The sequence below is a fragment of the Streptopelia decaocto genome, assembly GCF_964273445.1.
Source record: "Streptopelia decaocto genome assembly, chromosome: 1".
Taxonomy (NCBI): domain Eukaryota; kingdom Metazoa; phylum Chordata; class Aves; order Columbiformes; family Columbidae; genus Streptopelia; species Streptopelia decaocto.
This window is the reverse complement of record NC_138663.1, coordinates 83,630,745-83,846,155: the sequence shown is the minus strand read 5'-3', so window position 1 is coordinate 83,846,155 and position 215,411 is coordinate 83,630,745. Positions and strand designations below refer to the sequence as shown.

Here is a 215,411-nt window from a genome sequence, read left to right as displayed (position 1 = left end):
GTTCTTTGCTGCATTGGTGACCTGGGTCTGTGTACGTGACAGAAGCTGCATGAGGGACTCCTATAGGTGTGTTTGCTTAAGCTTATGTTGCTGGCGGGGTCAAAGGCACACAGAATCACATAAAAAAAATACATAGGGTGCCATATGACCTACTGAGCTAAGGCTGATTGACTGCATCCCCGGGAGAGACCAAGACTAGAGAGAATGTGATCCTTTGGAAAAGTGACAGGCAAAAATTTTAACCCAAACTACCAGATGGAAATCCAAGGCCTCACCTCTGAATTCTGCTGAAGGACTGTAAGCCTACTTATGAGGGAGAAAAAACAAAACAAAGCAAAACAAAATAAACACACCACCAACACACAAAACAAAACAAAATACCACCAACTGTTTTAAAATTACTCAAAAATCCCAAAATAGATTTATAGGCCTCCACTGAGGGTAAAAGGAAAAAGTTCTCATGAACAATGCAAGGGGTTTGACTCATAGGGTGGTTCTTGGTTTAAATTCTGACCAATGACACTGTTAAGCTCCTAGTCCCTCTCTTATTTCACCTCAACTGTTTAGAAAGAGCAGTGTCTTCACTGCCAGAATGGGAGAGTCCACAGGTTTTCCCTTCACTTCTGTCTGGCCTGCTGTGAAAGATCAGACTGGGCAGGTTCACACTGTCCTTCCACCTCATAGTAGCCATTTCACAGGGAGATAAAGCGATATGTGATCACTGGGTTATGTCCAACAATTACCTTGCGAAAAACACCCACTTATAGAGGCAAGGAACCAAGCTTCCAGTGCAAAATGGATCATGTAGGCTTTTTTTCCTGGAGAACTGGCAAGCATGGAGGCAAACCTCCCAACTGCTAAAAGCTGTCTGCCTCCTGTTGTTCCTGAGGAACTGCCAAACACCGCCTTGCTGTGGATGGCTCTGGATTTAAGTATTGGGCCATTACACAGTCTGAGCTATGGACAGAGGGGGAGACAAGATGCAGTAAAAAAAAATAAGACCAGAGGCATCTGATGAGAATGAAGACTTAATTTATTTACAGTGTTGCTTCCTTTTTGGTGCTGAGGTGTCCTCCTCTAACATTTCAATAGGCCCCTGCAACAAGATCTTCTGGGGTAGAGACATACGTGTTGTTCCAGCAAGTTTCAGACAAGATGTGGTCTTCAGGCATTTCCCTGTTCAGCCTTGGCTGGAGGTAGGAAAAGGACACAGTGAGATAAGTATCCCAGTGAAGCAGTGTCCAGAGCCCTGGACAACTTCTCTGTGTTCTGGTGGCTATGGGAGTTCAGCCCTGCTAAAAACTGGGAAACTGGCTCATCTAAAAATACCCAGTTGCAGACAGATAACTGAATGGAAATGGCTGGACACATTGAAGATATATATCCATGCTACAGAGAGAGGACGGGAGGCAGAGGTACCCCGGAGATACATGAGCTATCCCACTACACATTCTCTCAGCACCTGTATTTCTCAAAGGAACGGAAAAAATAATCCAGGGCACAGTCTGAAAGGTCCCTATCAAAGACATGTGAATAATATAAAAATTTCACCAAGGCGTTTGGTAGACAATTCCTCATTACTTTTGTGTCTGAGGCATAGCAAACGTGGCCCTGAAAAGGGCAGAGACACAACGGCTGAGTGTGTTCAGTCCCAAGGGAGATTTCAGTCTTATTTGTACAATGTGACATACACACACAGCAAAACACAAGTGCGTCTGTGTGAATGAAGTCAGCAATACTGGGATTGCTGTTCCTAGTGAACAAAAATGAAAGTTTTATCTGATCTTACACAAGACATGGGGTGGCAGCATTGCTCTTCCTCTCAGTACTGAGGCATGCCTAGAGATTGCAGTAGGTACAGTGAGGATAAATGCTGACAGCACACCCAGGCTGAGGAAACCCAGGTCTGCAAAGACATTCAAGGCAACCTGCAATAGGCCATACTGGAACATCTCAATTGTTCCTGTGCAACCTACCTGTGGTGCAGGGAGCACTGTACTCCTGTGTGGCAAACTCATCTGGAAAACAGAAAGGAAAGGAGAGCAGGCTGTCAAGAGCCTCTCGGCACTCCTGGCAGAGGGACGGGTGCCAGGGAGACACTTCTCCCAGGCCCCACACACGCTGCTGCCGCCACCCTCTCCTTCCCCCAGAGACCCCAGCCGGGCGGGAGGGAGCCTCGGTCACGGCCTGTCCGGAGCCCAGCGCAGGGCAGAGCTGCCCCGCAGAGCAGCCCCGGCAGGTCTGCACCCCAGGGTGCCCTAGAGCTGCTCAGACACCTGCTGCCAGCACCCTGGGCCGGGGCCGGCTCTGTCGCTGCCGCCTGGCGCCGCAGCCGGGACGAGGAGCGGAGGGACCGCCCGGAAACGCGGGCGGGGCTGCGCTCTGGGACCGGCCCTGCACACGGGACCCCAGCGCCCACAGGCCTCCTGCGCTGTCTCCCTTAGGGGAGGGCGGCTGCGCAGCAGGTGCCGGCGTGAGGGGCAGCCCTGCAGGGATCTGCGCACCGTCACCGCCGCCCGGACCTGCCTCTCGGTGTTCCGTGGGGCCCGCCCGGGCAGCAGCAGGAGGGCAGGGTGGTGGCTCCAGCGCTCCGGGCGCCTCTGTGCTCAGAGAGCTCAGGCAGCGCGGCGGGCGGGGGCCCCGGCCGGGGCAGGTGCAGGTCCCGCCGCTCCCGGGCCCCTCCCCGCGTCCCGCTGCCCGGGGCAGCCCCAACCCCGCACTCACCTGTCTCGTAGTAGTCATAGACCTTCACCTGCGCCGGCTTCAGGCCCTGCACGGGGACGTCCCGCTCCACCGTGAAGGAGAAGCTGAGGGTCGCGCTGCCCAGCTGGGGAAGGGAAGCGGTGGAAGCTCAGGGGCGGCTCCGCACCACCCCGGGCTCCCCCGTGTCCCCGCACCGCTCCGGGCTCTGTCGCCCTCCGCTGCCAGCCGTGCCCGGGCCCTGGGGCTGCAGGAGCTGCAGGCCTGGCTGGGTGCAGGGGAAACCCTGGGGCCTTTCCCCACACTGGTGGAGGCTCTGGCTGCCGGGAAGGTCAGGGCCTGATGTGTGCGTGGGGCAGAGGGAAAGGCTGCTGACGCTGGGAGGAAAGTACCAGTAAATCTGAAAGGTCAGCAAAATTCAGTATGGTATTTCCTACTAATCTTGTGAGATCCATGGTACTTTGGAGGCCCAGATCTTTTTACTTATGTGGCCAAATGTCCCAGTGCCTGTGTTTCTGACCCATCCTTGCCCCAGATGGATACTTACCTTTTCCAGGTACACCAGGACGTGGTTGGTACTCAATTCTGTGCGCTCAATAACAGGGTCACGTTCCAGCTGAACAAAGAAGGCCAAGACGTTACTGTGTTGAGGGTGGTCTTCCTGTGCCCCTTACCCAGCCCTATGGATCAGATGTACTGTGGATGAAACACTAGGGTACTGCTGTGTGGAACTGCCTCCTTGGTGTGCTCCTAGGTATCATGGTCCCGAGACCTTCCCTTTGCCAGCCCAACAGATAAAGTACAGCCTGGCTCCAGCAGAGACTGAGTACTGGTTCAAGCACAGTGATGCAGTGATTACATGAAAATACATTCCTTCTGGCTTGCTATTATTGCAGTATCGTATGATTGAGTTTGTTTTCCAAACCGTGCACCTGCTCAGCATCTCAAACAGTGACCCAGAATCTGAACAGTTAAAATGCTACAGGGTGTTGTCAGGTCGGCAGAGGGAAAAAAGAAACAGCACTACTTTTGCATGTCCTATGCACATCCAAAGCTTTTAGAGAGCTGTCAGCATTCAGTAGTAATAAAGGTGCCCATGACCAGTCTAAAGAAAAAAATACATACTATATTTTTCCTAAATCCAACACATTTTTCCCCCTTGTGCTGGCCATGAGCCAGGTATGAAAAGAGAATGCTCTACACAGAAAATGTGCAGAAGACAGTGGCAAGATCAAGTTGATTCCAATGCTGAAGGCCTCTAGTTTGCAACACAGATTTGGAAGCCGCTTGAAGATAAGAAGCTGGATGTTGCTTGTTAGACAAACAGGATCCTACCTTCCTCACAGAGGATTTAATGGGGATGAATCCTGACAGCATCTTCACATCAACAATCACCATGTTGGAGACATTGCGCTTCCCAGTGTAACTAAGGAACCAAGTGACAAAGTTTCAGTGCACCTCAAACGGAGGCTGGGGCACTTCCACCTTTTCCATAATACCTGCCACCCCACCACATCCTGACAGTCCAGCACCTTCTCCAGCTATGCCACGGCCTCCTAGTCAGCTGTGCAGCCTCTCGGTAGCCCAGCCACGGGCTACCCACACAGCTGACAACTGCAGGACATGTCCTTCCTCTACAGCCTTTCCTCCCAGCCCAGCTGTGTCCTGCCCACTTTTCCAGGGAGGCACTGCTCCTGCAGGGCTTCCACAGTGGCTCACGCTGGACAGCCAGACCTTCTCCAGCTCCCATGGCTTCTCAGGAAGGCTCAGACCCAAATGCAGACTCACCTGACATTTACACCTATGTCAAAGACCTTGTGAGCATTGGAGTCCACACATGTCTCTGGCATCGTGTACACGTGGAGCATGAAGGGTGCATCCTCCTGTGTGGGCTGCACGTTGTACCTCAGGCTTGTCTAGAGGAGACAGTGTGTGTGTGTGTCTGCTCAGCACTTGAGAGAGACAATCCTCTCCTTGTCCAGCCTCCCCACTTCTCCCACTCTCCCGGCTCCTCCACACAGTGGATTCTTCCTCCCTCCCTCCCTCCCTCCCTCCCTCCCTCCCTCCATCCCTTTTTTCCCTCCCTCCCTCCCTCCCTCCTGTCCTTCCTTCCTTCCTTCCTTCCTTCCTTCCTTCCTTCCTTCCTTCCTTCCTTCCTTCCTTCCTTCCTTCCTCCCTCCCTCCCTCCCTCCCTCCCATTCTTTCTCCTCCACACACCTCTACTCTTTTTCTCCTATTCCCTCTCCCAGAGCCTTCCCTCCCACTCCTACCCTCTGTGCTGTCCCTTCTGCCCTCTCCTGGCTCCTGCCTGGCAAAGGACTCCCCTCCTAGGGATGCCACCTGCTTCCCCCATCACCCTCACCTGCAGGTAGACGCATCCATCGCCAGAAACCTCCGTGCTGTACTCCCCGGGCACCTGGGGCAGGGGCACACGCTGGAGCAGCAGCCGGTTTGTGGGATCCACTTGGAAGTCTTGCTGGAAGTCCCCTCCAGATCGCAGGGTCACTTTAGAAGCTGCTCCACTCTTGGCATAGGTGACAGCTCCATACAGGGACAAGGCTTGGAGGGCCACCACTGTGTCCTGGAAGAGACGGGTCCCGGCACCCAGGGGACAGACTTAGCCTTTCCACAGCCTGCCTTTTGCTGCCAGGAGACACCCGCCCCTCCATTCTTCACTTTCTCCAGTTTTAAGAACAAAGGACACAGGGAATGAGCAGCTTTTGCATGTTTCCATTCCCTGCCCGTGTCCTCTGCACAGCAGTTGCATGTTCCCTCGGCTCCCTGGTGTGCAGCTCTGAGCAGCCTCCACTCGCTCGCCACAGGGTGAAGCAGCAGCTTGACATGCAGAAAGAAATTGCAGTGGGAGCCCTCTCCAATGACACAGTCCCTCGCGTCCCTACCGTGGTGCCCCACTGTAGTGTCAATCAAGCCAGGTCATTAAGCAAAATATCAGGATTTCCCAGAGGTGCATACCAGCGTCTTGCCTCTTGGGAACTTTGGAAACCATGGTAGATACTACAGCGAGATACTGCAGTGCTGCAGTCCCTGCCCTGGCAAACCTTACTGTGCTCCCACCTAGGTCTCTGACGCTTCCCATCTTCTGGCATTGATGCGTGAGGTGGCAGGAGGGAAGCAGCTCACCTGGGTGGAGGAGAAGCCTCCATTGGGATTCTGCTGACCGGTGATCCACTTTGCAATAAGAGATGCGAACGACAGCTCCTGCTGGGAAGGTGTCGGCTGCGTGGTGAGGTGAGCAAGGAGCACATAGGCTGTCATCTCCACTTCAGCAGAGGGAGCTCGGTAGCGTAAGTATGGGAGATGAACCTCTGGCTCTTTCCCTGGCCGCTGCCAATGAACAGACCCATCTTTATGGGAGCCAGGGAGCGTGTGGAGAGAAGACAACAACCATTTATTAGTAGTTATTGCAAGGGAGTTCCTGATCTGCTGCCGATCCAGCTGGGAGGCCAGAGCCCCCAGGATACATCTGTCACGTAGCATGAAATGGGAAGGGTCAGGTTTACACTTGCTGCATGTTTACAACTAAGCTGAGTCTGCTGAGGCTTTGTCCTCAGGACTGGATACCACTTTGTCCTAGACTCCAGATTGACACAGGTATTTATGGACTTGGACACCTCGAGGTATCAGTGACCTGAGCAGGTGACCTGGGCACCAGGCTAGCACACCTTCCCTTTTGAAGCAGAGATACCAGAGTCAGGCAGTGACAAGCTCTGTGAGGCAAAATGACCCTACGACCGTCAGCAGGGCTGGGGATGCCTCCTCTCACAACCTTACTGCCCATCACTTGGGCAAAACCCACTGTCTGGCCCTACTTTACCAGAACACTTCTTGACTTTACTCAGGGGTTACACTGTAGCCTCTGAAATGACTTGCACGTTCATTTTCCTGCACAGCTCATGCAGCTTTTCTCTGATTTACCATGCCTTGTGCTGTGCAAGGTCAGCTTTGTTTGATGTTGAGCATGTGTAGCCATAAACATTGCTAAGACCTCGCTAAGCAGTACCTGGTGTGGCAAGAGGAGTGGACTGAGGATGGACGTGAGCACAGTCACCCTTTACTTCAGGACCAATGGTGATGGTACCTGGTGCTACCTGATGAACTCCCTCAGGGCAGAGAAGTAGAGCTGGGCACTGAGAGTGAGTTATCAAAAACTCAACCCCTTTACACAAAGCTTTCCTCTCCCACTCTCTGTCCCTACCCACAGAAGCCATTTCCTAAAGCCATTGCACCACCAATAAAAGCCATTTTATCAAAGGAAGATGTTAGGTCAGCAGGTTGGAAGAAAGATGTTCCACCAGGAGCACTCACCCTTTTTCACGGCTTCCTTTTCAAGTGAGCTGAGCAATGCCTTCCGTTTCTCCTCCTTGCCTGCCAGGGCGAAGGTGTACGCCATCAGTGCCTTGGTGTACACGTGGTTTTCTTTTTCATCTGCTGCTGTTTCCAGGCAGAACAGAGCATTACGCACCACTGAGTGCTGGGAGGGGAGAGATACCCAGTGATTAGAAGAGTGGGGAGAAATGAGGTTTTTGCCCTACTAGTGACACATAACTCCACTGAACTTTGAAGAGGGGTCTGCCAGAATGAAGTCTAGGGATAAGTAGGGAATGATTTTTTCCAGTAATGCTAATATTGTCAGCACATAATTCTTATATCACAGGGCTCAACAAACAAGTCCTTTTTACAATGTGGAGGAAATTCTGGGCAGTAAAGTGTCATCATTGACTAACACAACATAACTGACTCAAGTTCAATTGCAGTTCAACATACAGTTACAGGCAGAGGAATCTCCAGCAATGCGATAGTGATGTAGGCTGTCAGTGAGACCTCGTTGTCCACTCCACCCTGCAGGAAAACACAAAGGTAGATGCTGACCCAACCACGCTTCTTATATTCAGTCTTTTCTCCCACTCCAGTGGGAATACTTTATTCTGCATTGTAGGCCACTGGCTTGTCTCCTTCCCCTTGCAGCTGATGTGGATGTATCAATATCACTTATAAAGTTCAAGTTAGCTTTTATTTTCCTTCTTATTGTGGTGATCACACAGAATCATAGAATCATTTTGATTGGAAGAGACCCCTAAGATCATCAAGTCCATCTAGTACTAAACCTTGCCCCTAAGAACCTCATCCATACGTCTTTTAAACACCTCCAGGGATGGTGACTCAACCACTTCCCTAGGCAGCCTGTTCCAGTGTTTCACAACCCTTTCTATGAAGAAATTTTTCCTAATACCCAATCTGAACCTTTCCTGGCACAACTTGAGGCCATTTCCTTTTGTCAGATCCCTTGCTATTTCAGAGAAGAGACCAACACCCTCCATGCTACAACCTCCTTTCAGGTAGTTGTAAAGAGTGATAAGGATGACCCTGAGCCTCCTTTTCTCCAGGCTAAACAACCACAGTTCGCTCAGCTGCTCCTCCTAAGACTTGTGCTCCAGATCCTTCTCCAGCTTCGTTACCCTCCTCTGAACTCTCTCCAACGTGTCAATGTCTTTCCTGTAGTGAGGGACCCAAAACTGAACATAGTATTCAAGGTGGGGCCTCAGCAGCGCCGAGTACAGTGGGATGATCTTTTTCCTAGTCCTGTTGGCCACACTATTCTTGATGCTCTTGGCCTTTTAGGCCACCTGGGCACACTGCTGGCTCATATTCAGCTGGCTGTTGATCAGCATCCCCAGGTCCTTTTCCCCCAGACAGTTTTCCAGCCACTAGTCTCCGAGCCTGTAGTGCTGCATGGAGTGGTTGTAATCCAAATGGAGGACCTGGCATTTGGCCTTGTTGAACTTCATACAATTGGCCTCAGCCCAATGATGCAGTTGGCCCAGATCCCTTTGCAGAGCCCTCCTACCCTCCAGCAGATCAACACTCCCACCCAACTTGATTTCATCTGCACACTTACTGAGGGTGCACTCGTTCCCCTCAGCCAGATCATTGATAAAGTTATTAAACAGAACTGGCCCCAACACTGACCCCTGGGGAACACCACTCCTGAGCAGCTACCAACTGGATTTGACTCCATTCACCACAACTCTTTGGGCCTGGCCATCCAGCCAGTTCCTTACCCAGCTGGCTCCCAACTTCTTGCCATTGACGTGGGCATTTCCCATCTGTCTGTATACTCAAGAAGCTCAACTGGACCTATCTGACTTAGGGTCAACTTCTAGCCTCACAAAAAAAGCCCAACCAGGCAGTCATGTTACCTTCATGACATTGTTCAGGAGTGTCCCAGAGCTGTGGAAACACCCATTCTCCTTCTGTTTGTAAGACAGCCAGACCAAAGCATCCTGGATGTGCTTCTCATCTATGAAAATGTAACGCCGGGCCTGGGCAAAGGACTTGAGGACAAAGGCCGTGAGCCTGAAAGAGAGAAAGAGCAGTGAAAGAGCCTGAGCATGCGTGTTACGTGTCACAGGTGACAGGGCCCATGTGCACATCATCTGCTTGGAGAAAGGCAAGAAGGCCTGGGGAACTGTGGGCCAGTTAGTCAGCCCACATGTATATTATATCTTCACCTCAAAAAATCTGTCAAAAAACTGCTTCACAACTGGATTTCTTGTCCCTCATTTGGCTCATGAAACCCTGTGATCCCTTTCTATTGAGGCTACAGTTTGAAGGACAGTTATTGTTCTGTATCTAAGAAAGTCGCTTTAGAAAAGTAGGGAATAGCATTCCAAAACATCTGCATAATAGTAATACTCAAAATGACAGGGAAGAATAATTAAATCCCTGCTAGCTCATGGTCTATTGGCAGGACTCTTGCATTAGAAATCCATGCCTCACCGGCTTCCCAGAAGTCCCCAGAGTTTTAGAGTAAAAAAGAACATGTTAAAAGAGTGTTTGCTAGAGTTGTTACAAGCAGTTATGGAAAAGAAGCAGGCATGAGGCGAGAAACCAGCATGCTACTGAGCCAAGTATTGTTGAAGAAACTAAAACTGAAGGTGATGAAGTCATCCACTCTTACTCTTACCTGAAGTTGAAAATGCATGGCAATGACATGCTGGAGCAACTCAAAACTTCGCAGTAAGTCACACTGACAACACACATCCTCCTCCAGGCTGTGTTTGCTTAGTAATACACAAATGCTCTTGAAAAAAATCATACGGCACTGCTCTTATATTATCATCCTTTCCACTTATATGGAAACACCCTTCCCAGCAGCCTTCTCAGCAGGTGCTAGTCTAGAAGAGCTGCCACTGCAACTCTTCGGCCTTCCTCAGTCAGGATGTGAAATCCCTGCTCCCTTCATCCCCCATTTATCACCATTTCTTTCCTGTTTGTCATGGTCCTCAGACCTGCTGGTGGGAGAATGTGCTTCAGCTACATAACAGGCTGATGCAGCCTATTTTATTAAGGCAGCACAGGGGCCACACCAGCTCAGGAAAGCCTGGTGGTCTACAACAGAATTTCATATTTACTGTCATGCTGCACTTATTATAAATGTGTAGAGGAGAAAGAGGAGCATATAAGGGATGCATAATTGACATGAAAATCGCACCAAGTGTTCCCTGGTTGGCCATAACGTGGTCCAAAGGTACTGTAAGAGCCATCTGGGTGCTTGTAGTTCAGCTGCCTCTGATAACCTGTAATAGAGAGTTAAAGCAAGATTAAGATGCCAGAGGAAGTCTACTGAAGGATGGGGAAGTAGAAAAACAGCTGTATCAGCAAAGGCAAAGGAGAGGAGAGTAGGTCAGCCCTATCCTAGCCAGTAAGAAGTACTATACATCCCCATTTCCATGCACTGCTTGTATTTTGTGAGGTGAAGCAACACCTGCATTTCTTCAGAAGGGAGGACATATTAGTGACAATGGACAAGTCACTGTAGCAGGCCACCTGACAACTCTGCACTGCATTGCAACCCAATTACGGAGCAAAGAAAAGTGGGTGCAATGATCAGGTACCCTAATGCTTAATCAACAGAAAATAATAAAGGAAAAAGCAGTGAAGGGCCTTCTCAGGCACACAGCAGAGACCATCTGTGCATGAGAGAAGCTCTCTTTCCACATTTGGCCAACATTTGACAGAAGCACCCCAGGCAGGATCTGGAAAAAATACAATGCAGAAGCAAAAGCCACGTCCCAGCTCACCGCTCACTAAGTATCCAATGGCCTTGGATTTGACCTCTTCACTCAGCTGCTCTGTGTTGTTCAGGTAGTCCAGGACATAGATGTTGGGTGCAAACAGGACCATGTTCTGCTCTCCACAGCCAAACGGCATCTGGAGGAGCTGGTGCAGGTTCTGCATGGCAGTGCCCATGATGTCACCTGGGGAGCAGGAGATACCAGAGGTATATTAACAATGCTCAGGGTTGTCTATCAGAATCAGAGGTGGCTACTGAATGAGAGAAGCAGGAGATAATGAAGAAGAACAAAAGAAAATCTGAATTGATAAACATCTTGGAATGAAATGCAGAACAGCAGAGAAAAAGAGGGAAAAGAGAGGGAAATGAGAGGTTAAGGCACTGGCAGAGAACGCTGAACAAAAGGACATGCAGAAAGGGCAAAAGAAAGATCACAACTGAAGGGGAAAGTGCTTGAGACAGAGGGGTGAAAGACAGGAATGAGGTGTGCTGGAAACCAGGAGAAAAGACTGTGAGGTAGGAGGCCAACAGAGAGGGGCAGAAACAGTATATGGTTCTTCTCCAAGTCTGCTCACTCACCCAGCACTGAGAAATATGCTCTTCCTGAGTCTTGTACCACATTTGAGGGTAACAACAGGGAAAACTTCTCTTTTACAGGTACTCCTGAGAGGGAAACAAGACCCAAACAGCTTCAGTGCAGTGCCAAAAAATGGCTAATGAAAGGGAAGGGGATCTCAGTGAAACAACAGGATCACTTCCTATTAGAAATGCCCTGATTTCAGTCTCTTCGTTCTTCCCTGGCTATAAGGCAATCTCTGCATGAAACCACCCTCACCACTGTTAGGCACTGTAGATCACATCTCTACAGCTTTTTCCTGGGCATGCCAGAAAACAGGAGACAGGGCTTGTAACTCCAATGTCAGCACACAAGAGAACAGGGATGCAAACAGTCATGCTAAATCTGTCCTAGTTCATACCCTGATGCTTAGGCAGGACTATCCATTCTCTAGGGCCTTCTTCAGTCTTACATCTCAGGCTCCCAACTGATGAGGCATGTTTTGATTACCTAAAAATATCAGCCTGTGTGGAATACAATAGAGGCAGCACTATCTTCCTTCTCCAGACTTGTCCCACCCATCAAACCAAACAGAAACAAATGGAGAGGGTGGGGAGAGACGGCTTTACCTTTTACACAGAGCACAAAGTTCTGGGTTGTTTCCTTCTCAACTCCTTCAGGCTTGGGTGGGATGAAGGAAAATGAGAGAAATGAGAAGTTAGTGAGACAGGAAGTACAGACAGACAGAGGAATCCTCAACAGGACAGAGAAATCTGCCTATATGAGATTATATAGCACTCTGTCCAATTGCATCACAGTGTACGCTCTAGCCTGTGGAAAGCTCAGTCCTCTCATTCCCACAACCCACATACCTCCACCAGCAGCTGTCTGATGACCGTGTCCTTCCGCCCTTTCTCAGGGGTCTCCACGATGGCATTCCCGCAGGGCTGCTGGTTCTGCAGGGCCTCAGTGCTCACCAAGAACTCCACCTGCCCTGTAGGAAACAAGGGTCAGCCAACCCTGCCAGGTAACAGGAGTCACTGCCACTTCCAGGAATTTCAATCTGCAGGCCCATGGGTGGGGACTTCCCTTCACACCCGGGCTCTGCTTGTTTCCCACAAGAACATGGCTATCTATATCAGAATCCATCCTGGAGCAGATAAGGTGCACTGCCATCAAAAGGTGACTCTTTTCCAGAACTTAGGACACCACAGAGGTGGGACTCACCAGCCCCACTGCTGTTCAGCACACTGCTGCCTGCATGCACAGCACAGCTGCTACCACAGCACGTAACAACAGTGAAAACAAAGTATGAAGATCCCATGGGGCAGTCATCTAATCTCTGGGAGGGATGGAGACAACAGAGTATCCCCACTGGCTTGCAACGTCTCTGGCTTCAGAAGATGTTGTCCAAGGGCTGTAAGGCTCGATGATACTACATGTGGTACCAGACAGAGCCTTGGACACTGTGAGTCTGCCAGCCTTTGCCTCCCAAATAACCCCAAATGAGACAGGTATTCAGCTCTAATGCTTGCCAGGAAATTGTGTTGCTCTAACACCCAACGGTGAATGGGGAGAACATCACAGAGAAAATCTCTCTGCAGTTTTCAGCACCCTGAGACCTTTACCTAGAGATCTGGGAGTCACCAGCCAAGCCACGGTTTTTCTCCCGTTCTCACAAAGACAATGAGATTCTTCATCCTTTTCCACCGGAGAAGCCAGGAAATGAGCAGACTGAGCCAGAGTTACGCTGACCTGCCAGTTGTAGAGAAGCACAATCAAGGAAGGGTGACCATGAGAGACAGGGAGCCAGGAAGCAATAGCAACAGCTGCTTCTTCAGAGGCAAGGGAGCAGGGAGCTGGAGTTCTGGGTTCTGCATTTGGAGTACATAGGAGGAATAACAAGAATTTTGGGACAGAAGGGTCTAGGGCTACTCAAAGATATAAGAAGGCTAGGCGAAGGTAAGAGGTGTACGAGAAGGTTACACAAGTACAGAGAAGGATTTAAACCTTCCTTACCCTGATGCAGGCAGTCAGGTAGTTGAAAACTGTGGCTTTCAGTGTGAAGGACTCACCACGCACCACAGAGTAGGGCATGGTGAGCTCTACAAAGAAGGGCTGGAAGGCTCTGAGGGACACTGTTGGGGACAGGCCAAAGCCTGTGTCTGCCGAAGTGCAGAAGGCACTGGCTTTCCACTCAGTGATGGTATCGGGGATGGTCACATTTAGATCAGCATTTCCGTCAGAGCTGGTGAAACACAGAGAGTAAGGACAGAGGGTAATTTTTTTATGGCATTTTGGTGACTATCTGTGCCCCTTTTGACCCACTGAACAGTACTGCCTGTGTGAACTGTATGTTTGTTACTGTAGGGCCACCCCACCTCTTCTTCCATACCCATGACCACTCCTTGGTCAAACCTAACCATGGCTGAAGGTAATTCCTTCTCAGAGGATTGCCAAGTGATCTCCTCAAACAATAAAAAACGTTTTGGCATTGAAAAAGTTTGGCAAACATATGGGGATTCATGTTTTCACCTTATAAAACCAGTTTTATTAAAAAGGAAGGAACTAGCCCAAGGTGCTTACCTTATAGATACTAAACTCCAAATCCAAGTTTCTGGGAAATACTTTCGGACTGTCTCCGTCACCTCTTCAGGAGTGCTTAATGTGGCATAAAGTCTGTCTGCCTGAAGGCCTGAATGCGGTGAGACGCAAAAGATATCAACTACTAACAATTCCAAATAAGCAAGATCTACATCAGCATCATGCTTTGGTCTGAGAAAGCGTCAATCTACATGACAATTAGAAGCCTTACTGGCAGCAGATGTTTGCTGTGGTTGTAGTGAGTGCTGGTACCCAGAGCAGTGAAGTTTCAGGGTCAGGGCTTATTAGCAAGAGCTAGCCTTCCAGCATTTCCTGCTAGTCTCCAGCAAACCTTAGAGTATGCGGGGCAACACTTCACAGGTTGAAACAAGGATGTTAAAGCAAAGAGCTATTTATTACCTTCTGTGCAAGCAGCCCTGTCTCTTTCAGGCACAGTCGTGACATCCTTCTCTATCCTATCAGGCCAAGTAGCAATGGAATGTCCCTCTGTTGCAGTGTTTTTTGTAGGGTCATTATGATTCAGAAAACTGCCTCCCTGCTGAATTTACAGCTTCTAAAGAACTAGGCTAGAGATGCTCAAACTAAAAACATGCAGTTGGAATTTGGGAGGGATAAAAATAGACTTTTTCCCTAAACCAAATTTTTCACACGTAAAAATTATTCACAAGAAGATATTCTGAGTTTGGGATGAAATTGGGTAAAAAATAAGCCTTTGTTTGACTTTAGTTTTGAACAGCTGACAAATAGAAGGGTCATGAGCAGGATGGGACAGTTGGTTTGCTTGGCTTTGACAAAAAAGGAAGAGAAATCCACACAAGCAGATAAAGAAGAAAAGTTCTTAACTGAATTCTAGTTTTGGTCATCTTTACTTTGCCTAAATTAATGTCTCTGTTTAGATAAAAATTGTGTAGCTAGCAAGTATCCATACTATCTCTGCAACAGGCACCTCCAAAGTCTGGGAAGATTTCAGAGCAGGAATGAAAGATGCTATCAGAGCTGTATCACATAGCTCCAAGCAAGAGTGACAGTGGCTTGCTTCTATTGTCTATCATGATATTTCAGTCTTCTGACTTCTGCCTGTTTCAGTTTTAAAATAATTTAAAAGCACCTATCCTGCATCTTATCAACCTGTATTAGAAGTTGAGATTGGCACACTAAAGCGTGCCAATGGAAAACTCTCCAAATCAGCTAGAATAATCTAGATTTTCCAGGATATTTCCCTTAATATGAGACTATGGATGATGACATGGCCAATCCTGTCCCCCAAAAAGCTACCATCCAAGAGTTGAGATAGCCCTTAGAAATAGGGTGAGTCCATTTCAGGCTGGACTTCACATCTTACCACTCTCAGCCTACCAGCTTGTCACTGAAAATTTTCTCACCCGCTTCTTCTGTTTTTGATGATACATAAAACTGGATGAATCAATGAGGGCAGTCTGAAGATGGTGTTGGAGACCCCTTAAGTGATACCTAGGAAAAGACATCTAGTACAAAAACCTAGTGAACAGTTCAGATGCCAAATAACATCCTCTGTTCTGCCAGGGTCTTTGAAAACTACTTGGTTCTGCTGACTTCTAATGTGGAATTATCAAAGCTTGTCTTTAGACCTTCATAACCCAGCAAAAAAGATATTCCCCACACTCATGCACAAGCTGTCATCTGTGAACCCACTACTTCAGTATGACTTCCACAACGCCAGTTTTTGTTTGAGTATTCACCCCAAAATACAGACAGGATCTCAAATATAATAACAAGACCCAGTTCCTTTACCACCTGTCCTCATTGCAAACATAGGTCCTCCAGATGAGAGTGGAGCCGATGCAAGGCCGGCTGCTGCTGGCACATAAATACCAGTGCTGCAATACTGTGGTTTCCTCACTTTGGTATTTGTGAAAACCTTCAAACCCATTTCCTATGGGAGAGAAATCCAACATGTTTTTTTGTTAATGAGTCCTGTTGAAGTCTACATAGCAGACCTGACATTAGTATTTTACTGCCTCGAAAGGAGAAGCCGTTACTGACTGTGGATTGGACCTTGAGATGAACTCCTTAACCCTGGGGTCTGGGTGCTTGGGTGGCTCAGACAGACCAAAGTATAAATCCCCTTTGTCTCTAGGGCACTGGTTCTTGTCCAGTTCCAGCCTAGGGGTCAGGATGAGCCAGGAAGTAGATAGTTTTCTCTCTGGAAGGAAATGTCTGTGGCTATGATGCAGCTCAAGGACTTTATTTGGACTAACTGTAATGGCACAGGATTATTTACATCCTGTTAGAACCTCACATCAAGTCAGCCTCAAAGCTTTTCCTGTAAGAAGAAAACTTTGGGACTGATCACTTTTCCACCAAGTCAGGAGCAAAGCTGGCAAGACAGGTGAAGCGTATGACTCTCAGTGAACTTGCCTCTGGATAAAAATTAGTGTCAGATCATTCAGACTGACAAACCCTTCCCTTGGTATGTTGCATCATGACACAGAAGCTTAAGTATTCTCAGTCTGTCTCCCACTCCACTCCCTAACCATGCAAGAGGGCTATACCTTTAGAATGCTGTAAGTGTCGTCTTCATTCATCTCCACTACTGGAGAATAGGTGATCCCATTCAGAACTATCTTCTTCAAGGGGATGCAGTTTTCCAGGGACTCCTCCGAGAGAATGTCTGGACTATAGGGATAGTCACGCAGTCCCTTCCCTGGCAGCAAGTTATACACCTAGGCAGAAAGAGCCAGAGTATCCAGCATTTTCAGTGTCCACTGTCACAAAACACAACTGAGGGAGTTGGATGCAAAGACCATAACCATAACAGCACATACATCCACATTGCCATGGTCCTCCCTGTGGTGGGAACAGTGGGAATTTGGGAATCAAAAAAGAAATGCAGATTTGGAGATACCTCCTCTTCTGTTATGAGCAGCATGTTACTCTGGTTATTATGGCTCAAATATATAAAAAAGACATTTTCAGTCCTTTGTCCCTACTCAAGGATTGTTGTTTGCTGCTTAGCATGAGAATAAACTCTCTTCCAGATGCTACTCCCAGAAAATTAATCCATGACTGGAGAGAATAACTGAAAAACCATCACCAAACTCACAACAGTGTTTGGCTCTGGCCAAGAGAAGCAGTCACCTTATAAGGTTTTTCTCAATGTCATCCCTATAGTTGGATAAAACTCCTAAGAAACAGCTGCTGCCCAGTTCTCATCTTTTTGCCCACCGCAGAAAGAAGAGAAACAGCACAGGACAGCTTTCCTGTGTCAGCACGGACAAGAGGGACTGTTCACTGTTTCTACCCCAGCACCAGGCTGCATTTTCTCTGACTAGGCTCCCAAGTTGCTCCACAGACCAAGCACTTACAGAGCTGGGTGACAGGTCAGCTTCTGGCTTCATGAGGAGAACACTCTTGTCTACAGCACGGACAGCACAGAGGGAGTTTGGGGAGGCTCTGAACAGCAAGTGAGCATCAGAAGAAGGCAGGCCTTCAGAAGGAGAGAAGCTCAAGTCCACCTATAGCAACAGGAAAAACTATGTTACAGATGCCCTGCCCTTGCAGGACTTTTCCCTTCAGTTGACTGCATCAGTTCTAACCTCACAAAAGCCCACAAACGCATAAACACACACACACATCTGTGCTCCCTCTGTGCGGCTGCAGAGCTGGGTTTCCTCTCTGCAATGCCAGACAAATCAGCACTAATGGTTCTTGACAACTTCCAGCATCACAATTGCTCATAAAACTTTTGAGGCAGTTTTGGGGGTTTTATGGCCACTAGTAAATCTCATGAGATAATCACACATAGTGATTCGATGTGTTCAGGCAGCTGGGCATGGTGTTGAACCAGGTCGACTCTCTGTACTACACGCAGATATTGTGTGTGGAGAGAAAACAGGCTTGCAAATACCTTGCTTAGCAAATTTTTCGGTAACATGAGAAGCAGTGATACCCTGGAGTAATATTGCAATATCTACTGGCTGTCAATTCTGAAGAACTGGCTTGTTGGTTGAGGCCTCCCAGATTTGCGTGCCTTCCCCAAAACCTAACTGACAACTCTAATGACTCCCCTACCAACCTCTGCCCTGGTAGTACTTGCTAGCATAAGTTGTCATCACCATCTAACATGATTTTGTAATAAGATGGCTGACCTGCATAAATCTTCCCTCTCCTCAGCAGTACAAACCCTCCCCTAACATTAAATGATCAAGGCATCCTCAGAGTAAATGTGTTGCCTGACAAAGTAGCATCAGCTGCCAGTCTTGCTCATGTTCCAAGCAGACCACAGCATGCCTACTGCTGACACCCCCCACCTCTCCAGGCTGGACTCATAATCTTGAGACTGCAGTAACAATATTCTTCAGGAAAGGGCAGAACAAGGGCTTGTAGCAAGATTGCTGCTAGAAAAACTGTGTAGTATAGAGATAGCTCAAAGTCTGTCTTATCCAGTCTGACAACGGCTTTGAATACAGGATACTTTCAGAGAGGAAATCAGCATCTAAGCGTGTAAATCACTTGGCTGGCACCTAGACCTTAACGCAGTGCATAGTATGACCTTTTATATATGAACAAAATGCAGGTGACCAAGCTCCAACAATAACACTAGTCTCAAGAACTCATTTAGCTTGGACTGTAGCAGGACAAGGGACTGCCTTTAGCAGTGTCCTGACTACTATTCTGAAGTTCTGACAGGAGTTTTTGAGGTTATTCTTTTCTTAGGGCTGCTCATACATCAGTCTGATCTTCTCATAAGGAATATGTGTGGCTATAAGACAACAAAGGTCCACATACTTGCGGAAAGGCTTTATTCTTCCGCACTCATTCAGTCTCACCATTGCTATTGAAGCACCACTGTGCGTTGCTCAGCAGGTTCAGGCAAGGTTTACCTCCATTTACATACAACAGAAGTTAAAATGACAGGGTAAGATGTACAGGAGCTGAAACATCTGAAAAGTATGAGCTTCAGCTACTGGACTGGGGCTGTGTGTGTTTTATTTTTGCTCTGTAACCACATAAGCAGCCAACCTCATTGCTGGAATGAGCTTGTGGGAAATAAAGTGAAATACATGGGTTGCAGAATGACATAAGACATGTGTCCTCCCTTTTCTTTACCCAGGACCATCTCTGAGATCAGTGGTTGTGTCTAGTTGCTAAGAGGAGTGTTATCATTGTAGTCCCTGCTAGCACCTTTCTTCCAATAGTTGATCTCTTCCAAGCTAGCACAAGCCAGTAAGGAGTGAAGCTACCTACAACAATTGATAGGTGGCATGTCCAGTGTTAGTAAATCTTAATCAATGAGCTTAGCCAGGCTAAATCTAAATAAATGAGCTTGACTATGTTGCAGTCTGACAGCTGCTCCCATAAGGACTGGACACGTACCTTATTGCTGAAACACTTTTCCACATTGAACTTGGTTGAATCAGCGATCACCTGTCTGCTGGGGGCAGTGGTGTAGACAAGCACTTCAGCCACTGGAGCAATATCAGCTTGTACAGGCAGTTGTAGCAAGAAGACCCCATTGGCTAGCAAACAAAACAAGAGCAAAACATTGCAGTACAGGAAACCTGTTCTTGAAGCAGCCAAAATGCTAGGTTTGACTTCATGCTGAACTTCATCCTAGCAATGATGAAACTCTGGACCTCCAAGTGGGATGAACTGGTGCTCACAGAGATGTATGTGTAAGTCTCACTGTCTGGCTGAACAGTCCTGTTTCAAGTCTTGTTTTCCAGTGCATGAGCATGCTGAACTTCTGTTCAGCTTCTAAAAAGAGACCATCAGTCTGTGTCTCCTAGGAGCACTGGAGCCCCAAAAATACAGTGTCAGAAGAAAGACAGCTAGCACAGGGAATTTGAGCAAATCCGTGCAAAACCTAAATAAAGGCAGAGAAAAGAAATCTCAAACTCTTCCTATATCTTAGAGGACATAGAGATGAGGATCCCTGCTTTTATATGGAAGCAGCCTCTATATCTGCCACAGTTGCCTAGCCTCCCAGGACAGCGACAATTTGGCAGGAGAGAGGAACTCACCACTTTCCTGGTCTAAATCCAGAATGTGGGTGCCCCCTCGCTTAATGATGCCCTTGGCCATCACCTGAATGGAAAGAGAAACTCTGCTGTGATTGAGGTTATGCATGATCCAAACCTGAAGGAGAGGGAACCTGAGAGGAGAGCAACCTAGCTGTATGTCTGCTGCTCACACCCTGCTCAGATGCTCTATGCCTTCTTGTAGAAGAATTCCAGTGCTCACCCAGGGGGTACTGGGACATCCTTACCCTTCTGCTCCTAAGCCAGTCCCTCCTTTTTGTGGGAGAAGAACATATGAAGGATGATGGGAAAGTGTTCAAAGCCTCCTGCCACAAAGCCACAATTTCCATCTCCAGCCTCACTACAATTATCAGTGACAACCTCACTGTATGGCAGGTGCAAGCTTACCAGGTAATAAAAGGTGATTTTCTTCTTCTCTTCTGTGGCCTCTGGAGTAAGGATATAGTGCACCCGGACCTCTGTGGAGAAGCCACAGCTGAGTGTCTCAGGCTTGGGCTCAATTTTGAGGAAGCTGTTACTAGGAGAGTAAAAGCGCTTTAGTTGGAGATAGCCTTCTTCATGTTGTGGAACAACCCAGTTACGGTCATAGCAGTAGCGGCGTGGTTTGTGAGTTGCCTGGAAAATGAGAAAAAAAACACACATAGGTCCTTAAACACAGGTGGATGAACTGGAGCGAAAATTCATGGCCTAGTCTTAAAATTTTGGTATTTTTTGTATTTAAGCAACAAGGTAGTCTACAAGAAAAGATGCATGACAGTGTGGTTGTATCATTAGCAAATCAGAGAAGCTGGAGTTTGTCTCAAACAAGCTGAATCATATCAATTGTTTGTTTACTTCAGTTTCACCTCAAGGGCTAACACCTTGCCCTTTCTAATACCCTGTTAGTTGAAAAATAAGAGACCCTGATTTTCATATTTCTTCTCATTATTGGTGCTGGACAAGCTATAGTACTGTTCAGAGATTACTAGAATCAAAATCAAGCTAAGGATGCTATGGAAAAGGAAGAAAACTCTCCAGCTGAGAATTCAAAACCTAAATTGAGTAGAAGTTTAGGAGCTGCAAGAGTCCAGGTCTTCTCAAAAGTGAGAGCAAGGGGAATATATTTCACATTTAGAAGGATGCTCATCATTTCATATGCCTCACATGCCCTTGTTTCCTTATCTTTCTCACTATACTTGAGAATTCTTGCCTTTACCCTGCAAAATTCTGAAAACTTCAAGCACCTAGTGGTAGCTTCTGCATAGTTTTTAATTGTTTTAATCTGTGATAAGAAAATTGTAGGGAGAAGAGCAAGTATAATTCTAGGCAATCTACCCTATTCCAGGGTGAGATATTATGAAATGTGCATGCTACACACATATTGCATTTTCCACTAAAAAAAAGGATGCTCAGCAGCACTTATTTTCCCAGATAAACAAATTCCACACCAGGGAGAGAATTTCTGTGAATGTTTCATATTCTTTATGACAAGGAAAAAAAAAAAAAAAAAGAAAGAAAAAAGAAGGAGGACAACTTAGAAACTCAGAATGCTAAATTAAGCTCTGAGAGCTGCAGATTGCTTTAACTGACCGCAAAGGATATTTAGATGAGACACTTGGGCAATCATCTAATTGAAAAGACAGCAAAGCACTAGCATTACTCCACCGTGGGAGTCAGACCCACCCCTGAAACAGATTTCTCTAGGTAAGGCTGGTGATCCCTTGCAGCAGAATGGACTACTATGACCTCTTGACATTCCTTCTAACCCTACATTGCTACGGCCAAGCAGAAATCAAATATTTGCAAGCTAAGTGCAATTGTGACATGGCAACCTATTTTGTTGTATGGCTATTTCCACCACACTGATGTCAAGGTCAGCACAAACAACCAGAAACAAGAAGCTAAGTGCTTTTGCATATATAATAGAAACTTCAGAGGTGTTCCCCTTCTGGCCCTGTGGGTCACTTCATCACCTCCTCTGCCCGCAGGACTCACCTGAATTCCGACAGAATCGAAGAACAACATAGAAGTGTTCAAGGCAAACCGTGCCCTGCCCTCTTCATTTGTTGTGTAGTTGTTTTGCTCGCCTCCTTGGAAAGAAATCCTCACAATTTCATTGGCAATTGGAGCACCAGACCCATCCACTAGTTTCACCTGGAGGAGCAAAATCAGTATGGAAGGAGAGGAATGCCTGTCACCTGAACAGACTGATAGACCACCAACCTAAGGATGTTGGGCTCATGTCAGACAAGGAAGCCTCCACTGCACTTTAAACATGCATCATTTATCTCTTTTAGAGAGAGGCACAAGCTTTCTGAATCTTATTTCTTTGGCCCTTTCTAATCTCTGTCTCTGGGTCAGAGGAGTAGATGTGGAGGCTGACATACATTCACACCCCTTAAGCCTTCTATTAAACAGGAAGCAGGAAAAACAGAATTTTACTTGACTGGAGAAGCAGAAGTGCAAGGACAGAGAGGTAAGCAGAATGAGGGCTGTGCTCTCAGCTGGTCTTCCCTGGTTTGAGAGCCTGCAGGGGAGAGGAGGCCCACAGGGATTAGCAGCACTGAGGTCCAGCATCTTTGCAGAGTAGGGTATGCATGGTAGGTCCAGGAGGTTCAGTAGCATGATCTTTTGGTCCTCATGGCATTCCATTCTCATGGCTTCCCTACCTGTCCAAAGAAGGGGATTCCAGGTTTGTAGTAGGAGTCTGAATGCTCAAAGGTGATTTTGCTAATGGTCGTCGTGATCTCAGAGAAGCTTGTTCCAGTCAACTCCACTCCTGCAGGAAAAAGCATGAAGAATTAATTTTTCTCTGCCTGACCAGCATTACTTTTACTCCATACCAACCCTCCTTTGTTGGGCAAGCAATTTGTTGATGCTTCTGTCCTCCAGGTAGGAAAGCTTTAGGATTCCAGAAAAGCAAAGGTCTGTTTTTCTCCCTCATTCCTGCTTGGCAGGCTGGTCTCCCCTGGGCTTATTACATGGGTCTTCAATCCAGATGATTCATACCTGTCTCCTCCTCTTTAATTTTAGCCTCTACACGGAGCTTATTCTCATATCCACTCCTCTTGAGCTGGAATAACTTGGTCTTTACCATTTCAGAAATGCAGCCATAGTTGTCTGTCTGTTGGAAGAAAACAAAGAAGACCATTGTAGTCTCATGTATATAATGTTTATCCAACTCACTGAATCCATTGCAATTTGTTGCTCTGAACTGGAAGAGAAGCCCATAAACTCACAGATTATTCCCTCTGTTGTTTTTATCAAAACTGGAAAAGCATACAAATAACTTGGCAAGGCACAATTTTGAATTAATTGCAGCAACATCAGAGCAAAGAGTTTGCAACCTAGAAGATTTTTGTGTATGTGAAGTTTAAAATTCCAAACACTTGGTACAGAAGCACAGGGAATTATTCAAGTGTGTGCCACACAGGAATTTTTTACCGGGCATCAGGCATGTAGAATATAGCTGCTGCCTTAAAATGCACAAGCTGTATGAGTGATACATAAACCAAAGCCTGTGTATGCATAGAAAGATGACAGCTGAAAAAGTATTTCCAAAGCTTGCCACCTCTTTTCAGCATCCTCACGTGGAAGGTGGGTCTCCAAATAAAAGGGAAAAGATGCCTGGAACAGAGGTTAGCACCACGATGTTTGTATTTTCTCCTAGCACGGGTAACAACAGCAGTGGCAGAGGCAATTGTGGGGATCATACTGTAGCAGACCTCAAGGATATCTTCTGCTTGCTTTTTTTGTCCTGGGATATAGCCACAATTGCCATTACCTCAGCTTCTGTCAGTTAAGCTAGCACTATTACACCTGACCATGCTTCAAACACCATTCAGTTCTGCCCTTGTAGACTTGCCAGTCTGAAGAGTGAAAAAAGTGATATTTTTTTTCCTGTCTGTCATAATCACTGATGCTAAAATCTGTATTCCTTTCCTTCTTGCTCAAACCACATCACCTTTCCCCTGGTTTCTGCTCCTTTCCTGCTTCTATCACCAACTTCTGAGCCCACACACTGTCTCTAGTGTAAGCCAACTCCACCTCTGCTCTCATTGCTCATACCTTTTCTATCTTACTTCTCTTTTTACTTTCTACACTCAATCTGACCTTTTTTTTTGTTTCTTTCATCTCTTTCTCCTCCATCAGCTTCTTTCCTTTACACACCTTTTTTACTGCACATACCTTGCCTCTGTTTTCACCTTTCACATTTTGTCTTGCACCCAATCTTCTCTCCTTCTTCAGGCTTCCTTAAAAAAAGATTTTTATCTTTGCATTCACGCTTGTACATCTGCAAGCTTATTCCTACAAGGCAAGCTCAATAAACTACACTTTCTCCTATCACTCTACCCACAAGAGTAACCATGACTCACCTGTCCAGAGAACTCGTCACACACTGCCTTAGCCTCTTCGCCATAGCAGGTGGTGGCTGCCTGTTCAAACTTCCGGCAGACACGGAAGCTCACGAGGCCAGGAACAGGCTTGCCAAATGTGTATCTACCAGCAGGGAGGATTGAAAGAAAAACAGAGCCAATGGGAATGTGAAAGGGATGGAAAAAAATAACTAGCTGACCCCTAGTGGAGTCAGGACTCTGCCCTAGAGCTGTCTCCAGGATACAGCAGGGTCATCACAGGCAATAAAAAGTAGAAAGAAATTTGCATTTTAGGATCAGGCTTGGCAACAGAGGCAGGAGCACTGAATCTTATAGTCCTGATTGCTTTCCTGGAAGTAACACACAAGTCCGCAGTAAACATTTACCCTAATGCTGACTTAGTTGAGATTACCCCTCACCTTGGAGGAACATGATGCGAGTATCTAGCCCATCGCCCAGTTCTGACAGAACCAGTTAGTGTACATATGTGCGTTGGGTCTTTTGGCTTGTTCTGCAGCCCAAGCCATAGCTCTCCCTGCAGGAAGCATGGAACATTGCTATGCAGAATCAACTGAGATGGCCCAAAGGAATGAGGGCAGCTGCATCACTTATGGGTTCCTCTCAGTGATGGCGAGCAGAAACCACAGTTAAAATGTCATTCCCCGGTAAACTAAACTGAAGACCTCTTCCCTAGAACTGTAGGTGGTCTGAAATACCTATGACTCAAAAGAAAAAAAGAAAAAAAAGAATGGGGGCAAAAACATCCTCCCCCAAAACACCCAAAGAACCATATGTTTCTACATGTTAAATACAAAGTGCCCCAAGCAATATTTGTTGCCTTTTGCCTAATGGTAGATGTAATCTGTTTGGTCCTGGGACCCCAAAATGATAGAGGAATATAATGAAGTATCATATATATCTCAGTCTCCCAATTGGGCTTCCAGCAGCAGCTGAAGAAAAACTGAAACCAAGAAGGACGTGAAAGAATGATACTCACAGACCACAAACTGTCACTTTCAGCTTCTCATCAAGAATGGTGATCACCTTGGGCATTTTCACTGTTACTTCAAATTTTGGAAGCACTGCAGAAAAAAAAAAGGAACGCAGTCTATGGTGGGGGGATAACATAAAAATGAGACATGAAGGCTGCTCAAAGGCTATTCTTACAAATGACCTGAGACACTTTTGCATCTCAATGGTCCAATTTTAGAGGCTTCTGTCACCTGCACATCCCAAGTCAGTGAAAACCACAGGCACTCAGCCAACCACTATGCCAGGTAAGAAGACAGGATTTTTACAACAGCTAATAAAGTACAGCAGCTTCTTACATAACACCTGGGTTATCAGTTCCACAGCAGTAGGATACAGTAAAATATAAAGTTAAGTCAATAAAGGTCTCCCACAAACATATGGAGCTGGGACCGCAGCCTGGTCTCTGCATTTCCAAAGCGTGTGTGTCTTAACAATTTGCAAAATAGGAAGACCCCATAGCTTCCCCACTAAATTAGCACAGGGTGGCATTACATCAAAACCCAGCTATGGGAAGGGAAGTGGATGGTGACTGTCTTGGGAGAACTAGGAGGGATGCAGGGCACAGGGACAATCTTGCAATTGAAAGAGGTCAAAGGACTTTCAACCACAAGCCAGATCATGTCAGACCATGTAACCAGGGCTGCAGCTGGCTCAGTGGGGTGGGAAGATATGTTGGTTGCGACCATGTACAGGTGTATATTTGGATACCACTTTCTAGCCAGGCAGATGGAACTCGCATAGGGGTGAGAGTAACAAAGAGAGGTTAAGGCACTAAAGCATCATGCAAGCTACGGACTTAGCTTGTGGAGGAGGAAAGATAAGGTCTGAATTCACAGAGAGCCCCAACCTACACCAAAAGGTCAGAACTTTGGGCCTTAGGCAGGGGAGACCCAGACTGACAGCATGATGCTTGACAGGTGTGTAGCCAACTGGAGATGAGGCTGTGGCCTCTGAAAGGGGGTGAGGCTTGTGGTTACCAGCACAGACTGATCCAAGCACATTGCTCCTCCTGATGGGACCCTTGCTGAGGTGGGCAGTCAGAAGAGCCACACTGCATGGCTTGGGGCTTAGGAAGGAGTGGAGACATGTCACTCAAGTCCTTCAGTCTTCCCTCTTCAGAAAGGGACGATGTTTGGGAGGCAGAGGACAAAGAGACATTTTTCCAGCCATACTGGACATCCTGGCCAGATCTACTACCCTGTTCAATGAGGCTTTCGGGACCCATGGAACTGCTAGGAGCTTGAAAGTGCAGCAATAGTTACCATACTCCTCCACAGAGAAAGGATGCTGAATTGTCCTCCCAGAGGCCTTCTGTGCCACCACTGTGTAGGTCCCTTGCATAGGCTCAGAGGTGAGGTTGAAGAACAGCTGTATTAACCCTGCCTTTAACTCTGCATTTGTCCACTGGTACAGACGGTTGTTCTTTGGGTCCTACAGGTAATGAGAACACAAGGAGATTGTGAGAATAGTAGGAGTCTGCAACAAGAACGAAAAAGCGCTACCAAAAGTGTGAGAGTAGAAAGTGTGAGGCTGAGCCCCAGTGTTTCAGGAGGCTGCAGGGCAGGAGTGGGGGTCAGTGCAGAATTGTGTGGGGAGCCCAGCCTGGACAATAGAAGGACCTGTAACCTGGGCACAGAGTACAATTGCCATCATATGAGTTAAAGCTCTGTGTATTTGAATTAATGTAACGGGCCTGCTTAATAGAGAAAATAGACAAGAATCATCTTGAGTTAGTTATTCTTCCTGGGTTGAGGTGTAATAGATGTGAATACGAATTTAATGTTTGTACATACCTGGACATACACCAGCGGAAACTAGAAAAAGAAGAAAGAAAACAGCATACTTAGAATGCACATTTAGACAGAATGCAAGCAACCCAGTCAAATGACCAGGGATATGACCATGTTTCAGGGAACAAGCTGGTCATCCAATGGGATAAGCAAAAAACTTCCTAGTATGGAGCAACAGAGCATTTTGAGGTACAGCTGGTAGGGAGGGCAATCCTTTGTCTCAGGCAGAAAAGTCAGCTGAAATTGCTAGCTCAGGGTAATCTGCAATACTAATAAGAGCATGTGTACACTGTGGCCTGCTCACTGCTGAGGTGTTCACACCAGCACTGTTTATTTGTGGTTTGTCAAACCTTTCCAAAAATGCAGAAGGCAGCCTTACACAGAAATTTGAAGAACAGGTCCTGTTAACAAGATCTGAGCAAGCCCAGGAACTGCACAACTATCCCAGTGTACTGAGAGGTCTCCCCAAAAGACACTTCTTTCCTTCCTTTCACCACATAGATGACTTAAGGCCAAATAACTAGTCAAAATGAAGGATCATACTTACCACCTCATTCAAGGGACGAAAGTCTTTATCCAGAGAAACAATTCTGAAGAGGACTGATGGAGAAAGGCAGACAGTAAGGTTCCACAGTATACTCACCAACCAGAATACATTAGTTACAAAAAATGGTATAACAGAGAACAGAGTTGTTATCTTCTAAAGAAATTCCATTCACTAGAAAGCAAAGTCACACTAGAAGGCTACCCATGGAAGAAATTACATGAGTAAGAGGATGTTAAGAGCAAATCCATGGCAGTGTGAATGTCTTACTGATCACAGACAACAGAATCTCATTAATTAGAACCGATGTTAAATTTAAATTGCCTTTGCCTACTTTGTAAGGATAAATTTTCACATTGGTATTCACATTGGTCTTCTAATTTTGCTATAACTAGACTGACTTCTTAGAAAGGATGAATGCAAGCAAATTATTTCAGCACTTGGATGCAAGTTTGTGTTGGCTCTGGGTAGACAGAGAATTCAGTGCCTCTGTTAGGACCTTTGTTTCTGTCCAGACCAAATTTAGGACATCAATGGCCTAGAAGAAATAAATGGCTTATATAGTTCTCTCTGTCTTAATTGAGCAAAATCTGCCTCTTTGAAATCTGTTTCATGGCTTAGTTTGAATTTTGGCCCTGTTCTTTGTAGGACAAATATCCAGTCTTTCTCTGATTTTAATACTGACCCTAACTGAATGGTCCCTAGTGACAGAGGGTGTGTGTGCAGGTGCCTCAAGATACATGCATGTATCTTAAGGTTCCCCAAATTGTTCTCACATGGAGCATTTAAAACCTAAGCCTCCACCATAAGGTTGCAGTTCTGGCCCCCAGTGAAAGCTGATGACATCTAGCCAGCATAGTCCAAGAGGTTTAGTACTAATTTTTGCTTCAAACACAAATCTTCACCCTTTCCCCGGTACCTGTCTGTCCAGGCTTGTAGATGGGTTTGTCTGTCTGGATGAAGACCAGGCTCTCAGAATTCTGGACCAGCACCGACTTGCGGCTCGTGAACTGCAGTGTCGCCCCCTTCACCATCACAGTGACAAATGTGACTGGTGACTGGCTATTTGATTTTGGAAGCTGGAGAGTAAGAAGCCAACTATGTTATAGGCTACCTTTAAAGGCTTCCTGAACTGAACTGGCCTTCATGAAATATGATATCTAATATAAACCTGAAAGACCCAACACAGAGTTGAGGAGAACTATAATCAGGAACAAAAGACTGATCTTTGCTTGTCCCACATTCTTACTCGTCCCTACTGCTGTGCAGTGATTGTGCAGGTATTGTGCAGCAAAATAACTGCCCCCTCTGCCACTTGATGATTTTAAACAATTCTTACTGCCCTGACTGAAACCTTTCTGTCCATTTCCTTTGACATTCACTGGGGCAATGGAATAATTCCCTTTCTCTTTCAGATAATGTCCCCAGTCCCTGCAGAACATTTCCTTTTCCAAACCAGACATGCCAGAATTCTATACATCTCTCTCCAAGTGACAAAATTCAGTCTTCAGCCTATATCTGATAAACCCAGACATGGATGCCAAGCTCTTCAGTGTCCTGAAAGACAATACTTCAGGGCAAAGACATAATCTATGCTCTGAACTAGATGGCCAATTTTTCTGGCTGCCCATGACTTGTTGTAGTCCCTGGGGCTATCAATTACACGAAACTATTAATTTCCTGCTTCACTCTCTCTTTCAGACACAGACAATCACAACTCTATGTTCTCACTTTAATTCAGTGTACTATATCCACAAGGCAAAAAGTATCTGAGGTCCAAAAGCTCTACTCTAATTTGAAGACACTCAAGTGACAATCTGTGGCTGTTGAAGGATGATGTGAAGAGCCGTTTGAAGAAGCTGTTCACCAAACAGCTGTCATCAGGAATGTCAATACTAAAACTACTCATTTCTCCTGGCCTCTCCTCCTCCTGTCCTAGATGTGCTTGCTTTCCAGGATTCAACATTCAGGTAGCATGCTAAGGAGATCTCAGCAGTGAGATGGTGTTGAGGATGGACATGAACATACCTTTGACTAAGAGGGAAGTGAAACTACACAGTGTTACTCTGTTCATTATTACTCAGTGTCTTTATAGTTTATCCCTAGCACAAGGGATCATCCCACAAGGGTGAGATACTCACAGAGAAAGGGATGCAGGTGAACACGTCCTTCTCCGACACCACATCTTCAATCAAGCTCCTGTTTTCCCCTTGGTACTCGAGTGTGGCACTCAGTGTCACAGACTCATTCAGGTGGGTCAGCTGAACACAGACCTTCTCAGAAGAATCTGTGTGTATCAGAGAGGGCAGTAGCACCATATACTGCCTAGAAAGAGGGGAGAAGCACAGGTCAGAGGAAAAGGAACAGGTAACAGGAGCTGTACAGGAAGAGCAAATAAACCAGTCTGATGATTCCAGCTTTCACTGTTCAGGGAGAGAGATGCATTTTCTGGGAGTGTAACAAGTTTTCCAGCATGTCTGTAGGCAGGTCAGTCTCAAAAGTAAAATACCACAGGAAATCCTCAACACAAACATCTGGAAGGGATATATTTTTCAGGTTCTGGCACAACAGCAGCGTTTCCTCCTGAGACCCTGAATAATGGCAGTGGGGAAAAGTTGATTGTCACCTTTCTCAGATGCTGTTAGTAGGATTCAGCAGCCACACAAGTACCAGTACTTCATGAATAAACACTGTTGACTGCACACTACAAACTGCCTGTAGCACTACTGTCATTCCTCATGGAGACCCAAAACTGCCACAGCGTGGTGCCAGATCATAAGCAAAAACACTAGAGCAAATTCAGTTTGTTTGCAGGGAAGCAAGCCCTGCTGGCTCAGGCCGAGCATGGTGTCCCTGCTCAACTTTGTGCAGCCTCCCTCCCAGCAGAGCAAGGTGCCAGAGTCCTGCTGCCGAACACTGCATCTGGGAATCAAACCTGATCAGTCTAATGGCAACAGTGCTCCCTTTTGGGTGGGCAAGGACTGGCCTCTGACGAGCATCCCCAGAGCAGTGAGCAGCTGGGAGAAGAGCCCTTGACACCTCAGCAGTGAGGTGGGGCATTCCCTTTAGCAGCAGGGGAGGCTCTCACACCTTTATGTCCAACAGTTGGTCTGCAGGGAGAAAGCTTTGGTCCCTCAGATCCCAACCCTGCTGTCTGCTTACCCCACATTTGATGAAAGTGCTGCAGCACAGCCTTGCTTCGCCGGGGAGGAAAAGACATTGCCAACAAGACAAAGGAAAGAGTCTCTGAGATGTCAGGACCCCTTGCAGACTGCTTCTGCTGTACACATACACACATGCACACAACACACACTCCCTTCACATACAAACAGGGCAAAAGAGGGTGAAGAATGGATGAAGCAGAATATACCTTCACAGACCTTAACAGACACAATCTTACACTGCCACATAACCCTGCAAGAGAAGGGAATTTTCATTCCATTGGCTGAGCTGAAATAACATTAATTTATAAATGAAGCCTTTTGTGGTCATGCCAGATCCATTATTTGTTCCTTTATATATATATATATATATATTTTTTTTTTTTTTCTCATTGTCAATCAAAAAAAACACCCCCATCTCCTGGGCATTTCAACCTGGGAGTAGGGTAGTCAACCCAAAATGAAATCTTTAATTGTCTTCTGGAAAAGTCTGTCTCTTGAGAAAAACTGAATGTGTAAACAGTTATAAAAAGCTGCCTTTTAAGTTAAGAAGCAATTTTGTGCAGCAATTTTTTTTAAAATGCTTTCAGTTCTCTGAGGCAGCAAAAGATATTCTCATAGACCTTTCCCTCTTTTTTTTTTTTTTTTTTTTTCCTGAAGCTTTGCTGATATCTCAGTTTCACAGGCTGTTTTGGGTCTCCCTGAAGCACTAGAGCTGCTGCTTGTAGAAGACACTTTACCCAGCCCAAGTGTCTTTATTCCTGCATAAAGGAAAGTAGGCAGAAGAGACAAACACTAAACACAGGAATTCAACCCAGGTCTCCTGCCTGCCCACAGATCCCCCTGCATAGCTTACGGTTCTGTGGTGGGAGAGGTGTCTCCAGGAAGGAAGAAGAGGAGCAGGAGGAAGATGTTTGGTTTGATGAGCAGCCTGTGCTTCCCCATGGTGCAGAGCAGGTCGTGGTGAGCCAAGTGGGCACCCAGTCTGGCCTGGTGCTGCTTGTGCTCCCCCTCCGCTCTTCGAATCAACGCCTTTATACTCTCCTCTGCAAACAGCTCAGGGACTGGAGGAGATAAGGGCAGGGGGCCAGGACCCATTCGGAAGCGGGAAGAGGTGGTAAGGAAGAGCTGGAACAAGCAGCTCTGAATCCGGGCAGAAGGCCAGAAGCTGGGGGAGGAGCGGGAGGGAAGGCTGCCCAGCAGATAGGAGCTGTCTCTTTTTTGGGGCAGGGCAGTAGGCAATGAAGGAGGAAAGGTGGTAGCTAAAGAAAAGAAGGGCTAGCAGCAGAGAATAGGGGGGAAGTCTCCATTTCTGGTAGGGCTCCCTGTATGGAGCTGGCCAGAATGCTGGTCTTGGAGGCTTCTGGAGGAGCAGAAGCACTTTGATGTCCTGCAAACTGGGGGTGGGAGATTGATGTACGGTTTTGGAAACAAGAGTGGGTGTGCCTAACCACCACTTACGAGCAGGATCTGAAAACAGAGAATGCAAACTCTGAAAACCTTCACCCTCCACCCACCCTGCTCTCTTGTGCTCTCCATTCCTTGTCCCACCAGAGCTGATGCTGGGAAAGGGGGCCAGAGAATGTCTGGACAATCAAGTTGTCTAAGATAATCTGACCTTCACCCTGATGGTAATGGGGACAGTGACATGATGAGAAGCTGCCAAAAGTTCAACCCGTTAACTGCACGTAACACATTAACCAGTTCCCCAGAGCAGCAGTTGCTGTCACGTAGCAGAACAGACGTGGCCTGAGTCTTGCTTTGCCTGTGTTGATGCTTATCCAGGTCACGTTATTGGCACATCTAGATCAAATTATTTCCATTAGATTGAGTCCTTCCTGGTTTCATGATGTGAAAATCCATATAGTGCACTGTGATGGGCAATGTTCTGTCATATAGAGAAATTTCGTTTTTACCATCGTCTTTACTATAGTTACCTTGGTCTGCAGGAGGAGGATCGATAGCTCTGGTAATTATTACCCTTGAAAGTAGCAGTGGAATATCTGTCTTACTTCTAGTCCTAACCCAGACTCCAAAGAATGGAGATCTGTGTTAGAGGATGTAAAGATTTATCTGAGAATTAAAAGGGTGCAGGATTATCTGTCTGTCCTTCTCCTCTCCTGTCATCATCAGAAGTTTGTTAAGCTCAGGAACTTTGGAGTTAAGAAATCCAAATGCAATGAGATAATAAACCTTCATTACAGACCTCATTCTGCCCTGCAGTGACCTGTATGGGAAAGAAAACAGGATAGTCATGCATGTCCAATTTCCTTGGGGACTGCACAAAAGAAACAGCCCAGGCTTGTGCCCTGCCTTCTCCATCTGATGCCTGAAGGTTGCTCTGCCTGCCCAAAAGAATTGTAATTAAGGAAGATCTGCCTCACCCACAGAGAAGTGAGGATTTGTACACAGGATGGTCAAAGCCTTTTTCAAGATGACTCTACATAGGTTTGATCAGGTCAGGAGCCAGACTGAAGGCAAACCTTACAGGAAAGAGGTGCAGAACTGCACACAGCAAGGGAAGCTAGGGCTGCCCTTCTGGAAAACAGCCAAACAGCCCAGACACTCACAAGTCAGCTAGTGATCATTAGAACCCTGGTCAAAAATGTGCCTTGTAGCCAAAAACTGAAGAGAAAGGCTTCAGTCAATTGAGGGGGACAAGATTTTAAAGGCTTGAGAATCCCAGCAGGTACCAATGAACGTTCACAGATACCAAACTGACTTGAAATCTGCCCTCAAGCTTCTTGGCCTCCGCTTCATTCCCAGTAGCAACTTTGGGCCCCAACAACCTAATTTCAAGAGTCTCTGCATGGCCCATGTGATTCAGCTTGTAGGTAGTGGTACAAACAAGGCAGTGGCAATGAATTTTCCTTCTCCTGCCATTTCCATCTGCTGTGAGTACAACTGAAAAGGTCAACAGGCTCTCTAGAGTTTTTTTACTAGATTTTGAGTGGCTATCTCTAATCTCCTGAGAAAACTTCTGCATGGTGTTGGCCTATCCATGAGGAGAGTGTGTTTTAGGGAACTCTTTCCTGGATTTCTTAGTGAGTCTGAAGTTCTGTCACTTGGCATAGCTCAAAGAGACAGGTGCCCCAGTAGTGCAAAAAGAGCATTAAGTGTCCTGTAATCTGAACCAAGAATCCTGCTGCATTCATTGATAGCATCACAGAAGTGCTGGTTGGAAGTGAGCTCTGGAAGTCCACTCTGTCACTTAATGCAGGACTGCTGCCAACGCTAGATCAGGTCAGCTGTGACTTTGTCTAGTCAAATCTGGAAAACCTCTAAGGATGGAGAATCTGCCATTTCTTCAGTGACCTCTTCCAGTTTTGCACCAATCTCTGATGAAGACATCTTTCTTCATCTCCAATGGAAACTTCCTAAGCTGCAGTTGCAGCCATTGCTCCATGTTACATCTTCTGCCCCTGACGAGAAAGGTCACGTCCCAACATCTTTGCAACTGCCTTTCAAGTATTTGTAGGCACCTATTTAATCACCTCGACCTCCACTTGGTCAGACTAAACTAGCCCAGCTTCCCCTGTCACTCCCTGTGTGTCATATGCTCCATACTCTGACCAGTTTGGTGGTTCTCTACTGGACACTCTCCTGTTTCTGCATATCACTCTTGAACTGGGAGTCAGCAGACTGGATACCATCCAAGTGCAGCCTCAGAAATGCCATTGAAAATGAGGATTGTAACTTACCTCAACCTGCTGGCCATGCTCTTCCAGTATTTATTCATCGCTGCTTACAGAGTTCATCCAAGCAGAACTTACCTCCAAGAAAATGAGTATATATCAATCAACTATATCAATGTGCTCTAGACAGAAGATTAAAAGCTCTGCCAAAGATTTTCATTCATCTGCTTTTCAAGGAAATGAATATACTTGCTTCAAATCCCTTTAGTATTATTGCAAAAACTTGAACCCAGAGAAGAGTCATGTGCATTGTTAAAAGTAAAATACACAGTTCAAACAATGGTCAACTTTTGAGGTAACCTAATGTATATATTTATTTTACAGTTCCTGAGCATCACTTTGGTATGAGATTGAGAGGCCATGTTTGAAGAGCTAAAAAGTTAAATAGTCTATTATGGGCTACACTGTAAAATCCTAAGGGAAGCAACTGTTGCACTATTTGCAAGGCAAACTGCACAAGCTTTGAAACATGCTCACAGCACCTACAGGCATCATGATAGCATGATTAACTGTTCTCTCACTGAGATCTCTGGTAAATTAACTGCTAGGTTTCTTTCTGTAGATGCTATCACAATTTTGACAGAGCAGGCAAAGTCTCCAGCATTATTACACAGAGCCTGGCAACTTTCCGGGAGTCAGGGACAGCACCTTCTTTTGATCATTGAATGGACTCTGGCACAGACAAAATGACACACACTAAGTAACCCTGACGATGATGAAAACTTGAAGTTTTTAGGTCCTAGTACACTGCTTAAAATACTGTGGTTTTCTCAGTTTCCCCAGGTCTGGCTGTTGCAGGCATGGTTATTGAAAAGCAGGCCTACCCTTGCTGGGTAAACAGATAATAGTAAGTAGGAATGTAATGTAAATGTATTAGGATAAATAGGATAAATTGGGAATTAATACAATTTCTCTTATGTTGGAACAAAACCTCTGTGTGGAAAAGAGTTTTTGAGGTGTGTGGAAATGCAACCTGCTGTCTTACTCTAATTGTTCACTGTGGCTTTATGCTGTTCACACTCATAGCCCGTGACTGCTCTATTTGAACTGAAAGTTCCTTGCAGTAAGGAGTTGTCTGCTGCTTCCTCTCTCTGCAGTACGAACCTGCAGAGGTGGAGAGGGAAACATGTTCTTGGTTGATTCAATAATACAACACAACCGGCTGTATTCCTTTGACTCCAGAAATCCAGCCTCTTGACTGCTTGCTTTGAAGCTGGCCTATACAACAGTGTGCAGTTGGTTCCTTCCAACAGAGAGACGTAATGACATGGGCACACACTTTTGATCCAGTGCGGTACTGAAGGTTTGTTTTCATTGCTGGATTTACTGAAGTTGTAGTCTCATTTCACACTCTTCTCTCCCACTTACAGCATGCGATGCAAAATAGAGGCTGCTACTGGGAGAAGTCTGTTCATGTGTTTCCAGCAGTTAACAGTAGGCTTCGTTTTCCTGGTCCTGCTGGCACCAGACAATGAAGACAGCAGGGAATGGAAATGAAATCTGATGCTCAGGAGTGGAGGAGAATGGCCAGCTCACCTTCAGAGATCTGAAGACCCAGCATCTGTTGTGACAAAACTTTTCTTTGCCCTTATAGGACAAATAAGGAAAGACTAGGGCAGGGGACATGTCCCAGGTCTCATCTGGTCACAAACAGCAGTAATGCAACAGATATGCACTGAGAATGGATCTGATACTGAGGATAAATTACCCTTATGGGCAACAAACCCATCACTGCAGAACACCTTTGTGAGGGTGTGGAAAGGGCAAGTCCTTGGTCTTGTGTAGAGCTTTGTTTTGCAGGACAATGGTCCACTTGTACAACTGATGAGATGGTTATGAGATGAAAATGCACATGGGATTTATCTAAGAGATTTCTCACAGATCCATGCAGCAGAAAATTCACAGCTGGAGGCCTGCAACTGACCTTTCATCAGGACACCACAGCATTGCACAGGACTGTTAGAGAGGACCCTGCAAGAGACATGGAACAAAAGTGAGCCTGAGAGAAAATGTTGAGATTGTCTCCTGGAGGCAAGAAAGAAAAAACATCTGATTTTGAAGGGTGGAGTCCAGAGGAAGTGAAAGAACTCAACCTCCAAAAGGCAGGTTTTAGAAAACAAAACATACACCAAAAAAATCCCTATCCACCTGAAGATTACACATCTAAGTAACTTTACCATTGTGGAACCCAAATCAGAACCAAACATAGACACTATGTCCTGCAGTGGCAGTGATGCCCCCCAACATGAGAATGGCAGTGCTGAGAATTTAATGTAAAGATGATCACCTGCAAGGAGTTTGTAACAACTGGATTTAAGAAGGGAACTAAGCCAAGTGCTTGGTGGACCAACCTACTGACAGAGTTTCCTTGTGGAAGAAGTGCTAGAGACTAACTTATTGTCTTAACTGCCATAAAAAGGAAAGGGACAGGCAAAGTCACTGGACCAAATCATAATGCTTTCCCTCATGCAGAATGCTGAGTTTTGTCCCAGAAAAGACTATGCCAAAATTAGTGTTCTGACTTGGGTTGGCACCAGTGAAGCAGCAAAGAACCAGGTCCTCACACCCAGTGACACCAGCATTTGGCAGAATGGGTGCAAGACAGTTAAACCCAGTAAAGCCAAGATAGACCATATGCTTTTCTGACTGTGCATCTGTATGGGCAGTGGAGGTAAATAATCATTGGTCTGAGCAGCTGGAGGGGACTGAGATATTACTAACAGAACCAGTTTTACAAAATATTCCTGAAAGGATGAATCAGTTTTGTAAACTGTCCCTGAAAGGATGTTCAAGCATATCGTGTTCGAGTACACTCTTATCTTAACAACCTAGCTTTTATACACATAGAGTGAGGAGAAGTACATGCAGTATTTCCGGAGGTTGAGCAAGTCAGGAGTTACCTAGCTATAGAAATAGTACTCCTGTGCAATACCCAAAGGTGAAAGGGACAGAAGTGATGAAGACTACTTACTTCATCCTGAAGACCCCCCGAAGGACCACCAGAGGACACTGCACATGATCAAAATAGTTCCAAGATGTTGCAATCGATGTTGCAATCAATGTTGAGTAACCATTACGTATCTTAATGAATATATGAATATGTATGTGAACGGACTGTATAAATACTGTGTAACTTAAACTGACCAGCGAAGCCAGCTTTGGGTGCGAACCCCTGGTTTCCCAGCGCTGAAATAAAGCACCGCATATAACTACGCTCGTGGTTATGTGTCCTGATTGCTAACAGAGATACTAAAAATAGCCTGCTTTTCAGAGGTACATGCCTTTAGAAGGTGCAGCGCAGTAAAAAGCAGACCCTTTTGAATTCAGTGCTGTACAGGTGACAGTAAAAAGAAAATGTGCTCAGGAAGAAAGCTCCTAAGGTCTGGTGCAGGAGCTCTGGGTGTTGTGGAACACCAGGCAATCAAAATTAGCACTGTTGTTTTTAAAATAGAATGAAACTCACTTGATGCCATTTAATTTAGAGCCATCTTCCCAAATCCATCCAGATCCTGGGCTGTTCCTCAGTCCAATCCAGAAACATTCTGTTTGAATACTCTTGAACAGATCCTAGAAATGGTGACAAATTACAAAGTGACTAATGAAAGCCAGCCTGAAAATGGAGGTAAGGATAAGTAAAGAGAACAGAAAGATACATCCCCTTGCCTGACTGTTCCTTAAGTGGTTGATAATAATGCTTTTCCTCACCTGATCTGTAGATCAGCTCTGCAGATCATGCCTGGAATAACAACGTGTACACTCACAAGGAAGTAAGCATGCTTTCAAGGGTCCTGGGCAGATTCTTCAAATGACATTTCTCAGGGCAATATAGGTGAACCAACTGCACCCAAGCCTCCTGGAGTATCCTACACATAGCTTTATGTAGGAACATATGCTATTAGTGTTAATATTAATGATCTACCATACAGCTAGCTAGCATGCTAATGTAAAGTACTAACAATTAAAGGTAAAATCAGGTCAGGGCAGGAAGTGCTGGCATGACAGATCCGTGTAAAGAGCCCAGTTCCAAAGCTCATTAAATTTTACACAAACTTCCCTCCTATGTGTTTTCAAGGTTCGTTTCCTTTTACCTAACCTTTAATTCCTGTTTACTGTTAAAATATGAAGTCTTCAATAGAAACTCAGCCTTTAAGTAAATTACCCCACCCCGCCCCCACCCAAAAAAAAAAAAAAAGACAAGAGAGAACTTTGTCTTGTCCACGTTTGCAATGAAACCAAACAACAGTAAGCTTTCAGTCGTATGGCTGGGATCCATCCGTATATCCTGCTGCCATAAACTGCAGATGTCACATCTTCACAATGACGCATTAACAAAGCTGGTTTGGTAAAGTGGTGGGAATAGAAGTAGCTCAAGGAATGCTTGAGTGTTGCTGGGGGTTTGGAAGGTGACTGTGCTTCCCTGACAAAGGGAGGCTGAACAGTCACAGCCTTTGCAGCATAGAGCATATACAGCCAGGAAAGTCCTGCTTAAATGGGGAAGTCTGAGCAGGGATAACAGGTAACAATCTAGTAGTAGAGACAGCAGTAAGAAAGCAGCTGGAGCAGGGAAGCTTTCTTCGTGCAGAGAAATGGGTAATCTGGGGAAGATGGGTATTTCCCAGGGAATCAGGATATGCCTAAGCAAGTGTGAGGGCTTGGTACCTACTCCCAGTTGAGCAGAGACCTGGCTTTGTAAGCCCTCACAGAACATTATACAATGCAACTTCTGTCCAGGGACTGGAAGCTGGCCACGTTCATTGGACCTGAGCTAATACGCCATGGCTTGCACAAAACCAGACCAAATACTTCTGCTCTACTTAGGCAGACGTGCCTCACCTTCTTAGTGAACAGCTCTGCCCATTTCTTTACTGGTCATACACACCCCTGTCTCTGGTGAGCACCTGCTAGAAAATGAGCAGCTTCTGATTTCACCAGCAAAAATAGGTTTTTTTGGCAGAGAGAGGAAGTGGGCATTGAAAACAGACCAAGAAAGAAATATTCATGCATGAACACAGGGAGTGGCGAGGGATACTGAGCAGAAGCAGCTGGAGCGGTTGCAGGGAGGAGAGGCATCACTTTTGCAAAGGAACCATTTCTGGAGAGTGGTGATGTATTGGTTTGTAGGCAGTGAGTACAGTGACTGTACTAGTGTCAAAGTCTTTTCCTGTGATCATTCATATCACCCTTTTTGGGATAGGAAGGGAGGTGGAGAGAGGCAGTGGAGAAGGCAGCCTCCTGACATCCTTCATAGGATGATTCTGAGTACCTAACAGCGACCCTCACCTCTCCCTTCTCCCCTTTGCTTCTTTGCCTATTGGGAACTTTCAAGGTGTATAGTGAAACTGGAAGTGCACTATAACCTCAGTTGTAAATCCTTCCCCTCCTTTGAAGTCAAAACATTGCACTGCTTGGATGTAAATCACTGAGGTATCTGCAGGGAAATGGAAGATCCTCAAAGAATAAGAAAACCATTACCATTTCCCAGGTATCGCTGATCACCAGGAGATGGGCACCCTTTGCCCAGCAGGATTCCTGGCTGGAATTCCAGTCCTTCTTCTCCTTGGAGAAGGAGTAGCAGCTCCCTCTGTAGGCCACCCACTGCTCAGGGCAGCGTGGGTGGGTGTCGCCTGTAAAGGAATCAAAATACCAGCTTTTCTCTACCATTAACCAACAGAAAGACACTTGTCAGCAAGGAAAAGCAACATTCCTGGATAGATGCAATGCAGAAAATGCAAGTCAGGATAAACATCTAAAAGTAACAATGCGTGAAGACAGAACTTCAGATCCTCTGTGCAATTTCCAAGCCTTTGTACAAGAGTCACATGCACTCTGATGCTGGTGCAACCCCTCAGCCTGGGCTTCCTCTGAACTACTCAGATACATGAGAACCAAAATTTGCTATCTGAAAGCAGACAACACTCTGGGTGTGCAAAAAGTGATGGAAATAGTTACATCATTTTGTGGGTACAATATGATCGTGCCATACATGAGGTGAACGGATTTTAAGCAGCAAACAGTACGCTCTCCCCACATGGTTTAGCACCTTCTGCATGCAGCATGCAAAAGTGTTATAGACCTTATGTATTTGTTCTACAGTTTACCACTATAATTACAACAGATAAGCCTATAGAAACCTTACAATATATTTCACAGTTTTTTGCCACAGGATCTGAAACGGATTGCTTGGGGTCTGCACAAGGACTATATTCCTCAAAATGTTCTGGATAGGCAGTAGGTACTTAAGGCTGGTAGATATCCAGAATAGCTTCTCGTTTAACCCCATATAGTGAAGTTCAGGATGAGAGATCCTGTGCTTAGACGAGCCTCCAGTCCTTTCCTGTTGGTTGCTCATCCCCAGCACCACTTTGTGCACTTACTCATCTTCCAAATCAAAGCAATTGCCAGAGAGATGCTCAGTATCCCAAAGCCTATAGCCAAGCCCCGCACAACTGCTGGCCACAGACAGGGAGCTGTAAAAGAGAAAAGAAACCATAGTGAACAGGAGCCACATAAAAACTGATGGTAGTTTTACATGGTTTGTGTCCTGGGCATTTCCATAAGGAGCATCCCTGTCTCTCTATACTCTGCACATCGCTGAATGCTTAGACACTATCCCTGCCCAGCCACACCAGGGCCTTGCCACGCTCCAGCCCACTCATCCAGGGCCCTATTTCATCTGAGCTTGGGACCCTCAGTCCGTGCCTGAGCTTCCCAGGAGGTGTACCTGTCTCCAGAGCAGCCACAGATCTGCCCCTGCCTGGCCACAGAGCCAGCTGGTCCAGCTCCTGCAGTGGCTCACCCCAGGAGAGGAAACATCCGCCCCAAGTCAGCCAGAGCCCCCCAGGCACCCTATGGCATCTCACGCTGGCAGGAGCCTCCTAGCAAACCCACTTCGGTCTCAGCATTGAAGCTCTGGGTGCAAACACAGAGCTGCATTGCCACAGCCATCATGTTCCAGCTGAAGTGCAAAAAGAAACCCAAGGCCTTTCCCCCAGGTCTCTCAGCAACAGAGACAGGTTTAACCTCAGCATCCTGTTCACAGGCTTAGACACAGGTTCGTGTTACATCTTCCCAGGACACTCCCAAGTCAGTCCTATGCTCTCATCCACCTCTGCAGTGGTGGGATGGCAGGATGTGAGGGCCAGCCTTGAAGACTTTGGCATGCCCCTCCACACTTTCACCACCATCTGCTGTTCACTTGCTGCCAGTGACAGAGGGTGAGTGTTTAGGCTGCCTCCACCATAGCCCAGCACAGCTTCCTTTCAAACAGCAGGGCAGGACTGCCACGTAGAGATTTACAGCACAACAAGTTAACCACCATGCTACACACTGCTTTCTTATTGTCATCTCCTGGAGCTGTGTTTGACCCAAGAGGCATTCACTTTCCATAAACCATTTGAAATCTCAGCACTAAAACCTTGTCTCCCCGAGGCTGAGTAGAGGATGATACTTAACTGCCACAGATGAGCTCCATGGGGTTTTGGTTTGCTTGCTTTACTAATCTCAGGGTGACAGCTGCACAGACAAAAGGACTTTCTAAGAAACACCTAATGTGCAGCTAATGGTAACTGGTGGTGAAGAACTCAGGATTTCCATGTGCTTATCCCTTAAACTTATGTACCACAACCTGCTCTTGTGGTGCTTGAGAATCTTCTATCCAAATCTAGCAACAAAGTCCTCAGTGGGGCTCTTGACATCCAAGGTGCTTCTCTCTCAGTCATGTCACAAAACCCAAACAAACATATTTGTACTTCCAAAAAAGGGCTAGGAGTCTAAGGAAAAAGATGGAGGAAGGGGAAAGCTAGCTTTAACCAAAGACACCACCACAGCAACCACATAAAAAACTTGGCAGAAGAGCTGTGAGCAGGATGTCATAGCAATAGGATACAAAATACACAGGCAAGACAGAAGGGGCTGCTCAAATAAAATTATGGTCAAATTAGATTAAACAACTACATAGAGAAGTAACAGTAACAGTAATTGCCTGCCACTGACTAGGCAAATACTACTAAATGCATGGGGGTTCAAATTATATTTTGGAGTGCCAGATAAGGATGGTGACAGCAGTCATGAACCGTCAAAATAACCCAGAGCAAGTGTGAGGGAAGCACAGTGATGAGGGGTTTCAATTAATCACATGAAACTACACAAATGCCATGTCATGGCATGATGCTGAGACTGAATGCTTAGACATCATCAGCAGGCACCTCACAGAGTGGTGAGCTGGGAAGCACAGAAAACGAAGCAGCTGGTGACTGCCCTGAGCCTTGCTTGGGCCACCCGGCTCAGCACGGCTCCATCCAGCAGTTGCTGTGCTGCAGGGAACACAACCACACTGAGATTCAACAGAGCCAAAAATCAGGAACTACAATGACAGGGAAAAAAAAGGCACTGTAATATAATAATTTCAAAATGGGAAACTACAGGAAAATGAGGAAGTTTGTCATTGAGAAATTAAAAGGGATGGCTAAAAGAATAAAATATTTCTAAGCAGTAGGGAAGACTTTTTTTAGGATCTCTAGGTGGAGACTGAAAACAAATGCACATCACATATCAAAAATATTGTGAGAAGGACAAAGAATGCCAGCGCTGAAATAGAAGGGGAAGGGACTTTGCTTAAGAACAAGAATGCATGCTTTAAGCATCGGAAGCTTTGTCCAAATACAGAAAGTAGGCCAGATCAATAAATTAATAAAAATGAATTGATTTTGATCTTAGAGCAGTTTGCAGGCTCATCAGTTTTAAGACTAGGTTCTGGTTTTATAGCAATATACTGAGGTCTGTGGGCTTGGTTAAAATAAGTGTCTTGGGTCACAAGGGAGAGGATGAGAGAGCTCCATTGTAAGCATCATTCTTCTGGTAGAAAGATCTTTCCTAAGTTAAAGGTTTTGTTGTGTTGCCTGAAGCTTGCAGGACCTTCTAGCTGCTGTACTTGTAATACTTGGAATACCAACATTTACATATTTTTTAATAATTATTAAAGAACAAAAGCCATCTCTTTTCAGTTACAAAATACAGAAAGACTTTTCAGTTACAACCTACTCCTCAGCTTCACACAAGGACAATGGGAGAACTGAAGGACTTGAACTGCGTACCTGTTCTCTCTGCCTGCTCTCTATTCCTCTTGTAAGGTCACTTTCCTGTCTCTGGTGACATGGGGTTTGCCATCAGATTAAGCCTCAAGAGAATGGAGTCAGAGGAGGTTAAGGGTGGAGCTGCTTCTCTGCAGATTACAACTGAAAACCAGGTACAAGGGGATAAATATCTGTTGAAACCTAATTCTTTGTTCTGAGACCACATTTCTAAGGATTTGCACTTTTATTTTCCTTTCTCTCTGGCCTCTCAAAGAGTTATCTCCTGCACCTTCCATATCACTGTTCCTGATCTTAGGGAAAAGATCACCCAGCTGGTGCCTCCTGGCAATGAACAGAGAAGTTCACCCTCTATTGTTCGAAACCAACAGCAGAAAAAAAGGGAACTGACTCAGCATGAAAATAAAATCCCAGGGCACCTCCACAACCAGAGCAGTGAGAAGTTCACTTCAGTTCTCAAAAAAGAAAAAATATGCCATTCGATGATTTGGGGAGGAAAAAAGAAAATGAAGAGGGAAAGTCATATTTAACTGTTTGAGGTGAATTTAAACCTCACTTGAACTGAAGCAATCAAACCAGGAAAGTGGAATAAAAACTTTCATAAATCTGGGTTTTTACCCCTTGCAAAAGGGGTTCCCACAGTTGCCCCTTTTTAATACAGGTTCAAGGGTTTGTGCTTGATTCGCAGCCCCTGGACCACATGTGAATCTCCTGTAGAAGAGGATGGGAGAAGTACCTGAGATGAGTTTGAAACAGGAGGAAAATCTGAACGGACCATACAGAACTATTTCCATGTAGTTGTCTGAGGAACTGTGGAAGAGTCTCCCCAAGGGAAGGGAAAAGTGGACCAGTGGACATTTAACATAAATATCCAATGTTATAATTTTCTAGTACACAAAACACCCTGTTAGGTCTCTCAGCGCTCTGGAGAAATGACTGTGATAGGCTGTATTCATCTGCAAGCAACGTGACCCAATACTTTTAGGTTTTGGAGTCCAGATTCAGTTCAAAAACTAAAAGCTGTTAGCATTTTATAATTCAGGTCTTCTAGGACAACCTGAAGAATGTCGTTGCACTGTCCAAAATGGCTCCCATCAGCTCCTGCCTACATCAGTGTAGAAGCAGCATTACTACCTATAGCCAGGGAGGAGGATTTGAGAAACGAGGATCCTGTCCCTGGCTATGGCACAGACCTGGTTATTGCTACCCCTACAAGCATGCCACACAGCCTAACACTGTCTTAAGTGACTGCTGGACTGACATTTTGGTAGTGTGGTGTATCTAAGGCTCTCTGGAAGCCAAACAAGACAGTCAGGGCAACTGTTCATTTTCAAGGAGACCATGAGAGTGAAAACTAGCTGGTTTGACCAAAGGACTGCTCTATACACCTGTGACACTGTGTCACAGGGATGAATTGGTAGCAAGGGCAGCATTTGAAAACAGACAATAGATATCTGAGAGCACATCTCTCAAAAGTGATGGAGCTGGGGACACAGCTGAAAATAAAGATCTTCTAAAGAAAGGTACTTAAACTGTGCTCCTTAGAGACTCCTTACATGCAGGAGAGAGCTGGGAAATAATCAAATTCCATCCACAGAAATTGTGTTCAAATATCAGATTCCTTATTTTAGGTCCTCTGACTTTAACTCAAAAAGATGAGGGTACATAGAGGAATTTGGAGAGGAGGACTATTAAAAAGAAAACTGCAATCATCTCAAGAGAACATTGGGTAATCTCCACCTCCAACAAGGTGGGAGTGAACACAAACTGCAGGGAATGAAGGGATGTGCTTGTGTTTTCTGATGCAACAGAAAACATCATTTCTGATGAAAACACATGCAAAAGCAAGACTGCCTTCCAAGCAGATGGTGTGTGATTACCAGACAGGAACTTGAGAGTTTCTGTGCTGGCTTCGTTTGCATAGTGCAGCAAGTGACCAAGCAGCAGTAATAACCACATATATATGAAGTTATTCTGCTTGGGGCATAGGAATCTCCTTTCCCACAGTGAAACATCCCTTTGCTGTAACAGCTCTGAAAAAAGCTAAGGTCAACCATTAGTGTTACAGCCAATGCAACACAACTCATTTAAAGGACACAAGCATTTAGAGGAAAAGCAATCAGCTCATCGAACAGAGACACTTAAAGAATGATCACCAATGCAAAGTCTCACTCTTCTAGGGCGGTATTTCTCAACTAAGCAGCCAGAGAAATTGCTACGTGTGACATTTGCAAGGCCTGAACAGGGGGAATGGAGCGGAACTAAGGAAAGAGAACATTTAGGAATAGCACTAAGAAAATCTCCTGATAGTAAAATGCCCTGCAGAACTGTCTCAAGGCAAAAGCTGAGGAGGTATGTAAAACTAAACAGTGAAAATACAGGAAAAAATGTATCACAAAAGAATCCTGCAGAGCCCCATGGGAGAGAGACTGGATGATCTCATATGCCTCCTCTGATCTCTGATTAGCATATGCCTTTAATTTATCTGTACATGCATCTTGCCTGCCCTTTGGAGAACTATGGCTGACAATCTCTTACTGCTGACAAGCAGACAACTTTAAAACTGCAAACCTCTTCTGCAGAAATGGATGCCTGGATTGAATGCCCACAAGTAGACACCAAAAGGGTACTGATGGAGAGAGGGAGAGGAACAACGCTGCGTCTCTGACCCACTGGCTTTTATCACATTCAAATACAGTAATTTTAGAACCAAGGCAACAGCACCATAAGCTGGCACTCAAAATCAGTGGCCAGCCTGGACTGTTTTTGATAGACCTTGCTTTCACTCAAAACAAAATCTTCTGTTGACCTACCTCATCCAGCTTCCTTACCTCTTTTTTCCCGTACAGCTTTGGCCCTCAATGGAGAGAATTTAACAGAAGTATAAATTATTTCCTCAGTCGCTTCAGCTGCAGAAGTTTCTGATCTGCTTCCCTCCATGCCAACGCAAAGAGTGCGTATGACAAGATGTTTCAATCAGGCTGTTGAGCGACAGGGCTCAACACCTGGGAAACAGGAAACCTGAGGCTACATTCAGAAGACAAGAAGTATGAAATGGCAACCTCTATCTCCAGCTGATCAAAATTAAATTTATAACAGCATGGAGAGCAGTGGAAGTGAAACAACTTCCATTTCCTAACCTGTTAAGTGCCGCGATTGAGAGACAGGACGCAGTTTGATGCAAACAAAATGTCTGCTTTATTAGTGTGCTTCACATACTTTTACACTTTTCCTCAGCAACGTGCTGCGAGCTGGTGTTTCTGTTACCGTGTTACATACTGATTGGTCTACACTGTACACTAAACATTCACAGACTGGCTGGTGCTAAGACATTTTCTTAAACAGTTACTACCCCAACCCAAGCAATCTTCCCTGTGCAAAAACAAGAGTCCCCTTTTTACAGGACAACCTTATTAACTTGTGAACCTTGTCTAAACATAGAATCAGCACTCTCCACTCCTTCTAATTAAGGTTCTCGCCTCTATCCTTCCCATGGCCTGTGACCAAGTTCCAGCACATCTCCTTTTACCAATTGATAAGTGCTGGGAGTTTTGCTGAGGCCAGCCAAATCCTGTCCCACAGTTAAGGGATGTCTTAGAGTAGATATCAGTGGAAGAGGTGATTAATCACAAAGTGTATGGGTATTCTAATTGTTGCTAATGCAAGAGGCTGTGAGAATGTGTCACTCTGAAGAGCTGCCTCCCAGGACCGTACCAGGTGAATAGTGAGAGTACAAGGTGGAAAGAGGAATAAGCAATGGCTATGGCAAACTGGCAGCCCAACTCCTGTCATTAGGAAAGTAGAAGTGGACAGCATGGGTTTGAGAAGGAAGCCTTGTGACCACTGGACACTTCTACTGGGAACTCTCCCTACACCCAACACTCAGTGTGGAAGTGCTTGAGACACAGGCAGGCACTGAGAGCTGGCATCCCCCGATATCCTCTGCATCAACATATCAACAGCATCAGTACAAGAGAGACATGGACATACTGGAGAGAGTCAAGCATATGGACACAAGATGACAGGACTGGAACATTGCTCCTATGAGGAAAGGGGCCTATAAGGATGGGGACAGACCTTTTAGCAGGGCCTGTTACAATAGGACAAGGGGTATTGGTTTTAAACTAAAGGAAGGGAGATTCGGGTTAGGCATTTTGTGCAATGAGGGTGGTGAAACACTGGCACAGGTTGCCCAGAGAGGTGGCAGATGCCCCATCCGTGGAGACATTCCAGGCCAGGCTGGATGGGGCTCTGAGCAACCTGATCTAGTTGAAGATGCCCCTGCTCATTGCAGGGGGTTGGGCCAGATGAACTTTGAAGGTCCCTTCCAACCCAAGCTGTTCCATTACTATAATTCTATGATCCTGTGACTTAGTGGCGGCCACTACCGCCTCCCACCGTTACTGACGTGCTACCGTCCCTGTAGGTGATTCCAACACGAACGGTAAGAGTTCGGCTTCACAGTGGGGCAGACGGGCCCGGCACCCCAGCCCGCGGGGCCGCTCTGGCCGCCTGGCCCGGGGGGCGGGGCGAGGGGCGGGGCGGCCCGACGGGGCGTCCTTCGCCGCCATTGGGCGAGCGGCTCCCGCCTCGGGCCGCACTCCGCAGAGGCTGTCTGCTGGGAGGGGTCAGCCGGCGGGCGCTACAGGGCGCCTTTCAGCTGGCGCTCATGGCTCATTGGAAGAGAAGCGAGGGAAGGCGGGATCTTCACGCCTCTATTCATCGCCTATTGGATAGAGAACAAGAAGGAGACGGGTTTCGGAGCCTCCTTCGTCATAGGCTAGGGCGGGCTTTAGAAGCTGCTCCTTTCCATTGCCGCTTTCCATTCGCTGAGGAATTGCCAGCGGGCGTGGCGATCTCGCCGGCTTCTTTGCTTCTATTGGCGGAGAGTGCCGGTTTCACCACGCCCTTCCTGCTTCCGGTTCGCGGGGTGGGCCACGGGAGCCGGCCGGGGCCAGCCGGTGTCGTCCGCACCTGCGGCCCCCGGGCTGCCCCGTCACCGCCGGGCGCGTAGGATGGGATGCCTGTGAGCGGCGGATCGCTCTTCCGTAGGGGCGCCCGTGCCTGTCCCCGTGCGCGGCGCGGGGAGGCCGGGCGGCGCGGCAGCAGGTGGGTGCGGTGGCGCGGGGCTGGCGGCGGCACGTTGAGCCCGGGGCCGCGGGAGAGGCGGGGAGCGGCGGGGTGGGGGAAGCCGGGTGGCACCGAGGCCGCTGCGCCCTGCCCCGAGCGGCCCGAGCTGCCCGCCGCATCGCTTGTTGCTCCGGGCGGTGCGTGAGCGGAGCGTTTGGCAGCAGCTGCCCGGGGAAGCGCGAAGGGCGGGTTGTGCGCTGGGTCTCGTGAGAGGCGAGTCACGAGCTCCTGTGTCAAGGGCCGCCCGCGTGTCCGACCCCCCCGCGCCTCAGCTGAGCGCTGGCACCGGCGGCTCCGCGGGGCCTGGGGCGATCGTGAGGTGCAACTGGACAGGCTGTCCGTCTGGCGGGATGTCTGTCCAGCTGCAGCCAGGGGCTTGTTTTACAGAATCTTAGGGATTGGAAGGAACCTCAAAAGATCATCTAGTCCAATCCCCCCACTGGAGCAGGAGCACCTAGAAGAGGTTACACAGGAATGTGTCCAGGCGGGTTTGAATGTCTCCAGATTAGGAGACTCCTCAGCCTCCCTGGGCAGCCTGTTCCAGTGCTCTGTCAGCCTCACTGAGAAGAAGTTTCTTCTCAAATTTAAATGGAACCTCCTGTGTTCCAGTTTGTACCCATTGCTCCTTGTCCTATCATTGGTTGTCACCAAGAAGAGCCTGGCTCCATCCTCGTGACACTCACCCTTTACATATTTGTAAATAACATTAATGAGGTCACCCCTCAGTCTCCTCTAAGCTAAAGAGCCCCAGCTCCCTCAGCCTTTCCTCATAAGGGAGATGCTCCACTCCCTTAATTATCTTTCTTGCCCTGCGCTGGGCTCTCTCCAGCAGTCCCCTGTCCTTCTTGAACTGAGGGGCCCAGAACTGGACACAATATTCCAGATGTAGAATATTCCCCCTTTAATTGTGGGTCTATTAGTTGCCTTCCATCAGCATCTGGAGCTTTACTGAAAACTGTGATGGGAGAAGCGGAGGGGAGTGTGTTGTGCCACTCTGGTTGCCTGGTGCAATCACTGGATCTTTCCAACGTGATTTTAGCGTGAACCTGAAAGCCAGATAATCTAGAATATCTTCATTACTGCCTCTTTGGTTGGATCTTACGTAGAATGTCTCAGTTTTGCCCTTCCCTTTTTGCCCTGTGTAAAGAGAAGAAAACTGTTCTGTGAAGTTGTAGCTTAGTATTATTAAACACTTTCAAATTCTCAGCTAAAGCAGTACTAGAAAGATAATGTTATTGTTAATATATCATAATTATTAAGTCACTTGAACAAACAGAGCCTGATTAATCACAGTGGCTCTTCCCTGTAAACTCGTTGCAGGAGAGCTGCAAAGAGGGTTGATTAGAGGCTTGGTAAATAATTTTCTGCTGAATGGCTTCTCAGTGCAATGCAATAACAAACAATAGCTTATGCCTGAAACTTACTCCGGCATTCAGCCTGCTGGGCTCTGCTCTGGCTGAATCAATGCTAATTAATGTGCTTAGCAGCAAAACTTTTTGTGACCTCCAGGCAAAACCTGGAAAAGAATCCTAAATCAGCCCAGTGAATTGACTTTGACTATGCAAGAGATTCAGATTTTGTGCTTTTTGGGAACTGTGAGATGTTTCCAGATTTTGACTTCCCCTTTTTGCAGTCAGGACTGAGGAAGTGGCCAATCATTGACTCCATGACCCTGAACTTAGTTTACAGGGGGCTGAAACAGTCAATCCTGCCTTTTCTGTGTGTCCAGGATGTCATCACCTTGCTGTATCTCTGCTGTGCTGCTAGTCTTTATGGCCCTTGCTGTTGGTGCGAGGGCTGAACAGTCTGAACAGTCGGGAGAGAGGAGCTGCGATGTGATTGGTGATAAGAGCAGTGAGTCGCAAATGGAAAGAGCCTTGCTGAAGAAACTAGAGCCCCTGAGCCAAATGAGGTACAGTACAACACCCCGCAGACCTCAGGGCTGCACAGTGCCTACCCTTAGCCCAAGAGAGGGGGAAGATTTGGGGTCAGACCACAGAACAGGTGTCCCTATTAGTATGGTCTGTGACTGACTTCCAGCTCTTGAGTGTCTGCTGCTCTGAGCCTTGTTCTTTGTAATCCTGTGAGCTGTTTGTTCTGTCCTCTCCCTGTTGCAGGTTTAACGTGACTGTGGAGAAAGGCAAAACAGAAAACTATGTCTACCAATTCAGGGTGTGCAGGGAGGTCAACAGCACCTTGCAGGATTTTGCTGGCCTGGTGCAAACAAATAGACAGAATGGAAAGACTACAGTGATAGGAAGAATCAATGAAACCCAGGTCTTCAATGGAAGTAAGATTCTGCTCTATACCTTTCTTACTCAGTATCTGCCTTTTGCCTCCTGATCTGGATTTGCAGCCTATATTGTTCCTCTCTTGGAAGGTGACTGGATCATGCTGATTTATAAAGGAGGTGATTCATATGGCAGCCACTGCAGTAGTGAGAAGAGACGAGCTGTGATAATGATTTCTTGCAAGCAGGGAGTTACAGCGGTGAGTGACACATGAGGTGGGAGGGGGAGCAGGACAAACAGTTGTTTATAAGCAGAAGGGCTTTGAGGAGGCAGCAAGGTTCTCTGTCTTCCAGTGTCTGTTGCCTAGCTGCACCAACAGCGATAAAACTGTCTTCTGATGAAGTTCAGTATGCCTGGGCTTATTTTCACACAATTTAACTTTTCCCAAATTGCAGAGTTCATTCAGCATTGTTTCAGAAGAGCGGGAAAAGGAGCAAGACTGTTTCTACCTCTTTGAGATGGACAGCAGTGTGGCTTGTCCAGCTGAGGATTCCCACCTCAGCATTGGCTCCATTCTACTGATCACGTGAGTCAATGGAAGAGCTGTTCATGTCTGGGCCACAATCTCCAATGCCATTTAGAAACATAGCAAATGCTATACTAGACTAGATAATTGTAGTATACCTATCAACAGTCACCATTAGGTGTTACTGTGCCTCTCAGCTTTTTGGACAGAAACTCTTGCTTAAAGCGTGATGCTGCAGAGCTGCTCTGTTCTCTGTAGGCGTTCTGCTTCATAGTTTACAAACAAGTGCACTGAAACACAGAAGACATGACTTCCTAAAATTATACAACTATTTGCCAGAGCTGGGAATTCAGAACATGAGTCTTGACTCATTTTCTGTGTTTGTGCTTACAGGCACTACTTCTTGTAATGCCGCTGCAAGATTTATACTAGTAGATTAATTTTTTTAGGGGCCTTTTCTGGTCTGGTGTCTGTTTTTAGCTCTGTTCTTGAGTGGTGTTCAGCTGCTTGCTCTAATACCAATCTGAGGCAGGTAGCTGGCTCAGAAGAGGTTGTCTGTAGGATTTCCTCAGTTCTGATTTTTAATTCTGCCCTCCAGGTTTGCTTCACTGATTGCAGTCTACATCATTGGTGGGTTCCTCTACCAGCGCCTTGTAGTGGGAGCAAAGGGCATGGAACAGTTTCCTCACTTTGCCTTCTGGCAAGATCTGGGCAATTTGGTGGCGGTGAGTGAAAATCCCTGTATATTTCCAGCCTGGACCATATGGTAGGAGAGGACACGACAATTGCCTTGTCTTTGTGGACTAGGTCTCTTGCATAGACCTACCCCACGAGGATAGCGTACCTTGAGGCAGAAGAGAATATCTGTGTGGGCTTTTTTGGTGGTTTGAGTACTCTGTTTTTGAATCCTTGCTGAGTCTGATTCCTTGCTGATATCCTGTGATCACTACATAACAAACTAGAGCATGTGCTCATTAGCAGTTAACACATTCCATGTAGGAATGTTAAGCTAGGGACTGTGAAACTTCTGTGTCCAACTCCCTGAGGCCTTTCCTTAGTCACCTTTGGCAGTGCCATTTATTCTCCTTGCTCATCTCAGCCTGATGGTGCTACTTACTGTTAATCAGTACTTGCATTCTACCCCAGAGCTTTCAAGACCAAGTTGGATTTTTGTATGTGTGTGCTTCTCTTGTAAAGACAAATTTTGGGGACCTGTCCCAGGTAGCACATGGGTGGGTGTAATGCCTTGACAAAAGAGAAGTCACAGAAGCTGCTTTGCTTTGGGTTGCAGACAGTCTGATTCTGGTGCAATGTCCTCTGCTTGTAGGATGGCTGTGACTTTGTGTGCCGCTCCAAGCCTCGAAATGCACCAGCTGCATACCGTGGTGTGGGTGATGACCAGCTGGGTGAGGAGTCAGAAGAACGGGATGACCACTTGCTGCCAATGTGACAGGCTGTCAACACTGAGTTCTTTTCTCCCCATCTTCCCAGCATTTGTTTAGCCAGGTGCTTCTCAGCCAGTTCTCTTTCTCTCACTTCTTATTTTCTTTACTTACTTCCGTTGCTTTCTGGTGTGTCAAGTCCCCTGGATGCCGCTGGGTGTGAACAGCACTGGTCCCTGAGGTCTTACGAATACAATGCTGGTTTAGGGGTTTAAAAATGCAGCAGAGCTGGGGCGTGGAAAAGTGCTGAGGGTTGAGTAGAAGATGGCAAGGAAACGACAAGGATTCAGCACTACGCAGGAATGGGAGATGATTCATTGAGAGGAAAGAAGGGTCACAGATGGGTGCAGAAAGGGGAAGTAAAATAAGGCAGTGGGTTACAACATCTGAGACTGTAAGAGGGATCTTTTGTGTCTTTTTTTTCCTTAGGGTTTACAGAATCTGTAAGACACTGGAATAATTTTTCTTTGAATGCATTTTCAGCTTTTCTAGCTTCTGCACCGTTACACACTGTTTCTGCCAGCATAACCTGCACAGAGGGCTCTATGCCAGACTCTGTGGGGGTGGAAGAGGCATTAGCACCTCTGCAGTCTTTTCTTAATGGCAATATGTTGAAGAGTATACAACAGTTTCCTTCAACAGTTATAAAGGGATGCATGTCATTCTCTCAGACTGGAGAGAGGCAATGCTAAAAAACTATAGGAGTTAAATACAGGCTTATGACTTTCCAGTTTAGTCAAAATAGTCTTGGTCTTCTCAATCATTGAGAAACAAAAGGAAATGATGTAAAGGGAACACTTGCTGCAACTGACATCAAAGCAAAATGAGAAGGGTAGATGCCACTTGAGTTCTGTCACAAGCTTCCTGAGGTAACAGCCCACGCAGCCCAGTCACTGGCAACATTGTGATTTCACATTATCTGAAATTCCTTGTTTGGCAGAGCGTTTTCCCACAGAGCTACCAGAATTTATTTTTATAAAAAAAGAACCATGGAAGCCAAGGATAAGAATGCTAACATATTAAAAACTGCGTAAGGATTCCTGCACTTAAAGGGTCAGCTTTCGTAAATCACTGTCCCCCTAAGCGTGGTGCAGACCAGTCTTACAACGCTTGCCCTCTGCAGATGATACTCGCATACTGATACTGGCTGGGAGTGAGAGAGACCTCCTGAGGCCCTGGTGAAAGGCAGGTGCAGCTGAGTTGTAAGACTTAATAGAAACCTTCAGAAACTTGGCCATTTGATTCCTGATTGCTTTTTATGTGAAGGGGCTAGACTCTGTCCTGTCATAAGCTGGCAGAGAACTGTCCTCAGTCTTGAGGGCAGAAACTGTGAATAAGCAAGCCACTACTGCTAGTAGCAGAGTACAGACAAGGTTTGTATGTTTTAATACTATCAAAGCAGTCTGAACAGTGACATTGAGGGACAAGGGCTGGCCCTGCTCTCTTGCTGGGTTTAGAGTGAGCAAACAATTCCTGCTTGCTTTGACTTTTGTTTCAGTCTCAATCCTTCTCATAATGTGGGAAAAATAGGAAGTCAGTCTGTTACTGTTTTTCATGGTGGTGTTTAAGGTTTTGTTGTTGGTTTGGTTTTTTTTTTTTGTACAAAACACAAGTTTCAAAAATAAAACAACTGAAAAACCTGGTAAAGTGGTGTGCTGATTTAACAAGAGCTTTCTTTGGTGCCAGAGCATCTTACGTATCCAAGGTGAAGGGTCCTTAGTATGTGGTGCCTTGTGCCTGAACTTCTTTTGCCAGGAATGCATCTCTTTGTATTAGTACATGTTTTTTTGCTACTACCTTGTATCACCAAGTTCCCTTGGGACTTAAGAGGCAGAGGTATACACACCTTTCAAAACTGACACTTTAAAAGGTCAAGTAGTTAGGGATGGGAGAAGTTTCCTATGCAGCAATAAAAAGAAACTTTTTGATGAAGGTTGTACTTCTCAAATGTTACTGTTCAGGTTGAGGGGAAGGAGGGGTGGTTAAAAAGCAACCAGACTTAAAAAGCCTGAACAACTGTAGTTGTGGGGTTTTGGTTTTGTTTTTTTTCAAATTAAGAACACTGAATGTGAAATGAAGAGAAACTTTCCCATTTGACTGAAATAAAATCTGGTTCTCAGAAGTAGTAAGTAACATAGCTAAACAGAAGTTTTACCACACCCAGCCTGCTGAGGATAAAATGGTTTAAGGGCAGCCTACCTCTGTGGATTGCAGTTAAGAGATTCTAGCCTACCCCTTCCCTGCCCACACATGACACCAGACCAAATACTGTTATCATGGTGAAAGCAGGGGCAGTTTCCTTTGAGCCTATTTTGATTCAAGAAGCCTCAGAAGTCTTCACTCATAGGAACAGAGATGTCATTAAAGTGAGATTCAGCAGTGAAGACTAAGCAGCTGCTGCTATGTTTTATCCATCTTCTAAGCACTTTCCAACTTCTCTTTTTCTACCATGGATCAATCAAGAGCCCATTACAAAGATATCTGTTTTCTAGCCTATGCTATTAGGCCTTCTCTCATGCCACTGCAGCCTTCCTCCAACAGTACAGTCTTATGTTTTACTCAAATATTCACATGAAAACTCTGAAAACAGAAAACCTGAGACACATGGTTTATAAATCATCTTTCTTTTCAGGTATTTGGCTCCATGGGGTACTTAGCTCTTCATGCTTTGTGGAATTTCTTCACATTTTTTACTTGTTTTAAGCAGAGGTGCTTCTGGAAGAGAACTCAGCCCAGTCTTTCACCTTTGCCAAACTGGTTACAAAACTTCAGAATACCACATTTGGTCCTTTTAAAAACAACAAAAAAAGCCCCCAACCAAACAAAAAAACACACCAAAAAACACCCAAACCTGGGGGGGGCTGAAAGGGAGGGACTCAGCCTATAACATAATTCTCCCCCTTAGAAAGGAGAAGTAGTGTTAAAGGATCAGTATTCAGTTGTTGGAGGGTATGTTTTTGTTTGCCTTTTCTTTTTTTTACCTGAGGAAGAAAAAGATTTGTTTTACAACAACAACAACAAGGAGCCTGACAAACGAGATACAATCCTGCCAACTTTAACTTTTACCCATAAGCTCTCCTGAGGGCAATGAATAAAGACACAAAAGTAATACAAATTGATAAGAGAAAAAAAAGAAAAAAAAACACACCCAAACAAAAAACAACACAACCCAGCCACTTTTATGAAGGGCCTTGGCGCTTCTGGAGGCTGCTTTGGATCTGGAAATTATGCCCTAGCACAATGGGGAGACAAACCTAGTGCTGCAGAGTTCTGTAATGCAATACAATCCCCCTCCCTTTCACTTGTCCGTCACCTTGTCATAACTACTCAGCATAAATCCTCTGACCAGTTCAGAGAGAAGCATCTGGAGTGAATAGCTGCCACAACACTTCGTCTTCACTCTGCATTTCTACAGCAGACAGTAAAGCTCTGGCAGCTCCTTTTGCCACGGGCATTCAGGTTTGGTGTGCATGCTAACAGCTATTAAACCCAGTTCATGAACAGCATTGGTAATTTTTGAAGAGTGGAACAGCAGCAATCGCTTTTGCTTTAATTCTTGTATGTCCACTTCTGTCACTTGGAATTCACTAGTTCCCCTTCTTAAATGCCCCAAGTACAGCTGCTCCCAATGTCTTGTGTGGGGCCAGCTCTTCCTATGTCTCAAGTTCTGGCACAGCAACATTCAAAACTAAGATCTAGCAGACCTGCTGTAGCAAAAATGGGCAAGGGCAGCTCCCTTCCAGAAGTCTGCAGAGACAGAAAGACATCCCCTTCCTGTCTTTATATGGGTTATGGGAGAGGCATATTCAAAAACAGGAAGAAGGAAAGATGTTTCAAGGCCCCAGGTGGGAGTTTTTCTCCCCGTTGTAGCACCATTAAGAAACTAAGACACGGGCTTGTGCATGGCAGTTTCAATCGGTTGAATTCCTTCTCATTCTTGAATGCAAGACCACAGGGGACTGTCCCATTCTTCCCCACCCCAACATGATGCTCCAGAGCTGGCAGCTGCCCTGAAGTCAGAGCAAAAGTGAGACCTCTGGCTTCAGAGCTGTTAGGTCTCCTTAAGGACATTGATCTTGGCACAGATCTTAAGAGCTGGTCCCAGCTTGATGTTCATGGCACTCATGAGGTGTTCCTCCTTCAGAAGCAACAGGGCCTGGCCATCAATTTCCTGTGACCGAAACTCCTCCGCAATCTCCTGGCACCCTGTGAAACCAAAAATCAGCACTGAGAAACAGATGTACCCTGGGCACTACCCTTGTTCCCACTCTTCAGACCTCTGGCAGGTACAGAAAAAGGAAGCTAGGAATCTAATCAACCCCCCTCCCCACTCTACAGGCTGCCTGAGAAGTTACAAGTCATCCATCTGTATGACCTACTCCAATTCAGAAACATGTGCAAAAGTACAATAAAAGAACTAGGTACCACTGACACCACTTTCCAGAAACAGAGGCAAAACTTTCCCCATGCTACTGGATCACAGGAGTGCAGGAGAGGATCTTAACTTCACCTTGCAGTGATGCAATGAACTCATACACTTCCTCCACACTCCAACGACTGGGATTGCTGGACAGGAAGACTGGGTTGATGCCATGTAGATCTGGGGTAGGTGGGGCCATACTAGAGTTTGCCAAGTCCCTCTCTCCATGACTGGCCCTTACTGACAGGGGTCCTGGAGATGTAGGGGACAAAGCTTCATCATAGCTGGAGTTATCGGAGCCTCGACTTGAGTCTTCCTGGCCCTACAAGCCCATAGGAAAGAAAAGGTGTTTTGTAATACACTGACAATTTCCAGGTGCAAAACAAGACATTGGGAACAGCAGAAGTTGTCCCAACAGTCTGGGACAACTGTCTCAGGTTGTTGGTCCAGGGGCAGCTGACACAACAGCTCCTTGATGTCAGAAAGAAGACTTTGCTCTTATTTTCCTTCCTCTTCCTTCTCCCCATCCTCCCCCAGTCCATTCCTCTTCCTCACATCAGCTCTGGAGCTCATTCAATTCTTCATAATCACATTCAAATCATTCATGTGGAAGAATGCTAATCAAACAAGAAAAGTGGATTCTTTTCTACCAAGGGTGTCAGTTGGTCTCACTCACTGAGACCTCTGAGACACATATGACAGCAAATACAGAGTGAACAGAGCAAGTACAAACATGGATCCACTTTTTCTAGCCAATGAGCAATTAGAACAGCTTACTGTGCCTTGTGTAACAACTGTATCAATGTGCACTTGGCACATCCTGTTCCACTCCGTCCACTATAAGAAAGTGGTACATCCAGCAGTGACAACTTTTACACTGAGGTCTGCCGCAACAGAGGCAGACAGGACTATGTCCTTACCCTGTGGCGCTTGCCCTGGATCTTTGTTCGAGCAATTTCAGAGCTGCTGCGCCGTGATCCCCGTCGCCGCACCCGGGCATAGTTAGCTTCCTGGAATTCCTTCATCTTCTTTCTCTGCAGCCGAAACTGATGGCTGCAGCTTACATTGTACCTCAATTAAACAGAAGCAGAGAAGCAGTTATGAAACAGCAACTACCTGAACCTACTGCTTCTCCTGGCTCTACATGGGGATAAAACTCCTCTTTTTAACATCATCATTTTAACATCTTTTTAACATTTGTTCCTTCTAAGACTTCCCCTTGGAAGGAAACAGTCCAAACTTCTGACACAAGCAATATTTGGACACCAGAGTCTTGATCTAACATCTGAAGGGTCAATTAAGTTATTCCCCTAAGGGGAAAAAACCCCCATGCAAGCACTCTGCTATCAACAGGAGGCAGCAATGGCTAGTATAACTACTGCTGAGGTTTTTTCCCCGGTGCCCCCTTGTGTCTTTGTCTAGTACCAGTGCAGCAGATACCTACCAGTATGCACTTGTTTAGTCATTCACATGTACATTTGACTGAAGAGTGGTTCTTTGGAGCTCAAGAACTTCCCTCTTTCCATTTCATTTTCTAAGCAAGTCAGAAATCCTGTTTACACTCAAGACCACATCCACCTCTCCACACCTAGAAGCATTCACAAATCATCTCTGTGGCCAGTGCATCCCAACAAGGGAGGATCAGATGTACTGAAGTGTTGTACACTACCTGGAAGAAGGGCACCTGCCCAGTTCCAGGGAATGTATAGTCAGAGAAAAGGAAGATTGTCTTGCTGTTACCTTTTAGCACAGGTCATGGAACAAAACCTCTTGGAGCCACGGAACTGGGTTGCTGGGGCATACTTCCCACAGTATTCACACTTCAGCAAGTTTGCCTTCTTATCAAGCTCTGGTGAGACAAAGATACACACCAGTTGATGATCTGAACTGAAACAGATCACACACAATTATTCCCCATTCCACTACTCTTCTTCTGAGCACACAGATTCCAAGCACTACTCTCTAGTGAATCTATTAAACAGCTAGCTTGGGGAAGAAGCTGGGAGAAGAGAGGCAGAAGCTCTGCTAAATGGGACCCCTGGATATTGAACAGAGCAGTTTATTTCTCCTTGTCAGTACTGTTTTGCCAAACAAGGAAAAAATAGCATATCCCTCATGTCTTACAAGGCTGTGGAAAAAATCTCCATCACTGCACTCTGCTGCGTCCACACATCTTTCACATTCATTAGAGACAGGTACAACTCAGATTCTCCTGCTTACTATTCACACAGGGTATGTTAGATCATATTAACAACAAAAAAGTATTGTATTCTGGCACTCAAGAAAAAGAGATCCTAGGTCCATAGCTTGAGTCTCTAAGGAGTTATCAGGAAGGCAAAAAGGGATTCAAGTCCCTCATGCATAAAGTTAGTAATGCAGTATCAGAGAGCAGAATTTTTCAGTAACACTAGCTAGGCCTCCTGGTGCTGAAACTTACCCCCAGAAGCACTATCCCCTTCCAGAGAATTACTGGACAGGTTTTCACTCTGGCCAGAAGGAGCCTCTCCCTGCAGCTGTTTCTCAGATTCTTTCAGCAGCTGAGAACAACCCACCTGGACAGGAAGAGAAAGAGCTGGGCCCATCAGTAAAAGATTCTCTGTGTCCACCACCCTCTGCAACATATATGACACTCATACCTTATTACAGCTCAGAAAAAATAGCCCTGCCTACCAGGGAAGGAGTTGCTGGACAAAGTTATTGCTCCTTCCTGACTCACAGGCTTGGAGGTTCATTCACAGATCACAAGGTACTATCTGCCTTGAATATCATGCAATTCCATGTAACTGCATTTTCCCTTACTTGCTTTAACTTCACTTGCTGCTTGTTCAAAATGCAGTGCATCTTTCCCTCACTGAAAATCAGAGAGAAGAACCTTGTTACAATTCATGCATGAAGTATCGCTTTAAGGACTAGTGGAGAAAACTGTCCCTGTCACACTTATTTTACTCCTTCCAACCCATTCTCTTTCATGCCACCACTTAATGCCTTGTTTCATGCATGACACCTCCCCCCTTTCCCGTCCTCTTCACTGTCTGTGTCTCAGGCTAAAAATACTGACTTGGAACATAGGGAAAGAAACTCCTGCCTAAAGACAGAAACCCACTACCCCCCCAAGAGAGCGCTACACCTCCTTCCTCCACAGCAAAGAATCCCTACCGGAAAGGGCTCTGCTCCTTCCTGGATGACAAAGCCTTCAATGATGTGTGTGAGTATCTGGGGCTTGACGATGGCTTGCGGGGGTTTGGAGTCTCCAATATGACGTGACACCATTGCCAGGTTAGGGGTGGGAGCAGAGGTGGGGGTGATTGATGTTCCTTCACTTGAGGTGGTATTTGGGATTGCAGTGGCAGCAGGATCAGATTTATCTGGAATATTAACAGCATAAGTGTCAGTAACCTTTGCTCCATCTACTTCAAATGGAATATGAGATCAGATCATTAGTACATACAAGCAGAGCTCTCTTTTGTAACCTCACCTCCAAGGCCACTCTTGTCCTCCATGTTTTTGGGACTGTCTGTCACAGGAGAGGACCTGACAGGCAGGAGTGCAGTGACACTGGGTGACTCCTCCTTTTCCTCCTCTGACTCTGCCTTGCGCTTTACTGCTAAGGTCTGAGACTTGCCCTGCGTGAATAAAAAGGAACACGTAAGCAGGGGCCCCAAAGCAAAGGGCGAGACGGACTGAAGGCAAAAGGAAGATGCATCCTGACCCATCACACTTCAGCTCCAGTCTGGTTCCTTCTCCTGGAAATACCTCTAGCTGCCTCACAGTACATACCTCTATTTAAGAGCATTTGCCGATCAAGGAGCAAAGCTTCATGTATCAACATGAATGGGGACATTGATACAATACCAAGACACAGTGTGAGCCTCAAGGGATTATTCCAGGAAGAAAGAAATGGAATGGCAGTCACCCAGCAGTTTCCAAACAGGCTTTTGGCTAGATCAGATGAGTTTCAATAAAGGAGAGTCAAAACAGTAGGGGAAACATGTTGGATGGGAGCAGAATTGTCCCCTCACTCTAGCAATCAGACAAATCATGCGACACCTTCCTGAAGAAGCAGCCAGAGTTTAGAAACAGTCTTAGCTAAGGATATCTGAGCTGGCAAAGTGCTGCTGTCTCAGGAAATTAAGCAGGCTCTAGCTGGACAACTCACAGCAGCCAGGCTGAGGCCTGTGGAACATGAGCCATCTTTGCTTTCCTCGGCATAGCCTGTTGCTAGGGGATTCTCTGAGGCCCAGAGTCAGTGGCTGGTGTCACACAGCAAAGGGTCTCTGACCCAGAGGTATCCACCTAGTGAGAAGAGGTTCAGTCTTCATGGCCCACTCAGCTCTCATCTCTCCTGAGAGAGACCACAAAGAGGTGAGTTATTGTTTGTATTTGAATTACGTGGCAAGGTTTTGGTAGCATGGAGGTCGCAGCTGTGACTTCTGTGAGAAGACACCAGAAGCTTACCCACATGTCTGACAGGGCCAGTTCCAGTGAGCTCCAGGACAAACTCGTTACTGGCCAAAGCTGAGTCCATCAGCAATGCTGGTAGCAACCTTTGTGATATTTAAGAAGGGGAAAAAAACTGCAACAGAAGCTGGGAGAGAGCAGTGACAAATAGCCCTGCAGACACAAGGTCAGTGAGGAAGGTGGGCAGGAGGTGCTCCAGGCACGGGAACAGAGATTCCCCAGCAGCCTGTGGGGCAGCCCATGGAGGTCCATGGTGGAGCAGAGATCCACTACAGATGTTGGAGGACTCTATGCCAGAGCAGGTGGATACCCAAAGGAGGCTGTGACCCCGTGGAGAGCTTGCACTGGAGCAGGCCCCTGGCAGGACCTCTGACCCTGTGGAGGACCCACACTGGAGCAGTCTGTTCCTGAAGGACTGCACCCTGTGGAAGGGAGCCACAGTGGGCCAGTTCATTACGAACCCCCAGCCTGTGGGAAGGGCCCACATTAGAGAAGTTCAAGAAGGAATGTATCCTATGGGAGGGACTCCATGCTCCAGCAAGAGAAAAGTGTGAGGAAAGAAGGAGCAGCAGAGACAAAACATCATGAACTGACCACAACTGTCATTCCCCATCAGCCTCCCACTCAGTGGTAGGAGACAGAAGATCTGGGAGTGACGTTGAGCCCATGAAGAAGGGCAAGAGGTGTTTTTTAGATTTGTTCTTATTTCCCATTATTCCACTCTGATTAATTGGCAATAAATTTAATTAATTTCCCTAAATTGAGCTTATTTTGCCCATTATGGTAATTGGTAAGTGATCTGCCTGTTCTTATCTCAAGCCAGAAGATTTTGGTTGTATTTTATTTCCCATCCGGTTGTGAAAGGGGAGTGATAGAGAAGCTTGGTGGTCACCCAGCAACCAGCCAAGGTCAACCTACCACATTGTTATATGTGATATTTAGTACATGATGTGAACACCTGTCCCATTTGGGGCAATGTCTAAGTCTCAACTATTTACTTCATGTGAGCCTTTGAATGACAATGTGGAAGAGAAATGCTTGTAGTCAGTAACCCCCCAAGGGTTGGACTGGAATTAGTGTTTCTGAGAGGAAAAAGTCTCCACATGACTTTACCCAAACCCCCTACCCACTGACCTGGGCCTGGATGGCGATTGGTGCCCTAGGAATGAAAAAATAAAATCCGTATGCTATTCTCCTTCTCAACGGTATCACTTACTGGCAACTGGACAGACTGCATGTAGAATGCTGCTGGCATCTGAGCCACGACTGGAGAGGAGGCTGGGCTCTTTACCATGTGGGCTGTGCCTTGAACTTGTGCCAAATTCACCCCTGTGGTGAGAGGAGGAGCTTCCTGTGATGATGCTGAAGATGAAGATGATGACGGGGGAGCAGCATGGGCTTGGGAAACAGGCTGGACCACGGCTGGCATTCCCCGGGATGTCGGCACTGCTGCAGCAATCTGAGCCAAACCAAGTGCTTGGGCTTGGCCTGAGCCCTGCTGCCGAGTACCCACCACCTGTACTGGGATGTGTGGTGGAGGCTGCTGTGCTGCTGACATTTTGGCAGGCCCAAGCTGAGGTGGTTTGATAGGGGTGACCAGAGATTTTGACTGAATTGGAACAGGTGACTTGGTGGCTGGCTGGCAAGGACTGTCCTGCTGGAGCTGCACAGGCTGTGGCTGGGACTGCAACATAGGTTGTACCACAAGCGTCTGAGCCTGCTGCTGGTTTTGAGGTGGAGCCTGCTGCTGCAGAGGTTGAGTTTGCTGCTGCTGTTGGGTCAGAGATGGTGCTTGCTGCTGTTGCTGCTGTTGGGCCAGCTGGAGATGGGTGGCTGTGTGGAGAAGCTGGGACTGGCGGTGCTGGAACTGCTGCTGGTGATGAATGGCAATCTGCTGCTGGATCACCACCTGCTTCTGCAGGTGTATCTGCTGCTGCTGCTGGATCAGTGAGTGTGGCTGGATCTGTGTATATGTGGCTATACAAACAGAGTAGAAAAACAGGAGAGCACAAAAGTTAGCAACAATACGGCTGGGAACAACAACAACAGGCAGCCACTGCACTGGTTTGAGTTATTAAGCTCCAAGATGACTGACAGCTTACTGTCAGAGGACATGTGGGACTAAATTAACTTCTCATGCTAACAGAGAAGGATAAGCCCTAGAAATCAGCCTCTGGGAGTGCAGAGGCTGGGAGGTGAGTTGGGAAACCTCTCGCCAGTGGGCTTTCAAATGGCACTCTCTTGCGAAAGGCCAGTGGGCTCGAAGAGAAGTTCCACAGGTCCACACTTACCTGAACTGATCAACGTCTGGCTGGGCGCTGGTGTAGCAGTCCTGGTCAGGTTCATACCCACTGTTTGCTGTCCGCTGCTGTCCATTTCGCCCTTCTTTGTGGCTGCATTCTCTGTCTCCGTCTGGCTTCCCTGGCTGACAGTCACGGCCTGGGCAGCTGCTACCGGTAATGGCTGAACCACCCCTGTGCCTTTCCTTTGGCAACTGCCAGCGGTGCCTGCCGACGAGGTCTGGCTCAATCCTGTCGAGGTCTGGCTCCCACTGCTTGCCACCACGCCCCCAGAGACACCATTGCTGCCAACAGCCCCTTGGCTCAAGTTGAGGGACTGGCCTGCGCTGCCAGAGGAGGCCTGAGCCACTGCCAAGGTCTGGCCCGTGCTTGTGGCCTGTGGTAAGCCCGAAGCCTGGGAGCTTCCTGGCAGAGCTGCCTTCTGAGCAGAGCCTTGGAGCTGGGCATTAGTGGCTGAGGTCTGCTGGCTCCTCACAGCCAAGTTCTGCACCTAGAAACACGTATACAAAACAGAATCCATTTGCTTTAGGTAGGTTACTTGCTGCAAGTTTTGTAGAGAACACAAGCAACACAGTCTACTGGGATGCAGGCTTCAGTCAACACTTCAAATCTCATGTGGGGAGCTGAATAAAACTGCAGGGCAAACTCAGGTGCGGCCTTCTCCAGGAAACATGTTATCCTAAACTCCCTCCTGCCCCATCTCTGATGGAAGTTAAAGATCTCATGGCACTTTCTGAAGAGCACATGAGGACACCACCATTCTCTGAAGCATGGGGCAGTCTTCAGATCTGCCTGCCATGCCCTTGCATTGGGAGGATCCAGTTTAGCACAGCACTAAAAGCCCTGAGATACCCTTTTTAAAGGCCAGTCATTTGTTTTCAATTTTTGTGCGACCTGCCTCCTCCCTCTGTGCAGGGCTTCCCACTCAGGAGGCCCATGGCCTGCAGCTCTTCTGATTTCACTAATTCCTCTGCATTTCGATCTATGTTTACTCCCACTCCAAATGCAGTGCTATCTTCAAGTCTGATTGTGGCTGACTTTCCTTCAAAGAAAGGGTTCCATACAAGAAAAATATGAAGTAACTGTAAATTCCAGTAATGATTGAGATAGGACAAAGAAAATGGGAAGTCATGGCAGCTCCCTGACCTGGAGAATTATTTATAGATTAATGCAAGAGCTAAGACACTATGGGCTGTTTGGTCTTTGGCATCCTTAAAACAACAAACCAACTGGGTGAACGAATACTGCTGCTGGCCAAGACTCTTCATTGCCGAGTAACTGAGAACTGGACATAGAACTCAACAATTCTTTTCACATAAGGACAATTGAGAAACTCTGAAGACAGGATTGATCCAGCCTGTGGCTCACTCCCAAAATTATAAGCAGAAATGAATCCCATCGCCGGAGGCAAAAAGCAAACATGAAAAAAATGGTGGCAAGAGAGAACAGAATCTCCTGCTTGCACAGGAACATAGGATGGGGATAAGATAGAGCTAATCTGCTACACAGGGGTGGCTGGGGCAAAGACCAGAATGTGAGGTGATGGAGAGCAGGGGAAGGGGAGGACTCTGGGAAGGGGTGTCACTGACCTGGTCTGTGTCTGCATGGACCCCAGGAGACTGAGTGGGTGGTACCTCCTGCTGGACAGCGGCCACAGCCCCGTTGGGCATCAGGATGAGTTGGGAGGCAAGAGGCACATTGCGGCCCAAGGTCCGGTTTACCTGCAACAGGTTCCCCAGCTGTGGCTGTTGAGGGAGGGTCAGGTGATATGGAATGAAAGGAACGGAGGAGAAGAGAAAAAGAAAAGACAGCGAACCACAAGCAAACAGATTACAAAGCAATACTGGGCTGCAATGTCACACACTGCAAAAACCCAACCCTCCCTGCACTGTAACACTGAACATAACCCTCAGGAGCAAGAAACTGGGAACAATTTCCTTACAGAAACAGCACTCTTCTATCTAACATGGGCCTGGGCCAACTCCTCCATACTGGCCAAGGCTGGCTAAAAGACTGAGGTATCATAGAATTTTCAGACATATATCCCGGGCTGTTTGAGAAACAGTGATAACCAAGACCAGGGTTGCTTGAAAAGAAGGAATTCCAATCTGTATCTAAATCAACTGAGACACTGAAAATATTTTTTGAGTAGGTAACCAAACCCCAGACTGACTGTAGTCAAACCTAATGTTTTCTATTTAGCAGCCCTTCAAACCAATTAAAAGGATTACACATTTGCTCATGTTGATTTGTTTCTAGACTTAGTTGAATTCTTACTTAGGTTCCAGAGCCCAGTAGTAGTAGAAGAAAGTAATTTACCATATATATTCTAAAATTGAACCAGAAGAATAGCTTTATTTCTGTGAACTATATTGAAGTCTAGGACATACATTTCACATTTAAACTCTAGTGGGAAGTGCCATGGGATCTTTAACATCTATGCAAAGCAGAGACAAACACAGTTCTTGATGATCTCACCTGACCCACACAATACAAAGATCATTTACCCTCAAAAGCTGAGCCCAGAGTCAAACTTGTGGTTTCAGAGATAGGAGCTTCCCCACCTGAATTTAAAATATAGTGCATCATCCTTAAAGCTAGAGTTAGTTCGAAGGTGTTGGTAATCCCTAGCAGTGAAACACTGAAGTGGGGTTTGTGGTCAGGACGCATTTCGCATACACAGCTCTTACCCGGAGATACATCTGGGCCTGCGACTGGTTGAGAGGTGGTGAGGTGGCATTCCCAAGGAGCACAGACTGCGTCAGGGTTGTGGCACTGGGAGAACTCACACTCTGTGACCGACTGATCAACTGAGCAGCTGATGTGGTGGCTAGGTTGATCTTAAAACAGAGAAAAGCCCCAAATCATATAGGAAGTGACAGAGGCAAAGAAATAAGTACAAATTCACTTACTGGGGTAGAGCCAGAACAGACATTTTACACTTTTTTCCTGTATCCCACAGGGGAACAAGAAGAAAAAAGTTCTTGTCTTAAGGGGTGGTGCAATCTAAACTAGCCACAGCCCTAGATGCTAATCTCATTTGTATGCTGAGCCCATGTATCACTGTTAGCATGCAACTGTAATAAGAAATTCAAAAGAAATACATCATTTTCTCCAGCCTCCCAAGTAAAGGAAAAAACAAGCCACAAGGTAATCTCTACCCTACCAGCTCACCTACTCATTGAACAAATCCCAGTTCCTCAATACTCACTACAAAACCAGACTCACTCTCATTCAACAAAGTACTACTTTGCCCAAGAAAAAAAGAGCATTCCCTTCCAAGCTGTCCATGACTCCTTCTCTTCCTTAAAAATTCCAGTCCTTTCCTAATCTATGATGATGTATCCCCAGAGCCTCAGCAAAGATAGATCAGTGTTGAACTTTCCAGCTAAGAGGCCTCTCCCACTCAGAGACTTTCTCTGGTCTCCTCAACGGCCATCAACAATGATAGCACCCCAAATCCCCAAAGTTGTCTTCATCTTGTGTATTCCCAGCATTCTTAAAGCTGTGCTTCCCTGGCTGCCTGCCTTCCTGAAAAACAAAGAGGAGAAAGAACAGGGCAAGGGGTGGGAGGGAGGCTTTGATATGTGTGTGAGGGAGCAGTTACTTACTGAGGGCTGGGTGGTGGTGGTCTGTTGTGGGGTGCTGGTGTTGGGGGAGCTGGCCTGTCTACTGGCTGCAATTGTAGCCTGCAAGAGAGATTGACAGAGAAATAAGTACCTGGAACTAGCTTTTCAATCCAGTCCAAATATTTGGCTTTGTCACAACACCTAGTGCCAAATCATCTTCTGTTCCTGAGAACAGGAGCACAATCTGTCTACCACAAATCCCTGCCATGCCCTACAAATTCAGTGCAGCAAGGTACCTCCTCTTCTCCAGCCAGTTCAGTCCTATATAATACCCAAGGCAGTGGACAAGAGACCATTATAGTGCATGACCTCAAGTCCTTCCACTCACGGGTAGACACGTCACTGGTGCCCCAGCTTGTCATGCTACATACTACAACCCTCATCCCGACACTGCAATCCACTCTGTCAAAACGCAGATATTCCCCCCAATATTAGCAATTGCTGGGTTAATTACGCAGTTTAGTAACAATGTAATGATAGAATTCCAAGTAATACGTTTTGGATTACAGCACATATGGTTCACGGAGAAATGTAAATATTGTTAGATGTTTTTTTTTTCTCCCTCTATGTTCCCATGAGTATTACACTGTAGAAGTTTAGTTAGTTTTATAACTAAGATTTGTGTGAAACTGGTGAGATTATTCTATTCCCTCTATGCTATAAAACTGCAGGTAAGAACTTGAGAACAACTAAATCGTGGACTAACAGCCAATGAGCACAGTGGCTGATGGAGATGTTGTTACACAGACAGAACTGTATTCACATCACACATAATGCATCTTCAACTGATGATAAGGTTTGCAGGTAAGGAATGTTGCTAAGGAAAAAAAACAAATTGCTCAACAGTTAGGTATCATAAAATATCTGGATTTGTATAAACATATCTCAGTTAAAGAAACACCTTCCTGCCTGGACAAAATCTACCTCAGATCCTTCTTGATAGCAACAGATAAAGAAAACATGGGCTACTAAGTTTCAAGACGTAAAATTCAGAGGATACAGCCTGAAATCTCATGCACACAAGGCTATGTTTATTCTCAGAGAAATAACAATCCATTATTCACTTTAAGACAGTGTTTAAGTGTCACTGCATCCACTGCTGACTTAACCACCCATGTTTTATTTAAAGAAGGCACAAGGACTAGTCACATGCTTCTGAAGTGCAAGCTTCCTTACGGAGATGCCAAATTACATATTCCCCTGCTCTGTACATGAAAACCAAACAAATATTTGCATCAAATTTCCAGTTTACTAGCTGTTTGTATTAGCTTTAAACAATGTGTTTAGGGACTTATTGTTTAATCATGGATCAGAAGGACCTTGGTATGCAAGTCACTGTATGAAGAGAGCATCTCTGGAACTTCCTCAGGGAACAATCCAGTTCCTCTCCTTCTGCCCCTTGGCAACTCACCTGCTGGACAGCAGCCAGGCTGTGAAGCTGGGCACTGTTAAGCTGCTGCTGGAGCATAAATTGATGAAAGTACTGGGCTGCATTGGGCTGTCTCTGGAGTGCCTGCAGGGCCTAGAGAAAGAGGAAAACCCAATTGTTTAAAATAGCATGCCCTTGAAATGACTAGAAAGCAAATAAGAAAGAAATAACAGCCCTGAGACCCCATGAAAAAAAAGCTAAGTCACTAGATTAGCACATCAAAATACATAGTATAGCTACAAATTTGGTAGCAGACTGAATCACAGCTATATTCCAGGACAGCAGGAAGTATGCCTGTAAGTCTTTAATAAACTCCAGGAATTTGGGGATGTTTGTGCTCAAGAAGTCAGGGAAGAGTTTTAGTACAGTATGTATATGGAGGATATGTGTATATAGAGGAACTGGGATGATAAACTGAATTAATTGCTCTAGAACAGCATGCTAAAAATCAATGTGTTGAATCACAGCACAGATTAAATCTAAGAGACTGAACACTGGAGGAGTAACCTATAAAAAATGAAGCACTGTATCAGGCTACAGGAACTAAAGATTGAGCCTAGCACAAGAATTTATAAATCTGAACACAACAGTCCTTCAAGTATGCTCCCACCCTGACACATGATAACACAGAGACACACAACAGGGCTCACCACCACATTCCACTGATGTACATCCCATACCAGAACATAACTGCATCTCACCTGCACTGCCTGTCGCTCATAGAGAGACATCTGTGATATCTGAGGACGGGTGCTTCCTCCAGAGCTGGAGCTCCCACTGGTGGAGCTGGAGTTCTGCTCACTTTCGGTCTCCATGGTGACAGGATCCCAGGAGCTCAGGCTGAGACAGACTCCAGATCTACATCAAGAGAACTGGAAACTAAGTCAGGCTAAAGAAAGAACCAGACCATATTTCACTGCATTACACAGCTTTTTTACTGGAATATCCCAGTACCAGGCTCCTTGCACAGATTTGCTACATCACGGGGGTCTGGGGATAACAGGGGTCCAAAATCACTCAGAAATTATCCTCACAGTTATTACCACAGTCACAAAGGTAACATACAAATTCTCATATTTTTATTGCCATGCTACAGTTGGAAGCTACAGCATCCTGAATTCTTAAAAAGGCAGCAGTGAAGGAGCAGCTGCAGCTCATTCAGACAATCATTTGGTTACAGACCTGGCCATCTCTCCTTCAAGGCTAGTGAACTGAGGTGAATTGCACTGTGATTCCCCATCTCCTACTGCACTTTGGCAACTTCTGATCCTCTTCCTCCACTCCAACAAGAGGTATAATATAATTATCCCACAACTCTGCTGCCCTACTGCAGATACACCAACTCAGTCCCTCCTCCTTGCAGTTTAGCCCCAGCTCTCGATCACTTTTTTCTATCTCTGATCACATGGACTTTCTTGCTACTTGTTTTTCCTGACAGATTGTAACTTGAATATTAGACTGGAGGCTGGTATCTGTGATGGTGAGTTCCTTTCAGGAGGAACAAAGTCAGAAGAAGAGTGGATGGCAACTAGCAACACTTGTGAGGGGGAAGCTGCTGAAGAGGTCATGCAGAGCCAGAGAGATCTTCTAGCAGCAGAAAGATGAGTTGCAGTGAACAACAGGACTAAGAAAGGACTGGAGAAAACTTTCATTAGCCAAGAGGAAGAGAAGTGAGACTGAAGAGAGCACTTAGTAGAAGAGTAACACATTAGGTTGATCATGGAGTTTCCTGCAGCAAGAAACATGGGCTACATAGGGGGTAATGGTAGGAGGGATTAGAGTCAGAAAAGGGAAAGTACAAAACTGATGATTCAACAGAATTGCACTTAAATAAAAAAAAAAAAAAAAGCCTTTTTAGAAGGATAGCGCTTCATGTAACATTAAAAAAAAAGCAGCTTCTGGTAGTCTCAATATCACTGACAGCCTGTTTGTTTCCAAAACACCAGACAGCTCCCCTGCAACCTATTTAAGAGACCTCTAAATGAGACCCCTAGGGTTCCAGGACCCCGCAGTACCAACACAGCTCCTGTATCTCAACCTTTTCAAATCCAGAGATTTCGAGCTTCACAGCCTTCAGGAAACGTAACTTTTTCCAGGTGCGTAAACAAACAGACCAGCACAGCAGAGAAAGAGCCAACTAGACAACTTTTTAAATTCTGGAATGGTGTTCAGGGCAGCAGATGACTTTAAAGTAGGGCAACAGCATTAATGCCGCAGAGGATGGATGGTTAAATCAGGGAACTGCTGCTCCTCAAAACCTGCAAAAATATGTAATTGACAAGCAGATTCCTGCTGCTCAAGTTCTGGCTTCCCCAGAAATCTTTTCCTCTGCCCTCAAGTCCTGCCCAGGCATCTCCATGCTAATCCAGCACTGGCTTCCTGCACTGCTTCAGCAGTGGCTCTGCAGTCATCATCTCCTCAAGTGAGACACACACCCTCCCAACTGGCTGCTACTGCCTTGAGGCACAACTCTGTAACATCTAGGAGCAGCTGGTCAATAAGCCTACCTAGAACATTAAAGCTCTGGAGAAGACAATTGCCTCAAATATCTTCCCCAGGAGACAGCACCACAAAAAGTAAATGAAGCCTGAAAATAAGTAAATTGAGAAGGGAGAGAATACAGATGTTTTGAAAGAAATAAACTGGTAGATAAATGAAGTACTTCAAATGGGGTTAAAATGCAAGTCATAATGAAGCTATAACACATTACACTAAAAGCTTGGCTACCATTAGGACATACTTTCTGTTCTTTCATCCACCCTCAACCTTCCTGTGCAGGTTCCCCCCAGAATTCACCTTGCTTCTGATGCTCACTAGTTCAGCTTCTTAACTTTGCAGAAAAACTACCCTAAACATCATTTTATGCCAGATCACTGAGTTGAATTAGCTCATTTGTGATGCCACAAGCACCAGCGAGAAAGAAAAGAAGGTAACTAAGGTTCAGCCTAGCTGTAGCACATACCCTTGCCCTCAACAGCTGCACCAGGAGAAATCTTGCTTCCGACTTGGTACTCTGCTCCACCAATCTGTGTTTCCTCATTAAACAGCAGCATTGATTTGTAAGATTTCCAGCATTTTTGAGGGGTCCACATCAACCTAGATCTTCTTAAAATCAGGCCCTAGCACAAACAGAATTGTACTCAAACACTTCTGGGATGAGAGGCATCAAAAATTTTGGTCTCTGTGTAGGCAAAACGCCCTTCGGTAGCATGGATAAATAAGCACACTCTCCTTTTGTGGAAGGGCAGTAAGAATTTTAAGTCGCTCACAGCAAGCAGGGCTATCCAGCAAAACCATTTCCAAACACAAAAATGAAAAGACACTGTGTTTCCCCATGCAAGTTCATTTAAGAATGCAGCTCCATGTTAGTGTAATCTGATCCAAACACAGGCTATTTCCACACAAAATAGCACAGAATTCACCCTCTCCCCTCCTCCAAAAGCATCTTCCAGCACTCTTCTCTTGCAAAAATCTAGTGATCACTGGTCTGTCAGATCACTTTACCCAACTAGCTGCTCCATGAGATGGATAACCTATCAAAAATGATTAAACCATGGCTTTCCCAAAAGATTGAGTTAACCAACCCACTTTGCAAACAATCAGTAGATTCCATCACCCGCCCCCCCCCCCCCCCCGCAAAAAAAAAACAAAACAAACAACCACCACAACACAGGGTAACAATGTGGCCTTTACTGGAAAGTAACCTTTGAACAACAGCTAAATTGGATTAAGCTTAACACAGAACTGCACCCCAAAGAGGCAGACATGGAAAGATACAAAGGCCTATTAACACCATAGCAGGAATGACAGCACAGCAGAAAGGCAGGTCAGGAGAAGGGAGAAAATGAGCTCATACAAGCATGAGAACACAGGCCAGTCCAGAGCCTGACCCACACTGCTGAACTCAGCACACATCAAGAACACCACAGGTGGCCCATCTACAAGTTCCTGACCTTTCTTAAGTGCGAGAGCACAAGAGTCGGGCCAAACATCTACCCTATTCACTGAACACTAGGAGGGAGATAAATAAGTTTTACTTGCCTCACCCTATCCACTCCTTCTGGCATGTGACTGCTGCCTGCAGAACATTTTCTAGCCTTACAACTGGTTTTGTCATTTCATTCCTGAGAAACTCAGTGAACATGATTTGCACAGGTTTGCCGACAGGTTTTAAGGAGAAAAATGAGCAACCAGGACTACAGCAGCCTCCTCACCCTACGAGACAGACTCCAAGCTACCCAAGCAGAGGTATGAAACTGCCGGGACATGCTACCTCTGCTCCGGGATGCTCTGGAGGCAGCAGTACATGCGTCTGTCGAGCAGCGCCAGACCCTCGCACCACCTGTTCCCCACCCCGCCGCCCACCTTTCCCCGTCAACAGGGCCGCAGGCTCCCGGAAGCAGGGGCGGGGGGCAGCGCGGCGGCGGCCCCCCAGGCCGCTGGCAACTCCAGCAGCAAAGTTAAGCCGCCACGGAGCGTGCGGGCGCCCTGCCCACCTGCAACATGTATGTACCGTGCAGGCAGCCCCGCCGCGGCGGGAGGCGGGAACCCGCCGCAGGATGCCACCGCGGGGAGCTGAAGAAAGGCGCGTGTTTCACGCCCGGCCAGCGGCTGGGGGTGCGGCGGCGGCTACTCGGGAGGCGGGAGCAGGGCTGCGAGGGGGAGCAGCTCCCGGCCGCCGGGGCCGGGCCGGGGAGACAATGGCTGCTCCGCCGCCGCTGTCAACTTCCAGCCCAGCCCGCCCCGGCCCCGGGAACTCTCCCCGCCGCAGCCGCCCGGGCCCGGCCTCACCTGCAGCCGCCGCGGCACTGCCCTGCACTGCTCCTGTCCACAGCCGCCGCGCCGCCGGGAGCCCCCGAGGGACCCGCGCTACCAGCGTTACCGGAGCCCCCCGGCCGCCGCCGCCGCCGCCTGACACGCCCCCCCGCGCGGGCAGACAGGCCGGGCCCCGGCCGGGCGGGGCGGGGCGGTGCCCGGGGGGCCCCGTTGTTGGGGGAGGGCGGGGCCGGGGGCGTTACCTGGCGGTGGCTCCCGGTGAGCCCGGCCGGGCCCGGACTGGCAGGCCAGCCCCGAAGGCCCGGCCCGGCGCGGCCGCGCGGGGCGGGGCGGCGGGGGCGGGGCTCACGATCGCGCCTCGCACGGGCCCGTTCCGCCCCCCCGTTTTTCGGTTTGGTTTTTTTTGTGTGTTTTTTTTGTTGTTGTTGGGTTTGGGATTTTTTTTTTGGTTTTGTTTTTTAATCTTGGCCTCTGGAGCTCCCCGACGTTCCGTCACTTCCTACCTCGAGGCGCTTCCGGTCACGTGACCCGCTTCCCGGGGCGCCGCTTGCCGTTGTCCTGGTGACAGCAGCCGGAGCCCGGCGGGACGCGGCGTAGGGACGGGGCCTCGCCGGGGGCTGGGGCCGCCCGGGCCCGCCCCGCTCACCCGCCCGGCCTTGCTGGGGAGGGGCGCTGGGATCCTCGGTCGCGGCCGCCAGCTGGGCCTGCAGGAGAAAGGGACTAATTAATCAAGATGTTCCTGAGCGTCACAGCCCGGCTGTACGGCAGGCGCCAAGGGCTCTTCGCCATTCAGAGTGGGTGCCCTCTGTGCTGAAATACACTTGCGATCGATCCTTCTGGGCATTCGTTAAGCTTGTTGAACATCGGTAGTTTTATGTAGTGTAAGGAACTTTTAACGAAGAACTGTTGTTTTTACATAATTGAGGACCTGACGCCTCACCCCAGCAGGGGGGAAGGACCGAGAGACATCGGACTATGAATCCTTAGTGTAAAACAGTCTCTTCCCGGAATATATACTGATACCTGTATGCATACTGATACCTGCATTTACAAGTTAGTTTAGGGGGAAGGGTAGCCAAAGTACCAGGAATCCATATCTTAAATAGATTGATAAGGGGAGGGTTTTGTATGTAAACTGAGGCAGGCATCGGGTAGTCTGTAAACCCTGAGGTACCCAACCAATGGGGAACAGGGGAAGGAAATTGCAGCCGGGATTTGGGGGGGATATAAGCAGGGGCTTTTTGCCCTATTATGTGTGCCTACCTTTAGGTAGGCACACCTGGTGTTGCAATATCGTTATTGAAAAAAAATTGCTTTGCTGAGACATCCTACCTGATCCTATTATATTTGCAAAATAATCGTTTCCTATATATAGGGTGTAAAATGTTTGTCTTAGTACCTGGAACAAGCTTTGATGAGCAGACACAACACAGTGGTAATAATAGTGCCTCGGGGGTTTCTGTCCAGGTCATGGAGAGCACATGTAGAGGTTCACAGTGGAAACTTGCATAAACAGGGTGAAGAAACCACAGTGGCAGTTTGCTGGCAACTTTCAGAAGAGAGGCTGCACTGTGCAGGCACTTAGACCTTAAGTCCCTTGATCACTCTCCAAGAACATCAGATCTTCTGTCAGTTGCCTGTCTTAGTTAAGATTAGTCAATCAAGGTAAACTTGTTCATTTGTAACAGTAGTGTTGTAGTCAGAATGACTGTTGCTAAGATCAGGAGAAGTGCTCTATCAGATCTGATCAATGGCTCATCTTGATGAGACCCAATGAGTTCCCTTGAAGGATGACAGCTCATGCACCAAGGAAGGGTAGGAAGAAGCAAAAGACAAGCAGAAACTAATCATACTCCATCTATGTGTGCAAGGTGCAGAAGCTCAAGTACTGCTGAGGCTATGAGCATCATAAATTTCCCTGTAAATGACATGACTGAGCTTCATGTTGCAAGACCATTGCATCTGGCTCAGTAACAAAAGTGCTGGGCTATCAGTTCGCAGGAGATCTACTCTCATTGACTCGGAATCACAAAATAGAATTTGCTGCTGCCCAAAAAGCAGCAAAACACACTGTACAGGAGAGTGTTTGGTCTGTTACCATACACACCTGCTCTAAATGTTGGGGATTCTTTTTTAATTCAGATGGAAAAGTGTCTGATTAAAACAAAAACAAACAAAAAGCTGAAAGATGTATTTAAGGCCATTCAAAATAAGCCAAAAGCTCAGATAGTGATCAATGGAACAATGACAAGGCAGGGAACCCAGCCAACTAATCCCTGTGAATCAACCACTACTTAAACCCCTCAACGACTGGATGAACGACTAAACCAATTATCCCTGTTGCAAAGCCCGCTGAAGTGGATTCAAGGGAGGAAACCCTCAGTGGCATCCATGCAAATGAAGGGGAACTACTGCAATAAAGAGGCTTTAGGACTTACTGGGGTGTACTTCGAGGCTGCTGATATTATTGTCTCCCATAACACCTGCAGTAGGTTCTTAGAGTATACGTTTTGTGTTTGTTTTAAATGCATTACAAACTACTTTTATCATATGCCCCTAGTCTGCCATGGAAAGATTTGCTGAAGAACAGTTTTCCATTCCCTTCATCCACTGCCTTCATTATTTTTGTAAATCTCAGTTCCCCATCTAGTAACTAGATTCTGCTAATACTGCTCACCGAATGGTGAAATCCCAGCATTTTCAGTGTCTCTTCATGAAGCACTATTGAGGCTCATGCTACAATTTGTGAGAATGGCTTACAGGGTCTGTCTGGAAACCTGTCAAGCACTATGTATAAATACAAGCCAGGATTAATTTCATAGGTGGCATCACTTGATGCAGACCTTCCCAGCTCCAGGCTTAGCCAGAAGAAACCCATTTTCTTTCCAGTTACGGGGAGTTTTTTGTTTGGTTGAGTTTTTTTGTGTGTTCTTTTTTTGTTTGTTTGTTTTGTTTGTTTGTGGGGGTTTTTTGTTTTCCCATTACAACCCTTTGAAGCAAAGGAGTTTTGCTGGAAAAACAGCATCTTACAGAGCAAGCCACGGAGCGATGGCGACATTCAGTGGCCTTGGTGGAAAAGTGCACCTTTTGATTTCAACTTTTTTTGCAATCGGGAAGATAGCGATAGCAAATGGACCTCATACACAGGTAAATAAACAGCACTGCTGAGCGTGAAGATGAGTCTGCATACTGTGCCGTACAAATTCATATAGTACTAGCATATACATGGATGTCTAGCCTGTGTATCAGCATTTGCCTTCTTTACCACACTCAATTTCTTGCTTCCGTCTGGAAGCAAGACCATCACCTCCAGGTACTGCAGAAGGAAAACTTGTGGTGGAAAAAACTTTTGTGAAAACTCTTGTGTTGGGGAAGACTGGAGTTTTCATGCACAATGTCAGGGAACAGGGCATCTTGTAATGTATTCAGCCTCAGCCACCAAGAACTAATGCTTAGATCTATAGCACAGAGGTGCAAGGGGAGCCAGAAATCTGATTTACAGCCACCTCCAAGCCTGGAATGTCTTCCTTCTCAGAGAAGAGGTTGACATCATTCCCAGTTTACTAGAACATATAATTGGGATAGGCCTATCTTGCAGTTTCTGCAAAGTACTTCTTGCAGGCTGCCCAGATCTCTGCTTTTGGTATCCACACCTTCACATATACGGACACCAGCCCATCTGCAGCCTCAACACACCACTAGATCTCAACTAGCACTAGATTCTGCTAGCCCTGGCCCCCCTGACCCATCACTATCTCCAGAAGGAAGCTGAACAGATGATCATAGCAACCGCAGGGTCTAATTTCCATTTTCTCCTGATTCTGAGCAAAAGCTCATCTGTGTGTGCTAAGTCCTGCTCTGACCTTGCCAGCCCCGCATTTGATACAAGTCTTGATATACCACCACCTCTCCCATACCCCTGTCCTACACTTTATTTCCGGCATGACTGATCCTAGTGTGAATCTGCACTTCCTACCATTAGAAGGTTTCTCGAAGTCTGCAAACTGAGAAAGCAGAGAGACTGCAACCACATCTCCTTATCTTTATTTCCCGTCCCTCAAAAAAACAGGTCAGTGCATGCCAAACTGCCTTTCTGCTCCCTGCAGCAATTGGGAAGTTGGAATACATAAAGGGAACATCAGAATGCTGTATAGGTGCGTGAGGAGCCAGCATGAGGGGTCAATTACCTGCCATACCCTGAAGGCACCCTTCTCCTCTCCACTGTCTTTAAGATGTTAATTGCATATGAAAGGAAAACCGGGTCAACAAGTAAAAGCTGATACATATCAGTCTACTTACAAATGTTACTGGCCCTGGCCATTAAGACAATATCAGCTGTACTGCTTGTCAATATAAGAGACTGTGGGGAAAAGACCACTGTGTGGCAAACCATACAACACAAGAAGTAACAAGCTTTAGACTTTTCTCAGGAAGGAAGGCTCTTTGAATGTCAAAGGTAAGCCACATTCCAGGGCCTCTACCCTTAAGCTGAAACAACCACATTCACAAAGCATGCTTGGATTTCCAATTGCCTCAAGGCCATCTGGGCAATCAAGACCCATATCTGTGGTGAGGTGATGGGAAGAAGTCTGCTGGATATCTGCTACTTGTACCCCAGCTTTGCTTATACATAGCAAAGGTTCCTTTCTTGGACTGGAAAACATTTCCTATGGGTGTCATCAAGGACAGGGAGCACCCTTTCTACTGTCAGCAGAGCTGAACAAGCTTCAGATTGCCCACCCAGCACAGGCTAGTCACTTACCCTATTCCCTGAAGTTTGCTCCAAGATACAAAGACATTACTGACTTCTAATGTACACTCCTGTTTTAAGGAAGCTTGTGACACAGCAGCTCTTTTACAGCCCTCTGGTTTGACAGCTTCCTCAGCCCCTCATATATGTAGCTGAACAACATTGATCTGATTCGAAACAAAAACCTGGAAACATCTGTTTGCATTCATATTTCACATACTTCATTTCCTGTAAAACAGACCTTTGACGCATGTCCATTTAGAGGCAGGAGAGCCTGACTCATGGTCACACTGAGCACACTGAGTTACAGCCTTCAGTTTTAATTTATAACCTCCCTATCTGAAGTTCAACCTGATTAGAGGACCTTCCTCCTGAAGCTCATTCAGTCCAGCCCAAATACCCAGTGGAAGAAACTTGCCTAGAAGGCAAGTGGGAGATGGTGGGTACCACTTTGCTCCCTTGTTCTTTCCTGTCCATTGGCAGAGCACCATCGAACAGTACTCATTGACTCCCATGAATGTCTTGGGAAGGAACAATGCTAGGGGAATGCTCCATGGAGGCTCCTTCCAGTTCCTTCATACTTTTGCTTGCTTGAACTCAGCCCTGTCCTCTTTTTGTATCAGTTGTCCACAGAAACACTTAGTTCCTCATGCTTCTTAGCCACTGCTGTCAGAGTTTTATTTTCCTTTTTTCCTGTCCCTACTGGACAACCCCAAGACCAATGATGAGTAGGGAAAGGATTGACTCTGCCCACTGTATGGACAGATCACTCTGAATGGTCAGAAAAAAATAGATGTACAGTCCTCTTGCAAGCTGTGGGAATCAGTCAAAAGGATCCCTGAAACAACCCTGCTGGTCACATGATTTCCTTGACTTTATATTCCTTTTCCCCCCTTTTTCTCTCCTACGTACTTCCTCTTTAGAAGCATCATCAGCTCCCAAACACACAGCCCACCTTGTTAAATTTTTCTCCATTGTTTCCAGTCTCGTTGACTATATGGCTTTACATCATATTTATGGCATGACTGTCTGGTAACTTCTTCCTTGATAATTAGCTCTATAAAACCAGTACGCATTTTTCTTATCTGGTGTCGCACCTTTTTGTGTACTGCCTTGCTAATGGAGTGCACATCCTGATGAGCCATGTGCATACAATCTACCTCTGTGTGTGTTGCATCCTATGATTCCTCAGATTATTATCTTTTTCTAGTAGTCTCACAGATAAGATTAGACTTCTAGGTTAATGTCTTTACAGGATGGGACTGGGTATTGCCAGAGTTTAAACATGCACAGTGTTGAATGACCCATCCGGAAGGCCTGAGCATGGGTAGCTGAAATGGGAAAACTGAACCCAGTTTTATGGGAGGCAGTCATGTGAGTCAAAGTCCAAGACAGGGAGATGAACAAAGAAAACAGGAAGGGCCATGCATTGCTATTATATGTGCATTTCTCCAAAAAGAAGAGGGGTAGAAAAGGAAAATGTTACCACAAATCACACCTGTAGAGACAGTCATTTCTGATTGTTTACAGAAAAAAAAAAAAAAAAAGAGCACTGAGTAGTGGTACATGATATAAAAGATGATAGTAAAAATGGTGTAGTTAGGACAGAACTTAAATGTGGAATGCCTGGGAACACAAAGCAAACAAAAAAAGGGAGAGGTGACAATGAAAAGGACACCAACTGCAGAAATGTACACTATTCGTGAAAAACTTCCTTGCCCAAAGGGGATACGGAGAAATACAAAGTAAAAAATGGAGTAAGAGAAGACAAAAGCAGAACAGAAAACAAGAGGAAGAATAAGCAAGGGTCTTGCACAGGTGGGAAAGAGGCATACATAGTAGACAGGAGGTTGAGGTCAACTAGGTAAAGACAGATTTGCTGACCATTAAACTGAAAAGGAAAGAAATATTGGAATGGACAGAATGCTTGGGCAGGCAGAAAATTTTGGAAGAGTCAGGGACCATTTGGGGAACAAAAATTCTTGGGATAAGCAGCGCTGGCAGCAGTTGAGGCAGGTCACGTGGGCAATGGGGACTGGGACCTGGGGTTACAGCGTGTGCAGTGGAAGAGCAGGACAGTGTGAAGGCGAAGCAAAGAACCAGGAATAATTTCTTCTCAGTTCTATGCAGGGAATCAAAAGGAATACCACTGGGCAGAGGAGAGAGTGTGCCAGCAGCAGGGGGTGGGCTGTTGCCTTCACAGGAGTGTTTGTGGGTCTCAGAGCAGGAGACACCCTGAGAGAGAGAGGAACTTGGTGATAGAGGGAAGGAGAAGATGAGGCATGTGAGAACAGGAGGGAAAGGGTTGGGGGAAGTTGGAGTGCAGGGTGCTGGTGGAGGCACAGACACTGAGACCAGACAGAGGTCTTGGGGCAGCTTAGCAACCAGGGCTGTGAAAGGAGGAGACTAACCACATTGGCAGGGATGGCTATAGGCTGGGTGAGGCAAGGTCTTGTCTTGCCCTTGGGTTCCCCAACACCTACAGCTCCATCCCAATGTCACCACACACCCATGAGGGCTCTATCTCTCTTCTTCATCCTACATCCCCACATGGCCCACCTAACCCTAGTCCCCAACCTCTCCCTCTCCTCCTTTCTCCTCATTCCCCCCGCTCTGCTGCAGGATCCCAACTTCCAAGAGGGAGGGGGAGAGAGAGAGGTTTGTTCCAGTGTCAGAACTGATTAGTTTTAGTGAGGTAAGGGGAATTTCCACTGTTATGTTTTTGTTTGTTTGGTTGGTTGTTGTTGGTTTGGGTTGGGTTTGCTTTTTTTTTTTTAACTTTGGTTTGTTTGGTTTGTTTGTTTTTTCTGTTTGGTTGGTTTATATGGCGCTGTTCAGAATACCTAAAAGTATTACCAAGGAATGTCCCATTCTTTCTCAGTCTGTGATGCTGCTATATCCCACTGTTCCTACTCTTCAGTTGTGACAGAAAGATGGTCCACAGGGCCATGTAGTGAAATTTCTTTTTTTTTTTGCTTGGAGTTTGGTTGCAGACAGACTGTTGTGTTAACTCAGCTGAGAAGGTAGCTCAGAGATAAGACTTGGGGTGGAGAGGAATACTTATGCCAATATGGTGATCAAAAGCGAAGTATGTAACCATGACCTAGGTAATATTTCTCTCTTTTTCAGACATTAAAATCTGTTCGGATTTCATGAAGTGTCAAGTCATCACCTTCTTTCCACATACTTTATTTCACTTCATCTTGAACTACTGTGTATCAAACCAGGTTTCACACAGAAACTTGGAGCACGGATCAAAGATGCATCCAACACAGCAGAGAAGAGCCAGAGCAATGAAGTTTTCCTTATGGAAACAGGAAATTCAGGTTATTGATTCCAGAGACAGGGCATTCTAGTAGGAACTCTTCTTCGAGACATCTGCAGAAATAAAGAGCAAGAAAAGGCAAAGTGCCTGATGAATTTTTAGGAAGAAATCTAAGGACTAACAAATCTGAGGGGATGAGTTGCAACATCTTTTTGTCATTGACATAGGCATTTCCAGTTGCATTCATATTTGGGATGCTGTGAAGACTCTACAATGAAAGGAGTGCATGGAAATGGAATAAAGACAGATCCTTTTAACTTTCCATGGCATGCTCAAGCCTTGGTCTGCACTGAGATTATACCTGGGCTGGAAACTGTGCCCAGAACTAGTACAGTAGATCCTACTTCAACCTGCAGTCCAGGAAGGCTCTGCATCATCTAGGTGGGCTGCTTTGCTTGCTTACCACCAGTCCTCTGCTCTGTTTCATCTGTTCCTGCCTTGGAAGCCTTTTAACACTAACCTGAACTGCAAGGAAAAACATATTCTCTTACTGTGCGGTCATCTGTAGAAAAAAAAAAAAAAAAAAGAGAAAGGGTGGTGAGCGACAGAACTGCATGGTAGGGTAATGCCAAACTACTTTCTCTTTAATGTAACCATCCTAGTACCTAAATTTTTTACTCTTCAGATGACGTCTACAGTGGGTCAGACCAATGGTCTGTGCCCCCCAACATGTGTCCCATACAGCTGTAAAAGACTCTTTTTTGCATTGTGATACCTTCTAATGCAAGGACATTTTTGTAAATAGAGAACATTTCAGTAATGTATCCTGATAGCCTTGATTTTTTTACTGATAATTAGAACTCTTGTGTCGGATAACAGTTTTTAAAGTGTGAATCCTAAGCACAAAAATTCTTGTATAGGATGTAATAGCAAAAAGAGACCATATTAGGTGAAAATATTTAGCTCTGTAAAGGCTGGACTGAGATGTCTCCTCCTCTCTTGACATGGCGTGGAAGGGGGAACAAGAATGGAATTCAGTATACAACATGTAGGTCTGTGGTGCTTCTTTATAAATCTCCAGTTGTAGTTTTTTCCATTTTGTTCTCGATTTATTTTTTTTTAATGATTCTTAATGTTCTATCCAGGGGTTTGGCTCATAGTGAGCACAAAATAATCAGAGAGGCTCACAATGATTCCACGATATCTCTCTTCTGTGTGCTAATAGTTAATTTAGAGCTTTAAGTGGTAAGAAATTCTCTTCCTATTATCCTCTGAGACATGGCAGCACCCAATGGATGGTAGGATTATTACACAACACATGCAAAGCATAGAACTAAATTCTGCCTTCTGATGGATAAGGGTGACAGTAATAATAATTTTAAATAAATGCCTAAGTATTTTCAAGAGAGCTAAGAACCAGAAGAAGACATGGTAAATTGACAGGGAAGATTTATTTCCACAGAGAGATAGCTTCAAGCTAAAGGAAGTAAAAAAACCCAGTCATTTTGAACACTTGCACACCACAACATAATCATAGTGCCAGGCAGTCTTGTCTCAATAATAGAAAAGCAAGTTCTTGAACTTCTACTTGAATGTAGAAGTTTTATACAGAGAAAACTCAAGCTTGGAGTTGCAGGAAGAAGTGCACTGGAATAAGGGAGATCAGGAAACAAGGGGCATAGACAGAACTGTTTCTCGGTGAGGGGTATAACAGTTACTCTTTGCCTATGCTAGTGAAATCTCACCTGGTTTGTAGTAGTCATAGACATGCACTGTTGCTGCTTTCAGATTCTGCACTTCAACATCTTGTTGAACTGAGATGTTAAGCTTCAGAGAAGTCTTACCCCGCTGGAGACAAGAAGTGAGCAGAAAAATGCACTGGCCATGTCAAAATCACATACATACCAACTTTATTCCCTCTGCACCAGAGATTTCTTTCTCTACCTTTCCAAATTCTTCCACTCTCTTCCTCTTTTGCCAAAATTTTAGCCTGCTTGGCCACCCTAGAGATTGGTATTTCTGATCTCTGAGAGACCCAACACAAAGTGCTGCAGTTGCTTACTATTCCAATGGGCAGCTCCCTGTGGTCTTCCTCTTACCTTTTCCAAGTAGATTGTGACTTTGTCTGGTTTTATCTCTGTCTTTTTCACCAAGGATATCTTCTCCTGCTGTGAAGGGAGACAATAGATGTGCTTTGGTTATCATCAGCTCATTGGCCTTCCCTGTTGTCTCACATGAAGTTTGCTATTTGTCAGTGAACCACGGCTGACTGAAGCACTAAGCTGAGTCAGGGGAAGCCCTGCATTCCCCAGCTATAATGGCATTGAGTTTGTTGTGAGCACACAGAGGCTTAGAAAATACTTTTTCTGAGGTTTGGAACAAGTGTCCTTGAGAAATATTCCTAATTTCAGCACTTGTAGCAATATTCAGGGCTATGTCCCCAAGCTACAGCATTTTTGCTGTTTCTGCATTTGCCTATCACAGTCTAACAGGGCTCCCTGTACTGAAAAGCTCTGGGACTCATTTCCAGTAAGTTTTATCTATTGTACAAGAATTGGTCACTCTTGGAGGGAGATTTGCTGGCAGGCTACCAGAGGAGCAAAACTACCCAACTTATTTTGTTGGCATCCTCACTATGCAGTGCATAGACTGGGAGAATTTAAGATAGACCTGGGTTCCCACTTATGGTCCAAGCTTACAGGCTCTGAACACATCTGAGTTTGGTTGAATGTTTTGCTGTGGGGTCTAACCAAAATTCAGCTAAGAACTTTATTGTGCCAGTGTAGGCACCTGCTGTGATGGTACGAATGTGAAAACCTGAAATGCTTTTAAATTACAAGTCAGTCACAAAATCACTTATTTGCATAAAACTAGCATAAAGACTGTAGAATTTAGCTCGGTGACTCTATGGACTGGTCTTACTTCATTATGTTTATCAAAATGGAAGATTTTAGTGTGAGGGATTTGTGATTTGTTACTTCCAAGGTGACATAAGCAGAACAATTTTTTCATGAAGTGGTAGAAGGTGCCTTGGAGATGCAGCTACAGATGACCCACAGATTAACCTTGATTCTTTAAAAAGCATCAAACTCCTGCTTGAGATCCAACAGTAATCCTGTTAGTGAGGCTAACAGAATCCCAGCCATGAGGCCATGGAATGTGTATCTCTAGTCAGCAGAAGATAATCCTCTTTGGCAGAGATTCTCCAGAGGCCAACTGGCTTCAGCTGGTGGCCATAGTCACATCCTCAGACTCAGCAGACAGAATATAGACACACTTAAATATGTAGAACACCTTTCCCTCACAACTCCATTGCTCTTGCCAAGTAATTGCTAACTATTATCAGTGGAAGCAAGAACCAAAGAAAACTGTCACCTGCCATATGCAGTTTGTAGTGCTCCATGCCCTAGGGCCTTGAGGGGACATTTTCCATGGTGCTTAGTAAGTTAGAAGCATCAGACTGATTGGACATCAGTGAGGGTATGCTCCAGTCACTTGTTCCATACCTGGTTTCTCAGTGGCAACTATGAGAAAATATTGAACTCAGTGTGTGCAGTTCTATTCCTTCCAGTTTGCCCAAAGCCACCCTGTGAAGCCAGCTGGGCAACTTGAGTGTCAGTGCAGTGAACTGCACTGGTAGCTTGTCAGGCTGAAAAATCCTTTCCCTTTTTTCTTCTGTGTTATTTTTCAGTCCCCAATTTAGTTCACCATACTACCCGAGGAACAGATGTGGAGAAGAGCTTGCTTAAGCTATGTCAGGTAAAGTTGTTAACCAATTGTTTAACCATAGGCTTAGGTGCTTTTGAAATCCCCTCACTGGAATCCTCATTCAGGATAGAAGCCCATTATTTTCTAAGTTAAAGAGACTAAAAGAAAAACCGAGCTCAGTAGAACGATAATAAAGATGCATCCACCCAAGGACCCTTGAGCTGTGTAGAGTAGCAGTTGGGGTCAAAAGGTTTGAACTCTGCAAAGAAATGTCCTGATCAGTAGCTGAATGGACATGGTGAGGCAAGTTTCCTCTGCAAGGTCTCTTGTACTATGTATGAATTGCTGAAGAATGACACGAACACCACAACTCAATTGCGTACTTTGACCACACAAACTAAGCATGGATTACCTCTGCTGCTTTGACTAGAAATTGTTTCATGGGTCAGAAAAAACTAGAGACTTTCACAGTTTCAATAAAATATGATTTTTCTGATGCAAAAGCCAACCTGAGAATAGTTAAATTTCCCAAACTTTTGCAATTAAGTCCTACAGGTACCAGGTCTTAAATACAGTCATTATCTCTAGAACCCAAAATCTTCTGAAGACCAACAACCTACCAGTTTCCTTGTCTAACATATCCAGGAGCTGCTCTCTCATCTCCATGTCCTTTCTCAGTGTGAAGACATAAGCCATCAAGGTCTTGACATAAAGGCTTGTCTTATCAAGTGTTACATTCTTGAGGCAATGTAAGGCATTATCCAGCATGGTGTCCTGCAAAAGGAATCCAAACCCAGTGAATTTCCCCTGACCGCTTTTTATTGTGAAAGTCTATCCCTAACCCTCAAGTACCCCAGCTACATCTTTGATGTATTTCACTGCTGTATTTCTTGCAGGGATGTGGAATGTGAAGTAGGGCAGACAATGTGTCACTTGTTGCGGGTTGAAAATAAAGATGTGACTGGGCGGATCACTGGGGTGGAGAATCCAGCCATACATAGTAAGTGTCTGGTAACACACCAGCTCAGAACTGTCAGATCTGCATGCTGTGGGTCTCAGCTCATGAGAGGGCACAACATTGTTTTCAGAACTGTAGCAGTAAGGCTGGAATATCAGCCCATCCTGGCTAGAGCAGTCTACACTTGACTTGAAGATCATGGCTTTTATTTCTAGTGTGAAGGAGCGGGGTTTCATACCTGAAAGGTGGTCTTTTCTTTCTCCTTTAGCTATGTTGATCAGTTTAATGAAAACTATTGCCTCTCCCTGCAGTCCCTGAGACATTTTCAGAGACAATTGTTTCTACTGAGATCATTTGGGAATGGCAGATGCTCTGCTTTTCTGCAAATTGGGCCGTTTATATTAAAAAAATCCTTAGAGAGTTAAAAATTTCCCTTGAGCTTAGGGTGTACAAAGGTGGGACGTGACAGAACCTTTCAATAATTCAAGCTGGGTACTCCGTGAAACCACAGACCTGGGGAGGAATGAAGGGTGGAGCATGCTCCCAAGCCCTGCAAGAGTAATGATGTGACTTACATTCTTCTCCAGATGAAGTTCCACCAATGCAGCAGTGATATAGGCTGTTAATGAGATCGCATCATCCACACCACCCTGCAAGGCACATGGACATCAGAAAGAGACAAAACCAACCAGCCGAGCCTGTCATCATATAGCCACTGAAACATCCTATGAATGGTATATCTGAGAGAGTACAGTGGCATGCCTCTGGGCATTCCTGGACATGTGGGGACTGAAGAAAGCCCTACAGGCTCACTTACTGAATATCATGAAAGTCTGGTATTGGGGGCAGCCTGAGAGCCATATTGTACATGCAGCCTAGATGTGCCTTCTTGTAGAAGGGCATGAAGCAAACTTTTAAGCTGTTTATTTTATCAGCGATTGGACACCAGAACAAATTTTTATGGTGCACGGTTTGCATACAAAAAAGCAATGCATGTTTATACACAATTCAGCTGACTGTGAGATGCTACAAGAGCTTCTTTTCCCATAAGAGAACATTAATTCTTGGGGGAGTTCTGCTTGAATCCTCAGACGTGAGACAAGACTAGATCTAAAATGAGCAGAGGAATTTGGGCTGAGACACTGAGAAGCATAGTTGACAACTGAATAGCAGAAACTTTGAACTGTAAGGGGTGAGTGGGAAACCTATTACCAAAAAAATTCTGTTCAAATAGAAAGCCCAAGCTAAGAAATTCATGAAAGTCAGACAAGGATGAACAGCCTACATGTATACTCTGTTTTTATTTTGTATTGCATCAAATTTTTATGAAAAAAAAAAAAGTGTAAGCCTTTGCTTTGCTGAAATAGCAGCCTGATTTCTTTTGTAAACCTGCCTTGTACTTAATATGGGTGACTTTACAGTCTGACCACTCTGGATTATTCTTGCCTTTACAAAGACAATGAACTCAAGTATTGCCACACTGCATGCACACTGTTTGGTACCTGAGTACTAGGGCATGTTCACCAAAAGTTTGGTGCATTTCCAGCTACACTGCAGGGATCATTTTGGGGCTGCCAGGCTCTAGGAGAAGTCGTATTTGGTGGGCAATAGAGGTGCAACTGTGTCTTCAGATAATCCCATATTAGAGCGCATAGTCAGGCCAATCTGGAGAGTATTGTGCATCATAAGGCATGAGATAAGGGAGAATCCAAACAGTGTAATCTAGACAAGCACTAAAATATAAAAATATTATCCCTCTGCCTCTGAAATGCCTTGGCACAATTAGCCATGGTGCCTTTTGACTAGAGTAAAAATGAAGAAAACCTAGCAGACATTAAAACCTCACACAGAAGAAATGCCTGCTGCTTTAGGTCATGCTTTTTCATTCTACCCTGGGTAGATGCCTTGGTTGTGCTAGACCATGGGGACATTGTTTTGTGCTACTGTGCAGAGTGAAAGAGCCTAAGGAAGCAACCCTGTGCCCCACACTGTGTTCCCCCCACTCCCATGTTTGGCAGCTATACCTTCAAGTCATTGTTGAAGAGCTTCCCCACACTACGGAAGAAGCCAGTGGGCAGTTGGTGCTTCTGCAGCCAGAGCAGAGCATTGTGCACGTGATCCTGACTGATGTAAATGTAAGAACTGGCTTATCCAAAGGACCTGGCTACAAACACTGTCAGCCTGTGGACAAAGCATAAAGAAATTCCATGTCACAGCTAGGAGATGAACCAGAAAGGACAATAGGTTTGGGAGGATGGTACAAATTTTGGTCACTCACCATGTATTGCCCTGGTTGTCAGATTTCCCAAAGGCACTGTAGGAGCCATCATCATGTTTGTAGAGCAGCTGAGGCTGGTAACCTATGAAGACAGATGCCAGGACACAATTCTTAGTGTGTGAGGGCCTGTAGCATCTCAAGCCATATCTTTGCTGCGGGAAAAGGCTTCACAGCATGAGACTTCATTAGGTCCACAGTCAGAGACTTTGAGGCAAACCTACCAAACACAATTCCCTGTGCATCCCACAGCATCAGCCTGACAAGAAGCAATTGCACAGTGTCACTGATGTGCACTATGTGGCTGCTCTGCATTACTAGCGCTGCTACGTGCAAGTACTGTGAGTGTCTGTCCTGCTGGTTTTGCAGAACAGTGACATATTCACCATGTTGTATCTCCCCATGCCCCAGGGAACCCTCAAAAGCACCATGTTGTGAATGAAAAGATCTGCAGGAGTGAGGAGAAAGGGATTTCATAGAGGGGACCAATATGAAAACGTGTTTGTTGTTCAGCACTGCAGCTAGCCCTGGTGGGACTCCTGAAAGCACTTTTTATGGGATGTACAGAAAGGAGCAAGCCCTGCCTTTAAGCTCTGAGGGCAGAACACCGTCCCCATCTGTTTGGCCTTCCTCAGCCCCCCACATGACCTCACTGTTCACCCTCCATGTCACCCCTCTGCTGCCAGCATTCCCCTGGGTAGGATCACCTCTCCCAGATATGTGTCCCAACTTGCAGTACAAGAGAGAAAAGGGGAAGGAGAGGGAGTAAAATCCTATCTATAGGAGGCTGCTGAGCTTGCAGTGTAGCAGGCTAAGGGAACTGGCAGGCCATAATGTGAGGAACATTGCAAAATGAGCCACAGACAAAGGCACTGTATTAAATTCAGATTATATCGGACTGATCTGACACAACCCCACAATATGTGCCCTAAAACTGAGGGAAACACTAAGCTACCAAACTCCTATCTCCTCGCAAAGGCCACGCTTTATCCCAATTAATAGCAGCTGATGCCCTGTTTCCACAAGGGATTTCTGTCTCCCTCAAACCCATAAGGGAACAAACCATAATCACCGCGTAATGATGGAGATTGTTAATTACCCACACCCTCCTCAGAAAAGCAGGTTTAATACTTCGATAAAGGCAGAGTCCTGCTTCCTCAGAAACATGTTTCCCTTCCATTAGACATCTCCCTTATTCTCTATGATATCTTCCTTTCTCACAGCTCTGGCAATGCTCCCACCAGACCAGTGCCCCACATTGATTTTGCAGCAGAAGGTAGAAGAACAATGTTTACCTGTTCTCAGGAATTTAAGTGCTTTTTCTTCAATTTCTGGGTGCAGTTGTTTAGTCTTTTTCAGGTACTGGAGTATGAAGATGTTTGGTGCAAACTGAACCATGTATTGCTCACCACAGCCAAAGGGCATCATTAGCAGATGGTCTAAATTTTGAGTGCTGGGCCCATGATGTCCCCTTAATTTTGAAGTGGAAGGGCGGGAGAAATGGAAAGCACAGACATTCAGTAGTATGAAAATAAGGGACTGCTGCCTTCTCTAAACTCTACTGGGGTTCCAGAAAAGAGACGGCCCCTCACTGAACAGAGATGATTAAGATTTCTGCTGATCTCTCCCAGATTAGACCAGCATAAAAAAGAGAAGACATCATGGTTCTGGAAGGGGGTGGAAATGTGAAGATAAGGGCACCTGAAGAAAGGTGAAGAGAGATGTCATTCCCGAGGGAAAATAATTACAGAGGCAAACTAGGTGAAAATCTGCAGGGATGGTTTTGGTTTGCTTAGGTGGGTGGCAATGACAGATATCAGAGAGGATACCCCATTTTGTGCCTTCTTGTCCAGTTACTTGAGGGTCACCCAGGATCATTCCTTATGAGAAGTTTCCTTATGAGAAAGCAAAATACTGACAGATACTGAAAAAGATTACTTGATCCACATTTCTGAGGCCAACATCACACTCCTTACAGTTTATCTTGTGAGGAAATGGGTCAATGCATCATTAAGGGCAAAGCATTGTGCAAGCTCTTCCCACTATGGACCCAAGGACAGGGAAAGCCTTTCTCACCAATCACAGAGAAAGTGGCTCAGTCAGATCCCTCCAGCACTTCTGCAGGCAGCATCAGGGAGAACTCTTCAGAAACAGTGTTATCTGAGGAAGGCAGAACCCAGAAATTTATCTCATTGAAGAAGTATCACACACAAATGTAACATCCGAAGGAGATCCAGGTGAGGATGAAACTTGCAAACAAGTGCCTCAATGCAGGAAATTTCGCCAGGTAGAAGACAAACATGAACAAACTATCGTGGTTGTTCTCCCAGGCAGGGATGATGCCACTAGCACTTGCTCTCAAACAAATTCCCACCATCCCTGGTTATTTGCAGTACCACTACCCCTTCCATCCTACTCTCATGATCAGTAACAGTCAGAGATTTTTGCCTCATACCTGCAGCACAGAGAAAGGCATTATGGGTCTTCTCTTGTAGGACACCTCCTGGCTGCAGATGGAGAAAGACTAGTTCAGATAGAGAAGCTAGGAAAATAAGTCACCATGCCTTTGCAGGCCTATCTGCTTCTGAGAAGGGACTAAACTTCCTCTTAGCATCTTGTTAACTGCCTCAGGGGATGATCAGCTGTCCCCAGGTGTTCTCCACCCTGAGGTCTGACTAACCTTCAAAAGCAGAGGTTTTATCACTGTGTCTCTCTCCCCTTGCAAAGGTGTCACAGCAATCCTGTTACCACAGAGATTGTGTGAATCTTCTGCCACGCTGCTCACAGTGACATTCACTTTGCCTGCAGGGAGCACAGGGGCACATTGCTGAGCACTCACAGCAAGCAGCTCTGTATACAAGCATAGGGACCAGAGATGCAGAGGCAGGCAAATTCCACCTCTCTTCCTGCTAGCTGCCACACATCCCTCTGCTCAACCTCACCCAGTCTGGTGACTGTCACGTTCCACTCAAAGGTTTTTGCTTCGTTAGCACAGAGGCAGCTGGTGAACTGGCACTCTGGACAGGCATCCACCTTTAGTTCTGGAGTCTCTGTGAGAGTGGTGCGCACCTGAGTGTGGTGGGGTGTAAAGGCACACATTAGCATAGTGTTAGTACCATGTGCTGTTAAAAGGAGCAAACACCATGAGTCATAAAGTGTGAGGCTGTGCTTTATGGCCCAGATGCCAGTAGTTAGAGCTCCTGGGAAGCTCATAGTTTGGCTTTGGGCTCAAGTTGTTGCTCTGGCAGCGGTATGTAACTGAGGGAATGCTCACCTGGATACAGTCCTTGAGGTAGTTGAAGACAGTAGCTTTTAGACTGAAAGTCTCTCCTTGAATCAGAGAATATGGCAGTGACAGATCTACAAAGAAAGGCTAGAAGACCTTAAGAGTGGTCAGAGGAGACAACCCAAATCCAGTATCAGCAACACAGAAGGTGTTGACATTCCATTCTGTGATGGTGTCGGGTACAGCAACTTGGAGAGATGCTTGCCCATCATCTCTACAGCAGGAAGAGAGAGAGAGAAACTTGCTCAGAAGCAATCAGAAGTCTCCAGGGGTCTCTCTGGGGAAGGCAGGTAGAGGCCGTTACCAACCCGACAGAGACCAAATCCCAAATCCAGGTCTCTGGGAAAAGTGTCCGTGGTCTTGTCTTCCTTGTGTTATCAGAGTGAGGTACAGAATCATTATGGCCAACATGATTTTCTGCAGAAAAGCAAGTGATACCTCAGAAAACAGTATATGTAGCTTACAGGTGAAATTAGTTCGTCATTCACAGGCAGTTTAACACAAACCGTAAATGCTTTGTGACACAGAACAAGAGTGGACAGAGCTGGCTTTTCAGTGAGAATCTGGCACAGTGTCTGTGTCTTTGACAGATTTAAGGAGGCAGAGTTGGATTGAATTTAGCCTGAGACTCAGTCTGACAGATCCAGCAAATTTGGTTTGGATCCAGGGGGAGACAGCATCCTCAAATGGAGTTGCACTCTTTTAAATAATCTGTGAAAGTGCTGGTGGAGAGCACACTACATTTTCTGTGAAGAATGCAGAACACCAGGATAGCCAATAAAGCACAGATATTTGAGCTTTTATCTGTGATTTATAAATCATGTCCATTGAACTGGACACAAGCTTTGATCCTCTCATACACAAACAAGAAACACAGTAGGATGGAAGTCAGCTGTCTCAGCTGCAGGCTGGCCAGAATTGTAAGAAGAGAGCCCCTTCAGTCAAGGAGATGGACATGTCTGTTCCTTACCAAAAACAGTCTTTTCCAATATACTTCTTTTTCTCAAAGCCTGGTTTCATACAGGAAACTGGTTTCTTGATTCTAGTATTGGTTAATATTTTCATGCTCAATATCTGGGAAAACAGTTAAGAGAGTAAATCAATGACAAAAAGGAACGAGAACTGTTGAAAATATCTCATGATAGCAGGTGTCATAAGGGGGCTGGTGGTAGCTGAAACTTTCTAAAATGCTGCTTGTTTATATAGGTATGCAAAGACTTACAGGCTCAGACTCTGGTCAGTACATAAAGAATGGAAACAAGCTTCTGAAGAATACTGAGGCCAGTCATTACTTCTCATAAATGTCAACTTCATATGCCTAACCTTAACAATGAGCCAGAGCCAAACACTGTATATCCTGTGAAAAACTTAGGAGAAAAAAAATTCCAGGCTCTGTACAATTTTGGAATGGAAAGATCTGACTGGCTGTTCACATAAAACTGTTCTTACACAAGTTAGTACCAGTCCTGGCTTAGAAAACAGAGAGGGAACCAGACCAGAACATAGTATGGATTCTGGTTTTGTCTGAATGAGACTCAGAGTCTCAGGGCCTGTACTGCACAAAGTGGAAATACCGGATTGAATGCGCCTTCATGTGCATGGACTGAGAAGAAGACACCACCCCACCAAAAGAATACACATGATCCTGTGAGCAATCCTTGCTATGATTTAATGGTATACAGGTCACTGAGAGCTCTTCTGCTTTCTTGAAGTGCCAAAACCCTTCATGGACAGTATGGGTCCTCACTGTTTCTGTGGAGGGTGTACATGCCTATGGACTTAAGTTACAGGCTCCTCTTCCATTTGAGCTTGCCTAGCTGTTCCCTGTTTAACCACGCAGGTCTCCTGGCTCCCTTCCTTGACTTCCTACGTGTCGGGATGCTCTGATCTTGAGCTTGGAAGAATGCTAGTTTTTGAATGCTAACCAACAGTCTTGGGCACCTTTAACTTCAAGTACCCTTTCCCATGGGATTTCCCCTAGCAATTGCTTGAAAAGGCCAAAGTTTGCCCTACTAAAGTCCAGGGCTGTGATTCTGCATGGTATTCTATTCCTGCCACATGAGATCCTGAACTCCAGCATCTCATGGTCACTGCAACCAAGGCAGCCCTTAACCTTTACTACTTCAACCAGACCCTCCTTGTTAGTGAGAATGAGATCCAGCAGCGCTCCTCTCCTAGTCGGCTCATCCACCACACCAATCAGTGTGGCTACACAGACAAACAAGGCACAAATTACTTGTAGCAATCAAAATCAGGGCAGCTGAAGTGTTCTAAGAGTGACTTATTGTACGCATTCAGGATGGCATACTGGCAACTGCTGGCTCAGGAAAAGTTTGGTGCAAGTGCAGAGACTCACCTTAAACAGATTAAAGACATCAGCATCACTTTGGTACCATGGTGCTGCCATCTTTTTGTGAAGACTGGACTGCTGGGGCAGACAAGGGTATGCCTCAAAGTCTTCCAGGTGATAAGGGAACCCTCGTCCTCCAATCATAAAGCTGTCATCAAAGATCTCCTTATACAAGTGCAATGGAAAAATGGAGATCTTCATAAGGAACTGGCCAACAAGCATGAGTATGGGTCTAATATTTGGATTGTAGCTCTCAATTATATTTCATAAAGCTTTGCAGTTAAGGAAGTTAGCACTGGCCCAGCTTATACCAAGGGACATGAAGCCCAAGGAGTGGATGTAGGCAAGTAGCTTTTAGTTTGCAGACTTTCACCTCTTACATTTCAAGCCTTTTAACTCTAGGATGCAAGATTAGGATAAAGCACGTTATTCAGCTGGAGCTCAAGGCACTGGCACATCTGACTTACATATTTAATGATTACAACTTTCTATACCTGTTAGTAGATGATGCAAGTGTTCTGCCCTAGAACAGCATTCCTGTAAAATGGAACACCAGATCACATTGTGGGTCCCATCTTCAGGTGCAGCAAGTCTCCCTGGATTTGGTGAAGCTTCTTTGTAACAAACTGACCTGCTATAACTTAACTTACAACTTTGCATAAGGCATATACATGTATATTGTCTTCGATATACATTGTAGAATTATGTTAGAATTTTCAGTACTTCCAGTATTTTTGTTCTATGTCTTAAATTCTTTCCTCTGAAACACGACTGCTTTAAGATAAGTTTCTTCAATCTTTCTAGATTCTCAGAATGCACCTGGGTGCCAACAAGATCCTGACCCCTGACCACTTTTCACCAGCCACTGTGTGTGCTGGGTGCTGTCCCCTAGCTATTCTTTTCTAAAGAACTCCTCAGCTGCTCAGCCTGATCTGCCATAGGGTTATAATCCAGCAATATTTGGGGCAGAGGGATAGGAGGACCCTACTGGGACAAATTCAGTTTCAGAGGTTTAGTCCCACTGCCAGGTGGAAGATGGAGGACTAGAGAAACAGGTGGATGGAAGGAAAGCTGCTAAGCACTCTCCCTCCAAGCAGAAAGCACCAGCACCTCTTTGAAGCTGCTCTCCCCACCCAACCCTGCAGTGCCATGCAGCATCCACCACTCCCCAGGCAGAGGCCCACAGTGCATGGCTGTTGCATGAGGAAAATGATCACCACATAACTGCTCATAAGAGGCTGAGGAGGGCGAATGTCAGGGCAGCCACCTAACACTGCAGCGATGTCCTGAGGCAGACTGTGGGCTTCTTCTCACCAACGCATCGCATGGAGACAGAAGGCAGGTGAACACTAGGAAGTTGGTCACAGCAGGCAGCGCTCACTGTGTTTGCTATTAGGGTATTGTCCTTCTTCAGGAGGACACTCTTGTCAACAGCTTGGACAGAGCACAGGGATCCCAGAACAGCCTTGAGGTTCAGACTGACTTTTGACCCTGGGACTTTCTCCTTCTGTGAGAAGTCCAGTGCCACCTGCAAAAGAAAAGACAGGGTCAGGGGGCATACTTTTGGAGGGTGTGGCCCTGTGACTCTTAGGTGTCTGGCCACCAGAGGGAAGGACAGCGAATAAGGGAAGAGGGCTCAGATGCTGAAACAGGTCGTTCTGGAAACCCATTGGGAAGGTTACAGGGGCTACTCTGCGTATAGACCAGCTAGAATTCCCCTTCCACCACACAGCCTCCACCCTCTGATCCAGAACTACCACAGGAAGATAAGCAGGCAGGCTTCTCTTCTGTGTTAGGGACAACATGAGGGGCAGTGTGCTCCCAAGTCAGTCACGGGGAATGGGAAGAGAAACCAGCCAGTGTTGGGGAGGGCAGGACTAGGAATTTAGGAAAGAAGTTTTCTTGTTCTGTTTCACAGCCAAAAGTAATGGGCATCTGGTTTGGTATGTATCCAGTTTACACCACTTAGCTGAGGATAAAACATGACCAGGAACCACAGCAGTCCAGAGCACATCAACGATGCTATCACACTCCTTGTGTTTCTACTCACCCTGTGTCTAAAGCACTTTTCTACTTGAAACTCTTCCATGTCAGCCACCACCTCTCCATACAATAAGACTGCATACAGTAGAAGCTTGATGTCAGGCAGGAAGTCATTGCCAATAGTCAGAGTCAATGAGAAGGAGCCCTGCAGATCTGCACAAGATAGCAGCAAGGAAGAGAGGGGAAGCATTCAGTTGAATCGACTCATTGGGGTATGACACAAAATAAGAACAAAAAGAGGGAATTTAATAATTTCTACCTGCAGATCAGAATATTCCACACAGATACTGTCATAGATAAACAATAAAACCAGGATACTGGCCACTTCTTTGGTTCAATGTTGGCAAAAATATTCTTCTTCCCTACTGTACCTTAAATAAACAGGCAAGATACACATTCCAAAGGTACAAGCTAATGGCAGAGTCATAAGATTGGATAGTAGATGAATTAGACAAGGCAGGAGGACAGTCACCTGAAGGACACTGAACTGATATGAGTGGAGATTTTGTTGGTCTAATGAGGTGGACCACCACTAAGAATTCAGTTGAATAGCTCCCACCTTGGATAACACCTGCAGAGGTTGCCACTGGATAGCAGTAACACTTTTCTTGAGTGTGTTATGAGGCACTTAATGCATTTCTACTCACTCATGCTGGAGAATTGGCACCTGCTTCTCTCCATTGAAAAGGATCTTGCCTTTTGCTATAGCCTGAAGAACAAAGAGAGGAGCCATTTAAAGGGCCTGAATTCTGACAGCATGAGGAGAGTGGGAAAAAACAAGAGAAGAGAGAAGGACATCAGACATTTTTTCACAGAAGCTTCTCTGGCAGGCCATGACTTGCAGAGCTCTGCAGAAGAGGTGGTGATAGCATAGCTTGGAAGGGACTTGAGAGGTATTGGTTAGGCAATAAGAAGACATGGCCACTTATGAAGGCAGAGGTACATCTGAAGGTAAGAGCGGCTGCTCTTAAGCTCTAGTGAACTCTGATCTTCACTATACCAAGATACAGTACTTTTTAACCATATGAATGAGCCTAGTTCAGTAACCACGATACTCATAACCTCTCAGCTAGGCTGTAGTCACACTCTTGCTTTGGACTTACTGATTACATACCTCTGGAGTCCATCAAGGCCCTGTGCAATTTCAAGCCTTTTCCTGTAAAGATACAGGCCAGGGAAGGTCAGCTGCTCCAGAGACTGTCTTCTGAGTTCACAGACAGATTGCCCCAGACACACATGGAGGTTTAGAGCATACCTGCTGGGCAGAAACCAGGTTAGCCCTCCACTGCCACCCATGTGAACGTAATAGAAAGTAGGGTGAATGGCAGGCAATCACCCAGGCTTAGGTCAAGGTACTCCTAACAAAGCAAAGCAGCTGGGGGCTAGGAGCAGGTCCAGGAACTGGAAAACAGCAGTATGTTTGGGCAGAACAGAACTCACATACTGACTTATACTGGCTTGGGAGCAGCTTACCCTTTCCCATGAGTAACTATGTGCTATGTGAAAAGGGTAAAATACCAGCAAGCATAGTCTTGCCCTGAGATTCAGTTGTCTTCTGTGCTCACGAAGTAGTAGAAATTGATGTGGTCTGCTTCAGAGCTGAGTTTATTCTGGTCAAGGATATAATCCACTTGCACTTCTTGCTCTTGATCACAAGGCATCACATCATTCCTGGCCTTGATCTCAAGGAAGCTGTTGCTCTCAGAGTAGAAAGGTTTCAGCCAGTGGAAGCTGTCCTCAACTCCTGTGTAGCTTTCAGAAGAATCCTGCTCATTGTCTTTTCCAAGGTTGTAGGTAGCCTTCAGAGCACAAAAACATGAGTTGGCAATCAGTATCAAGTGACACAAAGGAGCTTTTACACCTGCTGAAGCAGAAAAGTTATTACCTGAGCTGACAGCAGACCATGCATCTGTATGCTTAAAATATTCTTTTGTTTAAATGTTATTTTAAAGTCTCTTATGAGACTTTCTCTTACAAAGTTTTAGTAAAAATCTAAGTCTAGTAGATCTACCTAAAGTCTCAATTTTCCTCCTTTATGTTTCCATGGGTGTACACCCCACTCCAGCACAGCACCCCTATTTTCAATTTGTTTTTCTGGTCAAATACCCTGAAGCACAAGAGGCACTAAACCAACTTTTGTGTGGTGAAGCTCTACTTCTCTGAAGATAATTTAGGACTCTGTGGACAATAGCTGTGGGCCTAGGAACAAGAACTAGAGCCTGTCCCCAGGCTCCCTGAGGACAGATATCTACATCCCAGATTACAGAACCTCTGATCACCAAATCCTGCCCAATCAAAATTAGGGAACCTTACCCTGGATAGACTGGAGTCTCAGGAAAAAACATCTGGAACAATAGTCCTAGTCTCTGAGAAACAGGTGGCAATAAGGAGATTGTACTCTTTGGGCGTGAATCCCACATAAGCTGCAGGTATGCAGGTAGTGGGAAGATGGGTGGAGTGCCAGGCTGATAACAATGAGCTCTAACTGTAGGATCAGAAGCTGTGAGGAGAAGCAGCCAAGTGCTTCAAGGTCTGGTATTGAAAGGGAGGTCAAGAGCAGCTGCCTGACAAGCTGAGCCTGGACAAGCTGTGTGTTGCTGCAGGGTGAGGGCAGCCACTAGAAGTGGAGTTCAATGGAGACAGGTGTCAACTGCCAGTTCTGCTGAGCCACCTCCAGCATATGTCCCAGAATGGATAAAGGGGAGATTTCCTCCAAGGAAGTGTTCAGATTAACAAATGTTTTTAGTGAAGTCAAAGGAACATGAGGGAGGATACAAAAGATCACGCTCAAGCTCAGGACAGCACAGCATCTTTGGTGATCATCTGGCTGAACTGTTGCCAATTTCCAGTTTCCCTGAGGAGATGGCACTGGAGAGTAGAGATGCTTCTACAGATAAAGTGAAATGAGATTGGGAGCCAGAAGACCGTGCTCCAAAACCTCATATTTCTTCCACTTTCCGTCTGTTTCCTCGGTCTACCTTCACTTTATCTTTCTTCTTCTGTGGCTGATGCTCACCTTCAGAGAAACCAGTGTGCTGTTCCAGCTGGTGGTATCCAGTGAGAAGTGGACTTCCCCATTCTCATCTGTGAGGAATGACAGGTGTGTCTCCTCATCATTGACATCAACTGGTTCATTACTGAGGGGAGACTCACTACTGTGGCAGAACACCTGCGAAGAAGGGGAAGAAGTTAATACCCTGTTGTGTCACACTCTGAGGCACTACCAGTGCTTAACATTAATAATTTCTATCATTAGGCTTCCTCAGCCCTTCCAGCTTTCAGATAGGTGGGAAAGATCCAAATAAAAGTGAAATAAACACACAAAACCAGTGATGTGCAGCTGTTAAGGTCTAGAAATAAATGGTAGTGCAGTCAAATAAGACACCTATATTGGAAGAAAAAAGGTGCTTTCCTCAGATCCTGGGCTTTTTCTTGGACAATGCTGAAGGATCCTTGTCAATCAGAAACAGCCTTGTCTCTAGCAACTTAACTTATCTGTTGCTTGCTCTCCGTCATGCTGGGGTTAGTACTAGCCCAGATGAAAGTCTTTCTAGCCCCAGTGGGACAGCAGTCCTAGCATCACCAAGGGGACTTGAGTCAGAAATGATTGTGAACAGATATACAAGGCTTTAGTGATTTCTGCCAAGTCACCATGAGCATTTGTCTGAAGGGAATGTTATTTCCATGCTGATGGAACCCCTAGCCCATATTGCCTTAAATTGTACAGACTAGTTTCAGGAGCTGTTCCTGGGGAAGCCTCCAGTCATTGCAGCTGGCCTCAAAATTCCTGTCCAGGGAATATACGAGGTTAGGATGGGCGGAAGAAATTGCTTCTACAGGATGCTTAACTCACAGTTGTAGTTTACCAGCAGAGCTGCACTTACTTTCCTAGAGACTGTTGCTTTCTGCCTACAGAAGTTTAGATCTAGGATGTATTCTCAGCAGACAAGGAATCTGCGAGCATTACCTTCCCTGTGTATGGTAGTCCACGTTTGTAGAATGGATGGAGGTTGATAAACTCTATAGACTTTGTTCTCATTGCAATAGGAATTACAACCACTTCCTTAGCCTCTACTCCTGGGTAGAGAGATGAGAAATCTGTTAAACCCCAGCATTGCTCTTCGGAAAGCAGAAGACAAAAAGGTGCTTCAATGCTAACTGCATATATAACTTCTAAATTTAGGAGAGAAAATACATTCTTCTAGGCTATGATTCCCTCAGCCTTTCTGGGCCCTCTGCTTCATGACATGATGCGTCGTACCTATAAGTACTTACTTATCTTTATTTAAGATAAACTAGATGACTGTTTAATTATGGACAGCTACACTGTAGATGCCTAAAAGTGGCCTGAGGGACCTCACCCACAGTGTGATAGTTTGAACAATGGACGCCTCCAGTTGCCAGAGCTAGGTGCACATTAACACTGATACTGAAAAACTGCCTTCTTATAGTCAATATTGTGTCAGACTAAAAGGGAAAAGGATTCCTCACAGCAGCAGTGTGCATAAAGCAGCCCTGCCTCAGGTTTAGGAAAAGAGAGGACAAGAGGCTACAGGTAGGGACTGCCTGTCAGGATTGTGCACTGTGATTAGCAAGGACTGCAAGGGCTTGTTGCAAACTTCACCATAGCTAGCCAAGGCTTTGCAACTGGCTGAGGAACAACCTGGTGTTCAGGCAATCACAAAAAATTTATACATGTGTTAGTGGAGATGAAGGGCGGAGAGGATTAGGAAATCTGGTAATAATAGATGGAAGAGGTATTATACTAGAATAGAGACCAACATCATGCCAGAAGACTTGGGAACCATCAAGTTACTGTTTTCAAAAGGAATTCAACTGCTGCAGAATGGCCAAAACCAAAGAAGTTGCCTGCAATGAAGAGAATGCTTCACATATTCCTGTTCCATCTTCCACCTTTTTTCCTATGACAACTATGTAGCTGTCAGTCCTCTAATTTCAGAGCCTTTGTCTTCACTGTGAAAGTAGCGCAGCCATTCTTGATTTTCTGCAGAAACAGAGATATGAACAGAGAGAAAGAGCATGATGTGGAGGAAGATGAACTGTTCCGTAGGTGCTGGGCAAACCTAAAGAAGTATTTCCAAAAACTTGTGGAGTAGATGGAAGTTCAAAAACCTGTAATTGCAGAAACTTATTATGGATACCTTAGCCAGAGAAGAAAATTAATGCACTTGGATTAAACAGTCACCAAAAAAGTGGCAGAAAAGCAAATCACATAAGAGTTAATTATGTCACAAACTCAAGAGACTGCATTAAGCCCAGATCCTGCAGCTGACGGAGTGTGAATGTCTTTACCTGAGCTAAAGGTAATCTCCTCCCTGAAACCATATGGCCCTGATGAATAAAGCCCAAGAGTGTGACTTTCCAGTCATGACCATCTCTGTGATGTGGCCGTGTTTAACCTGGGCAGCCAGCCACTTACAAATTCAAGAGCGTTCTCAAGCACTAAGGCAGAGACTGGATACAGCCAGTCTGCCAGAGAGACAAGGTGGACAAAGTATTTGTAGTTGTGCCTGTTAAGTTCACTACAGAACCTTGCAGGGCTTTTTACATACCATGTGAGAGGCAGCTGGCATTCAGGTAGTGTTTTGCACAGCTACGATTGTACAGAATTCCAGCTGGAGATATTTTGCTACTGGCTGCTCTTTAAAAGATGCAGAGATCAGCTGGATTTTTGTATTTTGCTTTGTTGCTGGCTGGTCTGACATTTAGAAATATTTTCTTCTGACTTTCAGGCTGAAAGAACTGCATCTGAAAGCCGGGGAAAAAACAAGTGTGGAGCTTAACCACAAACATATAATGAACACAAACATGCAGAAAGTGTAACCAGCATTGGACATAATCTCAGATGGGACCCTAGCAAGCTTAAGGTGATCCATTAAGTGTATGGATACAGCAAGAAACAGGGCATTAAGGCACAGACCATTTGATGCTCTGATACCTGTTTATTGGTGGGAGTGGTCACAGGACTGAATAGATCAGTGGTCTGATTGCATACAATGTGATACAGACCCTTGGGAAAGACCCCAGGCATCATTACTTACACAGAGCTTACAACTTCTTCTGATACGCTGAGTCACAAATAGTCAGCTAGAGCAGGAATTCAAGCAACAGAGTCACAGGAAGAGGAATCAATGATCTGATCAGGTCCAGCAAGTGGGAAGACACCAGACGAAACAGGTTAGTACGCATCAGAGCTGCATCAAGGCATGTTAAAGGAACAGACATACATTTCCAGCAGGTTATACTTCCCACTCTCCTATTCGTTCACCTACCGAACATGTTTTATTTCTCACATTAGTAGAACTTGATAAATTGTATTCCAAGAAGTGGGTTAGTATGACAAAAGTAATATCTGTTTTCCCTTGAACGGGCTTTCTGTAGGTATACCTGTGTCAAAGGGGAGAAACATTTGCCTGAAGACTGGCTGCCTCAGTAGACATATTGATCCAGGCTACCCTCCACCCTCACTGGGCGGAAGTGGAGCCTAGGAGAGCTTTGTACTTTGGTTTGCTCAGGAACTTCAGCTTGTTCCTTAAGATCAGTTTTCATCCCTCTCCACCCACTATACCCAGAATCTTCAGTGTCCTTCAGCCTCACAGTAAATGACCAGGTGCAAGAAGGAGCCCATTCCAGGGAGTGATCTGTCTCCCTGAGCCACAGGGTAATGCAAGAGCATCATACTGGAAGGCCACTTCTCAGCCATAGACAATCTGGAGGTGATTGTGGAGTCAGAGGCCAGAGATCACAGCTGTGTCATGTACTTACTTGCCACAGACAGTCAGCTGAAATTCCTCATCCACTGTAGTGATAAATGGAGGGTGCTCAATATTTATTTCAATTTTTTTCAGCACTGCATGAAAGAGAGGAAGGTGAGGATGGAGAGGGAAGAAAGCAATACTGAGTATGAACACTGACTGTAAGTTCTGTTGTAGCTGCAGTCCAGGTGGGGGTGAAGACAGTAATGTCCCCAGTTATTCATCACCATGCTGCAATAGGGGTTACTCCCTTCAGCCACACCACCCTCTATCTGCTACTACAATTGCACATGGGGCTGCTTTCCACTCCAGCTCAGTCAAGCACAAACCTTTTAAATGGCACAGGGTTTGTCCTTACGTATCTGAATGGGACTAAGATGTGGTGCTGCTTCCTATTGTATTAATAGCAGCTGATTGGAGTGGATAGTAAACCTGGCTTAGAAGAGGGTAACAATGAGCAGCAGAAAGTGCTCATTACAGGGCTCAGAAACAGCTAGAATGAGATGTCAGACCACAGCCTCTCCTTTGTACCCTATGCAGCTGCAGAACCACCAGCCCAGTCTGAGGTGTGTGCACAGACCAATCCATCCCTGTCCCCAGCCTGCTGTTATCCCAGGGCAAAAGGTCTGATGAAAATGGCCTCATCTCCCTGTTCTCTTCTCCCGCTACCCACACTGCTTTTCCTTCACCTCTGTTGTTCAAGTCTCACCATATTCAGCAACACTGAAGTTTTTTTTAGCCATGTCTTATTGCACCAAGATGGTATACTCCCCAAGGGGTGCTTCAGAGGCCAGGGGTAGGATAGATCCACAATGCCATTTCTTGACTGTACATTCAGCCACTCAGCAATACGGTTATATTCAGGATCCTATTTGGGCAAGGACATGCAGAGCCATTAAGTCACACTGGGAGCATGGGTACCCGGCAGGTCCAGCCGTACCCGGGCACAAGAAGGCACTACAAGGGCTTACCCATGCCCCAGTAGAGAGGTTGCCAGACCACCAGGTGAGATTCCTTCTCCTCCCTCCAAGGGTACTTTTACTGTACTTTTGAATTGCAAAGGCTGCCAAGAACAGTCAAGCTACTGTGAAGTGGTAACACCATAACACTGTGGGAAGGAGAAGCAGCTGTGCTTACTCTTGTGCCTTGTGCTCTGTGCAGTCAAGGTGTTGGGAAAAGGTTCATTACTGCCGTGTCTCTAGCTCAGCTGTGTGCATCACAGGCGTGCTGGCTTGAATGAAGACCCCAGGCTGACAAGGTAGAAAAGACACCAGCTGAACCATTAACATGACCTTATGAGGTTGCATTTGTGGCTCAACTCTGTCCAGGAGTGAAAGGGCACAGCAGAAGAGACAGACATCTGACTTCGGTCATTTCTTTGACACTTACCTGTAGCCATATCCGGGAATACTGTAAAAACAAGAGAAACACAAGCTCAGTTTTGTATAGAGCAAGACACCCACACAAATCAGTATTAATATCACTGCCTGATGTGGGCCCCGGCCAAAAATTTCTGTGCCATCCAGACCCCACACTAGGTTTCCTTCTTTCTCTCTGCTAGCTTACACTGTAGTCTTTCTCCAAGGGACGAGTGGATGAGTGGATTCCCTTTCAAAGATCATTTGTTCGTATGGTTTAACAGGCATGAAGAGAGATGTCTCTTTCATGAGCCTCTTGATGTGTCTCATGCTAAGGCTCCTACTTCTAGAAAAGCACAAGGTGATACTCACCTCTTTTTTAATAACGTTAAGGTCATCATCAAGGTTCACAATTCGAAATTTCACTGGAGATATAAAGAAAATGATTGTAAATCATTCTGGCTGCGACGTATCCTTGCACAAATCTGCTTCTCTTTTTCTGTGCTTCAGTATTCATGTCTCTCTGTTTACCTCAGAGGTATTCAGGTCTTTCCTCAAACAGCCCTCCCCAGCATCTCCCACCCCAGAGGACTCTGTGTGGAAGGTTTATATGCAGCTGCAGGATGTAGAAACTCACTACCTTTACCTGGAAAGATTACAATGATGTGTTAAACACCGGGGTCAGTCTGATGGCAGCCTGTTCGTGTTGTGAAGACACTGGAGTAACTCTGTATTTCTAGAGCTCGAAACTGTCACTGTAGGCTTTACTCAAATATGGACAACAGTCTTTAAAATACAAGAGACTTTCCAGTGTTCTAGAGAGTCCTGACTTTCCTTTTAGGTCTCACTAAAAATACTTCACCAAAACAAGACCCAGGAGCAGCAGGCTGGGCATTTGGTGCAGCACGGCTCAGAGGGGAACATCCTGATGCATACTGTTCCTGGAAACATCTGATAATAGAGATCTGCTGTCTTCCATCTCCAACAAGCTTATCTTGCCGTACTTGGTAAAGTCTTCCCCTCAGATGTGGCTGCTACCTTGACCCTTCTTTCCACATTTCCATATATCACCTTCTTGCCTTACCTGTTTCTCCTGGTTTGTAAAAGCCCTTGTCTGTCTCTATCAGAATTACATTCTTCTGGGGCTCGACCAGAACTTTCTTGCGACCCTCAAAGAGCACATTGTCCCTGCTGTGGATCAGGACATTCAGAAAACACACCACATTTGGCTGTCAGGTTAAAAAAAACACAAACTGCTTGACATTACCAGTAGCATGAAGGAGAAACAGAGGCACCTATTCTACCAAAATCTCCAACTTCCCTCTCTTCCCTTCCCCTCCTTTAATATAGGTCTCTCCTTCCCCTAGTCATTGTCTGTGCTCTCCAGCTTCCTCATTCTCTTTTCTCTGCCTTTCCCCTTGTCATGTTTGCCATTCTCCACATTTCTTTCTCCCTTTTACTATCTTTCCCACCCTGCACCTCCAACATCTCAGATGCAGGAGAGTCTGAAGCCATCTAGTTTGTATGAGGAGAAGCAACCAAGAGAGATATCTTACGTGTGATGTGGCATAATTTCTTTTCCTGGGAATGAACTCTGGCACCTAGGTTGATAGATACAAGGAAATGGAAAACAAATTTGTCAGAGAGTTTGAATCTTATCCCAGATATGAGACATCATCTAATTAAAATATCCCCAAGCTTCAGAGTCCAAATTCCACTTTACAATTCTATTTCTAACCTGCTTGAAATTATAGGAAGAGGAAGCAGTCACTGCCTGTCATTCATAAACTAGGAGTGAACCAACTGATATGTAATTCTCTCACTTCGTGTAAATGTAAGATTTTTATGAAATCAGGCAAAACCAGGACATCTCAGTATCAGAAAGACTGAGCTCACCAGGAGAAAGGTTCTTTTCGCTAACAGCAGACTTCCTTGGCTTTCCAGAGACAGGACTTAATCTCTATTAAGGACTGGCAACAAAGAGTTAATAATTGTCTTGTTGATGCAAGAACCAGAAGTGACTAAAGCCCCTCCTTGAGTTCTGCTGAATCTGCAGAACAGTCAGGGCATAGACACAGTGACTTTGTACAGTGCTAAGAAAGAAAGGGGCAGTTTGTAGACCCTCAGCACCAGACACATTCCCATGGCACTCCAGAAATGTAACTGAAGTTCCTGTAGTCGTGCCCCAGCCTCAGTGTGTCTAGTTAAGCTAACTAGAACAGCAAAGTTGCAATGACAGAAATTAAAGCCACCCAAGAAGTATTCAGACTGCCTAGGTGAAATTCAGTTGATTGTGGGTTCAGCACCATCACCACCCATCACAGTTAAATTAAAGCAAACTCAATGTCTATGCAGGCTGAAACCACACCTTGCAATATAGATGCAGCTTTAGAGTAGAATGGTCCTCTTGGAGCTGGAGGGCCAGGCTTCTGAGGAAGCAAGTATTGAAAGAATGTATTACCAATGCATTGACTTGCACTGTGATATACAAGCATTTTTAGGGAGTAAACACTGATTAAACTGAAAGTCAATGTTTTCCAACAGGTTTTAAGTAGAATGAAATGGACTGATAAAAATCAAAAGAACAGGTTTTTATCTACACAGTAGAGGTTTCCTACTTTGCTAGGCTCCAGGACACTGCTGTATTTTACCTGGCACTGGTGGGGAAATACACTCAACCTGCTTGCAAGCCATGGCAAAGCAAAAGACAGTGTATCCAGAGAAGTGCTGGGCTCCTGTCTGAAGTGAAGGTGAGAGCACCCACTGCCAAATGAGTAGCCACAGCTATGCTTGTCTGGAAGGTGATGCACTGAAAAATGCCTGGCTTCTCCACATCCTGTTCCACCAGTGTGTGATTCTGTGTTGTCACCTCCAAGGTGATAGCCATGTGGACAGCCTCAGTCAAGGAGCTGAGATTAATGCACAGCTTCTCTTCTTGGGAATGCTGAATGACAGCAGGGAATATCACCATATAGTGACTAGAAGAGAGCAGATGTTCAAAAACAACTCAGAGGCTGAGGTGGACAGGCCAGAATCCATCTCTGCTCCTTTCCATTAAGAGGTAGACCAGGGTCAGAAATATCTGGTGACCTGCAGTGAAGAAACTATAGTGAACCTCCCTTTCCATGCCAGAAAGAAACAACATGCCCAGTATGGAACTAGAGAGCTCCTGATATTTGTCTGTCACCACTTTGTCACCAGCCAGGACACAGCCTCTCAGTGTACGATACTCCAACTGCAAGTACACAGAGCAAGGCTGTGTGAGGAATGAAGCCAAAGACTCAGTGGCTGAGGCATAAGGCTTCAGTCCTCACACCAGATTTCACCTCCCACCAGCAGAGGATGAACAGAGGCAAAACATGTGACTTCTGTAGCTTTGTGGTGTGTGCAATGCCATGCCTGCACAAGCAAACATCAGGGGCTTCACCTGCAGTGGCGCTTGACACTCAGCACTCCAGAGGGACTCAGGAGCTGCTTCTGCTGAGCTTCCCTGAGAACAATGCCCCCACCGTTCAGCTCTGTGATGCTAAACAGTGCAACACCTCAGCACCACCCTTCAATGACAGTCCATTCCACCAAGCCCCCCAAAATCAAAAGAAGATAATCTCATGGTTCCAGGCTTGCTGCAGCTGCAACTGGGAATAGGGCCAGGGCCAAGAGGAGCACTGGTGCTCCCATTGCTTGGGCTGGGACAGACAGCTGACTAGATCCACACTGGAGAAGCCAACTGCCTGTACTGATGGGCTGGAGCAATCCTAAATACCCCCCTTCAGATGCTTCTAAGTCCAAAGAGTGAGTGAGTGAGTTAGTATATGGAGATAGTATCTCTTCCAGGCTAATGACATTAGCTAATATTTACTTGCTTCCAACAGCAGAGTGAAGGCCACACAGCCCAGTTCTCCACCCATGTCTACATTCAGATGGTATTCCAGGCCATGGAGTGCCAGAGCACTGGTGTGGCGATGAGGGATGGGTGACCTCAAACCCAGGCTGAAGGGAACTTAGGAGAAAAACTTATGTCAGCTGCAGCTGGTCTGGATGCTGGCTGTAGCATCTGATGAGAGCCAAAGCTGCACACCAGCTACTGTCCTGTGCTTGTACAAAGCATCATCAGTACTCTGTGTGATTACTCTCCTTCATTAGTGATCTTCCTTTCATTCAGTATTTAGTCAGAGCTTGGAGTAAAAGCCTTTCAATTCACCTCCATTCACTACCTCTGTCCACCCATCCATCCCAGCCACACCTGATCCTCTGGAGTACAGAACCTTTTCCATGGCCGCTCCTACCACCCACTGCCAACACCACTTGTAGCTCCACTATCTTTCCAAATAAAGCAAGACATTTTAAGTCCCAACATATTTTAGCAAATCTCTACTTTACATCCTCCCACGCCAGATGTTTTAGTCTTCTAACAGCTTCCTCCAGCCATAAGGTAGTTCTACACTGATGCCAGCACCCATCTCCTCCAGACTCTTCTCAGGCACTGTGACCTTGTATTTCCATTTCCTGAGTGCCAACAGCGAAGCGAAGCGAAGCGAAGCGAAGCGAAGTGAAGTGAAGTGAACAGGGCTTGGACATATTTGCCCTCTACTTACAACCTCATTTGACGGTGGGTGTCCCCACCCTGCCCTGGCCCCAGCTTTGTTTTTGCAGAGCATAACCAAAGGTACACAATATGGAGTGAATTTGCCATCCACCCACTCTTTGCTCCCAGCTGAAGCAATCCCCTGGATTTACTTTGGCACAGTCACCATATGTGTGCTTAGCATCCACCCTCTTTGTACACAGTTCAATATAATAGGAGCACACCAGCCTTTAACCTAGCACTGTCATTGCAGATAATCTGCAAGTTTAAAGCACTGTATGTCACTGATCTGGGAGCAGATTTGATTCTCTGAAATCAGCTGGGTTTTAGGTTCAAACCTAAACTAGTGGAACAAAAGGCAGAGTTCTGTCTGATTTCAGAAACACTCCCCACTGCTCTGCATCTCTGAATGGTCATCCAATTAGCTGCCTCCGAGGTTAAATGGGAACAAATAGACAACAAAAAGATAATAACAGGCTAAAGTTCTTCCCTTGTTACAGGGAGGAATGGGGACACTGGTAGAGCTGTGTGTGAAGCCCTGGGCTGGTCTGGCTGGAGGCTGCAGGGCAGAAGTGACATTTCAGTAAGAAGTAAATAATACATAAAAAAGAAGTTCTACAGAAGAAGAACCCTAAAACAAAATCCACTGACATCACAAAGAATTAATTTGTCCCAGGATGTTTCTGATGAAATACTGTATGAAAACTAGGCCTCTGTACCAAATACAGTTACTGAACGCTCTTGCTGTCACCAACTGCGCTGCATAAGGCAGAGCAAGTCATCTTGCTGAGAAATAACAATGAATCCCATAAATCCTTGAGGCAAATGCCTTTGGCATGGCAATAAATATTGTCTCCACCCCTTCTACCCACCCACATCCCAGCCCCCGCCATGCGCAGCACAATTTCCACCTCCTTGGTTTTGAAACCAAGAGAGAGATGGGCACCTGCTCAGGGTAGGAGCTGCGGAGTCCTTCAGCTCTGCATGAGGAGGAGAGAATAGGAAGACAGCAGAAGCAGGGACAAAGCGGGGCAGAGGAGAGGCTAAGCTTTCCGTGGAGGGATTCTACCTGCAATCAGCTATGTGGAGCATCGCTTTCCTTTGGGGCAGCATCCTTCTCCTGCCTAGCACAGCTGGAATGCCTGAAATGCTGTAAGAACCTCAGCTGCTTCGCATACACGCTCTGGTCTTCTGGGAATACTGGGGGGGCGGTGGTGTGACAGAAACAGGACGGAAGTCCTAACACTTTTCGAGAGAGGCATAATTTCTCATAATTCCAATGATTCACTTGGTTCTCATGCACCCTCCTTGCCCCACTTCCTCTACTACTTGGCTCTCCCATTAGTACCTTTGAGAGGCACTAGACCACGTATTTCTGCAATGAGAGGCAGAGTAATTCTGCCAACTTTCTGCATGTGTTTAATTCTGACCTGCCAGCATCTCACTTCTACTACTGTGCTCCAGAATACATTTCCTTCTGGGCTATGCTTTTCTCCCCAGAGTAATAGGTCACCATTTAAATATTTAGCAGACAAGGCTGGATGTCTCTACAAACAGGGCAAATGTGAGCCCAAAGTATCTAATAGCAGTGCTCTTTGTCAAGAAGTGTAGTCATTCTGTCTTGGCTGTCCGTCTGCTCCCTCTATGCCTTTTCTCAGATCTCTAGCAAGGACAATTCCCAGCACTGTTTCTCTTTATATACTTTATCCTGAATGAAACTCCTGTTCCAGCTGTCACTGATATGATATACTGGCTTGTGTACTTGCTTTTGATTTTTAAAGGGCTTTGCTTTTGCAGCCATGGCATAAATGCAAACTGAAACATTGCTATGCTCAAACAGTAGATGTTATAGTGAGAAATATGTCACTGCGATGTAGTTGGGTTCCCTCCTGCCATGTGTGGTATGGTATGCACAAGTCTAGTTTTCAAAATATTTTTCAGTGGGAGTACAGCCTCTTCCTTTAGGATATGTTCCATAAGCTGACACAGATCTCATCAAAAGATGCTTTACTGCTACCTGTTTCCCACAGTTACCTTCAGCACAAAGCTTTGCTCTGTGGAAATACTGCTTGCTTCAACAGACTGTCTGCTGTCCTACCTGTATACCAATGTTTTTTGTAGATTCATAAGAAAGTAATCCAGCCTGGCTCTTGGGATCCTTGAATCACATCTTCAGAGATGCTGTCTTGTACTTTTATAGCTTGGCAGGCAAGGGACGAATTGTCAAATGGGTGTAAGAAAATGTTTCAGAATAAAGGGTCATTAGGAGCAAGGGAGGTTACAGGAGGTTCAAGCAGTGAGTCTTCCCATCCTTTGGCTCAGTGGGAGAGGGGAGGTGCCGTAAGTCAGCTTAAGTAGGAAAATCAAAATGCCATTGGCATCTGTTATCAGATCCCCTAATATCAGCAGCAAACAAGCTGCTCAAGGCAGCCTGACAGCACTCAAGTGTGAAAGCACTCCAGGCTCCTGGCCAGCAGGACTTTGACTCTCTCTTGCCAGGGTGCTGAGCTCCAGCTAAAAACTACCAAAAGGTAGCCTCTGCCTCCTGCTGTTCTGACCTTTCCAGACCCTGACCTTCTGCTGCTGCAAATCATGCCACTGGCTGAATCTGTCCAGAAGCAGTAAGCAGGAGGAATCAGTAACAAGAATTTTCAAACCTGCTTGAATGTTGGCTAAAGAAGAGAACAATAGTGTGATATTGTCGCACTGGCATAGTGAACAGTGTGATCTTGTCCCACCTGTCACTATGCCATCTTGTCCTACTGGCATCGTGACAGTAGAATGAAGAGACCAGAAGTCTTATTAGGAAGTACCCAAATCCTACGGGCAAAACCTGTCCTCTTAGAAAATCAGTTTCACCTCACTTTTTTTTTCTTTACTTTTTTTTTTTTAACAGAAATTATGCTGTGGCAATACCATCTCAGCTCTACTATCCCTTCTCAGAGACAGTGTGCCTCCAACTAAGCAGAAAGCAAGCAGTCCCAATCCATGTGACAGTAACCTTGCAAAGCAGAGCTGGGAATGAGACTTTGATCACTCAGTCCATCTCTCAGCTCACCTTCTTTCATTGCACAAGCTTCCAGGTGAGGAAGGTATTTCCAGGGGTTGTCAGTAGTGTGGATAGTGCATGAGTTCTACTCTTGCTGGGCAGGAAGGCAAATAATTTTGTCTTCCCATGAGGACATCTTAATTGGGCACCGAATCTTCTGTGTCAGCGTGAATAGGTCTACCAGTCTCCTTCCTGCTGTGTAGCCCCTCTGATATTTTACTCTTCTAGAAAACATTCTGAAAAGCACTGGGAGGTCTTTAAGGGCAAGAAGAACTGGAGCAATATAAAAGCAGTATCTTAATTGTTATGCCAACATCCTGGGGATCCATGAATGCAATTCACCCTGAATGATGGTTAAACTATGCTTGCAGGTCCCTCCTCCTGTTGGAAACCCCGATGAAGTGGCTTTTATTGTAATAGCAGTCCTGGAAGCCAGCTCAAATTTTCAGAAGAAACAGAAAGTCTTAATCAAGCATGCGGACAAGAAGACCTTTATCCAGACGGACAAACCTGTGTATAAACCTGGACAGATTGGTATGGAGAGAATGCCGTGTCTTGTGAGAGAAAAAGCAGTCCTCAGGCCACAAGATATAGGGTAGCCTCTAGCACTTGGAGGGAGGCCAGCTCTGCAAGGGAGATGGGGTCCCTCTGGGCTTTGAAAGATTTGGGGATACCTCTCTTCTGAGTCAGCATGAGACATTTTATCTCCAGTACTAGCTGTACTCAGACAGCATGCCAGTGTGAACAGTGCTTGTATGTTCTGGATGATGCATGAGAAAAGGTTCAGGCACCACTGTGTTATATTCAGGATTGCTCCAGTCAAAGCCACAGTAGTCTGTCGGTGCCCTAAATCCCCCTCTCTCCCTCAGGCTTCCCCAGACAATGATCACGGTTCTGCAAGCCCCATCACTACCCTAGCACAGCTCAGATCACCACAGGGTACAGCTGTTTGCCCCATGTCTTACCCCTTTTCCACTGGCAAGACTGAGTGCCCCATCACAGGTCCAATGTCCAGAAAAATGCCCTTTCTCACCAATACAGCCAGCCTTCCCAGAAACCCCACACCACCTCCTATGCCACTTTTTTATCTAGCTGGCTGCCAGCTCAGAGCAGGGCTTTGAGCACAGGCCCAGGAGTGGATGGATTTCGCTGCTGCCTTCACCCTCTCAGCGAAGCACATGGACACATCAGTCTTAGCCATACATTTTTATTATTATTAACAGACTTGATTTCATTTCAGCCAGTCCTGTTTTTCTTTTGTTCTATAGTCAAGTTGCAAATTGTAACCTTGGATCAGAACCTTATTGCCAGCAATGAAACGGTAAGTCAAGAGAGGAGAAACCTTAATACGTCTGAAAATGCTGTGGGCTGCTTCCATGACTTCTGGATCAGTGCTTGGCCCAGCCAGGTGATCCATCTGTGGACAGTTAGTCTCAGTGTTGCTTCTGGTGCTTATAAACAGCAACGCAGGAACTGCTTATGAGGTTGGGTCACAGGCAGTGGTTGGGGGACAAAAACGTGAGTGGTAACTTACCTGAAAGCTTCCCACCAGTAACTGTTATTTCCTCCCCACAGCACCGCCTGGTGGAACTGAAGGTAAAGAACCTACTTTGTTGAAAGTGGTGATCTCTTCTTACCATGGGGAAGAAACAGGTTTGGAGATGATGTTGGGGAAATATGGATGCAGAAAGCCAGTTACCTCAGAATGAATGGGAACAGTCCTCGACTTCTTGCCCTTCCTTCCTTTAGTAGCCACACAAGTTTGGCAGCACACTGTCATGATACTGATCATGCAGGAGTCCCTGCAATAAAGGATGGGTGCCATTGAAAGTCAGTCCAGCAAACTTTTCTAGAGTGATCACAGCACTTTTAGTCCCTTTAGCATGTGAATTGAAGATTTGTGAAAATCCTGAAGTTTCTTTAAGGAGACTTTTATATTTAACATACAGAAAATGTGAGTTTGACCAGTTAGTGTAGCGTTTACACAGCTAGAGAAACTTCCTAAAGCAGCCTTCAGGATATTGTTCTTAATATCTGTTAGTTTAGTTTCAGTATTATAGATAAAATACAGACTGCAATCACTCAGGCTGAGGAAAGATACCTGAAAGTGGTGGGTCATTTGTCATAACCTATTGCAGAGATGTCACAGTTCCAACTAGCAATGGCAGAAGCTAATAAACATCTGAATGCCATACCCACCAAGCAAACAACACATAAACATATGGTTTCTGAGATGCCTATGCAATGCTCTATGTCAGTTTATAAGCACGTAGTACTCTGATCGAGCTTCACCCTTTCAAACAACAGTTTACACTTCTTCCATATGTTTATAAAGCACCTACCAACTCATCACAGAGTCCTTCCTGGCTGGGCAGTGTGACTGTAGCCAGAGTTCTGCATCTTGCCCTCCGAAGACCCAGCAGTGGGAGAATACTGTGTGCCATGGACTGACCGTGACAGTCAACAAAGCCTCCAAATGCCCTTGCACCCCAGGTCTTCAACATCTTCCTTTCTACACCAGGCCTCATGGTTCCCTGCATGAAGTCTTGGATGCATTTCCCCAGACTTTCCTGGGGATTCAAGACATTAGACTCCCCACTCCCAACTAGTTCATGCCTTAGACAGCATTAGCTGTCAGGATTGACCCCCTACACAGTGACCTTGGGGCTACACCAGCCCAGATCACCACAGGAATCTCAACTGTATCTCTTAGTGAGACAGGCAGGCTGTAAACCACTGTTTTGCAGTGGTCAGTGAGATGGTGGTGCCACCAAAGAGCTATAATATGATAGATTGTCAATGAGACAGGGAGAAAAGCCCTATTCTCTTCGATCTCAAACTCACCTAGGCACTGTAGCTGTGTCATAGATCTGGGCTCTCAGGACAAAGGATATCTGCTCAGACCATGCTGTCGTAGCTTGGACAGCCTGCAAAAGAGTCTCTTTTTGCACTGGGAAATAACTACTCTCTACTATTGCCTATGCAGGACCCCAAAGGGAACCGAATTGCACAGTGGCTGAATGTTATACCTGTGGGAGGCATTGTGGATCTGTCCTTCCCTTTGGCTGCAGAAGCACCAGTTGGAGAGTACACCATCAAGATGCCTGACCGCACACATACCTTCAGGGTAGAGGAGTATGGTAAGAGTCTCAGGGAGCTGACAGCAGCAGAGAAAGATCTATATCTTCCATCCCCCTCTCTCACACAGAGTTGAATGGGCCATGCAGCTGTGAACAGCTGTGCTAGTTGTGCTAACAGCTGAGATGTCCAACTGTCTGCCAGAGGATGTAATAATTGACTTTCGCTCTGGCCCACTCTTTTTCCTCTCCCATGTCCTGTGGATGGACCAAAGCGCTGTTCCACAGCTGTGCTCTGGGAGGAGACTGAGGCTGTCTACTCCCACCACAATCTTCTGGCTGGGCTGCTGATGCCTTGCTACCAGGCCCTGTTCTGGTAGTTAAGCAATGAAGGGACAAAATTCTGTAAACAATCACTTAGGGAGGATTGGAACAAATCAGCTGTCTCTGTTCCCACTGAATTATATTTCTCTTGCTTTCACACAGTACTGCCCAAGTTCAATGTCTCCATTCAGATGCCTCAGGTGGTCACCATCTTGGAGGAGAACTTTCGTCTCCACGTCTGTGGCATGTGAGCTTACTTATTGTGGCAGAAGGTGCAATCTTACTAGGTTGGAAACTGCACAACTGATCTCAAAATAGTCTCTGACAGCCCTGCCCCCACCCCAAAGTCTGGTTCCCTAGCATTCTTTGCTAAGGAATTCTCCTGGAATCTCACCTTTCTCAATATTCTCTCTCCCTACTTCTTCGTCTGTGAGTTTGAAAGTGTAGCAGTGGATCTCCTCAGTGGGGCATGTGCCCTACAATACACCACCTTTGCTGCAATGATTAGTGCCAGTGTGGAAGGAATAATGACTCAACTTTTGACCAGCATGATGTCCCCTAGAACTGCCTGGTGGGACTAGTGTTGACTTTAAGAGAACTCATACACCACTGCCTTCTATCTCAGTCTGATTAAGTCACTTTAACTTCTTAGCCTCTGCTGAGCTCATGAATCATGAAGATACTGCATGCTGCTGGGTTGTATAGCTGCAAACCACAGACTAAAGCTGATACTATTCACCCTTGAGCCAGTGTTTCTGTATGTGAGTGTAATCCTCTCTGCCATGTTTGCCAGGTACACATATGGGAAACCAGTCCATGGTATTGTGAAGGCTGTGGTGTGCCGTAAACATATCCGCTATAATCGGAAGTCTTCCAAAGCCAAGCACAGTATTTGTAAGGATTACACTGGCGAGGTGAGCATATGGGACATACGCTCCTCTTACAAAAGAGAGGAACAGGGCAAAGAGAGAGAAGAATACTAAAGGGAGGAACGGGACAGGCATCAGCTACTGAAGCAGCGTGCTCTTTTCTTGGGGTTGAACAACTGATATGTCCTTAAATCCCTAGTGTAGTAACCTTAGCCTCTCTCAGTGATTTCTCTGACAGCTCTGAGATGCACTCAAAGGAAGAAGCATCTGTGGGCAAGCTAACTATTGCAGATTTGCCTACAAAATGGTGTTGCAACAAACCAATAAAAAATACAAACACTCTCCACATCAATTCACTTCCACTGGATGTTTTTTAGCACCACTTTTTAATCTGGTGCAAAAATCTATGTGCTGTTTCCCAGAAACAGCTGGTTTGGAAACACAGAGATTATGCCTTGCAGCTAAACAAGCAATTGCAGATTAGCACAAACTTTACTCATTCATCTTTAGGGTTGAATTAATGTATCTATATTTGTTTACATATTTTTAAGTAATGCACCACATATCTTAAAGATAAATCCTGCCTTAGCAGAAGAAATCATGTCATCAGGGAGAAATGACAACTCATGTTTGCTACTGGCATATGAGTGAATGTGTGAAGATGAGATACCTGTGAAACAGCATCTCCTATTAGTGACTGCTCCACAGAAAAGCAGTATGTTTCATGTTAGTATGGGAGTTGATGCTTTAACTCAAGTGTCTTTGTCATGTACTTTTAGACTTCTGGGCCTTGGGTTTGATCTGCACTACAGAAGGGACTAGAGCATTCATGGTTGGTTAACAGACACAATTTTGCATCCCCAGACAAACAAGGATGGCTGCTTTGGTACTGAGGTGAATATTCAAATCTACCACCAGAAGCATGGTGACAATTATGATTTCAACCTGGAAGCTGTGGCTTTTCTGAAAGAAAGTGGAACAGGTACCAAAAACTGATTCTACACTTTGTGGAAAATATTCTACTTTACACTCGTGCAACATGCCTGTCTTTGGATTTCCATCTATAAGACTCTTCATGGATCCTTGTGTCTTCCCATCAAACCACTGGAGATATCTGCACTGGCTGCCATGGGGTCAAGTGTTCAGAGGGTTGTGTCTTCCCTGGGAGCATCACAGCAGCATGGATGTTCTCATGTACCATAGCACCCAGGTCTGACTCACATAAAACATGTGGATTCTCCCAGATGCAGGATGAGCTTTACCAGTATGCTTGCTCCTGCACAAGCTGTGGCCAGTCCAGCTCTGACAGTCACCTTGGTTTGTCAGAGATGGGCAAGAGCTACTTTTTCTTGTCTTCTAGTCACAGTAGAAATGTGCACAGAGGTGGATGAGGCCAGGTTCTCTTGCTCCTAAACCATACTTTAGGAAAGTCCATTGGAATTAGAAGATACTCAGAATAACCAGTGATAATCAAGGCCCCAACTGTGTACTGTTTTATATCCACATCCCAGACAGGGAGATGAGGATACTTGTCCAGAGCTACTGTTAAATATCCCATCCTATAAGGTTTTCTCTTGTACAAAATTTCACAAACCTTTCCTTGCAAGAAAATGTTTTGCAGCCCTTGCTGAAAGCATTGACATACGTTCACATAGCAAACAACTACAGTGATTTCAGGTGGGCACCACATGACAAAACAGCAGACTGTAAACTAACACGGCGAAGGCAACACAAAATTTTGCCTTCTAGTGACTCTGCTGTGAGAATGGGAGGAGAATGGGAATGGATAATTACAAGTAAGACCATCTTAAACAAAGTCAGAAAGAGCATTTGAGAACTGTCAGAGACCTCCTAGTAGAGTGCTGTCAGTCTAGCAGGTCAGAATGTAGGAGGCACTATTGCGAAGTGCGTGTGTTAAATGACTCCTGAAGTTACATGGAGAAACTACAACCTCCTATGAGCAACCTCTTACCTCAGTCCATCCAATCCTGCTGCCTTTATTCAGACATGTGATACTCACCTGCATGTACCTTCCATCTTTCCTAGGAGTGGAGTTCAACACCACTGAAAACTGCAAGGTTACTTTTGATATCACAACTCTCCAATTCTGGGGTACAAGCTACTACTATCAGCAAGGAGCTCCCTACTATGGAAATGTAAGTGAACAGCACAGAAACATGGAAAGGCCAGAAGTTGAGCCTAAGGAGATGGCAGGCACAGAAGTACTGAGGGGTCCCCTTGTCTGAGCTGCCCAAAGATACTAGCACAGTCATCTGTCCCAGTCTCTCCTTTGACATCTCTACCAAGAGTTAATCCAAAGGTCTGACCATGGGATAGGCACATGGCTTTGCCAGATGAGATGGCTGCTGCATAAATGGGGAGCAGTTGGTGAAGTTAGAGTTCATACTGAGAGTCTGTCACGGAGGCACCCCAAGGTTAGTTTAAGGGACAACAGGGTCCAAAACAACTTTTATTAAACCAGTGAGAAACAGGGTTTTAGCACTCCAAAAGTGACTTGAACACAGGTTCGGATATCAGTTAAGGAAAATTATTAAGGCGCAGCAACTAATACAACAGGCAGTCCACACAGTGCATGCACATGGCTTCACCCAAAACAGTGTTGGATCCGTCTCTGAGTCCGGGAGGAGTACACACTTGCCTGAACATGGTGTGGGATTATTTTAAAGGGATACACGTACTCATATTGAGTACGGAAAGTGTACACTTGCAATCCTGCGAGGGTGAATTTATAAAACACTCGCAATCCTGCGAGGAGAAATACACGTGCAAAGGTACACAGAATATTACACGTGCTTATGTGGAAGCACGGGAGGAAAATACACTTGTGATTGTGCGAGGACATAATTTATACATGTGCTTGTATTGAGCACAGAAAATATGCTTGCAAATGTTCACGGAAAGTTACACATGCTTATGTGGAAGCATGGGAGGAAAATACACCCGTGATTATGCAAGGATTAATTTTATACACGTGCTCGTATTGAGCATGGAAAATAAGCCTGCAAATGTGCACAAAAAGTTACACGTGCTTATGTGGAAGCACGGTAGGAAAATACACCCATGATTATGCGAGGATTAATTTTACAAGTGCTTGTATTGAGCACAGAAAGTACGCATGCAAATGTGCACGGAAAGTAGATACCCTTGCAATCCTGCAAGGACTAATTTTACTCACACATGTGGCGGCAAGGCAAGTGGAGTCTCCATCCCAGGCGGGGCTCTTGGCGGCAGCATCTGGCTCGTGCTCCAAGAGATCCGCAACAAAGGGCAGAGTTACAACGAGAATCCCGTTTTTTTTCATAGCCTGATCATATCTGACTGTGGGCATTCCAGAAACTTCTCTGCACCCCCACACTGGCTGTGGGGTGCCCCTGAAGCTTCCAAACATCTCCCACACTGGCCGTGGGCGCCAAGCGGCTCCCTGGCACCTCAGCACTCCCTTCTTCTCTCTCTTAATGACCCTGGCCAGGGGGCTCCTGAGGCCAAACAAAAGAAGCTGTTAGCCTCAAACAGCAGGGAGATAGGGAGATGTGTCTACTCCTTCCATATCGAAGGAGGGAGGGGCAGAGAGGGGGGTTTGCATTCTGCCACAGAGTCCCTTTTCAGAGAGGGGAACTGGAACTTCTACTGTGAGGTGGATTTTCAATCCTGAGGCCTCCAATTCTGCGACTGTTCTCTGCATCATTACAGCTGGAACTCAAAAGTGCCAATGGGACACACGTGAAGAACAAGGAAGTGATTCTTACAGTGTCCCATGGTAGCAGGAAGCAGATCAAGACTTACTTCACAGATGACACTGGGATGGCATCTTTCACCTTAGAGACGTCAGCATGGGACAACAGCAGTAAAGTTCTACTACAGGTTAAGACCAATAATTACATTGGATTTGGCTAGCATTAAGCAATGCATCCCTCAGATCTATAGTCTATGAAATTGTCTCAGTATAGCCAGGGAGATTGAGGCATGGAACAATGAAATCGTAGATCCAGGGCAAGAGGAATAGCCCAAAGCAGAGCCAGAGTTCTGACTGCTGGTACCACACAGAGTCCCTGACCAGTCAGGAGACATGATGATAGATGGAGCAGTGGACAGGGACCCCATGAAACTGTGACTGCGGTCTGCCTACATTGTAACTCCTTCTGAGGTGGAAAGCACTTTACGGGGCTGGACATGGGCAAAGAGCAAAGGAAAAACTCCCACATGGTGTGGAATAAGAAGGTAGGAAAGGAACTAGGGAATAAGCATCTGAAAATATATGTGGAGAATAAAATGGCAGTGACCAGTTTGTGTGGTGTTTCCACATAATGTAAGAGTTAGGAGAAAACTGGGATATAAGAGGCAGAAAACTTAGGGAAGAAAGAAGGAAAGTTAGTAAGGAACCAGTTGTTCCAAGCCAATCTGGAGCAGAGCAGGTAATCAGGATGTAAGAAGCTAAATGGGGATGCCATCAACAGGGAATTGAGAGAGAAAACTTCTCATCTGCTTTCCCATGAACAGGGAAGACTCTCTGTCTGGTCGTAGGAGTAGATTTCTAATAATAGAATAATTGAACAGTTTGGGTTGGGCGGGACCTTCAAAGGTCCAAGGCCTCTGCCATGAGCAGGGATATCTTCAACTAGATCAGATTGCTCTGAGCCTCATCCAGCCTGGCATTGAATGGTTCCAGGGATGAGGCATCTACCACTTCCCTAGGCAACCTGTTCCAGTATTTTACCACCTTTATTGCAAAAAAATTCTTCCTCATGTCTAGCCTGAATCCCATCTCCTTTACTTTAAAACCATTACCCTTGTCCTGTTGCAACAGGTCCTGATAAAAAGTCTGCCACCATCTTTCTTATAGTACTAAGGGGCCACAATAAGATCTCCCTTGAGCATTCTCCCTTCCAGACTGAACGACCTCAACACTCTCAGCCTGTTCTCACAGGAGAGACGTTACAGTCCTCTGATCACCTTGGTGACCCTTCTCTGGACCGTCTCCAACAAGTCCATGTATTTCCTCTACTGAGGGCTCCAGAGCTGGACGCAGTAATCCAGGCGGGGTCTCACCAGGGCAGAGTAGAGGGGTAGAATCTCCTCTCTCAACCTGTTGGCCATGCTCTACCCAACTTCAAGGTCAAGGCACTTCACGACAAGCCCTGTCTCTTTATCAGAGTGCATACAGAATTTTATATGATGGATCTTGACCTTGCTGAAAGTCCAAAAGATGTTACTATCATAGTCTCAGTGCAGATAGGTCATAGGTCAAAGATGAGCAAGGCTATTCATCTTCATTTGTTCCCTGCCACCTCTACCCTATGGATCAGGGAAAGCGCTAAAAGAAATACAGCGTGTGAGTGGGCTAATACTGAACAGTGAAATGCAATATTAGGGCAGATCCATACTTTCCTCACATGTACCAGACAGAAGCAAAGGGTTCAGTGGTTTGATCCAGGGATGAATAAGCCACTCTTACACAGTCTAACAATCTGGCTTGCTCTCAGGGTGGCAGCAGCATTGCTGAAGTTCAGGCTTTAGCCCAAGTCCTAGTAGTATACAGCTCCCAGACTCCTCTTTAAGTGCTAATTATCCCAGAGGAGCAGACAATGCCAGATTCCACAGCAGATGGTGGAGCAGACAATGCCAGACTCCACAGAAAGGGGCTGACTGAGCTTGGCTTAGGTGGAAATAGACACCTTACTCTGGGAGAGTTCAGAACCCACTGTACAGTCAGTCTTGATTTCGGTGTGAGGAGAGCTGTCGGAAATCTTCAGACACCGAGTCACATTTTCTGTGTCACAGGCAAAGACCCAGCCGGAGGACTTAAGCGGTCGAAATGTGAGGGTGTCTTATGGCACTGCATCCCTCACACCAAGGGCCTTCTACTCTTCCAGCCGCAGCTCTGTGAAGATCCAGCCAGTGCGGCCAATGCTGCCCTGTGGGGACGTGCAGCAGGTCACTGTGCAGTATCACATCCTAGCCACAGAGCTGGGGGATGGGGCTGCCAGAGCAGACTTCTACCACCTGGTGAGTGCCAGGCAGCACCATCAATGAGGTCAGCTTTGTGATGGGCTTGTGTCAGCACAGGGCCCTTTGCTGGCCCAGAGGCATGGAGCAGGGGCACTATCAACCTTTTGTTCTGTTCTTTACCCTTTAGGTTTTGGCCAGAGGATCCCTTGTACATCATGGCCAAACAACAGTACTTCTTGATCCATCATTAGGTAAGAGCATCTAAATACCAGGGATAGATTAAGGACCCAGAGGAAAGCACTTCCAGTCTAAATGAGAAAGGAGAGAAAAGAGATCTGAGACCAACAGGAATACCCAGGTCTGGCACAAAAAGTCAAGAGAAAATGGCAAATATGGTATCTCTCTTCTGTCTTTTAATTTACCTATTTTTTTTTCAATCAAATGATGAAATTGTCAGAGTTTATCTGCCAAGCGGGAATTATCAGACACCTCCAAGAAAATTCACTGAATCTTTTTGCTGGACTCAAGTGGAAAGTCGTTTTTCTTCCAAGTGCACACTGTTAACAAGATCCTCATTTGATGCTACAAAATGGCACTAACCTACATCCTGGACTGGCTGTGGCCTCCCCAGAGGCAAGGCAGAATAGCCTTTATCCACGTAACTGTACAGAAGTATTATAGAGGATGAGTATGTTGCTGCTGTGATCCTTGGAAACAGACTTCCTTGCCTCTTCCTATACTTCTTCTATTTCTCCTTCTTTCTTCAGGTCAGTATAATGGGGCTTTCAATGTCAGTCTGCCCATTGACCTCATTTCGCCCATGGCTACCATCTTTGTCTACATTGCCTTCCCTGAAGGACAAGTGGCAGCGGACATCTTCAGTCTGAAAGTCTCCAAGTGCTTCAGGAACCATGTAAGTAGTGAACAAAACATCAGGCAGGCAGGAGGGTAGCTAATTAACTGCAAATTGGCAATGTATGTCCAGCAGAATCCAACACCCACAGTCTCTCCTTTCCTTCCTCTATCAGTGTCTTCAGTCCTTCTTTCTTCTGCTGTTTCAGGTGAAGCTTGGCTTCTCAGGCAGAGTGGCTCTCCCAGGATCGACTGTCCATCTCCATTTGCAGGCTGCACGAGGCTCCCTATGTAGTATCCATGCTGTAGACCAGAGTGTCCTTCTCCTGAGGCCAGAGGCTGAGCTATCCAGAGATAGTGTGAGTCACTTTAGTGCTGAGCCTTGCTAATATTGGAGAGATGCTTTTTGAGTATCTCCTTGCAGGCACTGGTTAATAAGGCACTTGAGTGGGGATAGGACATGGCTTAATGAGAAAAAATGAAGGCTAACATCAAATACCAGTCAAAATTTTCAGTGTCTACAAAGGGATCAGTGTCCACCCTAAGTATAGCCCAAAAGCACATCTTTGTTAAACTTAGAGTGCTTTGCCACAGTGGCAACCAGATGGCAAGAGACTTCCATCTCCTGAAAAATTCATGATAGTGCTTTGAAAAAGTTATGTTCAAAAAGATGTGTGGTAGGTTCCATTTCTTTGTTCCAGCTTACATGAAACAGACAGTGCTTCCAATCACAAACTGGACTGTAAGTGATGCCTTGGCAGTGGAAAGGTTCAATTTCACCTATAGACCTCAGATGCAATGGGTCTAAGGACCCTTGAATTGCCTCTTGACACTGTCTTGGTGGATCCAGGATGTGTCTTCAGTCAGACAAGAGGCTATCTAATGACTCTTACAGGGAAGGTACCTTTACTGTATGCATTGAGCTCACAGGTACAATCTATGAGCTCTAAGTGGCCACAACTATGGAGTCATACCCCAGAGGGGTTCATGTTCATCTCTGATGTTATGTATCTAAAACTTGTGGAGGCTCTCCATGAAGCTCAAAAACCTTTGGGGTGAGACTTTTGTGTCAGGCAGGACCTAAGCTCTGCCTTTGCGGTCACAGAAAATCTCCAGATAGAAATGAAATACTTCCCACCTCTCACACTGACCTGTACTGTTTTCATTCTTGGTCTACAGGTGTACAATATGTTCAGCTATTATCAGGGGCACCCCAGCACCCTCACAGACTCTTACAGTGACTACTGCACTATCCACAAGAGCCCAGGAATCATTGGTTCCTCTCAGAGCACCCTTCCACCAGGAACAATGTCACCATTCACGTACAACAGATACTCTTATGCAGTGTCTCAACCAGATGTCTATGAACTTCTGAAGGTGAATCTAACTTCCAGAAAACCTGACTACCAGAGCTGAGTCCTTTCATATCCTAGGTCAGAGCTGGGTAGCTTCACAGATTGTCTTTCCTGTGATCACTGGCAACTTCAAGTTCTGAATTTGCCAAGCTTCTGAACTAAGAGATCTCTGACACTCCATGCTTTCAGCTCAATAAATTCCCATTGACCCATATCCCTAGAACCCAGCTCTCCATTTATCCTAAGCTCGAGACCCTCTGACTTTCTAGGGATTGGAAGGAGAGGCAAGTATCAGCCTGAGTCAGATAAAACTGGAGGTTGCAAAAGCAATGAACCTAAGAGAAAAGGGGGACTGGGGAAAGGAGGGAAAGAGTAATAGAAAGAAATAGCAGGTGAAAGATGAGGCCAAGTCTGTGTTAGGGTGGGCAGCAAACCGTGGTGCTAAAATGACGACTTCATGTGTGGACATATACATGCGAGTGGTCACCCCCACAATCCTGACTGGAGAGAGCCTCCTTTGGTACGAGTGGCCAGGACCAGGCCTTGGGAGCAGGGTGGTTCTGCATTCTCTCCCTGTATAAATTCACAGGTCAGGCTGAGGTGTAACAACACAGGGTGGGCAATATGCTAGAACATGGGAGCAGAGACAGACCCTCAGGCACACCACCCCCTGCACTGAAATCTGCCTTCTTTTCCTCCTCTTCTTTCCTCCAGAATTCAGGTCTAACATTTTTAACCAACCTTAAAATCAAGTCTCCAATTGAATGCCGCACCCAGACCACCTTCTACTATGACTACATGTGTACATCTTTATCCTGTTTCTTTGGAAATCATGGGTAACATACAGGCTGCACAAGGGCAGCTGAACATGTATGCTCAGGAACTGGGGATGGCTCCAGAGCTGGGTGGGAGGTTGCACAGAAGATGTGCCCCACAGGAAGAGAGGGAGGGTCCTGAAGTTTATGTGTGTCCAGCACACTGAAAAGGTGAAGGGTTGGCTGCACAGGAAGAACCTGCCTGGAAGCTTCTGCTGACAGGCAGAAAGATAATATGCTCAAGGGGGAAAATGAGGCAGCTGTCTCAGGAAGGAACATCTGTTTGTAAGACTAGGAAAGGTCTTGCTGGAAACTACAGAGTGAGCCAAGATTGATACTGGGCAGTATCTAGGCCTTTCTGCTATCTCCCCCTCATGGGGGAACACACATATACTGGAACCCATATGGTCTCCTGGATTTTCTTGTGGGAGACAATGGTTATGTAGGTTGAGGGCATCTTGGAGAGGACAAATGGGATTGGAGTGGGAGGGACAGAGAGCTGAGCTTTCCCCAGCTGAACTCTGTCCTGATCTCACAGTTGCTCTGAATGAATGCTTGTATTCCCAATAGCTTATGGAGAGCTGGCAGACTTGGACAACTTGGACCCAGAAACAGATGCTGCTGTTGAACATGCTGAGTCAGAGCACGTTGAGCTGGCTAGCAAAGCAGGGCCAATACGTACCTGGTTTCCAGAAACATTCATCTGGACTCTGGTTCCCATCAAGTGAGTAATTATGGACTGTAGCCCCACATTGATCCAGACCTCCTGCCAGCCACAGTGGAGGGGGAATGGGCAGGAGCAGAGCCAGGGTATTATTGCCTTCTGTGCCCACGAAGAAAAGGGAGGTGTGAAGAAGTGAATAAAGACAATGGAGGTTTGGTTCACCTCCTGTCTCTGCTTGAGATTTTTCAAATGATCCTGAGGAACTTAAAATCATAGACCCCTGTAGGATGGAAGAGGCCTCCAGAGATCTGTAGCTCAACATCCTGTGCAAGGCAGATCCAGTTTGATCAAGTTATTGTAGTCAAGGACTGTGTATCTTTGAGGTTGGAGACTTCACAAACTATCTGGGCACCTGTTCCAGTGTTCCAGCATTTGACTATCCTCATGGTATATTTTTAATCCTGAGTCAGAATTTCTCATATTCCAGCTTGTGTCTGTTACTTTTCATCCTATCAATATGCACCTCAGAAGAGTCTGATTCCATTGTCTCTACACCTTCCCATTAGGTAGCTGTAGAAAACAAAAATGTCTTCCCCTAGATCTTCCCTCTTAAGTTTGAAAACCCTAGTTCTTTCAGTCTCTCCTTGTACATCAAATGTCCCAGCCGCCTGACCATCTTGGAAGTCCTCCACTGCATGCATCCAAGTATGTCAATATCTTTCTTATGCTGCAAGGCAAAAATGGGACACAACACTGCAGATGTGGTCCCACAAGGGAAGAATACAGGGGAAAAATAATTTTTCTCAGCCTAGTCCCTGCAGTCTACTTAATACAGTCCAGAAGTAGATGGCCTTCATTACTGTAAGAGCACATGAGATGTGCTCAACTTGTTATCCACCAGAACCCCCACCTCTTATTCTGCAAAGTTGCTTACTAGCCAGTCACTGCCTAGCCTGCACTGTTGCATGGTATTATTCCACCCCACATACAGAATTTAGTATTTACTAATTTTCAAGCCAAATTTTCCAGTTTGTCAAGGTTCTTCTTAATAGCAACTTTTCCCTCCAGCATACCAGGAATCCCTCCCCAATAAGGTACAGTCTGCTAATACATACCAAGGTAGTCTGCTAATCTTGCTGAGGATGCCCTCTCTCCTATTATCCAGGTTATTAATAAAACCACTAAGCAGTATTGGCTCAAGTATCAATTCCCGAGGGATGTCATGGGTCCAGCTGGACTTTGTGTCACCAATAACCACCCTTTTTCCCCAGTGGTACAGCACATTTTCTGCTCACCTTATCACCCACTTGTCCAGTCCACACTAATGTGGCTACAAGGTACTATGGGAGTCAAAGGTCTTGCTAAATTCAAGCATCCACTGTTGTTCCGTTATTCACATATCTCAGCTTTCTCAGTTCTCCCATGTGCCAACATTCTGCAAAATAGGATCCCTAACTCTCTATCTCATTTTGCTGGATCACACCCATTTCAGGGCAGGACTGTCTTTGATTTTGTGGATGCAGATATGTAAGTGACACATAATAATGACTGCTGATCTGTGGCTGGAAGTGGATGGAAGTTTGGTTGGTAGTGTTGCTGAAATGTCAGAAGATACAGGCTGGTTGTATAACATGGACAACCCCTTCCACTCCGTTTTTTCCTCAGTGATTCAGGGACTGCTGAGCTAGCTGCCACAGTACCTGACAGTATAACAGACTGGAAAGCCATGACTTTCTGCATCTCAGAGAGCCATGGGTTGGGAATCTCAGAGATCACCGGCCTGCAGAGCTTCAAGCCCTTCTTCATGGAACCCACCTTGCCCTATTCCATCTTCCGAGGGGAGTCATTTCCCCTGAAAGTCAAAGTTTTCAGCTACATGAAACAGTGCATGGTGGTGAGTGGCTCCTTTCAGGATGATTTTTGGGTGGAGGGATGTGTGGTAACAGTATTTCACTGACAGACCCAGACAAGGGGCTGCCTCACCAGGCACTGGGCAAAAGACACCAAGGAAGCTCTTCACAAAGCTCCGTGCAGAGCCATCTCTGTCCAGCCTATCTCCCCCGTAAGTTCAACCCTACAGGACTGCAATGTCCATGGGCTGTTGGTGGCCCATAGATATTGCAACAGGGCCATCATCATACTCACCCTGGACTTCTGGGCTTGACTGACTTTTGGATCAAGGAGCTGAAAGGAAAAACACAGCAGCAGCTCTGTAATCTGAACTCTCTTTTGTTTTGCCTCTAGCTCCAGCTTAGCCTAATGGACTCCAGGGATTTTGAGTTTATGCATGCAAATACCAGGTTCACTGCTTGTCTGTGTCCTGATTCAGCAAAAACATTCTTTTGGAATGTGAAGGCTACAAAATTAGGTAAGGGGATGAGAGACGGGCATAAGTGGGAGGCACTGGCAGAGCTGCTTGAGGAAACCAGAGCTGGGCTGGAAGGGAGAGTGGCCTATTATACAAAGCATGAATGAGAAAACTAAAACACAGGCATGACTGTGCCAACTGGCCTCTTGATGTTTTGTTCTTTAGGGAAGGTGAATTTCACTGTCACTGCTGAGGTGACGGAACAGGAAGATGTTTGCACTGAGAGTACAGCTGTTGTGCCAGAGTCTGGAGGGAAGGACACAGTGGTTAAACACCTGCTGGTGAAGGTCAGAGTCTTCTTCAAGGTTCTGGCAAGGTTGGAAGTGGGTCAGACTCAAAACAGCCAAGTAGATAACTCTGGGAAGGGTGAGTGAGCCAGGCAGGTAGGCATGTTTCTTGAGGAGGCTGATCAAGGATTGATTCTAAGGGTAGGCTGGGTCAGGGCATGAGCTGAGCACCTCCATTTGATGGGGCAGAGATGTCAGAACTGCTTGCTAGCAGCACAATGGGGGCAGAGGCCATGCAGCAGCTTAGAAAACTGCTTCCCAGGGACACTTCACTGTCAGCATACGTATCCCCACTGTCTGTGTGAGGCCTTTTGCATGGCCTAGGAGGATGGAACAGGTGCTTGCAGGAAGGTGGGGTGCTGCACAGTTGCTGTCTTATTTTACTGCTCTCCCTTCTGACCTGACCAGCCTTCTCCTCACCAGGCAGAGGGGCTACTGGAGGAAAAGACACACACCTCACTACTGTGCCCTAAAGGTAGGTGCAGGTACCCCAGATACAGGGACTATCTTGTCACTGGAGCTGTACATACACACAGAGCAAGAAGACCAAGCAGAAGCAGTGTGGTGTGTGAACAGTTCTAGGACTATCTGGAGGTGCATTGGGAGGGGAAAGTCAGGGATTTTGGAGCTTTTATGAGCAGGCAAAGCCATTCAGCTCTACCCAGTACTATGACAAACTCCTGGGGAGCACCAAGCCACCAACTAACCATAGCGTAGTCACTCATCAGCAGGTGGCCTGATCTCTATGTCATCCTCTCTGTTGAATGCTGACTTTGCCAAGTGATGAGGTGATACCAGACTCCTGAGGATGACTGTGTGTCTGCCATCTCCCTCTGCCTGTTGTTGTTCTGATGGTTTTGCCATCTGCAGGAACTTCTGCTTCAGAGACAATCACATTCACTATGCCGGAGAACGTGGTCCTTGGGTCGGAGAGAGCCCACATCTCTTTCTTAGGTGAGATTAATGGGGGTCTTGGAAAGTAAGATTTTGCTCTGCAGGAGTCTTTTCTTCTGGTGTCACCATGTCTCACAAGAGAGAATATGTACAGTGAGGTGTGATACTAGGCCCTCATGTCTTCCAGAGAAGCATCCCGTCTCTTATACAACTGACACTGGGACAGATAGACATATAATTTCACCTAGCCAAGGGAAAGACAGACAAGTACCATATCACTGTTCCTACAGGGCTCTACAGACATGAAAGTCACTATAGTGTGAGCAGAGGTGCACTGAGACTGGTCTTAGCAGATTATCTGGAGAACTGGTGAGATCAGAATTTTTTTTATATGCAAGAATATGTAAAGCTCCCAAAGCTGTGGTTCTGTCCTACAGGTGACATTTTGGGAACAGCACTGGACAACATAGATGAGCTGCTCCAGATGCCCAGTGGCTGTGGTGAGCAGAACATGGTTCATTTTGCCCCTAATGTCTTTATCACACGATACCTTGAAGAAACAGGACAACTCACTCCAGAAATCAAACAGAAGGCAATTGGCTATCTGCAAAGTGGTAAGTGGATTCATGCTCATTTGGGGTTATTAAGCTGGTGATGTTCACTACAGCGGGTTGTGCAGTGGAGATGTCAGCAGAGGCTTGGTGCTGAACAGCATTTGTGTAGCATCACTTGCCTGACACCATGGGAATTACAGCAGTGTGAATCAGGTTGCTGTGTCTCAGCTGAACAAGGGGTACATGGTGGCCCCCCTGAAAGCCCTTTGCTGAATTCCTCAGAGTCAATGTTCTCTATAATGATCAGCAGGATTGAAGAGGCACATTGTCACCTTGAGAATGCAATAGACACAGAGCATCTTCACTACCCCCTTTTCCCACAGGATATCAGCGGCAACTCCTGTACAAGCACACAGACGGCTCATACAGTGCCTTTGGGGAAGGAAGTGAGCCAGGGAACACATGGTAAGAAGAGATATCCAGACACAGTTGAGGAAAAACAGATTAACCTGGTCAGGCTGAAACTGGCTTGGATTTTGGTCTGGGGAACCTGGTGGAGTCTGAGGGTGTGGAGTTTTGAACAGAAACTGTTTCTGAGACTTTCCAGAAGTGAACCATGCCAATTAACTGACTTGAGGTACCCCTGTTTGATTTTTTGTACTTGAGCACCCCAACTGAGGCTGATTCTGAAAACCTGGCTGCAAAGACACCTTCTTTTCAAGTTTTGCAGAGTGCTTTGTGCCTTAACAAGATTGGGAAAATGGCTGAGTGAGCGCAACAAATATCAGCCCTCGTGGCTTCAGATCACACAAACACACCCTCTTGGAATTGGCAGAGCTCTGGGGGAAGCACTTAACTGTCGATTTTTTTCTTTCTTGCTGCAAATGGATCTTAGGTCAAGTTTCAATAGCATCTAACTCATGCATTGCTTCCAATTCTCCACCTGCACAGAAGCTCTGGACTGCTCTCCAGGGCTGAGATAGTGGAAGACACAGAGACTCCTGTCTCCTACAAGAAATGGGTATCAATTTTTGGCTCGGTCTGATTTTCTTCTCCTTTCCTTGGCTCTAGGCTAACTGCCCTTGTCCTCAAGACCTTCAGCCAAGCCCAGGACTTCATCCACATAGATGAGCAGAATATAAGGGATGCTGCCAGTGCCCTGATTAAAAGTCAGACTCCATCTGGCTGCTTCAAGAGTGTGGGGAAGCTCTTCAACAATGGTCTGATGGTATGACTTGTCCTGACTGCTCTTTAGGTATCTCAGAGCTCTTTCACTTTCTGGCCCAGTTTGGGTGCCAAGAACAAACAAACCCTACTGCAGGAGGGAGATTCCGATGTGCCCAAGGTCACCCTTGGGTGACAGGGTTATGCTTAGTCATGGTGGTACTTTTTCAGGTTATAAATGATGAAGGTTTGCATTTGATGATACGTACATGGGAACTGAACCAGTGTCCTACTCTAGCCCCATCTCAAAAGTTAACATATACCTTAAAAAAAAAAAAAGTTTTCCAACTCTGTGTTGTTCCCTTGGTAAACTGTTTTAGCTTCCTTTCCCATTCCTGAGCTGCTGATTCTTCCTACAGTATGAGTTCCCCCATGTACAGAGAGAGTCAGATCAGAAATTGAGTGAATAAAGATTGATGGCAGTCACTCATGTGAGATTAACCTTGCCAGGAATGAGCCATATACAATCAGACACACAGCACTTGTGCATGCACAGACACACACAAAGTGCCACCAAAGTGGATCCAGCAGCAGTTCAGTAGACAGGACCTCAGATAATTAATCCTTCAAGTGAAGGGAATGATACCTTTCACTTCCCCTTGCAAAAACTACCTTTTCTTATGCTCCTCCATACCCTTGTCATCGTCCTGGCCCTCAAGTGAGGTGCCATCTTGCAGTGGGGTTGTGGAAACATCACTTTCCCCTGGTGCTGAAATCCACTACTGAAAATCTTTGTGGGGGAGGGGAAAGCGGAGTGTGCTCAGTGGTAAGCAGAGGCAGGAAATCAGCTACCCTCAGTAGCCTGGGGCACTGTAGCTGAGAAGTACTCCCACAAACAGGACCTGCAAGAGCGGATACTAGCCCTGGCACTTCCTTAGTGGAGGAATAGGACCAGCACTGTTGCCTGCACTGGCTTGGAATTTGCTCAGGGAGCAGAAAGTACTGGAAAACCTCTTCGCTTCCCTCCCCACAGTAACCCTACTCTTCTCTGTTTTGTGGTGGCTGCAGGGTGCAGTGGAAGAGGGACTGGGGATGAGCTCTGTGATCATCACAGCTCTCATACACTCAGGGATGCCACGCTCCGTGAGTATTGGCAGCAGGGACTGGCTGGCAGTGCACCGGCTCTCTGCCTTTGTCCACACAGGGGCACAGTACCAGTTTTCTCCCTATGTGTCCTGTCCCTGTTTCTACCCTCCTCGCACACATCAAGGCTGTGTTCCCTCCTCATGCACTCTGCCAGCAACTGGTGTGCTTTCATTTGTATCCTAGGACCCAGTTGTATGGAAAGCTCTGAAATGTATAAGGGACCTGGTCAATGCTGATACTGGCAGCTCCAACCTCTACAGCCTGGCATTAGCCGCAAATGCCTTTGCAGTAGCAGGTGATAAGGCACTCAGGCAGAAAATCCTCAAACGATTGGATGAGGCGGCCACAATATCAGGTACCAAAGACCGCGGGGCTGGAGAGACAGTCATTGGCAGAATTGTGTGGAGATCCCAGGGCTGAATGGCCAAAGGAATCCACACTCCATAAGTGTTCCCGCTCCACCTCTAGATGACCAAATATTCTGGAGTCAACAGTCCAAACAGGAACAAGACTCCCTATATTGGTATCGGGCTCCATCTGTTGATGTGGAATTGACATCTAGTATCCTCATGGCTCACCTTTCAAAGTCAACTTTGTCTTCAGATGAAATCAGAAAGGTGTCTCAGATTGTGTCTTGGCTTGTCAAGCAGCAGAACCCTTATGGAGGCTTTGCTTCAACTCAGGTAATCCCCTTGAACCACCATCATCAGAGAACCTGGCGTCAGCTATGGTTTGCGAGAGCAATGGGTTCTAGGTCAGCATATAGTAAAAAATAAATTTTTAAAAAATATATATTTAAAAAAAAAAAAAAAGAAAATTTTTTTAAATATATGGATTTACAGCTCCTGAGGGTTTGGAAAGGGTCAATATTGTCATTCCTCTGAGACTATCCCATGCTGAAAGTCCAAGTGAAAAGTTCAACCCTGATTGTGCAGCGGCTGCAGTATTAAGGAAAGGCTAAGGACTGGGCATGCACAGGACGCAGGGCTCCTATTTTGCCCAATGTGTGTCTCTTTCTTCAGGACACAGTGGTTGCCCTGGAAGCCCTAGCCCTGTATGCAAGTAAGACCTTCAACAAGGATGGACCTAATCTCCAGGCTTCTCTCTCCTCTGAGGGTTTCAGCCAAAACATCCAAGTAGACAACACCAATCGCCTCCTACTGCAGACAGTGGAGCTGCCAACCATTCCTCAAGTTTATAGAGTGCATGTACAGGGCCACGGGTGCCTCTTCCTGCAGGTAAGCCCAGCAAGGGAGAAAAGATCCATCTGGGGAAAAACCTTGAAAGCCAGGGGACCTCTCACCTTGCTATTTAGACAAGACTGAACTGTTGCAGTGATTTGCAAGAATCTGGGCTTCAAGGCTGGTAGTAGTAGCTGGGATCCAACAGAAAGGGAATAGCAATTCCCCGAATGAAGTCTGGATCATCTCCACCCAATCAGAGCTGCATCTTTTCTCCAAGAAGCCCAGTGACCACCACCAGAAGCAGTGCACAAGCAGAAACTCTGCTTCTCCCATATAGTTTTCTCCTACAATAAAGCAAAACAGCAAACAGCAGTCAGTGCTAGACAAAGGTACTGTTCAGTAAAAACCCTGCTATTCTCTACCAACTAGCTTCTTTCTGTCTTGGCAGGCCATTCTGCGGTACCACATCCCTCCATCAAGGAGTGACATCACCTTTGCCATGTCTGTGCAGACAGAATGCACTGCACCCAACGCCAGCCAGTTCTCTGTCACGATTCATGCTCGGTAGGAGATATTCAGTTGCCCTTTGCCTCCCCTATGCTACCACACCAGTCTCTTGATGGCCAGGATTCCCTTACTCATGAGGTCCAAGTGCTAAGATGTCCCACTTCATTTAACTATGCACTCCTCAGCTGGGTGAAAGGTACAAGGTCCCGGACAATGACTCAGGCTATAGCCCTATCTCATCATCATGCCAGTCACCACAAGTTCTCCCAAGATCTATGGGCCTCACTTCCGTCTAGGATTAGGTCTTAAAATACTAGTGATGTGAAGGTCCTGTGGCACTGACTGCTGACAAGTATTCCTAAGTCTTCCATTCTCTGCCCCTGGTTGACTCTCCCTTGCTGTACACCTGCCTGACTTGGGACAGGCCTTCCAAAAGAGCAGGTGGAGGATGTGACATTCCCTGCCATGCCTGGAGAAGGTAATTCCAGAAGCCTTCCCAGGAATTTATTCTCTTTGGCTCAGCACAATTAAGAGAGAGGTCAGGGGAAGCACAGAGATTTATTACAGTACAGGAGCAAGTGTGCTTACAGGAGAAACACTGGAAGGAAAGGCACATTCCTCCACTTGAGCACCAAAGCTGGGCTGGAGTATCTGGAGATCATGGCTCAGAAAGTAACAGTAGTGCTGTCCCCTGGGTTCCTGCTGCAGCTACACAGGGAACCGTGTGTCCACCAACATGGTCCTGATCCAAGTGGAGCTGCTGTCTGGATACAGTCCCGTGGCAGGTTCGTTGGAAGAGGTGAGACTGTGAGTTTGTGTCCAGCTGGGATGGGAAAAATAGTGGATGTCCATCATGCAGGATTGTATGCAGAACTGTGATTATTCCTGTGGGCAGAGGAACATGGTTCTTCTCAAGAAATCTTTATACCCAAAGTCTCTTCCAGGCCATACATTGCATTCCACTACCCTAAGGCCTTCCTTGGCCATGTGAATATTTTGCCTGTGCTCTCACAAGGACAAATATCCTTGAATATTTCTGCTTTCTGTTAGAGTCTTACTTTTTTCCCCTATTTTCAGCTAAAGAAAATGCCTTTAGTGAAGAAAGTTGAAAGTGAAGCTGACCGTGTCATTCTCTACCTGGAGGAAGTGAGTGGAATTTAGGCTAATGTCATCATTAAGAGGACTATGGACTGGCAGACAGCTTTTAGCTGACTCTTGTATCTTGGTTCAATTAGTATTTTAAGTATCTAGAGCTGTTGTTCCTGCATACCAGCCAGATTTGCTGACCTGGAGAAGTGTGTTGTGTCAGCCTGCAGCTGTTCAGCTGTAGAGCCTGTATACAGGGCTACTTAACTTGAGGCACATGATGCTAAATCTGATATTAAGCCTACATCTGTTGACACTGTTCAGAGACTGTTGAAAGTCCATATACAGTGTCTGATCAGGATTGGGGAGTATTGGTAGGATCCATCTAGTAAATTCAAGCAAGCCTGAATTCTTAGAAAACCCCTAAGCAGCATGAATGTAGTAGGGAGCATACAAGGTTGCTCATGGAGTTTGCCAAGATCACTCAAAATTAAATGAGATGGTTGTGCGAACAGCAGTTCTCGCTCCACAGCTTCATTAGTCAACAGATTAGCTACCTATCTAGCCTTTCTCTAGCTATATGCACACATAAACAGCACCAGAAACAAGACCTAGCATGAATTTAAAAACTTTTCAATTTCTAAGGAGCACTTCTACATTTCTGTGATTCTTCATCACCAGCTGTCAATAAGCTGAGCCTTGTAGTAAGTGGGTTATTGTTGCGTGGATGCGTTAGACTTGCAGAGTTTCTGCTTTCACTACACCTGCAGCAGAGTAGAAAGGCAGCAGAGAGAAGAACTTCAGGTCAGGATACGAGGTAGCACAAGGGGGAACGCAATCAACAGCAGGTCCTGTAACTACTACCATCCAGCAGATGTTCATCCACACCTTGCTTTTGTCTGCCTAATGATGAGGGTTGTGTGAAAATGGAGAATAAGAGCTGATGTAATGGGACCGTGTATAAGAACATAGCCACTGAGGCTAGATGCATGAAGAAGCTCAGAGCAGAACTGTAGGGGAATGGGGGATTGGTGGTCAACGCTGGTGCTACAATTTAGATACCTAAACTCTGTGGGTTTGATGTCTCTCATAAGGGGGGTTAAATATGGTGACCAAAAAATGGGAGATGGCCACAGCATATGAAGTAAAAGATATTTCTGAGCTGGACTGGAAAGCAGAACAGATCTGTCACAGTGGTGAGGTCTCCACAGGAGCCTGAGAGCAGGTAGAAGGGATTTTTCTACAGGACTTTGGTTCTGGCCGTAATCCTTCTGTCTCTTGTTCTTAGATGACTAGACAGCCTCACACCTACACTTTGCTGGTGCAGCAGGACATGCAAGTGATGGATCATAAGCCAGCTAATATAAAGGTCTATGATTACTACATGCCAGGTGAGCTCAGATGCTGTATTACAGAAACCACCCAAATGTACCACTGGAAGGATTTTTCTGAAGTGTCAAGCCTAAGACAATACCACTGCTGACATGCTTATCTAACTACCAATTAGAAGCTCTCTAGTTATGGACTTACCCTCTTGGGTTTCAAAATGGTAGACACTTATTTTTCTGGCTCAGGACTTGCAAGCTTGAAGTTGGTATGTGGATCCACTTAGGGTTTAACTCTCCCAATGAGAGGGGAGCACGTTGCTCAGAGCCATGCTTTCAAATGCTCATTTTGTGGGAGACAGCAAAGGCAGAGGTACCACAGTGAGGGGATGGCTTAGAAGAGCGAGGACCCTCTTAGAAGAATGACATTGAAAACAACTTGTTCTCTGGGGTCCCCAGTGGGAGGAAGGTCTAGAAATGTGGGGTGAATCTGGACTAGCTAAATACAAAATCTTTGACACATACCAGTGGTGTCACATGTCACAGTGGAGGAGAGTCATGGCCTGTAAGCTGAGGGAATGCCTCTCCTAGAAACGGAGGCACAATGATGGGTTGCTTTAGAGAGCTTTTGGCAAATGTATCTCACCAGCACTTTTTTTCTCATCTTCCAGAAGAAACTACGGTGATGAGCTACAGTGCTCCATGCGAGTAAGGTGAGGGCCCAACACCTCTTTTCTCATCATAGGCATGGTCCTGGAGAGTATGGAGAGGGAGATGCATGCAAGGGCCCTTGGTCAAGAAACTTGCCAGACTGCAAGTGATAGGCAATGCTAAGTAACAGTGAGTTCCTATATCCCAGTGGTTAAACTGAGGGAAAGGGATAATGGAAGTGGAAGGTTTGAGGTGCCCAGCTCATGACAGAGTTGAAGGTATGTTACAGAAAACAAGGGCTGCCTCTCTTAAGTCCTACCGTCAGTCCTGTCATTTTGCATCAAATATACTTTCCTCAAGTCAATACAGTTCCTTTGCCCGTCACTTTCCCTGCAGTTCCACAGCCCTCCAGCCCTGTGCACACAAGACACCACGATCACCCTTACTGCACGGCATGACTCCTTTTCAGTGCCAAGCATTTCACAGACTCAGCCTAGCTTCTGATTCATGTGAAGGAATGGGTGTCTGCCACTCCTTCTTTCCAGGCTGGGCAAAGGCAAAGCTTGAACTTGACCAATGCCTGCTCCTGTTCTAAACTTTGCTTGCATTGGCATGCTTTCTTGCCCACAGCCCACAAGATGGAGAAAAACACCTGCTTCATGAATCACCTGTGGGAGGTACACAGCCCTAACCTGGAATGCCTGCCACAAGCCCCATACCATTGGTGGAGGTTCTGCTGTAGGCTTTGTACAGGCAGAGTCAGAGAGAGCCCTGTCCTTGATGATTTGTCAGTCCCATTTGGTCATGAGATGCAAAAAAGCCCTGAGCTCCCAGTGGTTAGTTTTAATACTTCAGGAACACAGATTTTTTTTTTGTTCTTTGTTGTCTTCACAGGAACAGGTACAGACCCACCTTCTGCAGTCTCTGTCTGTCAGTTCTCTGTCACTCCTGCCAACAGACAGCCACAACATAAAGATGAGAAGCAAAGAGAAAATACTTGAAATTTCCTGCTGAGTGGTTAGCTTCTGAGAGGCTCAGACTGTGCCTGACATCTTATTAAAAGTCAAGAGACTAGGACTGTCTGATTGATTATTCAAGTTTACTGTTTTTCTTCCAAACCAGGAAAATCACATTTAAGAGCATCTGGGGAAAATTACTTCACCTTTGTTCTGTGTGTGCACGTACACCTACATGTGCAAAACTGTACTCCTCTAGTAGCAGATTTGCACAGGAGGAGGTAGAGCATGCAACAAGGCAGATTAGGTACCTGAGAGAGATGACCATCATGCAAGCTTGAGCTGAAAGCAAAGGGAGGGCTGGGATATATTTAACAGTTCCTTTGGCCAACAGTTGCATTTAGAGACCTTTACCAAGAGCAATTGACAAGGCAGTACTGCTGAAGTGAGCTAAAAGGCTAGAGTCTCAATGCACTGCTTTACTATGTGAAAACTGCTTTGAAGAAGAGCTGATGGCACAGGAGCTTGCAAGAAGGACACAGCTGTCACAGCACGTTCAGTTGCATCTTGTACTCCAAAGCTGCCTGAGTTCTACTGCAGGATGTATTAGGAGAAGCCATGGGAAGCATAAGGAGAGAAAAACAGAAAAGCTAGAAGGTTTGTGCAGTGGCAGAAAAGTTATCTCCCTGGGCTAAGTGTGTAGCATATCAACAACTGACACAATGGTGGCAAGGTAAGGGGTCATGTTTACTTTAATTCTTCTTCCCAGGTGTGTACCAGATATGTAACACCCCACCCCCTCTACCCCAACCCAGGCACAACTAGTGGACTGTTGTCATCCCTCAGTCCATCCACTCAGGCACAGGAACACACGGGCTAAAGTTTAATGTGGACTGTGTCCCAGCTAGGGCACCTCCTTCCATTCAGTGCCCAACCTGAAATATTGGGCAAAGGCAGGAGTCATGGTGTGGCAGTTCCTTTCCTTTATCACAAATGTGGGAGCTCCTTCACCCCTTTCTGAGGAACCATGTGTGACTGTGGGGACAGAAGGTAAGACAAACAAGGAGGTCATGATCAGGTGCCTCCATGGCTATCATCAGACTGTGGAAGCTGCCTTGTGTTGGCTAGTGGTGTGGGTGGCTCCCTAGGCAGGTCCCCAGGCAGCATTCTTTCTGTGGGATGGTGTCAGGATGCAGCATGTACCATGTCAAGATTCTGTTTTACCCTTCCAGAAAAGACTTCTCCAGACCTGTCCTGGCTTCAGGCTGCTAATACAAGCGATCCCCCTTCTGGCAGCTGGATATGTTACCCCACAAGATGAAATATCACAACTTCTAGCTCCACCTTGCTCCTTTGGCTCCCTGAGTCCCCCTTTCCTACCCTGCAATGAATATGGAGCAGGGGGGAGGAGGCTGAGGGAATGGAACTGTGTCTGAATCTGACGCTTCTTGTTAGCACAAGCTGCTATATCTCCACATTCTCACTCCACATGATTGATGCCCAGCCCTTCCTTCATCACTCTGATTTTGAGAGATGCTGTCCCTGTCTCTATCTTCCAGCAGTGCCCTCCAGCTGCCTCCCTGTCTGCAAAAGAGCCAGCAGCATATTTCCACACTCCTAGCCACAGGTAACTGCCAGTTTCTCTTTCTAGCTGGATATATGCTCCTCTTGATTACCATCCTCTTTCCCATCTTTGATTGCTTGCATTCCCTCTCTCCCACCCAAGACCCATCATTTCCTGATGCCACTGTTCCTGTCACACAGGGACTTGCTGCCTACCTCAACTACAAACAGCACTGTAGTCAGCCAAGGCTTGCTCCTCTGCAAAAGGAAATCAGGAAGACAATTACACACACATACATGCACACAGGGAATAGCACACATCACCTTTTCCCAGCCAGACAGCTGGGAACCCAACCTCCAACCCGAGTATAGGAAGGAATCTGCAACTCACCTGGCTGGTAGTAATCATAGATTTTGATGCTGGCTGGTTTCAGGTTCTTCACCTGAATTACTTGTTCCAGTTGCAGAATGAAAGTCTGAGGTTCATCGTCGAGCTTGTGTAGGTGGAAAGAAATTAGCAAGGAATGGGAGGGAAGAAATCATTGCATGTTCATCTTCCCTAGCTTGAATGTTTTTCTGCACTAAATCTCTCCAGATTTTAGGAGTATGTGTGAGGAATAGCAAATGCTAATCCAATAGAAATTAAATTGGGCAAGCTCCCCCTGTCCACAGTTCAGCCAGTGCTCTTTCCCCATGCCTCATCCAGCCTTGGGCTTCTCCTTGTCCTCTGGCTTCTTGCTCTCACTGTGCCAAACCAAATGTTTTCATTCCCACTTACCTTCTCCAGATAAATGTAGACCACATCAGCTTTCACTTCTATTTTCTTAACAATGGTTCTGCGCTCCAGCTGGAATAGGAAATAATAACAAAAGGAAATTTGTGAGCACTTTCCTAAGGGCTTCCTGACCTGAGGAACCCACTGTTGCACTGAAGGAATGATGTGGAGTTGGGCTCTGTGTGGAACTTTGTATTTCTCACACAAAAGGGTTTTAGTGGTTTTATCTTTAGTAATTCCCTCCTGGACATCCCTTGCGAGCATCTCAGGAATTAACTATGTTGACACTGCTCAATTAGAGGAATCTTCCAATCTGGGGACAAAAGGCCATGTGGATAGTAAATGGGACTGATGCATTGGTCAGCAAACAGGTGTAGGCACCAGTAAAGATTCTTGTTATCTCACTGACTGCTAGATTGCTCTTAAAGACCTGCCTGGGACCTGTGCAAATAAGTCATCCTTCAGTTTTCTGGCTTAATCAGAAAAAATAATCTTTTGGGGTGGTACTAAAGTATCTCTAAAAAAATATTTTCTTAGAATTTCTGGAAAACAAATCCTGGTGTTTAGCACACCCAGCAGCATATTTTGTTTCTGGCTCAAGGGAGAATAGTGTCAAGGGGAGAAGCTGAATGACCTCTGATCTTCTGTAGCCAATCCTTGTGGACCCTGTATGAAAATGAGAGGTTTTGGTTCAGCTCCAACAGCAAAGGGCCCTTGCTAATTTAGTTACCCCATGGCCAGAAATGAAGAGTTCCCAACTGGAGCAAGCAGGTGTGACCCATTCACCACAGCTACCCTTTTGTGATTCCAGAGTCCTTACCAACATCTTGGATCCAGGAGTCTGGACAAATCCAGACAGCAGGGACACCTCCACAATCACCATGTTGGATGTGATTCTGTTCCCTATGTAGCTGAAGAAGAAACAGTCAGAAGGTCTGACTCTGTGAGAATAGTACCCTCCCAGCCCTGCTTCCCTCCACCACCATACCTTGAGTCAGGCAATGATCTGGCTGAGGACCCAACAGGCACTGCTCCCTCTCACAGGAAGTAGCCAACATCTTCTTTCCCCATTCATTCCACCCACCAAATTCACCCTTGTCATGTCTGCCCCAAGTGCCAGGTCCCCCTGTTGCAGCCCTGAGCATTTGCTGGCTGCTATTCCCAAGCACAATGGGTCTTGCTGGAAACAACCCTTGGGGTCACCTGGCAAGGATGCGGATGTTGAGGAAACGTGTATCAGTCTGGCTACAGTTGGTCAGCTCTGTGTTGACACGCAAAGTGAAGGTTACAGCAGCCTGTAGGGGAGGCTCATGGTACCTCAGCACTATCTGCAGGGCAAGGACCAGGAGGGGAAAAGACAGACAAGGCATGATCTCATACAGGGCGAAGAGGCTGCCTCATCTCTCTCCCGTGCTCATCCCACAACCTCACCTGAGCAAATACACAGCTGCTGCCATGGACCTGCACCAGGAACTGCCCTGGGATCTCTGTCAGTGCTGCCTGCTGCAACAGCAGCCGCTTCTGGCGGGTGACTTGGAAAGCCCTCACAAAGCCCCTCTGAGACTTCACCCTCACAAGAGCTTGGCCTGATGTGCTGAACATCCTTGCTGCATATTTTGCTAAGGCTTGCAAGGCAACAACTGTGTCCTAGACAGGGAAAGACAGTCACTCCTCTGAAAGCACCAGCTCTAGTGAAGCTGACTTGGAGTAGGAAGACCTCAAGAGGACTTGCCTTGCCAGCCTCAGGTGCAAAAATATACCAAGCCACTGGGAGCTACTTGTTACCTGGGTAGAGGCAAAGCCTCCATAGGCATTCTGCTGCTGGGTCAGCCATGCTACAATTCCAGCTGCAGTTGTCATGTCACCTGCATGTACCTGTGGCTTAGAGAGGTATGCCAGGAGCACATAGGCTGTCAGCTCTATGTCCACTGACTGAGTACCAGGCCAGAAGTCTGTGGAAGCTGGATAACTTGGCTTGGGGCTCCAGTGGATTTGTCCCCCTGAAGAAGGAAAGAAGCATACAGGCTATCCAGAAAGGATGTAATTGCAGGTTCAAAGGAAACAAATCTCAGAGTGCTTTCAGGGCTCCTTCAGCTCATTCCCTGTACTCCAGCCATGGTCACTTTCTTCATTTATTCTCTAGGGCTTCATCTGGTCTTAGCTCACAGATTCCTACATCCCCCATCAAGAGGATCTTGAAATCCTCCAGGCTGAAACTCTTTCTGATAAGTCACACTCACAACTTGTGAAATAAATTATCATCTTTTCAGTCACAAAGTGCAGTCACTGCATATGTACAAGGAATATGTACAAACACATGTCATTTTTAACTGCTTTAGCTGCCCATATGTTACTCCAGATCCCAGCAGGTGAATGAGAAGCAATACCCCAACCAGCAGCCAGCACCTGACTTGATGGCCTGTTCCTCCAGTTTGTACAGCAGCTCCTGGGTTGTCTCATAGTCCCCAGCCAGGGCAAACACATAGGCCAGCACAGCTTCTGTGTAGATGTTGGTGATGTTGTGAACCGCCTGCTGCAGGCAGCGGAGGGTGGTCTGCATCAGCTTGCTCTATGTTGGGAGGAGAGATACATGCCAAACTCTGACAGAGGCAAAGTAGGGGCCAGGGAAGCTCATGTCAGGTAGCCAGACTATGTCTTCTTGATGTAGCTCCAGAGAAACCCACTAAACTAGAGACTCACTTGAGAAAACAGTGCACTGGGAACCATAGCCACCAAACAGGGTTGCACCATGCCAGTGTTACAGCACTGTCTCTTCTGGGGAATGTCTTCACAGTCTGGCCAAATATTGGTTCCCTCAAAGCAGCTCCCTATATGTTCCCAGCCTAGAGAATTCCAGCAGTATGAGCTGGTGTATCCCCATAGCAGTGTCCAGGCGTGGGAGTGTACAGGAGAGCAGGAGGGAATGGGAGCATACTCACCTTCAGCGGCTGACCCAGCTCCAGCAGTGCTGCAGCCACGTACGCCCCCAGTGAGATTTCATCATCCACGCCACCCTGTGAAGGGAATGCACATTTCATTCCCTATGTGGCATTTGGAGGGCACAGACAGTGACTCCCCAGAAGGAAAATCATTCCTTATGCCTTCCCCACCCCATATCCTGCTCTCTTTAAGGCTGGTCACAGGAGTGACTTTCCAGGATCCTTTGGGATCCCACAATCATTTGCTGTCACAATACTTGTGCAGCTACTCCCCAGCTGTGCTGTCTGGCTTGGCCCTCATTTACCTTTAGGGAGGAGTGAAAGATACTCCCTTTAGTTGCAAAGCAGCCACTGGGGAGCTGGTTTTGCTCCAGCCAGCGTAGGGCATCCTGGATGTTCTTGTCATCTATATAGATGTATTTTCTGGCTTGGCCAAAACTCTTGACTACAAAAGCTGTCAGCCTAGGAAGAAATTGCGTTGTAAGAGAAAAACAAAGACAAAAAATGCAAAGAGAAAGTCAAAGACCTCTGAGTGCTTGTTCCTGAAGTTAATACTGACACAGCAGGGTGCCAAAAAAATGAGTCATTTTCATACAGAGATTCAAGCCAAAAGTGGAAGTGGTTCACAGGACACAAGTGGCTGCCCTCCTTCAGTTTGGCTCCACAAATGTACTACTGCTTTACTCAGTGAAAAACTTCTTAGCCCTTCTACATTTACCTGTTGTACTTCCTCTCTTCCAAATACCTAGAGACAATCTTGAATTCCCCATTTCTTCCTGCCTTCCTTTCTCCATTTCTGCCAGCCCAGACACCACAGGGCAAACCTGGGACAATGCAGCTCTTCTGGGGACATGATTTTTTTTTATTGCTCTTCCCTGATCTACCTCCAGTCAGTACGTACCTCTCTTAGCTGCCAGGATACCACCAGTAGAAACCAGTGTTCTCTGTGGGGCAGCAGCAGGGCCACAGAGACAAAAAAGAGACCTCCCACCTCCTGGAACCGCATCTTTGCTGTTCCACTTTCCTAGAAACTCTGCTGCCCTGCCTCACTGCTTTTTCAAGTGGCTCAAGTCCCTCAATCTGTCCCCCTGCCAGGGAGCTCCTGGAGTCTCCATCCAAAAGAAGCAACACACAACCTATCAATCAGCTTTACCAGGCACGCTAGCTACTCTGGACCAGACAGGGCAAATCAGGAGCAAGGGATATTCCCAGTGCTTACCAAGTGTTCCCTTTCCCACTCTTTTGCCCAAAGACACTGTAGGACCCATCTCTATGCCTATAAAGAAGCTGCACCTGGTACCCTGGGGAGATGGGAACAGTGATTAATACAGTACAGTAACACAGAGAGGACAACATTAACAGAATGAGTGCAAGGGCAAAAGCTGTTGGCAGGTTGGACAGAGGGGAAGGCAGAGGAGCAAGGTGGGTCTGCTGTACTTGCCATTGCGCAGGAATCCTGTTGCCCTCTCCTTGATCTCAGGGGTCAGTTGCCTCGTCTTCTCCAGGTACTGCAGCAGATAGACAATGGGGGTAAACAGCACCATGTTCTGCTCCCCACAACCATGGGGCAGCTGCACCAGGCGGTCCAGGTTCTGCAGCACGATCCCCATGAGGTCACCTACACAAGTTTATAAGAAACAAAGCAAGTGAAAGTATGATTTGAAGTGTCTCTCAGCCAGGGACTGGATAATAATGCTTTATCTCAGCACAGGAGGAAAACACTGGAGTGTGGTGGAAAGAGGAGAAAACAACAGAGTGCAGGATGAAGAATGGTGACTGTTCTGCCTCTTCCCAGTCTGGGCATCATGATGAAGGGTGACCACTCTACGGGGTCCCTGAGAAACTTTCCCTTATCAGCTTTTTCAGTCTGAAGGACTCCAGTCATAACAAGTACTATTTGTAAAAGGCTATGAGCAGAGCTGCAGTTGCTCAGTGTGTGTCATACAGGCAGACGAATATAAAAGCATGCAGGGAAAGGTTGAGATGTTTCTGGTCTTTAGCCAGGCTTGTTCTACCTGGCCATATGTCAAGCATCAAAGTGTCAGTAAGCCAGCAGGGGTGCTAGTCAGATGGTGTGAAGGTGTCCATATGTTCCCCAGACAGCCAGAAAAGCCTTGTATTTGTTTTCCTCCTTTGGGGTTCTGTCACGTAATATCCATGGCTACTTATACCAGGCCTGGCTTCATACCACATACTATCTGGGCAAATGAGCCAGTGCAAATAAGTGTACTGAATGATAGGTATGTCTGGTCCAAGTAGCATCTCCAAAGTGTTCTTTTGGAACTTAGCAATGCTGAGTAGAATTTCTTCTCTCCAGGAGCTTCTGTTGTAGCAGTAAAACTCTACAGGGAGGTAAGACGGTTATGAGCCTTGTTGATTGCATCTACACAGAACTAACCAAGGTCCCAAAGTTCCGGTAAAAATAATGGCCTAGAATCTCTGCTCCAAAGTCCTAGCTAGAAAAATATGGATTATTCTCCTCTGCAGATTACTTTTCCCATGAAAGCCTAAGTGCTAATCCAAAAATCTGAAAGTCTGGTGTTGGGAAACCTTACAAAGAATAGAAACACAGCGTACTCTCTTTTGAGCAGTTTCATGTCAAATGGATGCCCTGACACCACCACCAAGTTAAACCTTGCTCATCAGTGACCCCACAATAGAAATCACTTACCTGAGATGGAAATGGAAGCCCTAGCAGATCCCTTTACTACATTCTCAGGGAGATGAAGTGACACAGGTTCTTCAGCCTTGTTTCCTGATAACAGCATAGAAGTGTAGCATGAAAAATCAAGCCAAATGCAACTAACCAAAGGGACAAGACTGACACAGACAAGTGGGATACTACCCACATCCCTCTCACACAGACTGCTCCCTAAAGTCTGTCCCACTCATCACACCAAGTTCCATTGCCTGGAAACTTCAGATTAGAAGGAACATGAGAGCTGCCAGCCAGGCTGAGGGCTCACCAAGCTGTACAACTCAATTCACTATGCTTCACAAACTCCACAAGAATCACAGTTGGTTAACACTTGGCAGAGGAACAACCTGGAGAGACTTGCAGTGCCATGGGAACAGGGTGGGACAGCTGGAGCAGCTCTCACTGGTGCCTACCAAGCCCCAGAAATGCCTGGGGACTGCAGTGTGGGAAGGAGACTACAGAACAGGATTTTGCCACCTATACGCACTGGTAAATTCACTACAACAGAATATGTGGAAGTAATATTTTTTTGTTCTTTCCTGTCTACTAGGAAGTGGAATTTCCTATGTGAAAAATCATTTGGAAACATTCTTTCATCAGACCTCTGACAGTTAAGTCCTGTTCTTAGGTCCAGTTGTTTCAGGCTGCAGGACCCATTCAGGCTGTCCACATACCTCCTTTTGGGCACAGAAGGGAGACGTAAGACTTCTCCACTAACACACCTTCGGGCTGCCAGGGCAGGAATATGAGCATGGGAAAGGAGAAACAAGATTACATGCAAAATTACCTAACAGCAGCAAAATTTCAGAGCAAGTTCAAGTCTAAATTCAGAGGTTAGTCCCCAGCCTGTCCTCCGCACCTTTGGCAGGTCTGCACTGAAGCTGCCTGCTTCACTGCCCAAGAGAGCAAAAGCAAGCCTGAGGAAGGAGACTCTTTGGTCAGTGAGCATATAAAAAAGCTCATGTACAATGGGTGATTGATGGGGGAAGGATACAGGGAGAAACACTGACATGGTGTATGAATGCAGTTCAAGAAAGGGCACTGTAAGAAAGGAATAGGTTTGGCTGGGTCCTGGGGAGAACAAAGCAAAATGAGCCACAGCTTCGGTATGCTAACGCTGTCCAAAAAATTAGGAGAGAAAAACATTTAGCCCAGCTCAGTCTCCTGTCCCCCAGGGGCAGGGAAACTCAGAAAGAGAAGGGAGCCTGCTTTCATACTGACCCGGACGAGCAAATGTTTGACCAGCGTATGCCTCCGCCTCATGGTAGCTGGCAAGGGCTTCCTGCTCCCACATCTTGGCATGGTGTCCAGTACCTCTGTCCTCACTGTGATATTCAGAGTCCCTAGCAAATATATTGAAGAAATAAATGTAAGCCTGTTTCTTATACCTGTGGCCAAATGGAGTCAACTTGCTTTAACTAATAGTGGTCTGAGATGCTTTGAGTGGCTGCTCTTCATAGCCTCAGTGGTTTGACTGGTAAGGGTAAGCCAGCCAATACTGATGGCTTGTTCACACATGATAAACGTGATGGAACTAGGTAATGCCTCACCAACAGTAACTTCATTGCATTACATGTGACTGTAACAGGAGAAGATCCAGCAGCCCCTTGGACCCTGGTGTCCTCTTCCCATTGCATATGAAGCATAGCACCAACAATACAAGGTTCCCCCACCCACATCCATGCAGCCCCTTCCTCCCCAGATAGTCCCATAGCCTTGTCTTCAACAGTTCTCCATGCCACACATTCAGTTCCTGCTCTCTCTGATGAGCTTGTCTAAGAAGAGAGCAAGAAAGCAGACATGATGGATTGCATGCTTGAACCACTAAGAGCAAACTTTGGGATCCAGAGGAGGCAAGGCTCTGCCAGCTTCTCTGGACCCCCTCACTTCAGTTTTAAGGTTCATCATCACCGCTCCCATTTTTTGCTGCCGTACCCAGTTGGACTGCTGTCATATTCCACATGAAGGTCTTGGACTCCTCTGCACACAGACACTCCTTTTCCCTGCAGGTCCGGCAAAGCTCCACCTGGAAGTCTGAGGATTTAGCCAGGGACACATGGACCTGAGGGAATGACAGGTGCAGCAGAGCAACTGGGCAACTCAGGAGAGATGGATTAGCACAAGGCACTCTAAAACAGGAGGGCATAGTAGGTCTGTCCCACACAGTATTATGTGTGGCACAGGCACACACCTGTATGCACTGCTGCAAATAGTTGAAGACCATAGCTTTCAGCATGAAAGTCTCTCCTTGGATGACAGAATATGGCAGTGTCACATCCACAAAGAAGGACTGGACTGTTCTGAGGCTTGTGGTTGGGGCAAGGCCAAATCCCCTCCCAGCCAAGCAGAATGTCTTGAGTTTCCACTCTGCAGCAACAGCAGGTGCTGTGACTGGGACACTCCTGCTGCCATTGGAGCTAAGAGGAAGAGAGCACTTCCATGAAGAAATTCATCCCACTCCACTGTAATGGGATGGGCTCATGGCCCTGGATGAGGGAGGCTGTGCAGGTCCTCATGCTCAGATCAACCTCTGCTATATTACCAATGACTTCTGCTCCAGTGGCTCACAGCAAGGCAGCTATCAGCAATTTGTTCCCCAAAGCCACAAACCCTGCTTAAATGCCAAAACTAGTGGCTTTATATCCTTCTCCTGAGCATTCCAGCTGTGTACACTCAGTCAACAGCATGATGCCAGTCAACAGTATGGTGTTCTGGAAAGCAGCAGCACCACATCCTCCTGAGTGTCAATTCAACTGTCTTAATCTAAGCACTGTAGCAACAAGGACTATAAACTTAGCTGGCACACCCACCAAATTGAGAAGTTAGTAGAGTGTACCCCAATGGGTGAAGAGAGGATACTTGGTGTTTTGGTCTGAAAGTGTATTGCTCTTCTCTAAACCTGTGTAGACTTCGGTTCTACACCTCAAAGTCTACTATTCCTCCAGTTTGACACTCTACAAATGTGGGGAAGAGCAACAAAATTCACATGCAGACCTCTTTTTACACCTATGGATGGGTTTTTGCAAAAATGCAAGTCATCTAAGTCTCAACAAAGGGATCATCCTTCTGTCCATTTGTGAAGTTTGGCATCACTTACCCAACAGTGAACAGATTCCAGATCCAAGTTTCAGGGAAACAGTGATGGTGTCTTCCACGGGCAGTAAATTGGGGTTGTTCCTTAGTAATTCTTTGGTCTTCTGTAGAAGGCCCCCCTGAAGGAAAGAATGAGGAGTCCCACCAGAGCAGGGGAGGTGAACCCTGCCAGTGATGACAACCTAGCACTGGGGCACGAGGCAAAGCAAGCAGTAAGAGAGGTAAGGGAAGAGTCTAGCAGAAGAAAACACAAGGGAGTGGGCTTATTTGGTAGGAAAACAGGAAGGAAAGGGAAAAGAGAGTGGTAACAGGAGAACTAGCTTGCAATGAGCTGGTTGCAAGTTTTCCAAGACTTGTTTAGACAAAGCCCCTGGCTGACCTGACCCAGAGTTAGTGCTAAAGAGACAAGAGACCTTCAGAGAACCATTTTAACAAACACTTCTGTAATTTTGTTAATACTGACACTGTTTGCTGGTCTGCAGAAAATTTGTAGCCCTCTGCAAGCAATGGCTTAAATATAAGCATGTGTGTGAACCAGCTTGGTGTGATTAACCAGTGTAAACTGAGACATGGAGGAAGGAAATTACTGTCCCTGCAGCCGCAGGTGTGGACAGAAGGCGGGTCTTAGCACAGCCTGTGGGATAGCCACCGGGAAGCAGATGCTTTCCCACACTTGGGTTTGTCTTTGCCAGAAAAGGGAACACCATCCTTTAGTGTCAGGTAATATCCAGATAGTGACATTCTTCAGAGCCATTTTTTGTAGGAACTGGGTCATTCCTGCCAAGGCTGAAAGTTCAGCTCACCCATGGTCGGCTTCCTGTCCACCCAAGGAAAGCACAGAGATGGCTTCTTGATTAGAAGGTTTGAGAAGATTTTCAGTCCCATGTTCTGTTAGGAAAAAAGGAGGATGTGGGAGGTAAAAAAGTGTCTGTGAGTGGGGAAGAGCGGCCCACTGCTCTTCAAAATTACTCTGAAAACGATCCAGGTCAGGACAGCCCAGTGCCTGGGCAGCCCACAGCAGCTCTGGCCCAACCAGACACAGTGCTGGGTGGCACATGGCACAGCCTTCCCAATCCCTTATTCTCAGGAGGTCACTAAGCCACCACCTCTCTTCCGAGGAACACTGGGATGTCTTGCTCCTCTCAATGCATTTCCAGTGGCAAGTGCACAGAGGAGATGTTTCCATGTCCTGCCCCATCCCCTCCTTCATGCTGAAGGGAATAGCTGGATGAAATCTGCCCTCTGAAGTCATGCAGAGGTGTGACAGGGAGCACACCTTCTCTTCAGCCCCTGGGGCTGGGACATGGACCTGTCCATAAACACAAGAGATATCCCTATGCTGTGAAAGAGCCTCCTAAGCTGTGTCTCTATTGCTAAATAAGAGGACAGGGCATGATCCCCAGGACAAAGGTGAAATGGCACTGCCTGTCTTGTGTCAATGCTGCTGAAGGCTAGTCCTTTCTAGAGCAGATCTGCATTAAAGACAACAAGAGATCAGCCAAGGAACAGCCCAAAACAATGTCCGAGAGCAAGCTAACAACCAAGCCATGTCACCGATCTGTGGTCTAATGCTTGGGATCACTCCCCATCTCTCTTTCCTTTAAAGCTATTGACAAACAGTACAGAGCCCAGACCCTCATTCCCAAGCCCCAAAAGTTGGGTTTTGTTGGTCCAGGATTTCATAATCTTGCTTTCTGCATCTGTGGAATGGAATACAGGTGTTCCTATTCATAATGGGATTGTATGTCTCTTGAGACAGCACAGTTAAGCCAGGACAGACAGCAGTGATTGTCTGGAGAAGGCAAGGCCTTCTCAGACTGCTTGGGGAGAAAGATATCTCAGATGCTCATAATTTCAACAGCTCTGGGAAAAGTCACAAGGTGATTACCCGAAAGAGGTTAAAGATGTCATGCTGAAAGGAATGCTGTGGCTTCTCTCGTAGCAGAGGTGATGTGGACTGGGGCTGAACGCAGTGATCTGAATGCTCTTCTACTTGGGCAGGGTATCCATGTTGATAGGCAGCAGGGAATAAACCATAGACCTAGGGAAACTCACAGACAGGAAAGAATGAGGCAACGAGCAGATACCTCCAGATGCTTTGCTCCACCATCCTCTAGCATACAAATCTGTTCCTGCCCATCTCGCCAGGCAGACCCTGTTTTCTCCTCCACACAAAGACCTCCTCATCCATTAGCTTCTGGCTCCCCTCACCACAGGCACTGCCTGCCTCCTGCAGCTCATCTATCACTCCTGGGTTTTTTTGCCTAGGCACACAGATACTCACCATTTGACTTGTCAGCTCACTCTCTGGTCTCATGAAGAACATCTTTTCATTCACTGCCTGTACTGCACACAAGGAGCCAGGGGCTGCCTGGAGTTGGAGCTGCACTGCTGACCCTGGCTGGACTTCTTTAGCTGAGAGTCCTACCTTGACCTTGAGCAACACACCAGGAAAGGAAATATGAAAGAAAGAAAGAGCGGTAAGGAGGCTGACAGACAAACAGCACAGACAGAGAGAGGGAGACCAGCTGAAGTCTCCCTTGCTCAGCCACTGCTATGAACAGAAGTCACTGCTGAAGCTTTCCTGGTCCCTGGGCACTGTGCTGCAGACATCCCCTTCATCTCTTCTCCACAGTTCTCTCTTCGAAGGATCTTAGTGTCTCCTTCCCTCAGGTCTGCTTGTCAGCTCTCCCCCAGCCTCCCACAGTGAGTCTCACCTGGTTTTCAAAGCACAAGGCAACATTGAAACGGATGCTGTCAGCTGTTACACCTCCATTGGGGAAGATGGCATACACCACTAAGGAAGGTGATGGGGTGAAGTCAGCAGTGAATGTCAAAGGGATGGAAAAGGAGCCTTTCAACACTGAGAAAGGAAATGCAAAATGTTTTCATCACAGCCCCACTGAGATCTCCTTCTGCCCTCCTTTTTTCTACTTTATAATCCCACAGCGTCAAACCGATTCCTGCTGCTACTTTGTCTGCCCTCTCTCTCCATTCTCTGACCCCATGCACTCCATCTTCCCACAGGTCATCCCAGCCTTTCTTTCCATCATTTCCCTCATTCTGTCTTTTTGGTCTCTTCCAGCTGACATGATTGCTTCCTCAGACTCCCTCTGTCCTTTTTGCTGACTGTCCAGGACCTATAGATTCAGAGAATCTGGGAGAAACTTTGACAAATCTTACTGTCCAACCTAGAAACCCACCAGGCGCTTCCCATTGTCTGTCAGCCGCAGACTTACTGTTCAGCTTCCCAACCTGGACAGTCCTCTGGCCCCTGACAACAATTCCAGCCTTCCCAGTGACCTGAGGGAGAAGGGACACAGGATGAGCAGGCTGCTGTTTGCCAGCAGAACACAGTCACATTCACCTATGTACATCTTGCTCTTCTAAGCAACCTCAGAAATAAACTGTGGATCCAATCCAACCCCCCACCTTGGGTACAGCAGATTTGCAGACATCACAGCATGGGAAAAAAAGTTTTAACACATAAGATTCTGGTCTGGTCTGTCCAGTTAGGACAATGGATGGGTAGTGGCTTTAGTGGAGATGAGACACCACAAAGGTATTTCCCGTCTAGTAGGCAGGTCTCCAGACCGGACAAAAAGCCATTTACACTGAGCAACTGTTAGATAACCAGAGTTCAAAAGTGATCCCCCATCCAGTTTTAAAGGAAGAAGAGTTTAACAGCAGCCTCTGCACAAGACACTTTCCACCCTGCTGCAGCCTTGACAGAGGCCAAGGGGACAATTGGCTGCAAAGGTAAAAGCCTTCTCCCATCCATAGAGGTAACTGGGTCCCCAATACCAGGATCACACTGTGGCCAGGCTGAGCTCTACAGGGTGTAGTGTTCACTCATTTCTGCAAGAACAAGCTTTTCCTGTCATCCCTCCAAGGGTGATCTAAATTATACCCTCAACATTTCATTGGGTTCTCGTCCCTCCAATGCAGCCTTTTCTTCCAGATTCTCTACTACCCTTACTCACATAATATGCAAAGCCTACACGACTGGTATCTTCTCCCAGGTCATCTCGACTGAGTGTGAAGGTCACCTGGACATTCCACTTCAGCCCACAAGGCAGTGTTTCTGTGGGTGGGTGTATGTCCAGGAAGCTCTTCGTTGTGACATGGAAGGGCTGGAGGTGATGGTAAGCATTTGTGTAACTGAAGTCAGTTTTTCGAGGTATGTGCATGACATCCTCTAATGTGAACCTTCCCTGAGAGGGGACCAGAGACACACAGAAATAAAGAGTTTCATGCTTCAGTACTTTGTTAGGATGTCACCAGCTCAGTTTGGGAAAGGGTGTTGTGTGGTGCCCTCCTACTGGCTCTGCACAAGCAGAGCTGTGAGGGGAGTCCAGGCCTGAGCTGGCAGGGGGGCTGCAGGGCAGGAGCGGGGAGCACTAGAAGAGCTCCAGGATTCTCATTTTCCTGTACGCAAAGGTGGGATTTACCTCCAAAGAGACTGATGAGCTGTTCCAGGCAGTTGTGTCCAGGTTGAATGATGCTATTCCACTACCATCTGTGATGTATGTTTTGATAAAGCGACGCCTCATGAACTTTATAATGAGATAAACTTTTCTGTTTTTCATACCATTTCCATAGTGATCCTGGAGCTTAACCTGGTGACAATAGGGTGAGGCAGAAAAGCCAAAGTCAGATATTTCTTCCAGTGTCATAACCAAAACTTTCCTCCTTCTGACATAGAGCCTCATGTGTAGGTGGCCTTAGCTTCAGTTCCCCAAGAACACAGGAGACATATACAACTCTGTCATCTCTAATGCTAAGGTAAAAGTGATTAAAACCTGTCTGCTCCAAAAGGTGTGTGTGGCTAGAGCATGAGGAGCTCATCTCCTAGCCAACAGCTGAGACGTCCTTGCATCCCAGCATGCCTGCTGAGACATCACTCATTGCTCTCAGCAGAAACTGGAGGTTTAAACACATTTGGGGATCTGAAACACATTAACTGGAGCTGCACTGTCAAGTAATGTGACACACTGCAAGGCAAAATACTCTGTCCAAGGAACAGAAAATGCTTTGGGTCAACAACATTTACTAGACACTAAATTCCTTGGCAAATGATGGGGAGGGAAGAAGTGACAGAAAAAAATCACCTTCCCCCTGTAGGGTACTCCAGGGATGTAATATGGATTTGGTGTCTCAAACACTGCCCTTGCAACTGTCCTGGAGATAAGGATTTGGCTGGAGGTGTTGATCTGTACCCCTGTTGGAACACAGAGTGTAAAGGGAGCAGGATCAGTATTGGAGGTGACTACCACAGCCTAGTTTAATCTCACTTTGTTTTTCCCAGCCCCTCTAAGCAGAGTGTCTTGAACTTCCTTTCTGACACCAGCACCCTTCAAGGTTTGGAGGCTGTTCCCATGGCAGCTCCTTCTTTAATTAAGATGGCTCCAAGCCCCTTTGTAGCCTTAAGGACCATGCTTGGAGACACCTCATCTGCCTGCTGCTGGCAGAGTAGCTTTCCGTGAGCACAGCAAGTTCCTCAGGCAGGACTGCTCCCCATGTCCTGTGATGGTCCCAGAACCAGGTAGAGGAGAGCAGGAGGTGTGCCCACTCTGAACCTCATACCCTCAGAATGGTCCCTCTCGCCCCTGCACCTTCTCTGCTGAGCCCCTGGATACCTGTGCCCATCTCCAAGAGAGAGGCTTCTGCATAGAGCTTGCCATCTTCCTCGCTGGGAGCCAGGTTGAAGACTGATGTGATCACAGAAGCGGTGAAGCACCCTTTGCTCGTGGTCTGCAATAGCAAGCGGTAGATATTATTTGAGGCTGGGGAGAAGGGAAGGAGTCAAAAGTACAAGCTATTAGTCATTCTGTCATAACTGTTGACTGCAACAAGTGATAATGCAGAGTCATATATAGATAGATGTGGTTCACATTTTAAATCCTGTATTTTCTGTTTTATATACATGAATATGTGTAATTCATATTGTAGAATATAAAACAAAACACCTTTCACCATTTTATCAATGTTACAATGTTGACAACTTTCCAGCTTTAGTAGAAAACTGAAGATTGCACTAACTGGATTACAGAGAAACTATATGAGTATTTTAGTAGCTCTAGCTAGAAGACCTGCAGAATCAAATGAAAAATCAAAGTAACAAATCATTTCCAGATGTGCAAGATTGCAACTACTGTAACAAGTCCTAATGACAAATCATAAAGCATGAAAAGTTTTCAATGATATATGTACAAGGGAAAAGCCCAGCTATGAAATACTTTGTTAGGAATGGAAAGATATAATAAGGAACATATAAAAACATGCAATATATAAATATATGAAAGTATATGGAATCGTATAAAGACATGAAAGTATAAAATAAAGTATAAAAACACTGTGTGATTTGACCTATCCATATCTCCACCACACCTTAGTGTCCTTGTGCAGCTCCAGGATGGGTTCACCTTAACACAGTAATTTTGCTCTATTAATTGTTGTTTCTTATACTACATTAATTTCTGGCAAGTTACGCTTCTTTCCAGAAAAGAACAGAACTCTCAATCTTCTGTGAAATTCCTCTTTTCTAGTCCCTGTTGTTAGTAAGAAAAGTTACAAAAAAGAATTTCTGGAGATAAAGGCCTCTCAGTTGGCCTAGGCAACAATATTTGCATTAATTGAATTACAACAATTACTTATTAGTCTACATATACATTACAGAGGCTGGCAAACATTCCCTACATAGCAGTTCATTCTGTTCACTCAGCCCTTGACACTTAGTCCTGTATGGTTCTCCTTCACTACTCATGTATCTTCCAGGATTTTACTCACCAGACCACTGTATTCCCTACAGATGTCCCTGCTGACATTTTGAGGACGCCTCCTTGCCTTCTGGCACAAAGTCACCCGCATGGTTCCTTGCACTGCTTTTTCATAGCTGTACCTGCAGGCAGAACACCAGAGGACCTGCTGAGCAGAAGCACTGTGTATTTTGCTGAGCAGGTTGCTCTACACAGGTGGCCTTCCTGATGAAGATCTTAATGCAGCAGGTAAGCACAGCAGGCATAAATGAAAAAATAACACATTGTGTATTTGGGGAGTGCAACAGCATGGTCCTGCATCCAACAGAGGCAGAAAGAAAGAACAGACTGGAAAAGACCCATACTCTCCTAAACTCTCCCACTTTTGGGTGCTTGCTGACGTGAGCTGATGTGTTCACACAGGACAGAGCAGCATCCACTGGAGATACAAGCTCAGGTGTGAAAGCAGCAGAAACCTGTGTCCCTCCAGACAGCAACAGAAAGTACATAATATGGCAGTAATAATGCTACAGAATGACCTCAGACCTGCCTCAGCAGAGGCTTATCTCATGATCTGGACTCTTGTTTCCATCATCAGACCTGTTCCACCGTTTTTTGCAAGGTACAGAAAAAGTGGGCCCTTGTCAGTGCATTTTCCCTCTCTGCCTTGCTGCCTTTCCCTGCTTTGACTCCTCTCTGTCTTTCCTTTTGGAGCGATGCTCCTGACAGTACCAGTAACAGGAAGACATCTGCAACCCCTCCTGGCTGTGCAGAGTGCTGTACTGTTTTCTACTAGAGCTTCATATGGTCTACTTTTAAGTGTTCCAGTTAATGATAAATTATGTCACACTGGTAGCAAAGAGACACCAAAAGTCTCCGGATAACCCAGCTCACCCCCTTTATCACAAATGAGCTCACCCTCTTCATCTGTCTACAAAGTGCTTTCCAGACCATTCTTGTTCCACCTTTGTGCTTATGCCATCTTAGGTTTTCTTTCACAGCCTCATCTGCTCAGTTTTTGCTAATGACTACATAACTAGAGAAACCCACTTGTTTCTTTTAAGAAGGTAATAAATTCAGTAGCATGTAAGTGAGAAGGAACAACATAACCTTCTGAAGAAACACCAGTTCCTGCACCTTTACCTCGGCAGATCAGTCCCATATTAGGTATGTGTTTTTCCCCACATAAGGTCTTTCAAAGCTGGACAGACAGCTTCCAGATCATGGTATCACTTGCCTAGGACAAGCCTTCCTGTAGCTGGACGGTCACCCCCAAGTATGGCTTATGAACCTCTTCCCCAAAGAAGAACCCCTCACTTTGACTTTTGCACTATTTGGTATTCTTCAAAAAGAACAACTATGTCTGGCCCTGCTTGAGCCACTTCTGCTTGATAGATTCAAGACATAGGAGACATGCAGAAGGAGAAACACAGTTTCAATGAGCTCTTTTCTTTCCCCGAACATCCTCTTTACCTGCCACACACACGCAGTGGAAAAGTTTTATCTGAAGCATAAATCTGAGCTGGTCCCTCGAAGAAAACATCAAACTTCTGCAACACTGGAACAAAAACCACAGTACTCCATCAAACGCAACAGACAACTGAGGCATGGGATCACAAAAGGGAAGAATGTGTTCATGTAATGCTGGAGTCCCACGAAGGAACATGTTCATGAGGTAAAAGTAAGAACTAATTAAAAACGGGGAAACCAAAGAAAGAAGCCCATTTTTTTCCTCCACCATATGAACAGTCTTGCAGAGATCTTTAGTGTATTCTCACTCTGTGACAGCCTAGTTGTTGGCAGATAACTTCTCTAGGAATCTCCAGCACAATCTCTCTTGTGTTCATTTCTGATATTGCCCACTCTATACTCTATACATTTGTGTTTAATCCTAGCTCTCAGACAGTAAACCTTAGTTTACAATGTTTGGCTACATATTATTATACAGACAGAAACAAGCAACATTTTCCATCCCATTCTTTTTTCTCCATACTCCGTCTTACCGCATTCCTCCACCTTAAAGGTACTGGACACTTTTGGGTTCACCACACTGATGGTGTAAGTCCCCAGAGAGAGTTCAGTAGCTAACTGGAAAGAGAGCTCTGCAATGCCCTGTTTTGGTCTCACATCCAGCCACTGGCCAATGCGGTTTTGGTTTGGGTCCTGCAGTTCGAGGGAAGGAAAGAAGAGGCAGTCATCAGCAACACCTGCCATTTCTCTACCTAGAGCCCAGTGGATTCAGAGGTATTTCAGAGGCTCCTGGTGTTTTCTCCCCAGATTGCACTGGGGAAACAGAAAAGGTGAACTCAACCCACCCAGGGTTACTCTACTCTGTACTGCTGTTGAAAAAGAGGGTATGAAAAGTCCTGACATTTAGACTCTAGTCTTACATAAAGATGAACAGTAAGAGTTAGCTAAAACCTGGCTAGCGTTTGTAAATGTAGAAATGGATGGAAGCTGGATCATGGATGCTTGCTAAAAAGAAGCATGTGGACAGAGTATGCATGTCCATGTGTACACACAGACTCTAAGAAAAGTAACTTGACTCAGCAAGACAGAGGCCTAGGTATTATCCATAATGAAGTACCTTTCCTCATAACATCTGGAGAGTCTGGAACACCCACCTGGACTTCCACCATGGAGTACTGCAAAGCAAACAGACAGCAATGTCAGAAACTGGCATGACATTGCAACCTGCATATAAACTTATCTTACCCATCTAGTCTGTGTGCTGTGACAAAACTGCCAATCCCAAACACAAGAATACAAGGAGCTTGGTCCTACCAAAACCAGGAGAATGGGTTTGAAATAGTGAGGAAAATAAAAAACATAAAAGCTATACTATTCTTTGGATTTGCTTTTTGATCCCTGAACTTGTAAGATGTACTTTGATAGGTACTCTACAACTGTGAAAGTTAGAATTTACCATTAAAAAAAAAAAAAGCAGAGACACTCACAAACGCCATCATCCCACATCCACAAATAGTAAAAGGCATCAGTTTGGTAACATAAATTCCAAGAATTAGCAAAATTGCATCACCTACAGGAAGAACACACGCCCTATTTTCCTGTAAAATCCCTGACCTAGGAGGTAAGGCTTGGAGGTATGAAGACTGCAGCTGACAGTAACAGGGATGGACAAAGAAGGACACATTTCATCCCTTTTAGGCTGAGTAATTCTCTTTATGTTCTTATATCAATGCAGCTATCAGCCAGGAGACAGTAGTGGTGAAGGACATGTTATTTGGGAGCACAAGGCATAAGGAGGCAGAAACAGGGTCTTTGAGGAGTAATGGTCTGTAAACAGAAGGCCACATGTAATTCACATTATCCATCATTCTAAGCTTTAATGCAAGTTATCACAGGCAGATCTGTTTTCAATGAAACAAAAAAAATGCGCAGGTTAACTATTTTTGTAACTCCAATCCAATGTCAATGCTAAAACAAAACATGCTCAGGAAAAGCACCCATGTTATCTCCAATCCATCTAATTTACAAACTATACATTATAACTTTAATGCTGCTGTGCACTCAAGCCTCATAATAGCTTTGGTTAAACATGACCTCTTTTGAATTTTCATTAACACTTATAATACTAACTTACACTGACACACAGGCATCAAATAGTTATGGTCAAATACCTTCATGAACCAACTGTAAGCATGGAAGCAAATGTATTGTTTACTTTATTGTCTAACTAATATACGAGATATGACTTCTCTGTTGAGAGGAGAAAGGAGTGTGTGATCCTAGGCTCTCAGCAATAGCCCAAAAAAAGAGGAAATGTAATCAGAAGAAGCCAGAAAGATCTCTCCCTTTATTTCAGTCTAGAGGGATTTGATCCAACTCTGTGCTCACGTATGCCCTTCAGTATTTATCTGTCATGCATGAATTCCTGTTGGCTCTCCTTAAATTGCTTGAGGATAAAGGACTGTGAAATAGCTGTAGCTGCTGGCTGCAGGTATAATTGCTTACCGTAGAAAGACGCTAGTCTTGCAGTTTCCTGGCTAGCACATATGCAAGTCTCTGGCAACTTCTCACTCCCTTGACATGGGGAGAATGAGCTGCTGCCAGCAGCAAGTCAGTACAATTTGGTTATACTCTTTTTTCTCTTTTTTTTTTTTTTTTATGATCACATCATGCATATCTTTTCCCATAGCAATTATTTTTTCTTAAAATTTTGCAATGCATCTCATCGTGCTTCAGACCCTCCTGCCACCCTTAGGTGCAACACACTCCACAAAGCGCTGAGCTTTCGATAGCTGTGGGAGGGGAGCTACGGGTCTGGCCGAGTCTGTACACAGCTTGCCTGATAATTGCACCCATGGCAGGCAGCCTGTGGATGTCCTCAGAGCCCCTGCCAGTTTTTTTGGCAGGGGGACAGATATATGCAGCTCCCAGGCTTTGTACTAAGTCACTTAGTAGGGAGCACTGTCACACTCCCCAAATACCACCAGCAATGCCAGCCTCCCACTGACCAGCAGCTGTCCTGTGAGAGTGACAGCACAGCTGTCAGCAAATGGGCACTGGTGTCCCACTTCAGTTTAGTAGAGGGTTGGCACTGGCTGCCCTGAGTGCTGCAGTTTCAACCTTCATAGCGTGGGGCTGGCAGAGGAGGTGGAGAAAACAGAGGGAACGTGGAGACTTCCTGGCCTCCACTTAGATGGGCTTTACCTTGCTGTTAACAGGAGTAAATTCTTCGGTCAATGTCACAATTCGGAATTTCACTGAAGGGAAGAAATGGAGAAGAGCATTACAGAGAGAGAGTGCATGTGGGAGTGGACTTGCCCTGCACTCGCCTCACCCTGAAATCACAGCTCACCACAAAGCCTTACCGGCAGCCTCACACCTGCCCTGCAGCCCTCCCTTATCCCTTGCTCAGACCTCTTCCCTCCAAACACATCACAGCAGCACAGCAGACAGCATCTCAGTTTAGGGTCTTTCCTACAGGCTACACCCAGAGTTAGCCTTACATTTCCTCATCTGCAGTGTAAGCAGGCAAGTCCTACATGGCCCTGGTCAAGAAGACCACATTCAGGTTTGCTCGCTCTTCCAAGCCAACTCTGCTCCTAGAATGTGTGAGACCGATCCTTCCAGTCCCCTCCCATCCCTAAAACATGGTGCACAGATACATCACTCCAGAGGCAGCAGATAGCTTCCCTCTCTGTCCCAATGGAGGCCACATGGCACAAAGTACTCAGCACACCGCTCACAGGAAACTGGGAAAAATGTCCAGGCAGGTCAAGGCAGGGGAACTGTCAGGGTGCTCCCTGTAGTACTCACCCATCTGTCCTGGGTTATAAATGGGTTTATCCGTCTGAATAAAGGTGCCGGTGCCAGCCCTGCGGATCAGGACTTTCTTCTCTTCATTTGCACTGAAGTATTGGCCATTGGAGATGCGCAGGTGGACAGTGCCCACCTCCTGGCTGCCTGCAGGTTGAGGGACCTGGGACACAAAAGAGGAGCCACCAGGTTAGCAGGCAGTAGGAGAGGACAGGATGGCATCAGAGCAGTGCTCCTTTCCTTGCTCCTTCATGAGGCCAGCCTCTTCTCTGTCTTACTTTGAAGACCAGCACATGTTGTCCCCTCTGTAGTTGAGGGCTCTGTCTATGGAAACACACAGGATGCCTTTACACTTGGGGCAGACCTTGGACAAGATGAAAAGAGAGCCTGTTCGTGTAGAGAAATGGTTTGCCCTTTTACAGGGCCACTGCTACAGCCTGCATGGAGCAAGATGGAGAAGACTTAACCTAAGGGAAAAAAAGGTCTATGTTGATGAGAAAACTGAGAGTGTGTGGGTCATGGAGGCTAAAATCCACTCCTACTCATCCATGCAAACCAAGAAAATAAGGTTCATGATTTTGGCAGATCAGAAAGACTTGTGCTGAGCTTGTGTGCGCAGAGTGCCTTTCCTAGTCCTCCAACACATTTTCCAGCCCTTAAGAAGAAGCCTGAAAGTAAGCAGACATGGTGGGAGGCTGTCTGAAATGAAAGGTCTGGCTCTTCCTGCATCACAATTCACAAATGACACCCTGTGCTTCCTTCTCAGAGGAGAGAACGAGCTGCACAGCTGCCATTTGGGCACTTCTAAACAGCTCCATCCTCCTCAGTCCTTTGACAACTGACCAGGCAGCCTTCCCTCGGTTTGCCATCAGGGTAGGTTGTGAGATACACAGCAGTAACAGTATCATGCAGACAGATGAAGGCAGGAAGCAAAGACATCACGCTCCCACTAAACTCTCCCTGACTTTGCATTCACTCCTTTCCATGAACTCTGTCCTCCCATGATCCTCATTCTCTGTTTCCCTGGTGAGAGAAGTTATGAGCCAAAAGAACATGCTGAGAGCTGGCAGCTTGAGGTCCCTGCCAAGAATGATCCTGACCTGAAATTTGGAGCATTCAAAGATCCAGTTGTTTCGGACAACTTTGCGGTAGAGGCTGAGGTTGCCAGATGGATGCACAAGGGTCAAGGCAACACGAATAGGCTTCTCCACCCCACGGAGGTCCAAGCACACTCTCTGAGAAGAGGGGTAGGGCAGTGCAGCTGGAATAATGATCAAGTATCTCCTGCAGTGGGGAAACAAGACATCAAATCCTGGGAGTAGTCTCAACCACTCTTGACACTAATACTTTATGGTCGGAGGAAGTAGGACAGTTTACTACCTCCATTGAGGGCAGGTGGTGCTGCTTTGCTGGGGAGAGGGACAGATTAACAATGAGAGCGTGAACCTCTCAGAGGGGTGATAGAAGGTACATAGTTAATTTGAGATAAATACAAGATAAATGCTTTCTGGTGACCTCAGGTCACACTGGTGTGTACATGGCTTTGGAGGATGCTACAGTAGTGCAGAGAAACATACGCAGTAGAGACCATCTCTGCTTCCGCAAAGGGAACCGTTCTTAGGTGGTCTCAGTACATGTGGAAAACACAACAGTCCAGCCTCTGAACAGAAAAGGATCTGCCCTTCTTGTTACAAGACAGCTCCCCAACTACCTTGGCAGCAGATTGGTTCCTGCTTAATCATTGCCAGCCTTGCAGCCCTTTTCATTTGCCATTCACTTTATCCTATACCTTTTCCTTCAGCCTGCCTCAGACTGCAGTCCCTTGCTTTTCTTATTTCCATCATCTTATTTCCATCATCTTGTACTGCAGCAATACCCATGAGAGAGGTTCCCACCTTCAGGAGGATTCCGTGTTCATAAAAGGCTTGTGGCATGCGGCATACCACCCCATGTCTATCCTTTCCAAGAAGATGACTTGCAGGGTCCCATACTCTCTCCCTGCTGTCCTGGCCCCTCCCTCAGCACCACAACTATCAATCACCAGATTTTTAAATGGCACTTACGGTTGTGCCACTATCCCCACGGTGTAGAGCAGGCAGCTCAGGAGGAAGGGAGTCCACATTTTTATGGGAGACCCCCAGAGAGGTGGATTCCTCTGGAGAGCTGGTCAGAAAAGAAGGTAGGGTACAGCTTCTCTCCTTCCAAGGTCTCCAGGCCACTTGCTGTTGTTGCTGTTGCTTCCCGAAAGTAGACAAAAAGCCTCAGAGTTTCCTTCCTTCTGTCTCAGTCCCGTGTTTATAGTGCTGTAGGCACAGGGTTGTACCATTCAGGATGTTCACCAGCCAATCCAAGTCTTTTTGGACACCAGCCTCTCTGCTCTCCTTCTCCCCTGGGATGGAACTGCATCATTCAGACAAATTTGCTTTTTATTTTGCTAAGCAACAGCCTGTGTCCTGTTCACTGTACTGACCCTGCTCCCTGTGCCAATTGTAGTCCCAGTCCCATTGTTTTGCCTCCATCTGATTGTCCCACAGCCCCTTGGCATGTGCACTCAACTGGAACTCACAGTGAACTCCTATGGTCATGCTGTCCCCAGGGTTTCTGAGTCTGTAGCTCCTAAGGCATGTCTCAGTCTTGAACTGGAGACCAGGCTTTGTACAAATTAAGTATATATGCATAGTGCTCTGTTCCTTCACAGAGTGCTGCCTTACCCAGGAGAAGAACACAGAGAGCAGGTAGAGCTGGAGTCCTCACCTTATCTCTGCCCGACAGGTATTTCAGCTTGAAGAGGAGATCTATCAGCTGCAGCTATATCACAAAGTCCTCTCTAGTTCAGTTCAGGGCCAACTTACACACACACTCACCACTGGAAATGAAGGTTGAATATTGGGCAGGCAGGTCAAAATCTGTATGGCTTGAGACCTATGGGGTTTTCTCCAGCTATGAAGAGTCTATGGCTCTAGCCCTAGGTAATGGGAACTTGTGTTACCTAGTTTGGGAGCTTTTTTCCATGTACCAATTTTATACCTGTTGGTCTACCGATTATACTGAACTTTTTTTCCCTATCTTACCATAACTGAAAAGAAAATCTGGTTCTTAAAACTACTTGTTCTTAAAATAAGGAAGTTCTTCTATTTCAGTGTAATGACCATTTCATATAAAAATGCACCACTAATTTATCCTCCAGTACCAAACTGGGCTCTTAAATATGTGTGGCCTAGTAATATTTTCCTTTTCTTTAGGAAAGACTGACGTATAACAATGAAACCACGGTTTGAGGCTTTTTTTTTTAATCCTCTCCACACATAGTGAGCAGATACAAATCCTCCCTCTCCTTTTTTTCCCCCTCCCAGGACTTGGTTCTGCTCAGAGCTGCTGGTGCCAATGGCTGAGAAAAAGGTATAAGCGCACCTGGATAAACAAGCAAACAGGAACCTGAGCAAGAATGTGAATCATTCTTCGATGCTAGACTGCCCTTCATTTCTTTCTGTGGGTCTCAAAAAGTACAGGCAGTGCCTGCTGAAAATCCCAGCTGACATTTGTTTGCTTATGGTAGATTCACAGCAGTTTCAGGGGACAGCCAGATCCCTCATAACAGCGCAGAGGCTCACAACGGCAAAGGTATTAAGAGACTTGGTTCCTACTGACTCCAGCAGCTGCTTTGTGAGAGTGGACACATCAATACCTCTGAAATTCTGGACTTAGGACTGACTGGAAACCCATATCCTGAGCAATCAACCCAACCCAACTGCCAGATAACAAAACAGAATTAAACAAATGTTGGACCAACAAAAACAAAATTGCAGGTTTGATGTGCATGATACACCTCAGTCCCATCTCCATCTCCCATTACCGGCATGGTGACCAGCTGCTGCAGCCAGGAGACACTTGGGAAGTAAGCACCTCTTATCAGGGATCTCCAACCACTGGAACTTGTGGTAGGGCACAAGATACCTGGCTGCTGTCCTATACTGAACTCCCTCCCCAGCCCACAGACCCATTGATCACTTGGGTCAGAGACAGGCGAGAGGCACACAAGGAGCTGAGGCTGGAATTGTGTCCCTGGAGGCAGGCAGTCCTCAGTGCTCAAGCAGCGGAACTGATCACAAGCTAAATGGAAGCATGTGCACCACCAAGACTCCAGGTTGAATCACCACAACCCCTTGATTTTGTGAATGATAAAAAAATTAGTGCAATGTGCAACATGTCCTGTTCTAAAGAGAGAGGAGGAAGTTCAGGTCACAGAGAAATCAATGTGTTTTGCACAAAACCATTTCTTCCCTGTCTTGAAATTCTCCTGGAAGACAGTCACCTCCCTCCAAATGCTCTCTGGTAGCCAGACACCACAAATACTGCAGTTTAAGTCCAAGAAATAACATTTTGAAGGACCCAGAAGAGAAACTGCAATGGATATTTAGTGAAAAATGCCACTACATGCAATTTTTACACAGGGTGTACATGTCTGTATATGAGTAGAATTTTTCTGTGTGTGAACTCCTACTGCAATAATGGGCTCATCCATGAGCTACCCCTCCTGTGGTCAGTAAGGACTAGGTGGAATACACATATGTGTATGACAAATACAGCAGTTGTTTTCCCCAAAATACCTTTATTCCAGGGAATTTTATCAGACCTGTTGCCTGCGCTTTGCTAAGCACTGCAAAGAGCTGGTAAGATCATGGTGGCATTGGTAAGTGGGGTCCCTCCCTTTCTGCAGGAGCCCAAGCTGTAGCCAGTGGTGCTATGTACTGATACCAAGTGCAGGCCTGACTAGCTCCAGTTCTGCTTTTTTATATTAACAAGGACAGACAACACCAGAGATAAAGGCAAGGGGGAGAGGAGACATTTCCAAAGAAGGTTGTAGTATCTACAAAGTTGTTTTTAAAAATTTTCAGAGCAAACAGAATTCTGGTAAAAATCCTGTTCTGCAGAGTTCGACTTTACATTGCTCATGGACTGCTGAGGAAATTGAATAAAGAAAAGGAAAAAGCACCTGTTTAAACAAAGGTGCAGAAGAAGGGAGAAAGTGACACCTGGAATGAAGCCAACCGCAGCATAGCCACTTCTGGCACTGCACAGGGCACTGGTAACACCTAACTGCTTGTGCAGGTTTGACTGAAAACGAGTTAATTTTCTTCATGTAGTTAGAAACCTTTTTTTTTCATAGCTAGCATGCTCATTATTTGGACTTAGTTTGAGAACAAAAAGATAACACCCCAGCACAGAGTTAATGTTTTTAATTGCTCTGGTCTGAGAGCCGAGGACACTCTGAGGGCTCTGCCCACAGGTGTGAGGCAGCGAGGCAGGGGGGCAGAAATGGGGCAGAGCTTGATTGACATCCAGACTGATCAATGAGAGCATTCCATCCCATTAGCATCCCATTAGCATTAGATTTAAGGACAGTTGGGACCTTTCAGGATCTCTTGCTTACTCTCTTGGGGGTGTTCCCACTCTTGCTCTCTGGCACTTTCTCTTGCATGCATTTTTTTTCTTTGCTTTTTTTTTTTTTTTTTTTTTTTGCCAGAGTCAGGGGAGTTTTGGAGTTTTTCCTCTGTTTGGGACCAGGGTGTCACTTCCTGGGACTGGCTGCTTAGCGTGGACAGAGTTCATTCGGAATTACCTCCATTATCTTTTATTTCTACTGTATGTATATATATTTACTAGTAGTGTATTAGTATTTTGTTATTTTATTAAACTGTGTTTATCTCAATCCAAGTACCTCCCTTCCTTTTCAATTCTCTCCCCTGTTGGCGGAAGGGGAAGGCAGAGGGTATGAGTGAGCAGCTATCGTGATTGTATTGCTGGCCCAGGTTAAACCACAACACTGCTGTGCTGAATTTATGCATTCATTCTGGTCCTGTTAAGCTGCACATGAAGCACAGAGCAGGCTTTCAGCAGCCTGCCTTGCAGGCAGATGTCCTCAGTGCATTATGGAGAATGTTCACTCTTAACCAAAAGAACTTGCAATGCTTGTGTCTGTGCCTCGCAGAGGAGAATTGCTGAGACTTCAGGGTTACTCTGGAACTTCAAATGTGAAATTTAAACACGTTCAAAATCCTTCCTTTTTAACCACCACAAATCCCAGCCTTGCTACAGGATCTGCTCTGGAGAACTTTCAGCGCTATAGCTAAATCCAGACCCTCAACCTTCACCCACCTCCCAGACCTTCCACTCCTAAGCCTGACTTTGCACTCAGCCATCACACTTGCACAGCCAGCTCTAGCAAGGTTCTCTGGAGACTCATCTGTCTATACAGGGACGTAGCACTGTCAAGCTTGAACATCCCAGATCATGAGCTGGATTTCCTTAAACCATGAGATTTTATTTTAAAAAGTTATGACAGACGTTGGATAAGTTTTGATTGTTGAATTGCCCTTGCATCTCCTTGTCATGTGACAAGGACCCTGTTCACCCTTCAGTAACTCATTAAGCAGGAATTGTTCAACCCTGGGGTACCATCCCTGCCTGACAACTCATGTTTGAATTGTCCTGTGCAAGACCCAGCTTCACAGGTGGTGCAGAAACTAAAATTATTCTCCTCCCTCTTTCTGTGCTAGGAGGACAGCAGCTAATCTGTGAGATACAAAGCAGAGTGGATTTACTTTACATTCATATAAAGGCCTTATTGCTCGGCTACATCTTTGTGCAGCAGATGATGCTCAGTGGGTTTAGTCTCCATACAGAGCTAGAAGTCCTCGCTCCATACTGATGACTGCATGATGCTGCTGGAGTGGAATCCAGTGTTGGATGAAATGAATGCAAGGTGCGTGGTTCAGCTACACTCTCTCTATGACAGTTTGCTTACCTGCTCTCTCCTCCAAGGAAATCCTCTGTCACAGAGTCAAAGCACACACCACAGGACTCAGATTTGTGATTTATATTTTGTTGTAATTCTTTTTACAATCAAGAAAATCCATGGCTTAATACAATCAGAATTAATCAGACACCCCAAAGAATTCACCTGGAAATGGCTGTCAGGATCAACAGGATGGCTTGGGCTGGCTTTGGTCTTCAAATCTAACTTGAGGTTTGCCCCAGCCTCCTGAGATGTGACTTTCCAGGTGACGCACATCCCATCAAAACAGAAGCAATAATGCAGCAGCCCTGCTGTCCTAGGGCATCTCGCACTAGTGGGATCCCTGTGGCTTGAAATAGTGGACAGTAAGGGAGCAGACCAAGTCCTTGGAGAAATGAGAGCAGGAAGAAGGAGTAACCCAGAGAGCAAATAATAGGACTCAAGTTATTAACTTTGGGATGCTAACAGCTAGGGAGCCCAGGCTCTCACTAAGGATGTAAAAGGAAAGGGTATCTCTGTTTTGATCTAGTGGCCTTGTTTTATTTCAGTCCCTCCCCAGCAATAGATGGGACTTTCCATACCCAAACAATGTAAGATGAAACTAGCACCATGAATTCTGCTTAGAAGTTGTTCCGCAACAGTGCAAAGCATCTATGAGCACTGTCAGCTGGCAAGCAGTCCCATGTACTACACCAGCTCAGAAAGCGCTGTAGGAAGTCCTGGAAAATGAACATGACTGGTCCTTCACAGCATGGCTACATGTTAAACACTTGATGTCCTGCCTACAGGGCAATCCAGCAAAGACTATATCATAAAGTCCAGAAAAAAGAGGGCAGAGACTAAAGTCCCTGGAGGCCTAGGGAATTCCAGATAAAGTCCTAAATGATGGGAATGTGCTGAATCAAAATTACACAGGGCTGCTCTGGGACAGAAGAGAGATGGCTGGGTTGCTTGCTCTGTACAGGGGCAGAGGAAGGGACTCACACCTACCTCAGATGCAGAAGACATTATAATCAGCCAGGGCCTGCTCCTCTGCAACACAACAGGAGAGATCTAAGTTATCCTTGCATAGAGCCAAGTGCAAACACCCAGACAGTCCTAACATCCCACGGTTCCAGACTCACCTGGATGGTAGTAGTCATAGACCCTGACATGGCCTGGCTTCAGGTTGGTCACCCCAATCTCCCGCTCTAGATGCAGGACATATGTCTCAGACTCATGGCTCAACTAGGAAAGAAAAGCAAAAGACAGTTCACTTATGAGCTGTTCTTTTTATTCCTCACCTAAATTTGATTCTACTAATAGGCAGTAACAACTCTGTGGAGTCAAAGGCAGGACAGGAAGATTAATATCGTGCTCTGCTAGCCCAGCCCTGGACTCCCCAAACAACTCTGCCACTGTTCTCCTCTCCTGCAGCTCCTCTAGTAGTACACACATACTTTGTCCAAGTAGATGGCAACACCTCCTTGTGTATTCTCGGTTCTTCTCACAGGGTGCCAATGCTGCAGCTAGGAACAGGAGAGGAGAAGAAGCAATTTAGTTGGATCTTTTGAAAAGCAAGTGTGAGACATTCCAACAAGGTTTATTTAAGCTTGAGTAGGCAGGTTCTCATTTACTCATTTCCAAACTTATTTTGGGCTATTAGCCCTTCAGGCTCATCCCCCTGCAGGATCACTCAGCTCGTGAAAAGCCCAAGGCCAGAAACCTAGGCTACTTAGCTGTCAAGAATATGCTGAGTGAATTGGGCCAGAAAGATGACCAACCTCGAGGCACAAAGAGAGAGCCAACAGTATGTGTTCATGTTTGTCGTGTGGCAGAGGGAACAGGATGGTAAGATTGCTCAAGAGAGAGACAGACAACACCTTCCTATGCAACCACACCCTCTCCTTGGGCACGGATAGTCCCACTGACACCATATCACCATCCTGATTCCAGGCTTCTTACAGACATCTGGGATCCTGGAGCCAGCACGAATCCAGACAGTAGGGACACCTCCACGATCACCATGCCGGAAGTGGCTCTCTTCCCAGTGTACCTGGAGGAGAAGATAAAAAAGAGAATCTCTCCCAACTTCCCTCCACCACCATACACTGTGTGTTGGACCCTGAGCCAGGCAGCCCAGCCAGGACCAGGGCCAAGGCAGGCACTCTTCCCTCTCACAGGGAGCAGATGATGGCTGCACTGCTCTGAGCATCCCCAGTCTGAGATGCCTACTTGCAGTCCTCTCCCTAGCAAGAACCAAAGCCCTTGGAAACATTCCCCCTTCTCCATCTTCCACCTGGAACTTCTGCTGAAACTGCCTGGTGCCTGCATTGCAGCCAAGAAGCACCTCTCAGCTCTCCAGCCATGCCTGGCTTTCCTTCCCAAGTGAATCTGTGTCTTTAGAGTCACCTGACATTGACATAGACAGTAACAGAGTGTGTATCATCCTCAGTGCAATTGACAGGCTTGGTTTTCACTTGCAAGGCAAAGGATGTGGAGACCTGTGGGGAAGGCATGTTGTACCTCAGCACCATCTGCAGGGTGATAGGAAAAGACAGAATAAGACATTGATAATTAGTTCAGTATCATCTATCATACCTATTTTTTTTTCATTGACTACTCTAATCCTCAAGATACGGACCCCAGACAGTGACTGGATAAACCATACACAGTGAGTATACTCATCTTGGTACCCAAAATACAGGTCATTCAGATTGGAAACATTCCATGATCCTTTCAGCTGGGGATCCTTCTCCTCACCCTTTCCCTTGAGACTGTGCAAGTCAGGCACACAGCAATGGGACCAATATACAACATTTCCACCCTCCAATACCCTGAGAACCACGGAAGCATCACTGTCGTCACACTGGGACACGTTCTGTCTCTGAGTCTTCTACAGCACACAGGTTTGTTGCATTGGCAACAGGCTGGGATTAAAGCCCAGTTAATGCACATTTCTTTGCATAGAGATACAATGGAGACTTGTTTTTAATAAGATGATGAGCAGAAGGTTGTCACAGGAGGGTCTGTGGGAACCTACCTGGGTAAAGACACAACAGTTGCCATGGGCCTGCACTGAGAACTTTCCCGGGACTTCTGTTAGTGCTGCCTCCTGCACCAATAGCCGGTTCTGGTAGGAGACTTGGAACTTCCTCCCAAATCCTCTCTGGGACCTCACCCTCACTTCTGCAACCCCTTCAGTGTCATACGTCAGTGCTGCATACTTAGCCAAGGCCTGCAAGGCAACTACTGTGTCCTGAAAAGGAAGAAACAATGACACTTGCAGCTCTGAGACCCAAAGACACTTGAACTCACTGTCCCGAGGACCTCCATTTACAAGTGCTCTTCTCCTCAAAGAGTTCTCACTTGCATAAATTGTGCATAGATTGTGCAGAGGTTATTTCTCAAGCAACATCCCTGTCCCTGTCCACGAGTTACCTGTGTTGAGGCAAACCCTCCATAGGCATTCTGCTGCCTGGTGAGCCAGGACACAATGCCCGAGGCTGTGGTGAGATCAGACCCTGTGGTATTAGGCTTGGAGAGCAGGGCCAGGAGGACATAGGCTGTCAACTCCACATCCAGAGACAGTGGCTGTGACCAAGTGCTGGTACTGGGTCTGGGCTTGGATGAGGTCTGACTCCAGTGGATCTGCCCACCTGGGAAAGGGAGGGAGTAGATGACTCTGAGGGATGTCAGGAAAGAAATCCTGAGGCCTAGGAGGACGGTGTATCTCAAGACCACTGAGTAAATACCTCTTGCCTAGGTCATCATGTCACTGGGTAAACTGCAGTCCTGTATATTTTGCAATGCTCAGCACTCCATGTTACACATTTAAAGACCCATTTGCCAGGGTGATAAACAAAAACTAATATGCCAATAATCTGCATACACAGTACCTCCCAGACATCCAAATCCAAGTCTGTTGCCCTGTTCGCTGGGTCCACTATACCTGATACTGGCTAGCTACCCAGTAGCCATTCCTGGGGGTCATCGACTAACAAGAAGTAGGGCAGCTGGCCAGCTTGTTTCACTCTCTGGTGCTTTGCAGTGCTGCCTAAGAAAACCCACTTCTCTCAAAGCCCAGCCTCTACTTTGAGTACCAGAAAAGGATGAGAGGTTTGAAGGAGATCAGCACCCACACCACAGTATTGCCAACACATACTTAGAGTTTGTAGACTGGCTGTCTAAAAGCTCTCTTTGGTGAAGGACCTAAAGGGTAAGGCTATGGTCCTGCCAGGTTGCATATAACCAAGGGCTCAGAAAGCTCACTTGCCTCTTCTCTGATATTCATCTGGCACCAAAGCTCCCATACCTGTTCTGATTGCCTTCCGATCAAGTATATCAAGTAGCTCTTGTGTGCGTTGAGAGTCCTTAGCCAAGGCAAAGGTGTAGGCCAGCAGGGCCTGGGTGTAAGTGCTGGCAGCTTCAGGAAGGGAAGAAGTGATACAGTCCAGAGCTTTGCGCACCACTGTACTCTACAGAGAAGAGATGCGTGCATGTTGGTCACACAAAAACACACATGAGGCAGGCAAACACTAACACACACAAGCAGAAGGACACATTAGCATATACTGGCCAGAAAGCAACCCATAGTGCCTCAAGCCTGCCCTCCTCTCTTTGTATCAGTGCAGCACCAGTAAGCAGTGTCTCCAGCCCTTGGTGCAGGGTGCTTCACAGACTCCCCCCAAGCTGGTCACGGGTTTCAGCAGTGCCCTCTCAGTGAAATGAAGCTAAAATACATTAAAAATGTCATTATGACTATTTACTTGACTGTGGGAACAGCTACACCAACCAGTCCTTCCTAACAAATCACCACTAGCTCTCAGCTATGTATAGTACAAACGGTAGCAAGAGAGTGGGAAGATGGGTTGAAGGAGCAGAAATGAGCAGCCAAAGCCTAGGAAATGGTCATAGTATCCATCTATGAACTCCAATTGCTCCCTGTAGTCTAACCTCAGCTTCTCCCCTGCCAGCAATGGCATCCTCAAGGGATAATTGAGGCTTTTTCTCAGAAGCAGTAAGTTCTTCCTGCCCCACTCTATTACTTTGTCCACAGCCTCTTGAAGATGCTCTGTTGCCTGCCTCAGTGACACCGTTAAGCTATTCAGGATTCAGATCTTAAGGCAAGAGCATGGCAAAGAATCCCAGTATTTACCTCTGGTGACTCTCCTGCCTCCAAGTATGCAGCAGTGATGTAGGCAGCCAAGGGGACTTCCCCATCCACACCTCCCTACAAAAAGCACAAACAACCAAAAAGCTGGGAAAGTTAATATACAAAGACCTGAAGCCTTTCAGTAAAGGTCCCACCTATTCCTGGCTTGCTCCCACACAGGAAAGCAGAACAATACAGGAAAGAAAACTAAACAATTATGAGTACTTGGCAAGAACTGCTTTGAGTTGTCCTTCAAGGTGCTCTGGGTCCTACCTTCATGGCTGTGTGGAAAAGCTGGCCCACATTTCTGAAGCAGCCATTGGGCAGCTGGTGGAGCTCCAGCCAGGTGAGAGCCATTTGAATGGTCCTGTTGTCCAGAAATATGTACGGCTTGGCTTGCACAAAGCATTTAACCACAAATGCAGTCAGCCTGGTTGGGGAGAGAACAGAAAAAAAGGCATGAGAGAGGGAAGAGAGAAGCAGAAAGAAATGGAGTGAATGAGAGAGAAGGAAGAATGAACTGAAAGAATCTAAGCAGAAGTTGATGAAAAAGAAAAAAAGTGGGAATTTGAAACTGGTGGGTCTCTTCTCACCATTGTTCTGCTATTTGTTGGTCCAAAAACAGTTCATCCCAGGGACACTTGTATACCCCTGGGATGCCCTAGCCCACAAAACACCTGGAAGACTTTGAGTCCAATAGGACAGAAAGGATCCAATGTTGGAAGCAGAAAGCTGCCCACCTCCAGGCTGTCTGACAGCAGGTAGACAGCAGGGAGAGAGTCCATGTCTTACCAAGTATTACCATACTCATCCTTGGTACCAAATTCACTGTAGGAACCATCAGGGTGTTGATACTGCAGCTGTATCTGGTATCCTGGCAAGTGGGACAGGACATTAGTGCTCAGAATGGTATTTGCAGTGAGATCACTGGGCAGGGAATGGGCTGATATTAACATTATAAGCAGCTGAGTGCCCTGAGGGGAAGGGGACTAGGCAACCATTGGTAGATTGGACACAGGAGAAGGCAGAGGAACAGGGTGGGTCTGCTGTACTTGCCATTGCGCAGGAATCCTGTAGCCCTCTCCTTGATCTCAGGGGTCAGTTGCCTCGTCTTCTTCAGGTACTGCAGTAAATAGACAACAGGGGCGAACAGCACCATGTTCTGCTCCCCACAGCCATGGGGCATCTGCACCAAGTGATCCATGTTCTGCAGTGCTGTCCCCATGAGGTCACCTGAAACAAAGTGTAGGCAGCCTGACCACCTCTAGGTAGGAGGCTTGGGGATTCACTTCCTCCTGCCTGTGACCCATTCCCAGTAGTGCAGCGGGCAAGACAGCCCCAGCACAGCAGTGTGGGGGCACCTCCGGCCAGTCAGTTTATAAGTTCCACTGTGCCCTCCATACGGGCTCTATGCATTCCCATCCTGGCAGGGGAAGCCCATAAACAGAACATCCTCTTCCTTGCTGAGTGTTTGAGGCTATCTGGAGCCAGGAAACACAGCCACACGCATGAGAAGAACAAGGCAATGAAGCCTTGGAAACCTCAGAAAGGATGTTGGGGGGTTCTGGATTTGGGCTTTCCTAGGGCTGAACTTAGAGATATGGGATTTGGAAAGGTATTAGCATAGCTGAGTTTATTACCTGTGACTGAGATTGTGGCTCTGACTGAACCTTCAACCACATTTAGAGGCAACTTCAGGGACACAGACTCCTGTGCTGGATTCCCTGACATCAGCAGGGAAAGGTGTGTGGAGAGGACAAAAAGAAAGACATCATGATGAAAACAGCCTTCAAAATCCCCAGAGGTCATTAGAAACTGTTCTATGCTAACAGCCCATTTTCCTGTCACAGAGGTTGCAGGTCACCCCCACCCTGTCCCATTCCACCCTCAACTCCCCCCATCAATCTCACTGCAACTTCATTATCCTAACAGCCTTCCTTCTGAAAAGGTTGAGAGGATCTTCTCTTCTAAGCCTTCTGTGGTCAAAGCCACCTTCGTGCTTTCCTTTACATAAGTTACTTCATCTTGTTTCAGATTTCAGTTGCAGGTATGTCTTCTCAATGCACCTCATGCTCTCAAAATCTGCTAATGGCCCCATCATACACAATAAAATTCAAGATGGGAGCAGCAATCCTAAGTCACGTCCTCCAGCCTCACGATGTTCGGTAGTCCGGTTTTATTACCACAGGTGGAAAAGGCCTCAAGCTGTCACATTAGTATCAGGGACACTGATGCTAAAAGATTAGACCTCCCCATATCCTTACACAGGCGAAGCTCTAGCTGGCACCATGATTAGAGTTTGCTTCTGTAGGTTGGTCTTGTTGACAGAAAAATATTTAAACAAGTGGAAAGACCCAGGAGGTGGTTAGGCAGGAAGTGGGGGATGTGCAGTGTGAAAGAAAAAAACAATCTCTCTACCTTTTTTGGGACACAGGATGGAGCTGCGAGCCCTTTCTACCAAGACTCCCTCTGGCTGTTGGAACACAGAAAAGTAGCATTATAATGAGCACACAGGAGAGAAACAGGATTACAAGTGGATTAGAATTAGACATGGACAAAATCCTGGTTCAGGCAGGAATAATATCATTACCATGTAATAATGCAAATTATTGTCAATTATTTTCATTTCAGATGAGAAAACAGCACACTTTTTCAGAATATCATAACTTGTGAATGTCTGTGAGAGCTCAAGAGCAAGGACATAAAAGAGTGTAATATTTAAAGTTTCCTATAGTATGAAGTGGAGGATACCCCTCCCACATCCATCAGCCCTCTTCGTTAGGCCCAGCGCAGGCCCTGAGATTCTTAATTAGACATCTTTAATAGCAAGGAGTAACTCCCAAAATTAACCTGCACAAAACCTGGGAATTTCACAAACCCCACTTTCAGGTCTAGGTAACAGAAAAGCTTGTCTGACCCGGACTAGAAGGAGTTTGGTCATTATGTCTTTCTGTCCTTGATTTGGGACATATGGTATCTCTTCACCGCAGAGCTCTTCAGTGGCCACAGCCTCTGTGCTGACAGTGATGTTCATGTGCCCTGAAAATAACACACATTTAGGTGCAAAAAACCTCTTCTGAGGAAGCACTTCCCTTTAATACAATTGAAGTCACCTGTGACAACAAAAAATCAGATCAGAGCCCTATATGATTCTGTACCTCCTAGCACAGACTTGTGAGTAATCATGACCTTAGGATGAATGCAAACATGTACTCTCTGGTTAACAGGGCAAACAACTCCTTGCTCCACGTCAGCTCGTACAAAACATCCCCACCTTGGTCCTATTCCTTCCCAATTCCACCACCCCATCTCCCTGTTCTACTCACCCAGTTGCTCAGCTGTGATGCTCCACTGAAAGGTCTTAGCTTCCTTGGCACATAAGCAGCTGCTGTAGACACAGCCTTTGCATGGCTTCAGCTGGAAGTGAGCAAACTCTTCCAGGGTCACTTGGATCTGAAGGTACAGCAGAGATAGTGGTGGTAACAAGATAAACATCACAGGCCATAGATTTGAGCCATCTCGTACCCACCCATACCATGCTTTTCTTGCAGAGCCTACAGGGCTCACCTACCTTCATGCATCGCTGCAGGTAGTTGAAGACTGTGGCCTTCAAGAGGAACGTCTCACCCTTGATCACAGAAGACGGCAGGCTGAGCTCCACAAGGAAGGGCTTGAACACAAGCAGACTGGAGGTTGGAGCAAGTCCAAAGCCATTACGTCCTGTGCAGAACATCCCCACTTTCCATTCTGTGATGGCATTAGGCACAGTGACGGTGATATTCTTGTTTCCACTGGGACTGAGAAGTAGACAGCAACAGAAGCATTTAACTGACTCTTGCTGTACACAGCACCAGGTGACCTGGTCTGCACCGTTCTCTCCAGTGTACCCCACCCCCCAAGCTCAGTCTAACCCCTAACCTCTGCTGAATTTATAGCCCTTGTAGGTCCTTGTAAAAGTAGGAACCCCTTCCTCAGATGTTTATATGAACAGAACATTTTTGACAAGAGGTTACATGGCTGCAAGATGTCATCAATCACACTCAAGGCTTCTCTCAGACAGTGCTTGCCACTTGCACATATAAAAATGCTTTATAGGTGTCAGCATTTTTATTCTTCTTAGCCTAGGGATGGAGAACCAGACACATCAGAAGAGCAACAAGACTGGCTCAGCATCTGTAGAACTTAGCAGAAGAGACAGATCCAGCTGTTCACCTTCCTGTGAGACACTGACATCTTAAAGTGCAATAGGAAGACAGGGCAGAGACTTGGCTTGTACCCACATCACAGCTTCTGAGAGTAGCAGACTGTTCTGTGGCTGCTACCACAACAGACATAAAAACAGCCCTGGATAAAGCTTATGATACTATTTGACTCAAATAACTGGAGACATTCACTTTTGCCAGGCACATGCAGGAAGGCAACACATACAACATAGAGACGTTTGGTTGCTCAGATCAGGCTAGTGGTGGATAAATCACATAAGAGATAAATCTCCATAAATCACCATCACATAAATCTCACATAGCAGACATCTGCTGCTAGGGAGTGAAGAGTTGGAAGTAGCTGAAAGGCCAGTGGAGATGGGAGAAGGCAGATAGGGGGGCATCTGGCCTGAGCAGACTCCAGTCAAGAAATTCCTGAAGTCAGAAATGAAAAATCTCCAAACGGTCCCTCAGCACACCCTGTGTACTCCCTGAGCCCTTCACACAAGACACAGCTCCCAGTACTATAAAGGACTTCTGTGAAGAACAACTTCACCTGCATCCCAAGGATACATCCTGTGAGCACAGTTTAGGAAATGCTGTCCCACAGGGCTACCACAAGCAGGATGCGGGCAGTAAACCAAGCTGGTTTGCTGCACTGCACATGCTTTCCTGTAGTCCCATGCCAGCTATTTCCCATGGATGAACAAAACTTCTATACAATCGTCTAGTACTGGAAAATGCATTCAATGCAGACATCAGCTCCAATGAGAAATGGCCTGACAGGTCCATGACATACATGACATACATCCTTAGACACCTTCCTTGGCAGCTTATAATCTAAACCCAGTGTATCTGCTGCCATTCCCCATTACACTAAGCCACCCAGACAAGACGCCTACTGCTCAGCTTACTCACCCCACAGAATACAAATCCCATATCCAGGTTTTGGGGAAATGCTTGTGTACTTTCTCTTCAGCTGAAGAAACAGGTGAAAACATAGTGGGCTGATACATAGATGCTGTCAGATGCTCTGCTGGAAATAACAAAGCCCCAGTCATAACAAGGTCCTTGGGCCCTGGTTTAGAACAGAGGAGCTCCAGCCCAGCAGGTCATCCAGTCAGCACTTGGCAAGCACAGCACTGGAACAGAAGGCCCTATCCCAGTTTTAAAATCTCTTGCCTCATTTCAAACAACAGAGGTGCTGTGGACCTTACTTGCATTTGTAGGCATCAAGTGAAGGGCAACCATTCCCTCAGCTTGGAGATAAGAGTTAAGATCCAGACAGCTCACTAATGTTTCAGAGCCAGAAGCCCTGAGCCCCAGGCAGCCTCACACTAGCACCACAGGGAACACTCTCCCTCTTCCATTCACAATTACAGCAAGTACTGCCTCTTCGCTCAAACCCAGGATTGCTATCACCTGAAAGAGTACCCCATGTAAGAGGAAACAGTTGGTAAATGCTTACTGTTATATGTTTTATGGGGCTGGGCAAACATCAACATGGGCCTGGAAGTAAACAATGCTCTTTCTTGCAGCATGGTTGTCGATGAAGTGGTTGGACACACTCTGGGCTTCCTGATATTGGTGTTGGTCATAATTTTCAACCCCATTTCCTGAAGGGAAAAAGAAAAAGAAACACACAAACCTTGATGCACCAAAAGCTCTCTATCCTCTGCCTTTTTGTCCATCACCCAATGGGGACTTGCCTGTCCTCTGGCTTGGCAAAGTATTTTTTTGCTTCATTTTGAAATGGAATTATTCAGGTCCTCAGTAATGAGCAAACAAGGTCTTCTGAGCTAAGTCATCTGGCCTGAGTTAATCGAATTTATTCTTTTTCAAACACATGGTCATTTAGGCACTATGCCTTCTCAGCCTGCAGAGTGCAATTGCTCATGCTATGGAGATTCAACATGCTATGTGAAATCCAATTAAAGTAACTAATCATCCTTGGCATCCTGAATCACACAACTAAGGTGCAGAACCACACAACAATTTCTTCTTGGTCAACAATTTCAAGTCTTTTATTCAAACAAGTGAGTTACAAGGGCTTAAACTGGACCTGTTCCCCGTACTGTCTGCAACAGCATTCCTAGGATATTAGTAAAGCCAGGGGGCCACACTTCCCTCAATTCATGAATTCTCCCAACCCACCAAAACAAACATTTTTACCCTGAATGCTGTAAACACATCAGGCTCATCAGAATTTGGGAACCCGCATGAATTATCATCTTCAGACACTTGTCGAGGATACCTGGAGTTATAAACAGATGGGAACAGTCCATAGATCTGAGAAAGCAAGAAAAAGTAAAAAAAAAAAAAAAAAAAAAATCAGCACAAATAAAACCTGGCATTCCCTTCCTGTCATTCATCCAAGGCCTGTTTGACATGTTCCTGGCTACTGTTCATGACTATATGCCAGAATGCCCAGGCCCACTGTCACTCCTCTGATAGCATCAGCACAACCTGCTGAACTGAACATGAGACATAATACAGAAGCTCATTTACCACTGGTGCACTGAGTGATGCTCAACCTCTTTCTTACCCCTAACCATTACCCATGACACACTGAGAGCACTGCTGATCCTTCTGGGCAGTGCTTTGAGTCACTTGGGATATAAGCTCTGCACAGATGCAATAGTCTGTCTCCCCATCTCTTCATTTCAGACAAGGGAAAGGAAGAAGTTAAAGCAGGCTCACTCACCAAGGAGCTGCTGAGCTCTTTTCTTGGCTTCAGCAAAAGGACGCTCTGATCCACAGCCCAGACAGCACATGTGGACCCAGGAGCTGCCAGCATGTGGAGACCAACCTGTGAATCAGGAAGGGTCTCGGGCGTTGAGAAGCCCAGCTCCACCTGGATGGGAAGAATACAGTCAATAGGTGAGTGACATTTCTGCTGCTGGCCACCCTACCACTTCCTGAGCAGGGAAGGGACCTACATGAAGAGAGCTTCCAAGGCCTTGCATGGAAAGATGGGGCATTTCCCAAGACCCCCAGAGGTATTTAAAAACCATCACTTCGAGGTTCTAACAGGAAAGATGGCAGAGGGGGAACCATCATTGTACACAGTTCACAGTACTGAAGACATTCCTGTATCAGAACTTAGTGCTCTCTTTACCCAGCGAACCAGTCAGCCATGATCACACACCTCACACAGCTGTCTTTCTGCTCCTTTTGGAGCCTCAGATTAATATAAGCCTAGACCTTATGTCCAGGCTCCTTGTGCGGTATATCTGTTTCCTGAAGCACTTGCTTGGATCTGACTGCCCGTGACAGATAGACAGCTGTGGAGCAGCAGTAATTCCAGTCCTCAGAAGTTCATCTTTGGAGCACAAGACACAGCCAAGAAAGCAGATTCCTATGGGTGTCACAAAGACCACATCACTCAGCCCTTTCTGGACAGCCAGTAAAATCCACCTCTTTCATCAGCCACTCTCAGCTGTCTTTCTGACACCACATACTAACAAGTTTAGGTGTCTGCAGGAGCAGCAGAGCAGCCTTGAACTCTCCTGGGAATCACAATAGTAACCTGTGCTGGGCTGTGATCCTATTGGCTTGCAGTTGTTATACAAGCCTACAGAGATAGACACAGCAATTCTCTTTCTTTCTCAAACATTGTAGCAGCCCTCATAATGCTCCACATGTACTTGCATCACAGCACACTTCACCATTCACATGTTTATGTGTCAGCATCCCACACATCATCAGCCACACAGAGCTACACATATTATGTATTCCTCAGTCTCTTCATTGCAACAGACACCTACACTGTCACACATTTAGTCAGGCCTCAGACACAAATCCTACCTTATTTCTGAAACACATGGAAACACTGAGGATGGCAGAATCAGCGATGATTTTTCCATTAGGGAAGATAACATAAATTACAAGTCTTGGAGCTGGTGCAGAGATCAAGCTGAAGGTAAGAGGGATGGAAAATAAGCCTTTCAGCACTAGATGGAGGAGAGAGGGAAGAAGAGAAAGTAGATTTGTAGTGAAAATGGACTCTGATCAGCTTTTGCCATCCTGCATGTGCCTGTTTAATTCCTTTCCTCAAGTCTTTCAGGACCAAGGAGATTTCTGGTGACCACTAAAACAATCAGCACACCTCTGGATCTGATATTCAAGACCAGCAAAAGACTCTTCCTGGTTCTGTTGATTGCCTCAAGGAGACGAAACAGGTATTTGGAGTTCAAGCTTAGCGCTGAGTAAGAATCTCAGATATCTTTCAAAGCCTCCAAACATCTCCCATCCCATCACCAACAAAGAGATGACCTTTGTCCCAAAGCACCTGTAATTTAGGCTTTTAAAAAAAAAGAGCTGGAGAAGTAGACAACAGTGAGTAAACACCCATCAAAATGACAGACTATGGCATCCTAACTACTTAAAGATTATTTTTAGACACAATTGCAAATTAAAGCAGGAGAGTTTTGATAAAGGGTAAGGCTATAGTTTCATGCCATTTGCAGGGGCAGCAAAAGGAGACTTCTTAGAAAATGAAGAAAACAGAGGATGAGCCTATGGGCTGGGAAATGCTGAGTATTATTCTCTCAGTACCAAGCAGGAGGATAAAGGAAACATGAAAGCTGGAAAGGCACATTGCTCTGATGCAACAGAAATTGTGAGCCAGCTTTAAATGGAAAAGAGGCTTATGTTACGTATCCAAATAAGACAGGATGCCACAAACCACTGAATGCTTGCTAGACACGAAACAGGGACGTGCACTTACTTCTTGGCAGCCCAACCCAAACAGTCTTCTGACCTGCATGGACTATCCCTCTTTTCCCTGTGACCTAGTGAAGAATACAGAAAGGGAAACGAATGCCAGTTGCAGTCTTTGAGACCACTGTGCAGATCAAAGTAATCCTGAAATTGGAGATTGAATGGGGGAAAGAGGAGGGATATGAGCTTTACTCACTCTCAGGTAGCAGAGAGAGCTCAAGGGATCAAAAGACTTGGGGAAGGACAGGTAAGGCCAATACCTGCCCTGCACCTGTGCAGAGCCCAAAAGAAAGGTGCAGCCTTTGTTGCTATTACTACAGTCCCAGGATCAAAACCAAGATCCAGCCTCATGATGGCTGGACAAGCTACCTGATCTGGGCTGAGCCAAAGCTATCATATAACAGGCTTGAATCTGTAGGAGATGTTGATCTTGTGCCTTAAGCCATTACCTACTAGCACTTCCCCAGAAACTCACAAAGTAGGAGAAAATGACACGCCTGGGCCCATGTTCCAGGTCCTCCTGGTAAATTCTGAAGTCCACCTGGACAGTCTGCTTTCTACCACAGGGCATCGTTTCTGGCACACGGACAATAGAGACAAAACTCCTGCTGGTGCTGTAGAAAGGACGTATGAAATGAGAGGCCCGCTGGTAACTCAGATCAGCTGTCCCAGGCTCTATATCCAAATCTTGATGCAGGACAATTGCCTGGTGAGACACACACACACACAAAGGGAAAAAAAAAAAAAAAAAAAGGTTACTTTATCTAGTTAAGCAAGTCAGCTGCAAATCACCCTAGCTGCAGCTTGGTAAGAAGCTCAGATCAGGTCTGAGCAACATCATAGCAGAGGTCTCTGTGTGAAGAGCTTGTGAGAGAAGCAATTTGGATCTGGAAAATAAGCTCTCAGAGGGAGGCAAGATCCAGAACATGCTGAGGTGTTTCAGGTTTGAATTACTGTTCTTCAAGGAGCGGGGGAGATGTCTGTGGGGCAATAAACAGCTCTGAGATGCACATGTACCCCTGCCAACAAGACGAACACTTCCTCACTTACCTCCAGGGAGGCCAAGGTGCTGTTCCAAGCAGTCGTGTTCAGGCTAAATGAAGCTGTCCCAGAGTCCCCAGTGATGTACTCCTGCTTAAATTGCTGCTCACCGCAGCTTACTAGAAGGAGGACTTTTTTGTGCTTCAATGCCTTGCCTTGGTAGTCGAGGACTTTAATCTGAGAACACAGTGGTGAGCAAGAGAAATGCAGAAGAGTCTAATCAGTGGACAGAATCTCTTACTTCTCTAAGGCGGGAGCAGAATTTCCAAAGACAGCTTTCCTTTTAGTCGCTAACTATATGGTCAACACTGCTACTGGTCACCTCCTATTATCACTTGCACATGTTCATTCACGCCCATGCTCTCTATCCCTTCACAGCAGAAGTCCTCTCCGCTGCTGAAATTCCAAGTATTTGGGTTTGCACCCCACATATGGATCCCCACAGCTGTTACTACTCAAGGCTTATTCGGCAAATGGCAGTACAGGGTGTTTTTCTCACATTCAAGAGTTTTGTCTCTGGGAATCATTCAATGTCCTCCCAAGCCCCTGGCTGGACAAGACACTAAGTAAGTTACTGTGAAGGCATTGCTCATACTCCCCCCTCCAAAGGACTGTATAACTGGGAATTACCTTCCCCCTGTACATCTCTCCAGTGTGGTAGTAAGACTTCACATCAGCAAACAAGGCCGTGCCGCCAGTCTTGGAGATGAGTAATTTGTGGGAAGCATTGACATGTATGTCTGAATGAAAGTAGTGAAACAGAAACATAAAGGAGGGAGCAAGGTAGACAAGCACAAATCAGCAATTTCCCACAGAGTGACCCACTGGTAATACTGATGCACATGTTCAGCTGCACACACACTTCATACCAGGGAGATGATCTGCACAGGACTCTGGATATCTAGTCTTCTTCCCACTTCTTGCCCTTAGAGAGGTCCCTAAGCTTCAGCACCTGAGACCACAGGCACTCACAGTGAGTGTGTCATGCCATCAGGAACCAGTGGCTCTGTCTGTATCTGTGAGCTTTCTGGGCTCAGAAAGCTCAGAGCCCTTGCTAGCCTGAAAGTCTCCAGTGTTCTTGGTAAAATTAGTGCATCTTCACATGCCTTTTACCAGCCACCAGAGATGTTTCCAGAGTTACCTGTGCCATTCTCCACCAGCGAGGCTTCTGCAACTATGCTGTCCTGATAGTACCGAAAGTCTCGAGTGAAGGAAGACAGAGTCACATTTGTGAAGAAGCAACCCGTCTCGTCTGTCTGATAGTACAAAGAGAGGAAACAAGGTCTGAGCAAGGCATTTATGTTAGAAGTTACCCAAACAATGCAGAAACAGCAGCACAAAATCCCTGGTCTCAGGGAGCTTGCCTTTTGGCACAGCTGTCCAGGATGTGGAGCTTGCACGCGATGCACACGCAGTCATAGTCATCAGGCACAGTTACTAAGAGGCAGCACCAGTAGACCAGTGGCTAAACAGCCAAAACCACAGGGTAACACCACTATACTTCAGTTAAAGTCTCCAGCAGCCCTGCCTTACCCTGGGGCTAAGCACAAATGTCTCTGAATACAGTTCAGCTCCTGCTAAGTATCTCACCTGATTGCTGAATTCCTGACAGAGATCAGGTTTGGAAGCACTGGGCAGAAATGGGGCTATCTTCTGACAAAGGCTCACATGAACTATGCCTTGGATGCGTTTCCCATAGGTGTATCTGTTTGGGGCAGCAGGGAAAGGAAGAGACAGTCACACACACCAAGAGAACACAGTGCTTACTTTGTGTAGCCCTGGAGATTTTCACAATATAGCAAAAGAGTGACTGAGACACAGCAGGCTCAGGAGCCCTGACTCAATAAGCAAGGCCAAGTTGGGGCACCGCAGTGATGGGAGATCAAGGGCTCTGTGATATAATCTGTTCTGGGAAACCAGAGTGTTGTAGGTGTTGACTCAGCACAGAGCTCTGCACTTTACATCAGCATCACCTGCTATAACCCGAGAATATGCTGAAGGCATGCATCATCTTATGAGCAGAAGCATGGGTGATTAAGAAAGTGCCTTTCATTTAAAAACCACCTTTATATGAGGCTGTTAAACCTAGCATTGTCCTTGGACTGTACCTGGGGCAATTCCTTTTTGCCTCTCTCATTTCCGCTAGAGCATAATCTAGAAAAGCTTCCCTTCATTTCCCATGAGTTTGTTCTGCAGGGAGATGAATACCAAACATCTGCCATGTTCTGTCCCACAAATGGCTGCTTGTCAAAGGGTAGGTTGTTCCACCAGGTTTTGTGTATAGAGACTCGTAGAGTGTTTTTCGAAAGGGGGCATTAGAGTACCAGGATAGTTATAGGAATGTTTTGTGTTGCATCAGAGTGCAGTTGTGGAAGATTCTGGCCTCCTGTAACTGAAGTGTAAGTAATTTCCCCCTCATGGTTACCTAGCCATCTTGCACTCATCAGGCCAGAAATTAACACAGAGCCATCCCTCCAAGCAGAATCCTCACCTGCCACATACCCGGAGTGGGAAGGTTTTATCTAGTGCATAAATCTGATTTGGCGCTTCAAAGGTCACTTCAAATTTTGGCAGCACTGGAAAGGAAGCAACAGGGAATGTAGGAAACACTGGCCAGGGACAGCCTTTCCAGAGAATCAATGTGAAGATAGACTATGATGAAGTAAGAGCCAAGAAATGGAGAAAAAAGATAGCAAGAAGGGGAAAGGGAAGATTTCCATTTTTTCTTCAACGGATTTGTGTGTAGGCCCTGGTTGATTCCTCTTTCCCAAACTACAACCCAAACATACCCATGTCCTAGTACTTCTGACAGCTATTTGCACTGAGAGATTAGTCTTCCAACACAATTAATTAGGGGATGAACAAGAAGTGGGATGGCACTGGACTTCATACTCTCTGGAAAAGCCCATCCTAAATGACCTTGTTCTGTCTAATGCAGAGATCTGCAGGAATCAGCTGTGTCAAAGGTCTGGATCCATGCTCAACATTCCTCCCACACACAGACCTATGGTCCCAAAGTTGTCTCTCTCCTGAGCCTCAGCTCAGACTTTCTGTGACAGGTGCTATTACTTTTCCCATTTGCTCCTGGGATGGTTATAATGGAATAAACACCCAGCTTCCACGATAAAGAGAGCAAGGTCCTCTCTGCAGCTCAGACTTATCCTCCACATGCTCATACCATAGTCCTCAACGGAGAAGCTGCCATACGCTTTTGCACTGGTTACATTGATGATATATGTCCCTAGCAGAGGCTCATCACTTAGCTGGAAAGACAGATCTGCAATGCCGTCTTGGGGAAGCACATTCAGCCATTGCTCTATCTGGTTGTTCTTAGGGTCCTACATCCACAAGAAAGAAAGAAAGAAAGAAACAGTTGTTCCAGCATCTCACTGACCCACACCCTATAGAAATTGAGCTTCAGAATTTCAGTGCTGCAGATTACCAGGTTCTATAGCTAAGCAATGAGGTCTGGTATAGTCTAGTCAAGAAATTTTGAAGGCAATATATTAATAACTCCCAGACTCAGCTCCCAGCATCTGAGTCTCCTACATTTATCTACATTCTGATTTCAAGGAAACATCCTTCACAGTTCCAACTTATTTCATAAAGGTCTAAGTTTATCTGTCTATGCTATGACAAGTCTAGAACAACTCAGATTTCTACTGAAGTAATTGGGAGCATAACCTCAAGTAACCACATCAAAAAGAAGCTGAAGGATTATATTTTAGAAATCTGGAAGTTCTACTATTCCGCTCAGAGGTCTGTAAAATCTACCAGGAACTGAATATGAATAGCCTAGTGAAATGGCTGCCATCAGTATTACTGTAACACTAGATTTAAGCATAACTCACCTGGACAAACAGGGAAATCTGTGGGGAGGGAAAGGTAAAAACATTAGAAAATAGAAACACATGCCAGCAACACACACAAGACACTTCAGCCCTCTCTGAAGGATGTGCAACTATTGATTTGCAAATTTACAGCATGGAGAACAATATAAAGTGAAACAAATGTCACCAAAAATGGCAAGTCCCAGGTGGGTCCATTACAGTAAGGTCTAGAGAAAGACAAAGGAAAAACCAACTTGGAGGTCAACCAGCTATTCCTGACAGAGTGCTCCATCAGGAAAACTTGTTACCCAAACAGACCTAGCTCTGGCTCAGCTGCAGTCTTAACAGGGTTACAGAGGTATAGGCTCACATAGTTTGGAAGGAACCTCTGGAGGTCATTTAGTTCAACAGCCTGCTGAAGCATCTCAGAGAAGATTGCTCATAGCCTTCTCCAGCTGAGTTTTGAACATCTCCAAGGATGAAAATGCCTTCTCTGAGCATGTTTCAATAACTGATCATCAATGCAATGAAAAAGTTTGTTCTAATGTCTAATCAGAATTTCCCATGTTACAACTTGTAGAGGCCAGATTAAGAGCACCCCTCCCCACCAAATATCCAGGAAATCCTGACTTGCAAACTATTAATTCCCCACATGACACCATCACATCAGGAATCAATATGTCCTATGCTTGTGCTTGCATGACCAGGACAAGCAAGAGCCATGTACACCTCCACCATCTTCCTGAGTTACCAGCTTTTACTTGAGTTACTATTCTCCTCTGGACACCCATCAAACCTGGCCCAGGGATGAATGTGGGAAAGTTGGAGCTTGGGCAGATGAGCAGGGTAGAAATGAAGTAGGATCCATCCATGGAACAAGGCAGCCTTTTCTGCAGCCCCTCAGGGCTGGCTTACCGAATTGTTGAGTGCCATGAATTCCTCATCCAGAGTCACAATGCGAAATTTCACTGAAGGCAAGGAAATCAGGGAGTATATTTATCAGATCTCAGTCTTTCCCTACAGATTCCTGTTCTGTTTCCCCAGCTTCTGTCTCTATTTTATACACATTTGCGATAACATCTGCCACGGACATTCCCACATGTAAGATAACATGGACAATGACCTACTAGCTCCTGCAACTTCACAGTCACAATTGGACATTACAGCCACTGAAAACATTACATCAACAAGAGACATTTTCTAAAAGCCTTCTGTTAGGGCTGTCTGTAAATATCAGGCAATGGAAGGCTTTCCTTTTGGTGTTACCAGCAGAGAGCCTAGGGCCCACAGTTGCTCCCTTTTGCAGCTCTCACCTGTCTGCCCTGGTTGATAGATGGTCTTGTCTGTTTGGATGAACGTGCCGCTGCTGGCCTTGCGAATCAGGACTTTTTTGTTCTCCTCAATACTGACCCCTTCACCTGTTATGATCAGTTTGACAGTGGCAATCTCTTCTGTGCCGTCAGCTGGAGGTGCAACCTGTACAGAGAGAGGAGCGCATGCAGCCCCCAGGTAATCTTCTGGGGACTCTGAGCCGGAACTGACAGTAAAGTGGAAGAACTAACCAGTTCTCCTCCGTCTGTCTCAGGCCATCCATTCTCTCCAATACCTCATCTAGATCACATCCAGATCTCACTCAGCCCTACATGAGAGCAGGAAGTCCTGCATGTCATGGAATCTGTCCTTTTTCCCAGTGGTTAAGGAATTTTGTCTCTAGTGACAAGCATGTTCCTGACACCTTTGAGTCTTCAGACTTGGTCAGGAAGATGGGCAGATGCCAGAAAGGTGGGAGATGGTAGCAGAGAATCAAAGGAGAAAGATCAAGCTGTAGCACAGCCTCAACTGCTAGGCCTTCAGGACTACCCAGCATGTACAAGCAAGAAAGCCAGATTAGAAGAGACAGAGGTTCTTCCTGGCACCAGCAGTCAAAGTCCCCCCCAGCAGTCTCAGGACAGAATATACTGTATAACAGAAGGGATACTGTTTAGGCATGTCTGCCTTATGCTGTCTTTGCTAAATTCCCACCAACAATGAATCAGCTCTAGGATGCTATTTGAAAATAACAAGCACATCCATTTACTCCCAACTGCTCTTCAGTAGCTTCTAAGAGCTGAGTTGCTGCCTGACTTCAGATCCTACAGAAACTGCAGTATGTCATGCAAAACACTTTCCCCAAGATTTAGCTGTGGAGCTGCATAAGTCCTTCAGAGAAGAGCTAAAGCTGCTTCATCTGGTCTGTGATGGAAGAGAAGGAAACAGCTGGGTTCTTTTTATGTATACAGAAGTGTGGTAGATTTTAACAAAAGTAACTTCAATTTCAAAATTACATTCAGAATGGGAATTCAGTGCTGACCAACAGATATTATGTTGGGATAGATGTTCCTAGGCACCATCCACCCCTCTTTCTAGCAGGCTCTCTGCAAGGCATAGTAGACCCTGTCCATGTTATCCCTTTTTAGGGAGTAACACAAGGGATTTACAGTTCCTGAAGGGAAAATCAGTGATGGCATTTGCCTAGGGTGGCTCACCCAGAACTTAGTGCACATGAAAGTCTTCTCCTTCTGGATGGTTTCTTGCACTAAAAGCTTATGTCCTGCAGAGCACTCCAGGACCAGATTCACTTGAAGCTTTGCTTCATAACAGGTGATATGAAGGCAGGCAACTTGGGTGGATGGGTAGCGGAGGTCTGCAGGGATCACCACCAGGTAATGTCTGGGGCAGAGGAAAGAAAACATCAGAGGTGGCATCAGGTCAAGTGCTTAGAAATGCAAAAGAGCTTCCATGTAGAAATCCTCAGCAATGTGCCATGACTGCAGTCAATATTCAAAAGCAACAGTGAACCCAGCAAAGTGATTGCTTCACTGATACCTTGAGAAATAGTTTCTGCTTGATTAGCTTAAATACAGCCCTATAATATTTTTCAAACCTCTTACTTCAGCTGTCTCCTGAACTCCCTAAAACAATCACTTGCAGTCTTCAGAAGTGGCCTCATAACCTTTCAGTCTAGACACCAGGGATCTGATCTGGCATGGCAACTGGAGAAGAAAACACCCCTGAGCCTAAGGTCTGACTTGGAAGCTCCCCAAAAAATTGGCTTGTATTTTAACTCGCAGGAGTCAATCAAATGCATGGGAGGCAAGGTAAATGTCTCAGACACCTTTTGAGGTGATCTGATAGAGCAGGAAGTATGAGAGCTGATGGCATGGAATGTGGTCTGTCTACCTAGACTGATGCCTTCATAAAAGAGACCGAAACAGAAGTTCAGCACCACTCACAGTTGGTGAAAAGCAGCTGTCATGTGCAACAGAAGGCTCAGGAGGATGGCTGTCCTCATCTTGGGGGCTCTTGTTGCCCAGTCTCCAATGCCCCTCTTCCTCTGAAATCACTGAGGCTGTCTTTAGGGGGGTAATTTCTTTTGAGCACAGTCTAAATGAAGAGGTGGGATGGGGGAGGAGCCAGCCTGTCCCCACCTCTTCCTCTCTCCTGAGATTATACGCAGGCAGCAGTAGGGATGGGTGTACTGTGCCAATTGCCCCTTAGCCAACAGCAGCCACTTTGGCTGCCATCCACTAGTTCAGAACATCCCCTCCTGCAAGGCTGCCATGGAGACATCTGATCAAATGGACTTTCTATGGGGGAAAAAAAAAAAAAAGTGAGAACTTTGCTGGTCAGTGACCCATGCCAGGTCCTGATCACTTGTCACTTGCGTCCCTTTGTTGCAGCTGGAGATGGATTGCTGCTGAGCAGCAAGAGCACACAGCAGGTGGTGTTGTGGTGTTGTCATTCAGGACACAGTCTCAGTAGCTCTGGATCAGACTATGGATCTCCTGTTTGCCTTCAGAATAGGAGCAGATCCCTGCATGCACACAAGGAACCACTACAGCAACACTACCACCAGCTAGCAAACACCAATGAGCTAATGACTTTGCCTTTTCCTTCACTTCATACAGTGAGGGAAATGGGAAATATATACTGGCCAACAGAGGAATCCACCAGCTCCCTGCAACACTCATTAGCAATGGCACCATCTGCAAGGAGGAGGCCTCAGGAACTGCTTCCAGTTCCTCATTGTTTATGTCTGGGCCTGAAAGATCTAGGGTACAGGCATACAGCCTTTTGGTTCTGTTTTTGGACCCGAGGGTCAAGTTAAAATTCACAATTTAACATGTGGGACATTTTCTAGCAATGATGAGAACCTGTACAGAAGGGTAAACAACTGTGCTGTTTAACAAGCCTGGCCTCCAGAAAAGCATAGTCTCCATGTAAATCGCCTGTTGTGAGTGGTACACAGATTGCATTAACTCACAAACTACATCTGAGACTTGTGTGAGACAATGTGAGTTAGCCCAGGCTGAAATGTACCAGGGACAATCCTAAAAATAAAGACAACTACAGTTCTGTGCCTGGAAATATTTCCCAGCACTGTTTAATAGTGCTGATGCAGGCTAGGTTTTCCATATTTGGGTCCCAGCATGGTGTTACTCAAGCACACAGTTGGCATCTCTTCCTCTGGCAAAACCACATTGTATGATGCCCAGAAGTTTCTCTGTTCCCAAGGCTCTCCATACTCTTCCAGATAGGGTTGGGAAGACCGATCTCTATTTTACCTCTCTCACTGGGCCACTCTAGAACAAGCATACATCATGGGGGCTAAACGTTATGCACAAGAGCTGCTGGTGCTAGCATTGCCTTTGTCTCAAGTGAATATTTTACTGTTCAACACACTGACATAACCAGTCAGAGGCCAGATATCCCAAGTGATTTAATAAATCAGCTTTAAGTTGGTCTAAATCAGTTTTGGGTTCCTAAGCAAGAAAGACTGGTTACTTTTTATTTCAATTGACACATTTTCCCTCTTCTTGTCTCTATGAAGGAAGGCCATGTTACTGAGAATGGCAGGCATACTTACAATTTTTTTGTCTAAAACCTGAGATTTTCCTACAAAAAGCACCAGCCAGATCTACCATAAATCAATAAACCATAGCCAGAGAGGTCCAGCTGCTGGCAGACTTGTGACAGGAACTGCACCCACCACTATCAGCATTGGGGAGATCTCTCTGACCCTGTCCCACCGTGCTCCTCCTGCTGTGTTTGCCCAGGTGCATTCTCTGTTCCTTGCTTGGCTTCAGCAAACCTGGCTCTTGGACACAGGAACACACATTTGAAGGATCAGTGTTGAAAGCAGTGACTGACAGCTGCACAGGTGTCATAGACCCAAACAAAGTCTCTGAAATATAGAAAGCACAGCAAGGCTGTGCACAGTTTCTAGTTTTGCAATTTCTTTGTCGAAATGGACTCAGAGAAGGTCTTTGTGATAGAAGTGCTGAGCCAAGAGACCCACGTGGGTCCTTCCTGAAAACACACTGTTCAACTGGATCAAAGGACATAGTACATACTCACAATGCAAAACCATATAGATACCTGTTCTCCACAGATAACTTTAATCAAAAATTAAAAGGAAGGAGACTTAGTAAGGGTCACACCTCTTATCATGGAAGATGTCCTCCATGGTTCAGAATGAGGACCAGGAGCAGTGGAAACGCCTTCAATGTTTTAATATTATAGCTTTGAAGAAAACAAAAAGGCAATAGTACCAACTTTCTGTGTGAGAAGAGTACTGGGGAAGCCCTGATGTCTGCAGAGCCCTTTGACAGAAGACTCTGCAGAGAGGAGGAAGTCATTGGTTTCTTTTAGAAATCCTATCTGTTAGAGAGCTTGTAGTACAGAATAATTCATCAAAGCAACTGAATTGTTCTTCATTCTCTTCTAGACACTCATCACCAGCTTCACACAGGTCTAGGGCTTCTTCTGTTGTTGCCTTCTTTCCTTTCCAATCACAGACTTCATACTCCTAATCACTGACATCTCCAGCTCGCCTCTTACACACACATACACAAACTCTATAACTACTGTGTAGCATCTTCAGAGACAACGGGTTTTGATACCCTTGTGTTCTGACAGTGAAGTGTACCTTTGCATTAAAAATATTTCATAGTCTGTGCAGTGTTTATAAAAACCTGTCAGCTGATAAGGTTTTTGCAACCTGACCAACATCCATAACATAATGGAATCCCTCAATAATCTCCCCATAATGCCAAGGTAGACTGCTGCACCCACCTTCTGCTGCCTTGACAGCAGAATTTTCCACTGCACCAAAGCCAAGCAAGGACCTGAGAACACACCTGGACAAACACAGCAGAAGGAGCAGGAACTGACTGGGTCAGAAAGCTTGAAGGCAACATAGTATAAACTGTTCTGTGCCTCTCTCAGTGCTTGGCTCCTACACCAAGAGCATTCAAAGAACAGCAAATCTTCTGAAATTTTTGCCCAGAAATATAGTGCAAGCCTTTAGATTGTAGGCTTTACATTCACTAACTGGAACTGAGCTTTGCAGAATTACAGACCTATGCCCAAGGGAGTTTGGAAACCTTCACAGGAAGGTATTCAAACTACGGGAGACCCATGGATCTCTCTCCAAAGAACACGTGTGAGCCCTGAAACCTGCACCTGTACATAGTGTTCACAAAAAGGCAGACATCACTAGTGCAGCTTATTTTTAGCTAACACTCCAAAAACCCACATAACCCATTGAAAGAGCCTACTATCTACCAAACCTTCTTGGCTCAATACCAAAGCTCTGGTTCTTGCTTCATCTCTCCTACCCACCTCACTGAACTGAGAAAGTCTCACCAGCTCTCCAGGCATAGTGACTTCTCTGAATCACAACATCCCGGCTTATAAATTCAAATATAGCCATCAACTAGTTAAGGTCTCATAGAAGCTGAAAACTCTTTACAAGTTGGTGAACTGGCTGTTGCAACAAAACCACAAAGACTTCCAGATCTGAATGCTGTGGCTCAGGAATAATCTCGAGTGTTAACAAAGAAACAAAACCGAAACTAGTACCTAGTGGTAAAGATTAGGGTCCTAGATAAAGGAGGTTCCACCAGAATAATTGTAGTGGAGTTTCTACTACATGTAATACATTTGTGGACCCATTTGTCAGGTGTTATGTGAGATTCTTAGTTTTGGCAAAGACCCTTACTTACTCAATTAAGTGGCAACTTTGATTACTCCCAAGAAGCTTCTTTTTGGTGGAAGGACCAAAGAAAACTCATTTTGTATGGAAACACATGAGACACTGCAGTAGTTTGGAAAAGCTGATATTTGTGGAATACCTTGAACACTGCCAGACATGGGCACGATACTTTCTAAGAATCTTGTGACTGTGCCTTTTCCATTTAATGCTGGACCGAGCATACAACTGGAGATGAACCATGCAACAAGTGATAGAGACCTGCCCACAATTACTGAATACAAGCTCAGAAGTTTAAAATTAAAGCACATGGAAGAAGTATCAATGTAAAACAGATATTCAGTGTTAAACACAATTCACAGTGCTGCTGTATCTGCACCAGCTATTTTGATAATGCGCATACACATATGCCAGATACACAGGTGTGCCATCTTTCTGGAGGCTGCATGAAGAAAGGGACAGGGAAGATTTCTTCCTTTCAAGGAAAGATATCAGGGATGTTTCTTCCTCGGGCAATCTCATCAGTTGCTTCTCTGGCTTCCCTTTCTTCTGCTATCTTCTTTGGGTAGCCTTCCTTTGCTGAGCTGTAAAGGGTAGGACACGGTAAGCGATAGACCAGTTCACAGATGAGCAGAGCCATAGCCCCCAGGCAGATGGAGGGAAAGGGCCTGCCACAGAGGGTAGTTCCATTACTGGATACTGGTGTTGTCAGTCAGGAGGACAGTCTCCATTCAACAAAGCTCTTCTCTCCGTTCTGACCTTATTATTTTCCCACCCCACAGTTCTGCTGTGACCCTATGTCACTCTATGCTTTACTGCACATAGAGAAGGTGAAAATATTTGCTCTCTACAGCAGAGACACCAGCTATTCCATCCAGCATCCAGATGTCAGTTTGAAGGAAGGTGTGATAGCTATTGAGAAGCCTGCCTGCTAAATACCAGGGAGATTTCAGGGACACTATATGTAGTCCTAAAATTTCTGTCTCCATACCCACTCTGAGGATATGTTACATCACACAGAGTTATGCAGCTGAGCGAGGTGGAGTAATCACCTAGTTGTTTAAATAGCATTTGGGGTACACTGCAGCAATTAAGCATATTTGTATTCCACGGGAAGCAATGAGATGATTTCACTGTAACATATGTTGTTCTGGCTATATGTCCAGAAAACTGGGCAATGTCTGGATCTCATGCTGTGGTTCTGCCAGCCAGGAATCCAGAGAGTGACATGTCAGTGCCTCAAACAAGCAGGGGATCTCCCAGATCTTGTGTTTGCAGGCACTCTAGCCAGCAGCTGCTTGGACCCTATTGGTTCCGGATCACTTTTCTTCTCCTTCTGGAAGAGTCAGAGGAAGGAGGAAAAGGAGGGAGAGATAAACAGGGAAACACACTAAGGGCAGTATAGTAACAAAAACTGCTCACATCTGAAAGACTTTGGGACTTGGCTTGAACAAAGACTTGGTATCACAGGTCATGGGCCAGCATTCCTCCTCCACCCACTCTAGAGGAACCAGTGGAAGTCACGTATTGGGAATGTCTTGGCATCTCTGTATTGACTTTCCCTAATGGTGACCAGTGTATTGTGTCTTTCTCTCATGCAGCCACATGCCACAAATGGGCTCAGCCTGATTACAGAAATCCTCAGGAAAAAGAGGGATGAAATAGGCAGAATTCAGAGGACTGGTGACTTCTGTGGAGGACAAGCTGATGATTTAAGGAGAATACTGTGGATGCTCTGAAGTGATCTTTGTATTTTCCCTGCATACACAGCTTGACATTATTACCCAATACACAAAAATGGACTTAAATGCTTGCCATGTTCTGGAATACTTAGTTACTGAAATGGAGTGCCAAACCCCAGGACTCCCACAGGATCAGAGAGACTAATCATCTATCCAGCATGGCAGAAGGAAACCAAACAAGACAGACTCCTGGCCTACAGCAAAAGCAGAATCCTGGATTAGCTTGAGCCATGGCGTGAAGAGCACAGCAACTCCCAGATGACCTTCTCTTATATTTCTCCTCTGCTTTCTCACACAGGTTGATGGCTGTAATATCTCAGTGAAATGTCCTGGTCTCCTCAGCATATGGGCAGGCAGCATAGTCACAGCTCATGCATGACTCCAACTGGTACTCCTTGGCCTCGGATATGTCCCAGACACATAGGAAGGCAGAGTTAGCAGCCACTTGTCTTAAGTGGAGGCTTAACAGCAGACATCACTACAGGACAAGGGAGAAAGTGGGTGACATTTTAATATCCTATTTTTTTAATAGGAAATTTAGCAGATGCTGGAATAGCAGCAAGCTGTACATCCCATTTAGAATTGTTATGGATGTAAGTAGTGTCTTGATATATGGACAGGCAAGTAAAGCCTGTGGATTTTTCTCCCAGTCTCTGGAAAACAGGCAGGGCTAATGTATCATGGGATGTTTTTTTAAGCCAGTTCCAGATTTACCATGTGTCTGGGGAGTGGTTTATAAAAAGAAAGAGGAAAACATAAGATGAGTGTGAAAGACACACTTTTTCAAGGAGTTGAACATAGTAGTTTTCAACACAAATGACTCTCCCTGAATCATAGACTATGGTAAGGCCAGACTCATAAAGGTTTGAAGGCCATCAGTCCTACTGTGGGAGACATCCCAAAGCCATCACTGCTCGAGACACAAAACACGTTGGCTTTCCATTCTGTTATGGTATTAGGGGTGGTGACTTGAACTTGCTTCTCTCCTTAGCCTCTGAAAACAAACCAGATCCCAGGATAATGGAAAGAAGATCTGCATCTAAAAATAAGTAAATAAATCAACCTCTGATTAATAGTAAAATTACCTATAGCACTTCCATCTGTGCTTTTGCAAGACTGGCAATGCTGAAGAGAAGTTAGACCAGCTACAACATCCTCTAAGAAACTGAGGCATAGAAAGGGAAGGGACTTGCTCAAGGCTGCACAGTGATTCATAACCAGGGCCAAGGAGACAACACAAATGCTCAAGGCCAAGTATACATTTCCTCTGGAAATACTAACCTTTCGCAGACAGGGGTGCTGCGTCCAAAGAAGAAGCCTCCCAAATCACACCTAAAAATTTAAGCTGGACTAAGCCAGTGGGGAACAAGTCCCAGATCCACATCTTGGGGCTGAAAATTGATGGGGATTGACTCAGTTATGTGAGGATTCTCTGGGGAGAGGGAAAGCCGTGGGTACTCCTGGAAATGAGCACAAGCAATATCCAGAGCCAGGGTTCACAAAGGCAGCTCAGCACATAGAACAAATGCATGGCAGGGGAAAGAAGAGGGAATGGCAGACCAGCCCCTTTGTCAGAGGCAGACAGCAGGGGGACTGCAGCTGATAAGAGAGTGGATAGAGACTTTATAAATAGGAACAGCCATTGCTCTCAAAGAAAATAAGGAGCTCCTCATGATTAAACAGACAGTCCACTTGCTTCTTTATCTTGTCATTTGGCAGACTTCACAGTCCCATGTATTCTTTGCGTCAGAGATGTTAAAATCAAAATAAATATAACATTATAAAAGGAATTCTATGCATCCTTACAATCTCTTTTCCTGGTATGTCACTACAGCCATTCCCTCAGTTTTCTTTGCCACCCTCCATCTCTTCTCCTCTTCTTCCTACAGTCTTCCCTGAGGTCTTTACATACAATTTGAGGAAAGTAGAGGGTAACAATGATGCCACAGCATGGCTGATTGTACCATTTGTCATCATCAATGCCAGCAGCAGAGGGCTCAAGAACCAGCCTGACTGGTTCAGCGGCACCTTGTTTTAGCAGCATAGAGCAAGTCATAAAGAACAAGGTTATAGTCCAAGTCTGATGCTAAAATGAGAGCTGAACTTTTAAAGATCTATTTAAATCTTTGTTAGTATTGTTTGTCTGTTTGTTTAGAACTTGAAAAAATAAAATCCCAGATCTTTTTCAACTGCAGAAAAACAAACAAACAAACAAACAACAACAAAAACAAAGAAAAACCACCAAACAAACAAAAACAAACAAAAAAAACACCCCCCACAAAAAAAAAAACACAAAACAAAAAACAAAACAAAAACAACAACAATAAAACCCACCACCTCAGCATGCAAAATTACAGGCTCAAATTCAAACCTTAAGACCATTCTGCTATGTTCACTTGCATTACTCTCTATTCTGCTACAGCAAGACACCACCTGGAGTCCTGCAACCAGCTCTGGAGTCCTCAAGTACAGGAAAGACATGGATCCGTTTGAGAGGGGCAGAGGAGAGCCACAAAAATGATCAGAGGGATGGAACACCCTCCCTAATGAAGAAAAGCTCCAAGAGTTGGGAGTTTTCAGACTGCAGAAGAGAAGTGTCTGGGGAGATCTTATTGTGGCCTTTCAGTACTTACAGGGAGCTTATAAGAAAGATGGAGAGAGACTTTTTACAAGGGCCTATAGTGACAGGACAAGGGGCAATGCTTTTAAACTAAAAGAGGGTAGATTTAGATTGGATATAAGGAAGAAATTCTTTACAACGAGGGTGGTGAGATACTGGAACATGTTGCCCAGAGAAGCTGTGAATGCCCCAACCCTGGCAGTATCTGGTGCTGGACTGGACAGGGCTTTGAGCAATCTGATCTAGTGAAAGATGTCCCTGCCCATAGCAGGGGGTTGGAATAGATGTTCCCTTCCAACTCAAACCATTCTGTGATTCTGTCAAAAGCTTGTAAGAACCTACCTTTAGAAAGCTGAAGAAGTCAGCTGGTTGATCAAACCACAAGATATATTCTACATTCCAGGACCAATGACAGGAATTGGAAATTACCTCATCCCTGGTACAATGCAGTAAATGTCCTCATTGACTTCATAGGGTTAACGCCTATTTTGAGAGGAAAACATAGACTACGCCTGCATAATCACACAAAAAGCCTGAGAAATCTGAACAAAAGGCTCACATTTTAAACAAAACATGATAGATCGCTACCTAACCATCATCCCACAGATTTCTCTCTCCTTTCTTAACCTTTTTAAACACCAACAAGCCACCATGTACTGCAACTCTCCAGAATCCAAATGGCTCATTCTTTAATCAAGATCATCCATTTTTTAAAGGTAGAATTTTTGTCATCTGATCACAGATGCTAGGATGTTTTCCCCCAAAAAAGGTTTTAACCTATTACATTAAGAGAGACCAGATCTCCTATCTCCCACTGATGAAGAGCATGTTGTTTAAGATCAGCAGTGATCAGCTGCTGTACAGCAGCTACATGGCCAGCAAGTCAGTGGATGGTACCAGTTAGTCAGAGAGGACACAGTTTGTGGCCAGCCAGAACAGGAATCGCCTCTTACCCTAGCCAGAAGTGCAGAAACATAAGAAAATGGGGTTATAAGGGTTAGGAAGCCAGGAATACATAAACAGGGAAGGTTGCAATGAAGGAGAAAGGTGTAAACAAATCGGCTACAACCCTTAAATCAAGCTTTCTTAAATTTTGCTGCTTAAGTAACAGCTTGGCTTGAAAATAAGCCTTTTTAAAAGTCAGTTTAAAGTCATAACAGACTTTTGCTGAGTTCCAAATATCATTTTAGAATACATCCAAGTAATTAAAATAAGAAAATAATAAAGCCGTATGTGTTTCCCACAATGTTTTAAAAGCAGACTACTGAGGAAGTGGAAGTCCCTAGTGAATGCCCAGAACACAGTTTACAAAGGTGTTCAGCCAGCTTTTGACAAGAGCGATCTGTTCATGTCTCCACAGAATATTTCCTTTTTTTTTTTTTTCTGTTTATTCACCTGGTGCAAAGTAATGGCTAGCTTATTCGAACTGAAAGAGCCTTGGGGGGCCTGCAAAAGCACGGAAATTGCTTTTGCCCTCCATATCTGCAAATAGGATCTAGTTGTGAGGAGCTAAGCTCTGTGATTTCTGAAACACTGAAGAACACAGTGACAAGAAGGAAAAAAAATAAAAATTAAACAGTTAATTAGTTTTTGAGAGATAAAACTTGCTTTGTTTAAATTGAATCCATGTAACTGTCAAATACGTTTAGACAAACTTACTTTCCATGAGTCCAAAATATCCAAGATACCTTTATATATTTATTTATTCTGTGATTTAATGACAAATTTTAAGTGCTGAGGGATTTTTGCATTGATTGAATTTCAGCCTCCATGAAGCCATACTGGAACTGAGAAACAAAACCTGATACTTTTTATATTCTCATCAAGATAAACTGTTAAATTTGAAGACTCTAAAACATGAACCTGACAGGGTTGATTAAACATGCACAGCCATAGCACATGTTTCTGTATACCCGAAATCGGTTTACAAGGCAATGCAGAGAATATTTGCTTAATATATACTGGTTACCAGCCCAAAGGAAGATGAAACAGTCTAAACAAAGGCTTCTTATTTGTTTGTTTAAATGTATTTAAGTAAATAATTTATAGCACTTCAATTAGCACCAGCTGATCTCAGAAACATCGCAGTTCTGACACCAGCTCTTTTCCCAGTGCAGGGACCTGCTGCCCATTCCTGAGCTTAGCTCCTTCTACCTCTCCACACAGTTTTTCTGTCTTTCCTCCCTACTCTGATGCCTCACTGCCTGTTGCACCAAGTCACTCAGGCTGCTGTTGCAGAGCTCATCCTCTGGCCTCAGGAGCAGCAGTTTCTGGTCCGCAGCAGGCACAGCACACAGCCAACCAGGAGCTGCCCTCAGCTGGAGAATCGCTGCTACCCCTGGCAGATCTTGCTGTTGTGAAACCCCAGTGAGATCTACAGCAGAAAGTGGCGTGGGAGCAAACAGGAACAGGAGCATTGGAAAGATAAGTCAATCAGAGGACAGGTGGTGGCCTGGCTGCAGCTCTTCCCCTGCATCAGCAGAGCTCTCTGTGAAGATAACATGTCTCATTCTTTCCTCTCTTTCTGTATCTCACTTGCTCCCACAGTCTGATTCAGCGTCAACCTCGCCAGATTACTGAAGTACAGGGAGACCCTGAATTCCGCTGTCAGCACCAGGGAACATGGTCTGAGCCACCCAGTGAGGGGCTGGAAGCAGAGTGGGACAAGGAGAAAAGGATAAAGAAAGAGACTTTCAGACCTAGGAGAAGAGAGGAGAAAGTGCAAGTCAACCAGATCTAACACTATTCCATCCTACAGACAAGAGTTCTTCTCCAGCCCACTGGGACATGCCTTCATCAGTAACCCTTTCTAATTTTAGGGTGCCCCTGCATTCAACAGGATGCAACCTCCTTTACTACAGAAGTGACTTTCTGTACTTCCGACATTCATCTTCAGTCCAATGACTTTCTGACTATCCACAACAAGCCTGTCATTCCCATCACCTGGAAAAGAAGCACAGCACATGTTCAGATGAAAACTGCCTTCTCTGATAACCTTCCCCATCCCTTCATACTCTTCTAATTCCAGGAAAGATACAGTGAGATTAGACAGCAAGAAGCAAAGCAGCCGAGAAAAGCAACCGGGGGGCATTTAAAAAATAAGTTCAAAGGTTACAGCTAGTTACTATGCCCGGAAGAGGAATCAACAGTGGGAAGGGATGGAGGGATGATGCAAAACAAGACAACAGTTGACTATATCTGATTATAATCTCTGGGGCTGTGTGGGCTCAGGACAGACCACAGAGGGAGACCAGTTTTGCCATTACCCACAGCAGTGACTTCAGCCACCACTGCCTCACTCCAACATATACAGGTCCTCCACCCACTATGACTACAGGGTGCTCACAGAGAAGAAGAGGTCCATAGGGTCAACACCATAATCCACCCTGGGCACAGGCCAGCACCCAGTGCAAGCCCCTGGCTTTGAAGTATCTCTTGGTGGTGCTGTCCTATGGCTGCAGGCACAAATACCTGCTCTGGTAGAATGGGGCAGTTGTCCCAAACACATATACAGGATCCTCATTTGCAAATTTCTCCTGAAAAGGAAACAAAGACAGACATGCAGCTATTCAGACAGAGCTCCATGGTTCAGGTGCAATGTGCATGCCTTAAGCCCTTTGCTGAGTAGCTCCAGCATGGCTTGGCATAACACAGCACCTCTAATGCTGCAGAAGTTGCCTTTCAGTCTAAGTGACAGTCCTGTGCTGAGGTGCTCATAGATCAGTTCCTTCCAAAAGACCCCAGAGCACTACAAGACTAGAGTACAATACAGATCCTGGAACAGTTATATTATGCTACCAAAGTATATGAAAACCTGCCCTTTTAGGAGGAAGATTCATCTTGGCCATCTTTAAGCATATTCATCTGAACTAATTCTTTAGGTTCTTTTTACAATTAGTGGTGAGAGACACAGAACATTTCTAGGGTGATATGACTCAAGTCTGAAGATACAGTCAGACACACAGCATCCAGTGGTGGCTTATCTTCCGGCATTAGCTCTACAGGGAACACAAAGTGACTAGCCCAGATATAAGCGCATAGATTATATGCTTCTAAAATAGGTTAGTCTCTCTTTCCTTAGCATCTAATATTAATTGTATGTTATATGTTACAAAATACTGTTATCATATATACAGCAACAGATAAATATCTGCAGCACATCAGTACATTTTTTTTTATGCTGACACCAATTGTCAGCTGCTTTCACCAAGGAAGAAATGGCTTCCATGGGAATTAATTCCTAATGTCCATTATTTATTTATTTACATTTTAGTTTCAATTTCTTCTACAGTTTGTGGTATTAGCCTTTTTCAGAGGCAGCGTACTGCCATTGTTACAGACCAGCAAGATCTGAAAAGTCCTATGCTCTGCATTCAGCTACACAGGTTACTAGCATGCTGATATGAAAATGCAGCAGGATGTGTTATGGGACACAGGAAACAAAGATACCAACAACTTCATGAGTACCCATTATTGGAAGTCTTCAAGTAAGCGATTTATTTCTAATCATTGGCAACCTGCAAAATGGACTCTGGATTTACCCATAGATATGGCTGGAATCCAACAAGACTAGCTTGCTTTTTCAACCACACAGAGACAATTCTTGTTTGTTAAAACTTTAGCAGTATCTCTGCACATGCAGGCAAACAAATCATTCGGCTGGACTGAAGACATCCAGAAACAAGTCTGTGACTTGGGTATGAGTTTATTCATGGTCAGAGAGTATATAGAAAACTGCAATAGGTCCATTTAGAATTAAACTCTTGAGATTCCCCTGAAAATAAAATGGGACCTACAAGACACAACAAAGGGAATCCTGCCTTCAAATGCTAACAGAAGACAAGAGCTCAGCTCCAGAGAAACCTCACTGTTATTCCAGCCAGCTGTACTCAGAATGAACACAGCCAGGTCAGTGCTATGTGTAACGAGAGTTTATTTGTACTATGTGCTCTCAGTCCCCTTTAGTAAGATTGTCACTTGATCCTTCAGTATCTTTTTGTCCCAGTCTTGGATATAAGATGCAGAAAAAAAGCCAAAGAAAATCATGGACATGTTCAACAAGGAAAAGCTATTCTTAAGATGAGCCTAAGAGAGCACAGCTACCCTCAGAGCTGAGTGATTTGTCTTTCTTGCCCACCTAGAAATTGGAACAAAGCTCCAACAAGAAAGCATCTCCAGTGAGATGAAGGAGACTTTTCAAGTCTAGTGCATTCTCTCATGTTCTTGCCCCTTCACAGGACAAGACACAGTTCTGTGTGACTCTCCTTTGGATTACTATTTCACAATTCCAGCAGACAGCTTGCCAACCTGGATAGGTCAGCCAATGTCCACTGCAAACACACAAAAAAAGCTCTAGTTTATCCTCTAGTTTGGAGTAGAAATAATGCAAAACAAAGGCATCTCACAGTTACCTTCTGCTTCAGTGAGTACTAGAAGAAAAAACAAAAAAATTAGATTTCTCATTAGATCCTTGAAACCTTTTTTTGCAATGGACTTGCAGCATAAGAGCTCATGACCAGTTACTGTAGCAATCAAACCCTAACAGTCATGAGGATTCAGCTCACCATTCACAAACCACAGGAGGATTAAAAATACCCAGTTAAGGCCCATTTTCCCCCAGATTTGCAGCCATTGTTCACATTCTATCAGCTTGCAGAAGATACTCAACACCCACATCTGGAAGGTCAGCTCAGACTGCTTTCTTTCATTCTGCTGGCAGGGACTCTTATGGAGTTTTGTGCAGATCTCGAACTATTTTCTAAGGACTCACTTGATTCCCTGGAGTGGTTCTTTAGGTTGAAAGGCAGGAGCTGAGCTAGCACAAGGTCAGGGGGCTGGCATCCTTAGAAGTCATCCAGCTAGGTTATCTCCAAGAGTAGATCTACAGAATGGATCTGAGGCTTTATCTGGGTTTGATTACAAATTCCTGCTGCTGCTCAGGAACACTGGATTTGTAGTTCCTAGAGAATAAAATGCTCAAGGGCAAGATCAAAAGCAGAGAGCTGCCTTTTTACTTTTCATCATACTATCCTCCCCACATTTTCTCCTTTACATTCCTCACCTCATTATTTAAAGAGATGAAAATGCTGTTCAGAGTGACAGTTTGAGACTATACTGTAATAGAAAAAAAGCAAACAAAATGCTTATGAGCATAACCTTCAAGTATAGAGTCAGCCCAGTCCACCCCTACCCAGCCTGTACTGCAAAATTGGGGGTGTCCTTTCAGGGCATTTCCACGGGCATCATGCTTTAGCTCTCAGAAGAGCTGAGGGCAAAAGGCCCTCAGGAGATAGACTGAGAAGAATTACACAAAAAGAGTATGAGCCCAAGAGAAATGCTGAAGGAGGAAGGGAGGTGCATATAGTCCCTAAGATACCCAACAGGGATATACCAACTACAAAAAGAAAAGTATAGTGTTCTGGATTTGATGAAACAAGAAAGATGTCTTTCAGGCAGAAATTATATGAACAGCTTGGATACAACTAATAAGTATAAGATGATGGTCTTCTGATAGATGACAGACAGTTGCCAGGTGAGTCTCCACCATTTCTAAACCAGACAAGAGTGCACCATGGCATCTGGAATCCAGGGCAACAAACGTGGCAAGTTCAGTATTGTTCTAGAGCAGCCCTTGCTGGACTTATTGTGGAGATATATAGGATGATGTTTTCTGGAGGTTACTTAAGACTGGTTCTTATAAACCTACACAAGTCTGGATCAGGATAACTGTTGAATAGGTTGGTACAATTGTTTTTAGAAACAAGCTTGAAATAACAGTAGAAGTGTGAACTGTAACTTGAGTGTGATTGGGGAGTACCAGAAAATACCCCGGAGTAACTCCTGATAAATTATTGTAGGATAATTGGGCATAGGAGAATGGATTCAATGATCTTGCAGGTCTCTTCCAACCAAAATTATGAGTCTATGATTCTACAGAACTTGGGCACACACGTAATCAGACCAGTAAGAAGGGGCTTACTGCTCTACTTACTGCTGAGGAAATGGTTCCACAGTTGATATTGAAGAGATTGATGTTCTTACAACTACATGTGATACATATGGGATTTATGCAAATTTATATTGATATCCATAGTACAAGCACATGGGAGCCCAGACCTGTACCCCATGTTGGAATGGATTGAATACAATTTATTAACAAAATGAAAACCCAAGTTTGGACTTCAGCAAGTCAGAGCAACTAGAAGCAAGCGGATCTGACCATTTTGTAGACAGAATGAGGAAAGTATTCCCAGTCCCCAGATGCTCCCTTCAATGTCAAAATGATGAAACACTTGACTTCACAGATTCTTCCTGCTTGATAATGCTGGAAACCAGGTGGTTCAAGGGGGAAGGGGAACAGACAAACATAAACATAGGGAATTCTTAAACATTAGTAATGGACACAAGAAATAAGGCGCTGCCTTTCATTCTGTCAGCAAAAGCCATAGTCCCTGACACTTCAGAGTGTGTTACTGATTGGGAATTCAGAGGATGAACAAGTGTGTTATATAAGATCAGCCTCTTTCACCAGTGACTAGCACAGCCCAGATCTGTGTTCTGAACTTCTTAAAGAAGTAAGAAAACAGGTAAGGAAGGCAGGTGAGACCTGCCAATCAAACTGAAAGGCAGGAAGGAAATGTGCAGGCAGTGGAAGCAGGGACAGGTATCCTGGGGAGAGATAGGGACACTGCTCTGTTGTGCAGAGATGAGGTCAGAAAGGCCAAGGTGTAGATGCAGCTGAACTTGGCAAGGGAAGCAAAGAACATCAAGAAAGGTTTCTACAGGTAGGTCAAACAGAAAAGGAAGGTTAGAGGAAGTGTGTCCCCCCATGAGCAAGACTGCCAAACAATGGATGAGGAGAGGCTGAGATACTCAACCTCTTTGCCTCAGTCTTCACTGTCAAGCTTCTTCCCACACCTCTCGAGTGGACGAACTGCAAGACACGGACTGGGGAACAAAGTCCCTCCTACTATAAGTGAGGATGAGGTTCATGACCACCTAAGGAACCTGAACATATGTAAATCTATGGGACCTGATGTGAGGCATTGCAGAGTCCTGAGGGAATTGGCTGATGCAGTTGCCAAGACCACTCTCCATGATATTTGAAAACTCATGACAGTCAGGTGAAGCCCCTAGCGACTAGAAAAAGGGAAACATTGCACCCATTTTTTAAAAGGGTAGAAAGGAGAACCACAGGAACTACTGTCCTGTCAGTCTCACCCCTGTGTCTGAGAAGATCATGGAACTTATCCTCCTAGAAGCTATGGTAAGACATAAGAGGACAGGAAGGTGATTCAAGACAGTCAGCATGGCTTCACCAAGGGCAAGTCCTGCCTGACCAGCCTTGGGACCTTCTGTGATGGAATGACTATATCAGTGGACAAGGGAAGAGATATGGATGTCAACTATCTAGATTTCTGTAAGGCCTTTGACATGGTCCCTCACAACATCCTTCTCTCTAAATTGGAGAGATATGGATTTGATAGGTGAACTGTGGATGAGGAACTGGCTGGATGGTCACATCCAGAGAGTAGTGGTCAATGGCACAATATCCAGATGGACACCAGTAACAAGTGGTGTCTGTCAGGGGTCAGTACTGGGACCAATACTGTTTAATATCTTCATCAATGAAACAGACAGTGGGATCGAGCGAACCCTCAGCAAGTTTGCAGATGACACCAAGCTGGGTGGTGCAGCTGACATGCCTGAGGGACAGGATGCCATCCAGAGGGACCTGGGCAAGCTCAAGAACCGGCCCCTGCAAACCTCATAAGATTTAACAAGACCAAGTGCAAGGTCCTGCACCTGGGTAGGGCGATCCCCAGTATCAATACAGGGATTGAGAGCAGCCCTGCAGAGAAGGACTTGGGGGTACTGGTGGATGGAAGATGGGACATGAGTTGGCAATGTGCGCTTGCAGCTCAAAAGCAAATCGTATCTTGGGCTGCATCAGAAGAACCATGGCCAGAAGGTTGAGGGAGGTGATTCTGCCTCTCTACTCTGCTCTGGTGAGACCTCAGCTGCAGTACTCCATCCAGCTCTGGAACCCTCAGTACAGGAAAGACATGGACCTGTTGGAGAGGGTCCAAAGGAGGGCCACCACGGAGATGATCAGAGGGCTGGAACACCTCTCCTGTGAGGACAGGCTGAGAGAGTTGGGGCTGTTCAGCCTGGAGAACAGAGGGCTTCAGGGAGACCTTATTGTGGCCTTTCAGTACTTAAAAGGGGCCTATAAGAAAAACAAGGACATACTTTTTAGAAGGATGTGTTACGATAGGACAAGGCATAATGGTTTTAAAGTAAAGGAGAGGAGATGCAAGTTAGACATGAGGAAGATATTTTTTTACAATGAGAGTGGTAAAATACTGGCCCAGGTTGCCCAGAGAGGTGGTAGATGCCCCATCCCTGGAGACATTCCAGGCCAGGCTGGATGGGGCTCTGAGCAACCTGATCAAGTTGAAGATGTGCTTGCTCATTGCAGGGGGGTTGCACTAGATGAGCTTTGAAGGTCCCTTCCCACCTAAACTATTCAATGATTCTATAATGAAAATAACTCTTAACAATGTTTTAATCCTCAACAGGAGTAACCATGGATTCACACACAGAGTGCATGAGTATGTACATACATGCTGCCATTATCAAAACAAGCATTTGATGGCTCCAAGTCACAGTCTTCTAGAACAGACATCAGATCACATAATTCTGTTCATTACAATGCTGATGACAAGGCTTTACACAGGACTACACGTAGGCTTCTGATACTGCTTGCAATTGCTCTGCAGAATTGCTGCTCTTTCAGAAAGCAATATGGCAGCCTTCTAGCATGCATGTTTGTGAAGAGTCTCTTTCATATAGGAATTCAGAGTCAGCACTAAAGCATCTCTACACTCATCTGCAGGAAGCCTGGCACAAGGACTCTTTTATTGGCAGCCCATTTGGCCAAGGAACACACGTTGCTCTGCAACACTTCAAGAATCACCCCATGGAGCAAAGCTCTGATTATAACACCCTAGTACACAGAAGCCAGTGTTTGCCTTCACTGGAGAAGTAGCTCCAGCCAGAACTTCGACATCCCTACCAGGAAGGTGATGCACTGGAATAGTGTTCTGATGGCCACCGAGTAGCATGCAGTTCTTGCCCTCAGTCTCCACTCTGGGAGTAATCAGTGGGGCTCCTCCACAGTGGCAGAAAACCCACAAGAACCTTCTCTGTAGTTTGGTCATGCTGGCAACACCACCCCACAGGTCCTGGCAAGATAAATGAAAATTGGGACAGAGATGTTTAACAGCATTAATGCTATAAAAAGAGAAGCATCTGCGTTTAAAAGGATAAGGAAATTCAGAAGCAAACAGAGTTCTTTACTAAGTGGTGGCCTGGCACCAGTGTAACTGCAGCAGCCTGTAAGGGCTTAGACACTCACAGCTCTGTCTCTCCCTGTCCAGCTGCCTCCAAGGGCTCTTCCCACCTGCCCACTACCAGGGACCCCACATCAGCCCCCCAGGTCCACCGCCCCTGCTCCAGTGGTGCTATAACAGCACCAGTCTCCAGCTCCCACAGCCCTGCCTTGCCTGGCTGTGGGTATAGACCCCATCCCACAGGGTTCTCACCCAAACCTTGGACCTGCCTCATCATTTCTAAGGTGCCAAAGGGACCCAGGGAGATTTGTGGACTCCAGCATTCACATTTGGGAACACAGAGGAAGTGGCATGGGAAACTGCACAGACTCAGGCAAGATGTGTTTGGGGACCTGTCCTACAGAGGTACACCCAGCACACAGTAAGAGGGACAGGCACTTGAAATACCCCATCTCTCAAAGGGAAAGGGCCCTGCTGTTACCTCTGAATTTCAATCAGAAGAGGCCTTTAGCTGCCTCCTGTGACATCGAGGCTGTTTCTCTGTCACCCAGTAACAATGCTGCAGAAACAGTCTCAACAGAGTTACCATCTGTGTCATCTTTCTGCCTGTGCCACCATCCATCATCACCAGTGTGCCTATAAGCTGGGAGGACTGGAAAGAACAGGAAAGAGAGTGAAATTGGAGGGAAAAACGGCTACTCAACAAGTTTCATCCAAAAGGCTCTCAGAGCACAACACTGCTACTAGCTCTTCAAAACCCCTGCTACACTCCCTCCAAAACGTCCAGTCTCTTCCTCCCTTAGTCCCTTTGTCTCCACTGTCCATGGGAAAAACTTCACAACTGGTCTTTCTGGTTCCCTTATCCCATTATAACCACGTCTCTATGCCCACCAGGCACCTGTCCCATCTCCAGCCTCCTCATCGAAGGACAATGCACCATCACTCAAACCAAGCTGCTAGACTCCTCCCCTGCCTGTTTCATTCCCTATGCCTTTGCTACATCTGTGCCATCAGACCCTTTGTCCAACATCAACCTGAAGATGAAAAGTAGTTAAGGTAGGAAAAATTGCTGAACCTTACCATTGTGGGTGTTCCCAGCAGACAAAGCTCTGTCTAAAACTCACCAGCCCAAATTCTGTCTAACAGCTTCTGTGCTGCCGCTGCTATTCCTGGTGAGCCTGCTGTAGCAGGAAGAATCACGGCTATCAGGTTTGCTAGCTCATCTACGCAAGATTTAACAGAGAGCTCAAAGGTGCTGCATGCCTCACCTAGGAAATACAGCACTATGGTTACAAGACACACACAGCAGAATACCCTCGGATCCTTCCCAGATACCTTAATTTGAGGGAAATCAGATTGTCACATGAAAATCAATTTGATCTAAACTTACAGCTGCAACTTTTCAAGTACTTCAGTTTGATCCTGGTGAAGTTAGGGGACAGTTTGCATTTTTGTCGGTAACTAGTATGTCCTGCATGGTACGTGTGAGGCAGACTGAAATCTTTTCAGATGCTAATCACTTCAGCAAAGATAGCAAGATAATAGAGGAGGAAAAGTGAGCAAGATCTAGCTCAGCAGCTGGATGAAAAGCTCTCTTAGCCAGAGGAAAGCAGTTACAGGAATGAGGCAGTTCAGAGGAGAGACTGCAAAACAGTTTGCAGAGAGAAAAAACAATGGCAATAATGCTCCACTGCTCTAAGTGACCTTTTTCTAGGGATTATCTGCAGATTTAAATTTTGAAGGATCTACTGCTGCTGTTCTATTGATGCATGCAGGTTAATTCCAATGCTGCTGCTTCCTCTGCATGACAGTAGGTGTTACAGTAGCCTAGAAGCTCCTGGATTACAGCTGAAGTTTTTGATGTCCCTAGCTTTGCATGCTGAATATACCCTTACACCTATACCCATGATTTCCTTGGTTTTGTTTTGTTGTTTGGGGGTTTTTTTGGGTATTATTGTTTGGGGTTTTTTTTGTAGTGGTGGGTTTGAGGTTTTTTGGTTGGTTGGTTTGGTGTTTTTTTAAGTCTTCCTACATGTTTCCACAGCACTGTAACTGTAAACTGCCACTTCTGCAGTCTTCCAGTCACAAACATTTGGAAACCTAGATGTTGGGGTTAGTAACCAGGAAGCTCCTCTTTTCACATTTTACCCACAGCTAATTAACCAAGGAACATAATTTTCAGAAATAAGCTCTGTTTCTATGCTTTGATCAGCCCATACCAGCATGTTCTGCTTTTTCCTGCCCTTACATATAAGGAGGGTGATTTCTGGGAAGTACCCCAAGCACCATGGAAAGAGTTCAAGAAAGCTCTGAGCCCCACTGCAAGGCTGACAGACACCTGGAAGTTGTTGTGCGGGCACACTCATTGAAGGGTGAAACATGTGATCATGTCAATACCCTCATTTTGAAATAATTATTTCCCCTTACTGGATATTTGAAAACACATGCTGCCTTGCCATCATCTGTTTGTCCTTTTGCTTGTGGACAAACCTATATGGAAAAATGCTTGACTCACAAATTTATGACACAACATGCTGTCCCAGGTGAAGAAGCAAGAGGTGCCTGCCTGCAATTCACAGGCAACACCTGCTCCTGAAGAGCTCTGTAGTAGGACAGGTCAGCTCTGTCAGCCTTACTCCTCTGAGCATTAAATGACCACTTTCCTGCATAGGCTGCCAAAACCATGGGAAAAGCGATTGCCCTGCTGTTACGTCTCTATGTGAGCTGTAGATTTCACTAAAAGTGCACTGAGCCATTGCACACATAAAATGGACTCAATACAGCTCCCTGGCCTCTGGCGCTGATAAGCACTTGTGAGTTAAGTAGGTGCAGTTCATAATGTGCATGGTACTGCTGCTCTTAGTACACTCAGAGATTAGTTCCGTCAGCGGTTATCACCCTCACAGAGGGAGCCTAACTATGGTAGCCTCCCAAAGGAAAGGTAAGTCCCCTGCATTTGCCATGAAGCAGACAGCAACCCAGACAGAGCTGCCAAAGAAACATGCAGCCATCCAGGCCTTGGGCTGCAGGGAATGCCAGAATCTCTCACTGGTAAGAGTGAGAACAGCTGTGTGAGGTGTGTGCAGGTGGGTGACCTGCTCAGCCTGGTGGTAGAGCTAAAAGAGGCAGAAAGTCTGAGAAGCGTCAGGGAGGTGGAGAAGGAAATAGACTGGTGGAATCAAGCTCTGGCCTCCCTGAGACATGAAAGGCCACTACCAAGCAACCAAGACCAAGAATGTCCATTATCCTCCTCCCACCTGACTGAAGACAGTAGGTCAAGGGAAAGGGATGAATGGAAACAAGTCCACACCTGAAGTAGCAGGTGAAACATCTCCTTGACCACCCCACCCTCCCAGGTGACTCCATTCAACAGGTACAAGGTCCTGGAAGGACAGTCTATGGCCAATTACAATGAAGGATCATCTACACCACAGGTGCCCACATGATATGAGAGACCTACCCCCCCCTATTAAGACCACCTCCACAAGAAAGAAGGGTTATAGTTGTAGGTGACTCCCTTCTGGGGGTATGGAGGGTCAAATATGCCAGAAGGACTCTCCTCTTAGGGAGGTCTGCTGCCTTCCTGGTGCCCAGGTTAAGGACATCACCAGGAAACTTCCCAGCCTGGTACAGCCCTTGGACTACTACCCATCACTGGTTTTTCATGAGGGTGGCTATAAGGTTGTGACCCATAATCCAAGAGCAATTAAAAGAGACTTCAGGGCCTCGGGACAGTTGGTGAGGGAATCGGGAGCACAGGTTATTTTCTCCTCTCTTCTTCCAGTCATGAGCAGTGACATTAGAAGAAACAGACAGGTGCACTCTATTAACACATGGCTCTGTGGCTGGTGTCACCGCCACAATTTTAGGTTTTTTTGATAACAGGATGGCCTACACAACACTGGGTTTGCTAGTGTCAGATGGAGTTCACCTTACACGTAAGGGGAAGAGGGTCTTTACACACAAGGTAGCAGGGTTCACTGACAAGACTTTAAACTAGATATGATGGGGAAGGGGGATGTAATCAGGCTGACCTGTGACATGCTGTGGGAGGAGACAGCAAGCATAGAGGGGTGAGGTAAAGCAGGCTCTAAACTGATGAGCTTTTGGGGCTGGGTCCAAAGTGGTGATGCTCATGAAATTACGTCCAACTGGCAAACGTGTCAGACCAACCAGAGCAGTGACAAATATTCCTTAGGTGCCTCCCAAAATGAGAACCAGAAGGTGCTATCATGTTTGACCAACCTGATAGCCTTCTATGATGGTATGACTGGCTGGGTAGATGAGGGAAGAGCAGTGGACCTTGTCTACCTTGACTTCAGCAAGGCTTTTGACACCATCTCTCACAACCTCCTCATAGGCAAGCTGAGGAAGTGAGGGCTGGATGAATGCACAGTGAGATGGATCATGAACAGGCTGGATGGCAGAGCTCAGAGGATTGTGAACAATGGTCCAAAGTCTAGTTGGAGCTCTTGTAGTTACTGGGGTCCCCCAGCAGTCAGTGTTAGGTCCAGTCCTATTCAACCTGTTAATCAGTGGCCTGTACGAAGAGACCAAGTGCACCCTCAGCAAGTTTGCTGATGACACCAAACTGGGAGGAAGGGCTGACACACCAGAAGGCTGTGCTGCCATTCAGCACAACCTTGACAGGCTGGAGGGCTGGGCAAAGAACCTAATGAAATTCAAGAAGGGCAAGTGTAGGATCCTGTACCCAGGGATGAACAACTCCAGGCATGAGTTAGGGGCAGACCTGCTGAAAAGCAGTGTTGCAGAAAAGGACTTGGAAGTTCTGGTCGTCAACAGGTTGACTGTGAGCCAGCAATGTGCCCTTATGTCCAAGAAGGCTAACAGTATCCTGGGGTGCATTAGGAAGAGTGTGACCAGCAGGTGGAGGGAGGTTTTTGCTCCCCCTCTACTCTGCCCTGGTGAGGCCACATCTGGAGTACTGCATCCAGTTCTGAGCTCCCCAGTTTAAGAAGGACAAGGAATTACTGGAAGGACTCCAGTGTCGGGCTACGAAGATGACTAGGGGTCTAGATCACGTTTCTTATGAGGAGAGACTGAGAGAGCTGGGTCTGTTCAGCCTGGAGAAGAGAAGGCTGAGAGAGGATCTTATCAATGTTTATAAGTATCTCAAGAGTGGGTGTCAAGAGGATGGGACCAGACTCCTTTCAGTGGTGCCCAATGATAGGATAACAGGCAACAGGCACAGAAAAAAGCATAGGAGGTTCCATCTGAATATGAGGAAAAACTTATTTACTTTGAGGGTGACAGAACACTGGAACAGGCTGCCCAGAGAGGTTGTGGAGTCTCCTTCTCTGGAAACGTTCAAAACCCGTCTGGACACATTCCTGTGCAATCTAATCTAGGTTAACCTGCTTTAGCAGGTGGGTTGGACTAGATCATCTCCAGAGGTCACTTCAAGCCTCAACCATTCTGTGATTCTGTGTTTTCTAAAGACAGAAGTAATTCTAGTGAGGGCCCAGTATTCAGCTTAGCATATTCCACACCCTCCCTCCTCCTATCCCTCTCTACGGCATGCCCAGAAGTTTCTCCTTCCTCTCATCTTTTGATCTAGAAATCCAAGGTTTCCCTTGGTAAGAGATTATTTAGCTTCTCTATATAGAAAAGCTTAGCTAAAACCACAGCTTCATAGATATTAGTATCAGCCTGGGGCACTGCCAAGAGTACTTGCAATTATGCATGTGATCCAGATGAAGTGGGAGCACAGAGATGCAATTTTATTGAACATAGGCAGGTGTTTCCCTGACCTGTGGGACTCCAGATGATGCCAGATCAGGCATGAAGCCTGCTGGGAGTTTCCTCCATCAAAAAGAAAAGCAAAATACCTTGAACCCGCAGGACACATTTCTATGTGTTCCACTCTGTGCCCCATGGACACAAAGTTTATAATCTAATTATCCACTACACAGGATTTACTGTTAGAATTTCTCTGACGCTGTTAAGTGGAATCAGTCTGGTACCCAAGTGGAGCTTGGAAACTCCACTTCTAAACTAGCTTCCCAAAAATGTAAGAATCCCTTTTCCATGCTCAAGACAAGTGAATTTCAGCCTCTCACTGCTGGTCCCTAGAGGTCTCTGCATTCTACTGTGGGTCACTACAACACAAACCTGCTGTTAGTGCACACATTCTTCGCAATATAAAATTTTGCGTTCTTACTGGAAAACCTACAGGAAGACAAAACCTTTACTTAAAAAAAAAAAAGGCTTGCAAACAGGTATACGACCCTCTCTTCATTCATCAGCTACTCCCACCTGATCCTCTCAGCCAAACACAAAATGGTGGTGGTCCTTCTTCACTGGCACACTGTTCCATACTAGTCCCCCAGTCTTTATCCTGACAGCCTTGTCTCTGCTGTAAAACACCTGGAAAGTC

At 45.9% G+C, this 215,411-nt stretch overlaps 7 protein-coding genes and 1 pseudogene across 13 annotated transcripts; 2 read left to right on the top strand and 6 right to left on the bottom strand.

The window, feature by feature from the left end:
• Positions 1 to 1,021: 1,021 nt before the first annotated feature.
• A2M (alpha-2-macroglobulin) lies at positions 1,022 to 31,955 on the bottom strand (the record flags this gene model as incomplete). Of its 2 annotated transcripts, none has more annotated exons than XM_082072768.1 (36): positions 1,022 to 1,190; positions 1,977 to 2,018; positions 2,725 to 2,827; positions 3,248 to 3,316; positions 4,036 to 4,126; positions 4,489 to 4,616; positions 5,063 to 5,281; positions 5,842 to 6,065; positions 7,027 to 7,192; positions 7,486 to 7,560; positions 8,919 to 9,075; positions 10,214 to 10,298; positions 10,803 to 10,979; positions 11,375 to 11,458; positions 11,981 to 12,032; positions 12,224 to 12,345; positions 12,980 to 13,106; positions 13,371 to 13,599; positions 13,938 to 14,046; positions 15,726 to 15,867; positions 16,487 to 16,657; positions 17,300 to 17,449; positions 19,311 to 19,453; positions 19,958 to 20,021; positions 20,363 to 20,590; positions 21,950 to 22,108; positions 22,624 to 22,733; positions 22,964 to 23,078; positions 24,331 to 24,454; positions 25,328 to 25,412; positions 26,625 to 26,793; positions 27,156 to 27,176; positions 27,700 to 27,752; positions 28,616 to 28,775; positions 29,838 to 30,021; positions 31,714 to 31,955. In XM_082072768.1, 36 exons carry the CDS (start codon positions 31,953 to 31,955, stop codon positions 1,165 to 1,167), a joined length of 4,605 nt encoding a protein of 1,534 aa, XP_081928894.1. In that variant the 3' UTR covers positions 1,022 to 1,164. The 2 variants fall into 2 exon arrangements, with proteins under 2 accessions (XP_081928894.1, XP_081928895.1); XM_082072769.1 differs by having other exon boundaries at positions 15,729 to 15,867.
• A 3,676-nt stretch (positions 31,956 to 35,631) lies between these two features.
• Positions 35,632 to 46,587, bottom strand: KLRG1 (killer cell lectin like receptor G1). Its single transcript, XM_082072890.1, has 5 exons — positions 46,473 to 46,587; positions 40,927 to 41,019; positions 40,025 to 40,176; positions 38,016 to 38,119; positions 35,632 to 36,523 (listed from the first exon to the last, which is right to left on the bottom strand). Exons 1-5 carry the CDS (start codon positions 46,579 to 46,581, stop codon positions 36,412 to 36,414), a joined length of 570 nt encoding a protein of 189 aa, XP_081929016.1. The 5' UTR covers positions 46,582 to 46,587; the 3' UTR covers positions 35,632 to 36,411.
• Positions 46,588 to 48,538: 1,951 nt separating this feature from the next.
• M6PR (mannose-6-phosphate receptor, cation dependent) lies at positions 48,539 to 54,617 on the top strand. Its single transcript, XM_082072877.1, has 7 exons — positions 48,539 to 48,750; positions 50,501 to 50,683; positions 50,889 to 51,061; positions 51,152 to 51,261; positions 51,458 to 51,588; positions 52,127 to 52,253; positions 52,856 to 54,617. The coding sequence occupies exons 1-7, from the start codon at positions 48,662 to 48,664 to the stop codon at positions 52,976 to 52,978; spliced, it is 936 nt and encodes a 311-aa protein (XP_081929003.1). The 5' UTR covers positions 48,539 to 48,661; the 3' UTR covers positions 52,979 to 54,617.
• Positions 54,618 to 56,009: 1,392 nt separating this feature from the next.
• Positions 56,010 to 74,314, bottom strand: PHC1 (polyhomeotic homolog 1). Of its 5 annotated transcripts, none has more exons than XM_082072842.1 (15): positions 74,225 to 74,314; positions 69,908 to 70,064; positions 69,189 to 69,299; positions 67,760 to 67,837; positions 66,839 to 66,988; positions 65,738 to 65,893; positions 64,140 to 64,638; positions 63,065 to 63,825; positions 60,866 to 61,013; positions 60,547 to 60,755; positions 59,828 to 59,942; positions 59,131 to 59,239; positions 58,311 to 58,461; positions 57,481 to 57,712; positions 56,010 to 57,176 (listed from the first exon to the last, which is right to left on the bottom strand). In XM_082072842.1, exons 2-15 carry the CDS (start codon positions 70,019 to 70,021, stop codon positions 57,022 to 57,024), a joined length of 2,988 nt encoding a protein of 995 aa, XP_081928968.1. In that variant the 5' UTR covers positions 70,022 to 70,064; positions 74,225 to 74,314; the 3' UTR covers positions 56,010 to 57,021. The 5 variants fall into 5 exon arrangements, 4 of the variants coding, with proteins under 4 accessions (XP_081928968.1, XP_081928969.1, XP_081928967.1 ...); XM_082072843.1 differs by lacking the exon at positions 74,225 to 74,314 and adding an exon at positions 73,998 to 74,189 and having other exon boundaries at positions 69,908 to 70,078; XM_082072841.1 differs by lacking the exon at positions 74,225 to 74,314 and adding an exon at positions 73,998 to 74,189.
• Positions 74,315 to 82,084: 7,770 nt separating this feature from the next.
• On the bottom strand, positions 82,085 to 108,429 carry LOC309452671 (alpha-2-macroglobulin-like protein 1; annotated as a pseudogene). Its single transcript has 33 exons — positions 108,362 to 108,429; positions 107,516 to 107,729; positions 105,836 to 105,980; positions 105,124 to 105,176; positions 104,783 to 104,803; positions 104,103 to 104,261; positions 103,404 to 103,482; positions 102,911 to 103,025; positions 102,365 to 102,386; positions 100,585 to 100,694; positions 99,634 to 99,786; positions 98,183 to 98,416; positions 97,261 to 97,326; positions 96,625 to 96,770; positions 95,956 to 96,102; positions 94,581 to 94,748; positions 93,195 to 93,298; positions 92,533 to 92,641; positions 92,213 to 92,438; positions 91,881 to 92,007; positions 91,619 to 91,740; positions 91,394 to 91,445; positions 91,015 to 91,098; positions 90,234 to 90,409; positions 88,942 to 89,023; positions 88,688 to 88,844; positions 87,239 to 87,313; positions 86,326 to 86,479; positions 84,606 to 84,646; positions 84,097 to 84,165; positions 83,743 to 83,845; positions 82,518 to 82,559; positions 82,085 to 82,110 (listed from the first exon to the last, which is right to left on the bottom strand). The product of its transcript is annotated as an alpha-2-macroglobulin-like protein 1 (transcript).
• A 1,988-nt stretch (positions 108,430 to 110,417) lies between these two features.
• LOC309450144 (alpha-2-macroglobulin-like protein 1) lies at positions 110,418 to 137,535 on the top strand (the record flags this gene model as incomplete). The annotated part of the gene is made up of 35 exons (XM_082072820.1): positions 110,418 to 110,488; positions 112,233 to 112,419; positions 112,757 to 112,919; positions 113,654 to 113,706; positions 113,961 to 113,981; positions 115,372 to 115,525; positions 115,949 to 116,033; positions 116,580 to 116,700; positions 117,520 to 117,637; positions 118,702 to 118,811; positions 120,367 to 120,537; positions 122,455 to 122,679; positions 122,810 to 122,873; positions 123,390 to 123,535; positions 123,684 to 123,833; positions 124,654 to 124,851; positions 125,544 to 125,631; positions 126,215 to 126,368; positions 127,974 to 128,202; positions 128,553 to 128,676; positions 128,842 to 128,963; positions 129,387 to 129,438; positions 129,834 to 129,917; positions 130,295 to 130,471; positions 130,795 to 130,876; positions 131,483 to 131,639; positions 132,644 to 132,718; positions 132,905 to 133,076; positions 133,190 to 133,404; positions 133,744 to 133,959; positions 134,354 to 134,469; positions 135,121 to 135,211; positions 135,490 to 135,558; positions 136,787 to 136,889; positions 137,495 to 137,535. The coding sequence occupies 35 exons, from the start codon at positions 110,418 to 110,420 to the stop codon at positions 137,533 to 137,535; spliced, it is 4,404 nt and encodes a 1,467-aa protein (XP_081928946.1).
• LOC309450135 (alpha-2-macroglobulin-like protein 1) lies at positions 134,974 to 163,661 on the bottom strand (the record flags this gene model as incomplete). The annotated part of the gene is made up of 36 exons (XM_082072808.1): positions 134,974 to 135,297; positions 140,210 to 140,251; positions 140,385 to 140,487; positions 140,772 to 140,840; positions 141,589 to 141,679; positions 141,972 to 142,096; positions 142,200 to 142,415; positions 142,554 to 142,768; positions 143,175 to 143,337; positions 143,708 to 143,782; positions 144,013 to 144,169; positions 144,927 to 145,008; positions 145,149 to 145,325; positions 146,379 to 146,462; positions 147,080 to 147,134; positions 147,627 to 147,748; positions 148,341 to 148,467; positions 148,597 to 148,822; positions 149,503 to 149,617; positions 150,302 to 150,386; positions 151,387 to 151,539; positions 151,783 to 151,932; positions 152,216 to 152,361; positions 152,738 to 152,801; positions 153,482 to 153,712; positions 153,950 to 154,117; positions 154,610 to 154,719; positions 155,138 to 155,252; positions 156,288 to 156,399; positions 157,730 to 157,814; positions 158,260 to 158,419; positions 158,881 to 158,901; positions 160,931 to 160,983; positions 161,540 to 161,702; positions 162,640 to 162,823; positions 163,603 to 163,661. 35 exons carry the CDS (start codon positions 163,659 to 163,661, stop codon positions 140,211 to 140,213), a joined length of 4,302 nt encoding a protein of 1,433 aa, XP_081928934.1. The 3' UTR covers positions 134,974 to 135,297; position 140,210.
• A 4,764-nt stretch (positions 163,662 to 168,425) lies between these two features.
• On the bottom strand, positions 168,426 to 189,253 carry LOC309452587 (alpha-2-macroglobulin-like protein 1; the record flags this gene model as incomplete). Its single annotated transcript, XM_082076006.1, has 35 exons — positions 168,426 to 168,678; positions 169,326 to 169,367; positions 169,460 to 169,562; positions 169,775 to 169,843; positions 170,280 to 170,370; positions 170,727 to 170,851; positions 171,358 to 171,573; positions 171,756 to 171,973; positions 172,630 to 172,792; positions 173,473 to 173,547; positions 173,743 to 173,899; positions 174,262 to 174,343; positions 174,526 to 174,702; positions 175,110 to 175,193; positions 175,888 to 175,942; positions 176,387 to 176,508; positions 176,796 to 176,922; positions 177,041 to 177,266; positions 178,590 to 178,707; positions 179,140 to 179,287; positions 179,844 to 179,960; positions 180,376 to 180,525; positions 181,479 to 181,624; positions 182,401 to 182,464; positions 182,869 to 183,099; positions 183,444 to 183,611; positions 184,065 to 184,174; positions 184,576 to 184,690; positions 185,025 to 185,139; positions 185,926 to 186,010; positions 186,613 to 186,772; positions 187,286 to 187,303; positions 188,180 to 188,232; positions 188,578 to 188,740; positions 189,224 to 189,253. 34 exons carry the CDS (start codon positions 189,251 to 189,253, stop codon positions 169,327 to 169,329), a joined length of 4,122 nt encoding a protein of 1,373 aa, XP_081932132.1. The 3' UTR covers positions 168,426 to 168,678; position 169,326.
• Between the last annotated feature and the right edge of the window lie 26,158 nt (positions 189,254 to 215,411).

What these genes read in the sequence shown, in the direction of transcription:
- M6PR (XM_082072877.1), top strand. Translation starts at nt 48,662, where the DNA reads ATGCCTGTGAGCGGCGGATCGCTCTTCCGTAGGGGCGCCCGTGCCTGT. An exon ending in GAGCCCCTGAGCCAAATGAG is followed by an intron (nt 50,684 to 50,888) that starts GTACAGTACAAC and finishes TCCCTGTTGCAG; the next exon opens with GTTTAACGTGACTGTGGAGA. An exon ending in AACCCAGGTCTTCAATGGAA is followed by an intron (nt 51,062 to 51,151) that starts GTAAGATTCTGC and finishes CTCTCTTGGAAG; the next exon opens with GTGACTGGATCATGCTGATT.
- KLRG1 (XM_082072890.1), bottom strand. Translation starts at nt 46,581, where the DNA reads ATGGAGGGAAGCAGATCAGAAACTTCTGCAGCTGAAGCGACTGAGGAA. An exon ending in AGCTGTACGGGAAAAAAGAG is followed by an intron (nt 41,020 to 46,472) that starts GTAAGGAAGCTG and finishes TCTCTTTTACAG; the next exon opens with CTCCCTGTCTGTGGCCAGCA. An exon ending in TGCTTTGATTTGGAAGATGA is followed by an intron (nt 40,177 to 40,926) that starts GTAAGTGCACAA and finishes ATTCCTTTACAG; the next exon opens with GCGACACCCACCCACGCTGC.
- PHC1 (XM_082072842.1), bottom strand. Translation starts at nt 70,021, where the DNA reads ATGGAGACCGAAAGTGAGCAGAACTCCAGCTCCACCAGTGGGAGCTCC. An exon ending in ATGAGCGACAGGCAGTGCAG is followed by an intron (nt 69,300 to 69,907) that starts GTGAGATGCAGT and finishes CTCTTTCTCTAG; the next exon opens with GCCCTGCAGGCACTCCAGAG. An exon ending in GCCTGGCTGCTGTCCAGCAG is followed by an intron (nt 67,838 to 69,188) that starts GTGAGTTGCCAA and finishes TCTCTCTTGCAG; the next exon opens with GCTACAATTGCAGCCAGTAG.